Source organism: Poecilia reticulata, chromosome 23 (genome assembly GCF_904066995.2).
Source record: "Poecilia reticulata chromosome 23, P_reticulata-male-v2, whole genome shotgun sequence".
Lineage (NCBI taxonomy): Eukaryota > Metazoa > Chordata > Actinopteri > Cyprinodontiformes > Poeciliidae > Poecilia > Poecilia reticulata.
This window is the reverse complement of record NC_088852.1, coordinates 464,160-746,310: the sequence shown is the minus strand read 5'-3', so window position 1 is coordinate 746,310 and position 282,151 is coordinate 464,160. Positions and strand designations below refer to the sequence as shown.

Genomic DNA, 282,151 nt, shown 5'->3' with positions numbered 1-282,151 from the left:
ATGATGCCGAATACCGAAGTTGTGCAGAGCGAGGAGGAGGCTGCTGCTCACATTCCTACCAACACACATCCCATCATACACATATTGGGTTTCTGGGAAGTTTTGCGGGGGGCGGGGTTCTGCCTGCTGTGAGTTCTGCAGACGTTCAGGTTGCAGAGAGCAGGAACATCATGTTAGCATTAAAGGACGGCTGCTATTTTAAATCAGCTTTGAAAATTAAAATCACACTGGAGTGTTGCTTTGATTCTTTCAGGCATGTTGGAGGATCCTTCAGTCTCCATGGCAACCACTCAGGCCTGCCTAAACGCTTGCCGTCACCAAGCTCCGCCCATTTCCACAAAACTCCTCCTCCGAGCTACAGCAGCTCCTTCTGCAGCTCATTAACATCGACGCTGATTTCAAGGCGTCAAATTTCGAAATCAAATTTCTTCCAAATGCTCCAATATGTTTGATATGACAGCATTTCTATAACCCGTGAAGCTAACTTCAGTGTGCTGGACAGTACTGTCCCTTTAAGGTGTCAATGTTAGAAATCACAAGAATTTCAACGGATATAAGAATCTAGAACTTTCAGAAATACATTTACAAATATGACATGAACAGAAGTGCTGCTATGCTACACAGTACGATGAGATGCAAGTCTGAACCGGAAGTGATCCGCGCCACGGATCCACCATCTTGGCAGGAAAACGGCTCACAGCATAATGAACCAGAGCATCAAGTCCAACAAAAGCGCAGGAGAAAGACGCTCTACAAAACCCGCTGCTGCTGATACTGACCGTATGAGCTACATGTAGCACCACTTAGCTTCCAGACAAAAGCTACATTAGCTAAGCTATTGTTGCTAGGTCTGCTGTAAGTGCAAGAGTAAATATCACTAATATTTATCGCTTCTTTACTCAAAATTATTATCTTAAACCGATGCTGGACGCAGGCAGAGCAAGTGGTTACCATGTATTGATGGTTTAGCTTGTAAACCGCTACAAGGTTTACAAGCTAAACCATGTAGCGGTTTAGCTTAGCGCATCTAAACTAACCTCAGCAGAGATGCAGCAAATCAGGAACAGAACAGTTCCAACATGCAGTTAAACACTCACAAAATGTCAGATATAAAATAGAGATTTTACCGGAATAAAAGAGATCGGAGCAGATTCTTGATGTTTCCGAGCCAGATTCACTCAAACGAGTAAAAACTGAACTTCAGTCCGTCCAACATGAGAAAACATCGCAATCTTCATGAAAAAATGTAAAATTAAATCCCCAACAGCTTGTTCAAGGCGTCTAACGCCATTATGCTTCCAAGATGGCCGTCAGCGACAAAGTTCCCGGAAGTGTGACGTCAACCGTGAAGTACGTTAGGCTGTATGGCATGCCGTTATGAAATATTATTTGAAGCGCGACAATGTGATGCAATTCAATATAAACTGAAAAGAGATGCATTATGATGGAATGTGAAGCAAAATATGTAACACAACAGGAAACAACGTGGTAAAATATGAGATTAATGATGAAACAGAATAAATGTGTGAAATTGACCCTGAATCTACAGTGAGGTCAAATCCGCCTGCAGCAGAAGAACCTGAAGGTGTTTCATCCTTCAGCTGATCTCCTGTTTGCCATGTTTTCAGCCAATAATCACCTAAAAACCTAATTCCTGTTTTACATTTAAGAATCTGTTTTGGGATTATTACAGATTCAGTTAGAACTGAACAAGCTGTGTGTCTGTGACAAAGAGTCTGAGGTTGTCGTTGATCCGTCAACTCGACGTTTTGATTCTCTTTGCTGCTGTTTTATGTCTGAATAAATCAAAGGTCAAAGTTTCTGCCTTTCTAAACTTTTCACACCTCTTGAACTTTTCCTTGTTCTTCAAGCTGTTTGTTCTCTAATCTCACTAACCTCTGAGACTGTGACCAGATTTTATCCAGGGGTGTCAGAGTAAACGGGGCACGGCCCTCTTATCGGGTTTTCAGTTACAATTTTCACATTTTTTATTTTTAATGTGCTTTTTATATAAAACAGTAGGGTTACTGTATAATACCAACAATATGATGGTCAGATGAGAGCCTAGCAATAAAAATATAGATTAAAATACAGAAAAATAAATGATTTATAAATGTATCAGTTTTTAAAACACCAAACTGGAGGTTTAACATTTAAAATCTGAGCCTCACTCTTCAGTGAAAACTGTTTAGTTACATGTTTTCCTAAAGAATCTCATAAAAGCTGAAAAATAACGTCTGCTGTGAAAGAATTCAGCGTTTTGTGATGTTTGTAAAAGATTAAAGTAAAAAAAGGAGCAAAAAACACAGAACTGATTCCATTATTTTAAAATATTTAACTGTCATCTTGGTTTATAATGGAGTCATTTTTAATCATTCCACCGTTAAAGCTTTCATTGGTCCTGATGGCCCAGAGTGAAGCGTCATGAACGCTGGCTCACAGTGAGCCGGACTGACCTGCGCCAAGCAGAAACAAAACTCAGGAAACTGCGACGGCTGCAGTTTTGTGCGGACTTGTTTGTACATTAATCTGTGGCAGACGCTGCCTGTGAATTCCTGGTATGATAATGATGTTAGAAAGGTTAAAGAGGTTTGAAACACTTAAAATTCTGCTGTGGAGTCAACGGAGGCCGAAAACGTCAGGAAGGGTTAAGCATGCAGAAGTTAGAAAGCGCTTCAGCTGCAGGTTTGGTCTGTTTGTAGGAGAACGTTTCATTGTGACAGGGTTTTTATTTGCAGATGTGAATGCTGAATAATGCACCGGATAAAACCTGCAGCTGCATCCATGCAGGTCTCTGTTCTGTCCCAGCTGAAGACTTGAAGCATCTCATGCTACATAGAAATCGCAGGTTTCATTTCATGGCTCGATTATGAATAATATTAGGAAACTGTGCAGCTTTAAACCATGAAAAGATGGACGAATCTGTATTTATGTAAAAACAGGATGAGACAAAAGCGCCTTCAGCCGTGCCATTTGACTTGTTCCTCCATCGCTGTTGTTTATTTCTCGTCTTCCTGTTTGTGCTCAGCTGACCTGAAGCTGTTCCTGCAAACGCAGAGCAGCAGAACAGGAGCAGAACAGCTTCATGTGTGTCTGAATATGAGCACAGAGGCGAGTGTGTATGTATACATATGGCCGGGTGTCTCTGGTTGTGGTTTTGTGGGCAGGTGAGTGGGTGGGGGTGTGCAGAGCGCCGGAGATCACACAGCACAGAAACACAGAACAGACGGCTCTCGACCACAGCGCTAACATGTCAACAGAGATTAAACTAGTTTATTATTTTCAAAGAGCAAAAAAAAAAGAAAAAAAATTACGAAACAAAAAAGCAGTCATATTTTACACTAGTGATTATTATTAATTTTTTACAACCATTCAGTCTGCATAACATAAAGAAATAATTCTACATCTTTGTTTCTTTCGTATTTTTGGTACTCTGATTTATACATACAAATAACAAATACAGGAACTTTTTTTCACAATGCATATAATCTGTGGGCAGAAAGAAAGTCTTTCAGGTGATCCAATGTGTGTGTGTGTGTGTGTGTGTGCGCTTCAACACAAACCAATTGCCCGAGACGTATAGCACATCCAAAAAATAAAATAAAAAGGAAAAAAATCTAATAAAATAAGAGAGAGGCCGGCGGCCGGAGGCGCCGGATCTCTGCAAACTTAATGCGACACATTTCATGCAGGCGAAATCTGAGGCCTGCCCTGTCTCAAAGTCTTTCCCTCTCGCTTCTTTTCCTCCTCCGGGACTCGGCGGAGTCTCTGCACCTGCTGCGACTCGTACCCTTCTAGTCGTTAGCTGCCCAGGGGCAAGTTTCCATTTTTTCTTACTTAATTAAAAAGTCTTCATTAAATGTACTGTATTTCATACAATTTGTACAAATATGACCAGTCTGTCCTCTTCTTCAGCTGAACAAGAGGAAAGGAAAGGAAGCAGAGAGGGATGGGGTCCTGTTTCACAGGCAGAAGGTGAGGAGATGCGGGTGTCAGGACTGGGCGCGTTGCAGTGGAGGAATGGCTTTTATACACAATGGAGCTCCATGACGGGCGGAGGCTGCGGCTGCGGCGGGTGGAGGAGAAACGTCCGCTGGAAAAACAGAAACCTTCCCCCTGGAGGTCAGTGCGCCGCAGTCAGTTCGAGTCTGCAAAGCATTTACATCGCAGAGGTACACTTGGGTTTTATAAAAATAAGACAGAACCGAGGAGAAAGGATCCCGCTTGGGTCGGACCGAAGAGTCTGGAGCGGAGGTACCGAAGGGCGTGGAGGTGACCGGGGCCTTAACCCATGGCTGTCACCATACTGGAAGGGTGGTGGGGGGCGAAGGGGAGGCTGGAGGAGGGGTGCATGGGTGTGGGGGTGGTGAGCATGTGGCTGGAGTGCGAGAAGGGGGGGAAGGAGGACATGTGGCGGGACAGGGCGGCCGGGCTGAACGAGCTGCTCTTGTCCATCAGGCTCTTGGAGAAGTCGTCCATGCTGTCTTGGGACTTTTTGCTCTTCTTGGACTTACTGGACATCTTCCTGTTCCGGGTCTGGATGCCTTCCTTCTTCATGGTCAGAGGTCGGTTGATCTGCTCTCGAAAGGAGACAGAAAGACGGCAGATTAGTACTTTGTCTTGAGATATGAACATGAAAAAACAAACATTTGTGACCAATTTGGAGCTGATGCATTTCAGAAACTCGACTCGTCCATTTCAGGCTGGTATTTAGATTTATATCTTAATCTGAAACATATTTGCAGCTGTGATGTTTCCTCAGAGAGAGGAAGACAAACAGAAGATGGAAGTGGGACGGATGGAAGCCATTCAAGCAGAGACGATGCCGGCCGGCCGGCCAAGTCCTTGTTCACTTGGCGTTGGCTAAAATGGCTCCAGCTGCCGTTACCTACAGGTCGGGACGATGAGACTCTGGAAGCAGGATCGGGACTCCTTCTCGGAATAAAGCCGGGCGTTTTTCAGCTGACTGTCAATGATTATCGGAGGGCAAAGATCTCCTGTGGTGACGCGGTTTCTTCCTCTAAACTGTGACTCCACACGGTGGAGGTGCTATGAGCTTCGCTCCGTAAAGCCAGGCGAGCCTTTCCTCTTTGATGCCTGAAACGTCAAACATCTGAAACGGTTGACCACCTGAGAAAAGACAGCGAGGCGTTCACACCCAGCCCTCCTGTCAAACCTCAGCCTGCGACAGAGGTGTCAAAACTAAACATACTGTTAGTCTCTCAGACGGCTACACCCCGTCCTCACCCAGCGGGGGCTGCTGGAGGTGCAAACACAAGCTAGCTTAATGCTAATGTTTGTGTCCTAATTAATCCTAATCCTGACAGATCTATCCAGAATTCACTCCAAGAATCTGGAATAGGATTCGAGCTCCAACAGAAATCCAGATTTACTCAAATCAACCAAAACCAGCCAAGTACTGAAATGCATGCAGACACATAACAGACTCTCCTTCTGGGGGTTTCAATGCACAATCAGCTGCTAAATACAGAAAATACCAACTAGAAATAATTACTCCGCCAATATCTGGCGCCCCCTCCAGCGTGGCGCCCCGCCAGTTCTTACGCCACTGACTCAGAGGTTGGGGTCAGTTCAGACGCTAATAAGTAGCTGGGAAATCATCTTCTTCTTTGTGTTAAAGCTCACTCTCTGTCTGTTTTCAGTGGCGAACCGTCGGCCAAGAGAAACATGGGAAAGTGATTTAAGAGAGAGCGGAGAGTCTCTGAGCAAACTCTGTCATGAGAGAGAGGGGAGGAAGAGGAGGGAGAAGAAATTACCTACATGTGGCCTGAGAGCAGTTAGTCTGCTTATTATTATTATTAGCTGGAGCTACAATGGCGGTTTGATTGGAAGTGACAGCTTTGTGCAGGAGAGGGGAGATAAACGAGTCCCCGGGGTTTCCGTCCTGTAGATGTCAAATCCTGCGCTAAGCGACCCAAAACGAATCAGGCAGATTGGTGTTCAGAGGGGAAACCAAGAGGGTGCAAACACCCAGAGAGAGAAAAACCGCCCAGAAATTAATCTAATTTTAATTATTATTTAAAAGCAGGCAGACTGCAGGTTGAGCTCACTCCACTGCCAATAAATGTGAGTTTTGTTATCTCTGCGCCACGGAAACTCTCTGCAGGGACAAGTCAGATCAAATATTCACAGGAAGAAGAGTCCAAGATGAGGGGGTGAAATATCCAGCAGGGCTGTGTGTTCAGCAGCAGATCCTGAGCAGGTTTATTACTTACATTGTGCAGCTTGAAGTAGAGGCCGCAGGCGTTGCACACCGGGTCTCCGTTGGCGTTTCTCCGCCACAGCGTTGTCGTCGTTGTCTGGCAGTTTGCGCAGGACGTTCCTGCCCGCCTGGCTGCAGACTGAACGAAAACCACGAGTCAGGTGACCGCAGCACAAACCAATCAGCTTCAAGATTCACACAAAGCAGCGGCTCTTCCTCTAGTTTACAGGTTGTGGGTGAATCTACTGTCCTTTAAATCCAAACTACATCATTAAATACATGAGAATAAACGCAGCACAAACTCTTCAGATTTCCTTTCATCGCAGATCAAAAGCACAAGTTATTTCCTCTCTAAAACACTGAAGGCTTTTATTTTCACTGTATATGTTTTCCATCTTTTTATGCATATAAGTGAAGCTGAACATAGTTTAAAGAGCACAAAGACAGAAATGGCAGAAAAAGAGCTGCTTTCACTGGGGCTCTAAAAATAGCGTCCTGGGGCGCATAACTCAGAGAGAATAAATATTTACAGAAGACATAAAAGCAGCGCGGAGCCGTTCATCTCATTCAACCTCCGTTCTGGAAAAAGCTGCATGTTTGAAACGTCAAACAATTACAGCGAAAGTTTGTTAATGCAGGAGAAACGCTGCAGCCCGGCTGCGATGAAGACAGAGAGCAGCAGCAGCGCCTTGACATTGATGTTATAATCTCTAAAAGCAATCAATACCTACGGGTGACCGCAGAGGACACGCCAAAAGCGAACGACTACATTATCTCCTGGAGGCATTTCCAATTATACGGCTGTTGGCCTAATAAGCGCTGCTGCCGCCGCGTGCTGGGAATAACCAATCAGAGAGCAGCGGACTTTCATTCCTTTCACATGTTTTCCTTTTTACTTTCCTTTCTGGAAATCTGATTTGTGCAGCTCTGGCCTCCACGAATAAATAAATATTTATTGAATTATTAAAACGCTGCGCATCGCACAGATATTTTAGCGGGTTTAAATAAGCGCAGGCCGTGCGGGGCTCCGGACAGCCTCTGTGTTTTGACTGCGCCGTTATCTGCGCCGCGCAGATATCCGGCAGCCCTTTCCTCTCCATTCCTTCCCTGAGACGTCGGCTTTTCACATTAAGGCCGGAGGAATAAGTCCAGAGGCCGGCAGAGCAGGGCTGGTCACCTATTGCTTCCTAACACTTTTTATTTTTACTAATCTAGGGAACTCCTTTAAGCTCATAAGTCATGAGGGGGTTTCCCTACAGAAGAAACCTCAACCTATTTTTCTGGAGCTCAGTGCATGCAGCCACATTCAGCTGCAGAAGAAGCAACTTAAAATACACATGAGTCCTTTTTGCAAACAGCAAAATCAATCTTTTTTTTTATTAATCTGTATTATTTTCAGATTATGCATTAATTTTTTTTCTAAGGTAGTATCTGAAAACAGAGACCTGCACTTGCCGAGTCAATTTCCTGCAGCTAATAGGCCTACTTCTTCCTGGATAGAGGGGGAAACAAACACAGAGAGAGACGGAAACGTCATCAGCAGAGAGGAAAATGTCGGTGGAGGAACGTACCAGCCGCCGCTTGGGCTTGATGAGAGGGCGGTTCTGCCCGTTCATCTTGTGATACAGGCCGCAGGCGTTGCACAGATAGTGGCCCGTACCGTCCCGCCGCCACAGCGGGGTGGACGTGGCCCCGCAGTTCACGCACTCTCTGCCTTCTGCGCGCGGGAGAGCGCACAACAACACACACACACACACACACACACACACACATAGAAATAAAAGATAAAAACACGGACACGGGGTCAGGCGGAGGCGGAAATATAAAAATCATGTTGATGTAATAATCAGGGCTGGCAGGAAAAAAATCCGTTAATATTCTGACAAAACATGAATTCAATTATCAATAATAATAACAATAAAAATAATAATACAGAGAATGGCACATCAAACATATTGTTAATTTTCTTAAGGTCCTTAAAACCACAAAGTTAACGTCTGTAAACAACCTGAAACATTTTGGATCATTTAAAAAATGTCACAGTTTAACATTTCTCTTTCATTCACCATCTAATAACAAAAATAATATTTTATGTTCGAGTTTTTCCGCTTTGTTCTGAAATGACGGTGAACCCTGAAACTGAAACGCGCTGCAGCCGCTCCGCGTTATTTGAAAGCAGAGAGTGAAGCTTTGTGAACATCAGCGAGAAGCTTTCTGCCTTTTCATGCAGACACACTTCCCTTTTTTATAAATCACACACACACACACACACACACACACACACACACACTGCTTTAGATGTGTGACAGACACACACAGGCACCTGGGAAACTGCGTTTCTCTCTTTCTCTTTTGATTTTACAAAAGAAAGAAAAAATCAAACAGGAACTGCGTCGGTTCCAGGCCTGAGAGAGAGAGACGCTCCGCTGCCTCAGTTTTAAATAAAGGAGAAAATGTGCAGAAAAATCTCATAAGTATTCCTAAGATCTGAAAATATTCTGTAAATGCCTGTTATCTCCAGTGATCCTGGAATTAAAATCTTTATTTGCATTTTAATCCCGATGATATGCATCAACTAATCCACTGTTTTCGCCGCTGATTTTAATCTCATTACAGAAAACGGGCTTTTTATCTGTTCTCATAATAATAATAATAATAATAATAATAATAATAATAATAATAATAATAATAATAATAATAGACCCCTCCGGTCTGCGCCTCAGCGCGGCTCAGCCGTCAACGCGGCGCAGCTTCCGGTTCTCGCGCTGGCTCAACAAAGCGACAGTGGCGCGCGCTGGCCTGACAGTAATGGGATTATCCTGAACATATAAACGGGCAGACAGAGCAGCGAGCCGCGGTCCGTCTGTCTGTCTGTCTGTCTGTCTGTCTGTCTGTCTGTCTGTCTGTCTGTCTGTCTGTCTGTCTGTCTGTCTGTCTGTCTGTCTGTCTGAATTAGAGCCAGGCGGGTTTTATTCTTTCTGAAGGAAAATACAGTTTAAATATTTTTATTAAAATGGGAAAATATCCGATTAATTTCCGTTAGAAAAAATATGTCCAATTATTATTATTATTATTATTATTATTATTATTATTATTATTATTATTATTATTATTATTATTATTATTATTATTATTACTAGATGAGGAGCTGAAAGAGGGCCGGCTCGGCCTGCCTGAGCTCAGGCTCGGTTCGGGGTCAACATGGCTCTGCGGTTCTCTGTAAATCTGGGGAAACGTTAGAGCAAAAGGGAATGTAATAAACGCACGCCTACCTGAACAGGACCTTGTTTTTGGTCTCGTTTTGGAACCATAACTAGAAGATGACCCACCTATCAGGCTACTTGGTGGGAAGAGGCCGGGGCCGTATTCATAGGGTGGGTATGTGGCGATGGGGTGGTGGGCAGAGGCTGACCCTGCTCCGATTGACGCCACGCTCCGGCTGTGAGCTGATTCCAGTTTCATGCTCTCGGCCAGGGTCACCTGGTACTTTATGCACTCTTTGTCCTCCTGGCGCCCGGAGCTGCTGGAGCCCGGGGTGGAAATGCCCGGGTCCGGGGACACGTCTTTGGGAGGGGTCGGGGGGAAGGTGAAGAGATGCGGACTGGAGTGTCCGGTGGACAGGGAGGTGGAGGAGGCCGGGGGGTAGACGGACAGGCTGGCCGGGGAGCCGTGGTGAAGCGGGTTCTTGGGGAAGGGGCTGAGGTTCCAGGGGGAGCTGCTGTGGTGGGGGGGGATTCCTTTGCTGCCCTCCAGCCAAGGCAGCGAGCTGTGCAGTAACGACGGGCGGCACACCTGGCTACCTGCAGCGGGAGACACAACAAGATCAGCAGCCTGCTCGGTCCGCAGCAAATCAAAGATCTAAAATGTGATTTTCCAGCATATCAGGTAACAGAAAGCTTCATTTTCCCGTCTAACAGGCCCTGATGCAGCAGCTCTGCTGTCCAAACGCCTCAGAACAAACTGCGAGCTGCGGTAGAGGAAGTTACACAAACTCCACAAGCGGCTGCATGCGGCGCTGCTGCCTCAGAGGTTCATGTGATCAGAGGGACAAATTTCCCAAAAATCTCCACAAACTTTGAGTCGCCGTCAAACACGCGGCCGCCCAGAGAAACTGATCTGAAACAACAAGTCCTCACACTAGCGAGGCAGGTCGCGTTTCAGGTGTTTAGACGGAACACAAGGAGGTAAACTACGAGCAGAAACTGAAACCCGGTCCGGATCAAATTATAATGTGAAACCCAGCCGAGAGCCTTTGCGTACAATCATCGAAAAAGCTGGATTATGATTAAGAAATAAAAATAAAAAGGCCCCAAAGAGGCCGTCGACTCACCGGGTGGAGGAGGAGGGTACCTCTGGACGGCTCGGACTGAGTTCCCATAGTACGAAGAGACGTGGTTCCCCTGCCCATCGATATTAAACAGTACATCCACATCTTCCGCCAGCGGATACTGCGAAGGGTCCATGTACGAGTGGCCGAGGCCCGGGTGATGAGAGCCGGGATGCTGTTCGTTCAGCACCGCGGGATGATGGCTCATCCATCGAGGCTGGTCCGCACTTACTTCCATCGCTCGCTCTTTGTCTTCGAACCTGATTTAATTATTTCTGTTCTTCAGTAAAAGTTCATGTGGAAAAAAAAACGGAGCAAAGAAATAATCAGTCCCAAATCCGTTTGCGTTAAAATCCAACAGGTTCCGCGGCCGCTTCCGATCACCTGGAGACAGAGAGCAGAGCGTTAGAGTCACTTTCTGGTTCTGTTCTTCATGCAAACCAAGCGGCGACACTGGATTCACGAAATAAAAATACAAATAAAAATAAAAAAGAAGAAAAGAAAACGCAGAGAGATTGAAACATACCCGCAGAAGCCCCGCATGCAACAACGCTGCTGCCGCACGAACACGGCCAAAATGGAATCCAGTTCTGCGCAGAGTTCCTGAACTCTTTCCTCTCAGAAAAAACGTGACCAGATATAAAAAATAAAAGATGTGAGAGTTTTCAGGCCGGTTCAACAAGTAGCGCAGAGCTGAGTCTGCGCTGCGCACTGAGCGGCACCAGCAAGTTCAACTCACTGATCAGATCTGCTGCTAGCTTTCTCCATTAACCCCGCTCTCTCTCTCTCTCTCTCTCTCTCTCTCTCTCTCTCTCTCTCTCTCTCTCTCTCTCTCTCTCTCTCTCTCTCTCTCTCTCTCTCTCTCTCTCTCTTTTCTTTTTTTACAGTGAAGGCATTCTTTCAGGATGGCGCCAGGCAGCTCAATGCTCGCAGACAGCTGTGGCGCGACGCAACTTAAGGAGGGTCTGTCAGTGTCATCAGCTGAGGGGAGGGGCCTGATCACTGAGTCCAACTAAAGCAAGAGACGCAAAAACTGCAAGTTTTCAATCACTTCAGATAAAAAATAAAAACATAAAGATCCACATTAATTATTAAAGGCTTTCAAAGGACACGGAAGTTTAAAAAGGCGCAAAACTGAACAGATTTAAAAAGAAACAGAAATAGAAGGAATAAATAAAGACAAGAATATTAAGAAGTGTTTGTTTCATTCATGTCTCAAAGTGCTGCAGTGTGTGTGTGTGTGTGTGTGTGTGTGTGTGTGTGTGTGTGTGTGTGTGTGTGTGTGTGTGTGTGTGTGTGTGTGTGTGTGTGTGTGTGTGTGAGCAGCGCAGCCTGTTGCTCGGGGCGACCGGCGGTTTTCGGGACGTTTCTCTCTTTAAACTGTGACAGTGCGTCCTCTCGCGGTGACGCCTCATTATTCTGCCTGTTGGCTCCGAAACGCGCCGGGACGCGGTGAGGCCCGCGAGCCAAGACCGTTCATCATATTTCATTTCTTTACATGTTAAACAAACGTCAACAATTATTAACGGGATCGTTTGTGGCTCTGTTCATATTTCTGCTGCAGTCACGGCTTCATTTTAAACACAGAAGAGGAAAAGTTTTTTTTTTTAAATGTATATATACATTTGGAGAGAAAAAACACAACTTGTATGATCTAATCTTATTTCTTTATCCTCTTAAAAAATAAATTCAATAGAATATTAGGCTAATTTTCAGATTAAAAGTTGCATTAGATAATCTTTCAGCAGGTATGAAATATATTTTCTATTAAGCAGAAATTTCAGTTTATTAAATGGAAATAATATTCAGATACTGAATTTCTTATTTACATTTGTCATAAACAGAAAATCATCTCATGAGTTTTAGTCTCGATTAGATCGATACTGTAGTAGTAGTGGAAATGTGTGTGTGTGTGTGTGTGTGTGTGTGTGTGTGTGTGTGTGTGTGTGTGTGTGTGTGTGTGTGTGTGTGTGTGTGTGTGTGTGTGTGTGTGTGTGTGTGTGTGTGTGTGTGTGCATCGACGCCACTGGATGTGACGTCACTGTAAAGCCAGGAAATGAACCCGCACAGGGCGCGCAGCTAGGTGGGTAAAAGCAGTCGGGAGCGCGCACGCCCTTGCTGTGCGGCGGCGTCGGAATCAGCAGCAGCAGCAGCAGCAGCAGCAGCTGCTGCAGCTGCAGCTGCATCCATGAGCTGGAGAATCAGCGGGGCGCCGCACAGGGGAATTTATGAGCTACATGCGCTCAACCAAAAACTGCACACGTCGGCCTGCCGCTATGTTCAGTCCTCATTTGGATCAAACGGAACCAGTCAGAACTGGTCCAGTTTCCCCCTGACGCCTCGCTCTGCTGCACGGTTTCTACTGTTAGTTTAATATTGGGGAGAAAGAGGAGAGGAAGAGGAGCAGACCGAACCGGACCTAACCCTAACCCGGGAAAATAACAACAACAACAACAATAATAATAATAATAATAATAATAATAATAATAATAATAATAATAATAATAATACAGTCTGTGTTTTATTTCTCTTGGTTCGGGTGAACAGAACCAGTCCGGAACCAGGCCTGTTCTCGACCTGATTCTCTTTTAGAAATGAAAATCAAACTGAAATATTTCCAGGATTTGTTTGTTGTTGTTTTTTTGTTTTGTTTTCTGTAATAAAATTAAAAAATTAAAAAAAACAACAAAACAAAACAAACATTTTAAATGTAATGAGCAGAATGTGAGCAGAACTGCAGTCACAGTTCTGGGTCCAGTCGCGGTTCTGATGACGCAGATTATTTCTGCCTGATTATGTCAAACATCTCTGATTAAAATCAAAACTGTTTTTTTGCTCTGCGGCTCAGAGTTTAAGATGGGAACAGATTATTCTGCTGCCAGTGAGAGGATCAAATATTTTAGATTAGGTCTCGCCTACGTGTGTGTGTGTGAGTGTGTGTGAGAGAGAGTGTGTGTGTGTGTTTATCCCCAAACATCACTGATTCCTTATGAATAAAAATTACAACTAAAGGATAATAATTAAATGAAAAACCGTGTGAATTAAATTCAGCAGCCAGTGAAATGAATGCGTGAATATTTGGAGGTTCGGTTGAGGAGTGAGAGGCTGACGGTGCCTCGGTGCTGCCGGGTCTGTCATATTTCTGCTGCTTTCTCATTTCTTCCAAAACAAAGTGGCAGAACAACCTGACTAATATGTGGCTTTCAGCCTCACAGCAGGACGAAATTTAGAAACATAGAAAAATGGCGCTAACGCGTTGTTTGCGGAATGTTTGAGCTGCGGCGCGTTGAAGCGGAGCGGGCCGCAGGTGAAGCCGGCCGCCGGCCGCCGGCCGCCGGCTGCAGGCTGCAGGCTGCGGGTCAGGCTGCCAGGCTGCACCGGCGCTGCACGCATGTCGAAACCGCTGCTGCTCCCCGCAGGTAATCTATTTGTTACATCACTGAGTCATTTGTCACCTCGCTGCTCTTTTCAAGAAAAGGAGCTGCTGTTCTCTGTTGTTCTCTCTGACATGTGAATCGAAGCTGCTTCTTAGAACAAAACGAGGGCGTCAAATTCTGCTGCTGAAACCTGAAAACAGAACTCCGGTTCCTAGAATGATTTAAACTGAGAGCAAAAAAATATTCTTCGAGTGTAAAAAGGGAAAAATAGAGTAGTTCGTGTTTTCTGTCACTCTTTCCTACAGTGCAGTGAAAAAGGAAAACCGTGAGCCGGTTGGCCAAGTTGTGATGCTTATCAGCGTCTGTATCGCTGCTCGATGTGATCTGTCAGCCGCCGTGCGGGGCCTCTTCACCTTCATTCAGAGGCTGGGCTTCCATTTACAAATTCACTCTGAATTTAAATATAGAATTAAAAAATTTTAAAAAAAACTCCCAGCAGCGACGGAAGCCGGGATCCGACCCGCGGCTCCGCTCACAGCGTCAAAGATTTCAAATTTTAAATCTAATTTTTGGAGATTTATTTTTTCAGGCAGAATTAAATAAAAAATAGAGAAATGCGCGCCGCATGTCCTCTGTGATGCTGCCCTCATTTCTGCGCCATATCGATGCAGAGAGCGGACTGAGATGGAGGAAGAACAGCCGCCGGCAAGGTAATCAGATCGATTTCACGGCTGGAGCGGCTCCCCGGCCGGAACCGCCGCCATCAGCCTGAGCGGCAGGTAATATGCCGCTAAAACTCCTCATCTGCGCTATTTTAGCCGCGGCGGCTGAAATATGGGGGAATGGGCGGCGGGTCGGTCCGGAGAGAGGCGCGGAACGCGGCGCTGAATCAGTGTTGGCTCGGTTCGGATGGAGGCTGCTGGAGGAGCCGCCGAACCCGAAACGAAAAACCAAAAAATGAAATCGTGTCTGAATATTTCTGATTCTGATTCAAAGCAAAAGTTTCCATCATTCAGAGCCGCAGCAGCAGATCCGAGCAAAGCGAGCTGCACATGGAAAAGCTACTGACCTGACCGCTGGACGCCGCGCCGCTTTTCTTCTTCTTCTCTTTTCTTTTCTCCTTTTTTGGTTTGTTTTTTTCCTCCCCAGCAGATGAGAAGAAAGACTGACATGCAGATGGAGGCGCCGATGGCATTTAGAGACAGGCGGGGAGAGAGAGGCTGAGAGGGCGAGAGCTGTGGACGGGAAGAGCACACACACACACACACACACACACACACACACACACACACACACACACAGAGGCTTCTTACTGCGCGCTCCCGCTCGTGCACGCGCAAGGCCCTGGCACGGTCCCGGAGTCATCAGCCTGATTATAAATAAGAAACGCGCGCGCACGCATGTAGGCTACCGGGGCACGGCAGCGCGCGCGCGCACGCGGCCTCGCCTCTACTGTATGAGCAGCTTCCGGCTCAGAAAGCAACTAGATGCGGCTCCAGCCAATGGGAAGAGGCCTGCATCACAGGGTTAACTCTCAGGCTTCACGTTCTGCCTCATTATTCCGTTTCTTTGACATTTTCAGGAACATTTGAGGCGATTTTCATCTGAATCTACCGACTGAATATTGAAAATAGATCCGTTTGTCTTTGAATCAAAATATTACACCCTGCTGTGTTTTAAATGTTTCCCTGTTCTTCAATAATTTCAAGCTTTTTTCATCTAAAGAATTTATTTTAGACTAAAAATAGATTTTTCCCACAATGTTCTGTTGTTTTATCTGATAAATCTAAACCAGTATTTTAAAATGTTCTCATCCTGAACAAATATTCACCTCAGAACCATTTTTAATTAAAATCTGTTTCAGATTAAAATCTGTTCATTTTAATCTGACAATAATTTTTCTTACCATATTTATTTGTTTAATAATTTGGATTTTAATTGAATATGTATCCAGATTAACCTATATATCTGTTTTCTCACCTATTTGTTGATGTTTTCATTAATATTAAAGGCCCGGAAGCTTTTAGAAACGCTTCTTTTCAAACTAATATAAGAATTTGAATCTTTTTAAACTGAAACTGGTTGATTTTGAATCTACTTTTGCTCCGTTTGATTCGTTTAACCCAACAGAAAACAGATGTAAGACCTTCAGGGCCTTTTGTTCGCTTGTTTATTAAATAAATATCAGTTTTAGAATAAAAAGCGGTGTTAATTATTGATCTGCGCCGCGTTGCTTCAGAGACACGGAGCTCCGCGTCCCTTTGTGCCGCAGAAGGAGCCGCTGCGCCACAAAGGACAGAGAAGTGCAGCTGCACGGAGACAAATAAAGCCAGAAACGCGGCGGGTGGGGATGCAGGATGCAGGCTGAAATGCAGCATAATGTGATCGCAGCAACACGTTGGGTCTGCTGGTTATTTTTTTTTTTTTTATGCCAGAAAAGAAGAAAAAGGCGCGAGCGGACTGAGTAACCCGGAGCGCGCGCAGCGGCCTGCTTATTGACAGCTCGGTTGATTGAAAGGAGCACCAAGCAAATCCGATCCTCCTCTGTGAGAAACGCGCTGGAGGAGCAGAGAGGAAGAGGATGCTGCAGGCTTGGCGTCTCTCATGTTGCGCCTCGACTCTCTGAAGGAGAATGTAAACTGATCACACCCAAATCTAGCTTTGGTGGCGGAGGGTGGGGAGAAATTCAATTAAGGTAATAAATTAAAGATAATTGGCGCAAACCGCCTTGTATAAACTTACGGATGCGGCTCTGCAGCCAAACGCGTCTTTTTAAAGCGATGAATAATTCAGTTCGCTGCGCGGCGCGGCGCGGCTCCTCATTTAGGAGGAATTAGAACATGCCGGCATCTGAATGGAATTAGAAAAATAACACATCCAGATCGTAATGATTTATTAATCTGCTTTTGATGCAAACACAGCGCGAATGCTGGGAATTAGATTTCAATGTAAAGGTAAAGCAACACAGATGGGAGCGACCAGATTATGGCGGAATTTATTCACATTAAAGACGCAATAAAAGATTCATTAGGAGGGAAAATAATAGGAATCAATTAGGAAGATAAACAGGAAGTGGCTCGTTCTGAATTCACATTTCTATGATGTTAGAGAATAAATGTTGGTTGTTGTGGCTGAAATGTGGCGCCACCTGAGCAGCCATGTTGTCTCCCACCTTTACACGCAAACCCAACAGGCTGCGGCGTTTCACCGCGTTAAAAGCTGATCAGCCACTTTCCTCTAAACAGGCAGTAAATGTTCTCTTCCAGCAGGATTCCTCTGGAAACGGAGGGAGATGACCTTAATTTGAGACAAAACAACAGCAGCAGCAGCCAATGCGCGGGTTTAATCTATTTACTCATTTATTCTCTCACTGTGTTTTATTACATTCCGTGCACCATCCAAAGCCGGTGCATGCGCGTGCGTGTGCGTGCGTGCGCGCCGCTTCTTTCTGCCTGCGATTTTTATTTTAAAATATTAGGCCGAGGTGGGGAGAATTATAAACGACTCGGCTCTTATCTGCTGCCTTCACGTATCCAGGATCACAGAAGCTGATTAAGAAAGAAGTCACAGCCAACGCTGGATTCATAATGATTTGGAATAATGAATCCTTATCTCCCCTCTGCAGATTATCAGCCTTTCAGCTCGCCATGTTTTGTTACATGGGATAATTTATTGCATCTAATACATCACAATGAATCTGATGGGGGAAAGTGATGGCCGTGTTAGCAGAGAGGCTGCTTCTTTCCCTCTTTTTTTATTTTATTTTATCCCGGGGCAATGAAATGCCTTTACGATTTTTAATTGGTAAAATATAAGCAGGATCTGATAAAATAAAAAATAAAGCAGCAGAAAATAGAAGCAGAGAGGTGTAATCTTGCCTGCTAGTGTTCCAGCAGCTATAATTAGTGTGTCAGTTTCAACCTGAAATTAACGGCATCGACCTGCATCTGGCGCAGCGCGCGGCGCGCGGCGCTCTGCGCGCGCACACCCTCATTTCGCATGATTTATTTTTCCACCAAGAACAGATAATTAATCATAAACACATGGAGAGGAAAATGCTACAGCTGCAGCGAGCTGGAGATAACACGATATTTGCATCTAAAAAGATTTGATGAAACCAGGTTTTTCTTCTTCTCCTCATCCCACCTGAAGGCTGCGGGTTCGGCTCAACACCGCAAACCGAACGGCAGGTTTGCGTGATTAATCTGCGGCTGGTGACGTATCATTAATCACTGCTGCAGGGGCGGCGCAGCTTTAAATGGGGCCCAGAGCGCAGTCTGAACTGGGGCCACAAAATGATTTAATATCTATCTATCTATCTATCTATCTATCTATCTATCTATCTATCTATCTATCTATCTATCTATCTATCTATCTATCTATCTATCTATCTATCTATCTATCTATCTATCTATAATTTTTTATGTTTACATGCAGACATTTAAATTTTTCATACTGGCTGCAATTTTGATTTTAAATATTTTCAAAATAAAACCTAAATAAATAAATAAATAAAAGATGAATTTTCAGCAACATGGATTCAGTGGAGACATTAATGTTCCTGAGGCCCCCTGCTGGCCTGGAGGGCCTCAGCAGCTCAAAGGTCACGTGACTCAGTTTCATTATTTATGTTTACACTGATGTTACTACTACTACTACTAATAATAATAATAATAACCACATTTTTCTATTGTGCATCCACATAACATAACCAGAACCATAAAATTAACTAACTACATAAATTAAATAAAATAAAATAAAATAAATAAATAAATAAATAAATAAATAAATAAATAAATAAATAAATAAATAAATAAATAAATAAATCTCCTATTTCTGCTTAATCACAACAGTAATAAAAAAGGAACTAAATCATAATTTTTAGTTCATTAATAACTAATAGTTATTAATGAACTAAAAGCCTTTTAACAAGTTTTTGTCTGTTTTATTGTATTTAATTGATCTGATCTTTTAATCACAATGAGATTAAATAAAAATGTAAAGTTCTCGAGATCAAAACAAAATGAACATTTTCTTATTTATTATCAACGAAATTAGAGGTTGTGAGATTCTGTGGTGCCTCTTTAGCGCCCCCTGCAGGCCTGCACGGCCTCACAGCAGCAGCTTCATTCGCTCATTCCTTGGGCCGGCTGAGCCTCCCCGTCATGAATGTGCCGCAGCCTGAATGGTTTACAAGAAGGCTAAAAATAATAATAATAGTTTTCTGGATAATGAGTCCATGTTGTCGGGTTGGAGCAGAGCCCGGTCCGCTCAGGTTCTGGACGGCGCCATGTTTGAACTCCATCACGGTGCCAGGAGGAATTAGCATTTTATTTGCAGCTGTAATTAGATGATCAGTCTCTCTCTCTCTCTCTCTCTCTCAGTCTCTCTCTCTCTCTCAGTCTCTCTCTCTCTCTCTCTCTCTCTCTCTCTCTCTCTCTCTCTCTCTCTCTCTCTCTCTGTGTCTCTCTCTCTCTCTCTCTCTCTCTCTCTCTCTCTCTCTCTCTCTCTCTCTCTCTCTCTCTCTCTCTCAGTCTCTCTCTCTCTCTCAGTCTCTCTCTCTCTCTCTCTCTCTCTCTCTGTGTCTCTCTCTCTCTCTCTTTTCTCTCTCTCTCTCTCTCTCTCTCTCTCTCTCTCTCTCTCTCTCTCTCTCAGTCTCTCTCTCTCTCTCTCTCCTGGCAGCGCCGCCAGATGTTTATCTCTTCATACTCGGGGAAGCTGCCATGTCAAACAAACCGAGGATGGACCCTCGGTCGGGAATCCAGGACCCCCCTTCATCTTCATCTTCATCTTCTTCTTCCTCTTTCTGCTGAGCAGAATAATCCTGGACCGGTTGGAGTCCAGAGAGTTTCATGGACGGAGGGAGACAGAGGCTCTGTAAGGCTGACCGAGGCCCTGGGCAGGATCTCACCTGGGGCCCACCTCCAGCTCTGACCGGTTGAAACGGACACACTAATTAAAGCGCGTTGCTGCTGGAACAGTAGCAACACTGTCCGTGTAATTACACTGTAAAAAACACTTCCTGTTTTTACACCTAACTAACATTTTCTCAGCCTTCCTGTTCTCTGGATAATCTGTTTGCTCTTCAAACTGTTTCATCAAAACAAAGAAACTCACCTTGATTCTTTTATTCTAACAGAAAAATGATGAAATAGCAGAATAAATTGCTCCGTTAAGCTCTTTAGATGAGTTGGAAGACGGACTGCTACTGGAGATCCTGTCATAAACGACGACTGAAGAAACCTGGGTGATAAAAACTATGACAACATTTACATGAACTAAAATATATTTAAACTGATGAAATATGAGAAAAATATTACAAGTTGTGATCATTTAATTTCCCATAACAAAAAAACAATTATTTACTATAAACGTGTGAAGATGTACTTTGATCTTTTTTTCTTTGATTGAACTTTTATCAATCAGCAGATTTTATTTATATACTGTTAAACTGCATCAGTGTGAAAAGATGTTGAATATTGTTTAACTTTAACGACGCAGAGTCAGCTATTTATTAATATTATCATTTGTTAATGGATTAATCAATATTATCTTGATATGACAAAATATCAAGATACTGGGGGATGAAGGGGGCATTAGGGTTCAGCCCCCCTTTACTGTCAATGAGGCAAAGATCAGGTTGCAGCGGGTCGGGCTCTCCGCGTCCCGCTGGCACCAGGAGGGCCGGAACCGGATCGGAACCGGAACCGGATCAGGAGGAAAACCTCCACAAACTTCCGGTTACTTCCGGTAACTTAATCAACTCAGATCCAAAATGAAAAATAATTTCCTGTCTGCAGAGACAGAGAGGAACAGTCTGACTGAAATGACCAAAGGTCAAAGTTCAGGATACCTGGAAAACTTTACCCAATATTTAGGCCAAATCTGAGGTTTGAAGGAAAATGAAAGATATTTTTATTATTAGAAGGAATAAAATTATTGAAGTAAATTTTCCAATCCCCCCTCACACACACACACACACACACACACACACACACACACACACACACACACACACACACACACACACACACACACACACACACACACACACACACACACACACACACACACACACACACACACAGTGAGGTAAAATAATAATAAAAATATTATTATTAGGAATTCTCATTAGTTTCACAGCCATTTTCTACTTTTAAAAATAATAATTAGTTAATTTATTGTAACATTTAGAGCATCTCATTATTCTGGATTCAAATCTTTTGCTCTGATTTCTCTTCTATTTTCTTTGAGTTGATGTAGAGAATAAAAGTAAAAGTGAAGTTTTTACTTTGATGCTGAACTCAGAATATTTCTGTTGGATCTAAACTTATTTTTCTCTTTTTTGCAGAAACTGAATCTTGTTTTTCTTCAGGTGTTTCCTGATTCTGACGGACTTCCGGTGAAGTGAAAACTGAACAGTTTCCTCTGAATGCGGAACAAATGCGGCCCTTTAACTTCATCATGAATAACTGAGCCACAGTTTGTCTGTCATTGATCATCAGGCTGATCAGTTGAACCCATCGCCTCCTGATTGGAGGGAAAAGCAGCGCAGAATCCGCTGCGGAACTTTTCAAACTGAGCGCACTTTCCCCGCTTCAACTCCGCTCCCGCCTGCCGCTGCGGGATGAACCGCACCTTCACCGCAGGCTGTGCGGGAGCGGCGGAGTGACGCTCTGTCTGCGGGATCATGTTTAATCCCCGCATGTTCACAACTCATTTCTGCACACAGACGCGCAGAGATGGGGACTCAGATGGTTGCCGGGGCAACCGCGATAGGACTGACGGAGCCGTTTCCCTGAACGGAGGCAATCTGCGGCAGAGGTCGTCACAAAGTCATTCCTGATTACTTTTCTCTTCTCGGCTGCAGCTCAGCATCCAAACGTTCGTTCAGTTCACTCGTTCAGTTCACTCGTTCAGTTCACAGCTGAAAAGCCTGCTTGTGACGTCACGTGGATCCGTTCCTCGCAGATCAAAGTTTCAGGTGTTTCCGATGATTCCTTCAGATTCAGATCAGAAATGTTTTCTGATTTTACATCAGGGAGAAATCATCAGAAAACTCAGGAGGAAAATATCTGCAGAGCAAAGAAGCGGAATAAATTCAAAACTAAAACCTAATTAATGGATAAGTTTGTGCATAAAACAGCAAATATTCTCAAAAGTCATTAAATTAGAGGGTTTGAGTTCAGTCCTGTTTTTATTTGAAATATTTTCAACTCTGAATGTTTATTTGTGAAAAATATTCAGTTAAATTAGTTTCATATAAACTTTTACACTGATCAGTTAATCCACACCTTATGGATTCATTTCTATTCGTTCCTCAGCAGATGAACGATGAAGCATTTATAATACTGTTAAAAACGTGATTTATTGAAGTAAATAAATTCATAAAGTGAAGTTCATATTCTGTGGAAGATGAAACCATCAGACCTTAAAGCTGTTGCTTGTTTATCAGTCGAATCAAACGGAGGATATTCAGTTTCCTGCAGAAACATTGTAACGAAGCTTGTTCTCTAGAAAGAACCTTTTCCCTCCATCCTGCGCGTCTCCAGGGAAACCAACACGCAGCATCATCAGCATCCAGCCTCATAATCCTGAGATGAAGGTGAGGCGTCCCGTCTGATCAAAGCGGCCGTGCGGCGCTGCAGGCCGGCCTCCGTCACTCAAACGCTTCCTGCTCCACCTGCAAGCTGCAGGCCGCCAGGCTGCGCTGGCTTAATGAAGCAGCCGTTAGCCGTTAGCTTCATGTGATCATCCAGATGGAAATGAAGACTGCAGGTGAGGGTTCTTGGCTCCGGCTCACCTGCGCTCATTAATTCATCCAACCTGGCAACGCTGCTCTCACTTCTCCTCACAACTTTCCTCCCAGCATGCAGAGAGGCGCCTGGTGTGTGTGTGTGTGTGTGTGTGTGTGTGTGTGTGTGTGTGTGTGTGTGTGTGTGTGTGTGTGTGTGTGTGTGTGTGTGTGTGTGATAAAGGTGAAGGACAACAATCTGGATGAGGAGGACTGTTGATAATAAGGCTAATAAAGTATCTCTGCGCTGCACATTGTTCTGCTGCTGCTGCCAGCAGCGCCGCTTCCTCCTGAACTCTGAATATGCAAACATGTTTTATGGAAAGTAACGTAATTACAGGAGAAGCTTCAGGCCTGTTTTCATGTCACTGTCCTCCTTTCACAGCCAGCAGCATCTGAAGAGCTGAAGCTTTAAAAAGCCTCAATAAAACCGAGCGCAGAACCGCAGGCTGGACGAAAACATCTGATGAAAACTGGAACAACAAGCAGAATCTGGTTCACAGGAGAACCGCCGGCCTGGCAAACAGATTCATTCATTCGTTCGTTCGTTCGTTCGTTGTCATTTTCTAACATAATAAAGCAGCGATGTTACATTCAGCTGGCATGAAAATGATATAAATATGACTTCACAGAATTTTTATTTCAGATTTAACCTCTTTAAATTGGGCCTCTGTCTCTTTAAGAAGCTCCTGCTCTTTCTGAAGCTCCGCCTCCAGGAAGTCGTCCCAACATGGCTCCTCTGAGCAGCAGATCCTATGATGAGCTCAGCAGCTGTTTGCTAATTGCTGCTGGCTAGTCTGAAGGAGCTGAGAGGGGGAGGAGCTAAGCCTTGAAGGCGGGGCTTCGTCCACCCGGACGTTTTTGGGCAGCTGGTTGCCATGGAGATTAACGGATTTCTAAAACATGCACGAAAGAATAACAGCAACACTGCAGGAATGTTTCTGATGAAGGAAAAACGTGAAAACATGAAATAAATATCAAAGAAGCTGATTTGACGTGATACTGTCCCTTTAAATTCCTTCTAAAGATCATCAGAGCAAACAGCTGAGTCCAGATATTTACATACCCTCCGAATAAAACCAACAAATCTTTGTTTGTTGCTGTCTGACATTAAAACAGAAACTCAGACAGATTAGCTAAGATATTTACCTCAACATGATGATGATGTCATTGCTTCGTAAGCTTCTGATTGGTTAAATAAACATCATGTATCCAGCTGTGGTCCAGATGTCTGAAGAAACCAGTTGAACATTATTTTCCACAGAAAATCAGATCCTGATCTGATCTGAGAGGAAAAAGATGCAAAAGCAGAAAATTAAAGTTTATAGATAAAAAAGGAAGTGATGAAAGAACAGCAGCGGTGAAGCACGGTGGTGGCAGCATCATGCTGTGGGCGTTCCACTGCAGGAGGTTCTGTTGCTTTTTCCACAGTAGAAAGAATCAGAACAACAGAAGAAGTCTGACCCGGTTCTGGTTCTGTCAGGAGGAACGGACCAGAACCTCAGCAGGAAACCAAAACATTCAAAATACTTTAATTAGAAAACAGAAACTTTCTGGATCCGGACAGAAAAAACCCAACTGGATTCACCAGAGTTCTTCTTCCAGAATATTCCAGAACCGGATCGAAACCAGAACCAGATCAAAACCAGAACCAGATCAAAACCAGAACCAGATCAAAACCAGAACCAGATCAAAACCAGATCCAAACCAGAACCAGATAGAAACCAGTGCTTCATTTCATTGTTTCATTGTCATTTATTTTTTCAGTATTTCTGTGTCTTTTCTGCAGGTGAGTTCAGGTGAGTTCAGGTGAGTTCTGTTGAGTTCTGTTGAGTTCTGTTGAGTTCAGGTGAGTTCAGGTGAGTTCTGTTGAGTTCAGGTGAGTTCAGGTGAGTTCTGTTGAGTTCTGTTGAGTTCTGTTGAGTTCTGTTGAGTTCAGGTGAGTTCTGTTGAGTTCTGTTGAGTTCTGTTGAGTTCTGTTGAGTTCTGTTGAGTTCTGTTGAGTTCAGGTGAGTTCTGTTGAGTTCAGGTGAGTTCAGGTGAGTTCAGGTGAGTTCTGTTGAGTTCAGGTGAGTTCAGGTGAGTTCTGTTGAGTTCTGTTGAGTTCTGTTGAGTTCTGTTGAGTTCAGGTGAGTTCAGGTGAGTTCTGTTGAGTTCAGGTGAGTTCAGGTGAGTTCAGGTGAGTTCTGTTGAGTTCAGGTGAGTTCTGTTGAGTTTAAGTGAGTTCAGAGCCTCTGACCTGCTTTCGGTGGAGCCTTCAGACCGTCAGCTCTCTCTGCTTTCTGCTCTCTCTGCTCTTCCCCTCGTCTCTCACTGCAGCCACAAACCGACCCAGATACGATCCAGGGCAGCCCGGTTCTGGAGGAAGGCGTCTGACGGGAGTGCAGCGGTTCTGGTTCTGGTCTCAGAACCCCCTACAGACTTCCTGAACCTAAACTGACAGAGAGGATCATGGGAACCCGTTAACTGGACTGTTAGTCACAGACACTCTGATCGTTGGTGGCGGTGGCAGCATCATGCTGTGGGACTGCTGATAGTGGATTAGATGAAAACCGTCTGCATCATTTTCACATCATCATCGTTTTCTGCTGATTCCTGTCATGATGAACCAATGAGGTCAAATGTGATTGGATGTGATGAAACGTTAAAAAATGAAAACACTGAAAAACCGACAGGTTGATTCAACTTTAAAACTATTTCATTCGTTATCCAGGTTTATTAAGTTATGTTAAATTAATGTAAATTAATTAAGTTGGGCAAATTTAATTTGATTAAATGTAACTTTAGTCTTTTCAGTGCATGACACTGTAAAAAGTGAATCATAAATCAGTTAATGAGGAGATAAATCCTCTTCCTCCCAGCAGGTGAGCTTCCTCTCTCCTCCTCTTCCTCAAACGGTTTGTGCTGCGTTTCCTCCAATCAGCTCCAGAGCTCACAGCGAGAGGCGACCTTTGACCCCCTCTCTTCATCACCAAGTCCTTCCTGATTGCTGCTGTTTGAAGGTTTCTGCTCCACATGCAGCAAACCTGGAGATGAGAGGAAATGTTTCCACAATCAGCAGAGAAAGTCATGTGGAAAACATTCCTTATCGATGGAGCAGCAGCAAAATGCTGCCGTCTGCCCGGCGCTCCGATCGGACTCCGGTTCTGATCGGATCAGGACATGAGAAGGAAAAGAGAAGCCAGGAGTGGAGAGTTTAGACAAACACTGAGAATTAAAACCAATTCAGGCCACAAATATGAAGCAAAAAGAGAAATTCTGATAAATGACGTATTTATTACTTATTTTAAAGAAACTTTATGAGACTGAATGAACAAAAACAAACTCTGGAAAAAAACACATTTCTATAGACACAGTTAAATAAACTCATATTTATCAATAGACAGTATTGATCATAAGTTATTGATATTTACTGATATTCTCAATGAGAAAAACAAACTCTGGAAAAAATAATTAAAACAGTTTTGTTGGGTTTTAAATATCATTAATTTAAAATTCTTATAATTATAAAAGTGTCACTATAAGCGATACGATAAAGTTCCTGTATTGGTTTATCGAATTAAACTGGAGTAATAATAAAAGGTCAATATTTTCCATCCACTTCAGAAAATAAAGTTTATATTTAAATATATTTATCACAACATATAAGACCAACTCAGGTCAGAATTATAAAAACGGATTTTAAAACAGAAAGTGAAGGAGGAAACGTCTCGGCTTGCTTAGTGATGGAAAGTTGGGTGGAAGGAAAAACTCCCAACTTGTTAGGTATGAATTTGGGGGTTTCAGAAACTTGTGGACTTTCTGCATCCGTCTCTTAAATCTGATCCAGGTTTTGATTAACAATCATATTTTCATCTGTGGCATAATTTTATAATCAGTAAGACAGAAGCGAAGGCAGCGTCTGCTGACTGAACGTGTTTGAAACGTGAGCAGATGTCTGAATGGTTTGGGCCGATCAGAACCAGAGCAGAACTTTGCCCAGTTACAGTCCCGGTTTGTTTGGACCGACTTCCTTCCCCAGGTTATCGTTTCCCCCAGAAAAAACTTTCTGCTGACAAAAACTAAATCCCGGCGAAACTTTTCTGTCTTTCTTTTTGGATCCGCTTCATGGATGTCAGGGAATCGACTTAAAGCTGCAGATGCAGCAGCAGCCAGAGGCATGTGCCACTCATCCTCCCTGAGATTTGAACTCCTGAAGCTCGATTGTTTTATCTGCAGTCGGTTTGAGCCGCCAGCCAGGAAGTGTCAGTCAGATCTGCTGAAGGCTTCGGGAGCCGCCGGCGCGGCGCCGACACGCAGATACACAGAGATTAAGCTTCATTAGCCGTTCATGGAGAATTAATAGTGAGATCAAAGTTAACATCTCTGCCAGGCAGGCGGCGGATTTTCATCACCATGAGACACCAGAGCAGCGGCTGGTTCCTCTGGACAGAACGCAGGGAGACGGATCGGTCCAAACTGGAGAAACATGGAAACATGGGGAATATGTGGAATATGGGGAATGTGGAGAATATGGAAACATGGAAAATATGGAAAATATGGGGAAAATGGGAAATATGGGAAACATGGAGAATATGGGGAATATGGGAAACATGGATAATATGGAAAATATGGGGAAAATGGGAAATATGGGGAAAATGGGGAAAATTGGGAATATGGGAAATATGGGGAAAATTGGGAAATATGGGAAACATGTAGAACATGAAAACATGGAGAATATGGAGAATATGGGAAATATGGGGAAAATGGGGAATATGGGAATTATATGAAGAATATGGAGAATATGGAGAATATGGGAAACATGGAGAATATGGAGAAAATGGAAAATATGGAAAATATGGGGAATATAGGAAACATGGAGAATATGGAAAATATGGGGAATATGGGAAATATGGAAAATATGGAAAATATGGGGAATATGGAGAATATGGGAAATATGGGGAACATGGGGAATATGGGAAATATTGGGAATATGGGGAATATGGGAAATATGGATAATATGGAGAATATGGAGAATATGGGAAATATGAATAATATGGAGAATATGGAGAATATGGGAAATATGGATAATATGGGGAATATGGAGAATATGGAAAACATGGAGAATATGGAGAATATGGGAAATATGGAGAATATGGAAAACATAGAGAATATGGAGAATATGGGGAATATGGGGAATATGGGAAATATGGAAAATATGGGGAATATGGAAAATATAGAGAATATGGGAAACATGGAAAATAGGGAGAATATGGGGAATATGGGGAAAATGGGGAAAATGGGGAATATGGGAAACATGTAGAACATGAAAACATGGAGAATATGGAGAATATGGGAAATATGGGGAAAATGGGGAATATGGGAATTATATGAAGAATATGGAGAATATGGAGAATATGGGAAACATGGAGAATATGGAGAAAATGGGAAATATGGAAAATATGGGGAATATAGGAAACATGGAGAATATGGAAAATATGGGGAATATGGGAAATATGGAAAATATGGAAAATATGGGGAATATGGGAATATGGGGAATATGGGAAACATGGATAATATGGAAAATATGGGGAAAATGGGAAATATGGGGAAAATGGGGAAAATTGGGAATATGGGAAATATGGGGAAAATGGGGAATATGGGAAATATGGGAAACATGTAGAACATGAAAACATGGAGAATATGGAGAATATGGGAAATATGGGGAAAATGGGGAATATGGGAATTATATGAAGAATATGGAGAATATGGAGAATATGGAGAATATGGGAAACATGGAGAATATGGAGAAAATGGGAAATATGGAAAATATATGGGGAATATAGGAAACATGGAGAATATGGAAAATATGGGGAATATGGGGAATATGGGGAATATGGAGAATATGGAAAATATGGGGAAAATGGGGAATATGGGAAACATGGAGAATATGGGGAATATGGGAAACATGGAGAATATGGGGAATATGGGAAACATGGATAATATGGGGATAATGGGAAATATGGGGAAAATGGGGAAAATTGGGAATATGGGAAATATGGAGAAAATGGGGAATATGGGAAATATGGGAAACATGTAGAACATGAAAACATGGAGAATATGGAGAATATGGAAAATATTGAGAATATGGAAAATATGGGGAATATGGGAAATATCGAAAATATGGAAAATATGGGGAATATGGGGAATATGGAGAATATGGGAAATATGGGAAATATGGGGAAAATGGGGAATATGGGAAATATTGGGAATATGGGGAATATGGGAAATATGGATAATATGGAGAATATGGAGAATATGGGAAATATGAATAATATGGAGAATATGGAGAATATGGGAAATATGGATAATATGGAGAATATGGAGAATATGGGAAATATGAATAATATGGAGAATATGGAGAATATGGGAAATATGAATAATATGGAGAATATGGAGAATATGGGAAATATGGAGAATATGGAAAACAGAGAATATGGAGAATATGGGGAATATGGGGAAGATGGGAAATATAGAAAATATGGGAAACATGGAAAATAGGGAGAATATGGGGAATATGGGAAAATATGGAAAATATGGGGAAAATGGGGAAAATGGGGAATATGGGAAATATGGGAAACATGTAGAACATGAAAACATGGAGAATATGGAGAATATGGGAAATATGGGGAAAATGGGGAATATGGGAATTATATGAAGAATATGGAGAATAAGGGAAACATGGAGAATATGGAGAAAATGGGAAATATGGAAAATATGGGGAATATAGGAAACATGGGGAATATGGAAAATATGGAAAATATGGGGAATATGGGGAATATGGAGAATATGGGAAATATGGGGAAAATGGGGAATATGGGAAATATTGGGAATATGGGAAATATGGATAATATGGAGAATATGGAGAATATGGGAAATATGAATAATATGGAGAATATGGAGAATATGGAGAATGTGGAGAATATGGGAAATATGGAGAATATGGAAAACAGAGAATAGGGAGAATATGGGGAATATGGGGAATATGGGAAATATGGATAATATGGGGAATATGGAGAATATGGAAAACATGGAGAATATGGGAAATATGGAGAATATGGAAAACATAGAGAATAGGGAGAATATGGAAAATATGGAGAATATGGGAAACATGGAAAATAGGGAGAATATGGGGAATATGGGAAAATATGGAAAATATGGGGAATATGGAAAATATGGAACATATGGGAAATATGGGAAATATGGAAAATATAGAGAATATGGGGAATATGGAAAATATGGGAAATATGGAAAATATAGAGAATATGGGAAATATGGAGAATATGGGGAATATGGAAAATATGGGAAATATGGAAAATATGGAGAATATGGAAAATATGGGGAACATGGAAAATATGGAGAATATGGGAAATATGGAAAATATGGAAAATATGGGGAATATGGGAAATATGGGAAATATGGAAAATATGGAGAATATGGGAAATATGGGAATTATATGGAGAATATGGAAAATATGGGGAATATGGCAAATATGGAAAATATGGGAAATATTGAAAATATGGAGAATATGGAGAGTATGGAAAATATGGGAAATATGGAGAATATGGGGAATATGGAAAATATGGAAAATATGGGAAATATTGAGAATATGGAGAGTATGGAAAATATGGGAAATATGGAGAATATGGAGAGTATGGAGAATATGGGGAATATGGGAAATATGGGAAATATGGGAAATATTGAAAATATGGAGAATATGGAGAGTATGGAAAATATGGGAAATATGGGAAATATGGAGAATATGGGGAATATGGAAATTATGGAAAATATGGGGAATATGGGAAATATTGAAAATATGGAGAATATGGAGAGTATGGAAAATATGGGAAATATGGGAAATATGGAGAATATGGGGAATATGGAAAATATGGGGAATATGGGAAATATGGAAAATATGGGAAATATGGAGAATATGGGAAATATGGAGAATATGGGAAATATGGAGAATACGGAAAATATGGAGAATATGGGAAATATGGAGAATATGGAAAATATGGAGAATATGGGAAATATGGAGAATACGGAAAATATGGGGAATATGGGAAATATGGGGAAAATGGGGAATATGGGAAATCTGGAGAATATGGAAAACATGAAAAAATTTGAAGAACATGGATAATATGGAAAATGTGGAGAATATGGAAAATATGGAAAATGTTTAGAATATGGAAAATATGGAGAATATGGAAAATATGGAAAATGTGGAGAATATGGAAAATTTGGAAAATGTTTAGAATATGGAAAATGTGGAAAATGTGGAGAGTAAAGCTGAATGTCTGATTGCAGGTTAATCTGGTTCTGCAGGTTTTGGTTTGTGTTCCAAACGATCTGATTTCTGGGTTTTGAGTTTCAAGCTAAATGGAATATTAATCAACATATTTCCTGTTTATTGATAATAATCATCAGTAAATATGATCAACAGAATGTGTGTTATTGTTATTATTGACTGTTTATGTTTCCTCTTTGAAGTGCCTCCTTATTGAAACCAGTTACTGAAACAAACCTGATGGTTGAACAAACATTCTGGTTTCAGGTGAAAATATTCAGATTTGTGAGGAAAAACTCAAATCTGGATAAAAACAGATCATTTTCCTCACTTAACAAACAGAGTGAAAGTTTGTCGACCTCCTAATGAGATCCAGACCTGGCCTTTGACTAGGCCGCAGACAGTTCCTGCTGTGTTTTGGGTCGTTGTTCCAAACATGTTCTGGTCCAAATGGTCCAGTTCCACTCAGACTGGTTTCTCCTCTAACCTGCTGGTTTTCCTCCTGAAACCTGGAGCAACATTTTGTTTAATTTTCTGACAGATTTTCACTGTTTGAAGGTTTATTAAAGTTTTATTAAAGTTTTTCTCCAGACTTAAGCTGCTCTTTTCTCTCATTCATGGAATATTTCACCAGTTTGTTTCTCTGATTTCATTTTGATTTATAAATCAATCAGGAATAAAAAATAAACCATCTCATAAACTCAGACGTGTTTTTCCTCAGAAGTTGGTTTTTTATTAATCCATCACTTTTACTGTCTGCCTGCATCTTTAATCTTTAAAATCTGGAAAAATATGAAAGCTGTTGTCATTTTCCAGAGCAAATTTTATTCTTTTTGTGTCTGTTTCCATTTCCTCTGTTGAATTTATTTAAAATGTATTAATAATGAAACAGTTTGAAAAACAGAAAATGAGATTTTAGCTTCAACATGATGCCTCCATCAAGCTGTTAGTTGGTGAATCTGCCTGGAGTTTTGTGCAGCTAAAATGGGAATAAATGACATAAAATGATGGCAGAATTTTCTCATTTTTATGTTGAGATTATTCTGATGGAATAAAAGACGACTTCAGGATTCAACGTGTTCAATTTGGTCAAAAACAGCCATTTCTTCTGAACCTCAAACTGAATAAATTCAGTGTAATGGCTGGTTTTATTTTTCTAAATTTCAAGTGTGAGATTATGCAACTGTAACAAAAGAAACATTTATGTTAATGCCTTTCACACGTCGGTCCCAGGGATGCCCGTGGATGTGTACAGTAGCCGCGGCGTCACACTGTAGGTAGCCCATTTCAGGCTCTCTGTGTCGCTTTGTTGCAGCGATTGGACACATTCCTGCTGCGGTTTAACATTTTTAGCTCAGGATTTCATCACCCAGGAGACAAAAACACTGAGGCTGTTTGCATCTGAAGATCAACTGTTTACTGCGTCTTTAGACGGAGCGTTTCTGAGCGTTAGCGTTGATCTGCGCTGAGGTTCTGCAGGTGAAGCCAAAGGTCCAGATTCCTGAACTTTAACCCCTGTCTAATAGAAACTGATCATTAAATAATACTAATAATCTTTAACTGGAGCAGAGAGACTCAGAGGACAGAACAGGAAGATCTCTGGCTTCATTCAGAGCAGAAATGAGCCGAAACTGTACAGAAAACAGAGACATTTCACTTTTATTGTTTGTTTTGTGCTTGTTTTATCAAACCAGGTTTATTCTGTAAACGAGAAAACCTGGATAAATAAAGATGGAATAAAACATTTAAGATGATAAAATCTCCTCTGGTGGCAGTTTGAGCTTCATCTGGTTCACAAGTTGAAAAATCTCCCATTTAGAACCTTTTTCTGTCCAGTTATTAATCTGATAATCCCAGAAATAATCCCAGATCAGTCCTGTAACATGATGTTGATGTCAGATTCATCAACGTTCACTAAAGAAACGCTGCTGCTGCATCTTAGGTGACAACATATTTATTTTCTAATAATTGTTCATTTGTATTTTTAATCTATTTATAACATATAAAATTAGATTAATCGTTAGTTGGAGCTCCAGTAAAAGCAAACTAATATGACTGTTTCTGGCCTAGTCAAATCCTCCACATCCTGAGTTCTCTGCTGGTCATTAATGCGTTTCTATAAACGTCAGTCGGACTGGTTCTCCCGGCCGCGCCGCCTCTAAACGGATCGGTTTTCTCTAAACCAGCCGTTCCCTCATCGGCTCACGTGGCTGGCTGACCTTTGACCTGCAGCAGCAGATAAGCAGCCACCCTGGAGGAGAGGTGTTGTGGTCTGAGGAGGCCGTCTGAGCGCCGGGTGTCAACCTGCGACCTCAGGAGGTTAGCTCCGCCCCCGGCCGACCTCACTTCGTTAGTGGAAGGAGAAACTCTGGAGCTGCTGGTTCTGAAGGTCCGTTTCGCATCAGAACCAAGTCCATCATGTTTTTGGTGTTTTCTTGTTTCCAAAACCCCTTTTTAAAATCCGCAGGTCGTTAACAGAACGCAGCATAATAACTCTGCAGAAGCACTAAATATTACCAAGTTACACTTTAAAAAAGACTAAACTAACTTACAGGTTATTTTTCAGCAGATGTAGGAATTTAATTTAAGTCAATAATTATTTAATATAGATTTTTTTTTTAAAGTACTAGGCCCACCAACAGATTATTTCACTTATAAGACATTTTCATTCTAAATGAAATAATCTGCCTTTTTTTGAAGGGTATTAAGATATTTACACTTAAAAGTAGATGAAAAAGGATTTTGTGTTTTTGCAGTTTGGACCAGGTGTGATTGACCTGATCGGTTTCACCGAGTCCTGAAGGCGACGGACGGAGACAGAAGGTGTTTTAACCGTCCACGGTGCCGTTAAAACACATTTCTGACTTTTATATTCCATATTTTTACAGGTCTGTAAAACATTCGAGACATTTCAGAACAAAACATTTTCCTGGTTATTTGTTGAACTTGTGAATAAACGGATTCATGAGTTAAAGATCAGAAACATTTCTAGGTTTTAATCTGTTCTTCATCCATCAGGTTGGAGAAAAGTGTTCAGGAAACTGATTATTCTGGTCTGACGATGCTAACGTTAGCATTAGCTACATGTTTAGCATTGAGATGCTACTTTAGGCTAATATAAAGGCTAGCTCCTTTTAGCACAACTTCAACACAACAGTGTTTTCCAGCGTCCAATCAGATCGTTTGAAGATCAATTTAACAATCTTCAAACGAAGATCGAAGATCGACTGGGAAGCAGCTTCGTCGTGGATCGCTGTTTGCAGATGCCCCTTGTGCGTCAGATTTACGGGCGTACCAGAAACACAACACAAAGGTTCCGATTCGGCATTTTATATGTAAAATGAAACGAGACTGTGATAAAATTAGTAACACTTTAAATATATTTTTGTTCAAGGTGGCTTCTCGTGTAGTGGAGGGATAAAGGGGACTTTCAAAGTTTTCTTTTTCCAAATTTGGCATCTGGATAATATTTTGGTTCATTTCAAATGTTTATCACTGATATGGCTTCAAGATTAAATATCAGAATAAATATCTGAAATGATAAAAACAGTTTAAACTTTTCCAGATTTTACTCCTTGAAAAATTATATTTACGCACATTTTATATTTGGAAACAGGCAATTAGGAAGATTATCCAGAATTATTTGAATTATCCAGAAAGACAAAGAGATTAAGAAAAACTCAAGCAGGATATAAAGAGTTTTGGATGAATCCATCGCTTAGGTACAGAAATGTTTAAATAGGAAGCAGTTAATCAAAGAGAGGACTTCCTTTGAGAGAAAACTGCAGTGAACCCACATGGCGGTCATGTTTCCTCCGCCTCAGACTCAAGGCGTCAGCAGGTGTTTCTGTTGCGTGCCGCCCGGTCCGGACAACAGACGCTGCAGCAGCGTGAACCAAGCAGCATCAGAAAGAGGGAATAATAGTGTTTTGTGAATCGGTGGTTTGCGGGGAAAAGATGAAATGAGCTTTTAGTAGCCGAGGAAACCGAGGGAATCAAACACTTCCTGACTTTAAAGTGGAAACAGCAGAGACTTCCTCCCTCATATGCAGGTAGAGGAGGCGCCCATCAGGGACGAACAAAGACTCAGAGTCTAAACATGAGGCGCTACGCCATCAGCACCTCGGCCTCCAACGACATGGAGACGGCTTGTGTGTCCGTAATGTGTGTGTGTGTGTGTGTGTGTGTGTGTGTGTGTGTGTGTGTGTGTGTGTGTGTGTGTGTGTGTGTGTGAGCTGGTTGGCCTCTCCTGGGGTGGTAACACACACCGAGGAGGTGCAGCGCCGGGTGGGAGAGGGCGAATGGTTACTGTGGAGCTCATTCCACCACCGGTCACAGGGTTAAGTGCCACAGTCTCACACACACACACACACACACACACACACACACACACACACACACACACACACACACACACACACACACACACACACACACACACACACACACACACACACACACACTGGAGCCATTGAGTCGGATGTACAGAGTAGACGCCACCGGAGGGGGTTCCTCACACACCCACACCGTCTGAGACACATTCATGGTGAAAGGAGAGAGTGGCCACACAGGCTGCAGATTTAGAAACAACTTCCTTTAATTTTGCTCTGATTTGGAGCCATTGTTGGATGAGGAGATCTTCACTGGGAAACAGGAGCCCAACCTGCAGAAAAACTGTTTTCTACTGCAACGTAACACCGGCTGCTCAGGAATGGAGGAGAATGTGTCAGAGGAAAATTTAAAAAGCAACTTTTACAGGTCAGGCAACATTAGAACGAAACTTTAGTCAAATCACGGTGAGGAAAATGTCAAAGTTCAAGACGTTTCCCTGCAGATTAGGGTTCATCCACACCAGTCCTGTTTGGTTTGTTTTAATCCAACTCAGGTTTAATTTAATCCAACTTTCTAGAATCGGAAGTCAAACAAACACAGGAGTGAATGTGGAAACAAACTAAACATGAGGAACCTGGGTCTGGGTTCGGTTTGAACGTGAACACCAAGCGGACCAGAGACCGCTCCAAAAGCAGGAAGTGGACTACAGCGCAGGGCATTCTGGGTAAATACAACCAACGCTAACGTGCTAGCCTAGCGCTAAGAGCAGAAATGGCTCTTGGTCTGAAATCCTCCAACCGCTAAAATCCTCCATCTTGTTTCCGTCTGGTAAAGAAGGAAGTTGCTCTCAGTGTCTTCAGAGGTTTTTGTGTCGTTTCCTTCAGTGGTTCTTGGTGCAGCGCCCCCACAGGCCAGAGCATCCAGATGTTCCTGAGCATCCAGATGTTCCTGAGCATCCAGATGTTCCTGAGCATCCAGATGTTCCTGAGCAGCGGTGCGGTGGTGCTGTGGTTCGGAGCTGCTGAGCTGCTGAGCTCCGTCTCTGTGTCTTTGTGTTTGGGGTAAACCCCTGCTGCTGCTGAGCTTTTGTCTCCTCCTGATCAGCTCTAATGCTGCAGCACTAATTGTTTAACACAGAAACACGTCTTTTCTCCCTTTAATGTTTTGTTGTTATTGTCGCCTGTGCATTTATTACAAAACCTTTGTGGATTTCCTCTCCACCCCGCTCGTTTTCCCCTTCGCTCTCATTCGCTCTTTAGAAAACGCCCGCCCTGAAAAAGGGAGGAGAGGGAAAAAAACGTGAACATCAGCAAAAAAAAAAACCCAAAAAGGATGTCTGGCAAGTTGCATCATTTTCAGAAACAAACCGTGTTAGCCAGCCTATTAGCATATATACATAAAGAGCGTGTGAGCGCGGCCGTCTGCAGAAGAAAGGAGAATCACAAAGAGGCAAACGTTGCTCTCCACTAGCCGTGACGAAGGTTCTCAAAGAGATAGAGCTGAGGGTAAACATGTGATCAGCTCAGATCCAATCAGCTCAACAAAGGGATCAGCGGCGCCGGGTCCATCTCCTCCTGTTCTGTGTGTAGGTGAGCCATGGATGAGCAGAGGGAGAGGCGGCACCGTTATCATTTGCATCATAATGGTAAACTGATATGAATAGTGCTAAGCTCCTAACCTCCATGGGAATCGCTTACCTTCATGAAATGTTCTGGTGGTTTCATCAGACTTTGGGTCACAGTGAGGTAACGTAGGAGTGATGAAGATGAACAAATGTGGAGAAAAGCTGCTTCCGTTGGATGTTTCAGTCATTTTACAGGTTAAAATGGAAATTACTGCTAAATTTAGCAAGAAATTCTCTATTCTGCAGCATTCTGCTGGATTCTGGGTCCAACTTTCAGTCCAGATGTTCCTCCTTCTTTTTCATTCCATCCAATTTAAGCATCGATCCCAGCAGTGAGAATCCCCACAGCATGACGCTGCCACCGCCATGCCTGTAGACATCCATCACATATTAATCCAGTTGAATAAACTGATAGAACAGTAACGGTGGTCGCCTCCGCTGACGGGACGTCAGACGATCGGTGGTTTAACTCAGCAGCGGAAATAAAACGAGTTTCCTGGGTGGAAACAGAGAAAACGTTTCGCTTCCAGAGTTCATCACATCAATCCTCCACCGGTTCTGACCCGGTTCTTCATCCAGCAGACATGGCAAGACAGGAAACAAATCTGACCCTCAGTCTAAAGGTCAAAGGTCAAGTGGGACGGATATGACAAACGGATGAAATTATTTTAAAAGTGAAATCCATTAAAGATCTGCTGCTGGATCAACCTGCAGACCGCTGAGGTTCTGGTTCTGGTTCTGCTCTGCATCCAGAACCAAACATGGAGAAGCAGCTTTCAGCTTAGAAAACTGAAAAACAGCCGAAACCCTGAGTGTCTTTAAAACAGAGGCTGGTCAAACATGGATCAGTATATCTGATGAGTATTTTCTCATTTCACTAAATTTAATGTTAGTTTGTTTCATAATTGGTTACACTGTAAAAAACAAAAACAGTAATAAACAGTAAAATAGTTTCAGAAAAAAATCCATAAACTATTAAACAACTTAAACTGATTTGATGTGAAGTTACTGTAAATAATTTAAAACAATAATTTGTACATTTTATATTTGTGTTTTTATTTCAGAGGTTGTTTAGGGAAATTTGTAGTTTTTAAATTTTACAAACATAATTTTAAACTGTACAATCAACGATGACATCATCTAACCGTGAAGGAAACCATCTTCCCAGCTGTCAGTGTTTGACCTTAACACCACGTGAAGCACTTTGTTCTGAAATGTAGTTTAAATAAACTGAACTTGAACTTAAAGTTGTGAAAAAATGTTTTTAAATATTCGACCAGTTGATCCAAAGTCTTTTCTTTAAAAATCTTCCTGAAGTTTAGCATCAAACATTATCATTCAAAAGGCGTAGAGACATTAGAGGACACACTCAAAGACACAACGTTCAACAATGGGATCACCACACACACACACACACACACACACACACACACACACACACACACACACACACACACACACACACACACACACACACACACACACCTCCTCTGCCCCCTCCCTCCATCTTCTCCCCAGGAGGCTGCAGAGGCCCTGTACATCCCAGATAAGACTCCTCAGAGGAAGTGGGGCGGTGGGGTGCTGGGGTGGGATGGGTGCTGCTGGTGCAGGACGGGGGGTGGGGCGGCAGCTTCAGGGTCACCACAATGGCGCGCTCCTGATAGCGCTATCAGCTTATGCTAATCAGGCGCTAAGAGGCAGCGCCATCCTAAACATGCGCCTCCTCCTTAACCTGCGCCGTATCGCGATGAGCCCGGCTCATTCAGCAGATGAACCGCCTTTATTTAATGACGAGGCGCCGCGCGGAGAGGCAGCGCCTCCAAATTGATTAATCGTGTCGTAAATTGATGTTAAGCGGCGCTGAAGATACGGGACCTCTCTCTTTTTTTGGGACCAACTTGGCTTTTTGAGGCCATTGTTCTGCCAACAATGGAGGAGGACAGAGAGGTTCTGGAGCTGCTCGCAGAATAAAGCACCTCAAGATAAACTCACCTGAACCGCGATTTCACGATACAACACAGAACAGATCAAAAAGGCCTAATTAAAGTAACGGGAGACTCCAGAGAGAAGCATTTAGCTGCGTTAGCTTCTCTTCAAAATGTCTCCAAGTTCAGTTTAACACAAACTGAAGTTGATTAAAGTTTTAAAACATTTAGATGAGAAACCAAAGAGTTGATTTAAAAGGATGAAACAAATGAACAGATCAGGATCCAGTGGTTCTGATTTTAACTGGATGACCTTTGACCTGCTCTGCTTTACTGAAATGATTTAAAGTAGATTTTAGTCTTTGACTAGGCCACTCTAAAACGTTTTATTTTTATTAAAGAAAATGTGAGACCATGTGTGAGAAATGAAGCTGAAGCTGGAAAATGGGCCGAGACCCAGAACATCCCAGTAAACCCACCAGAACCAGTGGAGAATTCAGAGGGGGAAAGTCCTTGGTCTAGTCAAAGCCCAGACCTTGATCTGACTGAAGTGATGTGGGATAAATGTGAAGGAACTTTTATTTGATTTCAACATCTTCGTGGTCGTTATACTTTTTCCTGGTTGTTTCCACGGCGACCAAACGATTTCAGGCAGATTCACTTTAAATCTTTTCTCTTTGATGCGTTGTGTTGGTTTTATTTTAATTGTTTTGTTTTGACCAACAGTTTTGTTTTAAAGTGCTTGATAAATTAAACTGTATTTAGAAATGAATAAATTCACTTTCTGATATCTCAGGTTTATCGGCTGATCCAGAAAAGCAGCAAAACTGAATCAAAATGTTGGTTTTGTTGAAGCATAAATTTAATAAATCATGAATTTCTTTGCTAACTGTACAACTGAAACACACCAATAACTTCACTTTAATCTGTTCAGATTAAAATTAGGATTAGAACAAAAATAAATAATAAAGAAACTGAAGCAGAAAAAAATTTAACTGCAGTAAATTAGGAATCCTAAATAAAATGTAAAATAAATAATAAAGCATGAGGAGCGTAGAGTTACACTGAATAGATCAGACACAGCCACAGATATCTGCTGTAGAACTTTGTTCAGGACCGATACCGATACCGATGCCGGTATCGTATCGGATGGAGTTTTAGATGAAACTGATGTAAAGATTTTCCAGATGTTGATGTTTGAATATGATCTCATAATTTCCAGAATATTTTTACTGTTGGCCAGTTGAACTCTGGGTCGGTACTGGTACTGACCCAGTGGAACCAGCACCGCCCTCCAGCACCTCCTCCTCCTCCCATGATCCTCTCCGTTGCTGCACCTGCTCAGGCGCCGGGCCCCGGGCCCCGGGGCCGAGGTGAGGTCCGCAGATAGAAACCCCATTGTGGTCGGACGGGAAGCGCTTTGTGGCTGGATTTGTCCAGTTTTATGTAAAAGCAATACTCTTTTCACCTGAACTAATACAAGCTGTGGCGTAAGCCCCTTACTGCCATGTGCTGCGTTTTCCCCTAATCTCTCTGGATTCAGCAGCGGCCCGCGTACCTCAGGGCGGCTGATAAAGCCTTAACTCCATACCACTCGCCTGCTTTCCTCCTTCAGCTTTTCTCACTTCTAACCAGCCTGCCTTCCCGTCTCTCACCCTTTGGCTTCTCCTCTTCCTCCTTTTCTCTTTCCCAGGACACCGATGAAGCAGCGTAGCAAAAAATTAAAGTGATCAAAAGATTTAGAGGAACGGGGGAGAAAATTCACTTTGTGAATCCCATCTAAGAGAGGAGATGAAGAGCTGAGAGAAAGCAGGATTTCTGAAGGGAATCAGCTTCTGTATCTTCTGATTGATTTCCAGAAACTTTCCAATCATCTGAGAAACATCAGACCTTCTTAGTTTCAGTTCAAACTGTTTGTTTTGGTGACGTTTCATAAAAAAGGTTTCATGACTTTAAAGATGTTTTTGAAGATGCTTTTCTTTTATTCTAGGCTCAAAGTGCCTGTTTGGCGTCATCCTGGTTCATTGATGAGACTCTGAACAGGGTGAGGAAAAGAAACCCGACCCACAGAACCGGTTCTGTTACACCTGAAGGCCTGACGATCACCTGGACGCAGCTGAGCTGATCAGGAAACGAGGAGCAGGTGTGACGAAATCTGAGTCCTGATCCAAAACACAGAAAATAAATCTAGAGACTCACTTAGTCATGAAATTAACCAGAAATAAAACTATAAATTATTAAAACACCTCAGAAACACAAAATGGTTTGAATGGTTCATCCCAACATAGATTTTATTACTAGATAGCACTTTGTCATCTTCCACAGCAAAACGAAGGAGATTCAGTTTCTGGGTTTCCTTAGGAAATGCTGCTGTTTTTTCTGTCAGGCTGAAGAAACAACAAGATAAACTTCAATCTGCAAAACGTTTCTGTGTTTCGGCCCAAAACGTATTTTCTTCACATCCCAGAAATGTGCTGTAAGTTCTGGAAGTGAGCAGTAAAGATGGTACTGGTACTGACCCAGTGGAACCAAACCCTGAAGAGGAACCTGGAGAAGATCCTGAAGGTGAAAAATAATCTGCAGCTTCCAGATGATGACGACGATAACAAGTTCTAGAAAGTAATCTGTGCATTAGTTATTAATCTACAGAAAACTTTTTTCCATATTCTGCAAATGTCAAACAAACTATTCTGTAAACGTGTTTCCATTAAATAAATGAAATGAAAATCAATAAGTCATTAACGATGAACGTCAACATGTTCGTATTTCACCGTCTTCTTAAAGCGTTTGGTAAATAACATTTCATTCTTTACCATTTTGAAACCCTGTAAACTCTCAGAAAACCATTTTTCAAAGGGAACTGGGAGTTTAACTCGAGTTAAACTGAGAAATGTAATTAAAGTAAAGCTTCTCTATTCACCAGAAATCAATCTGCAAATCTCAGGAAAGTAAATTCCAGATTCATCATGTAAATCGCTGCTCCTGAATAGCGTTGCAGTCAGAGTCCCAGCAGCTTGAATTTGAACATTTCCCCGTCGAGCTGCTGAAACACCTGGCGGTTTGTCATCGCCTGCTGCTGAGCCTCCTGCAGCATGTTTACCTCAGCTCAGGTAGGAGCCGCTCTTTTCTCCGCCGCCATGATTTGTCAGAGCGATTTGGATCCGTGCAGAAGCGACTGCAGGTTTTCCGCCTGAGCGACCTGAAGCTCGCAGCTCTGACAGAATCTTTTTATAACTAAAGATCCTGTCAAGAGCGATTAGCTGTTGTAGCCCACACAGGGACAGCCATGCCAGGCGGCGCTGCTGCTGCTGCTGCTGCTTCAACATCGTCAACGGTTTCCTGTCTCTAATCCGCCTCCCAGATCCTGTTTGTTCACATGTTTATTTCAATCTGCTGTTCTTCCTCCTCTGTTGGGTCAAAGCTCTAATTAATATTAAAGCCATGTTCCTAATTAACACTAAAATATCATTTTGAAACATTTTTATAGACACATCAGCAGCTGCCTGTCGATCTAAACAACCTGACTGACATATTGAACAATCTTCAGTCTTCAGATTTATTGGAAACTATAAATTATAAAGCAGGATTACTGAACTGCAGCTGGAGGCATCAAATGTAAACAATAAAATCCTTACAGTGTATAAATAGATATTTAACATGATGCCTGGAACAGATTTGACATCCTTTTCATTCTTTGTGCAACCAGAAATATGACCAAACATCAAAACTTGTCTTTCCTGTAAGAAGGGAAAAGTAGGAGCAGCCTTTCAGCCAGCTGATGGGAAACGTGCAGCAACAGGTGAGGGAAGGACGGGGCAGTGTTCCAGACAAACCTTAGACAGAGCTGAGTGTCATCACTGCATGAAGAAATATTTAATGTTTGTTTAAAAAGGAAACCTAGAAAAAAAAGACAATAAACTAGAGAGGAGCAAAGACGGAGCCCTGGGGAACACCACACAGGACTGTAGCTTTAAATGTTTAGCAGCTCAAACTAAATGTGATCTGAGAGGAAAACGTAAAGCAGACATGTGAGCAGCCAGCTGGTACCAGCTGGTATCAGCTGGTACCGGTTCCCCTAGAATCCCCAAATCCAGAGCTACGGTAGAAATATGGCCGACTCAAGAGTTTTCCAGAAAATCTAGAGTAAAACACATGGAAGATCCAAACAGATGTTCCTCAGGAACCTGGTAGAGCTAGCGGCACTCTGCTAGCGGCACTCTGCTAGCTGCTAACGATGCTGGTCATGAAGGGGTTGAATTATCCTGCAGCATGAAGAGGAAAACCTGGAGAAACCAGCTGGCAGTTCAGGTTTCTAAGGCTGATTCTCCCGCTGATGGTCCAGACGACCCGGTTCTACTGGACCCAGAACATCTGCTCCACCTCCAGCTGCTCTGAGTCAAACCAACCTGTTCCCCTCCTGGCCTGTGGGGGCGCTGCACCAACAACCACTGAAGGAAACGACACAAAAACCTCTGAAGACACTGAGAGCAACTTCCTGCTTCACCAGATGGAAACAAGATGGAGGATTTTAGCGGTTGGAGGATTTCTCTTTAGGCTAAAGACCAGGAGCCATTTCTGCTGCTAGCGCTAGACTAGCACGTTAGCTTTGGTTGGATTTACCCAGAATGCCCTGCGTTGTAGTCCACTTCCTGCTTTTGGAGCGGTCTCTGATCCGCTTGGCGTTCACATTCAAACCGAACCCAGACCGAGGTTTGGGGGAGATTAGCGTTAGCGGTTTTGGTTCCCTTCTCCCCAAACGAAGCGGCCTTTCCAGGCAGACGGACTGGAGCTGCATTAAGCAGCAGGAGGGAGGGCTTGGTTGATACAAACATGGTTTGCTGTCAGTCAGTCGGTCTGCATTCGATGCCTGCTAGCTTCATTTTAGTCGCGGTGTGGAAAATGAAGGGTGGAGATCGGAGGTGTTAGCTTCTGGATTCAGCGCCTCAGACAGGCTGGATGTTTGAAGGAGCCTCTCAGGGTGGGCTAGCAACGCGTTGGGGAGGGGAAGATGCATCCTCATATCACTGCTCTTCATCACAAAAATTTCTATCAGCTGATGAAACATGGAGGAACAACAGCTCAACAAGATCCGCCCCTCTTATCAGCGCGGCTAACATCTCCTCCAGTGCTCCCAGTGCTCCCAGTGTTCCCAGTGTTCCCAGTGCTCCGCCTCCATTGTGACGCTGAGAGGCTCCTAAAGGCGCAGCGGTCCGGCGGTGTCCTCTCGTCTCCGCGCCTTCACACGCACAGCGGTGACACGCACTATTATAAATAGCCTAATCTATATGGTAATAGTGTTGTATTCTACAAGCAGAGAATGGGGATAAGATAACATTGTGACTCCGGTTTGTTCTGCCTGCTATGGTAATTGTTATCAAAGGTTATTTGGGATGACATCGGCGGCTCGCTGTGATTGGCTGGGACCTGTTATTTACGATATGAATTATGATAACCGTGATGTCTCTGTGCAGCCGAGGCCTCGCCGGCCGCCAGATACAATAAATTGCTATCGTTAATCACGGCGCTTTGTTCTGCCATGATTACCCTCCGCCGCAATAAGAGCTTTATTTAAAGGAGAATATGGATTTGTCATCCTTCTGGCGGCAAAATGAAACTGACAATTTTTTATGTCTTGACATTTAATTTGTAAAAAACGGACGCGGCGCCGCATTTGCATTTTATGACACGCTCTTCCTCCTCCTCCTCTTCCTCCTGCTGTACCTGGAGTGGAGGTGACATCTGAGCCGGAGCTTTACTGATCCCACTTATTAACATCATGATGACGCCATAAATCAATATTTAAATCACGTAAATTCACCTGAAATCACAGGACTGAATGTTTCAGGAAAGTATTCACACCATCAGGGTGCACAAACTTTATGCAACAGCCGAAAGCATCAGCCTCACAGGAATCAATTCAGTTTTTGCTTCTAATTAAATAAATTCAGTGTTTTCACAGCAGGACAGTTTAACTGCCAGAAGTCAGAAATGAATCAGGAGCAGAATCTCGTAAAATGAAATCAAAACCCATCAGGTTGAAAAAACTCCTAAAATGTATAAATTCATATCTGACTACAAACTAAAAATCTTTTGTGTCTGAAATGATAAAAGTCTCAGCGGTTAAACAGCAGCAGCTCTGGATTTACAGGAAACGGGGAGAGAAGGAGCGAGCGACGCCGTGATCAGAGGAGCAAATGTTCATCTCCACCAAATATGAGATATTAAATTAATGACGTCATAGAATATTAACTCAGTCTTTCATAACAAGCTTTGTGTCTCATTATAATGAGAAAGTGTCATTATAACTAGAAATCACACCATCCTTTGTTTCTCAGTTCTGGCAGTTAAAGTCTTCCGTAGGTCCAGACCAAAAGCAGATTTTATGTTGTCGTTTGTTGCGGTTTTCTTTCATATTCATCATTTGTAAACCGTCGTGGGTGATGAAGTCCAAGAAGTTGTTTACTTCCTGTAGCTGGTTCTGGTCGGGGCTCGATCCAAATCCATTTTAGCATCTTTAACAACCATAAATATTTGAATAAAATGAACAAATCAGTCTGACGTTTGGAGGAAAGTTCTTTTAAGTCACCACAGTCAGGAATAATTAAAACCCTTTACTTTAACCCTGAATGAGACAGAAGTCACTTCCTAACCGACTCCATCTAATAAATGTTTTGATTCTGTAAAATTAAACCAAATAAAAGATAAACGCATTCTTTAAAATAACATGCAGCTCCATAAATTTGATCTGTTCTTGAAGTTTGGGGAAAGAGCAGCAAACGGCCCGCGCGCCGCATGTTGAACACCCTGAGTATCGACCTCCTCTGGATCTTAACTGAGCAAACTGTGATGTGATAAACGAGTTTTTAACATATTTTTACAAAATAAAGCCTCAACGCAAAAACATAAAATCTATTTGACGTTATTTCAATGCAAATGAACCCAGGAGGAACTTTTTAGGTTGTTTTAAGTCAATTATTCGTCAGAAATTAGCAGATTATTTCACTGAAAATAATCTGCTACTGGAGCTAGACTTTTTAAAATTAATATTAAGGCATTGAACTATAAAAAATACTTGGTAGGATTTAGTATTTTTGCAGTGGGGATGCAGCAGCCTTCAGTAAAATAAAAGATTTATAATAGAAGCAGTTTGTGCTCATATGCTGCTACATAAAAATGCAGAGAAACCATGTGTAGCTTTTATTCCAGTTATGATTTATGCTCCACGTTTTGTTGGTCTGGCACATAAAATCCTAATAAAATCACTGGAGGTCGAAACGAGACCAGAAGCTGAAAGTTTTTAAGGTGAACAGAGAACAAAGCTGAGGTCAGCCGGGTCCAGAAGCCGAACATGAAGGACCGTCAGCGTCCATGTGAACAAAAACATTCACATTTTACTGGAAATTAATCTGAACAAACTCTAATATCTGGTTCAAAGCCACCAATCAACATTTTCTGAGGTTTATTTGGTATATTTTAGATATAGATGCCAGAGGTCGACTGCAGTACCAGTTTGTCCCGCCAGGGGGGCCGTTGAGGCAGAAAGACATTTAAATCTCAGGTTTTCATTTGCAAATTACAATTTTCAAAGAGGAAAAAATGTTTGGTGTAACAGGAAGTATTTGTCTCATTTACTGCATTTCTTTTAAATTAATATCTTCATAAGTGGAACATCCAAAGTCCGTCAATTTACGTGATTTCAGCACGACGCGCCTCTGATAAGGTTAAACTGAAGCAACCAAAGAGATTTTTATTTTTATTACACGTTGCTAAACACAGCAGCCACCTTCTAAACTACAGGAGGTGGAGAAGGTGAGTGGAAGGAAAAACTGCAGTGCTGAAATGCCAGCGGTTTGTGAGCCAAACCAGGTTTATTGATGCAACTGAGAGAAACTTCAGCCCAACACTGAAAACTGACGGGAGAAATCATTTCTCAGTCGCAGCTTCTGAGAAACAACGAGGCGTTTTCAGCACCAGAACCACAATTAAAAGAATTTCAGTCATTAATCTATATGAAATACACGTCTGACTTGTTAAAATAAATAACATTTTGTGATTTATTGTGATTTATTCATTGATTCACTTATAATAGAAACCAAACTCACCAAAACACCAGAAACTCACGCAGACGGCATTACGCAATTTGGAGAAAAGACTCTTAACAAATAGATGTGCTGCTGTTTGACATCACACACACACACACACACACACACACACACACACACACACACACACACACACACACACACACACACACACACACACACACACACACACTGGGAGATAACTGCGCTGAAGTCAAACTATTTCCTGTTCCTGTTTGTTTGGTGCCAGCCGAGCCACCCTGCTGCCACCGAGGAATGTTGTTAACGTGGCTCTGAGCGCTGACGTGCACACACACACACACACACACACACACACACACGCACACACACACACACACACACACACACACACACACACGCACACACACACACACACACACACACACACACACACGCGCACGCAGCCAGGCGGCGGCCATTTTGTTCCGCCAGCAGTAAACACAACAGAGAAAAGACGAGACTTTGAGTGACTTTGACTCTGCTTTGCTTCACGTGTTTCTGTCTCAGCTCCACCTTCCTCTCACTTTCCTGACCTTCCAGTCCAGGAGGGAGGGGGGCCGAGGGAGGGGGGGGGGGTGATGATGATGATGAGGAGGAGGAGGAGGAGGGGAGACAGCGAGCCCACTGGAACCTTGGGCTGAGCTATGCAGGAGTGAGCTTTGAATAATTGTCCCGCAATATGAGTGTCTCTGATTAATTGCCTGAGATAAGGTCGCCCCCCCCGCCCCCCCTCTCCTCCCCCCCGCGCCTGCGCTCCATAATCAGCACCGACTACTGAGAGAGAAACTATTTAACTGACCCTGTCATCTCAGAGCACCATGATGGCTGTCCTAATTACTCAACAATAACAAAGGGCTCATTTGGCTCCGCCGCCGCCTGCAATCAGCTCTTCTATGAATAACTTAACAAATAGGAACCAGCAGAAACGTATTTACAGGCACAGTAATTCAAGGCCGGAAGACAAAGCATGTCACCTCCAGCTGGGCGGCTGCAGGTGACAGTCGGCCTGCAGGTCCAGGGGCTGGAGAACCACTGGGAGAGTTTACTGGTTTATCCTGATCAGCTGATAATCACATTTTATTTAAATCAAATCTGTTCAGATTTCCTTCCAAGCTGTTTATGTTCAGTTTTGCATAACTTTGACTGCATCCTCCATCAGGGCGGCGGATTTCACAGCTGGAATTTAAAAAATCTTTTTTAAGGGAATGCCGTTCAAATATCACAAAAAATTATTTATTTTTTTTACAAATATTTAAGAGTAAACAAAATTTAAATGGTTAAAAATCTGTTTTAAAAATCAAAACCTCTTTCTTTCATTATGATCATTGCATTGATCAGCTGATTTTTATCTTTTTGGTCAACATGAAATCAGTAAAACATAAAATGTTTAAGAGATTTCAGCTCATCAGATAGAAAATACAGTTAGAAGTTGATGATATTGTTCTCAAACTGTCCATGTTCAGCACTAAACTGTTTAAAGGCAAATAAACGTCTCAAATTACATTCGTTTGTTTTGCTAGTAAACAGGGAAAAGTGTTTAAAATGTATATTTGAGAAAAAAACATTGTCTTTTTTAGAAATCATTTCTTTAAGAAACCCACATTTTGTTCACATGGTGAGAAAAAGTTGCCAGATTTCCTTTCAAACTGTTATCTTTCATTAAAACCCCATTCAGAAATGCCAGCAGGCTCACATGGAGAAACAAACAGTTAAATATGCAAAATGAGTTTTTGTTCTGGACCGGCTCGACTCGGTTCTGATCATCTGATCATTTTAAACATTTCAGTTCTGCTGATTTTTGTGAGGCAGAAAAAGAAAATCAAAAAGTTTTATTAAACAAACTTCCAGGGTTGGAGATGCTGCATGAAATAAAACTTATTCTGCATGTTAAATAGTTTTAATAAATGTTTCTCAGCGCAGAGATAACCTGGTGGAGGAACCCGGCAAAGACAACATCTGAGCGATTCCAGGCTGGAAGCGTCTCGCTGTGTGGAGTATCAGCCTGTGTCTCCACTGATTGCACCTGGCCTGAAAACACGATTTACACATGAAACACCTCCTGGCTGCTGCTGCTCCCTGCAAAGACGCTTCGCTTTTCAGAGACAAACTCAACACACCAGTCCAAAGAGTTATAATGGAGGCAGGCGAACTGAGCAGAACCAGTTTACTGATAAACACGTCGGGCCTTTCTAGTGTAACAATAAAACAGACACACACACACACACACACACACGCACACACACACACACACACACACACACACACACACACACACACCTCTAACCGTCTCTTTCTTTCCTCCTCAAACTGCTAAAATCCCAGTCAAAGTTTCACACCGCAGTGTGTGTGTGTGTGTGTGTGTGTGTGTGTGTGTGTGTGTGTGTGTGTGTGTGTCCTCAGCTTTATGCTGTAATTTACTGCAGAGCCTGGAGGCCAAGCCGCCTTTGAAGTGCTGCAAAATGTCAAATCAGTTATTACTAAAAAGAAAGAATTCAATTTGGGTGTTTTATGATAATGGCTACGTTTTACCAGCCCTGCGTTCATTCCTCTTTCTTCCTGCTCAGATGTGCTGATCGCAGAAGAAAGTTGTTGATGATTACGTCTCATTCTCCGACTTCTCCTTTCTGGTGTCACGACGATCGCAGAGACGGGGAAAATCAATTTGGCGGCATAATGCTCTCCATCAATCGGACCGGAGCGATAATGATGTTCTACACCTGAGAGACGGAGCGCGAGCTAAGTGAGCTGCAGCAGGAACAATACGGCTGCTTCATGATTCATTACGCCCTAATGTGGCCCCGAGAATAGAGACGGAGCAGGCCCCGTGAATGACACACACACACACACACACACACACACACACACACACACACACACATCAGAGCTGCATGGAGTCCAGCTTCACCAAACCACACTTCCTGTTTCCTGTTGGATCGACGTCCAGAACTTTACTCTTTGTTGAAACTCTGAACGCTCAAACTGACCAAAGATCACCAGCTGCGTTTCTGTCACAAACTTTGTCAATATTACGATAATATTAAAAAAAAATCACAATTTTCCTATTGTGGTTGTTCCATTAACTAAGAAACATTATTTAAAATCACACGAATAAGTTTCATCACCTGATAAATCATTAAAAATCACATGATTCCCCGTCCACTTCCTGTCTTCTTCTTCATGGTTTCTACCAGTAGCAACATCCGTCTGTTGGTCATGTGACTCGTTTGATGTGTAATAACTGTTTCCATTGCAGGTTTGTGAAATAAAATAATCTAAATATGGCTGGAAAAAAACTCATCATAAAAACTTTTCACCAAAAATTTGTTTCTTTTAAAATTGTTTTAATTGAGCAAATTTATTTTGTAATTCTAATTTGCACAGTTTTACAGTGAATGGAAACTCAGGTAGTGATGGAATATTTACTTTAAAAAAGTAACTTAGCTACTTTTCTGATTACTTGATTTTAAAAGTACTGAGTTAGATTAAAAGTTACTTTATTGGCTACATTTGGCCTCAACAAGCCGACGGAGCTCAGCAGCTTTCATTTCCTAAACTACTTCCTGTCTTCTTCTTCTTCTCTGTTTGGGCGGTGGAGGACTTCCTGTGTTTCACTGGCAGCTGGCCGCTTCAAATTTCATGTTTTATTTTTGAAACTACATATTTTATTTGGTTAGTAGACTATGATTGCAGAACTGAGAGATTCTTTAAATCCATTATAAATTGATTTCATTTTACAACAGCTGACAGTGAAAAACGTTACCATGAATATGAATTAACATTAGTTGACATAACCCTAAAAACTATGATGATACGGTAAGAAAATAGATCTGATCAGGGATAAACAGGTCCATCATCCCCATGATACCTCCTCCACCGTGCCTCAGAGTGAGCTGTGACGGGCGTTTCTGTCGCTCCGTTTTTGTTTTTCTGAACCTCGTTGGACGTCATGGAAACGTCTCAGTGATATTTTATAAAGGCATTGTTTCCATCTTAAAGCACCCAGGGATTCAGACCCAGGACTTTCTTGTTGCCAGGCAACAGTGTTACCAGCTGCTCCAGCCCAGTTTACCCAGAATGCTCTACTCCCCGCCCCCCGACCTCCACCACCTCGTCACAATCAGAGATGATTAAATGATTCATGATTTCACTAAATGTAACATTTATCTGCTGTTTACATCAAAACTGTAATTCAGTTTGTTTATCCAACAACCGTCACCTGAACGCATCACAGCAGAACCTGAACGCATCACAGCAGAACCTGAACGCATCACAGCAGAACCTGAACGCAGCAGAACCTGAACGCATCACAGCAGAACCTGAACATAGCAGAACCTGAACGCATCACAGCAGAACCTGAACGCAGCAGAACCTGAACGCATCACAGCAGAACCTGAACGCATCACAGCAGATCCTGAACATAGCAGAACCTGAACGCATCACAGCAGAACCTGAACGCATCACAGCAGAACCTGAACGCAGCAGAACCTGAACGCATCACAGCAGAACCTGAACGCATCACAGCAGAACCTGAACATAGCAGAACCTGAACGCATCACAGCAGAACCTGAACGCAGCAGAACCTGAACGCATCACAGCAGAACCTGAACGCATCACAGCAGAACCTGAACGCAGCAGAACCTGAACGCATCACAGCAGAACCTGAACATAGCAGAACCTGAACGTATCACAGCAGAACCTGAACATAGCAGAACCTGAACGCATCACAGCAGAACCTGAACGCAGCAGAACCTGAACGCAGCAGAACCTGAACGCATCACAGCAGAACCTGAACGCAGCAGAACCTGAACGTATCACAGCAAAAAATGTCAAAAATAGAAATGTTGAGACTAAAATCTGAAAGTTTCAAGAAAAAAAGGAAATTTCAGAGTTTCAAAAATAAAAACTTATTGACTTTTGATAATCAGAAATTTCTGAGTTTAATCTCCAATTTTCTGTTTTCTATCTATATCGGCCCTAATAAGCCATCATAGAACCAGATGAATAGATCAGACTCTGTGAACGCTGTCCAATCTGGTCTAGAATATCTCTAACTCTGGAGCAGCACATGGCGACAGTGGACACCAACCTCTAGAACTCAGCTGAACTAAAATGACTGATTTTCCAGCAACGTTTTGGAAAAGTTGTGAATTTTTTCAGCTTTTCTTTTGCCATAATGTGGGAAATGTTGCCGTTTAGCATCACATCATTTCACCGTACAAGTTCAGCTGTCAGGAGACGTCAAGAAACAGGAAGTTACATCAGGAGACGTCAAGAAACAGGAAGTTACATCAGAAGGACGGTCGTGGGGTTGGTCCAATCTCAGCTGGGTTTCAGTGATTAGAAGAAAAAGAAGGAAACAGAAAACTTTAAGCTGATTGGTCAGATTTGTGGAAAAGTGAACATTTGTGAATGAGTGAATTTACATCAGCAGTTGTGATTGAAACTTTATAAAATAAAAAGTCATCAAGTTTGTTTTGTTCTGATTTTGTCTCCATGATGTCCAGATTTTTAACGCTTGATGTTTCCGTTTCCAGTCTCGGATCAGGAGCTAATGCTAACGTCTCTGATGCTAACAGATCAACATCCAGGCAGTAAAATGATTTCCTCCTTTTTCCCTCCTCTGGGAGCTGGGGTCAAAGTTCAAGTAGTATTTGAGTTTTGAACAGAGTGCCGCTGCCTCCAGCTGTGAAGGCAACAGCTTGTTGCCACGGTTACGCATCATAACAACTGCCCTCAGTATAAAAGTGAGAGCAACAATCAGAGGCTAGAAACAGGAAGTTTTGACATCATACAGGAGCAAAATGGCCGCCCCTCATCAGAAATTTGGACAAATATTAAACCATCCATCCGTTTTCTTTACACCCGTGTCCCTCACTGGGGTCAGGAGGTGCTGCTACCTCTCCAGCCAACGTTCTGGGTGAGAGGCAGGGGTCACCTGGACAGGTCACCTGGACAGGTCACCTGGACAGGTCACCTGGACAGGTCACCTATCTGTCGCAGGGCAACACAGAGACACACAGGACAAACAACCACTCACACTTAGGGACAATTTGGAGAGACCAATTAACCTGACAGTCATGTTTCTGGACTGTGAGAGGAAACCGGAGAAAACCCATCATGCACTGGGAGAACATGCAAACCGGGAATCGAACCCAGAACCTTCTTGCTGCAAGGCAACAGCTCTACCAACTGCACCACTGTGCAAAATATGAAACCCACTTTTAATATTTTTACAGAGGTGATTATTTACAGAACCAGTTCAGTTCCAGTTCAAACAGAACAAACTGGTTTTATAAGAAATGAACAAACAGAAAAACAAGGAGTTGGAAACTAAACTCATATTTGAACCACTGACTGATGGTTGGATTTGACCCCTGAGCTGACCCCTAAGCTGACCCCTCAGGCTGACCCCTAAGCTGACCCCTCAGGTAGTGTTCAGCTGTGAACTGGACGCTGGAGGCCGAATGAAAGAAGTTGGTGGGAATGGAAGAAAGGAGGGAAAAGGGCAGACAGACACGCTGCCAAGTACCCACATCTCTATTCCACGGCTTTGTGTACCGTGTGGAATAACATACCTCCCCCCTACACACACACACACACACACACACACACACACACACACACACACACACACACACACACCCTCCCTCCCTCCCTCCCTCCTCCCTCCCTGTAAAGCGATCAGGCCTCTGATAGTGATGGTGATTACAGAACCACAGGAGCAGCTCCCCACCAAAACAAAGTGTTTTTCAGCTGCTGTTTTTTCAGGGCCTGGCGCCACCCGGAGCTCCGTAAACAATAAACAGAGGCCAGGGCCCGGCTACACACACACACACACACACACACCTGACTCACGGCGCTCATCGCGGCAGGTACAGCATGCAGGATGAACGGCGGGCCGCGCACTTCCCGTGAACTCCAGCAGAATCACACGTCCCGCGTCGCGCTTTGCTGCAGCTCGTCTAGTTCAACCTGCTCCGCTCCGCAGGGCTTCAGCAGCACATAAACACTCTGCAAATATATATTTTCTCTAGTTTTTCACCGAGTCTGCTGCCTGAAATGGTGCCGTCCTATCTGAACATCTACTGTGGCCGGCTCGCAGCCCCGGCTTGCGTCGCAGCGGTTCTGTTAAACGGTGGACTCGCAGCAAATTGACTATTACTTCAAAGTGGGCTGTGATTATGTCCCTGAGTGATTAGGGGGGCTGTTAAGAGGGAGCCACTTGAGCATTGCCAGTGAACCCATGAAGGAATGCCGGCTCGGTGCCGATGGACGAGGGAAAGCGCCGCCAGAGACACAGAGCGCAGAGGGCCGAAGTCAGTCAGGGTGGAGAGGCAGGAAGGAGGAAAACTGGAGAAGTTAGAAACTGGAGAGGTGAGACAGACAGGGCCGAGAAAAAACCTGCAGAGGTCAGAAAGAACCGAGCAAAAAACCTGCAGACGTCAGAGAAACACTCACTTATTTATCACTTTTCAGTCTCAACTTTGATCCCATTTCTGAAAACTTCAGTGACAAACCAACAGAAACTGGTGTACTGCTTTAATGCAAAAATAATCTGAAAAGTGTGGCAGGCATTTGTATTCAGCTTGTAGATGTAAGAATAACTCAGAAATTTTCAGAAAACACAAAAACATTTCTGAGCTTAAAAATTCAAAAACATCAGAATTTTCAGGTTAGTTGCAGAAATTTTATACAAAAAACTTTTTTTTCTGTTTCAACAGTCAAAATTTTTGACATTTGTTTTTTTCTAGAAAGTTTTTGAGATCAATCTAAAATTTTCTCTGTTTTTTTCTTGCAAACTTTCAACTCTTGGAGCTCAGAAATGTTCTTGTTTCTCTAGAAAATATCTGAAATTAATTTCCACAATTTATTATTTTTTTCTGACAATTTTCTTACTTTAGGATAATTTAAGAGATTATTCTAAAATGTACTCTCTTTTTTTTCTGTCTATAACTTTCCCGATGCGCCGCGGTCGTATTCGACCCCCGGAGTCACAACTGAGAACTGGAGATAAGAAAGAAAAGGAAGAAACTGAACATAAACCAGCAGCTCTGCTAACATCTGGAGTTTTTATCCCCATCAGCTTGAAAACAGCTGAAACAGTCAGAGGAAATATTTCAGCAACAAGAGTTTTTGCTGAAATGCAAATTAAAAGGAGAAAATAATTCCTGCAGGGAAGAAGAAACAAAGATAGAAAGAATGTAAAACATAAAAACTGTAAAGAAGGACAGATTTCAGAGTCTGAAATTTGGCCTGAAATTCTCAGAAAGTTTTTACCGTAAATCTGATGTTCAGAAACTTGAACGTCTCTGAGGTGAAGCTGGAACGAAACAGAAAAAATCCTAAAACATCCACACATTTTATCACCTTTCAGACTCAACTTTCTTATCTGCCTCTCACCTCTGGCTGCAGGTTTTACCGAGTTAGACGGATGGAGAACATTTTCAAGTCCAACCACAGGTTTACAGTTGGTCTGGACTTTGACTAGACCCTTTTTACTTAAGAATGTGTTTGAACCTAAGCCGCTCATGTAATCTGGCAGAATAAAGGGTGTGAAAACTTTGCCTGGCCTGCAGGTGAAATGTTCAGCTGGATGCTGAGTGACTTCAGGATCGTCCAGACTTTAAAACGGCGTTTCAATTGTTACCAGATTCTCTAACTTTAACACCAAACTGATCCAGAACCCGCCACCCTTCATCTTCACATCAAACAGACCAACAAGCAGAGGAGGAGGAGGAGGAAGGCGGGATGAAAGCAGCGGAGGGAGAGACCCTGGCAGAGCGCAGACCCCGGGAGCGAGGCCCGGACGCCGTTTTAATGGGAATAATGAGCTTCTATCTGAGGCGATTAGAGCTGCGTTGGATGGTTATCTCCCAGCAGAGCCGCACTGTGCCATCTAAAGAAAATGTTTGCGTTTGAAAAACTCCGTCACGTAAACAAGATAAGCAGGGAACACGTATCGCATCCAACCTCCGCTTTGTTTTCTGAGGGAGAAGGTTTCCTGGAGCGCCACGACTCCGATCCCTCCGACGGATCTGCAGCCGGAGGCAGAAAACTGCAACATCCCAGCAGCAGAGAAACCTGGTCTGCCTCCAAACTGAAACTAAACTTTTCTTTGACTTTTGAGAAAATGTAAATGTTGGTTTATTAAGATTAAAACTTGATGGTCTAAGAAAATTATTAAATGTAAAATCAAGCTTTTCTGTTCAGGCTAATGTCCATTATTCATTCTGTATTTTCTTTCATCCATTTCTTCCTGAACTTTTACACACTTATAAACTCATTTTCTGTGGAAAAGTGTTAACCTCGTTTTCACCTGCAGTGAGCCATCGCTGCTTCTTAACCCCATCATTAGCCCAGATGAGTAACAACGTTTCCACAACAGAGCAAAACGGATTCGACTGACTCCAGTTTGTGAATGAATACATTTTGGTGCGTAACTCCTGACATGTTGAAAGATGAAACTGCTGTTATCTTTGCAGACAGCGAGGCGAGAAGACGCTCATATTTTCACCGCTGCTGCTCCTCCTTTATGCCGCTTATCGGAGCGTCGGATCGAGTTCTTCACGTCTCCGTCCAGGTCACGAACTTTACCTGCCGAGTCCTAATCCTGAAATTCTGCATTGCAGACATGCATGCCTGCTGCAGCCAGGACGGAATGTGAAGAAGCTAAAAGTCCCGCATGCAGCACACAAGTTATTTTAGATTTATCTTCCTCGTCATCAAAACTTTCGTTTAAACTCAATAACTGACATCGTTTCATTCAGACGGTTGTTTTTTAGTTTGAGATCTTAAAAAACTGATTCATTTGGAGATAAATTGTGACATAATAGCATAATTTATTTTAAAACATTACCTTTTATTATTGTCTTTTCTAAGGATAAATGTATATTTTCAGTTTTATTTATGCAGCTTCTTGCAATTCCTGAATTTATTAAAATGATTATGACAAATAAGGAAATTAAAATTGGATTTCAGTTTTAATGTTCAGGTTTAATAAACTAACATTTCAAATAATGAGCCTCCTTGAAATGAAACAAACTTAAAGGCAGCATAAAAATATAAATGTGTTATTTTCTCTTAGCAGATATTTATTTATGGAAGAATAAAACTGATGTGACTGAAGTTATTTCCTCTCTGCTGGTCGTGTCCCGGACGAGCCCCCAAAAAGAGAGGAAACTTTTTAAATTTGACAGGAAATGTTGTGGTGACGTGTTTTTTTAAGAAAAACTGAGCAGAACAGAGTTATTATTTTCAATCAAATATTTTTTTATCATGGAAACTATAAAAGTTTTGTTACATGATGCATAAAACTTTGGGACACAAAAGCAAATTATGTTATTTTTCTCAACTACTTTTATATTGTTGCTAATTATTGATGCATTATTTTGCTGTCGCTTTATGTCAAAAGTGGGATTTTTGTAATTTAATGTTTTGAAGGATGGTACATTCACTGCCTGACATTCAATTGCAACATTTTAAACAAAATATTTGAGTCAGATTTTCCTGGATGAAACCCGAATATGCCAGAAAACTTAAGAACATTTGATCAAAACAAACGGAGGGTTTGAGTTCTGAGGAGGGAATTTATTTGACAAACTAGTTGATAAAATCAAGTTTAATGTGGAAATCTTCTTAATAGCTGAATAAATATTTCATTAAAATAAAAGTTATAATCTTATAAAATATAAAAAACTCTAAAGGAGGAATAATTTCAGAGCCTGAAGTGAAAACAGTTTACACGTGAACCGAGATGAACTTTACTTCATCGCATGTTTTCCTGCAGGTCACGACTCGCAGACCCAGCCGGCACGCCGAGGCCCCTGTGACTCAGGGCCACCGCGGGGTCACGACCCCAGCCACAGTGTCTCCCGGGTCACGGGGTCGGGTCAATCAGAGGGGAATGTTATCCGAGGCATCAGAGTTTATTTGTTTAATTTTCCGTGTCTGCCTCTGATCAAGATGGCCGCCGATTATTGGAGGGAAAATGGAGGAGCAGAGAGCCTACTGCTTCAAATTAGGCTGGAAAAATAATCCTCACCTCGACTAAACATCGTCGTTTAAACTTATTGTCCGAAGTCAAATAAGCTGTAGAAACCCAGCAGACGCGGCCGGCCGGCTGCGACTCGCTGCCGGGTCACATCCAGAACCTCCGATGTTTTCCTGCTGCGCTCAGAGAATAAAGGTTCAGACGTCCTGCAGCTTTTCTCAGGAGAAAGTTTAATCATTTACATTAAAAAGAAACTAAGAGGTTTCAGTCAGCAACAAAAGAAAAGCAGTAATAGTTTCAAAACCTGAAAAAAATCCAACTTTTAATGCATTTTATTTTTTAAAAATACTTTTAATAAAGTAAATAATCTGAGCCAGTTTTAGTTTAATCATCACGTTTGATGTTTTTGTTTCTTTAGGACAAGTTCTGATAAAAATCTACTTTATATTTATGTGTAAAATGAAAGAAGGAAAACAGAAACTTCATGTTGTGTGAACCTGAATGGAAGCAGGATTTATAAAATATATTTTAACTCAAGTCAGTTCGAGGTAAACGTGAATATTTTCACTTCTGCTCCAGCTCAGTTTATCTTCTCTGGTTTGTCTTTTATTAGCCGAGTTTATTTTTATTAATATAATAAAGTTCCTTGGTGAAAAAGCTGCATGAATGCAACAAACATTAAAAACTAAAACTCTCCGTGTTTGATTGTTGGAATCCAACAAGAAGTGAAGAAATTAGGACATTTTTCTGACTCCTGCATCCTGACAGGCGCATAAATTTGGGTTGATTATTTAAATTCCCTTTAGAGTCAATAATAAAGTAGGTTTTGAATTTCAGGGTCCATTTTAATCAAAAACTATACGTTTAAAAAATAAGTTATATTTTAAAATCAAAACCTTTTTGCTGCTGAATTATTAAACATATGAGCTAAAATACAAAATGTTCGTTTTTAATCTGATTGGAGCAAATTGTTATTCTGTTCTATTGATCATTTTAAAAATGTGATCAATTAATCTATAAGAAATTACAGTTTTTTATTGTAGTTAAAAAAGAAATGAGCAAACAGAGGAGGAAGTTCAACCATCTCCTCCTCCTGCATCTTCAGCCTGACAGAATAAAAGTGGAGAAGCAAAAGCAAAGGAGGAGGATTAGCAGAGCAGCTAACAGTCATCCAGGAATATCGTTTCTACTGTCTGGATGCTAAACTGTTAGCATGTCAGGACTGAAGACAGTCTTCAGTCAGAGGCCTCTGTAGACAGCTGCAGAACTGACTGCTACTGGAGATTAGAGGCACATCGTTCATGGTGAAAGTTTTCTGCCCAAAGAATTTGATTTGTTGTCATGATGAATGTAATTAAACTGAGTCTGACTGTGAAAGAGAGCTTCAATAAATACCAGCAAATTCAAAAATGTGATTAAATGCTGAAAGTGATCAGTTTGTTGATATAAATCATGTTTTTAAGTGTCGTCCTGAACAGCCTGCTGCTGATTTGTGTTTGTGAACGCTGTGCAGTTAGAGCTGCAGTTCCCTGAAAAAGTCTTTCTGTCATAATCTTCATCATTATCACAGTCAGACCACAACATTCTGAGTCCATCACCGTCTGAAGAGGAACAAACCAAACAAACTGTTTTTCTTTCCTCCACATTTTCTGAGAACAAAGCGTCAACTCCTGGTGGCCTCAGAGCCAAACCTCTGAATGACCCCTGACCCCTGACGGTGGAGGCAACGCAACAATACACTTAATTTGCTGTGTGAATACCTGTGTACCTGCAGAGGTGTGTGTGTGGCTGCGAGTGTGTGTGTGTGTGTAGCTCCAGCCCAAACAGTGCGGCGCCAGCAGTCTGCCCTTCCCTTGAGAACGTAACGGCTGAGTGGTGCTGGAAAGAGAGCCGGGTGGAGGCGGTGGAGGCGGTGGAGGCGGGGAGCGTCCAGGTGACTCAGCCCGGCTCACACCTCCTGCATCACCTGCAGAACCTCCACTCTGCCTCTGGACGCCTCCGCTAATCCGCTTTCTAATCTTTTCAGGAGGAAATTGAACGGAGTGGTTCTGCCGACTTCATCAGAAAATAAATGTTTCTGCTGCGCTGCTTTCATTCCCCCACTCAGCTTTTAGAATCCAACATTTTAATGCCGTGTTTTAAAAACAAAGGAACCAGAACCGGACCGGAGCCGGTTCTGCCAAAAATCACTGAAACCCAATCAGGTTCTGAGCCGGATGTGTTTTCTCTGGCTGAACCAACTGGAAGAAGAGGAAGGAAAAATGTTTTACCATAAAAATCCATAAATCTATCCGAACCAGCCTGCAGGGAAAACCCATTCCTCCTCAGAAGCATCAGACTTTGACTAGGCCATTTCGTTTCTGCTACAGATCAGTAGAAACGTCACCAGACTTTTTCACCAAGATGTTTTTGGTAAATAAAGGAGCTGACTTTGGGTTCTTTTGGGTCCGGAATGGTTCTGGTCTTCAATCTGATTCTTGCCTTAAAGCCGCAGAAACTTTTACACAAATCAGTTTTTATTTGTTCAAAATGTCTCCATGTTGTTACAGACAAGTAATCTGTGGACTGATGGAACTCAAATACAACAAAAACAACCAATCAGAGCCAGGAGGCGGGGCTTATCACTGCCAATCATCCTCGTGTACTCGCTGCTAAATGTTAGTGGCAGAGAAATAACTTACTGCTCCAGGAAAACTGTTTATCCGCCGTCATTGATGGCTGTGCTAACTAGCATTAGCGTTAATGACAGGCTATGCTAGCTTAGAGTAGAGGAGAGCAAAGGGAGTGATTGGCAGCGCTAAGTCCCGCCTCCTGGCTCTGATTGGCTGTTTGAGTGCTTTTATGGATGATCTGTCTCATCTGATGACGTCAGACTTTGTTCTTCATCCTGAATTTCTTCAGATCAGGTCATGAAGAGTTTCTGCTTCAGATCTTTCTGCCTACTTCATGTTGCCAGACCAGTTCTACCAAAACCATTTCCTCAGTTCTGGCAGTAAAAAGGCCTGGAAAGTTTCCAATACACAAGTTTAATAACCACTAGTGTTAGGCTCCACCCACATGGAGACGATTTTAGATTTTTCCTCTAAAGTTTTTATTCGTTTAAACTCTGTGTTCAGGCGGATCGATCATTTTTGGATCAATTTCAGGTTTCATATTTCCATGTGACGTCAGATCCGTCTCTCTCTCTCTCTCCCTCTCGCGTGCCCCTAAAATAACAAACATGGCGCCACCTGGTGTTTTTTGTTTCCTGTCGGTGTTACAGCGCCACCAACTGGTCTGGCAGACTTACTGCAGCATTTTCTTAATCGTTTACCAGAATCCTCGTCTCGTTTCTACAGAAACTTTTTGTCTTCATGCATTAAATGATCCAATGAAAACAGATTTTGAGGTTGGAACAAAAACAGAGCAAAAGGGCGTAAATACTTCTTCATACTTGGACAACCTGGAGGCACAGAAACCTCTCCGGTGTGTTTTTGGGTTTGGCGGTGGGTCCAAGTCAAACATGGCCGCCCTGCGGTGACAGCGGAGCGGTCAGTCGGCTCTTTATTCCCCTGTCGGCGGGCCGTCCAGCCGGCCCCACTTAAGGTTATTAGCAGCTATAAATAGGCCTGTTTCCAGGGCTAGAATGTCAACGCTGTTTGTCCTGGTTAAGACACTTAATGACCTCATTTACATCTCGTTTCCTCCTCCGAATCGGAAGCCATTATGCGCCCCCACACTCCGCGCCCCCTCCGCTGAGAAACATCCACCGACCAATCAGCTGCCGAGCTGCAGGGCGGGAAGGAAAAGCTCCCAGGAGTCCGGCTGGGACCGGAGGACACAGGAAGTGGAAGCAAAGGCTACTTCCTGTCCGGCAGAGACACTGGTCATGTTTTTCTCAATTATTCAGTTTTGAGTCAGAAACTAAAATGATTCCCAGAGTTTTAGTAATTATTTCATCCTGGATTTAACTAAAATTACAGTGAAGTCAAAATTCAATGAAACTGTAAAAGTGAGTTTTTCCAGGATCTTTGCTCTTTTGTCACATTTAATTTTAATCATTTGAACTTTAAAACTAAAGATAACCTGAGTAAAGTTTAAAAAATCTGATTTAAAATGCTTAAAATTAAAAAATAATAATAATATTCTACATAAAGTATGTAATATTGCCATGCAACATAATTTCATTTATGAGTTAATGTTCTGTGTCTCACTAACTAACATGATTATAATTTATGTTTTTTCAACTCAGAATCAGCTAAAGTTAAAATGGACCAATAATAATAATAATAATAATAAGCAGAATGATGGAGCTCCTCGTCTTATTTTATTAAATCTTCTATTCCTGATGAGTTTTTAGGGATTTTCTTCCGTTCTCCCAGAGTGACTGAGGTCAGAGTTTCAGGTCTGTTGACGTCGGCTGCCTGGTTCGATCCGAAGCTTCGTGACCCGGCGGTGACCTCAAACAAACAAACATCAGAACACGGCGAACACGGCGAACACGGCGAACACGGCGGCCGCGTCGCCAGAGACAAAACAGCAGCATGTGGAGCGTGCAGGAGGAGACGCTCTGCCTGTCCACACAAAGCAATCTGCAGAAACGATCAGAGGTTTCATTCCTCATCGCTGACGGTCGCCAACATCAGCATCACCGACTCACTGGAAGCTGCTCTTCCTCCAGAACAACCAGCTTCCCCAGTTAGAGCTGCAGACTGGGAGTCAGAGCAGCTGCATGAAAACAGGCGATAAGATGAAGAGATGATGAAATATGGAGCAAAAACACGCGACCCGGAAAACCATGTCTGATAGAAACACACACACACTGAGCTGATCACAGACACACACACACACACACACACACACACACACACACACACACACTGAGCTGATCACACACACACACACACACTGAGCTGATCACACACACACACACACACACACACACACTGAGCTCACACACACACACACACACACACACACACACAGACATAATCACACACACACACACACACACACACACACACACTGAGCTGATCACACACACACACACACACTGAGCTGATCACACACACACACACACACACTGAGCTGATCACACACACACACACACACACACACACACACACTGAGCTGATCACACACACACACACACTGATCTGATCACACACACACACACACACACACTGAGCTGATCACACATACACACACACACACACACACCCTGAGCTGATCACACACACACACACACACACACACACACACACTGAGCTGATCACACACACACACACACACACACACTGAGCTGATCACACACACACACACACACACACACACACTGAGCTGATCACACACACACACACACACCACACACACACACACACACACACACACACACACACTGAGCCACACACACACACACACACACACACACCCTGAGCCGCACACACACACACACACACACACACACACACACACTGAGCTGATCACACACACACACACACACTGAGCTGATCACACACACACACACACACACTGAGCTAATCACACACACACACACACACACACACACACACTGAGCTGATCACACACACACACACACACACTGAGCTGATCACACACACACACACACACTGAGCTGATCTCACACACACACACACACACTGAGCTGATCACACACACACACACACACTGAGCTGATCACACACACACACACCCTGAGCTGATCTCACACACACACACACACTCATCTGAACACTCACACACACACACACACTGATCTGATCACACACACACACACACACACTCAGCCGAACTCACACACACACACACACACTGAGCTGATCACACACACACACACACACACACTGAGCTGATCACAGACACACACACTCACACACACACACACACACACACACGTTTAAAGGTCAGGCCCAGGTGTTACCATGGTGATCAGAGCAGGTACCGGTGCCGTTGGCAGTTTGGGTCGGAACCAAGTCCTGCTGGAAAATGAACCCCAGCATCTCTATGAAGCTGTAACATGTTCTGGTAGACGCTGCGTAGAACCCAGTGGATCAGAACCAGAACCAGCAGATCATCTCAGAACGTCTCTGGTCCAGTCCGCCCGGAACCGGTCCAGTTGGTTTTCTGGTGAAATGATCAGAACCGTTTCTGTCGTTTCCTCTGATCTTGTAATGAATTTCATTTCGGCGCCGGTTCGATTTAAGCAGACATGAGCAGAGCCGGTCCGGATGACCGGGTCCAAACAGCCGGTTCCGGGCCGTGGCTCCATCTGATACCGGGTCCGGATACCGGTCCGGATGGGTTCTGCTCCGCTCTGATGGCGGCGCTCTGCGGAGGTTGAGGAACAGATCTGCTTTTCCCTCCCGGTCGGTCGGGCCGGTTCCGACCCGCATGGCTGCGCCGGGACAGCGGATGATTGGCGTGGCGGCCGCGTGGCGCCGCCTCAGATTATTCATATCACATAGTTTGGTTTCATAAAGCAATTACATGTTTTCACACTCCGCCAGCTCTGGGACTGGCAGCTGGAAACAGAGTGGAGAAGAACCACGACGTCCTGCTTTCACCTGGAAACGGGTTCGTGCAGCCTGACGGCGGCCATCTTTAATCCTGCTTTCACCTGGAAACGGGTTCGTGCAGCCTGACGGCGGCCATCTTTAATCCTGCTTTCACCTGGAAACGGGTTCGTGCAGCCTGACGGCGGCCATCTTTAATCCTGCTTTCACCTGGAAACGGGTTCGTGCAGCCTGACGGCGGCCATCTTTAATCCTGCTTTCACCTGGAAACGGGTTCGTGCAGCCTGACGGCGGCCATCTTTAATCCTGCTTTCACCTGGAAACGGGTTCGTGCAGCCTGACGGCGGCCATCTTTAATCCTGCTTTCACCTGGAAACGGGTTCGTGCAGCCTGACGGCGGCCATCTTTAATCCTGCTTTCACCTGGAAACGGGTTCGTGCAGCCTGACGGCGGCCATCTTTAATCCTGCTTTCACCTGGAAACGGGTTCGTGCAGCCTGACGGCGGCCATCTTTAATCCTGCTTTCACCTGGAAACGGGTTCGTGCAGCCTGACGGCGGCCATCTTAAATCCTGCTGCTGCTCTTCTTCAGGTTGTCAGCAGGACAGAGGAAGGTCGTTCCTCCTGCTGGAAGAATCCCAGCTAGTACTGGGAAGGAGGCAGAGTTCCTTCCCAGCATTGTGACGTCATCATCAGGTTATTGAAAGTAACTTTTCAATAAGTTCTAAGAATCTGTTGCATCCAGAAGACTGGACCGGACCGGACCGGACCGGACCGGACCGGACCGGACTACCAGCCGGCTGCAGCATCAGATTTAATAAATCAGTATTTATTAAAGTTACAGAACATATTTTGGTTTGTCTAGATAAGGACCTGATGACCTCAGATAAAAATGAAATAAGGATTTTCCACAGGTTTTCACATGAATTCATAACCGTCAGTGGACTGTGAACGGCCCATTAAAGCCGTCTTGTTGTTGCAGGTTGTTGTCAGACTGGAGCCAGAAATGCTAAAGAAACGGCTTTGATTACTCAACAAGTGCTGCAGAAAATCACTGGAGCCCGACTGAGTCTGAGGACATGAACACGGAGACGGAGGGACACGTCCACAGGCCGGGCCTGAAACCAGGAATCACCTGAACACACATGAACTGACAGGTGACGTCATGGCAACACCTGTCAGCTGCTTCTGGGCACAATGGGTTAATTATAGAACAATGTATGTTGTGTTTTTAATGTTTCTTATATATATATATATATATATATATATATACATATAACTGAAGTGGCTGATAGCAGGAAAACCTACCAATGGCTGGAAAAAGCTGGACTCAAGGACAGAACAGAGGTTCTGATCCTGGCTGCACAGGAAAAGGCCCTAAACACCAGAGAGGCTCAGATCTACCACACCAGATTAGACTCAAGGTGTAGGTGGTGCAGGAGGCCCCTGAGACAGTCCAGCACATAATAGCAGGGTGCAAGATGCTGGCAGGGACAGCGAACATGGAACGACATAACCAAGTGGTGGCATAGTGTACAGGAACATCTGTGCAGAATATGGACTGGAAGCTCCGAGATCAACGTGGGAAAAACCCCAAAGGTGGTGGAGAATGACTGAGCTAAGATCCTGTGGGACTTCCAGATCCAGACAGACAAGATGGGGATGGAGAACCAACCGGACGTTGAGGTGGATGTAACAATACCAAGTGATACAACATCAGGAAAAAGGAGAAACTGGAGAAATACCAGGGCCTCAGGGAGGAACTGGAAAAGACCTGGAAGGTGAAGACCACAGTGGTGCCTGTGGTCATCAGGGCCCTCGGGGCAGACAGTCACCCCCAAACTGGAGCAGTGGCTCAAACAGATCCCAGGAACAACATCAGACATCTCAGTCCAGAAATGTGCAGTTCTAGGCACAGCCAAGATACTGGAGGAGAGAGAGATAGAGAGAGAGAGAGAGAGAGAGAGACCACCCACGGAGGATGAGAAGGGAGTTTATATATATATATATATATATATATATATCCTTCATCCATCCATCATCCATCCATCTCCTTTGTACAGAAGCTTCTTCTTCTTCTTCTTCTTCTTCTCTTAGTCTTGGTTCTCCAGCGCCGGCTCTGACCCGGTTAGCTTTAAGCCGCTGTTTGAGTCGGCCCTTAGTTGAGCTTGGCTGCTCAGACAGGGCAATAGTTTGCTCTCTCTCTCACACACACACACCTACACACACGCTGGCTGCCCTGGCTAATTGAATGGCGGGGCAGAAGGTCCGGGTCTTTATGTTCACGGAGAGGAGCCATGAATATCTGCGTTTCATTTGGACGCTGCTTTGGGAAAAGCTGCAGGAGTGTGGGAACGACTCGGACTGCGGCTGAATATTCACCTTCCTGTCAGCTTCAGGCCCGGTTTTATGTTCTGGGAAACAGAACTTGAGATTGATTTCGAAGTTTTAACAGATAATTAGCACGATGTTAAACCTGTGAAACCGAAACGTCTCAAAGAAAATCCTGTTTGGTTCTCTGAGGAAAACGATGGACGGATGGAAACTACTGGCCCTTTGGTAAAACAGAGCCTGAAGGAATAAAATGATTAAAATGCTTAAAATGCTAGAAGAAAAACCATAAACTAGTTTTCCATCAGGTATTACTAAGCTTCAAAATAAAAGCTTAGATGTTTCGGTGGTCTCTGTAAAACTGAAACTTCTTCAAAACCAAAAGAGAAAAACATTTTGACATGACCTGGATTATTAATATCAGCATTTTCATGATTTCACTCTGCAGCCGCCTCAAAGCCGCAAAACTAATTTAAATGTTTCTCAAAGGAGAAATTCTAGTGAAATCTGAAGAGTTTACTCAAAGCTAACAGAGTAACGTCAAACATTTTCAATGCTGAAACAATGAAAAACCCAAGGATTCGTAAAGATTTAGCACAAAATATCCTCCAAGATCTCAAAATAATTTGAACTTTGATAGATAAGAAAATATGCAAAACATCAGAATTAGACAGAAAAAGATGTTTTGGTGAATTTTAGAGTGAAAATTGCAGAGGAAGAATCTGATTTATTGAGTTTTAAAACCGTCTAGAGATTCTTCACAGATTCAAACTCAGTTTGCATCGCGGCTTTTGTTCCTCTTAATGTTTCTGTGTGAATAAAAGTGGAAATGGAGGAAAAGGAGATGAGTGTCAGGATGGAGAACCTGGAGTTTGGGTTGATCAGGGAAAAGAGAGAGAGAGAGAGAGAGAGAGAGAGAGAGAGAGAGAGAGAGAGAGAGAAAGTTAGTTGTCATTGACGTTCAGTCGACTAAAGTCAGATTTCAGTTTTAGAAATGACAGATTTCTGCTCGTTCATTTTAAATATTTCACACTTCAGGCGTCATTTGAAGCTCAGGAGGAAAAAAAGAGTCACCTTTACCCCATTTCTACCCCCAAAACTTGAAACTTACACCCACTGGTGCGTCTCACTTTAAGGGCAGAGTCACAGAAACTTCCTCTGAAATGACACAACGCGTCTCATTTCAGGAACCAACAGAGGCACAGGCGGCGGCGGCCTGACTAACGCTGCTGTCACCGGTGGATGCTGCGTCTGGCTCTGCAGGTTTGCATCCACTGTGCAGAAATATTTCAAACAGGCTGCAGGAATACGGGAGGAAGTGTGGATCATTAGCTCACTGGAGCCGAATGTTTGGACCCAACATGTTTCCTCCGTCTGCTCAGAGATTCCCAGCGTCGCTCACCCCAGACCTCCGATGCAGACGTGCTTTTCTCAGAAACAAAAACCTCATCTTGATGCGTCTAATGCGTAAATTAACTGAGGTTTGTTCTGTTTGAGGAGGAGAACCTGGACATAAATCAAGCAGCCTGCAGCCTCCTGTTAGCATCGCAGCCACAGAGTTTAGATTTACCGTCTAAAGGCTAGAAAAATGCAACATTACCACTGATTCACAAATAAAGCTCAATATTCATGTATAGAGCATGTATATAAGGAGTGTGATGTCACTTCCTGACTATCAGAGCAACTCATGACTGCCCCCAAGTGGCCAGAAAATTCAAAGCCGGTTTAACCTAAACGACACAATGAATTTTCATGAGTGCAGATGGAGCGTCTGCATAACACAGCAGGAGGTCCTGATGTTAATATGACATAATCTGAGCAGCATTAATAAATCCTGCATTAGAAAATGAGGAACTACGTGAGGAGAAAACTTCCTTTCTAGGCAGAAACTGTGATTCTGGAAAACTTTTTAATAAAAATCAGAAAAACGAAGCAACAATCAGACCGATGAAGGATTATGAAGTTCAAGACCCGGAACACAAACACGTAGTGAGAAATATAAATATAACTGTCTTAAAATAAAAAATGTTTTTAAAAAAACTTCATTGATTTAAATAATATTTAAATATTTGAGCAAAAAACAGAACAAACACAAAATAAAATTCTTTGTAATAAAATGTTTAAAGTTTAAACAGAAAAATCAAAATGACAAGAGAAATTTTAGTATAAAAGAAATTAAGCTGATTAAGCATTTTTGTTTTATACAGTGAATTAGAATACAATCATTAAAAATGTAAAAAATAATATAAATAAATAAAAAAGTTCATAAAATGTTTTGAATAGAAATAAAATGTTAAAACCGTTTCAATCTAAAATTAGCAATAATTTTATTTCATATCAATCTCATAATTATCTGTAACTCTCAAAATCTGAAAAAGGATCTGAAGATGATGGAACAACAGTTTGGTTGGTGAAAGTGCAAAGGTCAGAGGTCGAGGAAGGCCTGGCCGGGTTCAAACGGTTGGTTTGGATTTACTGCTTCCTCGTCTCCCTCGGGTCCATTTAACATCGTTTTCACTCACATCCAGAAAGAAAACAAGGAGCGCAATTTGCTCTGCGTGAGCATCACACACACACACACACACACACACACACACACACACACACACACACACACACACACACACACACACACACACACACACACACACACACACACACACACACACTGCCTCCTTCTGCTCTAATAAGGTTCATTCTCAGCGATCAAAACACATGAAAAGAGAGTTAATGCTGTCAACAAGCGAGCGAAGAAACCGGCCGTTTTCTTTCTGTGTGTGTCAGGGTTGGGGTGTATTCCAGCGGGGGGAGGGGGGGATGAGGGGGGAGGAGGGGGAGGAGGAGGAGGATGAGGAGGGGGAGGAGGAGGGTGTCGTTCTCCATCCTCTGCTCTCCAGAGAATCCCATCATGAAAGCAGCACAAAGAGCTGAGAGCCGGGAGCCCAGGGACCTTTTCATCCCAGGATCAGAGCGCTACGCTGGGGCAACAGCGCCCCCCAGCAGGTCACCGCCGGTACTGCAGCTGCTCTTCCTCCCACTCTGACCTTTTTTTTTTTTTTTTTAAACAAAGAGCTCAGTTGTAATATCCCAGTTTAATTCAGAGATGAGACAGACTGATGGTGCAGCCGGGTAAACCCAAACAGCAGCAGCGCTAATGGCAGCCCAATCAGCTGAGAGGGAATCGAACCCGTAATGGCTGCAGCCTCCCAGCTCAGCTCACACACACAAATCAAAGCAATTACAATTTGTCCTTTCTCTTTTGTCCTTTTCACTGCGCTCCTTTAATTCCCCTCATAATAAAAGGCGTGTGTGTGTGTGTGTGTGTGACAGAGAGGGGTACACACAGGGATTTTCCAAATAACACACTTTCCCTCATTTAAATAAGCGCCAACACTGATTTTCTAACAAAATATGCTACTAGTGTAATAACAATGAAATAAGAGCCTGAGAAAACTCTGCGCCTGCAGCGAGTATTTAAAGTATCGTTTAGAAAGGGCTGATCTGTAATTCAGAGCGGATATGGTATCAGACGGCGTGCTTGTCATTCCCAAACCATAATCTGCACTACACTGAGGAACAGAGTCTGCTGGCAGCGCCGCGCCGCGCAGCCAGGGAGGAGGAGGAGGAGGAGGAAGGCTTTCTGCTGCTATCTGCACCAATCTGGGAATATTTTCACCAAGATGTGGAAGAAAAGCCCAGAGATTAGAGGAGAGAGAAAAGACACAGGAAGATTTCAAATATGAGAAGAATGTTGATTTAAAAAATGTTAAAATGTAAATATTTCACTGATGCTGTTAATAAAACGACTGGAAAACATTATGAAGGAATGAAACACTAAAATGAAATGTTTTTCTTAAAATGAATTTTTAATTGATTGTAGCGGAATAACCTGACACTGAAAGGTTTATAAAGAAGATTTAAAGTTCAGATATTTTATCTGCCATACTTATTTACTTCTCATTTATTCACTTTTATCTATTTAATAACATGTTTTTCTCTGATTATTAGTGATTCTGACCTGAAACCACAAAAGTTTGGTTTGATTTAACTTCAGGAAGAAAAAGAGACTGTAAACTAAAATGTTTCCAACATGAACAAACTGGTTTGTTTTCACTCGGGTTCAATCAGAGGTCAAAGTTCAGATCTGCTGTTCCTCCTGGCGACCTCTAGGAGGCGGCGATGGTCTGGAAACTTTCTACCAGATGAACAAGATTAACGTTCCCAGATTATCGTTAGCATTAGCACAACCAGATGAGGATTTCCCCTCATTTCAGAAAAAAAGCTCAGTCACCAGTTAGCATCTGGAAGTTAAAGGCGGCCATGTTGGATTGGTTGGCCAGGCCTGTGAGGAACCACAGCTTTAAGTCAAACGTTTGAGTTTTTCTGACTTGGATCTTGGGAATCTGAACTTTCCATGTGAAATGGATGAAACATCTTGACGATCCGGAGCGCTAACATGCTAACTGTCAGAACCGCTAACTGAGGTTCTGCGGTTCTTTGAGCGGCTCAGAAACCCGGAGAGCAGAGGCCCGTCTGGACACATTGGGTTTTGGTTAGGTGTGTGTGTTCTGGACAGGAAGGGGCGGGGCCAGCGGGCTCAACGGGGGGCACACACACACACGCACACACACACACACACACACACACAGCTGGCGGAAACTGGCCCTGACATGGCGTCCGGCTCAGCCATCGATCATACAGCCAGGAGCAGCGTAACCCAAGACATGAGTGGCAGAAAACACACACACACACACACACACACACACACTTCAGATGAGGAGGATGTCTGCATGTTTGCACCAGCAGAAGCAATGATGAGACCAAACTTTTAGTCACAGATGTAATGATGTCATATTTTAAATATTTTGTAATAATTTATTGAGGATTTCCTTTGAAAATATTTTTGGTCTGCTAAAATATTAATTCTCCTTTTCGCTTGCAGACTGAGACCTGGACCCGTGGAGACTCTGGAGGAGCTGCAGAGATTCCCTCCCAGAAGAAGTGCTGTTGTCATGGAGATCAGTCCCTCCAGGATGTAGGATTGATTTTATGACTCTTTTTTGCAATAAAAATCAAATTTATAAATATAGACATTTAATTTTGCGATATTTGTGTTTATGTTTGATGGTAATTATGATTTTATTCTTTGGTAAGAAATACTGCCCCCTGCAGGTGGGAGTTAGCATCAATTAAAGCCAAAGATTTTCACCATTTTGGCAGAAAATTGCAACAAACTCATAATAGTAAATCAGCGTGAAAACGTGTGATAAACTGATAGAAACTGTGGGCAGTTTAAGTTCTGCTGGGGTATTTAAACGCTGCTGATGTTAAAGAGACGAATGAGTCTGGAGCTGAGAGAGGGGGGGCGGGGGGGGCAGAGGGGGGCAGAGGGAGGGGGGATAAATCTGCGTGGCGACGGGAATCGATCGTTTCTCCCTCCTTCAGTCCAGTTATCTCATCGGCTCTAAACGATCCTGACCTTGTCCAACATAAATAGTTAGAAAAGTCCAGAGAGCAGAAAGAGCTTTGTGGAGAGGAGGAGGAGGAGGAGGAGGAGGAGGAGGAGGAGGAGGAGGAGGAGGAGGAGGAGGAGGAGGAGGAGGAGGAGGAGGAGGAGGAGGAGGACAAATCCTTTAATCTCCATGGCAACCATTCAGCTGCTAAACGTCTGGGTGGACCTAGCCCCGCCTTCCAGCCGCAGCTCCTCCCCCACTCAGCTCCTTCAGACTAGCCTGCAGCAATTAGCAATCAGCTGCTGAGCTCATTAGGAGCTGCTGCTCAGAGGATCGCTGGTAAAAACACTAAAGGGTTAATAGAGGAGCCATGTTGGGATGACTTCCTGGAGGCGGAGCCTCAGAAAGAACAGCAGCTTCTTAAAGAGACAGAGGCTTTAATTAAAAAGTCATTAGAAAAGATCTGAAAGCTTCAGAGCCACATGTGACTTTTGCTAAACCAAAACCAAAATGTTTTTGATCATGAATGAAATAAAATATTTACATAAGTTCTTATGTAAAATCTGTTTTTAATATCTATAACAGCTTTTAACAAGTAACTAGCTTCAAACTGTTTTTCCTCATTTTCATACCAAAACATTGTTTTCCTTTGTGAAAGAGAAACCATTTTGTTCTACAGTGATAACATAAATACATTTATTTTAATTTTGTTAGCTTTCAGAATAAAACATTTCATGTCAGAAAATCACTTTTAGTGGCTGAATTTGAGTTTTATTTTGTAGCATCGGGGGCAGAAGTGATTGTTTGAACGGAAGATGTTTCAAACTGGTTTAGGAATAAGACAGATTTACCTGTAGCTGCTGGAAAATGGCCTCCAGCCTGATGAGTCCGGACCTTCCAACATCTGGAAACAGAGGCAGGTTAGAGGGCCGAATGCAAACATCTGACCTCTCAGTTGACCTACATGCTTGAACTAGACCAAATGTTCAACCTTCCAGTTCAACATCTTTATTTTTTTCATTCAGCCTCTTAGTTTTGATCAGACCTGGAAGAAAGATGGAGGTTCTCACTTTCCCAGATGTTCAAATATTCTTTCTGCTGAAGACAAACAGTTTGGAAAACGCTGAGCGTGTCCATTTTCAGAAGGTCAAGAAACGGACACAGCAGGAATCCTTCAGAAAGCTTCTCCTCCTCCACCAGCCACACGGACCAAACCGTCTGGTGGAGGATCTGACTGAACATGGAGGACTGAACATGGAGGTCACACAAACCTTCAGGAAATGACTTTTCTTCCTGTGGCTGAACTTCAGGCTCGAAGTTTCTGAACTATTTTTGTTTTTGTAACATCTGGTGTGAATTTTATGAACCATTAGAAACATATTTACACCAGAACATCTTCTCCCCGCTGTGACGACAAGCTGCTCCTCTTTCTGAACCCAAGGAGGTTCCCAGATCTCCAAGCTGCTCCGTCCCCCCTCCCCCACATGCTGCTGCAGCAGGACTGCTGCCGCTCCGGCTGCATTTATCACCGTCTGGCATCGCTGTAATTTCAGTGTTCAGATGCAATCGCTCCCGACTCCCCTCAGGAGTAAACAATAACAAGCTCAAACACAAAAGACAAACAAGGTCTGCAGGACACACACACACACACACACACACACACACACACACACACACACACACACACACACACACACACACACAGTAACAATAATAAACACCCACCGTCTGCTTTCTGCACTGAAACATTTCATTTCTGCCTGCATCAACACGGGAAACCTGATCTGAGCTAAACTTCAGCGTTAGCATCATTTTAGGTCCATTTGATCCGATTTGAAGTTTTATTTCATAACTTCTGTAAACGGCGCTTAACTTCCTGTTTGTTGTCAGACACTGCCACCTGGTGGAATCTATGAAAACAGCAACAGGGACCCGCCTGCCTTTAAATCACTTTGTAAAAAGTTTTAAATCAATGTTTAAACGCGTCATAAAACCTCAGTAAAATCACAAAGCAGCTTGAAATGATTTCAACAATCTGGGGTTTTTACCCAAATTCAGCCAAAACAAAGGAAACATCTCAAACTTTAAACGTTTAGTTTTTCTGTTAAAGACTTCATAAAAGACTTAAAGGTGGTGAAATATTATTTCTTCGTTTTAAAACAGAATCTAAACATTTAGGAGCTGAAATGAAGAGCAGTAAATCGAACAAGGATTTAAATTTGATGATTTCTGAATATTTGATGTTTTCAGTTTTCTAGCAGTTTGAGTGAGAAGTTTAGTTAAGTTTAGTTTAACTCACCTGGTCTGAGGATCCTCCTGATCATCTGATTGATTCCAGCAGCTGTGAGTTGAACGAGCTGCAGAACCTCAGAGGAACCAGGAAGACCCGGTCCAGAACTACAGGTCCAGTTCATAGACATAACATACTAGAACGTGTCTGTGGTTCTGGTCCAATTCAGAGTAAAAACGACCAACTTTAAATCAGTTTATTCCTGAATTAAATTATTTCTATAGAATGAGTCGGAATGTTTGGATCCATGGCAGAATCCTGCAGACGCTGCAGTTTTCCAGGTTTTCCAGGTTTTCCAGACCATGACGGCACCAGCATGTTGGACATTCGTGGTTCTGGATTATATATTTTTTACTTCTGTAACCATGACAAGACATTTTTCCAAGTGTCAGGATCTGATCAACATCTTGAATAACATCTGAGCGACTCCGTCTCCAACTGTGCAGCTTTGAAGAGGGGCAGCAAAAGCAAAGGAGGTGGATTAGCAGAGCTGCTAACAGCTGATGGAGTCACTGTAGAAAATCAGCTCTGCTGCCTGGAAGTGCATCTGTTAGCGTGTTACAACAGTCTCCAGTCAGAGGCTTGATTGAATTTGCTGCATGCCTGACTGCTACTGGAGATCCGTCTGGCCCGCAGCATCACTACCAGAGTCTCTGGAGAAACGTGATCAGTTATGATGTGTAGAGTCTTTGGGATGAAGCGTTTCTGGTTAATGTGACCAAACGCTGACAGCAGATTGTCATTTTTTATTTTATGTGATTAATGTCAGGAAACGGATCCAGGTTCTGATTAGAGCTTTATTTTCTCCACATATTTTACAAACAGAAGCAGAAATCTTCATTTGACTCAAACAAACATCAAGTCTGCAGCGATGGAACAGAATCCACGGTCCGGTCCGGTCCAGAAATCACGGTCCGGTCCAGTTTATCTGCAGACAGAACAGAGCCGTCAGAACCAACCAGATTCTGAGCAGAACCTACTTCCTACTGCTGCAGCTAACGCTAGCCTAGCATCACAGCGCTACGCCATGTTACCTCCTGTTAGTCCCTGAGTTCAGCAGGAGGAGGAGCAGAGAACAGTTAGACACGCAGGAGGAAGTGATGAAGAGGAGGAAGTGATGGAGAGGAGGAGGAAGTGATGGAGAGGAAGTGATGAAGAGAGCAGGAAGTGATGAAGAGTAGCAGGAAGTGATGAAGAGTAGCAGGAAGTGATGAAGAGCAGACTTACAGGGCTGCAGCTCCAGAGATGATCTCGATCAGCTCCTTGGTGATGACGGCCTGCCGGGTCCGATTGAAGGTCAAGGTCAACTTATCGATCATCTCAGCTGGACCCAAACACAAAACATGGAGTCAGAGTGGAGACCGGACCGGACCGGACAACATTCCCTCCATCAGAGAAGATGGAGGACAGACATTGCTGAAGTTGCAGCATCACCTGACCCACACAGAAGCCAGACTTTTATTTTGAAGGGCCAACATCCTCTCCATGTTGTACCCAGGGTGTGCAGGCTGTGGGTCGGGCCTGGTTTGGCTCTCTGGACATAAAAATTTCCTCTGGATATTTTCCAGGTTTTTATGGAATAATTACATTTAGTTTCCACAACAGAATGATTCTAAAAGTACTAATCATCGTTATTGGCGTTATTTTTCTTGCTCTCAGGCTGGAAAATGTGTGAAAATATCAGTTCATTATGAGGAAAAAGTGAAATATTTAAACCTAATAATTAATCTTTCCTGTATTCAAAGAGATAAACACGTTTTCAGATGGGATGTTGGTGGAAACGACTCTTTGGGTTGGAAATGTTAGACGTCGGGTCAGAACCAGTAGCAGCTGGAGAGAAACCCACTGGGATTCAAACCCTCAACCTTCCTGCTACAGGGAGGGAGGCGATGACGTCATTTCCTTTAAAATGTGGAATCTACTTTGGAAATCATCTAGTCTAGGTTTTATTTTGAAAGGTCGTAATAATCCTGTGAGATTTTTTTACTTGCCTCATCTATGACATATTTATGCTTTTATTTTGTAGTATATCCAACCTTTCTACTCAAAGCCCATATCAGTGTGGTTCAGCAGTGTGCTCAGCTTCCTCACGTCCTAGTTCAATCATTTCAGAGGTGTGTCCTTACAGGCGTTCTTGCTGGCGCTGTCCATGGCCGTCATCCTGGCGCTTTGCTCGCTGGTGGACGATTCCTTCAGCGCCAGATAGAGAACGTTCACCAGAGCAAACTCCTGGTAGTTCTTCAGGACGTCGGCGTCGATGTCGTCATAGATCCCCAGGTTCTCTGTCAGGAGGCCAGAGGCACCAGAACCCAATCAAACAGAATCAGAACCCAGCAGAACCCAATCAAACAGAATCAGAACCCAACAGAACCCAAACAAACAGAAATAGAACCCATCAGAACCCAATCAGAACCCAACAGAACCCAATCAGAACCCAATCAAACAGAATCAGAACCCAGCAGAACCCATCAGAACCCAATCAAACAGAATCAGAACCCACCAGAACCCAATCAGAACCCAAACAGGACCCAACAGAACAAAAACACAACCAATCAGAACCCAGCAGAATCCAAACAAACAGAAACAGAACCCAATCAGAACCCAGAACCCAAACAGAACCCTATCAGAACCCCTTCAGCACCAGGACCAGTAGGCAGAACGCGGGCCGGTACCTGAGGAAGCCACCGTGTCGATGGAGAACACGGGTTTCTTATCCGTCTTGTAGGAGATAACGGACCTGCAGGAGCAGAACAGGTTCTGGTTGGAAACGTTGATCAGTTATTGAAATAATCAGCAAACAATAACTGATAACTGGAGCAAACAGACAAATATTCACATCAGAATTAAGAGAAAAAAGTACAAAAAAACTCATCAAGTGGTTGTTTAGCTTCAGCAGGTTTGATTTACTGAAGGAGGCCATAAAATGTTTCTCATTAATATTTAAATAATCATCTTAGTGTATTTCTAACATCACATAAAAATTCTGTAAAATGTGGAGAATTTTCATCCATTAATCAGAATTAATCACCAACAGACAATAAACTGTAGCTGTAATTATGATAAACGATAATATTGTTGTTTTGACATCACTTCCTGTAATATATCCAGAAAAGACATAATAATGAAAGTTTGTCCTCTCGAAGACAATAAACTGTAATTTTTTATAGAATATGAAAAACTGGAAGACATTTTAAATATCCAGAATAAAAACACAACAATCAAAACCAAACAACAGAAACCAAAAATAAAACGGACTACGAAATGTGTCTAAAGAAAAATACCTTTCACAAATATTAATCACAAGAACAGGAGTTATGGATCTCAATTTAATGCACCATCTGATTTAAAGGTTTAATTTGCGGCTAGCAGCAGGCTAGCGGCAGGCTAGCGGCTAGCGGCAGGCTAGCGGCTAGCAGCAGGCGTTCTGGGCCGGGTCGGTACCTGAATCTGTTGAAGATGATGGATCCCTGGTCGAACTCGTACCCAGAGTCCAGCAGCTCGGCCGCGATCTCAGAGGCGTCGCCGAAGTTGGGCGGCTTACGGCCGACTTCTTTACAGTTCAGCAGGATGTGCTTCCCATGAGTTCTGACGAAGAGAAGGTCGGGCAGAGGTCAGGCAGAGGCCCATCAGAACCTCCAGGCCCGGTTCTGCAGCATCTCTCACCTGTACAGCAGGCCCCTCAACTTGTCTCCCACATTGATCACCATCACCTCCTTGCCGGCGCCGGTCAGGTTGGCGATCTCGTTCTTGATGGTCTTGGCCACGCCGGAGTGGATGGCGCCGCAGAGGCCGCGGTCAGAGGTCACGCCTACGATCAGGTGCTTGGAGGCCTTGTCCTCGGGGGCCTTGATGTCGGCCTTCTCGTACAGTGCTGCAGGAGCAGAGGAAGAAACGCTCTGAGTCTGAGGCAGAGTGCGTTTGGACCGGAACCGGGTTAAGATGGCGTACCGAGAGCGCCGGTGCCGTAGACCCGGGCCGGCTTCAGCTGCCGCTCAGCACGAGCGTACTTGGCGGCGGCCACCATCTTCATGGACTTGGTGATTTTCTGGATGTTCTTGATGGACTTCAACCGAATGGTGACTAAAAAAACAGTCAGTCAGATCCGTCACCATGACAACAAGTTTGATGTGATAATTAATAACTAGATCTGCAGTTTAAAATCGATATTATTTTTAATCAACATAAAATATGTACATTAAAGTAAGTTCTGTTTATGAATTTGTCGGCTCCAGAAACTAAACATCAGTCCAACTGCAGCAGAAACGAACATCAAGTCTTGACATTTATGAATTTTAATATAAAACCTGAATATTCAACAGCCTCCAATCCAAAGATGATAAACAGCTAGCCTGAGGTGGCTAGCTGTGTTAGCACAGAGAGGAAAATAACTTTATTAACAAACTGATGGATGTAGCTAGCAGGACGCAGAGGAAAGGAATCTAGAAAAGCAGCAATTTGATCAGCAAAAATGCAAAGTGCCTTCAAAATGCAGCTTTTGTAGGAAAGTATTTATTTTATTTATTTATTTTAATTACAGGCTAGAAGGATTCAACCACTTCCAAGTCAAACTTCAGGAAAACAGAATTTAATATGAAATATACATAACTCAAAGAACACAAATTGTTCCTTTTTAATCATCTGTCAAAATGAAAATCAATCCACAATAGTCATGATATAAAGTTTAATAACTTCAATGTAAAAATAAAAAGAATCCCATTTGCAAATCAAATTTGGGGATTACTTACTGTCCTTCAGGGTAGCCATGTTCCTGACCTGCCCACTGTGGAAACAAACACCGTCAACAGTTATTGTTTAGCAAGTATAACATGATAATGAGCTCATGATGATGTTAACACGACGTAAAAGTGGCTGTTTAAGTTTGAACGTTCAGGACGACAGCTTTAGCATTAGCCTCGGTTCCATTCATTAGCTGCGGCCTACAGGTTAGCGCGTCCTTCCGCTCAATAACTCCCCGTTTCACGCTCCTTCCAACCCGGATTGACTTCAGCCTCATGTCCGCTTCAACGCCACACATAGAGCAGGAAAAAATAAAGCCATTGGTGGACTTAAACAGGCTCACCATTGTGGGGAGAACACCAACGCGCTGGTCCTGGCGAACATCCTTACCGCTATGAAGGTCAGACAGGCAGGACTGCGCATGTGCAAAGTCGAATCAAGATGGACTAACGCTGCCTTCAGAGGCAGATGAAAATGTTGGTAAAATTAACTTTAACACTGTGGCGCTTGTGAGTGAAACACTCTTTTTTAAATTAAGTTAAATATTTACTCAGTTTCCATCATAAAATGATTATCATTAAGAAATCTGGCATAAGGAAGTGGAAGAAAATAACGGTTATTATTTATTTTAATTTTATTATTTTTTATGACCATTATCCATATTACGCCACACAAGGTCAACAAAGTGACTTTTTCATTCGATTCAAAATACTTTAAGTGTAGTGCCAACTGGTTTGGGTTTCTGTGAATCTAATTTAACATTCTTACCATTTACACATGCTGATAAATTCCTGAGCTTATGAATGCGGCACCAGTAGTCTCGCGAGTTTTCCAGTTCTTCGAGAGGTAATGGCGGCTAGCTTCCTGTGTTGTAGCGTTGTTGTCCTGTTTTCAGCAGTGTAACGTCAGTTTTTGGGTCGTTTGAAAGGTGGTCGCCATGGGAAAAGCTGATTTTCTGTCCCCCAAGGCGATTAGCAACCGAATCAAGTCCAAAGGTCTCCAGAAGCTGAGATGGTACTGCCAGATGTGTCAGAAACAGTGTCGAGACGAGGTGAGAGTTTAATTAGCTCCATAGGAGTTGGTGTGTGATGCGTTCACTGCTAGCTGCTGCTGCTGTGACTTTAAACATAAACTGTTCTGTTTGTGAGACAGAATGGCTTCAAGTGTCACTGCATGTCCGAGTCCCACCAGAGGCAGCTGCTGCTGGCCTCGGAGAACCCCACCAAGTTCATGGACTACTTCTCAGAGTGAGTCCGTCACCATGGCAACGCCGCAGCATCTGCTGCTGCAGGTCTGTTTAACGGTGTCGTTTCTCTCCAGTGAGTTCAAAAGTGACTTCCTGGAGCTGCTCAGAAGACGCTTCGGTGAGAAACTCACAGATGTTCTCAGAGATACCAAAGTGTTTGTGATTGGTCCGTTCTTACTGTTCTGATTGGTCCGTTCTGCCGGTCCTCTGGTTTACAGGAACCAAGAGAGTCCACAACAACATTGTCTACAACGAGTACATCAGCCACAGAGAACACGTCCACATGAACTCCACCCAGTGGGAAACCCTCACCGACTTCACCAAGTGGCTCGGCAGGAAAGGTAACCGGTTCCTGCTTTGGTTCCGGGTCCGTCCGGCTCCATGTCCCACTAACCTGTTTGGGTCGTCGGCAGGTTTGTGTAAAGTAGACGAGACTCCTAAGGGTTGGTACATCCAGTACGTGGACCGCGACCCGGAAACCATCCGGCGCCAGGAGGAGCAGGCCAGGAAGAAGAAGCAGGAACTGGACGACGAGGAGAGGAGCGCCAAGTTCATCCAGGAGCAGGTCCGAAGAGGGATGGATGGGAAGGAAGTCGAGGTGAGTTCTGACCGGCACCAACCCGATTGGATGAACAGAACCAAAGCTGCGGAGTTCATCCTTCCCTCCTCTGTTTCCCCTGCAGGCCCAGCCCGTTTACACAGAACTCAAACGTGAGAGTGAAGAAGAGAAAGGTTGGTGTTTGTTCTGCAAGGCGATCCGGGCCTGAACCGGGCCTCAGACAGAACCTGATGAATTCCTGCTTTTCTCTTCCAGTTGCTTTCAACCTGAGCGCTCCGGTGGCAAGCTCGTCCAGGTCCAGGTACTGATGCCCCACTGAGCCGTCATGGCTGCCTTTGCCCAGCTTCCTGTCCTCTAACCCGCCCTTTGACCTCTTCCAGCTCGGTTCTGGGTGCCAGTTCGGTTCTGGGCGCTCTGAAAGCTCCAGCAACCTCAGCCTCGGTCAAACGGAAAGAAGCGCCGTCTGGTTCTGATTCCAGAGGGGAGAAGAAGAAGAAATCGGCTCTGGAGGAGATCATGGAGGTTCTGGTGGTTTGTTTGGTTTCCACTGATGATGATGATGATGAAGGTTCTGATCATGTTCTCTGCAGATAGAGGAGAAGAAGAAGAAGAAACAGTCCTCGGCGGTCAGGACGGATTACTGGCTGCAGCCCAACATCGTCATCAAGATCGTCACCAAGAAGCTGGGAGAGAAGTACCACAAGAAGAAGGCCGTCGTCATGGTAACAGCTGGGCGATGGATCAGTTTTATCGATTAATTGAAGTCTTTGGTTTTTACAGAATCTGGATTTTTTTCCCCACCTTTTCTCTCCTCTGGTTCCCACAGATCACAGTGATGTCACGGCAGCCATCTTGGTTGACAAGCTGTTTATTTAGTTTACGGCGAATATTAGGACCATACTACAAATTTTTTCCATTATGAGAATAAAGTCTAAAAGTAGTAATTTCACTATAACTCTTACACAAAGAACATTAAAATGAGGAATGTTTATCATCTGTGAAGTTATATTTGGTTTTACAGAGAAGGAAATAACACTTTCAACACTTCAGCATCTTTATTCTCAGTAGCAGAACTTTGAAATGAATTCAGTCGTTTGTCGTTTCAAAGAAAGAACCAGACAGTTGCAGCAATCACATTTTTAAGTACTTTTAAGACTTTCCTCTGGTAAAAGTTGTCTTAATTCTGCTAACATAACTATATCCTCATAATTAAAAACACTCAAATTCTCTGCTGTAAACGGACACTGAAATAAAAGAAACTTTTTAGACATTTTCATTTGAAACTTCATTTTCAGAAAACGAGAAAAACTAAATTAAAATCTGATCTTGTCTGAAATAAATGTAGACTTTCTTTCAGAGCTGTTGTGGTTTGATTCCTGCGGCTCTCGTCCGTCTGCAGGAGGTGAAGGAGAAATACGGCGCCGTGGTGAAGCTGATCGACTCCGGGGACAAACTGAAGCTGGACCAGAACCACCTGGAGACGGTCATCCCCGCTCCAGGTCAGCCGCCGCCTCCAGCCCAGCAGGTTCTGCTCTAATGATTCCAGGTTCTGACGTCTGGCCTCCTGCAGGGAAACGGGTTCTGATCCTGAACGGGCCGTACCGGGACACCGAGGCGCTGCTGGAGGGGATCGACGAGAAGAAGTTCAGCGCCACGCTAACCCTGGACTCTGTAGGTTCTCCTCTTCCTCACCCAGAGATGGATCATGGTCACGAGTTTCATAAACAATAGATCAATATTATATATCGCTACAGGCACATGATCAATATCTGAAGATAATACGTCTGATAGAATATCCAATAATTTCACTGAACTCTGATCCAGAACTAAGAAAGGTTGGTGGGATCAACTAACTCACTCCCTGGTTACCTAGCAACTAATTTTTTGGTTGCCTAGCAACAGCCTGTAGAGTGACTTTAGCAGCAGCAGATTAAAAAATAGAAAATATTTCAATCTCCAGAGATTATGACCTAAATTGTCTCCTCATCTGTTGTTACACCATCTGATCTCGAAGTTCTGTTTTCTTTAATCATCTGAAATCGTGGATTATTATGATAAATATTATGATTTTTTAAAGGTTAAACGTTTGTGCTGTGTCCCCAGGGGCCACAGAGAGGGGACATGGTGGACATCGCCTATGAAGACTTTTCCAAACTGGCCTGAACCGGAACGCTCGTCATGCTGCGGGACTCTACCGTGTCAGAGTTTATTCCCAGATCTGTACAGAAACAATCAGGAACAAATGTTTGGTGGAATTATTTTTATTTTTTAACATTAATGGTTGAAAATGTGCATTTTGTTCTAATAAAGTCGGTAAGTTTCTCTGTGTGTTTTGTGGAAAATGATTAGAAATGAGAGTGGTGGAGAAACTGATTAGACCGTCTGAAGGAAGCTGTTCAGATCCGGCATTATGTAGTCGCCATAGCGACCGTCGATGAAGCCTTTGCCGCTGTTGTGGACGAACCAGCAGTAGACGTTGGAGCCGCGCTTCCTGTCACGTCTGAAGTCCTTCTGCCAGCCTCTGAAACACACAGCAACACACACAGTAACACAGCAACACACAGAGTAACACAACAACACACACAGTAACACAGCAACACACAGAGTAACACAGCAACACACACAGTGTAACACAGCAACACACACAGTGTAACAGCAACACACACAGTGAAACACAGCAACACACACAGTGTAACAGCAACACACACAGTGAAACACAGCAACACACACAGTAACACAGCAACACACACAGTAACACAGCAACACACACAGTGTAACAGCAACACACACAGTAACACAGCAACACACACAGAGTAACACAGCAACACACAGTAACACAGCAACACACACAGTGTAACAGCAACACACACAGTGTAACAGCAACACACACAGTAACACAGCAACACACACAGTGTAACACAGCAACACACACAGTGTAACACAGCAACACACACAGAGTAACACAGCAACACACACAGTGTAACACAGCAACACACACAGAGTAACACAGCAACACACACAGTGTAACACAGCAACACACACAGAGTAACACAGCAACACACAGTGTAACACAGCAACACACAGTGTAACACAGCAACACACACAGTGTAACAGCAACACACACAGTGAAACACAGCAACACACACAGTAACACAGCAACACACACAGTGTAACAGCAACACACACAGTAACACAGCAACACACACAGAGTAACACAGCAACACACACAGTAACACAGCAACACACACAGTGTAACAGCAACACACACAGTGTAACAGCAACACACACAGTAACACAGCAACACACAGTGTAACACAGCAACACACACAGTGTAACACAGCAACACACACAGTGTAACACAGCAACACACACAGAGTAACACAGCAACACACACAGTGTAACACAGCAACACACACAGAGTAACACAGCAACACACAGTGTAACACAGCAACACACAGAGTAACACAGCAACACACACAGTGTAACAGCAACACACACAGTGAAACACAGCAACACACACAGTAACACAGCAACACACACAGTAACACAGCAACACACACAGTGTAACAGCAACACACACAGTAACACAGCAACACACACAGTGTAACAGCAACACACACAGTGTAACAGCAACACACACAGCAACACACAGTAACACAGCAACACACACAGTGTAACACAGCAACACACACAGTGTAACAGCAACACACACAGTGTAACAGCAACACACACAGTAACACAGCAACACACACAGTGTAACACAGCAACACACAGAGTAACACAGCAACACACACAGTGTAACAGCAACACACACAGTGAAACACAGCAACACACACAGTGTAACACAGCAACACACACAGTGTAACAGCAACACACACAGTGAAACACAGCAACACACACAGTAACACAGCAACACACAGTAACACAGCAACACACACAGTGTAACACAGCAACACACACAGTAACACAGCAACACACACAGTAACACAGCAACACACAGTAACACAGCAACACACACAGTGTAACAGCAACACACACAGTGTAACAGCAACACACACAGTAACACAGCAACACACAGTAACACAGCAACACACACAGTGTAACACAGCAACACACACAGTAACACAGCAACACACACAGTGTAACACAGCAACACACAGAGTAACACAGCAACACACACAGTGTAACACAGCAACACACAGTGTAACACAGCAACACACAGTGTAACACAGCAACACACAGTGTAACACAGCAACACACAGTGTAACACAGCAACACACAGTGTAACACAGCAACACACAGTGTAACACAGCAACACACACAGTGTAACAGCAACACACACAGTGAAACACAGCAACACACACAGTGAAACACAGCAACACACACAGTGTAACACAGCAACACACACAGTGTAACACAGCAACACACAGTGTAACACAGCAACACACACAGTGTAACAGCAACACACACAGTGAAACACAGCAACACACACAGTAACACAGCAACACACACAGTGTAACAGCAACACACACAGTGTAACACAGCAACACACAGTAACACAGCAACACACACAGAGTAACACAGCAACACACACAGTGTAACAGCAACACACAGAGTAACACAGCAACACACACAGTGAAACACAGCAACACACACAGTAACACAGCAACACACACAGTGTATCAGCAACACACACAGTAACACAACACACACAGTGTAACACAGCAACACACACAGTGTAACAGCAACACACACAGTGAAACACAGCAACACACACAGTAACACAGCAACACACACAGAGTAACACAGCAACACACACAGTGTAACAGCAACACACAGAGTAACACAGCAACACACAGTGTAACACAGCAACACACACAGTGTAACAGCAACACACACAGTGAAACACAGCAACACACACAGAGTAACACAGCAACACACACAGTGTAACAGCAACACACAGAGTAACACAGCAACACACACAGTGTAACACAGCAACACACACAGTGTAACACAGCAACACACACAGAGTAACAGCAACACACACAGTGTAACAGCAACACACACAGTGTAACAGCAACACACACAGTGAAACACAGCAACACACACAGTAACACAGCAACACACACAGAGTAACACAGCAACACACACAGTGTAACAGCAACACACAGAGTAACAGCAACACACACAGAGTAACACAGCAACACACACAGTGTAACAGCAACACACACAGTGTAACACAGCAACACACAGTGTAACACAGCAACACACACAGTGTAACAGCAACACACACAGTGAAACACAGCAACACACACAGAGTAACACAGCAACACACACAGTGTAACAGCAACACACACAGTGAAACACAGCAACACACACAGAGTAACACAGCAACACACACAGTGTAACAGCAACACACAGAGTAACACAGCAACACACACAGTGTAACACAGCAACACACACAGTGTAACACAGCAACACACACAGAGTAACAGCAACACACACAGTGTAACAGCAACACACAGAGTAACACAGCAACACACACAGTGTAACACAGCAACACACAGAGTAACACAGCAACACACACAGTGTAACACAGCAACACACAGAGTAACACAGCAACACACAGAGTAACAGCAACACACACAGTGTAACACAGCAACACACACAGTAACACAGCAACACACACAGTAACACAGCAACACACAGTGTAACACAGCAACACACACAGTAACACAGCAACACACACAGCAACACACACACAGTAACACAGCAACACACACAGCAACACACACACAGTAACACAGCAACACACACAGTAACACAACACACACAGTAACACAGCAACACACACAGTGTAACACAACACACAGTAACACAGCAACACACACAGTGTAACACAACACACACAGTAACACAGCAACACACACAGTGTAACACAACACACACAGTAACACAGCAACACACACAGTAACACAGCAACACACACAGTGTAACACAACACACAGTAACACAGCAACACACACAGTAACACAACACACACAGTAACACAGCAACACACACAGTGTAACACAACACACACAGTAACACAACACACACAGTAACACAGCAACACACACAGTGTAACACAACACACAGTAACACAGTAACACAACACACACAGTAACACAGCAACACACACAGTAACACAGCAACACACACAGAGTAACACAGCAACACACACAGTGTAACAGCAACACACAGAGTAAAACAGCAACACACACAGAGTAACAGAAACACACACAATAAAACAGCAACACACACAGAGTAACACAGCAACACACACAGTGTAACAGCAACACACAGAGTAACACAGCAACACACAGTGTAACACAGCAACACACACAGTGTAACAGCAACACACACAGTGTAACACAGCAACACACAGTGTAACACAGCAACACACACAGTGTAACAGCAACACACACAGTGAAACACAGCAACACACACAGAGTAACACAGCAACACACACAGTGTAACAGCAACACACAGAGTAACACAGCAACACACACAGTGTAACACAGCAACACACAGAGTAACACAGCAACACACACAGTGTAACACAGCAACACACAGAGTAACACAGCAACACACAGAGTAACAGCAACACACACAGTGTAACACAGCAACACACACAGTAACACAGCAACACACACAGTAACACAGCAACACACAGTGTAACACAGCAACACACACAGTAACACAGCAACACACACAGCAACACACACACAGTAACACAGCAACACACACAGTAACACAACACACACAGTAACACAGCAACACACACAGTGTAACACAACACACAGTAACACAGCAACACACACAGTGTAACACAACACACACAGTAACACAGCAACACACACAGTAACACAACACACACAGTAACACAGCAACACACACAGTGTAACACAACACACAGTAACACAGCAACACACACAGTAACACAACACACACAGTAACACAGCAACACACACAGTGTAACACAACACACACAGTAACACAACACACACAGTAACACAGCAACACACACAGTGTAACACAACACACAGTAACACAGTAACACAACACACACAGTAACACAGCAACACACACAGTAACACAGCAACACACACAGTGTAACACAACACACACAGTAACACAACACACACACAGTGTAACACAGCAACACACAGAGTAACACAGCAACACACACAGTGTAACACAGCAACACACAGAGTAACACAGCAACACACAGAGTAACAGCAACACACACAGTGTAACACAGCAACACACACAGTAACACAGCAACACACACAGTAACACAGCAACACACAGTGTAACACAGCAACACACACAGTAACACAGCAACACACACAGCAACACACACACAGTAACACAGCAACACACACAGTAACACAACACACAGTAACACAGCAACACACACAGTAACACAGCAACACACACAGTGTAACACAACACACAGTAACACAGCAACACACACAGTGTAACACAACACACACAGTAACACAGCAACACACACAGTGTAACACAACACACACAGTAACACAGCAACACACACAGTAACACAACACACACAGTAACACAGCAACACACACAGTGTAACACAACACACAGTAACACAGCAACACACACAGTAACACAACACACACAGTAACACAGCAACACACACAGTGTAACACAACACACACAGTAACACAACACACACAGTAACACAGCAACACACACAGTGTAACACAACACAGTAACACAGTAACACAACACACACAGTAACACAGCAACACACACAGTAACACAGCAACACACACAGTGTAACACAACACACACAGTAACACAACACACACACACAGTGTAACACAACAACACACACAGTGTAACACAGCAACACACACAGTAACACAACACACACAGTAACACAGCAACACACACAGTGTAACACAACACACAGTAACACAGTAACACAACACACACAGTAACACAGCAACACACACAGTAACACAGCAACACACAGTAACACAACACACACAGTAACACAGCAACACACACAGTGTAACACAGCAACACACACAGTAACACAGCAACACACACAGTGTAACACAGCAACACACACAGTAACACAGCAACACACACAGTAACACAGCAACACACACAGTAACACAGCAACACACACACAGTGTAACACAGCAACACACACAGTAACACAGCAACACACACAGTAACACAGCAACACACACAGTAACACAGCAACACACACAGTAACACAGCAACACACACAGTGTAACACAGCAACACACACAGTAACACAGCAACACACACAGACACACACAGTAACACAGCAACACACAGTGTAACACAGCAACACACACAGTAACACAGCAACACACACAGCAACACACACACAGTAACACAGCAACACACACAGTAACACAACACACACTGATAGAGATTTTTTGGTATTATCATTTTGTTGTTACTTTAGTTCATATTCAGGTTAAAGTGTTCTCTTGTTTAAACTGTATGTGTGAACTGACCTGGAAGTCACAGCTGCCTGTTATCTTCATGTGAAACAGTTTGACCGAGATTTGAACCGGGCTCAGATCAGGGGCCAGATGTTAAATTGTTTTACGACCTTTGCTTTGTTTAGGTAAAATGTTTTACGACCTTTGCTGTTTTTCCTCTGCTGTCTATCTTGCCTATCCTCCCTCTTTGAAGTTTGAGAATAAAAGACAAGCTGTATCCAAAGAGAAGCAGAACGCTCTGTGAACAGCTCTGAGAAGCAGTTGACAGAGTCTTCTCCTTTTGCTTGCAGAAGTTTAGTCATAAATTCATATACGTTGTCTGTGGTTCTTTTATGTAGGTTCTAGGAAAATACCTATCATTTTGGTGCCGAAACCCGGGATCTCTCATACCGACCGCTGTCAGGCAGAGGAAGACGCGCTGAATCCATGCATGGCCAGAGTCAATTGGACCTGGAAAGAAAGACCCAGGAAGTAGAATTCTTCGCTGGGCCAGCGACGTAGGTCCGACTTTGTCTGCCAACGGCGGAATGACGAGATCCGACTGGACAACCCGAAAACTACAGAAACGTAGGTGAATTTTAAAATGGCTATTTTAGTGGTTTGAGTTCCCTTGTATGATGTCGCTCTGCTAAAACTCTGTGGTTTGAGAATCCTTGTATGATGTCGCTCTGCTAAAACTCTGTTCGAGGAGACCCCATAAGGGCAAGTCCTCAGGCGGATAGGAAGCTTGTCATTGCTGTGTGGTTTTGATTTTTTGATGGGTAAAATATCACTGGTGCTGAGTTATCTGACAAGGCAAAAACAGATAATGTTGCGCTAAATCATAGAGTCATTACTGTGCTTATATTGCTGGTTTGCTACTGCTGCTTTGTGTGTGTGAGAGTGATTGGAGGTTTAAATACCGCTCTGTATTTTACCTCATATAAAACAGTGGATTTAAGCAGCAAACCTCTTGTGGATGCAATAGGCAAGATTCTCCCACTCGAAAGAGTCGAAGCGGGGAATACCACAACAAGGTATTTTAATTGCTGGCCCACTGAAAAGAGCTCCAGTTCATAGGACTCCCTAGGAGTCAACGAACCTGGACCAAATTTAAATAAATTCAAATAAATAATATTTTTAAGCTGAAATTGCAAGTGTTTTAAATATGGGAAATAAACATTCTTGTAATTCATCACTCGGTAAGGGCGCCGATGGAGATGAAAAGTACATGCTGTCCAGGTTTCCTGGTAGCACTGTACACATGAAAAATGGAGAAAGAAATACAAAATAGATGGAAAGCTAAAAATTGATCAATGGCAAATAATTGTGGGAATTTTGGAGAGTAGTGTAGAAAGAAAAATAGGAAGAAAATAAAGTAATTCCAAGCACACGGCATGCTGTAGCGGTGCAAGGAGAGCAAGCTCCTGCAGCCACCTCTCCCCTGGCTGCTTCAGCAGCTCCGTCTGCTCCAGTATCAGCCGCTGCTGTTCCAACAACACGACTGTATCCCTCCCTAGAGGAAGGGACACAAAACTTATATATCTTTAGACCCTGTACCTTAGAAGAGGTCAGGAAAGCTGTGAAAGGATCAGATGTTTTTCACCTGGAGAAATTTGGAGGTTTATATACCTCTGCCTTTTCCAACGACCGGACAAAAGGCCGTGGAAGAGACAGAGGCAGAGGAGGTCACGATAGGCGACGACCCCAAAATAACACCCCACAAAAACCACGGTATTCAAAAGGCTGCTGGATTTGTGGCAATATTGGTCACTGGGCAAGAAACTGCGCTTCAAAGAATGTTGCACGGGGCGACAAGAGGGGTGGTGGAGTGAGGAGACCACAAATAGGAGAAATCCTCAGCATAATCAGACTCTACCACACCCCAAAAACACAAACCCCCAGTCCAAATTGATGAAATGCTAGAGACATGTGCATGCAGTTTAAGACGTTAAGTAAAACCATAAAAGAAATTGAATTCCTGCAAGAAATCAGTGTATGCAAAATAATTTTTCTTTCCTGAAGGAGGAGAAGCAGGAAAAATAAAACTAAATAATAAATTGTCCTCAGAGAACAATGTTTAATGTATTGTGTAATATTATAACACCAAATTGGTGAAATGATTCTTAGCTGTCTATCTGGAGGGGTCAGCGGTCAGAGTAAGGTACCGACCTGGACATTAACCAGCCTCGTAAACTCTCTTAGGCCTTGAGAGGAGGGCTGCCCGCTGACTTCACAGTCTGCAGCACTGAGATCAACAAATTTAGAGAAATCCATTGTTCTCTGGTGAGACGTGTCTTAGATGAAGTTAACCTAAACTTACATTCTACATTTTACAAGTTAATGGTGAACATGATGAAAGAGACTACAGCTTTTAACATGTTTCATGTTTATATGTGTTTGAATAAGGAAATGGTTTATGACTTCTTAAAAGTTGGATAATAAGTGGCTAAAAGCTATACGATGAAAAGTAAAGAAAGTTATAATTGACTCTTATTTGCTTCTTTCCTTTTCCTCTGTCTGAGCCTCGCTGCGCTGCGTCTGACCTCTGACCTCAGCTCAGATCTGTCCTGCCAATCAGATGACTCCCTCCTTTATCACCAGCTAGTTGATAAAGAAGCGAAAAAGGACAGGACGATTTCTACCAACTGGACACTGAAGGCAATAAAGTGTCCACTGGTCCTAATTCCTTGACATCTGGGAACTGCCATGCAGCAAAACTACTGTATGGAGTCCTGCTAGACGTTTGGAAAAAGAAAGCAAACTGAACTGTTTGCCGCTTGTTTCATTGGTGGACAAAGGGACGGTCTGGACAACTTATAAATAATCCAACACCAGAGCCAGTTGGACTGACAGGGAGCTGGAGAAGAGACAGAGGGAGGACCAGCTGCAGTGACGCTAGCAGCAGGAGGGGGAAGCGAGAAGCAAGACAGAAAGGAGAAATGCAGATAAGTTATACACACACACTGCTGTGATACACACACTGCTACTGTAATGAGGACTTGCTTGCTTACTTACTAGCAGGAAGGAATTATCTAGCTAGAAAAGGACATATTGAAGGTTTTTAGGTACAATGTTAAACAAAATCGTCCATTTTGTACCCATTAACTCAGTCCTTAACAGAAGGACCAGTGATCCTCTTAGGGCCCACGAGCCATAGATTGGGAAACTGTGAAGGAAAAACTGTAATGGTTAAAAGTTAAGAAAAAAAAAAAACTGAGTGTGATACGGCTAAATTACACCAACTAAAATTATTAGATTCAAACTAATAATGATTTGCAAATGTTTTATTTTCTTTGAAATAAATATACAAGTTTGGAACTAAATTAAACATATCTAAGTGTTGAACTTAATTGATATTGCAGTGTTGAAATACTATGGAGTATTTCTTTGCATTTAACTGAAACGCTTAACTTAGAGTTTAATTATATAAAGAATCTATAAATTGATTGGGATTGTGTTTGTGTGTTTTATATTGGGATGAATGACAATTGTTTTGAGAAGAGAGAAATTTTACTGCTAAATTGAGTAACGGATAAAATTATTGACCATTTAATTTAAAATATAAAAAACCATTGTTAACTTGTCTGAAATGCGAGGTTAAGAGAAAACCTGAGACTTTAAGCAACCTTGTAAACGGCTACTAAAAACTGATGATTGTGATTAAAAGCCACATTTTCTAGACTTCAGTCTAGAACATTTTAATCCAGATTTGATTGATAGTCAATAAATTCAAAAAGAAATGGAAAATTAGAGGATTTGAGGTTTTGGTTTAATTTCAGGATGGTCATTTTTATTTAGGAAGAGTTATGCTTTGATGAATTTGATAACATCTACAGGGAAACCAGTCACCCATGCATCCTTGCTTAAGAATCTTTTGCAGGCCATACATTTACCAGCTGAACTAGCAGTTTGTAAGTGTGCAGTGCACACCACGGGACAGGATGAGGTTTCAAGTGGCAATAGATTAGCTGATAAAGTAGCAAAGGAAGCTGCAACTGGGAAGCATGGGGGAGACAATTTCTCAATACAGATAGAAGATCCTCAAGTAATAGACAAAGCTGTGTTAAAAGACATGCAGGATAATGCTCCAAACGCAGAAAAACAAATGTGGATAACTAAAGGGGCGACACTGAATGATGATAACATTTTTTCAGTAAATAGAAGCCGGTCCTTCCAAAATCTCTATTTAGAGCGGCAGCAATTTTGACACATGGACATTGTCATGTGTCAACAGGGGGGATGGTCTCTATGCTACAACAGCATTTTACCACATATGGATTAAATTCTTACTTAAAAAATTTTTGTACTGCATGTCCAGTTTGTGTCAGAAACAATCCTCAAGGAAACATTAGACCAAGAAGAGGAAGTTTCCCAAAACCCTCATCCATTTCAAACAATGCATATGGACTTTATTGAACTCACACAAAGTGGACCACATAAATATTGTTTGGTGATGATTGATGCTTTTTCTAAAAGAGTTGAAGTAGTTCCAGCAAAGCCTGCTTTTGAAATAATTTATGGGAGAGCTTACATATTGCCTCTGTTTGCTCCAGACTTACAGAAAGCTGATGAAGAACAAACATTGGTAGATTATATGATCAGGATCCTGAAACAGAAAGAGGTGTTAAATGCAAATTTACTGCCGTCTGACTGTTCTCCTCTACAGGAAATAAATAAAACCACCCCCATCCAGCCAGGAAACTGGGTCTACATAAAGGTCATAAAAGAACCCTTCCAGGTGCTGATGACCACACCAACAGTCGTAAAGACCCAGCTGGATACATCTGAGTCACTGCAAGCTGCAGAGAGTGTTTGAACCCCTAAGTAGGCGGAGGGAGGAAGGCCGGACTTCAAAGGGGGGCTATTTTTTAGGGTAGCTCGTCTCAAACCCGGTGAAGAAACGCTTAAGATTCCCCCGTCTTTAGTTTGGGGGTTCTGACATCTCTGTGCGCCGAGCAGCAATGGGGACTCCATATGCCAGATGGATCTTCTACTGCGCTGTGACTGCAGCATCAACCTGTGGTGGAAACTAATGAATAGAACCGCGTACGAGGGACATGCTGTGAACTGCTATGTGTGTGCGCAGCTGCCAATCGCCACACACAACTCAGGTCTGCGTGTAGGACACATCACGGATGACAAATAGATGTGTCTCTATGGCCTGAGCACACAACCACGACTCAGCGTCCCCATGCCAAAGGGATGCAAACGGTGAAAAAATGACTATTCTGTTCTACTTCAGATAGGAGATGCCGTGAAGGAACTTTTTGGATCTATGAACTGTTCCTTTAATGCTGACGTATTTCCATTTCCACTAACCGCATGGAAAATACCAGAGACCATTTCATTAGCAGGAGCTAAACCAGGATCTCTGGGGAACTGTGTCTACAATAATGGACATGTTATTCTAGGGACGTTGCCCTGGAACTTGTGTAACAGAGTTTACACCTACTGCGAACCAACACAGGATTTCATCGACTGCACAGCCTGCAGGGGTCAAAGGATGACTCCACACTGCAAAGTCTGGAAGGACAACCCAGACTGTGACAACATGCTTCAGGAGAGGAGTTTCAACATCACAGATCGGACATTGGACGACAGGAGACAACGCTGTGCAGTACCATAGTGCCAGGAGACTATGGTTCACGGGTGATGGCAGACTGGTACTTCCTGTACCTGATTGTATTCATCAGGAAAGGACGACACGTTCTGGCTGCTCGCTCCAAGCGTGATGCCTGAGGTCAAACGCTGGGGAGGCCTCACAACAGACACTGGAGTTCCATGGGAATTCAGGATTTGGAACGGCGGAGAAAAATTCATGCAAGGTCTGTTTCCGTGGGTTGGAGTAGGTGAGATTCGGGACCACGTAGAGATAAACAGGTACGGATTACTGCGACTAATCAACATCACATACCAGCTGGCCAATGGCACCGCGAAGGAGCTGACTGAACTGAGAAACATGGTTATGCAAAATCGTGTTGTTCTGGATTTCCTCACTGCCCCTCAGGGAGGGGTTTGCAGAATTATTGGCCCAACGTGTTGCACTTTCGTTCCTGATGAAACAGGAACTGGAGGAACCATTTCTGATGCTCTATATGAGCTGGAGGATCTTGAAAAAAATAAATATGTGGAGAGTGGAACACGCGGCTCATCCTTTTTTGATTTGTTTTCATGGCTCATGTCTGGTCCATGGTGGACTTTACTGTTGAAGCTCGTGACACCTATTCTGATTGTTTCGGTTCTGTTCTGTCCTTTTAAGGGTTGCATTATTCCATACCTACGAAGTATGATGTTTAAGACAAGTAACACAACTGTTGTCAGTTATCAGCTAGCAAAGGCATCCTATGAGACGAATGAAGATGACTTGTTTTGAGATTCTGACGATTTTCTGTGCAATGATGATGTTCTGTAATCACTGAACGGATTAATTCATTTGCTGAATGATTCCTACACCAAAAATGTGAAAACAAGTGGTGTTAGGGATGAGAAAACTGCGTTTGATTTTTTGCTGTTTCTTTCTTTTGTTTTTGTTTATTTCATTTATTCATTATGATCATTGTGTAAATTTTTATGTTTAGACTAGGACAAAAAATGTATATATTTTGCATTTCTTGGTTCTATTTTATTTCTTTTCTTTTCTATGCTTGGCTTTTGAATAAGGTTTACACACATGGTGAAATGATAAAAAGGGGGGAATGATAGAGATTTTTTGGTATTATCATTTTGTTGTTACTTTAGTTCATATTCAGGTTAAAGTGTTCTCTTGTTTAAACTGTATGTGTGAACTGACCTGGAAGTCACAGCTGCCTGTTATCTTCATGTGAAACAGTTTGACCGAGATTTGAACCGGGCTCAGATCAGGGGCCAGATGTTAAATTGTTTTACGACCTTTGCTTTGTTTAGGTAAAATGTTTTACGACCTTTGCTGTTTTTCCTCTGCTGTCTATCTTGCCTATCCTCCCTCTTTGAAGTTTGAGAATAAAAGACAAGCTGTATCCAAAGAGAAGCAGAACGCTCTGTGAACAGCTCTGAGAAGCAGTTGACAGAGTCTTCTCCTTTTGCTTGCAGAAGTTTAGTCATAAATTCATATACGTTGTCTGTGGTTCTTTTATGTAGGTTCTAGGAAAATACCTATCACACACAGTAACACAGCAACACACACAGTGTAACACAACACACAGTAACACAGCAACACACACAGTGTAACACAACACACACAGTAACACAGCAACACACACAGTGTAACACAACACACACAGTAACACAGCAACACACACAGTGTAACACAACACACACAGTAACACAGCAACACACACAGTGTAACACAACACACAGTAACACAGCAACACACACAGTAACACAACACACACAGTAACACAGCAACACACACAGTGTAACACAACACACACAGTAACACAACACACACAGTAACACAGCAACACACACAGTGTAACACAACACACAGTAACACAGTAACACAACACACACAGTAACACAGCAACACACACAGTAACACAGCCACACACACAGTGTAACACAACACACACAGTAACACAACACACACACACAGTGTAACACAACAACACACACAGTGTAACACAGCAACACACACAGTAACACAACACACACAGTAACACAGCAACACACACAGTGTAACACAACACACAGTAACACAGTAACACAACACACACAGTAACACAGCAACACACACAGTTAACACAGCAACACACACAGTAACACAGCAACACACACAGTAACACAGCAACACACACAGTGTAACACAGCAACACACACAGTAACACAGCAACACACACAGTAACACAGCAACACACACAGTGTAACACAGCAACACACACAGTAACACAGCAACACACACAGTAACACAGCAACACACACAGTAACACAGCAACACACACAGTAACACAGCAACACACACACAGTGTAACACAGCAACACACACAGTAACACAGCAACACACACAGTAACACAGCAACACACACACAGAGTAACACACACGTTCCTGACTTTAGGTTAAACTTCAGTCAGGCTTCACCAAACGCAACATTAAGTAACAGGAAGTACCTGGTGACCCGCAGCATGTGACCTTTCACCTCCATGGTGGCCTCCTTCTTCAGCGGGTCGGGTCCTTCATGGACGTCGAACACGCTCACCTCAGGCTCCCGGGAAAACTGCCCTGTTTTACCACAAATTTATTTCAACTCAAGAACAGAAAGCCAGGCTCTTTAGGAAGACAAAACAGTCAAATTTCATCATTTGTATCATTTTTGTTATAATAATTTATTTTTTCCCCTTTTAATTTTCCCATAAAAAGTCACACTCACTTTCAGCTGCAGTACTACTACTGACCACTAGGGGTAAAAATGCTTAAAGGTTGCTAATGCTAACTGCTCTATGCTTTGGTTCATTTTTTCTCTCAAATTATGAAGAGAATTAAGTTTATGTCATTGTTATTAAATAACGAGGGTTATAGAGGTGAAGGCGGAGCCTCTTCCAGGACTGGGAGTCGTACCTATCAGTCCATGGACCAGTGGAGAGTACTGGTTATCACTGGGAATGTAGAGACCCAGGAAGTCCACGTTGACTGGATGTTTCCTCCACACCCGGTGGAGCAGCACCGTCACCCGGATGCTGTTGTCGATGGTGACGGTGACATGGGAGTTCTTCACGATGGAGATCCTTATGCTGAAGCATAGAAGCAGGAAGCAGAACTCTGAGGACCAATCAAAGCAGAGCAGGAAGCTGGTGGAGGCGGAGTTACCTGTCCTGGGTGATGTCAGCCGTGGCGCCCCAGGTGAACGAGTGGCTGCTGCGGCCGTCGGCCATGGAGATCCGGTCGGTGCCGACCTTCACGCTGACCCCGGCAGGCTGGTGGTAGACAGAGATGATGCCAAAGTAGGAGCTGACTGTGTTTTTGTGAGGCTGCTTGGAGCTGATCAGCTGGCCGTTCACCACAACACCTGCACTCAGCATGGAGCAGAACCGCAGGCAGACCGGTCACACCAGGGACCCGACTGTATGTCAGCTCCAAAGTCCTCACAGACCAAACACATTGTTTTTAAAAACTGAAACCACTAAAGGATTGTGATTTCTTTGTTATCAGATTTGTTTGTAGTAATAGGATCATAAATCGTGAAACGAAACTGAAACTGTTGACTTTAACATTAAATACACCTTTCTCAACAGGTGAGGGCGCACTTTTTCCATCTATAATCAGACATTTAAGCGACTTGAAACCAGTCCTCCCTCCCTGGCACCTCCAGACCCGGGCCCCCATCCGACCCGGATCGGGGGGCAGCCGCCCCCCCCCCCAACCCCTCTTTAGCTCCGCCCCTGGATCTCTTTCATGTTTCATCTGTTCTCAACAAAAACAGAATCTGGGTCAGAGTTCATCTGGAAACACTTCCTGTATCAAACCTTTCTGTAAGTAGAGTTTGATTTGCAAGTCGTAGTTTTGTCCTAATCTATTGGTCAAGAGGGCCACTGATGGCCCAGGAGCCCTACTTTGAGCACCGTTGGTTAGATGTCAGTTCTTTGGAGCTCAGAGTGAAAATAACTAACACACAGCAGGAGAGATATTTTCACTGTACCACAGCCTGACTCGGTTCTGGAGGAGTTCTGGTCCGCTCTCCTGTTGCTTCAGTTCATTGAGCTCAAACTGAATTTGAAGTTTATACTTTGACTAGGCCATTGTCGCACCTTCTCTTGTAGATCTGCTGCTGTGTTTGGGTTCATGGTTCTGTTAATGACCCAGTTTGGGCCATTTTACCCACCTAGCAACTTTGTTGCTAAATTTATCAAGTTTTAAGAGAAAAGTCCAAACCGGGCTTTCTAACGACACCAGAATACCAAAACATCTCCAGCTGTCCTGCACCTGTTCCCGTGTCGGACACCAGGCTGAGGATGTGGCCCGGTTTGGAGTCGATGTTGAAGCAGATGTCCATGTTGCTTCCAGGCAGGCGGACGATGAAGTGAGGGTCTCCGTCCACTGGATGACAAACAAAGACTCTGAACATGGAAACTTGTTTCTGCAGCCTGCAGGTGGATGTGAGTCTTACCCAAGTTAACCTTTGGAGGCAGGACCGTCTCCACGGGGCCACTCAGGACCTGACTGGACGGGGTCGTGATGGGGACTTGGATCCAGGGGGGCGGAGTGGCGTAGACCACGTTGACAGACGGAGGACCAGACAGAGTCTGGACGCCTGCATTGGTCACAACAATAACATATTTATAACAGACATGCAGAGAAATGTTAGCTTTAAGTTTTGGTCTCAGCAGCTTCTGGAGGAGGAGACGTCAGGAGGGAATGATCAGCCAATCAGAAGCTCTCTTCTGCTAACCTGAGAAATAAGTCATTGACCCAAAGTAAATTCAGTTCAATGATTTTTCTAAACGCTTTGCTTAGACTCTGGAGGAAATCCAAAAAGTTCTGATACTGTAGACATATCACCATAGATGTGCTACTGTAGATATAACACTATAGATGTGCTACTGTAGATATAACACCATAGATGTGCTACTGTAGATATAACACATCACTGTCCCTCTGAAACAAGCAGTCAGTAAGAAAAGAGACAAATAATAATAACTATTCAATTAATATATTTTAAAGATTTCTGAATTTTTAAACTTTCTAATTAAAATTATTTGTAGAGGAAACATTTAACAAACCTCGACTCTCCAGCAAAAAATCATTTGTGACGTTTTAACCTCGTTTTGACTGAACCTGAAGTCTTTAAGTGTAGAAACCTTTCTCTTATAGTTAAAATATAAACACTCGGTGTGTGTGCGTGTGTGTGTGCGTGTGGGTGTGTGTGTGTGTGCGTGTGTGTGTGTGTGTGTGTGTGCGGGTGCGTGTGTGTGTGTGTGTGTGTGTGTGTGTGTGTGTGTGCGTGTGTGTGGGTGTGTGTGTGTGTGTGTATGTGTGTGTGTGTGTGTGTGTGTGACCTGAGCAGCAGCCGTGCCTCGGGTCCCGGGCCGAGTCGGCCAGCAGCCTCTCGGCGGCGTCCTCGCTCTCCACCAGCAGGGCGGTCAGCGGCGTGACGAAGCTGTGCTGCAGGGCCAGCTCTGTGATCTGCTTGGTGATTTTTCTCTTTTTTCCCACTGTGGTAACCACAGACCTGCAGGGGGAGCCAGAGAGCAGCTGGTCCAGACAGGTAACCACCAGAATATTTGGAAAATCAAAAGCATGCTGTGTCATTGTGCAGAGAGGTGACGGCGTCTGGTTTGACCCTGGAGGTCAGGGTTCAGGTCTCAACCAGCTGCTGGACAGATGGACTCACATTAACTCTACATCACTGAAAGGTTCACTGGTTGGTTCTTTAGATCCAGCTCGGCTAACCTCAGTCTGGCGGCCATCTTGATTCCAGACCAAAGAGGATTTCTCCTTCAACCCTTCCAAACAGGCATACAGGCTCAGGGTCATGACCTTTAACCTTTAACCTGAATGAGGAATGAGTTGAGGGTGTTTTCATATATATTTACAGGGACAGTCGTGTTGTGACTGGATGCTGGTTGTTATCAGGTTTTTTTATTTGCTTTTTTGAAGAAGATAAAGAGGAACTATAATGCAAAATTCACATTTTGCACATTTTTGTACTTTCATTTGAGTTTCTACCGTTTCTGAAAAAGATGATGCATGACGTCTGGAAAATGAGCCGTTTTAAAAACCTTCACTATGTAACATCACAAGTCAGCAGGCAGTGCCCGTTACCAAGCAACCCCATTGAAGCCCAGCCCGTTGCCTAGCAACACAAGAGGAGTTCCAGCATGTTTGGTCAGCTGGCTTTTCCACTTCCCACCCAGAAACCACCTACTGCGTTCTGGTCGGCTGCGTAAATGTTCCTGATTACACAGCCAGCCCTCGGCTGTTCCAGGTGACCCAGAGTATCCGTGTGAACATGTGGTGCTGTGGGCCTCACCGCTCCCTGATCAGCTGTTTGATGGTGAGGTAAGCCCACATCTGCCTGGCAAAGCCAGTGAAGGAGTGCTGCTGCTTGGCCAGCTCCAGGTCCAGCTCCGTGATGTCAGTCTCCGTCTCCAGGTTGAGCTGCAGGCTGGCCTGCAGGACAGGCAGGCAGAGACATGGACACGGACGTCAGCAGGCGTCCAGAGCCTCAGTGACGTCTCGGGGCGTTGCACTCACAGCTGAAGCAGAGGTGAAGCTGGTCAGCGTGTTGCTGTCTGACAGCTGCACCTTCCCGGCCACCACCAGCTCCGAGCCGCCAAAGAACTTATCGAAGTGGCTCTGGGTGACGTCGGTCACCGCTCCCTCTGGGAAATGGACGGTGACCTTCTTCAGCAGGGGGGACGACACCTGGCTGTAAAAGGCCTGCAGAGACAGGGGAAGACAGGGGCAAGACTTTTTAAACGTCAAAGGTTAGATTCTGATCTTTGGTTTATATTGAACTGTAGCTTTGAGTGGGTTGGTAACGTCTGTGGGTTCAGCAGCTACTTCCTGCTAATGATGGTGAGGCATTGCTTAAGCAGGTGTCATGTAATGAACCGTCTAACCCGGATCTGCTCAGCTGCGTCGTGATTGGCGTAGATCCTCTGGGCCACGCCCCTGTTCTCCATGGCGATGCGCTCCAGGAAGTCGTAGTCGACGTCGAAGCCGATGCCCAGCGAGAAGAGAGACAGCTCCTCCGTCATCACTCGCTTCACGTTCTTCTGGATCTTACTGAGCTTGATCTCTCCTGCAGGGAGCCCATGTTGGATCAGAACCTGCTGCCTGAGGTTTACGGCTCTTCGGTTCCAGTGGTCTCCTACCTACGGTGGGGTCTCCGTCAGACACCAGGATGATCATGGAGACGGAGCGCGGGTCGACGAAGCCCTGGCTGTTCGCCCTGACCAGCATTTGAGCGGCTCGGATCAGCGCCTCGTTGATGTTGGTGCCTGTCAGGAACACGGTCAGCTGTTATGGGAGCGGCTCCTGGCCCGGCGCCGGGTCACACTCTACCTCTCTACCTCCGGTGGGTTTGATGTTCTGGACGTATCGCTTGGCGTCGGCCACCTGCAGAGGAGAGGCGGGAAGCAGCTCCTCGCTCCAGCAGCGCACGTTGTGGTTGAAGTCGATGATACTGAAGCGGTCTTCCATCTTCAGGTCGTCCAGAATCGCCTTCATGGCTTCCACCGTCTACAGCAGAACCACGAAGCTCAGTGCATTCTGGGAAACGGCCACACGGTGGCAGCGTTCCACACAAACGGGAAGAAAGAACTTTAGAGGTCAACAGAGGTCACTTACTTGCTTCATCTTGACCCCCCACATGGAGCCGCTGACGTCGATGACGAAAACGATGTTTTTCGGAAGAGGAGAGAGGTTTGAAGGAGCGAAGAAATGAACAAAATAAAGATCTGACACCTGAAACAGAGAGTCATCATCATAATCATCTCTGCTTATGTTTGAGGAAGTGGATGCTGTTTCCTGCTGGGGGTCAAAGTTCACCTGCAGCTCCCCCGCGTTGCTGTCTCTGGTCACGTCGTATTTGACAGAGAAGATGCCGTCGATGGCGCTGCCGGAGCAATTCTCACATTTTCTCTGCTGATGCAAATTTGGCTTGAAGACAACATGAGCCTGAGCAAAAATGTAAAAATTATTATTTATGATACGTGCATGAAACAATCCATTTAGTTCAAAATGTATAATTATGTATTGCAGCTTTAGCCTTAAATGCATAAAATATATGATGTTAGTTCATGTTATTAATAGTAGTTAATAACTATTTCTATACTTAGACATGCAATAAATGCATCATAATTCATAAAACCATAAAATTATTATTAATAACATAATTAATGTTTCCAAACATGTTCCCTGTTTTATTTTAACTTTATTAACCATAAGTCTATGCAAAATATTGACTTAAATATTTTATAAATATGTTAAAAATCAAAACATTTACATTTAATTATTTAAATGTATCAAAATTAAAACAAACTTGAAAAACTTCAGTGTCTGAATAAGATGAATAAATAAACACGTCACCAGAAACTATTGATCAGGAAAAATTATTTCAGATCAACGAATTAATAAAAAACTAATTTTACTGATGAGACCAAAATCATCTGGATGGTTTAAGATCTGAGTTTCAAAATAATCTGGTGGGGATGAAAGACAGAGAGCATTATTATTATTATTATTATTATTATTATTATTATTATTAATGTTATTATTATTATTATTATTGTTATTATTATTATTGTTATTATTATTATTATTGTTATTATTGTTATTGTTATTATTATTATTAGTATTATTGTTATTATTATTATTATTGTTATTGTTATTATTGTTATTATTATTATTATTATTATTATTATTGTTATTGTTATTATTATTATTAGTATTATTATTATTAGTATTATTGTTATTATTATTATTATATTATTATTATTATTATTATTATTGTTATTGTTATTGTTATTATTATTATTATTATTATTATTATTATTATTATTGTTATTATTGTTATTGTTATTATTATTATTATTATTGTTATTATTATTATTATTGTTATTATTGTTATTGTTATTATTATTATTAGTATTATTGTTATTATTATTATTATTATTGTTATTGTTATTATTATTATTAGTATTATTGTTATTATTATTATTATTAGTATTATTGTTATTATTATTATTATTATTAGTATTATTGTTATTATTATTATTTATTATTATTATTATTATTATTATTATTATTGTTATTAATATTATTATTATTATTGTTATTATATTATTAGTATTATTGTTATTATTATTATTATTATTATTGTTATTAATATTATTAGTATTATTATTATTATTATTGTTATTAATATTATTATTATTGTTATTATTATTGTTATTATTATTATTATTATTGTTATTATTATTATTATTATTATTATTATTGTTATTAATATTATTAGTATTATTATTATTATTATTGTTATTAATATTATTATTATTGTTATTATTATTGTTATTATTATTATTAATATTGTTGTTATTATTATTATTATTATTAATAATAATAATAATAATAATATTATTATTATTATTATTAATAATAGTAATATTATTAATAATAATAATAATATTACTATTATTATTAATGTTATGATTGTTGTTATTATTATTATTATTCATATTATTAATAATATGAATAATAATAATAATTAATAATAATAATAATAGTATTATTATTGTTATATTATTATTATTATTATTATTATGATTATTAATATGATTATGATGATGATGATTATTAGTAGTAGTACTATAGTAGTGGTATTCTCCAGGTTACCTTGTCTTTCGTTGCTGTGACTTGGATCACATTTACAAATCTCTCTCCCAGAGTGTTTGGCGTTTCCAGCTTTGAAATTCCCTTCGGCTCATAGATGTAGACGTCCACCTGGGCAGGTGTGGGGTCAGAGGTCAGAAGTCAGCAGAAAGGTCAGAGTCGGGCGCGGGTCTCTCACCTGGAAGTGCGGTACCGGCCGCCCGGGCTGCAGGAACAGGTTGTGCTGGTACACGCCCAGCCGGCGCTCCATCATCTCCTGGTAGTGCAGCTCGAAGGCGACGCTGCTGCCCGGCGGGACGTGGACCTCCGTGGTGAAGGTCTCCAGGTCCTGGGCGTTGGTCCTCACGATGCCCGCCGCCTTGTTCCTGGAGCTGGCCTGGGCGTACAGCCGCCGGGCCAGCGCCTTCTCCTTCACCGAGCCCACGAACGTGATGCCGTTCACGTTCCTGCAGAAGGAGGAGGAGAAGAAGCAGTTGGCCTCCCGTCTGTGCGCCGTCAGAGGACGCGCCGTCAGAGGACGCGCCGTCAGAAGACGCGCCGTCGGAGGACGCGCCGTCAGAAGACGCGCCGTCAGAAGACGCGCCGTCAGAAGACGCGCCGTCGGTCTCACATGGTGAAGTTGGAGATGAACGCCCGTTTGGGGATCTGGACGTTGAAGCCGATGCTCTGAGCTCTGGAGCCGGAGTTCAGCACCGAGCTGCGGACCGAGGTGTGGGCGAAGCGGGACGTGATGCGGCTCTCCACCCGATAACTGTTCACCGTGATGTCATCGCCCCGCACGGCCTGCGGGCGCGCAGCGGAGACGGCGGACCGACAACAAACAAACCAAAACAAGAAACTTTAAAACAGGAAACACAAAAATGTAATTAAAACTAAAAAAAAGTTCAAGAAAATAAGGAAAAATGAACATTAACAATTAATATTAAAAAATAAAAATATTATAATGTGAAACAAACCGGAGCCTAAAACATAACGACCAATCAGAACCTCAGAACCTCGGGTTGCCTAGCAACAGATGATTCAGGAGAAACGCCAGTTTCTGACCAGATTCCAGGATCTTGAAGGGAACTGGACTCAAGACGTTCAGAACCGAACCAGAACCACGAGGGCTCGAAACGGTCAGCAGGTCATCAGAACGGAACCAGAACCTCGGGTCGGCCAAACCAGGTGGACCGAGACACACGTCCAGATTTCCCAGAAGGCTTTGGGATCATCCAGAACCGAGTCGAGCCGAAGCGTCTTCTCTGCTCTGAGGAGGCGTGACCTCTGACCTTAACCACACAGGGCAGTTCTCTGGATGTTGTTGCGGGTTTTTTGGTGACCTTTCGGATGGGTCGGCGCTGACCTCTAGGCAGTGGCGGAGCCAGAGGGGGGGCCAGGGGGGCCAGTGCCCCCCCTGTCATCTGATTGGCCCCCCTAGTGGCCCCCCCAGATTATTGACATGTAACCGCACCAGGTTATTCCTGTACATTATTTGGAATCATTCTAAGCCAACCTAATATCTAAAGAAGAAAAACAATAATAAATATATCAAAAGAAAATGTATAAAACTTTATATAAGTTAATGTGACATAAATAAATAGATTTTTATCAGGTGTGATACCAGCCTCCTTTATACTCATAACAACAAGCTGATATTCTTCTCCTGGGTGTTTCAGTTGCTGTTGTGGTGCAACTCAAAGGCTAAAGCACTTCATACCTGGTGGTTGTAAAACACCAATAAGTTATTTATTGATCCTCCGCAAAAAAGAGAAAAAAACGAAGAGGGCCGACAATGTTCATAGTTTGGATCAGAGGTTGCGCTACAGTTTTTTTCGTTGTCCGTCAAAGAAAAAAAGAATTTTATTTCCAATTTGTAGTCATCAAACGAAACATTTATTATTTCTCTGCTAGAACGTTTTTGAAATCAGGTAACATTTCACGAAATTATGTGATTAGAAGACGACAGAACTCTGATCGTTTCCTGATCCCTCATCACTTCTCTCAGCGGGAGAAAAACCAGCAGAAGCGGATCAGCTGCTGGACGCTCCAAAGCCTCTGGTCCGTTAAAGCGAGCAGATCAGAGATGATTCTCTGACAGATATTGTTCTTAGTCTGATTAATAATGATTAATAATGATTAATAATGAGCTCCACGATGTTCTCTGTGCGTAAAGTTGAAACTGTCTGCGCACCAAGTGGTCAGCTGATCACAGTCTGGACAGAAACCAGGAACTGCTCTCTGTTCTCATCAAGACGAGGCTGAGGAGGGAATCTGACATATTAACTCAGTTTTTACTGGTTTTGTTTTTAAAACACCATTAACTAAGCAGTGTAACTATATATTGTATATTTGGCGTTTGTCATGTCATGCGTGATTAATTGGAGTAACGGTGGAGCATTTAAGCGCATTTATCGCCCAGCGCTCTGCGCTTGTTTCTAACGAATCTGCACTTTAATTTCTTTCCTCTCTCAACAATCAGCTGTTATTCCTCTACATAAACTACAATAAGTAGATTATAACATTCTCTTTAGGTTTTCTCTGTGTGCTGCAAACTCATTAAATGTAAACTCATTAGAAGCCGAACCACCATCAGGCAAATAATTCTGGTCCGACCCGAAATATTGTTACCTGTCAAATGACCTGTCCAATCAGAGCTTCCTAACCAAGGTGTCCATAACTCTTCAACACGCTGTCAGCTCCCGGTCCGAAAGACGCATTTAGTTCAGTGTCCATGAGATGATATTCAGAACTTTAAAACTTTAAAAGTCTAACTCCGCCACTGCCTCTAGGGGTCGCTTCACGTTTTCTCCCTGTGGTTCTCTGGAGCCACAGGGAATCTGATTGGTTCCTGCCTGGATCCACTTCCTGTTAAGCTGATGGAGAACAGGTGTGGCAGTGATCAGGCGTGAGGCTGAACCCAGGTGTGATCAACCACACCTCCACCACGCTGCTCCACCAGCAGGGGGCGATCCCGTTCTCACACAGGATCATGTTTAAGAAAAACTTTTACTTAAATCAGCCTTTGGTGTTTCTTTGTCTTTAAATAATGAGTGACAAACATGCAAAAACTAGGAAGTCAGGAAAGAGGAAACACTTTTCACACCAAAGTTAGCATGGTGTTGGCAGCGTCATGCTGTGGGCCAGTGGCTGCCAGTGGTTCTGAGACGCTGGATTAAATCATGAAGACGACGGGAAACACAAACTTTCTGGGTTTAAACCAGACAACCCACATGTAGGGTTCTGGTACGGATCCAACAGCAGGACTAGACGCTCCTGGAAAGTCCTGGAAGGTTTTGGAAAGTCCTGGAAGGTTGTACAAGGTTCTGGAGAGTTCTGGAGCTCACTAAGGCTTAACGCAGAACTGCTGGGGTTGAATGTGGCCGACCCCCAGCGGGTCAGCGCCCTGCCTGCCACGAGGAACTCCTCAAACAGTCGGATATTGATTACTAGATAAGGCTCAACTCTGCCACAGTGTTCGGCTCTTTACCTCAAAGGTCTGGTCTTCCTCGCTGGTCAGCACGGCTCTCTGGAACCAACAAACAACACAACATGAGTCAGCAGCAGGCGGCTCCCAGCGGCCCACTGGGTTCGGATCAGAACCGAGGAACGAACCTTCTGCCTTTCCTGAGGAAGGTCGACTCCAGGCTGACGGACGAAACCAAGAACGAAAACTCAGACAAATATCAGAAGAAAAACTGAAAACTGATTTTTATGAGTTGAAATGATAAAATAACAATGATTCTGTTTAATTTGATAGAAATGATATTTTGTCTGCAGACGAACAAACGGAACCAGAAAAACGAACTTTTAGTTTCACATGATTCTGAATCTCTGAGTCTGAAGGAAAATTTTACTTTTTTCTGTTTCTGGATCATTTTTTCAAAACAAAAAAGTTTAACGGAAGAAAACAATAAATTATTATATTTCAACTGAAGTGTGTCGGTTTCAGAAAATGTGATAAAATTAAGAATTATGTATATTTCAGAACTGATGGAGCATCAAGCAGTTATTATTCATGTTCATTATTCATCCCACCCAGCTCTACATCACCTGGTTCTACATCACCTGGTTCTACACCACCCAGCTCTACATCACCTGGTTCTACACCACCGACTTCTACACCACCCAGTTCTACACCACCCAGATCTACATCACCCAGCTCTATATCACCCAGCTCTACATCACCTGGTTCTACATCACCCACTTCTACACCACCCGGTTCTACACCAGCCGGTTCTACACCACATAGTTCTACACCACCCGGTTCTACATCACCCAGTTCTACACCACCCAGATCTATATCACCCAGATCTACATCACCCAGCTCTATATCACCCAGCTCTACATCACCCGGTTCTACATCACCCAGTTCTACACCACCCAGTTCTACACCACCCAGATCTATATCACCCAGCTCTACATCACCCGGTTCTACACCAGCCGGTTCTACACCACATAGTTCTACACCACCCGGTTCTACATCACCCAGTTCTACACCACCCAGATCTATATCACCCAGCTCTACATCACCTGGTTCTACATCACCCAGTTCTACACCACCCAGTTCTACACCACCCAGATCTATATCACCCAGCTCTACATCACCTGGTTCTACATCACCCAGTTCTACACCACCCAGTTCTACACCACCCAGATCTACATCACCCAGCTCTATATCACCCAGCTCTACATCACCTGGTTCTACATCACCCAGTTCTACACCACCCAGTTCTACACCACCCAGATCTACATCACCCAGCTCTATATCACCCAGCTCTACATCACCCGGTTCTACACCAGCCGGTTCTACACCACATAGTTCTACACCACCCAGTTCTACACCACCCGGTTCTACATCACCCAGTTCTACACCACCCAGATCTATATCACCCAGCTCTACATCACCTGGTTCTACATCACCCACTTCTACACCACCCGGTTCTACATCACCCAGCTCTATATCACCCAGCTCTACATCACCTGGTTCTACATCACCCAGTTCTACACCACATAGTTCTACACCACCTGGATCTACATCACCCAGCTCTATATCACCCAGCTCTACATCACCTGGTTCTACATCACCCACTTCTACACCACATAGTTCTACACCACCCAGCTCTACATCACCCAGTTCTACACTTTCTGCTCTGCATCAGAACCAGAACCAACCAGCTTTCAGCTTCTATGACCACAGATCTGGAACAAACTTCCAGAAAACTGAAAAACAGCTGAAACCCTGAGTTCTTTAAATCTAGACTTTATTGTTTGGGTTCAAACCTCCAACCACATCTGGCTGGAGGTGATTTGAACCATAATCAATGAAACGCTAATCAATATATTAATGATTATTGATGATGTCTCTCATGTTTGTTTCTTCACTTGTTTGACTTTTTTGTTGTATTTTTATGATCTGCTGTGATGCTGAAATGTGTTAAATAAACAGGACTGATTGTAATAAACAGTATTTATGTCTCATCCTCTCCTGCGTTTTGTAAACAACCTGGTTATTTTATTTGGCAGGTCATGTAAATGTTTATGTATATATATTAACAGTCTGCTTACTGTCTCCAGGTTTTAAACAGGAAAATAAGCTCATTATTTTGATCTTCTCTGTTTGACATGAATTAATGTATAATAAATTCCTGTGCAGCCTCACCTCCTCGTCCTCCCAGTCTCCGTTTATCACAAACTCAAAGCAGCAGCTGTGGTGAAGGAGCAGCAGCCCCAGAGCGAGCAGCAGCGGACGCCTCATGGTTCCACGCTCATATTTTTACACAAAACTATAAAGAATAAAACGAGAGCAGTGAGGAACGGCAGCGAGCTGAGAGCTTAAAATCCACCAAACTGATCCCATCGACTCGAACCAGGTCAATATTTACTGAGCTGCATGTAGGAACACAGAGGGGAAGCAAACTTTGACCCCTGACCTGGAGGCGCAGGACGAACGGCTCCCTCTCTAACACACAGGTGTAATGCTTCATTTTGACCACAAGATGTCGACAGAGGTTCATGTAACTCAATTCAGAATCTAAATCTACGCTGCAAAAAATCTGAACAAAGACTTTTATTTAGCTTTTAATGCAAATATTTTATTACACCTAAAATAAGACCAAATAAACTTACAAGTAACTTTTCAGCAAAATCCAGGAGCTTAAATAAATAATTAATTCACTTATAACAAGACATTTTCCCATAAGTAAAATAATCTGCCAGTGAAAGTAGGACTTAAATATTAAAATATTTATCTGTTAAAACAAGTTTCTGCTGAAAAGTTACCTGTCAGTCACATATTTGCGCCAGAGTGTATGTTTACAAATAAGAAATATGACGTCAGCTCACAGCATCATGCATTAAACAACATCTACCAACAGGGGGCGACTCCTGCGTACATGGGTTTGAAACTGGGGTCTTATTTTATTATCGATCATTTTTTCTATATCAGGTTTAATATTTGGGATGATTATCTCAACACGGAACCAGAATCAAACACGGATCAGAACCACCAGAACAATCCGGAAGTTTTCAGGTATTCAATAAAATTCATCAGTAATTGTCTGAATAATTCATAAACGTAACACCAAATAATACTAAACTGATAAATGGAGGTCAGACTGTAACAATGTGACCCAAACATTCAACATCCGGGTTTAAAATCCAGAACAAACCCGAACCGACCCAGAACCAGTCGGTTCGGGTCTAGTCAAGACAGACTAGATTTAAACTTGTTTCTAAATCTTCTGCCCCCTGGTGGAGAAAAGTGGCCCATTCAGAGGATTCGGGTCTTTAAAAGAGGAGAAACGCAGATTTAGGTGTTTCTGGAGGAGGTTCCGGGTTTCTGGATGTTTCCTTCATCAGGAGGAGAAGAGCAGAAACCAGCAGCAGCTTCATCTTCCTCCTGGTGGGCGGATTTCTCCCGCTGCAGACTCTCTGCGCTGTCAGACCCGGACTGGGAACACTGGGAGTCATGGCGCATTCCTGCTTCTAACAGGCTGACCCGCAGAGAAGATGCTGCTGCTGCTGCTGGTTCTGCTGCTCAGCTGCAGCCCGGGCTTCCGGCTGCAGGAGGATCCGGATCCAGACTGGGGAGATTTTGACCTGGACCTGGTAAGAGGAGCTGCTGCAGCGCAGTGTGCAGCTCCGTGTTGAACTTCTCATTCTGCGTGTTTGTGTCTGCAGGAGCCGCGCAGAGTCCCGCGGCAGGTGAAAACCAATCTGCTAAAGGTAGGAAGTCACCGGCGCGTCTTTATGCGGCTTGTTCTGGAAAAACAAGCCAGAGTTCAGGAGGCTGTCAGAAAGTTTTGGGTTTAGTAAACTTCATGTTCCGCTCCTGATCGGTGACCCAGTTAGAGATCTCTGCGCTCTGGGCGTGACGCGCAGGAGATCCGCCAGGAGTTTCTGTAATGTTGGATCCGCTGCAGATTCCTGCTGCAGCGGATGAGGATGAATCATCCGGAGGAAAACCAGACGAGCCATAAACTCCCGTTATTCTCTCCCCGCTGATGTTATGGTTTATTATTCTGAAACATTTTCACAGCTAAAAATCAAAAAAGCGTTTTCCTCTGATACCCTGAAGGATAATCCAGTTCCAGTTCAGAGGTTCTTTAGAGCGGGTTCCCAAAGTGGGGGTCGGGACCCCGCTGGGGCCGTGAGGCGCCAAGTCGGGGTCTAAAGCTGATTCATAGATTCATCATGATGCGACTCCTGAGCTGTATGGAGAACCAAACTAGCAAAAAAACTTAGTGAGATAATTAAATGTGAATATGTTATAAAATAAATTAATATTCCATTAAATATCTAAATATAACTTTTGAAATTAAAACATAAATCCATTGAAAAATGCACATGATGATGTCACTCTGTATTTATTTACTAGATACATTTAGAGTGAAATAATTACAAGCCATGAAACATGGTGGTGGCAGCATCATGCTGTGGTACAGGCAGTGGTGGGAAGTAACGAAGTACAAGTACTTCGTTACTGTACTTAAGTACAATTTTCGTGTATCTGTACTTTACTAAAGTAGATTTAATAATGGAGACTTTCTACTTTTACTCCACTACATTTTACAGTAAGTATCTGTACTTTCTACTTCACTACATTTCTACAAAGTGTCGCGTTACTCGTTACATCCAAGTCGCGTTGCTCTTTTTGTCCGTTAAAATGTGAAGTTCAGGGATTTAAGATGGCGCCGTAAAATCCCAGCAATAACGTGACGTAGTGTCTGTTGTCACCCATCGGCTCCACCTTTACTCGCTGCGGAGCTCCAGACATGCGCAGTGGTTTCCTCTGAGCGGGAGAAGATGTCTGTCTAATGTCAGTTATATAATAGCTGCATAAATCATAGATATGGCGACATGTAAAATCAGCAGCGCTTCGCTTTCACAGACGGTGGGACTTCGTCCATCTTTTAGCGTCACTTGGAAGGAAAGCTTAAAGAAAGGTAAGATCTGTGGACGTGATGCTAGCTAAGCTAGCTGTACAGAGACACATGCTGCATCTGTGATGAAAAAAAGTTGTCACTCATGCGCTGAATTACTGTGTGGAGGTTTTGACTGAGGTGTTGCATATATGGGACAACGACATTCAGGAACGATCCAATTCTTCTGGACGGATCTTTACTAAGGTTGATGGGACTGAAGCCTCACTGAGAGCCGTTCTTTGTTCTTGTAATGTTCTGCATACACTGCAGTAGCTATTATTTTATTTCATTAAAAAATATATAGATTTATTTAATTGGCGAATAAATAAAACAAGAACACAGAGCATGCTCCTTGCTCTTTGTTTTCATCTCCTGTCATGGTGGCAGACGTTGCAGCAGGAGGGAGGATGAGAACCGTCACCTCCTCCTGCCTGGTTACTTCTTGCACCTTGGACAGTGTTCATAGTTCAGCGTTGTTTACCGTTAATGTTTAGCCTTAATTAATATGTTTAATGGTGCAGACAGTTGTGGTTTCTGACATGCGCAATATGGGCAGCCGCCCAGGGCGTTTTTTTTTAGGGATGGCAGGAGACCTCTGTGGATTGTTTAACAGAGATGAAAGCAAAACAGAATGAAGAAGAGTTTGGATTGATACTGGTTAAATTTATTTCAATATTTAATATCTAGTTTTTTATGGGAATGTGGATCTTCCAGATCAATTTGAGAAGCCATTTTGATAGGTGCACTTAATTTTATTGTGTCCTGTAGCGCGGGGCGCTGGTCTTGGTCTTGGGTTCAGTGGTCTAGAATACAACTCTGCTATGTGGCTCCTTGGTTGCATGTCCTCCCCCACCTTTCTGTTGGTTGTCTTTCAAAATAAAAGCCACTAATGGCAAAAAAGTGAAGTTCATGCTATGTTAGGACAGGAGACAAGATGTTTCCATCCCTAAAATTATGATGCATTTCTTTAACTTTTACTCAAGTAAGTCTTAATGTGGTACTTTTACTTTTACTAGAGTACATTTATGTCTGTGTATTTGTACTTTTACTGATGTACATGTTCTGAGTACTTTCTCCACCACTGGGTACAGAGAAGCAGACGCATGGAGCTAAAATCAGGAGGAAAACCTGCAGAAGTCCAGAGAATGGGGTCAAAGTTCACCTTCTACCCTGAACATGCAGCAGATTCAGTGGTTAGAATGGCCTAGTCAAAGTCTAGACCTGAATCCCACTGAGAATCAGTGCTAGATTTGAAACTGATGTCAGATGTTCTCTGGAGGAGATCCAGTCAGTAATGTTTTGACTACGCATACACTCCACACTTTTCAGATTATTTAAGTAAAAATGACAGAAACCATAAATCAGTTCCTTCACTTCTTTCTGCTGCTGTGACATAAAATCCCAACAAATGAATGAAACAAAAACTTTGTGACTTTGGTTCTGGATTTGGGCGTTGCCACATTTTTTTCACATTTTTCCTAATTTTGTCACATTTTCCTAATTTTGCCACATTTTGTTGTCACTTTTGTCTGTCAGGAGAACAAACCTCACATCCAGGAACTGTCCATCAAGACCAGCGTCATCTCGCGCTACGCCTTCACGGCGGTGTTCTGCTCCATGCTGAACCGACACAGCGCTGCAGCTGAAGCCGTCTTCCAGATCCAGATCCCGGCTGCGGCATACGTCTCCAACTTCACCATGTAAGGAGCTGCAGCCTCACCTGGAGCCGATCCAGACTGAAAACCTGACACCATAAGATCCCAACATTACCTGGGGGAGGGGGGGTGGATGGATGGATGGATGGATGGATGGATGGATGGTTTTTCTTATTTCTTTATAAACAGTTTTATTTCTTTTTCGTTTACAGTTCAGTTCATTTTAATGGAGACCATTTTGGGATCGTCTAGATTTACCATCTGAACTAAACCTGAATCCAGATCAGGAACCGGTTTATCTGAATCTGGTGGCTGCAGTCGGCCCTCCCGTCTCCGTTGCCATGGAGATTTCAGGCAGAAAGTTGAACATTTTCCTAACAGTTGAGACAAGCGCAGATCTGTCCATTCGTGTGCAGGAAACCTCTGAATACGTACTGACAGCATTTTCTGGCTCCTTTGTTGAAGAAAAACCCAGTTGAGCTCTGACAATAGTAGTGCTGAATTGTGTGGTGCTCTAAGGCTTGACCTTTGACCTCCTTGAACCAGGATTATCGGAGGGCGTGTCTACCAGAGCGAAGTCAGGCCGAAGGAAAAGGCGGCCAAACCGAGGAACGGCAGAGCCAGGAACCGAGAGTCGAGTGACACAAGGTAGGAAAACCCTTAGAGAGAGAGAGAGTGTGTGTGGCGACCTCTGACCCCAGCTGGAGAAAATGACATCATGTAATTTCCATGGAAACAGACAGAGGTTTGTTTAAATATGCTGCAGAGAAAAAAGATCCTCCAAATGTTTCTGGCTTTGCTTTGACCCAAACATCCAGAGGAGCTTCGAGTCCAACATGGCAGAAGGTCCATGTTGGAACCAGTAACCAGAACCAGTAACATCTAAACCAGAACCAGTAACACTTAAACCAGAACCAGTAACACCTAAACCAGAACCAGTAACATCTAAACCAGAACCAGTAACACCTAAACCAGAACCAGTAACAGCTGAACCAGAACCAGTAGCACTTAAACCAGAACCAGTAGCAGCTGAACCAGAACCAGTAACAGCTAAACCAGAACCAGTAACAGCTGAACCAGAACCAGTAGCAGCTGAACCAGAACCAGTAGCCGCTGAACCAGAACCAGTAACAGCTAAACCAGAACCAGTAACAGCTGAACCAGAACCAGTAGCACTTAAACCAGAACCAGTAACAGCTGAACCAGAACCAGTAGCACTTAAACCAGAACCAGTAACAGCTGAACCAGAACCAGTAGCACTTAAACCAGAACCAGTAACAGCTGAACCAGAACCAGTAGCAGCTAAACCAGAACCAGTAACAGCTGAACCAGAACCAGTAACACTTAAACCAGAACCAGTAGCACCTAAACCAGAACCAGTAACAGCTGAACCAGAACCAGTAGCACTTAAACCAGAACCAGTAACAGCTGAACCAGAACCAGTAGCAGCTGAACCAGAACCAGTAGCAGCTGAACCAGAACCAGTAGCAGCTGAACCAGAACCAGTAGCACGTGCGTCAGACTCTGGTGTGAGAATCTCGGGTTTCATCGATTCGTCTCCAGACGATCTTCTGTCCTTCAGCTTCATTGCTGGTTTGAGGCGGCGGATGAATCTCGGTTCTGATCGGTACCAGAAATGTTCGGTACCTTTTAGGAAGTTCTGATTCTGAATGTTTGCTGAAACATGCTGGCTAAAGAACTAAAACAGTCCCAGGCGTCCATCAGCGCCGGTTCTCGGTTCTGATCTTCATGCCAATGAGGGACTGTTGGAATATTCCGTCTTTATGTTTCATTGTGCAGCTCGGAGCCGGAGCTGTTCCGGACCACGGTTAGCATACCGGGCCGGAACCGGGCCGTCTTCCTGCTGATGTACGAGGAGCTTCTGCAGCGGCGGCTGGGAAGCTACGAGCTGGTCACCAGCCTCAGGCCTCTGCAGCTGGTCAGCCGCCTCAGCCTGGACGTCACCATCGTGGACCAGGCGCCCATCGTGGACCTGGAGGTTCTGCCGCTCCGCGGCGAAAAGATCACAGGTTAGAGTTCTGCTTTAAATCACATCAGGAGGCGAACAGAAGCTCAAAGTGCGGCTCACGCCAATGAGCAAACCGATTCCCCTCAGTCAACAACCCAGAGACTCTGGCTCCAGTCCAACCATCCCAGGGTTCTGGTTCTGATCCAGTTAATCTGTGACACACTTCCTGTCCCTGTGGTCCAGCCAAGTCCGAGGTTCCCATCACGACTGCAGTCACCAACGAAAACAACGTCTGGAAGGTCACCTTCAGCCCCAACATCGTCCAGCAGGCCAAGATCTCCACCAGCGGCGTCCTGGGAGACTTCGTGATCCGGTACGACGTCCAGCGGGACACGGGGATCGGAGACATCCAGGTGAGACGTCCTGCGTGTCCCTCACTGTCCTCCAGCCTCACGTTGTGCTTCAATGTTCGGATTGATTCTGATTCCAGGTTTTGAACGGACACTTCGTCCACTACTTCGCTCCCAAAGATCTGCCGGTTGTTCCCAAGAACGTCGTGTTTGTGATCGACAGCAGCGCCTCCATGCTGGGGAAGAAGATGAGGCAGGTAAAGCAGCGCTCTGATTGGATGACGGTTTGTACTGTCCACCTGGACAACTCCGCTGAGTTTGGTCTGAACTACTGAAAGCTTCTGGGCAAATCCAGCCACATCCAAACATCCATCCATCCATTTTCCTGCACCCTTGTCCCTCAGTGGGTCGGGAGGGTTGCTGGTGCCTCTCCAGCTAGTGTACCGGGCGAGAGGCGGGGTCACCTGGACAGGTCGCCAGTCTGTCGCAGGGCAACACAGAGACACAACCATGCACACACACACTCACACCTAGGGACAATTTGGAGAGGCCAATTAACCTGACAGTCATGTTTCTGGACTGTGGGAGGAAACCGGAGTACCTGGAGAAAACCCACCATGCGCAGGGAGAACATGGAGACTCCATGCAGAAAGACCGGGAATCGAACCCAGAACCTTCTTGCTGCAAGGCAACAGCTCTACCAACTGCGCCACTGTGCAGCCCTCACCTCCAAACATAACAGCTGAAATATTACATATCACCATATCAGTCAAGCCAAAGCCGTTTTTATCTCCTTATTTACATCAATCAGTCCCTCGAGTTTGTTACGCAAATTCAACAGATCACTAAAAAGTTTGGCTTTGAGCCATGCTGACTCCAACCTGCAGGGGGCAGTGTTTTTCACTTCTACCACCAACCGATGTGGCGAGTAACAAAACGTCACATTTGTCATCATTTTGCAAAGTTTCTTGCAAACATTTCTAAATTAGCTCCACAAGACTAACAATAAAATGTTTAAAAATCATAAACTTATGAGCATCAGTGTGAAAAGATGTTCGATATTGTTTAATTTTAGGAAGCTGAATTAGCCATTTATTGATATTTACTGGTGTATTCTGGTGGAACCGGCCGTAATGATCTCCAGCAGCAGATCTCAGGAGATTCAGCAGGTCCTGAGTGAAGTCGCCCCCCACCTTCTTCAAACCAGACAAAATGGGTGTCAATCAACTCCGCTACGTTTGTGCTGCTTTGGCTTTGAAGATATTAATGACAGTGTAAAGGTCAAAGGGTCAACCAGCCCCTCAACTTCTATGAAATCCAACTTTCTTTATATCTTTAAAATGATAGCGGCACAAACGAAAATTCTTGCTGCACAAACCAGCACAACGTTTGACACCAATTTTGTCAGATTTGAAGAAGGTGGGGGGCGACTTCACTCAGGACCTGCGCAGGCCGACAGCTTCCTCCAGAAACTCCAGAAACTTTCAGACATCTAGAGCCCAGGACATGAAAACTGGGGTTAAAGGTTGGAGACATGAACATCATTCAGTATTTAGCATCAAACTTTAGCAGAGTTCCAGTTTTATAGTAATTATCCAGATCTGCACAAACTCTCAGGAAATCCATCCATCCTGGGATTTCAGCAGATATGAAATCATCCTCAGCACTTTTTCCTTGTGAGTCGGAGGAACTGTGACTCTGCGCCGCCTCCTCCCTCACTGGACATCAGGAACGCAGCGCCGTGACCCTGCAGGCTCCGGCCTCACAAGCTACAGATGCAGACTAAAGCAAAGCGCACTGGAAAAGTACAGCAGAAGGTCACCGTCTCCGTGGCGACGGAGCTTTGTGGACAACAACACCCTCGACCCCTGACACCGTGATCCGCCCCCAGCCCGGCCGGAACAGAACAAGCGTGTTTTGATGCTTCACAATGGACGTCTTCAGCTGGGGTCAGCTTGTCATTTTAGGACCCCAGCCCCAAATTAACTCGCCCGCCCACAGAGGAGAGAGAGGACCGCCGAGGTTTTAATGGACTTCCTGGAAGCTTTTTAACCAGACGGCCATGTTTATGACTGCAGCTGCTCTCTCACGTGCTCAATGAGATGTCCTAGTCAAAGGAAGGGCCATAAAGCCTGTAAAAACTGGTGGGAATATTTTACCGCCCCATGATTTGATTCTGTCTGCTCTGGAAATCAGAACGACAAACGGAGACATGGAAGAGGTTTTAGAAGATGAGGGATGGTTTAAAACTTCTGCACAGACCAACCTGCAGCTTCCTGTGATTTTTACAGACAAAAGACGCTCTGTTCACCATCCTGAGGGACCTGAGACCTGCTGACCACTTCAACTTCATCAGCTTCTCCAACAGGGTCAAGGTTTGGCAGCCGGACGGTTTGGTGCCAGCGACGCCGCTGAACATCCGAGACGCCAAGAAGTTCATCTACACGCTGATTCCCAACGGCGGTGAGACCCAGCGACCTCTTCCCTGACCCTCAGCGCCGAGCTCAGCGGTTTGGAGGCCGGGTCCATTCAGATCTCATGCCTTAATGTTCGCTAGATCCAGCAGCAGCCGCCAGTTAAAGGTTTTTCCATCAAGCCTTGATTTTAGTTTGTTCCCCTCAGGCACAAACATCGACGGAGCCATCCAGACCGGATCTGCTCTGCTTCGGGATTACCTGTCGGACCCCGACACCGGGCCCAACAGCGTCTCCCTCATCATCTTTCTGACGGACGGCCGGCCTACGATCGGAGAGACTCAGTCCGCCTCCATCTTGGGAAACACTCGCTCCGCCGTGCAGGAAAAGTTCTGCATCTTCGCCATCGGGATCGGGAACGATGTGGACTACCGGCTGCTGGAGCTCATGGCTCTGGAGAACTGCGGGATGACGAGACGCATCAGCGAGGAAGCCGACGCCAGCGCTATGCTCAAAGGGTACCGCTTTCCGGCTTTCCTCTGAACAGGAAGTTTCAGCTGCTGTTCCTTTTCCCATCAGTAACTCCTTCCTGCTTCCTGTCTGGCTGAGAGTCTGTCCTGATGAACTTCATTACTTCCGTTTCCCTCCACATCGTTTCCACTCTGTGTTTAAACTCAAACAGTGGCAAAATGTTTAGAGAACAGGGTGAGTGTAGATTTGGCTTAAACTGGTCTGCAGCAGACTGATACTGGTTCTGAACCGGTCCAGTGTCTGGTCTGAACTGGGAGCAGAACGACTCTGGGTTAGTGTGACGGGGGTCAGCAATGGTGGAGCCATTCAGCGGCGGGTCAGTTTGGACGCTTGGCTGGTCAGATTCGGTCATGATGGGTTGTCATGGCAACAGGAAGAACTCTGTGAAGTCAGGCTTTGACCCAGAACGATTTTAATACAAGTTACTGCTAAAGAAGCTGGTTGTTGCTTTCAAGCATGGGAATGGAAAGTTTAGTGGAAGGAGAATCCATAATATGGCTTTCATGGTCATCTCTTTAGTTGGTCATCATGTTGATCTCTGAAGAGAAACTAACTGGTTAGATAAATGAGTAGGAAGCTGAAAGGTTGGGATGTGAATCAGCAAATATGTGAATTTAGTCAGTTTTTCCTCAAATATCAGAATTAAAGTGTTTTTTTTTCTCGCATGCAGGAACGTTAAACTGATGTAGTTTCCAGACATTGTGATCGTGTCTGTGTCCGTCCTCCCCGTCCGGCCGTCTCTCACCAGGCGCAGGCCGACAGCAGACCTGTAATCAGCTGCAGCAGCGGGCCGTCCTCTGATCAGCTGCTCGCAGACAGGCGTTGGTTCAGTCGCTCAGGAATGTGTGTGTGTGTGTGTGTGTGTGTGTGTGTGTGTGTGTGTGTGTGTGTGTGTGTGTGTGTGTGTGTGTGTGTGTGTGTGTGTGTGGGGTTAACGGACAGACTGATAACAGAGCCGCTGCGGCTTGAACAAACAGCTGCAGGTTTGCTGAGCTGACAGGACGCGCTCCTCCTCCATGTTCACATTCATGCTCTCATTGTGAGCGGCTTAGAGAGCCGGCAGGTTCCAGTCCGGATGGAGATGATCCGCTGATGATGGAAGCTGCAACCACACAAACATCCAGCCAGGACTAAAATAACCGCTTTGCTGCTGGTCCTTTAAAACGTCCAGCCTCTGAAATATGAAGGTTTTCATGAGACCATCAGCTGCCGAGTCTAAAGGCTTTAAAGGTTTATGTTTAATGGTTGCATGTCTGAACAGTGATGGGAAAACAGGCCCAACCAGGAGAGGTTCATGTTTAGAGTGACTCTGATTGGCTGAGCAGCTCGTCATGATGCCTCCTTCTCTGGACCGTGGCAGCCCAGACCGCCGGGTTCCCCTCATGGCGATCAGACATCCAACAGGTTCAGCTGTAGACGGTGTGACACTCAGATTTCACTCACCAACATTTAGATTTCAGGATTTCACATCTTTAGTCGTGAGTTCAGAGTGAACAAACATGGCCGACGAGGTAGAAGCACAGTGGATAGTTTGTTAATTTAGCAGAGAAAAAAATGACACTATTAAATGTTTGCCAGATTTTCTGCTGTTGGTTTTTTAAGCCCCCTCCATGTTTCCGTCACATCATTTTACCAGATCTGACCAAAGGGAGGCGCTCTTCCCAGTCCAAACCTGGCAGAGCTGAGCTGCTTCTGGACCTGGGATCCGTTTTTGTCAGATCTCCAGCCGGAAACCTTTAAAGTCCTTCTAGTTTCCAGAACCACTGAGAATGTTTGAACCCGGATGAACCAGGAGAACTGCTGACGCATCCTGGTTAAATTTTTGTTTCTTAAGCTCAGCAAGTTTTTACGTTTGTGACGGTAGGACAAATGGAGCCTCAACGTCCAGTTAGCTAATGGTTGCTGTGGAGACTCTACTGGTTGCTATGGTGACGTTTTACCTCCTTCACCACCTCTGTTCCTCTCCAGGTTCTACAGCGAGATCGGAACGCCGCTTCTGTCCGACATCCGGATCAACTACACCCAGAACTCGGTCGGCTACGTCACCCAGAGCCTCTTCACCAACTACTTCAACGGCTCGGAGATCGTGGTGGCCGGGAAGCTGACCGACCGCAGCGCCGAGTCGCTCCACGTCCAGGTCACCGCCAGCAACAACGACCGGCTCATCACCATGGAGACGGACGTGCCGCTGCGCCGCCTGCAGGCGGAGACGGAGAAACACGTGAAGGCGGCCACTGCGGCGGTGGGGTCAGGGGTCACGCAGGGGTGGGGGAGCTCCCTGGGTTCAGTGGCTGCAGACTTCGTGCAGCGTGTTTGGGGTTTCCTCAGCGTGAAGGAGGGGCTGCGGGCGCGGCTGCGCAGCCGCTCCGGCAGGGAGAGGGAGGAGCAAACCCAGCAGGCCACCAACCTGTCCCTCACCTTCCGCTTCCTCACCCCGCTCACCCACATGGTACTGGACCAGCCCCACCCCCCGACCCAGGCCTCCGTGGCCCCGCCCACACCTGGTGCCGCCTCACCGGCCAATGAGCTGCCAGCTGCAGACGACGAGCCGCCACCAAAGCCAGACGGGAACCTGGGCGGCCCGGTTTCCTCTCTGAGCAGCCGGACGGGTGAGGCGCCACACCAGACCCCTCAGACGGGTCCAGGTTCACCCAGCAGGAAGCTGGTGGCTCATCCATCCTCTCCTCCAGTTTGGTTCACTACAAACCAGGAAATAATGCTAAATTATTCAGGATTAACTGTTAACCTGCTGGAACACAGTCTGGTCTCTGGTCTCTGGTTTAGGCTTCACAACTCTGATTTAAAGGTCAAAGGTTTTCTAGGATCTTATTTAACCTGTGGGGTTCCTCAAGGTTTCATCTTTGGCTCTTTGTTATTTTCATTTTAAATTCATTTAGCAGAAATTATTCAGGTTTGATTATTGGATCTGCTTTAAAGCTGGTCTGTCTGCTGAACCAGAACGTTGTGCATTTGCTTCATTTGTAAAACTTTAACCGGATGGAGCTCTAAGTATTAATGTTCATGTATGAATTACTAGCGGCTAAATTTTTGACTAAACATTTTTAAAAATCCAACATAAACCATTTAGCAGACGAACATCATACATTAGTCCTTTTTCATCCCAGATTATTGTTTATAAATCATTATATCTTAAATTATTCGACACTTTTTGAATAAATTTTTCTCTGCAGGAAAAGCTGAGCCGGTCAGGAAATCCATCAGCATCTCCAAAACCTCAGGTGAGTCGTGGCGTTTCTCTCTGCCTCCAGGCCTGTTGGCTTTGATCAGCCTGCGTTCCTCTGAAAAGCTCTAATTGAAGCGCCAGCAGCAGCTCTGCGCTGTACTTAAGCAGCCGATCCTGGATGTTTGTGTTTTAGTAAAGAGAGGGGGCGTCGGGGGCAGAAACGGCCTAATGCCCCTGTCATTATTGTCGCTCTGTAATCTCATTTAGCTGCTTCCAAAGAGCTGCAGCAACTTTTAAATCATCCCAAAGACAAAACCCAAAAACAATCCAGACAGCAGAAACAGCAGGCTACAATATGAACACTGACATTTCTAAAATAACTGAAAACTAATGAGATTAAAAACAACAGGCCTCATCCACACAGCATCTGAAATATTAGAAATACTTACAGCCTAACCAGTTTTCTCTCATATCAGGGAGACAGTCTTAACCAAAAAGAAAACCTGAAATGAATGTGAATGTGTTCAGTGATCCCTCATTCCTGGTTGTGCTGCTCTCTCTCGCTCTCTCTCAGCGGACGGCGACCCTCACTTCGTGGTGGAGTTCCCTCTCAGCAAGCTAACGGTTTGCTTCAACATCAACGGGGAGCCTGGAGACGTCCTGCGTCTGGTTTCTGACCACCAGTACTCTGGTGAGCCTCAGGGCTGATCTCAGTCTCTGACTCTTTCTCAGGTTTCCTCCAGCAGATCATCAGCCTGGCGGGCCACCAGGCTTCAGCCCCGCCCCCACAGGGCCAGCAGCATCTGCTTCCAGGCACACAGTCACATTTTATAGCATCACAAAGTTATTATGTCACTTCAGCTGTTATAAAATGACTTATAACAAATAAGATTTAAAAGAAATTTGACTTTGTAATATAAGGCCTTGAAATTGGGTCTCTGTCTCTTTAAGAAGCTCCTGCTGTTTCTGAAGCTCCGCCTCCAGGAAGTCATCCAACATGGTTCCTCTATTAACCCTTCAGTGTTTCTACCAGCGTTGCTCTGAGCAGCAGCTCCTGATGAGCTCAGCCTGCTAATTTGCTAATTGCTTCTGGCTAGTCTGAAGGAGTTGAGTGGTGGAGGAGCTGAGAGGGGGCGGAGCTGTGCCTCGAAGGCGGGGCTAGGTCCACCCAGGCCTTGCAGCTGAATGGTTGCCATGGAGATTAAATGATTTATCAAACATAAATCAGAGCAAAATTCCAAGATTGTTTTACATGATGAAAAGTTAAAGAAGTATAAATCTATTTTACATGACACCGCCCCTTTAAGCCGCAGCCTGAGATGACAGAGACGTTCCCAACCTCAGGTGGGATTAGTTGACGGTTCTTTGACTTTTCCAGGTGTGACGGTGAACGGCCGGCTGGTCGGCGCTCCGGCGCCCCCTGGCAGCCATAAGAAGCAGCGGACGTACTTCAGCAGCGTCGCCGTGGTGATGGATCGGCCGCACCGGGCCTACATCGAAGTGACCCCCACAAAGGTCATCCTGGATGGGCGGGACCGCATCGTCCTGCCCTGCCACGCCACCACAGCCGTGGACAGCGACCGGCTGTCTGTCGCCGTGGTGGGCGGGGCCAATGTGACGGTGACAGTGGGAGGAAACATCAGCTTCGTCATCCTGCTGCACCGGTACAAAAACCCCAGTCCCTACCAGAGAGACCACCTGGGGTTCTACATCGGCAACAGCGCCGGGCTTTCACCGCGCTGCCACGGGCTGCTGGGTACGTCCCAACAAGCTGCCGCCTGATTGGCTGCTGCCGGAAACAGGAGTCAGCCAATCACAGAGCAGCTACATTCAGACATGAAGAGGGGCTGAGGTCCAAACCGAGTTTCAGACGGTTGGAGGACAGAAGACGTGTCCAAACCTTTTACACAAACTACTGGCAGTAGTTTATGCATTTCTGCATTACAGGAGAAATGCAGAAAGATTTTATTTTTGATGTTTTTTTAAGTTTTACCTTCATTGAAGATCCAAAACATAAGAAAGGTTTTGAACTATTGGATACATTTTTATCATTCATGATTTGTGTTCAGGGGCCAAACAAAATTATTTGAAGGGCCACAAATGGCCCACTGGCCACACCTTGCTAACGGCTGATGCTAACGGCTCATTGCTGCTGCTATTGAAACCGAATCGTTTTAGTTTCAGACGCAGACAAACTGCAGAAGCAGGAAGTGAACCTGACTGTTTCTTCCTGACTCCAGGTCAGTTCCTGCATGAGGAAGTGGGCGTGACGCCGCTTCCCGCGCTTCCCGCGCCGGGAGATGCGGGAGTCTTGAATCCGTCCGCTTTCCTGAAGGTGAAGGAGCGGTCGGTACCGGTGGTTCGGAAGAGCAGGCGGATCTACGACGGGAAGCAGAGCGTGGACTGCTGGTTTGCTCGGAACAACGCAGAGAAGCTGATCGACGGCCGGTACGAGGATTACGTCACGGCTCACCTGTTCGACACCGGAAACACCAACAACGCATGAACACCATCGTTATTATCATTAATTATTATAATTATGATTTAACTAAGCTTCCAAATATACCTTAATGACGTCATGTTTGTACCTGTACGTTTTATTTTCTACTATTTCTAATTAAATGAAATGTTTTATGATGTTTAATATTTTCCATGTTGAGGTGAATAAAACCTTTAAACTAGTTTTAGACTCATTTGTTAAATTTCTCTCAGGTGTAACAGCTGTTTGCTACCTGGGCTCATTAACCTGCAGCTGCACCGCAGGCCCCGCCCACACAGGTGCACCGCAGGCCCCGCCCACACAGGTGCACCGCAGGCCCCGCCCACACAGGTGCACCGCAGGCCCCGCACACTCAGGTGTGCTGCAGGCCCCGCCCACTCAGGTGCACCGCAGGCCCCGCCCACACAGGTGCACCGCAGGCCCCGCCCACACAGGTGCACCGCAGGCCCCGCACACTCAGGTGTGCTGCAGGCCCCGCCCACTCAGGTGTCGGTGGTAAGAACTGAACTCCAACAGAATAATCATGTTCATTCAGGTTCAGAGCAAAGTGGACCTTTGGGTCCGACCGGAACCAGCAGAACCTTTCATCCTTTATTTGGTTTATTAAAAATACGTTCAAGTACAAATAAAACATGAAACAATCAGGAATAAACAGCAACATAGAAATATGATTATTAAAGAATCGATCCCAGATGATAAGTATCTCAGTAAACAAATACAAATAAATGTGATAATTATATAACTGCACAAATTATTAAACATTCCTTTGGCTACATGTGGAGTTCCAGTCATTTAAACTTCATTCAAGACTAAATTCATTCTACCAAAATTATTTTATTATTTTTTATTTATGTAGAAAAACATCTTAATTCTTCACGAAACATTTTGTATGATTTACCAACCAAACAGATTCTGATTCTGGAGCTGCAGAGGAATGTTTCAGTGGAAAATCAAGTGGAAGGAAAAACTTCAGTGCACCGAGCAGCAGAGCAGATGGATTGTTTCTGGACAGCCTGAGGTTCTGCTACTGACCCAAACAGAACCGCCTCAGCCTAAAGCTTCACAACGAAGGCAGAAGGAATGCAAAATAATCCCAAATAATCTGATAATCTAACCTGCTGGGAGCTCAGGTCAAAGGTCAGAGGTTAAACCCTTTAATAATAATCAGATTGATCTCTGAGGATCAGCAGCGGCTCGTTTCTAATAACTTTATTTTTTTAATAAACTCATTTTTCCTCCTGAAATGCAGAACCATTCTGATCTAGATCTGCTGCAAGAGCAGAACCCGAGGTTCTGGTTCTGGGACAGTCAGGGTTCTGATGATGTCACAGCTCTGATGACGTCATCACTCTGATTCCTCCGAGTTTCTTCCACTGGAAGGCAGGAAGCCGAAGGCCTAGTGATGAAGATGAGGCTTTGACTGGACCGTTTCTACACCACCACCCAGCTGGGTCTCAGCGGCCCGCCTGAGTACTGAACATGGACCCGCTGCTCTTCATCCTCCTCCTCTTCCTCGCCGGAGTCGCTCTCAGCCAGCAGGACCTGAGGAAGGAGAGCCGACCAGTTATCCCAGTTCAGCATTCCCAGTTTGGATGTTCTGGATCTACGACTCCAAACCATCACAGGAAGTGACATCACTGCTTATTAGAGTCCATCAGCTTTTATGAATGCAGAACAACATGCTGCTGTTTGTTATCATAAAAGTTTCTCAGCATCTTTTTATGAAATCTGTTCATTAAAGATCCAAAACATAAGAAGATTTTCAGAAACACAGAAAAAAATCAGATTTTTGTGAAATCGGTTGTTTTCTGTGTTGTTGGCCTAATTTGATCCGTTCTTAGCTTCAGTCAGGGGCCAAACAAAATCATTGCAAGGGCCACAAATGGCCCCAGGCCACATCTTGGACACCCCTCTTCTAAACTGTATTTGTATCTCTACAAACGGTTTTAAATCTTTTATTGCTGCTTTTTTTCTATGTGATTTATAGTTTAAACATCTGAAATATTCCTGCAGTTGGGAGCTGAACTCTGCTGTGAGCATCAGTGAAGAGCGCTCCTCTTCCTCCTCCTCTTCCTCCTCCTCTTCCTCCTCCTCTTCCTCCTCCTCTTCCTCCTCTGCTTTCCATCCCCTCAGCCTGCAGACGCTCCATAAATGTCACTTTTATTCCCTGGATGAAGGCTCGACTCATGGCCGCCTGGCAGCGCGCCAGGAAGGAAGGAACAAAGCCTCTAATCCCGTTACGCACAAAGGTCACGACCCCTGAGATGATGGAAACTGGAAACATGGCCTCTGTGTTCAGAGAAATTATTTCAACAGAGAAATTTGTGGAGAATAAAAAACTGGGTCAGTTTATGAAACTGCTGCGTCTCAAACAAGAACCCTGAGATACAAAACAGAAACAAAAACCAATGTTGGACCGGAGCGCCGACCGGAGCGCCGACCGGAGCGCCGCTCCTCTGAGCTGCAGCAGACAGACAGGGGCCTCTCGCGGCCCTCAGGTTCTCCCACAGCGGTCGACTGGAGCTCTGAGGTTATGGAACCATTTGAAGGGTTTATTTTTGCCGGTTTATTTGCGTCGTGTTGTAGATATTAATTTACACCATCTCTCTCTCATCTGGCCCTGGAGAAACAAACCAGGTTCTGATCCAGAACCCACTTTAGTTTAGAACTGTACCAGAACCTGGGCTGAAAGCAAGACGTATGGCGCCCCCTGGGGGACGTGAGGTAATGTCTGTTCTTCTGAGCTCCGTCTCCATAAATGAGCAGAAACACGGTGGAGCCTTTAGTAACAAATGTTCATTTAACATTAAACACGTTTCTACATTTTTGACTGTTTGGTGCAGAAACTGGATGAAAATTGATTTTTAATCATGTTTGTTTGTGTAAAAGGAGAGACGGCGCATGAAAAAAAATAAAAACTTTATAGTTTGGATATAGTTTTTTCTTTCTTTACAGAAAGTTTCTGTTTATGAAAATAGACGGAAAGTTTATGTTTGACCTGTTTTGATTTTTGTTCATAAGTTTCAGGTTCATTTATAAGATAAAACTTCAAATGTTAACAAACCTTAAAACTGAAGCGCCTCCAGCTCCCATGGCCTGTAGGGGGCGCCGTACAGAAACAATGAACTCATTCTCACCTGGGCCTCCTCGCTGCTGCCCCCTGCTGGCAGAGCCTCGTTCTGCTTGGAGTCTCCGCTGGGCTCCAGCCCCGTCAGGGTCTTGTACTTCCTCATGGTCAGGCTGTCGACCACCCAGAACATGATGGCCTGCAGGGGGCAGCAGAGGAACAGCATGAAGTCGCTCTCTGGCCGGACCCAACCCGACCCGAACCGGCCATGAATCAGCTTACATTAACGATGAACGGCACGATGAGCATGACCAGCGCCAGCTCCAGCTGAGGGTTAGCGATGTAGCTCAGCAGCACCTCCTGCAGCTGGAACAGAGGAACTACAGTGAACTCAGGGGAACATCCAAAGCAAACTCATGTCCACATCAGGGAGGTTCTTAAAGGGCCGGTGATCCCAGAACATGAAACCGTTAAAATAAAAGTGAACAGCCGAGTGGAGTATTACTGAACTCATCAGGATTCAGGATTATTTTGGGGATTTTTCCACTAAAATCACAGATTTTGGGCTAATTTAGAAATATTTGTAAGTAATTTTGCAATATTTGCATTTATGAATGGCAGTAACAGTAATGAAATACTGCCACCTGCAGGTGGGAGATAGAATCACTTAAATCCAACGTTTGTAACTATTTCTGCAGAAAAGTTGCAATAAACTCACAATTATGCTTTTGCAAAATATTGTAAAGTTTTGATTTTTACTTAAATTTGTGCAAAATAAAACGGATTAAATTTGTGAGTGAACAGATAAAAATGGTTTTGATGTGGTTAATGAAAGAATATTTCAGCTCAGTTGTAATATTGAAGCTCATATTCATGCGCCCCTCTGGAGCCTGGAGGGCCACATGAGAAGCTACGGCGGGCCGGGTTTGGCCCCCCAGCCTTCAGTTTGACACACGTGATGTGAAACATGCAGGATCTTCAGGACCGGATCTGGACCCCAGGTCCCAAACTTTCAGTCCATTTTGACCCGTCTTACTCTGGACCATCCGGGGACGAGCAGAACCAGGCTGATCACGCCTTTCTCCAGAACCATGATGAGCAGGTAGACGCCGCCCTGACCCAGCCACGCCGCCGCCTGCGGAGGGTCACCTGGTGGAGACAGACAGACAGACAACCTGAGCTGATCCAGGCACAGGAAGCAGCACAACAGCTTGGGTTAGTTCACCACAGCACCCTCTAGTGGCAGACGCTGGAACTGCTCCTCCTGCCTTCACTGGTATTCAGACTATTATTATTTTAGTGTTTATTATTCTGACAATCAATTAATCAGATTTAAAAATAGGAAATTCTGTAACTACTTAAGACATTTTTTTACACAATATTAGAAAAACTAGTAAACAAATAACTCAATTATATCTTTGAATAATGAGATTTTCTTACCTAAAACGTAAAAACAGCATTTCTTTTATTAATGCTTGATTATTTGTATTAAACTATAAATCTGCAGCTAGAAAACTCTGCCTATGAATGTGTTGATTATTATTTGTATTAATAAGCTGATTATTTCACGTTCTGTGAAAGAATCAGCTGCCATAGACGAGTTCTGCTTCAACAGATTGACAGGAAAATAATTTGTTTTTATCTTAAATGCAAAATGTTGATATTTATTGTTGAGTTTTGGCTTCATTTCATTTCATTTCTGTGTTTTTCTTTCATCAAATGTCTGTTTTTAGCGTCTGTTTAGTCCAGCTAACGATTAATCGACAACTAATCTATCTGATGATTATTTAAATCATTGATTAATCGTGATTAATCGTGCTTCAGCTCATGATTTCCTCTCACCGTATTCTCCAAAGGAAAGCAGACTCCACTGCTTGATCTCCACCAGTCTGGAAACCAGTTTCACAGCCGCCCAGATCACCAGCATTCCCAGCGTCGCATCCAGCAGGAAGTTCATCAGGTACCTTCAGAGGAAAACACCGGAATAACCACACCGCTGCTTTTTATTTCTGTTTGTTTTCAGGATTCTGGCTCACAGGGGAAAAAACTGTGAGTTAGACTGCAGCTAGCAGCTAGCAGCTAGCAGCGTGTCGGGTCGGCCATGTTGGGTTTGGGACTCACAGAGAGCAGGGGTCCTCCTTGGTGAGCGTGGACAGGAAGACGTTGGCGAAGTGGATGAAGAGCGCTCCGATGGCCTGCTTGGACGTGTCGAAGAACCTGGAAAAGACAAAACACCTTAAAAATGTAAAACCGTCCTCCGTCTTCTGTCCGGACAGTAAAAGCAGGAAGTGGCCTGACCAGATCCTCCAGGGCCGCCGGACGCCTGCTGGCTCCCGGAAACGCTTCACTGCAAACAGATCAATCACACGCCGACTTCAGCTGGTCAGCAGGAGAAACGCTGCATGTTTTATCCACTTTACAGAAACTCAGATGTTTATTCAGGTTTTAATTAAAATCTGTTTTATGTCTGTAAAACGTTTCAAATAAATTCATTGTTATAAAAACTCTGCAGATGGAAATGACCAAAGCATGACTCTCCCTCCACCGTGCTTTGGAGCTGCAGTAACTCCTTCAAAAGGGATTTTCTGATTCTGAATATTCTGGAGCCAAACCGGGTCAGAACCTCAGGGTTCCTGGAAAATCCTGGATAACCCTGGAAAATCCTGGAATCTTTTTCATACTGCTGCAGGTCGGAGCGGAGCAGGCAGGGGGCGCTCTGACCCCACATGGAGGAGGAAGACCTTCCTGCTGCCGTCAGGATGAAGAATCAATCAGCCTGATTGCTTATTGGCCCAGGAGCCGCAGGACTCTGACCGATCAATAATCGAAGATCAGATGAGAAACTTAAAGGAAAAACGATCAATTCCTGATGAACCCGAGAGCACAAGCTAAGGTCAAAGGTCACGAGAGACTGGGCTGACCGGAACCACCTCAGAGAGGATCCACAAAGAAGCTTTCACAGTGGCCTAGTCAAAGCCTGGACCTGAATCTGTTGAAGCCATCCTGCCCACCGGAGCGGGTCAGAACTCTGAGGTTCAGGTTCTGTCCAGAACCGGGCCTCAGATCAGATCGGATCCGGACCAAAGACTCGATTCTGTTCCAATCTGTGTGAAGCTCGTTCATTCTGGGTGGAGAAGTTCTGGAAGCGGTTCTGGTTCCGTCCAGTGGGAACCAGATGCCACGTTGGCTCATGAAGGCCGTCCAGGACCAGAACCAGAACCAGAACCCTGTCGGTACTCACACATCAGCGTGCTGAAGGCCACGACGGCCAGCAGAGCCTGGATCAGAACCCCGAACCGGTCCGTCAGAGCTCCGTTATCGCAGCCGTGCGGTCCGGCCTTGTTAATGTCGGACATGTTGGCCACCACGACCGGACCGAGGTCCAAAACCCGCTTTACCAGAACGACCCCGCCGAACCCGAACCGCTCCATTATTGTCATGAATCCACCCCGACTCGGTTCCGTTTGGACCGGCGCAGCCTGCGGTTCCGTTCTGCTCGGTGCCGGCCCAGAGAGTGGCTACATCCCGGGGAGTTCAGGCGAACCGCAGCATCGATGTTCCGACCCACAACAACAGGGATGGACCCGCCGGAAAGCGGCGCAGCGACACCAACACCAGCTTCCGGTGACGCCGCTTCAAAATAAAAGCACCAGCTGGAACAAACTCAAACGTATCGATCACCGATTATAAATATATTTTATTCTAAACTATATGACAGATAAAACAAATGAAGACTGAAAATATTAATTATCTGAGAAATTTTATGCAAAAAAATTCGGGAATAATATCAAATATTTTAGTGACAAAAGTGAAATATTTTCTGATAAACCGGTCTTTAGTTATATAATATATATAATCTATATATATATATAATGTCTATAAAGCACAAAAAATCACCAGATTGTGATACAATGTATTTAAAATTGTGATATTTAATAAGTATTTATTTTAAAACTGTAATCAAATAAAACGGACTTTTATTTTGATATTAAAAACCAGATGTGACGTATTTAATTTAAACGAACTTTATAGATGCTGTTAAAAAAACATAACTGCTTACAGATTGTTTTGTTGTTGCTTTGATGATGAGATAATAAACTGAACATTAATAACACAAAAATAACCTGAGAAGAATAAAAAAAACTGTTTTCAAGTCATAAATTTCATTTATTATGAGAAAAATAAATTCTCTCCTAACGAACCGTGACCGGATGACCTCTGACCCCTGCTGGAGGTCAAGCCGAAGGATTACATCAGGTTCTGTGCTTTACTTTGACTAGGCCACCCTAAAACATGACTGTTTTTTCTGAGGTGAACTTGCTGGAAGTCCGGTTGGACCTTCTCCTGCGGCAGAGCAGAAAGTTCTGCTGGTTCTGAAGCAGCCCACATCACCACACCGCCACCACCAGGCGGGTCGTTCTGGTTCTGGAGTCTTGTGTTCAGATCCAGCCGGACCAACTTCAGGACACAGAATATTTTCCCAGAAGTCTTTGTGTTTTTTGGGTCATCAGTGGAGTTAACCTATGACCTTTAAACAGAAACAGGAAACAGAAATAGTTCTGTAGAACCCGGATCGGACCATGAAAACAATAAATCCAGAATATTCCAGACCGACGTTTGAAGAACCAAACGTTTACATTTACGGCTCAGAACTTCCTGAGATTAATCCGCCTCATATCCCACAAATCCACAGATGACCCAGATTCTTCAGGGGTCACAGTAAAACCGGCCCAAACGGCCCGGTTCTGCCCGGTTCTGCCCGGTTCTGCCGGTTCGGGCTGCACAGAAACCATACAAGAACATGAACCTGATCAGATGAGAAATTATTAAAATATGAGAGAAAATTAGCAAAACGAGAAACAATTAAATATCTTTTTATAAAAACCAAGAAATGATTTCAGATGACAAACCTGCAGAACCAGAACCAGAACCAGAACCAGAACCAGGACCAGGACCAGAACCAGAACCAGAACCAGAACCAGAACCAGGACCAGAACCAGAACCAGAACCAGGACCAGGACCAGGACCAGAACCAGAACCAGAACCAGAACCAGAACCAGGACCAGGACCAGGACCAGAACCAGAACCAGAACCAGGACCAGGACCAGAACCAGAACCAGAACCAGGACCAGAACCAGAACCAGGACCAGAACCAGAACCAGAACCAGAACCAGGACCAGGACCAGAACCAGAACCAGAACCAGGACCAGGACCAGAACCAGAACCAGAACAAGGACCAGGACCAGGACCAGGACCAGGACCAGGACCAGGACCAGGACCAGGACCAGAACCAGGACCAGGACCAGGACCAGGACCAGGACCAGGACCAGGACCAGGACCAGGACCAGGACCAGGACCTGGACCAGGACCTGGACCAGGACCAGGACCAGGACCAGGACCTGGACCAGGACCAGGACCAGGACCAGGACCAGGACCAGGACCTGGACCAGGACCAGGTCCAGGTCCAGGTCCAGGACCAGGACCAGGACCAGAACCAGGACCAGGACCAGAACCAGAACCAGAACCAGGACCAGAACCAGAACCAGGACCAGAACCAGAACCAGAACCAGAACCAGAACCAGGACCAGAACCAGAACCAGAACCAGGACCAGGACCAGAACCAGAACCAGAACCAGGACCAGGACCAGGACCAGGACCAGGACCAGAACCAGGACCAGAACCAGGACCAGAACCAGAACCAGAACCAGGACCAGGACCAGAACCAGAACCAGGATCAGGACCAGGACCAGGACCAGGACCAGGACCAGAACCAGAACCAGGACCAGGACCAGGACCAGGACCAGGACCAGAACCAGGACCAGAACCAGTACCAGAACCAGAACCAGGACAACAAAAACCAAAAAAATCACAAAACCCTTTAAAACATCGATTTTTGAACAATGTAACTTGTGATTGATGTGATAAACACAGAAAGTTTTCACACCCTTCAGGCTTTACTTTGTTCCAAAACTCAGAGATTTTAGTGAAACTTTACGAGACAACATGAAAAACATTCCAGGGAAATCTGAAAAGTGTGGCATGCATTTAGTCGGACACCCTTAAATGAAGTTGGTTCATTTCGTTCTCCACTGATGACTGAACGTCTCCTGCAGTCGGTTCTGAACGGGAATGTTGACATTTGGGTCCAGTGTGGAAACATCCCGCAGCACGTGTCCGCCTGCGCGCGCTCCCTGGAGGCTAATCCTCCCCGCGCGCCCGGAAAAGCTCCTTCTCGTGCAGATTAAACGGAGCCTCGCTTCGGCCATCTGTTCCTGCAGAACCGGCAGCTTCCTCTGCTGGTTCTGGACGGGTCCAGGCCACGCAGCACCGCCGCGGACTGCGCCACGCAAAGAGAAACTGCGCCGCAGAGAAACTGCAGCCGGATGAAACTATTTATTTCAAATAAAAACGTTCAGATATTAAAAACAGGTTCTGATCTTTTATTCGTCCATCTGTCTGTCGGCTGAACTTGATTCCGTTTCTGTTCCTTAAACTCTGTCAGACTTTTAACTGGGATTTTGTTGGGAAACACATTAAAATCATAATCTTTCTGTTTCATTTCCAAAGGTCAAAGTTCTAGATTTACTTAGATTACATTTAAATTCCCCATCAAACCTGCAGCAGCTTCCTGCTGGATCAGCATCTTTACAGAGTCACGTTTTCATCGGTGAAAATTACAAGTTTGGTTTAAATGATTGTTTATAGTTTAGCAAAGAGCCTCGAGATGGAAGAAGATGCGGCGTGGAGCCGCCAGGGGGCGCCGTGGGCCAGCAATACTGCAAACACTGAAGGCGTGAAGAGAAAGAGAGAGATTTAAGAAAAAAATAACAATAATTTAGATTAACTGGAGAAAATGAGTGACTGACCTGGTTTCTAGAATCCTGTTGATTCTCTGACTGCTAAATAAAATGATTTGTTTTATGAGGTTATCAAATACTTTAATTATTACTGATAAAAACAACAAACTGAACATTAATTAATGAGACAAAAACAAGCGGATGCATGAAATAAATGATAAATGAAACGTGACTTCAAATAAAGCAGAACAGAGAAACGAGATGAGGAACGAAATGAAAGAGAAAAAACTTTAAAAATGATAAAACACAAAATGAAACATGGAAATTATGAAGAAAACAAACTGGAGGAGATTCACGTTCAACAGACGGAATGGATCCGGATCAGAGCTTCAAACGAAACATGAGAAAAAAGAATAATAATAATCCAAACTGGATTATTTTAATCTGGTCCAAAGAATCAGAAACACAAAACAAAACGAGGCGGAAAAGATGAAAGTCTGGGTTTAAAAATATCAGATAAAATAAACCGAGACTCAGAAAAAATGATCGATTAATTTCACAACAAAATATCATTTTACAAGAAAAACTGATTAAAATAATCGATCAGATTCACCAATCAGACCCTAAAACTGATCAGAATGGAAAGAATCACATGGTTCTGATTCAGTGGGCAGGAAACCAGAACCAGAACCAGAACCAGAACCAGAACCCGAACCAGAACCAGAACCAGAACCAGAACCAGAACCAGAACCCGGCGGCCATGTGCGATCAGACAGAACCGCGCAGGGACAGGAAACGGGTCAGAGAACAGATGATGACCCGGTTCGGATTCTGATAAAGAAACATAAAAACACTAATAAATAAATAATAAAGTTTCTATTGTGATTTTATCAGATGAAATTAGATGTTTACTGGCTGTTGAAACAAATATAATAACTCAATAATCGATTAGACAAAATTAATCCTGAATTAAGTTGTTGAATTAAATAGTTTATAAACTAAAACCAAAGTTTCAATCAAATCAGGAGAAAGTCCAGCAGGAAACAGAAATAAAACCTTTTATTGTTGTTTTTATTGTTTTATTGCTGTGAAGCTCGCGCGCACCGACAGACGGACTTCCTGGTTGAGCGTGCGCTGACGCTGCGTGTGCGTCGGTTGCTCGCCGCAGCCTGATCTTTGGGTTTTTCTGCGCCGTTTCTCTCTGCGCTGAAAGGTCAGCGGAGGAGTTGGCTCCAGAATATCTCTACATGTTTGCGGACATGCGCAGTGGGGAGATGCCATATTGAAACGGGGGCAGCGGCGGCAGCAGCTGAGAGGAGGAGGGGGGGTCTGCGGAGGACAAACCGGGACAGGTAAGACAGGTGAGGGCCCCGGCCCGCTTCCCGACGCCTCTTTACCTCCGTGGGTTCCGGTTTGGACCCACGCAGCGAGTTCTTTCCTCCTCCTGCTGCTTTTAGACGCTCTCGGAGTGAGTCGGTGTGTTTCTGCAGGAGGAAGAAGCGATAAACTAGTTTCTGCGGGACTCTTCCTGCCCCCAGACCCGCAGCGGACCCCGCAAACCGGTAAAAAATATTTCATTTTATTTTCCACGCTGAGAAAAAACAGGAAATTAAATAAAAACCGAATCCCGTGGGGTTTAAGTTGAATTCCCTCGCGATGTAAAAATGGTTTCTTGGTGTTTTTGTCGATGACGCGACTCGCGGGACATTTTTCTTCGTCAGCCGTGAGAGAAATAAGTCCGTGGGAAAGCACCGGACAGCGTGGAAATGTCACGGCAGTCTCAACATGGCGGGCTGTGAGCTGGTCGAGTGGAAGAGCTGAAAACTGCCTCCGAAAATCTTTGAAGGAGGAAAAAACCGAACGGCGGCTCCGACCGGCTCCGGTTCGGTTTCTTTTGATGGACACACGCGAGATTTAATCAATTAAATCCGAAGTGCGCGTGGGGCAGCTCCGTGGGAGTTTTTTTCCGCTGCAGTTTTTCAGTGTGCAAAGTCTAAGAGCTGCAGGGCGGCTGGTTCCACCCAGCCTCATCTTCCCCTGAGCGCGCCGCGTTTCCTCTTTCACTTTTCTCCCAAAACGCTCTTTCATCGTGGCACGCGGCGGCCCGTCACGCAACGCCCCACGCAAACCCCACGCAGACCGAGAGCATCCAGAATATTTCTGGCTGGGAGTTCTGGTCATTTTTCCAGAAGATTCCTGCTCAAGATTCAACAGCGGAAGAAAAAAAACCCAAAAAACCCGAAAACAAAGATTTGATCAGAAAATGTTTATATCCGTCTGAAGCTCTGATTTCTGATTTTTCTGAGTTTTCCTGAACGACGCGCCAATTTATCCAGGATCAGCTCTGATTGGTCAAAAGCTCCATCATCCCATTTGTTCTCAGATGAACATTTAAAAACTACATTTTCCTGAATTGTTGCTCAGTTAACTAATAACTTAGAGTCAGTTTTGTTTAAAAAAATTAAAAAATAACAAAGTTTTTATGTTTGGATCAGAAAATCGTTTGAAAACTGAATATTTGTATTGATCTGATCAGAATCAGCCTGAACTTCATTAAACCTGCAGAACTGGAAAAGTTTCAGCTTCTGGTCCATTTTTCACATATTTTCCGTTTTTCCTGTGGAAATATTCCGATGTGGAGAAGGAGGACGAGGAAAACCGGCAGGTTTGGGATAAAAGTGAAAATCTTTTTCAGAGTCCAGTTTGGTTTCAAATCAGCCAAAAGCTTTTTGACAGATCAGATCTGTAGTCCTGCGATTCTGTTGGCTCTCATCGGGTCGTTTGTGTCGACCCATTCAGAACCAGAACCGCTTCTGGACGGGTCGGGAACAGCAGAACCTAGCAGGCGGTAAGCCGGGCCTGCAGTGGGAGTTAATCTCCTAATCCCTCGTTAAATCTGTGGTGGATGGCAGGAGGGCGGCACGTGGCGCCCGGCGCCCATCTGGGGCCAATCAGTTAAAAACTCTCAATCTGAGGCGGCGGGGCCTCCAGCCGTCCGCTCAGATTAACGGCAGCGGCCGCTTAGCCCGCCCCGAGCAACATGGCGTCTTCCTGCAGGGGGCGCCGCAACCTGGAAACCAGACCTGGAAAAATAACACCTGGAAACCAAAGACCTGGAAACCAGACCTGGAAACCAAAGACCTGGAAACCAGACCTGGAAAACAAAGCTGGAAACCAAAGACCTGGAAACCAAAGACCTGGAAACCAGACCTGGGAAACAAAGACCTGGAAACCAAAGACCTGGAAACCAAAGACCTGGAAACCAAAGACCTGGAAACCAAAGACCTGGAAACCAGACCTGGAAACCAAAGACCTGGAAACCAAAGACCTGGAAACCAAAGACCTGGAAACCAGACCTGGGAAACAAAGACCTGGAAACCAAAGACCTGGAAACCAGACCTGGGAAACAAAGACCTGGAAACCAAAGACCTGGAAACCAGACCTGGGAAACAAAGACCTGGAAACCAAAGACCTGGAAACCAAAGACCTGGAAAAATAACACCTGGAGACCAAACATCCTTAACATCCAGAGGGAACCAGAAGGAGCTGCCCAGTGCTGCCCAGTGCTGCCCAGTGCTGCCCAGTGCAGACTGGGAGCTGCCCACTGCTGACTGGGTGACTCTTTACCAGATTGTAATGAAACGTGTGAGCAGCAGGGGGCGCTCCACAGGGTCATGGAGGAAAACTGGGAATGAGGCTGGAAAACTCCGTGAACATCCCGTCCATCAGTAAAATGTTGGACTGAATCTCATCAATCATGTTCTGAAGCACTGAAACGATTAATGGTGATTAATCAGTTATTGCAATAATAATGTATTGATCGATTAGTTCTGGAGGCTCAAAAAGGCCATTTGGTGGAAAAAACAGCAAAAATGACAAAATATAAACATTTTGAATTTAAGATGAAAACTTTTTGTGTGTGAATATAATTTAACCAAAACGTCTGAAGTTGTAAAGTTTCAGTTTTATCTGTTTCAGATTCACTGAAGGAAAATTATTACATTTTAGGCTAAAAAGTTTATTTTCTTCTTTAAAAATAAATGTAACTATTTGTTTATTTGCATCTTTTGAAGTATTTCTATTATTGTACAAAAAGGTTTAAGAGTGAAAATGAAATAAAACTTTATGCAGATTTTCATTGAACCACTAAAACCTTTTTATGCAACATTAGAAATATTCAAATAAACCAGAAGTTAAATCATTTTAAAATAAGAAAATAAACATTTAACATAATAACAACATTCCTGTGGTGAATCTGAACCAGATGAAACTAAAACTAACAGTCTGAGTGTTTTTCTTTCAACAAAATAAGTTTTTAAGTCTCCAGTTAACGATTGATTAATAAATTGGTTGACAATTATTTCAATAATCAGATTCAGGTCAGAATTAATATCTGGACTGTTCTGTTCAGTTTCTCCTGGATTTCTCTCCATTGGCTGGAAACAGCCTCAGCATAATGCTGCCACCACCATGATGGGGACGGTGTGTTCAGGGCCAGTTTAACAAAATCCAGACAAAAATACTGAAAAACATGGAAGATACTGAAGTGTGTTTTTGAAAAACGAGCAGGAGGAGAGGCGTCATGTGAGCCACGTTAGTCCAGTGTGTTTACACAACGGGATCTGTGTGTGTGTGTGTGTGTGTGTGTGTGTGTGTGTGTGTGTGTGTGTGTGTGTGTGTGTGTGTGTGTGTGTGTGTGTGTGTGTGTGTGTGTGTGTGTGTGTGTGTGTGGAGACTGTCAGCCTTTGTACCGCTCTGCACACACTCCCCTCTGAGCCCAAACAGCAGCCGAGTGTTTCCATTTATCCGGGTTTTTGCAATCTGTCTGGTTTTCCTCCCAGAACGCAGCTAACAGCCAGCAGGTTTAGGCTAACAGCTAGCAGGTTTAGGCTAACAGCTAGCAGGTTTAGGCTAACAGCCAGCAGGTTTAGGCTAACAGCTAGCAGGTTTAGGCTAACAGCCAGCAGGTTTAGGCTAACAGCTAGCAGGTTTAGGCTAACAGCCAGCAGGTTTAGGCTAACAGCTAGCAGGTTTAGGCTAACAGCCAGCAGGTTTAGGCTAACAGCCAGCAGGTTTAGGCTAACAGCCAGCAGGTTTAGGCTAACAGCCAGCAGGTTTAGGCTAACAGCCAGCAGGTTTAGGCTAACAGCCAGCAGGTTTAGGCTAACAGCTAGCAGGTTTAGGCTAACAGCCAGCAGGTTTAGGCTAACAGCCAGCAGGTTTAGGCTAACAGCCAGCAGGTTTAGGCTAACAGCTAGCAGGTTTAGGCTAACAGCTAGCAGGTTTAGGCTAACAGCCAGCAGGTTTAGGCTAACAGCTAGCAGGTTTAGGCTAACAGCTAGCAGGTTTAGGCTAACAGCTAGCAGGTTTAGGCTAACAGCCAGCAGGTTTAGGCTAACAGCCAGCAGGTTTAGGCTAACAGCTAGCAGGTTTAGGCTAACAGCCAGCAGGTTTAGGCTAACAGCCAGCCGGTTTAGGCTAACAGCCAGCCGGTTTAGGCTAACAGCCAGCCGGTTTAGGCTAACAGCCAGCAGGTTTAGGCTAACAGCCAGCCGGTTTAGGCTAACAGCCAGCAGGTTTAGGCTAACAGCTAGCAGGTTTAGGCTAACAGCCAGCAGGTTTAGGCTAACAGCCAGCCGGTTTAGGCTAACAGCCAGCCGGTTTAGGCTAACAGCCAGCCGGTTTAGGCTAACAGCCAGCAGGTTTAGGCTAACCATCAGCAGCTGCGACATGAAGCACTTCAGTCGGTTGCAGAGCTGCTCTTATGAAGCAGCCATCTCTGACTCGCCGCCTGGTTTTGTGGGTTTCGACTCGTTCTCTGGTTCATTCGGATAAATATTTTGTAAGATTGTTGCGTGCAGACGTCAGGCAGACGTGACGCTGCAGACGCTGCAGACGCTGCAGATGCTGCAGACGCTGCTATTACAGGCTGATAAATAACTGCAGAGTTTAGACAAACTTCGTCTCTAATGTCTGCAGGATTTTTGCTTTGCATTTTTTGGAAATTCTCCTTTTATTCCTGCTGAGTGTTTTTAGTCAGTTTATTTATTTTCATTTGCCGTTTCACTCCTGATTTGTCCGACTGAACAGATGAATCATGTTGGATCGACGCTGTGAAGCTGTTGGTGTTTCATGTGCTGCTCTGGCTGTGAAATGATTAATAAATGATCAATGTAGATGTATTAGATTTACCTGAATGATTTTTTCCATCTATCCATACAACAAATACAAGATGCAAACATTCATACAAAAAGTAAGAAAATTAAAACATTTAAAATCTGCATATAAAGTCAGAAAAAGGTTTTTTAAGAGGTTTATATCAAAATGCTAATTTGGTAAAAAATAGTTTTTTAGTGTCTGTGGAGGAACCTGCAGTCTGAACGTTTGTCCTGCAGGTCTGATCGGGACGTGAAGCAATGCTCTGAGGCAGGACTGAAGCACAGAGTTCAAAGGTCGAAGCGGCAGGATGCAGACGGGCGCTCAGGGTCAGCCGACCAATGGGAAGGAGGAACAGGTGACCACAGGTGAGCTGCTGGAGGCCAGGACCGTTTCTCTGTCTGCATCCAGCGACGGCTTCACTTCAGCTGGATTTTATTCATCAGGAGCCGTTGTCAACAGTTTCTGAACAAATCTGAAAAGTGTGGCATGCATCTGCATTTAGCCAACCTGAGTCAGGCAGAACTCTGCAGCCGCTCTGATCGCCTGTCCCCGCGCTTCCCACAGAATTAACTTGATGGTAGAAAGTGTTGAACTTCGGAGGTTTCCTGAACGCATCACCACCTGCCGCCGTTACACAGTAAACTGAGCAGGGCGGCGTCTCCAGACTCCAACATTTTATTCATAATCAACTTTTATGCAACAAAGATGCAGGCGGCAAACTCCCAAACCAAATATTCAGAAATGAAAAGTTTCCTCTTGGCTCAGCATTTTAACGGCTCGACTTTTCCAACAACCCAACAGAAAACCTGCAGCAGCTGGAAGTTATTACCAGAATGTTAATGAAGCTCTTTAAATAATCCTCAGGCTGCGACAAAAACAACATGGAGCATAAAGGGAGGAAAAAGATGTTTTAGTTGCCGTTAAATTCAGTTTGCAGCAGCAGAAACATGGTGTTTCTCTCGTTTGTGGCTCATTTGTTGGAAGAAAATGTCAGAATCTCTGAAACTTGTTTTGAATATTTGCTACATGTTCAGTAAAGGAATAATCTGCGTTCGTGGTGCGTTCAGGTGCCGAGTCCCTGGAGGAAGAGTTCATGTGGGAGGAGTACCTGGAGGAGACGGGAGCCACCGCCGCCCCGCACACCATCTTCAGACATGTACGCCGCCGCGCCGCCGCCACGCCGCCACGCTCTTTCTGCTTGACCCCGCGACCTTTAGCTGTTTGTAAACTATTTTCCAAGTGAAGTTGCATTTAATGACTTTCCCTGTTCTTCACCTCAGTTGGATTTCTAAGTGATTATTAGTTTTTTTAAATAGTTTAAGAAGATAAAACACCAATTTTTACACTGTAGCACAAAAATTATTCATAAAAAGTTAAGTAGAATCTGTTATTGCATTTCTACGATCCAATAATTCCTGCAAAACAAACATTTAGTTTGAGTTGAAATGCAGTGAAATTGGTGTCACTGCGTTTCCATAGCAACCACCAGACTCCGGCTGGTTTCCTGGTCTGGATTTTAAAAAGGTGTTGGGTCCTGATGCTGAGTGAGCTGCGTGGTGATTGGCTCTCTGGGGGCAAAGGGGCGGGGCTAAACGAGTTACTGGGAATCTCAGGGAAGAGCTGCCCTCGTTCTTCTCTCTGCTTGAAACAGGGATGACTCCTGGGCGCGCACACACACACACACACACACACACACACACACGCTCTGGCCGTAACCCCAGCAGTGTGTGTGTGTGTGTGTGTGTGTGTGTGTGTGTGCGGCTGGTTGGTGGCGCTGCAGCAGGAAGTTGCCTGTATTGTTTGTTTCTTTCAGGCTGAACTTCCTGTTGAGCTGCACATGGATTCGTTTTCCTTTCTCTGTTCAGACGGTTTTAAAACACCAACTACAGTGGAGCAAAAAAGTATTTATTCAGCCACCAATTGTGCTCCAGTTCTCCCACTTAAAAAGATGAGAGGCCTGTAATTTTCATCATAGATATAAACCTCAACTATGAGAGACAAAAGGAGAAAAAAAAATCCAGAAAATCACATTTTCTGACTTTTAAAGAATTTATTGGCAATAAATGGTGGAAAATAAGTATTTGGTCAGCTACAAACAAGCAAGATTTCAGGCTCTCACAGCCGTGTAACTTCTTCTGTAAGAGGCTCCTCTGTCCTCCACTTGTTACCTGTATTAATGGCACCTATTTGAACTCGTTATCAGTATAAAACACACCTGGTCACAACCTCAAACAGTCACACTCTAAACTCCACCATGGCCAAAACTAGAGAGCTGATCTGCATGGAGGAATGGGCCAAAATACCAGCAACAGTGTGTGAGAACCTTGTGAAGACTAACAGAAAACCTTTGATCTCTGTCATTGCCAACAAAGGATATATAACAAAGTATTGAGATGAACTTTTGTTATTGACCAAATACTTATTTTCCACCATATTTTGCCAATAAATTCTTTAAAAATCAGAAAATGTGATTTTCTGGATTTTTTTTCTCCTTTTGTCTCATAGTTGAGGTTTATATCTATGATGGAAATTACAGGCCTCTCATCTTTTTAAGTGGGAGAACTGGCACAATTGGTGGCTGAGTCGATACTTTTTGCCCCACTGTGTCTCCAGTAGAATCTGTTTGACTCTCGTTCTTCCACTTTCACCTGATGAAACTCATGAATGAGAAATTGTTGTTAGTTTTGTCTCATTTCACCTAATTTGATTTTAATATTTAATTTCTCAGGTTTCTATGACCCAGAAATGTAAAAGTCCAGGTTAAATCACAAAAAGTGATTTTTCTAAAACAACTTTCTAAAGAGAAACTTTTCACTCTTATTTTAAAAAAGTCATAATTCTTATTATTTTAATAAGTGATTAATTGTTTCAGCCGGAAACAATATGTGGAGTCAGATATTAACTCCAACTTTCTGTTATAGTTTAATAATTTATCATAATTAATACGTTTTTCTGCTGTTTTCTCTAACATGAGACACTAATAAACGTTAAACTGATTATTATGAAAGTTCCTTTTCATCAAAGGCCTTTTAAATCACAAACATCACCAGCTTGTTTCCCTGTAAATCTGCAGCAGTTTGTTTAAAAGTGGAAGCTAACGGCGGCTTCCGCTCGCTGCTGCCCCCTGCAGGTGGAGGTCAGCCTGCAGAGCAGCTTCCAGCCCGGCATGAAGCTGGAGGTGGCCAGTAAGAGCCGCCCAGAGACCTACTGGGTGGCCACCATCATCACCACCTGCGGCCAGCTGCTGCTGCTGCGCTACAGCGGCTACGGCGACGACCGCAGGGCCGACTTCTGGTGCGACGTGATGACGGCCCAGCTGCACGCGGTGGGCTGGTGCGCCCAGAACCACAAGACGCTGACGCCTCCAGAAGGTAAGGCCGCCCGCCCGCCGCGCCGGCTGCTCGCATAACGGCTGCTGCTTTCTGACGCAGATCAGTCGGCAACCAACCCAACCAGGCTGCATGACGGAGCTGCTGATTAATGATCAATAATCAGAATAACTGATAAAAAGCTAGCTTTTCAGGTCCAGTTGATCAGCCAGAGGTTCTGGTTCTGGTCTGGTTTTGTTCTGGTCTGGGTCTGGTTCTGGTTTTGGTTCTGGTACAGTTCTGGTTTTGGTTCTGGTCTGGTTCAGATTCTGGTCTGGTTCTGTTCTGGTCTGGTTCTGGTCTGGTTCTGGTCTGGTTCTGGTTCTGGTTCTGGTCTGGTTCTGGTTCTGGTCTGGTTCTGGTTTTGGTTCTGGTCTGGTTCTGGTCTGGTTCTGGTCTGGTTCTGGTTCTGGTCTGGTTCTGGTTTTGGTTCTGGTCTGGTTCAGATTCTGGTCTGGTTCTGTTCTGGTCTGGTTCTGGTTCTGGTTCTGGTTCTGGTCTGGTTTTGGTTCTGGTCTGGTTCTGGTCTGGTTCTGGTCTGGTTCTGGTTCTGGTTCTGGTCTGGTTCTGGTTCTGGTTCTGGTCTGGTTCTGGTCTGGTCTGGTTCTGGTCTGGTTCTGTTCTGGTTCTGGTTCTGGTCCTGGTTCTGATCTCGGCTGAAATGATCAGCCTGGTGATCGTGATCTTAGATCTAGTGATTATTTTAGTTATCAATCATTTTATTGATTATTTTCTTATTATTTTCACTGAATGTTTGAATCTGCAGCTAAAATCCATCAACATGAGAAGCTGATCATCAATTATTGATCACCTGATTGGTGACCGGATGTCAGCAGATGGTTTGACTGGATTTGATTTAAATGTAAAAAGTTTATATTTGTGTTCAGTTCTGAGCTTCTGAGTGTCCAGTTAACCACTGATCGATCACTAATCGATCAGTTTGATCAATAATCGATCATCAATCGATCATTAATCCATCATCAATCGATCACTAATCGATCAGTTTGATCGGGTTTGATTTTAACTCCTAGTTGAAAACAGAACAACTTTTAAAACTGTAGAAACTTTTTAATGCGTTTAAAACAAACCTGAACATCGACTGAGTTCCTGTTTCTGCACAACGAAAAAAATATAATAAATTATTATTATTATCATTATTATATATAATAATAATGATAATAATAACAATAATTAGCATTATTATTATAAAATTATTGTTTTTAAAATACCTCCTTTTATAAATTTATCTTCTGGTGTGTGTGTGTGTGTGTGTGTGTGTGTGTGTGCATGTGTGTGTGTAGGCATGTGTGTGTGTGTGTGTGTGTGTGTGTGCATGTAGGCGTGTGTGTGTGTGTGTGTGTGTATGTGTGTGTGTGTGTGTGTGTGTGTGTGTGTGTGTGTGTGTGTGTGTGTATGTAGGCGTGTGTGTGTGTGTGTATGTGTGTGTGCATGTGTGTGTGTGCATGTGTGTGTGTGTGTAGGCGTGTGTGTGTGTGTGTGTGTGTGTGTGTGTGTGTGTGTGTGTGTGTGTGTGTGTGTGTGTGTGTGTGTGTGTGTGTGTGTGTGTGTAGGCGTGTGTGTGTGTGTGTGTGTGTGCGTGTGTGTGTGTGCGTGTGTGTGTGTGTGTGACAGCTTACTCCTGTTAATCTGTTTCCGTCTCGTTTTGTTCTTTTACTTCTCAGAGAACTTTTACCTGAGAACAGGTAAGCTGCTCCAGCTGCATGCTTCCTCCTCCTCCTCTTCCTCACTGCTCTCCTCTTCCTCACTGCTCTGTAGGCGAGTGTCTTAGCTGAGATAACACACACACACGCTGCTGTGCTGCGGCGATAATCGCGGCGGTTCAGACAGAAACGTGGAGCTGTGATAAAAAATAAACAAACGGCTTCCTGTCTGAAGGTCATCAGGCTGGAGATCGTCCAATCAGATCGCTTGATTCCAGTTTGAGCTGGATTTGGCAGCTTCTGATTGGACCATTTAAAATGAGGATTTTAAAATATTTAGTGAAGTTTTAAGGTGAATTGTTCTTTGGATTTCTTTCTGTGTTTTTTTTTTCTCAGCTTTCTCTCATTTTTTTACCCATAATGCATCAGTTTCGTCAGACGCAGACGGAACAGACTCACTGAAACTTGGTTTTATTTTAACGCTGTTTGTTTCGCAAACGGATCCAGAAGTCAAACAAAACATGAATGAATATTAATAACTCGGTAGAAATCACCGTAAAATATTTTTTATGTGTTTAGAAATTCAGACTTTCATGTAAAATAACAAACAAATAAAAAACATTTGCAGATAATCAGAGATCTGAAACGGATGATTCTGTTTTAGGAAACTTTTCTTCATAATTAGTTTTTATTGGCAGTAAAAAGAGCTGAGAAAAGTTTTCGCCTCTTTCCACATTTAATTTCTTTTTACATTTTTGTCTCACTTCAAATTTTCAGGTCAAAAAATTATTTTAGCATCAAAGAAAACCTGAGAAAACATAAAAAAGCTGAAAAATTAATAAAAAAATAAAAATCTATCCATTTACTATTTCAAGTAAAACTAATAAAGTTGTTCAAGACTAAAATAAAGTAACTGAATGCAGCGCGATGCGTTCAGGGAACGTTGGGAGGGAGAAGGCGGTCTGACTCACTCACTCATTCATCAGAATCAGCCAATCAGGTTGCAGCGTTAGCAGCCAATCAGGTTGCAGAGTTAGCAGCCAATCAGGTTGCAGAGTTAGCAGCCAATCAGGTTGCAGAGTTAGCAGCCAATCAGGTTGCAGCATTAGCAGCCAATCAGGTTGCAGAGTTAGCAGCCAATCAGGTTGCAGAGTTAGCAGCCAATCAGGTTGCAGAGTTAGCAGCCAATCAGGTTGCAGAGTTAGCAGCCAATCAGGTTGCAGAGTTAGCAGCCAATCAGGTTGCAGAGTTAGCAGCCAATCAGGTTGCAGAGTTAGCAGCCAATCAGGTTGCAGAGTTAGACTCATCGCCTCGGAAACTCCTTCATTTATTTTCTGGGACAAACAAGAACATATAAGTGCGTGTGTGTGTGTGTGTGTGTGTGTGTGTGTGTGTGTGTGTGTGTGTGTGTGTGTGTGTGTGTGTGTGTGTGTGTGTGTGTGTGTGTGTGTGTGCTTGTGTGCTTGCGTGTGTGTGCTTGCGTACGTACGTGCGCGCGCGTACGTGCGTGTGTGTGTGTGTGTTTAGGACATTGTTTTCTCATTTTTCAGGCTCCATTTGGTCATGTGCTTTAGTAGCTGCTTGCAGAAAAACTCCTGACTGAGGATTTGCATAATGAATTCACCACACGGCTTCCTGCCTGTGTGTGTGTGTGTGTGTGTGTGTGTGTGTGTGTGTGTGTGTGTGTGTGTGTGTGTGTGTGTGTGTGTGTGTGTTTCTTTTCTCTTCAGGCTAAACAAATTTAGTTTATTACTCATAAATTGTGTTGATCTACTTCCTGTTCAGGACGACGAACCAGGAAGTAGATTTCTGCCTGGAAACAACAGAGAAATTAAACAGTTTTTATTCACATTAAGCAATAAATCATGTTTTGTGTCATTTAGCTGCTGTTTGAGTTGATTTTATTTCCATAAACTTTGTGAAAACATTTCCTGTTTGTGAGGAAGAATTTTTCATTATCAAATTTCTTCATAAACACAGAAATTATTCCACATCTGTCAAATATTGATTAGATTTTTTCATTTCATTCGTTCAAACTTTATTATTAACCTCAGCAGGATTTAAAGTTTTGCTCAGTTTCAGTGATTTATATGTATTTATATTTATATTTGAGCTGCAGAAATCAGTGGGAACTTTATTTCTTCTTTCATTCCCTGCAAAGTGAGCAGCACAGGAAGTTACTGTAATCCATAATTACAGTAACGCGCAGAAAAAGAGACAAAATTATAATTATCTTAAAAACAAGAATCTGAAATAAGACTGAAATGATTAATGGTAATAAATAAATTACTGAAATAATGAACTAATGTTAACTGGAGTGAACAGATCATTTGCTGAAATATTAAACCAAAACTACAAAATGTAAAAAATGTTCATTAAAAATGAAAACAACTCTGTCTGTTCAGTCAGAACTCGACTGGACGCAGTTCTAGCTAAAAAACATCCAATTAATCAACATTTGTATCCAGTTATTAATCAGATAATCAGTAATGAATCCCCAGATCCATCCCATATTGATCTTCAGTCTGAGGTTTTCATGTTGATGTTATATAAAATAGTAACTGTAATAATCCAGACAATACAAACGGTTTTGTTTCATCAATTGTAGTTTATTGTGACAATAACTAAACATTTTTTATCAATTATCACGATAAATGATAATCGATGTGATAAATGCTCATCCTCAGCCGAAGAATGATTCACATGATTGAAATTTATTGATGCACTTGTAACAGAAATAACCTTTTAATCTCAGTGGGATGTGAAGAGGTTTCACTCACATCAGGATGATAGATGCTTGAAAATGAAAGTTTACCAACTTTGAGATTAACTCAGGTCTCTCATGATATTTTATTCTCAGATTATCTTAGGTGGAAATGAACTGGGAGGTGAGCCGGTCCTCCTCTGCTCTCATCCAGCTGCTCTTCAAACCTCCTGCCCAACAAACACAACAGGAAACCGCAGCTTTTCACACATTTCTGTGGATTTTCTGGACATTTTATTTAAAAACATGCAAACTGTTTCAGAAACAGATCTTCCATAGTTTGCATGGAGGATGAGCTGCTCAAGCTGCGGTTTGCACATCTTCACTGTGAGAATTGATCTGTTTATTTCAGATGAGATCATCTTTCATTTCAGCAGCTTCGCTGTGAGCAGATAATCTGGACAGGATCTTAAAAATAGTTCTATTTCTGAACGAGTCTCTGCAGGTGGAGAGAAAATAAAGTTCCTACTAACCAGCAGAACGTTACGATCAGGAAAACCAGCTGCTTGTTAATCAACTTACTGATTCATTTAACTGAAATAATTTAGTTTAAAATCCTGATTTTAGAGTCGACGTCAAACTGGAACCAAACAAAGAAATTTCTCTGAATTTACCACCGATAAGCGTTAAATGTCAGAGTGTGAAAACACAACTGCTGCTTTTTAAAAGCCACAACTTCTCATTGATGATTACATCACACACACACACACACACACACACACACACACAGCCGTTCCAGTAAATGTTCACACGAACACAAAGTGAGAAAAAGACGGAAAGAGTCTGCAAACAGAAACGGTTACCCAAAAATGAAAATAAAGATGCTTACAGACCGAGCCTGTGGTTCTAGATCTGGTTCTAATCCTGGTTCTGATCCTGGATCTGGTTCTGGTCTTGGTTCTGATCCTGGTTCTGATCCTGGATCTGGTTCTGGTCTTGGTTCTGATCCTGGTTCTGATCCGGAACAGTCTGGTTCTTCTCTCTGGTTGGGAACCAAGTTGTCAGCCAGACAGGAAGTAAATGGATTCTGTTCATTTCAGATCCGGTTTGGATCGATCCGATTGGTTTTTCCTGGTTCTGTATGCAGAACCGAATACAGAAGCTTTTATTTTGGTAGGAATTAAAACTCCTACGGTACTAAAGATGATTCAAGTCATATAATTTTTAAAATCATAAGATTAAAAATAAAAATCTAAATAAATGATGAGAATTAATAAAATTATAAATTTCTAACCGTGTTGTTTAAAACAAACATAAATATTTTTGCTTTTTTATTCCGGACAGATTAAAAAATCAGCCATAAACTCAACAAATCAGAATCAGTTTTATTGTCCCATTTTGTTTTCACAAATAAGGAATTTTGTTCAGTTTCACTTTACAAACATCCCAAACATAAAAGTCTAAAATTTAAGAATAAATTGTTTTAATATTCTTGTAAAAATACGACGGGAATGTTTCTGGGTATATGAGTAAAACATTTCCTCTCAGATTAATCTGATCGTTTTCTGAGGAAAAATAATCTATAAAACGTTTCAGTTCAGTGACGCAGAGCGAAAGCGTTTAATAACTTCCAGTAAGAGACGGAGACCAGGAAGCAAATATCAGGAAGCCGAACGGAGGCGGCTTGGCTCCAGATGAAAGACGGCCGCAGGGAAGCTGCAGGAAACCTGCAGAAAATCTAAAAACATTCAGGAAACCTGCAGAAAATCTAAAAACATTCAGGAAACCTGCAGAAAAATCTAAAAACATTCAGGAAACCTGCAGAAAAATCTAAAAACATTCAGGAAACCCGCAGAAAAATCTAAAAACATTCAGGAAACCTGCAGAAAAAAACTAAAAACATTCAGGAAACTTGCAGAAAAATCTAAAAACATTCAGGAAACCTGCAGAAAACATGCAGAAACATTCAAGAAACCTGCAGAAAATCTAAAAACATTCAGGAAACCTGCAGAAAAAACCTAAAAACATTCAGGAAACCTGCAGAAAACATCCAGAAACATTCAGGAAACCTGCAGAAAACATCCAGAAACATTCAGGAAACCTGCAGAAAAATCTAAAAACATTCAGGAAACCTGCAGAAAAATCTAAAAACATTCAGGAAACCTGCAGAAAAATCTAAAAACATTCAGGAAACCTGCAGAAAAAACCTAAAAACATTCAGGAAACCTGCAGAAAAATCTAAAAACATTCAGGAAACCTGCAGAAAAATCTAAAAACATTCAGGAAACCTGCAGAAAAATCTAAAAACATTCAGGAAACCTGCAGAAAAATCTAAAAACATTCAGGAAACCTGCAGAACAAACCTAAAACCATTCAGGAAACCTGCAGAAAACATCCAGAAACATTCAGGAAACCTGCAGAAAACATCCAGAAACATTCAGGAAACCTGCAGAAAAATCTAAAAACATTCAGGAAACCTGCAGAAAAATCTAAAAACATTCAGGAAACCTGCAGAAAAATCTAAAAACATTCAGGAAACCTGCAGAAAAAACCTAAAAACATTCAGGAAACCTGCAGAAAAATCTAAAAACATTCAGGAAACCTGCAGAAAAATCTAAAAACATTCAGGAAACCTGCAGAAAAATCTAAAAACATTCAGGAAACCTGCAGAAAATCTAAAAACATTCAGGAAACCTGCAGAAAAATCTAAAAACATTCAGGAAACCTGCAGAAAAATCTAAAAACATTCAGGAAACCTGCAGAAAAATCTAAAAACATTCAGGAAACCTGCAGAAAAATCTAAAAACATTCAGGAAACCTGCAGAACAAACCTAAAACCATTCAGTATATGTGCAGGAACCTGCAGCTCCTTGCCTGCTGGCTTTTTGCCTCCCTGCAGGCTCTTCATGCGAACAGGAAGCAAACTGCTGCCAAACCAAACTTTAACAGAGCCGTTCAGCTGGTTTGGTTTTGTGTTTAAACTGCAACATGTTCAGTTTTTCTGGTTCTCATGTTCGATGTTATAAACTTTAACCTGCTTCTGTTTGGAGATCAATCTGCTGATAAGCGATTTCATCTGATTAAAATTTATTTATCAGGTTATGAAAAAGTTCAAAAATAATTTCTGCTGCATGCATAAAACAAAAACTTTTAATAAAATGAACACAAAATGTAATTTTTTAAAATATCTGACTAAACTAACCTGGGTCATGTGAGCACAACAATGTATATTTTCCAGGTATTTGCTGAATATTATTTTATTTTAAACATTGTAGTCGGTGGATGATGCCTGTAAAATCCCTCGTCCAGGAGCAGAACTCAATACATTATAATAGTTTAAAACAATTAAAGAAATACTACAATTACATATTATTACCATTAAGTATAAGCAGTCAAATAAATAATTATAAAAGTAGCAATAAATTGAATTAAAAATCATTTTTATATATTTTCCAACACCATTGAAATGTCCCTAGTTTTTGTCAACACCGTCAGAAATGAAAAGAATGTAAAAATAAATCAGGCATTATTGGGGCACCAGAACTTCTGAGGACCCCATGACCACTTCCTGTTTCTTCCTTTGCTAACAGGGCTAGTTAGCTCCGGTTAGCTTATGTTATTCTTTAGTTTTTTCTTCTTTTTATTCCCAAGTTGTTCATCACAACCATGACGTGTCAACACCATAACTGACAATTTACTAAACTTTGATGAAGTTTGTGAAATAAAAGCTTAATTTTGGTAAAATGTAAAGATTTCATGGACCTGATGAGCTACAACATGGCCTCCTTCAGAATAACATCATATAAACTGAGGTAGCTTAGCTTTTCGTCAACTCCATCAGAGTTTTTCTGACTCTTTCAGTGAAATTGTTGTCAAATCTCACTTAAATGTGCAATTAATAAATTTTAATGTATTTTACATAAATTACTTCACATGTACCAAGTTTTTCATTTTACTCACCAGTTTGTCACCAGCTCTGGGTCAACTCCGTCAGATGGACTTTATGGTGTTTTTTGTTTTAAATAATGTTTATTTTGTTTCTTGAGAAGCATTTGTCTGTAAAATGAGTAAAATATCACTAATAGGGTCATTAAAAATTATTTTATATTTATTTTGTCAGATGGTGACAAAGTTCTGGGTCAGGTCCATTAAAAATGTAATTTTTATAAAAATGTTGCAACTGGGAGCCCGTAGCTTAGCATCTTTACATTTCCAAAACATTATTTGTCATATTTGCATAAATAAGGTTGAGAAATAATTTAAATTAAAACCCATTTTGTACCTAATCGTGATGTAATTTAGTTATTTAGAAACTAATTATCCTTCTGCAGCCATCAGGGAGAAATACAGCGACTGGACAGAGTTCCTGGTTCAGGACCTGACCGGGTCCAGAACGGCGCCGGCCAACCTGCTGGAGGGGGTGAGTCGTAACAACAGCTCGTTTATGACATCATCATATGACATCATCAGGGTTTAAAACACCAGATCAGCTTTAATGGAAACATCCGGTCACTTTGCAGTGACTAATAAAGTTTAAACACGTAAAAAACAAGCAAGAAGTCCTGATGCCAGCAGGACCCGGTTCTACCAGCAGAGCACCAGAACCGACCCGTACTGACCAGAACCGACCCGTACTGATCAGAACCGACCCGTACTGACCAGAACCGACCCGTACTGACCAGAACCATAACCAACCCGTACTGACCAGAACCGAACCGTACTGATCAGAACCCACCCGTACTGACCAGAACCGAACCGTACTGACCAGAACTGACCCGTACTGATCAGAACCGACCCATACTGACCAGAACCGGAACCGACCCGTACTGATCAGAACCGACCCGTACTGACCAGAACCGACCCGTACTGACCCATATTGATCAGAACCGACCCGTACTGACCCAGTCGTTGTTCTTCCAGCCGCTGCGAGGGAAGAACACGGTGGATCTGATCGTGGCCGGCTCGGTTCTGGAGCTGCAGAACCTTTCGGACCCGCTGCTGTACTGGCCGGTCCGGGTGGTCCAGAACGTCGGCGGCCGGCTCCGGCTGCGGCCCGTCGGACTGAGCGAGCGGCACCGGGCGCAGGACACCTGGCTGTTCTACCTGGACGTGAGGCTCCGCCCCCTGGGCTGGGCCCTGGAGAACCAGCTGACCCTGGAGCCGCCCGCAGGTAAGAACCGGGTCAGAACCGGTCCGGACTGCCGGCTCTGCACCTCGGCTTTGTTTGGTATGAAAAGATTTTGATTGGATTGTCAGACGGTGACCTATGACATCATCCTGCTTTGCCCAATCAGAGCTCAGGCCGTTGCTTGGCGACCGTGACTGGCAGCAGGCGCTGCAGGACGCGCAGGCGGACGGACAGGAGGACGCGCTGCCGCTGGAGGTGTTCAAGGTCAGTCGCCATGGTTACCGCTCAGTCATGTCGGCCATTTAATTCTCAGAAAACAGTTTAAGCATTCGCTGCATTCGCTGAGACGCTTTTGTTAAAACACTGACGAGGACGTGGTAAATCCACGGTTCTGGCGTCTCGATGTCCCAGACGTTTGTTTTTCCTCTTTGTTTTCCGTTTCCTGAATCCTCCTGTGTGCGTCATTAAACATGGCGCCGGTCTGTGCCGACCCTCTGGCTGTTGCCACGGTTACCAGGACCACGCGGACCTGCCCAGGCACGCCTTCAGGGCCGGGATGAAGCTGGAGATGGTTTCTCCGTGGGAGCAGCTGCTCATCCGGCCCGTTTCCGTCACCAAGGTGAGTCAAAGAGGCGCCCTGATGCGCCGGGCTGCGCTGCAGCGCGTGCCGCAGCTGCCTCTCAGTCTGCGCTGCAGCGCGTGCCGCAGCTGCCTCTCAGGCTGTGCCGCAGCTGCCTCTCAGGCTGTGCCGCAGCTGCCTCTCAGGCTGTGCTGCAGCGCGTGCCGCAGCTGCCCCTCAGGCTGCGCTCAGTCATGTCCGCTCAGGCTGCGCTGCAGCTGCCTCTCAGGCTGCGCTGCAGCTGCCTCTCAGGCTGCGCTGCAGCTGCCTCTCAGGCTGCGCTGCAGGATTCTTTGCATGCCTCCTTCCTGACGCCGTCGGATTCCAGAGAATGAATCAGGAGGAAAGTTCTTCAGCCTTTCATCTCATAACGACGTTTTTCCAGAAACGTCCTGTGACTAACAGTCTCACTTTAACGCGACGCGCCGAGTTCCAGGTCACACAGTCCCAGCTACTGGTGCAAAGCAGGATATGCTAGTCATGGTAGAAACAGTCGCAGCAGTGAGACTGATCCCACTCTGTCAGAAACATTCCTGGTCCAGAGGAATTCCGCCGGAGGGAAAAGTCAGATTAATAATCCTCAGATTAGCACAAACATTAGATCATAATATAAGAATCTAATGTTTCCAATCTCTGAAATTTATCCTCAAATTTCCTTGGATGCCAAATCGACCAAGCGAGAGTTTCAATAGTTTATGACAGTTAGTTAGATTGTTTGGATTTGCAGTAGCAGTTGCCGTGACAACGGCTTCTTTTCCCGAGGTTCAGGAAAAGCCAAAAGTTCAAACCCATGAGGACACATTAACATCAGATTAAACTTCAGCAGCAGACAGACAGGAGCTCCTGCTGTCAAACTGAGATAGGAATAATAGAAAGATGGCCACTCTGAGGTAAAAATAAAAACCCAGATTAATAAGCTCAGAGAGTCCAGATGCTCTGAGAATTCCCGGTTCTGCTTCCTGTCCAGGTCTACAGCGACACCTACTTCCAGGTGACCTTGGACGACCTCTGCGCCGACGCCGCGCCCCGCTCCGCCGTGTGCCACGCCAACTCGCCCGGCATCCTGCCGGTCCAGTGGTGTCTGAAGAACGGCGTGGCGCTGGAGCGGCCCCGGGGCTACGAGGGCCCGGACTTTGACTGGGCCGACTACCTGAAGCAGAGCGGCTCCGAGGCGGCGCCAGACACCTGTTTTCCTGATGTAAGGACGGGAATATCGGATCGTGTTCATCAAACATTTCTCATTTCTGACTCCTCATAAACTCCATGCTGAGCTGCAGTCGTAGTGTGAAATGAAACATAATCTAAATATGACTTCATGTTTTCATCGGCACTAAAACTCCCAGCTGCTGCGTTTATTAATTAAATTCATCATAAATTATATTTAGCTTTTCCTGCAGAGCAACGTGAAGGAAACAGTTAAAGTTTTGATGCTACACAGAAAAACTATTTAGATTCCTGCTGTGAGTTGAACTAACCGCCTCCTCTGTGCGTGTGTGTGTGTGTGTGTGTGTGTGTGTGTCTGTGTGTGTGTGTGTGTGTGTGTGTGTGTGTGTGTGTGTGTCTGTGTGTGTGTGTGTGTGTGTGTGTGTGTGTGTGTGTGTGCGTGTCTGCGTGTGTGTGCGTGTGTGTCTGTGTGCGTGTGTGTGTCTGTGTGTGTGTGTGTGTGTCTGTGTGTGTGTGTGTCTGCGTGTGTGTGCGCGTGTGTGTGTGTGTGTGTCTGCGTGTGTGTGCGTGTGCGTGTGTGTGTGTGTGCGTGTCTGCGTGTGTGTGCGTGTGTGTCTGTGTGCGTGTGTGTGTCTGCGTGTGTGTGCGTGTGTGTGTGTGTGCGTGTGTGTGCGTGTGTGTGCGTGTGTGTGTGTGTGTGTGTGCGCCAGACTGGACACACTCGAGGCTTTGCTGAGGACATGTGGCTGGAGGCGGTGAACCCGGCGCGGCCGGAGGAAGTGTGTGTGGCCCGGGTCAGTCAGGTCCGCGGCCGCCTGCTGTGGCTGCGGCTGGAAGGTATTCTCTCTCCTCGCTCGCCTCTGGAGGAGGAGTTAGAAAAGATCCATGACACACAGCGCCCCCTGTCTGCAGGCGTGCTGCAGCCGCGGTCAGAGTGCATCGTGGATGTGGAGTCCATGGACGTCTTCCCAGTGGGCTGGTGTGAGGCCAACTCTTACCCTTTGACCCCGCCGCTCAGGCCCGTGTGTACGTACCGCCACAGTAACGCAGCCGCCGCGTTAAAACGACTGTTTGTTTCTGTGGCATTAAGGCGTCGAATCCTCGTTGTGCTTCTGTCGTCCTGCAGGCCAGAAGCAGAAGAAGATCGCCGTCGTTCAGCCGGAGAAACAGTAAGAAACGGCGCCATGTTGAAAAACGTGTCATCAACCGGTTGGAGAAATGAGGCAAACGCAGACAAATACCAAACTTTAAAAAGTGTGAAAACGTTTCTGGGTGTAATTTTAGGAGGAATTCCAGGAAAATTAATCACATTAGGTCAAAATGTGTCTAAAGTTATTAAAATATGTCAACAATTTATTATTTACACAGTTGAATATTGGATCCATTGTGTTAAAATGATGTTTAATTATTTCAGTATTTCATATTTTGGTGTTTAATTCCAGCATTAAATGGTCATCAGATGGATCCCGTGGTTCACATTTAGCTTTTTATCTCATTACTGTTGTTTTCCTAAAATCACTTCCTGTTTGTAGGAGATCTTGGTCGCCCCTCCTCCACTGGTTTCTGACTCGTTCTGTTTTCTGCAGGTCGGCTCCGCCGGCCGAAGCGCCTCCTGCTATCGCCTGCCAGCCCGTCGCCATGGATACGGGTAATTAACCCAGTAATTAATGTAACAAGTTAAACAAGGTCATCATCCTCATGAATATTCATCAGCCTGGGTAGTCGGTGGGCGTGGCCTCGGCTCTGGTTCTGGTTCTGTCTTTACTGGTCTGAGTCGTTCCAGTTTGATCTGACTGGTTCCCAGTGAAAGACCAGAAGAGGCGTCGATTACTTTAACTTTAGTTTGTTTCTAAATAACTTCATTTTACTTTCTTAAACCATCGATGGGGAAAATAAAAATCCCCATCGATGTTTTTCATCCATCTGGTTTTGTTTGTTTTCCATTCGTTTCATTTTTTTATTATTTTTCTCATCCTTCCATTGATTAGTTATTGATTGTTTTAGTTTTTTCGACCTTCCATCCGTTCATCCAGGTTTTCCAGGTTTTCCTGCTGATTCAGGAGGAAACGAAGTTCATGAAACTAAAACCCTTTAATGCCTCATTGGCTGAATGAACCCTAACCTTCCGTTTGCTTCCTGTCAGCAGCGGCCAACGGACGCTACTGCTGCTCGCGGGTTTTCGTGAACCACCGCTGCTTCTCGGGGCCGTACCTGAACAAGGGCCGCATCGCGGAGCTGCCGCGCGCCGTGGGGCCCGGGAAATGCTCGCTGGTGCTGAAGGAGGTGAGCCGCCGACGGCGCCGCAGCGCTCAGCCGCAGCGCTGAGCCGCAGCGCTCAGCCGCCGCGCTCAGCCGCAGCGCTCAGCCGCAGCGCTCAGCCGCAGCGCTGAGCCGCAGCGCTCAGCCGCCGCGCTCAGCCGCAGCTCCTCCTCCTCCTGATGGCCGTTTGTGTTTGTGCTGCAGCTGCTCAGCATGCTGATCAACGCCGCCTACAAGCCGGGACGCGTCCTGAAGGAGCTGCAGCAGCTACAGGAGCCCGGCTGGGACAGCCAGGAGGAGACGCTCAAAGCCAAGTAGGGCAAACTCAGTCAGGCAGGATTTAATGTTTGGGTCAGTCACATGCATCACCTTCAGAACAACCTGCTGGAGGAACTGATTTCCTCCACAGCGACACAGGAAAACTCTTCTTCATCTCATCATCCTCAGTGTTCTTAAAGGGCCGGATGCATCGATAAAACCAGTTAAAATCAGTAAAATGGATCCAAGTCAGATCCTTCTGGACTCGGTAATCAGATTACAGACGATAAGGTGACATCTAGTAGTGGAGGAGCCCCTGTCCTGCCCCCTGCAGGTCGGAGTTAGCATCACTTCACTCCAAAGTTTTTGACCATTTTTGAGGGAAATTTAAACTAAATTCTGTTGATTTTACCTGAATTTAAAAATTGAAGGAACTGATTGATGTAATTCAGCATCAAACAGATAAAAACGGCTTTGATTTGATTGATAAAATATTAAAGTACAGAACTTTAATCTCTTTAGTCCAGAGGGACACAGGAGAAGCTACAGCGGGCCAGATCTGGCCCCAGGCCTCCAGTTTGGCACACTGGAGTTTCACTCCACTGATTAAAAAGTTCCAGTTTCATTGTCAGATTATTTCAGTTACAGTGTAGCTGAAATAATCTGTAAACAAACTCCTGAAGTCCATGAGCACCAAGACGTTGATGTGAATCAGAGGCTCGTGTCTCTGCGTCTGTCCTCAGGTACAAGGGCAAGACGTATCGCTCCACCGTCCGCATCGTGCGATTGGCCGAGCAGATCCCAGATTTCTGCAGGAAGGTCTGCGTGAAGCTGCAGTGCTGCCCCAACCTGTTGGGCCCCGACCTGAGGGCCGACAGCTGCCCCGAGAACTGCTCCGTCCAGACCAAGACCAAGTACAGTGAGTCTGCAGCACCGCCTGCTGCAGCATCCTGTCCTCTGCTGCAGCAGCATCCTGTCCTCTGCTGCAGCAGCGTTCTGTCCCCTGCTGCAGCTCCGTTCTGTCCTCTGCTGCAGCAGCAGCGTCCTGTCCTCTGCTGCAGCAGCGTCCTGTCCTCTGCTGCAGCACCGTTCTGTCCCCTGCTGCAGCACCGTTCTGTCCTCTGCTGCAGCTCCGTTCTGTCCTCTGCTGCAGCATATTACTACGGTAAGAAGAGGCGTCTCCCCAAGGCGGTGGACGGAGACGAGGCCAAGCCGGCGCGCCGACGGAGGAAGAGGAAGGCCATCTTCGTCCAGAAGAAGAGACGCTCGTCCAACATGGACTCCACCGCCGCAGGATCTCCTCAGGTCAGAGGAATCAGTTCATCTGGAACGAACTGATTCACTGAAACTGATTCATTATAAACGTTTGAATTCAGCTTTTATTTTAGCTGAAACTTTAATTATTTACAGTTTTCTATAAAACCCAACTGATCTGAGGAAACTAACACACACACACACACTGAGCTGATCACACACACACACACACACACACACTGAGCTGATCTCACACACACACACACACACTGAGCTGATCTCACACACACACACACACACTGAGCTGATCACACACACACACACACACTGAGCTGATCTCACACACACACACACACTGAGCTGATCTCACACACACACACACACACTGAGCTGATCTCACACACACACACACACACTGAGCTGATCACACACACACACACACACTGAGCTGATCACACACACACACACACACACACACTGAGCTGATCACACACACACACACTGAGCTGATCACACACACACACACACACACACACACACTGAGCTGATCACACACACACACACACACACTGAGCTGATCACACACACACACACACACACACACTGAGCTGATCACACACACACACACACACACTGAGCTGATCACACACACACACACTGAGCTGATCACACACACACACACACACACACACTGAGCTGATCTCACACACACACACTGAGCTGATCACACACACACACACACACACACTGAGCTGATCACACACACACACACACACACACACACTGAGCTGATCACACACACACTCACACACACACACTGAGCTGATCACACACACACACACACACACTGAGCTGATCACACACACACACACACACACACACTGAGCTGATCACACACACACACACACACACACACTGAGCTGATCACACACACACACACACACACACACACACTGAGCTGATCACACACACACTCACACACACACACTGAGCTGATCACACACACACACACACTGAGCTGATCTCACACACACACACACACACTGAGCTGATCTCACACACACACACACACACACACACACACACACACACACACAGAGCTGATCACACACACACACACACACTGAGCTCATCTCACACACACACACACACACACACACACACACCGAGCTGATCTCACACACACACACACACTGAGCTGATCTCACACACACACACACACACACACAGAGCTGATCTCACACACACACACACACACACACACTGAGCTGATCTCACACACACACACACACTGAGCTGATCTCACACACACACACACACACACTGAGCTGATCTCACACACACACACACACTGAGCTGATCTCACACACACACACACACACTGAGCTGATCTCACACACACACACACACACACACACACACACTGAGCTGATCTCACACACACACACACACACACACACACACACTGAGCTGATCTCACACACACACAGTAAAAACACAATGTTACCAAGGATTTCTTTCTAGTTTCTTCTGTAAATCTCTCAAAATAAAATTTTCTGCAAATGTATGAATTTGTTTTATGGAAATAATTAATTAATGTTGATAAAACCTGAAGTTCCAGTTTGTTTTACTTGGCAGCCTGTTGACGTTGTGAGCTGCAGATAAACCTGGACATCTGAAGTCCATCTGAAATTATGACGACATTAAAAGCTTCTTAAAATTATGAATACAGAAATACGCATCTATCCAGAAGTTACAAATCTTTATTTTACCCAGATTTTCACTTTATACGTTTTCTGAAAGCAGACGACATCATCGTGTGGGAATTTGGGGATTTACTGTAAAAAAATCTTTAAAATGAAAATGAACATATTTTTAACCAAAAGGCTTAAATGTTTAAGGTTTGCCATAATTAGAGATGAACTCTATTAATCATCTCCATCATGTCTCCATTTGTATAAAACAGGTTCTTTAAAATGACCTGCTGGTACTAGAAGTGTCATGCTGCGGGCTGCGGAGCTGAACTTTAACCCTGATTTCTCCTCCGTCCCTCAGGACAGCGATGAGGAAGAGGATGAAGAGCTGATGCAGTCCTGCAGCGAAGGCAGCAGCTCCGAGCCGCGAGACGACCAGACCGACGCCTCGTCTGTGGAGGCGACCGGCGGCGGCGGGCGGCCGCGCCGAGCCGCGACGCTGCGCAGGGCCTTCAGCGCCGCGGTGAGCCTGAGACCACTGATCAATTAATACGATCAATCATCATTCTGTTCTGTCTCAGCTCTTTGAAACTCCAGTATTTCAGTTTATTTCTAATTCACAGCAAATATGTGAGATCACTAAAAATAATCATTTCAATTCAGCCTCATTGTTCCAACAACCAGTTTAAAGCCGATTCCATCATTCAGTCCTCCTGGCCAGCAGGGGGCGACAAGAGGCTTTACAGCAGCCCCTCATACTGGGCCCGCATGTAGCCACAGGAAGAAACCTCCAGCAGAACCAGAACCGGGCTCAGTGCCGGCGGCCATCTTGGTTCTTTTGTTTATTTAGTTTGGATTTTTAAAATGTTGGTTAAAAAAGTTTAAACCAAAATATTATTGTTTATGGCAATAATTTAAATTTATCATCCAGTAACGGTTGTTATGGTAACAGGCGTTCGGATCGTTTGGCTCCGGCCCGTTCGGCGCCGCCCACCAGCCTCCAGACGGGCGGCGGCGCTCGACCCGATCGCTGTCCGCCTGCAGCCAGAACAACAGGCAGCAGCACAAAGACGTCAAGGTGAGACAGAGACGCCGACCTGCAGGTCCGGGTTGAACCAGAACCAGAACCCGGCAGTCAGAGTCTCGTTCTGATCCGTTCAGGTGGAGGAGGACGGCCAGCTGGTTCTGGACCGGAACCCGCTGGAGTGGAGCGTCGACGAAGTCGTAAAGTTCATCAACTCCACCGACTGCGCAGCACTGGCCAACGTCTTCAAGGAGCAGGTACACACACACACACACACACACACACACACACACACACACACACACACACACACACACACACACACACACACACACACACACACACGTAATACCACAGACGGCCACTAGAGGGCTGACATGGTAAATATGAGTCGAAAAAACTGTAAAAGAAATTTTTAATGAAAGAAACAAGACAGACCAGAACCGAATGACAAAGCGTAGAAAAAAACGCTGCGGCGGCCATCTTTAGTGAGGTAAATGAAGCGCTGCGGTGGCCATCTTTAGTGAGGTAAATGAAGCGCTGCGGTGGCCATCTTTAGTGAGGTAAATGAAGCGCTGCGGCGGCCATCTTTAGTCAGGTAAATGAAGCGCTGCGGTGGCCATCTTTAGTGAGGTAAATGAAGCGCTGCGGTGGCCATCTTTAGTGAGGTAAATGAAGCGCTGCGGTGGCCATCTTTAGTGAGGTAAATGAAGCGCTGCGGTGGCCATCTTTAGTGAGGTAAATGAAGCGCTGCGGTGGCCATCTTTAGTGAGGTAAATGAAGCGCTGCGGCGGCCATCTTTAGTCAGGTAAATGAAGCGCTGCGGTGGCCATCTTTAGTGAGGTAAATGAAGCGCTGCGGCGGCCATCTTTAGTCAGGTAAATGAAGCGCTGCGGTGGCCATCTTTAGTGAGGTAAATGAAGCGCTGCGGTGGCCATCTTTAGTGAGGTAAATGAAGCGCTGCGGTGGCCATCTTTAGTGAGGTAAATGAAGCGCTGCGGTGGCCATCTTTAGTGAGGTAAATGAAGCGCTGCGGGGGCCATCTTTACTGAGGTAAATGAAGCCCTGCGGCGGCCATCTTTACTGAGGTAAAGAAGTCCTGCGGCGGCCATCTTTACTGAGGTAAATGAAGCGCTGCGGCGGCCATCTTTACTGAGGTAAAGAAGTCCTGCGGCGGCCATCTTTACTGAGGTAAATGAAGCGCTGCGGCGGCCATCTTTACTGAGGTAAAGAAGTCCTGCGGCGGCCATCTTTACTGAGGTAAATGAAGCGCTGCGGCGGCCATCTTTACTGAGGTAAAGAAGTCCTGCGGCGGCCATCTTTACTGTTGGGTCGTTCTGGGGTCGTAAACTGTTCACCAGGAATAAAAATCATTTCTAAATGTGACATTAGGGATGTAACAGAGGAAGTGTGTTTAACGTTCAGGCTGCTAGTCTGAGCAGAATAATCCCGTATGCCTGGATTACGAGGCCTGTGTCCTGTGGTCCTGCAGGACATCGACGGCCAGGCGCTGCTGCTGCTCACGCTGCCCACCGTCCAGGAGTGCATGGACCTGAAGCTGGGCCCGGCCATCAAGCTGTGCCACCAGATCGAGCGCGTGAAGGTCGCCTTCTACAAGCAGTTCGCCTGAAGCTGCTGCCGCCTCATCACCACAACAAATTAGATCATTTCTGTTTTTGTTTGAATCTGTTGGACCTGAAGCACAAAGAGGAAGAGACGATCTCTGGAAGGATTTATTTTGGTGTTGTTCCTGTTCGATCTGTGAAGAAATGTTTAATTTCCTTTTAATTCGGAGGGAAATCCCAGCTTTTCTGTTCGTCTGATTGGTTCCCGAAACATTTAATCCTAAAAAGGAGTAATATATTGTGAGATATTTATTATTTCCTGGTATGTAAGGAGAATCTGGAACGCTTGATTTACTGCACTCTCTCCTTATTGTTACAGAAAAGAGAAAAATCATCTAAGCTATTTTGTGTCCATCTATGCAATTGTGTTGCAGATATTTTTGATAAAATAAATTTCTATGGATTTGTAGTTTTAGCAGTTTTTCTATGGTGCATCAGGAAACTGGCTATTGATGCCATTTTAGTCTTTATTTATCTGAGCAGTTCATTTTATAGAGTCGTGTTCTAGAAACAGGAAAATCACCTTTGACCTTTCCAACAAGGTCAAAGGTGATTTGACCAAAGCTTCTGGCATCAGACTTTCTGTGAATTGTATGATTTTGTTTATCTGCTGTGAAAAAGTGAGGTTTTGTTTTTCAAATTCATATTTTGTGCCATTTTATGTATTAATTTGTAAATGTCACAGTTTCAAACTAAATATTTAAACAGCTAAATATTTAACTTGCTAACTAAATATTTTGCAACAGTTGATGCTGATAAGAGTTTATATCGATGTTCGCAAGAACCAGCTTTTATTTTGGTAGTCCACTTCCGGTTACTTTCAAGTAAATTTGCATATTAGCGAAATATTTATCTAAATATGTAGTTTGAGGCATAAAAATGAGCTTCCCAATGACATATTTAACTTAAAGCTCTATAGCTTAAAGCTAACTGTTAGCCTCTCAGCCTAACTGAAGCCTAAAGCTAACTGTTAGCCTCTCAGCCTAACTGAAGCCTAAAGCTAACTGTTAGCCTCTCAGCCAAACTGAAGCCTAAAGCTAACTGTTAGCCTCTCAGCCAAACTGAAGCCTAAAGCTAACTGTTAGCCTCTCAGCCTAACTGAAGCCTAAAGCTAACTGTTAGCCTCTCAGCCAAACTGAAGCCTAAAGCTAACTGTTAGCCTCTCAGCCAAACTGAAGCCTAAAGCTAACTGTTAGCCTCTCAGCCAAACTGAAGCCTAAAGCTAACTGTTAGCCTCTCAGCCAAACTGAAGCTTAAAGCTAACTGTTAGCCTCTCAGCCAAACAGCTTAAAGCTAACTGTTAGCCTCTCAGCCAAACAGCTTAAAGCTAACTGTTAGCCTCTCAGCCAAACTGAAGCCTAAAGCTAACTGTTAGCCTCTCAGCCAAACAGCTTAAAGCTAACTGTTAGCCTCGCAGGGAGCATGGCGTCGTGTTGCTCTGTTTCAGTGGAGAAAAACTCTCACCAGTTTCTAACTTCACGGTCTGAGGAGGAGGAAGAATCGAGGTCTGCTGGTTGGAAAGCCGAACGCCTTTAACCTTTAACCCTCCGTCTCTACGTCACTGATCTCTCTGTGACGTAGATAATGTAATGTAGATAACATGCCGTAGATCAGCGTTTCCCAACCCTGGTCCTCATGGCACACGGACCTGCATATTTTAGATGTTGCCCTGCTTCAGCACACATGATTTCAATTGATGGCTGATTAAAAAGGGTTTTGCTGAATTGCAATCATCTGAATGGGGTGTGTTGAAGCAGGGGAACATCTAAAACATGCAGGTCCGTGTGCCTCGAGAACCAGGGTTGGGAAACACTGCCGTAGATAACATGATCAGCAACTTTCAGACATTTTGAATCGGTTCTTATCTCAGAGGTGCTGAGAAAAATATTCACACCCCATCAGATTTATCGTTTCTACTTTTTTGTCATATTTAAATGTTTGAGATCATCAAAAAAAATTGATATGAAACTAAAATCTGAAAAGAGGTTAAAAGAAAACTGTAAAATCCCTGTATGCTGAGTGGAGTTCATCTACATTATTGATCAATCTAAAACTAATTGTTAGAGGATTTAATCGATCGTCAAGCTGCAGTTTCAGGTCAGCGGTGAAAGAAGCGAGTTCGGTTAACCAGACGGAGATCTTCCTCTCACTTTCACACACAAACCATCACCTGAAATCTGGGTCAGACTGAGGAGGAGGAGGAGGAGCAGAGTGATGAAGAGGAGGTTCGGACAGCCTCTAAGCTCTCTGCTGGTTCCAGTTTCTCTACTGGGACCAAACTGGTGGAAATCTAAAGGTTTTCGGCAGCTGCAGGCTGAGGAGCCCTGAGATGAAACCGACGCTTTGGTTTTATGGAGTTTCACATAAAAATGGGTGAAAAAAGTTTCTGTCGCTGCAGGAAAACTTCATTCTGAACGTTTTCCATGAACTCCGACTTTACTCCACATGAAGGAATAATTATTGCTCAGCTTTTTCTTCCACAAAACACAAAATCTTACCAAGTTTGATCAAATGTCATATTCCACTGAAAGAACTTAGAAGGAACTTGTTCTGTTTGTATCCAGTAATTCTGGATCTTCTGGTTCCACTGACAGATTTTTCACTTATTATAAAATATTTTTCAATGTTAAAAGTGAAAATCTGTCAGTTTTGTCATCAATATTAAGCAATTGACTCAAAACAAGTTCCTGTCTTTGCAGAAAAGTTATTTTTAAGTGAATGTAGTTTTATTTTTATTGCACTGAGATGCAGCAGAAACTGTATAAAATATTTGGATGTTTTCAGGTCGGAGGATCCTCTGATCTCTGTTGTCAGATTTAAGATGCTTGGTCATTCAGTCCCACAGCCCCATGCCGCCTCCGCCGTGCCTCCCAGTGCAGTTGGCTTCTTCAGCTCCAGATGAACTCCTTCCTGTGTCACGGTGACTCTGTGACCTCACTTCCTTCCTGCAGGTTGTCTGGAGGGATTGTGTGAAAATACAGAGTGTGTTTTCCAAAAGCATCTGTTTCTAAATCTGTCTCTTTCATTTCAGTGCAGAGGGAGGTGATTAGAGACTCAGAGGGATCAGACCGTCGTAAACTGGAAAAACCACAAGACAAAACAAACTGGGAGAACTGGGAGAACTGGGAGAACGACAAACTGTCAGTAAATCTGCGGTTCTTCTTCCTGAAGGTTTTCTGGTCTGTGTGTCGGAACGTTTCTGTTTGTTGGCTCCATGTTTTGAAGCTGAAATGATTTTTTCTCCTCTGATCTGATTCTAAACTTTGACTCGTTTCTCCTCACCTGCTCACTTCCTGCGGCTTCGCTGCTCGCATACAGCTGACTCACTTCCTGTCGCTGCGCTTCACAAACCGCTGCGTTTGTAGTGCATGTGCTGCAGGCTGTGTGTGTGTGTGTGTGTGTGTGTGTGTGTGTGTGTGTGTGTGTGTGTGTGTGTGTGTGTGTGTGTGTGTGTGTGTGTGTGTGTGTGTGTGTGTGTGCTTCAGCTGGGAAATGAATGTCTGGGTTTCCTCCATCTGATCTATGTGCAAACTGCAGGGCGGCAGCTGATTGGCTGCTGGTTTCCATGGCGCCGGCTCTTCATCCACTGAACAAAAGATTTTTATAAAACATAAACTCTTGAATACAAATATTTAAATCTTAATTCTCATAAAATATCAATTTTTAAACAGCAAATTCATTTAAAACTCATCACAAATAAATAATAATTAAGAGTTAATTCATATTTAATCAGGTTAACTTTGATATTAATATCTGTTTGTTGCTGTGGAACATTTAAACGTGATTAAAAAGCAGAAACTTCCCGCTGCAAGAAAACGAGGAAGGAAATATTTCAGAGAACAAATCAAATTTGAATCAAACATAAAATCATTTAAAGACAAAGTTTTTAAAAACCAGCAGAAAGAGAGGAAATGAGATTTTATTTTCTGTTTGGTGTTAGAGAGAAGATGACAGAACCGGGTCGAGTCGGGCCGGCGGTTCCTGTTCTGAGAGAAACATCACTTTTTAGATAAATATCCAGTTTCAGATCTAATTATTTCTATTGATTAGAAGTGATTAGTGTGAAGTGGGTTTTATTAACGCTGCTAAAGCCTAAACTCTGACAGTTTCAGATTCATTTCAGACATTTTCTACAACAAACATGGACATTTTGGGAGTTAGAAATTCTTAAATATTTGACTTGACTCAGAAAATCTTTGCATATTTTTCTCTTTCTGTAAATCCGACTCGTCTTCCTCTCACAGAAGTTGCTTGTTTGTAGTTTCACATCGTTTTCGCCCCTGAAAATGTTGGGAATCACCATGGCAACCATCATGGGGGAGAACTTGCACCTTTTTAAAAAAATGTTGGGATTCACCTGTCGTCCCCTGCTCCCCCAGCATGATGCTGCCACCACCAGCATCAGAGCGGCAGCATCCTAACTGCCTGATGTTATCATCCAACAAAAACAGTGAATGTGAGATGAAAGGATGAAAACTCTGAAACATTTTTTATAAATGATAAACTGCAGAAAATAAAACCTGCAGGAATCACGACGGTATCCATGGAAACAGCAATAAAAACAGAGACGTGATCAGAAAAATGTGAAGCAGGTGAGTTAATCAGACGATGAAGAACAGCTGGGAGAGGAAACAGGAAACAGAAGAGGAAGAGAAAAGGTAAGAAACTAAAACCTGCATGAGAAATCAACTGAATGTGGATTATTTTTAAACTATTTATGTCAAATTTTCCATTTGTTTAAGTTTATTTGTATTATTTCTCCTGTTTTAGCTTCATAATGAAAACAGTTTATCACAGTAACTGGGAAGGCAGCAGGATTATGTTTATGAACGGAATGAGCAGGAATTCACTGCAAACTCCTCACTCCTTCACAAACCCTGCAGCGAGCAGAGGACAGCGCCCCCAGCAGGCGGCGGCTGGACGGTCCATCCAGCCGACCTGCACAAAACCCACAAACCGCGGAGCCGAACCGAACCGAGACAATCAGGCAGAAATGTGTTAAAGGAGTTCATTCATTCATTCATCAGCCGCTGCAGCAAAACCAAGAACAAAAAATATAAGAGGAGTAGAAAAGAGTAATTTAGGAAATATTAGAATGCAAATGAAAACTTAAAATAGAAATTCTTCCTCGTGTTTTATTTGCTTTGAGGCTGAATTAGTGACAGGATGAATCAAAAGTTAAAATGAACTTATGAATAAAATGTGAGAGTTTCTGCTGCGTGGCTCTGGAGAATCAGCACATAAACCCAGAAATGAACATAAACATGTCTCATATTTTCCTTTCCGCCTGTTTCACCTGGACTGAAAAGGTCCTGACATGAACGGTGGCGCCCCCTGGTGGAGAACCGAGGCCACAGCAGCAACTTGGGCTTTTAACGAGTCATAAAATGAATAAAGTTAAACTTTCAAACATCTATGAGATGCTGTTTAAACCTGCTGGAAGTTAAACCGAGACCGGATTTTTGGTATTTTATTTATTTTTATTGAAAAAGTGAAAATTAATTACAAAAAGGTTTGAACTTTTATCGCATCAAATTTAATCGAAATTATGTTTCCAGTCCGCTTTACATTTTCCGTGATTAAAATAATTATTTTATGTTTTTAAAGAAGAAATTATATTTATTCAAGCACCGAATTTGCTTTTTATGTGGAACAGAGAGAAAAATGTTTAAATATTTTCTGTAGTTTTCACTTTGATAAAAACTGACTCAACATTTAATTTTATTATAGTTTCAGTTCACAGCAAATAATCCAGACAAGAAGAACTCAACAAATTTAAACATGAAGTATAACAGAATATTTTCCATTTTGATTCTATTAATTAAACTGAATTAAATGAAATTCTGTTCATAATGCCTGTTATTTATGAAAGGAGGGATGTGGCGACAAGATGAAACCAGAACCAGGATGATGGATCCGTTAAACTCAGATTACCTGAACAGAACCAGGATCACTTTCTGAACAATTACAGGGATCCGCTCAGACTTAATGTCAAATCCCTCATGAAGCTGTAAACTTATTATTCTGCCAATAAATACAAAATATATCTAAAATCTGCAGGAACATTTTCTGTTTCACATCCATCCACGCAACAAACACCGAACCCTATCAGAACCAGATCGTGTTTAATCTCATGTTAGCTTTTATTGAACACAGAAACATAGATATGCAAACCCAGAGCCACATTAAGAGTTTTGTTTGTTATGTTCAATAAATTTAGGTCATAAATTTAGTTTCTGTTTCGACGTGCAGCTTGACTGAGTGTTGCGTTTAAAGACTAAAGGGACAATTTGCTGCTCTTCGCTTTAAAGCTTCATCCAGCCTCTGAAAGAGGTTAAAGGCTAAAGTTAGAAAAATAAAACCACAAAGTGATTTCTGGTTTTTATAGATTATTTTTTAAATCTGTTTGTTTCCGTTAATAAATAAAAAATATTTAATTCTAAATTAGATTTTACGGCGACCCGCATCTTCGATCGATTATATTTGATGTAAACACTGACAGGGCAGACAGGAAATAAAAACCTCCCTGTTTCTGTAGTTTAGTTCAGATGAGAGGCGGTGGCTGAACATTCCCACGGTCCGTGAACGCGTCGCGCAGCCCGTTTAAACGCTGCGGCTCGTTTCCTCCGCTCAGTGGGAGCCGCGGCAGCAGCTGCAGTCCGCCGGGAGGTGAGTCCGCCGGTTCAGCACCTTCACCCGGTTTAGCTAAAGTATCTCAGCGTTTCCCGCCGTGGAAACTCAGACTGGCTGTTTTATCACGACAGAAAGATTTAGTTTTAAACCAATTAAAGGTTAAACTTCACGTATTGTGAGGCGTTAATTCATGTTTTTCAGTTTCTGCGAAATGGTTATCTACGTTTCTGTCATTAGGCTGTAAACCAGAGGCTTTCCTCCGTTATTTGGTACAAAGTTTGTTCTTTGTTCTCAAACCTGAAACAGACGTGAAGTTGTAGTTTAGCCACCAAACAGACATTTTCCTTCTGTGGGCGAATATAAAACGTCAAAAGTCTTTTTCAAAGTGTCTGCTGGGTTTTGTGAGCTCAGGCTGAAAGCGGCAGAGGAACATGAAGCATGTGGCGACAGTGGAGACAACAAACCAGAAAAACTCATCAGAAATGGACAAGACGTTTTCTTTTTATGACATTATGAAGAATTTAAAAGGTTTTATTGGTTCCTGACACAGGAGTCATTTTTATAGAAAGATAAACTATAAAGGAAATCGATGCCGACATTTTTCATCCAGGTCATGAATATTCTTAAAGGGCCGGTTGGTGCAGAATGTATTAATAAAACCCGTTAAAATGTTTTTAAATGTCTCTGCATTCAATATGCACTTCTCATGGCTGTTTCACTGATCTGTGTGGAGCCAATTCAGAAATGTTTGCAGGACATTTTGCATTATGTGAGACGATAACTTGACATCCAGTAAAGTGGAAACAGGAGTAGAAGTAAGAAACATCGCCGCCTGCAGGTGGGAGTTAGCATCACGTTTTTGTCCATTTGCAGAAAATGTGCAATAATATCACAATTATGCAGAAAAAGTGCAGGAATTACAAAATAACTAAAAACTGGAGGGATTACAAACACGCGCAAAATGTTTTAAAATATTCTGTTAATGTGGAAAAACATAATTTTGGAAATGCTGTTTCTGTTAAACAAGAAAGAAAATGAAAATCACACGTGAATAAGTTTGTTGAAGCGATGCGTCGTTAAAAAACCTGCAGCTCTTCATCCTGCTCCACTTCCTGTCGTCGTCTTCGTCGTTTCCTCCAGTAGTAACTTCCTGTGTTCATCATCTGATCAGGAAAAGTTTCTATTGGAGCCAAAAACAAGAAAATGTTTCCATGAATCTGGCGCTGCAAGGCAACCGGTCCCACCCTGCAGCCGCTGGTCCGATTCAACCAGAATCGGTTTTAAACCGCTGAGCGTTTGTCAGTAGGCAGTATCTTCTCATCTCCATCCTACAAAACGTTTCTATTAATCTGTAGTGAAGATCAATTACTGTTGAAGAGTACAGCAGCTGGTTCTGGTTCTGGTCGGGTCTGGGGTCTAGTCAAAGGCCTCTCAGAGAACAAAGGTCCTGGCTGAGTTCTGATGGATGACGGGTCTGAAGGTCGCGGCTCACCACGCCGCCGCGACCTTCGTCTGATCTCAGGTCGACTCAGAGGGGGGCGGCCTTCATCCTCCTCCTCTTCCTCACCTCCGTGGCTCTTCACAGGAGGAAAAGAAAACGATAAAGAGAGAGAGAAACATTTTCTCCTGATGCTCAGAACCTGAAACTGATTTAAGATCAAAGATCCACTTATTGATCCTCCTTTAATCCATAGGATTAGGATTATTCCTGTTATTTTCAGACAGAATCTGTTCGTTCTCTATTTTAAGGTTTTATAATCATTTTTTTCAATCTGCTCTGAAACGGAGTGAAAACTTGCATCACAGTAAAACCTCTGTGTGGAACCAGAACCAGCGCGATGGTCCAGTCGGTCCAACAGAACCAGTAGAACCCGTCCTGTGGTCGTTGTGCAGATCCGGCGGCGCTCTGCCGCAGACGGATTAAAGTTTGGACCCTGGACGTTCTGGATGAGCCGGAGGAACATCTGGCTGCTAATCTGCTCCGGTTCGGTTCTGATCGCCGCAGAATCCAACCTGAAGTTCAGCGGCTGAGCAGGAACCATAAAGCCTCAGATTATAATCCGTCAGAATGCTTCAGCTTCAGCGAGATGATTAATTCATCCAGAGTTTCTACTGAGAGGTGGAGAAGCAGACGGGATAAACGGCAGATTAAAGATGTTTGGTTAGTTTCACGCAGGCCTTCCAGAGGTCAGAGGTCAGATGTTCTGCCTCCAGGACCAACAGATGTTTTTCTGTTTGAACATTTTTCAGCCTTCGCTCCGATCGGCTCTTCATCTCCTCTTGTCTGTATCGTCAACAATTCTGAGCAAAATTCCTGAGTTGCTTCATTTCTTCCCTTAAAGCAGCAAAACGTTTTTTAAATCTTTGAAAGTCGGAGTCAGGATCGACTTTTGACTCATGTTCTGACGACCACAGGAGAATTTCATGGGGCTCGGCTCCTTAACTCCATCTGGGCTGAAAAGCTCCTAAAGTTTCCGTTGAGCAGACAGTCGGAGGGAGATCTGATGAACAGAAAGGTTTTCCAGATGAGCTGCAGCGTTCAGAGAACAGAATCGGGTCACTGTCCGTTATAAAAACACTGAAATGTAAAATCTGTGAAAATGAGAAATGAAACGTTGACGGTGATTACAGGAGGACCAGAGCGTCGGCCCTGAGGAACGCCCAGCAGGCGTCGGCAGCAAATCTGAAGTCACGTCTGTGAGCAGTTTTCATTTCCGTCATGGATGTTGATTCAAAATTACAAATATTATTAGATGATTGTTGGTTTTCTACAAAGAAAAATCAACTAAATTCAGAAAAATTAAGTAGAAAATCTGGTAAATATTGTCAGAATGTGTGCATGAAGAATGAAATGAAGGTTTTACCACAAAACTAATCAATATTTAACCTCCTCTATGTTAGACACTGATCTGAGTTAATCAATTATAGAAAATCTGGTAAATATTGTCAGATGGCCTGAGGAATAAAATACTTTTTGTTTGAAATGATGTTCAATGACAAATTAACTCGTTTTTATATCAACCAAAACTTCATGAGAAATTCAGAAAGTAGTTTTTTGGCTCATCAGCATCGACTGCAGGCGGAAAATAAACTTCCAGCCGTTTTAACTCAATTCTGACAAGATTTTAATTTTTAATGTTTTTAGTTCATTTTGTTTCTCTGTGAAGTTGAAACTGCATCAAACCCACTGGAAGGAAAACGTTCAGACAGGAAGTGTGGTTGGTGTCAGAGCGCCGGAAGTTTGACTCCGCCCACTCAGACGCATCAACAAGTCGCAGCTAAACGCCACGCTGCTGCTGCAGAAGCTCACTGCCACGCTGCAGCAGCTCCATGTGACGCTGCCACGCTGCAGCAGCTCCATGTGACGCTGCCACGCTGCAGCAGCTCCATGTGACACTGCCACGCTGCAGCAGCTCCATGTGACACTGCCACGCTGCAGCAGCTCCATGTGACACTGCCACGCTGCAGCAGCTCACTGCCACGATGCAGCAGCTCACTGCCACGCTGCAGCAGCTCACTGCCACGCTGCAGCAGCTCCATGTGACACTGCCACGCTGCAGCAGCTCCATGTGACGCTGCCACGCTGCAGCAGCTCCATGTGACACTGCCACGCTGCAGCAGCTCCATGTGACGCTGCCACGCTGCAGCAGCTCCATGTGACACTGCCACGCTGCAGCAGCTCCATGTGACACTGCCACGCTGCAGCAGCTCCATGTGACACTGCCACGCTGCAGCAGCTCACTGCCACGATGCAGCAGCTCACTGCCACGCTGCAGCAGCTCACTGCCACGCTGCAGCAGCTCCATGTGACACTGCCACGCTGCAGCAGCTCCATGTGACGCTGCCACGCTGCAGCAGCTCCATGTGACACTGCCACGCTGCAGCAGCTCCATGTGACGCTGCCACGCTGCAGCAGCTCCATGTGACGCTGCCACGCTGCAGCAGCTCCATGTGACACTGCCACGCTGCAGCAGCTCCATGTGACACTGCCACGCTGCAGCAGCTCACTGCCACGATGCAGCAGCTCACTGCCACGCTGCAGCAGCTCACTGCCACGCTGCAGCAGCTCACTGCCACGCTGCAGCAGCTCCATGTGACGCTGCCACGCTGCAGCAGCTCCATGTGACACTGCCACGCTGCAGCAGCTCCATGTGACACTGCCACGCTGCAGCAGCTCCATGTGACACTGCCACGCTGCAGCAGCTCACTGCCACGCTGCAGCAGCTCACTGCCACGCTGCAGCAGCTCACTGCCACGCTGCAGCAGCTCACTGCCACGCTGCAGCAGCTCCATGTGACGCTGCCACGCTGCAGCAGCTCCATGTGACACTGCCACGCTGCAGCAGCTCCATGTGACGCTGCCACGCTGCAGCAGCTCCATGTGACACTGCCACGCTGCAGCAGCTCCATGTGACACTGCCACGCTGCAGCAGCTCCATGTGACACTGCCACGCTGCAGCAGCTCCATGTGACACTGCCACGCTGCAGCAGCTCCATGTGACACTGCCACGCTGCAGCAGCTCCATGTGACGCTGCCACGCTGCAGCAGCTCCATGTGACACTGCCACGCTGCAGCAGCTCACTGCCACGCTGCAGCAGCTCACTGCCACGCTGCAGCAGCTCACTGCCACGCTGCAGCAGCTCACTGCCACGCTGCAGCAGCTCACTGCCACGCTGCAGCAGCTCCATGTGACGCTGCCACGCTGCAGCAGCTCCATGTGACCCTGCCACGCTGCAGCAGCTCCATGTGACACTGCCACGCTGCAGCAGCTCCATGTGACACTGCCACGCTGCAGCAGCTCCATGTGACACTGCCACGCTGCAGCAGCTCACTGCCACGCTGCAGCAGCTCCATGTGACACTGCCACGCTGCAGCAGCTCCATGTGACACTGCCACGCTGCAGCAGCTCCATGTGACGCTGCCACGCTGCAGCAGCTCCATGTGACACTGCCACGCTGCAGCAGCTCCATGTGACACTGCCACGCTGCAGCAGCTCACTGCCACGCTGCAGCAGCTCACTGCCACGCTGCAGCAGCTCACTGCCACGCTGCAGCAGCTCACTGCCACGCTGCAGCAGCTCACTGCCACGCTGCAGCAGCTCACTGCCACGCTGCAGCAGCTCACTGCCACGCTGCAGCAGCTCCATGTGACGCTGCCACGCTGCAGCAGCTCCATGTGACACTGCCACGCTGCAGCAGCTCCATGTGACGCTGCCACGCTGCAGCAGCTCCATGTGACACTGCCACGCTGCAGCAGCTCCATGTGACACTGCCACGCTGCAGCAGCTCCATGTGACACTGCCACGCTGCAGCAGCTCCATGTGACACTGCCACGCTGCAGCAGCTCCATGTGACACTGCCACGCTGCAGCAGCTCCATGTGACGCTGCCACGCTGCAGCAGCTCCATGTGACACTGCCACGCTGCAGCAGCTCACTGCCACGCTGCAGCAGCTCACTGCCACGCTGCAGCAGCTCACTGCCACGCTGCAGCAGCTCACTGCCACGCTGCAGCAGCTCACTGCCACGCTGCAGCAGCTCCATGTGACGCTGCCACGCTGCAGCAGCTCCATGTGACCCTGCCACGCTGCAGCAGCTCACTGCCACGCTGCAGCAGCTCACTGCCACGCTGCAGCAGCTCCATGTGACGCTGCCACGCTGCAGCAGCTCCATGTGACACTGCCACGCTGCAGCAGCTCCATGTGACACTGCCACGCTGCAGCAGCTCCATGTGACACTGCCACGCTGCAGCAGCTCCATGTGACACTGCCACGCTGCAGCAGCTCACTGCCACGCTGCAGCAGCTCCATGTGACACTGCCACGCTGCAGCAGCTCCATGTGACACTGCCACGCTGCAGCAGCTCCATGTGACGCTGCCACGCTGCAGCAGCTCCATGTGACACTGCCACGCTGCAGCAGCTCCATGTGACACTGCCACGCTGCAGCAGCTCACTGCCACGCTGCAGCAGCTCACTGCCACGCTGCAGCAGCTCCATGTTCTGCTCTGTCCTGTTTTCCCGGGTCACATCTGGTTTTGGTTCTAAATGTTCTGCTGTCGTTGATGATAATCCTGCTGAGTGGTTCTGGGCGGCTCCCCTGGACTCTGGCGCCATAAAATAAAATCAGAATGTTTTATGTTCATATTCAGACATTCACAGGAAAATTAACTTTTTGTTCTCGTCAGAAAACAAAAGGTTTTCTGACAATTCAAAGAATCCAAACTTTGAACATTTTCCACCAAAATGTTTTCAAATATTTCCAGAGTAGCTCCACAAAAATATTAATCAATTTAAAAATGTTAAATATTGAACAGTTTATTAATTGGCCCAAATGGATTAATGTTGGAGCTTCAGGCCCGGTTCTGGTTCTGAGTTTAAGCTGCTGAAAGCCCACTGGACCAGGTCCTGGAAGCAGTTCTGGTCAGAGCGTCGGTTCCTCATCTGCGTTTAGGATTTCATCTCTAAATATAGAGATGACACACACACACACACACACACGTTCTTCTAAATCCAGCAGAGACTCGGGTGTCACTGGGACAGAACCAGGTCCAGTACTCACTGGGAGCCGGTCAGACTGTCGGCTCCTCTCTGGTTCTGGTTCTGGTCAGACTTCGGTTCTGAGTGCTGAAAGTTTCACCAGTTTGTGTTTTTCTGGCCCTTTGACTGAATTTGTGGTTTCATGATGAAACGTTTCTCTTCCTCTGCAGGTCGTTTGATTGAAAAAACTCACTTCCTGTCGCCAACCTGCCAGCCGCTCTGCTGCCTGCGCCGCGCTGCGAGGGAACCTGGAAAACCCTGATTCAACCTGGAAAACCCTGATTGTTCCTGATTGATCCTGGAGGAGCCGTCATCAGCCATGTCTCCTTTCCTGCGGATCGGCTTCTCCAGCTTCGAGATCGACCCCGGCTTGGCGTACTACGAGGAGGCGCTGAACCCGTACTGCGCCGTCTACATGAAGGAGGCCGTGGACACAGGTCAGTGGCTCCTGGTTGCTACGGCAACTTGTTTTCCATGACGACTGACGTGGAAGTGAAACTCCTTCCCGCCTACTTCCCGCCGCCAGGCGGGCGGTAAAAAGAGTTTAACTGGTCAGATCCAGGACGAACGCAGAAAATCTGGTTTCTGAAGCTTCGAATGTTTTAAAGTCATAAAATAAAATATTTACTTCCTTTAAAGGAAATGTTCAAATATCAACGTTTCATCTCTTTTGGGAAACAAACAAAATGTTTGGACCAGGGAAGGCAGACAGGAAAGTAAGTGCACCCTGAAAGTAAAGGCACCCTGAACGATGGTGGTTTGGAGATGACCTTTGACCCTTCCAGTCTCTGCGCCTCTGGTTTAGACTGATCAGCTGATTAGGGTGTACTTAGTTTAGAACTTGCTCTGCTTCGGTCGGCGGGTCACGCCTGGTGATGTCATCCCGGCTGCGTCGGCCATCTTGAATCTCTGCTGAGTGAAGCTGGAGTCGAAGCTTCGCCTGTTTCTGTGGAGCCGCAGCCAAACGTTTGATTTCTGCCGCCGGCGGAGAGAAACGCTCGGGTTCATTTCACTTTGGGTCAGAGAAGAAGAAGAAGAAGAAGAAGAAGAAAGGCGTAGTTCAAGTCCCAGGAGGAAATAATTATTGTTAATGATTTAACGTCGCAATAAAACCAGTTTTCAACTGTCGTCCAGAAAGGACCCATAAAGTTTCTCGACATTAATTATTTTGCTCAGATTCTAAATAAAAATCTTGTCATTTCCTGTTAATTTGCAGGAAATGACATCATGTTCAGATTCATCGTTTCTAGCCCAACTGCAGTCATTTTATGTTTCATGTGAGAATCAGGAGGAAAATCAGCTGATCGCTGACTGAGCACGAGCATGATGTCATCCAAGGCAGAGTTAAAAATGGCTGCCTTCATGATGTCATCCAAGGCAGAGTTAAAAATGGCTGCCTTCATGATGTCATCCAAGGCAGAGTTAAAAATGGCTGCCTTCATGATGTCATCCAAGGCAGAGTTAAAAATGGCTGCCTTCATGATGTCATCCAAGGCAGAGTTAAAAATGGCTGCCTTCATGATGTCATCCAAGGCAGAGTTAAAAATGGCTGCCTTCATGATGTCATCCAAGGCAGAGTTAAAAATGGCTGCCTTCATGATGTCATCCAAGGCAGAGTTAAAAATGGCTGCCTTCATGATGTCATCCAAGGCAGAGTTAAAAATGGCTGCCTTCATGATGTCATCCAAGGCAGAGTTAAAAATGGCTGCCTTCTGTAGGAAACGTTTCTGTTCAGGAAGGGAAATTAATTTACTTTTTTTTTTTTTTTTTTTTCTAGTCTGTTTTATGAGTTCTATTTAAAAATGTATATTTTACTATAATTTAGTTTTATAGTGATTTTTATATTAAATTCACTAGTAATAATATGAAATATATTGTTTTTACCTTATTTTGTTTTTATTTTAAATTCATTTTATTTCTAATTTGTTTCTATTTAATTTAATCTACTTATTACTTTTTTTACTGAGTTTTATTTTATTTTATTTTCATGATTTATTTTGTACAGAAAATAATATTTTTGATAATCATCGGACTCCAACAGGACCTCCAGTTATCAATGCGTTGTCATGGTAACGGTGTCGCTGGTACCGACCAGGTCCGGTACATCTCTGCCACATGTCGGCCGGTTGCGTATCAGGAATCGAGTAGGGAAGTAAAACCGAGGCGGTCCGATTAGTTTTCTGGGTGACAGAAAAGCCCGGTCGTTTCAGACGGAACCGGTTCTGACTCAGAAGAAGCAGGAGGGCAAACTGACAGGAAGTCGGCGTTTTCTGAGCGTCACCGTTTTGTTTTTAGCAGCTCACACAGGAACTGGCTCACATGTCACTCTGACAGCATGTTGGCTCGTCTGGCTGCACAGAACCAGAACCGGCCGGGTTCTGGGCCCAGAAACGGCTCCCATGTTCTGCTGCAGGCGAGTTTAAGGGGTTTTACTGGAAACATTTTGGCTAATTAGTCTGGAAATAACTGAACCAGTTTCAATGCAACCAGTGGATTTGTTTTTTACTTTACGGTCCGAATAATCGCCATTAATTGATTATTGGAAAAATCAGCTAATTTAGCTATTGATTAATCATTAACTGGAGTAAACAGACTCTAAAAATCAATAAGTAAAGATTAGGCTGATGTTTCAAGTATTTCTGGATTCACAGATTAATTCCTGGATAGAAACGTTTCAGAAACGGATCAATTATTTACAAGGTTTATTTTATTTTTACACGTTTCAGCTGAATTACGGCTCAGAGTTTGTTTTCTGCAGTCAATCGATGGCTAAACCAGATGATTATCGATTGATCAGAATAATCCTTTCAGCTCTAGACGTTAGTTTCTCTGTGTTTCATTTGTTAATAAAAAGTAAAGTAAGGAAATGTTATTTTTATATCACATTTTCAGCAACGATTCAATTCAAAATGCTTTAGATGAATGAGAGGAAATACTAATAGAAACGTTAAACTACATATTGGTTCCTCATGTTTAATGCGTATCAGTAATAAACTAGTAATCGTTTCTGCTTCTCCTGCTTTTCTTAAACTAACAGGAGTTTCTTTAGGTCTCGTTGCTCCGATATTAAAGTTTAAAGCAAAATTTAGGTTAATGATCAAATTATCTAAAAAACATGAATCTCAGAATCAAAACAGAGGCTGTGGAAGTGAAACTGAAGGTTGGTGCTGGTTCCCAGGAGGCGTCCCTCAGCCAGGATGTGTGTGTGTGTGTGTGTGTGTGTGTCTGTGTGTGTGTGTGTGTGTGTGTGTGTGTGTGTGTGTGTGTGTGTGTGTGTGTGTGTGTGTGTGTGTGTGTGTGTGTGTGTGTGTGTGTGTGTGTGCAGAGAAGGGCCAGGTGTACAAGCAGAAGAAGCCCACCATGTACCCGCCGTGGAGCTCCACGTTCGATGCCCACGTCCACCGCGGCCGCATCATGCACGTCATGGTGAAGGACCGGACGGCCGAGCTGCGGTCCGAGGCCACCGTGGCGCTGGACTCCCTGGCCACGCGCTGCAAGAAGGAGAACGGCAAGCTGGAGATCTGGGTGGGTGGAGCAGAACCGCACCGGGTCGGACCGGACCGGACCGGTCGGAGGACACACAGGTCACCTCCACGGGGATTGAGCCTTAAAGGGCCGGTACCGTCTAAACTGGGCTTTGAGCTTTGCGTCATGCTCTGTTCTCCCTCATCATAAATACACATGAAAAATCCTTTAGTCTCCATGGCAACCATTCAGCTGCTAAACGTCTGGGTGGACCTAGCCCCGCCTTCAAGGCTTAGCTCCTCCCCCTCTCAGCTCCTTCAGACTAGCCAGCAGCAATTAGCAAACAGCTGCTGAGCTCATTAGGAGCTGCTGCTCAGAGCATCACTGGTGAAAACGTTAAAGGGTTAATAGAGGAGCCATGATGGGACGACTTCCTGGAGGCGGAGCTTCAGAAAGAACAGGAGCTTCTTAAAGAGACAGGCCCAATTTCAAGAGGTTAAATCTGGAAGCAACATTTCATTTCAGGCATATTTCACATATGAAGAATTTTAATAATGCAACATGTTAACAAGAAGTTTAATCGGTGCTGCTGGTTTAATCGGTGCTGGTTTAATCGGTGCTGGTTTTATCGGTGCTGGTTCTGTGTTGCAGCTGGAGATGAAGCCGCAGGGCCGCCTGCTGATGGAGGCCCGGTACTACCTGGAGAAGAGCGGTGAGTCTCACCGGACCTGCAGCCAAAAACGGCTAAACTAAAACTTTACATGATGCCATCAATGACTCTACCAGCAGATACTTCCACTAGTTCAACTAAACAGAATCAATGTTTAATGAACAGAAGTATTGATCCAAAACTTGAAACTGTTTTCTTGCTGAATGAAATTCATCCAGTTTGCTGATTATTTTATAAACTGGAAGAAATAATCGATCTTTTCCCAGCAGAAGCAGAGTCTTCAAATCAATCAATCATTTGAATTTCTCTCTTGGACCACAACCCAACTTCGTCCATTATTATTATTATTACTATTATTATTATTATTACTATTATAGTCTCAGTTCTGATTGCAGACGCTCTCAGTGAGTCGACATCCTGGAAGGAAGGTCAGAGTTCAAAAGCACTTCCTGGTTTAATGCAGCTGCAGCGGCGATGAAGGTCACTGTAGATACAAGAATAGTTCATTTCTGCCAAAAAGTTCAGAATTTTTTTAATTAATATCAGAAATGTTCTAGAAAAATATTCTTGAAAAATTCTTGACTTTTCCTTAAAAAAAGAATTGTCTAAAAATGTTTTTCGGTGGAAATATTTGACTTTTTCATAGTTTTTTTCATAAGATTAATCTCAAAACCCTAGGGGTCACGGGGTCATGTCCTGGTGTGTGAAGACCCTAGGGGTCACGGGGTCATGTCCTGGTATGTTTAGACCCTAGGGGTCACAGGGTCATGTCCTGGTGTGTTTAGACCCTAGGGGTCACGGGGTCATGTCCTGGTGTGTTTAGACCCTAGGGTTCACGGGGTGATATCCTGGTGTGTTTAGACCCTAGGGTTCACGGGGTCATGTCCTGGTGTGTTTAGACCCTAGGGTTCACGGGGTCATGTCCTGGTGTGTTTAGACCCTAGGGGTCACGGGGTCATGTCCTGGTGTGTTCCAGACGCTGCGGGTCAGGCCGGCGCCGACCCGGACTCGGAGCGCGGCAGAGACGGCCTGTTCACGCTGCATCAGCGGCGCGGCGCCATCAAGCAGGCCAAAATTCACCTGGTGAAGTGTCACGAGTTCAGCGCCACCTTCTTCCCTCAGCCCACCTTCTGCTCCGTCTGCAAGGAGTTCGTCTGGTAAGAACCGGCCCGACTGGACCGACCCGGACCTGGACCGGTTCCTGACTTGGCTCTCTTTCTGCTCTGCAGGGGTCTGAACAAGCAGGGCTACCAGTGCAGACGTGAGTCTCCGTGTTTCCCATGATGCATCAGGAGACGGCCGTCCTGCAGCGGTGTCCTCCATGTCTCTGTCCCTCTTGTCTCTGTGTGTCTCCCAGAATGCAACGCTGCCATCCACAAGAAATGCATCGACAAGGTCATCGCCAAATGCACCGGGTCGGCGGTGAACAGCAAGGAGACCATGGTGAGTTGATACCGGTTCTGGTTCTGGTTCTGGTTTGCATCCAGCTGCACTCTGGTTCTTGTTCTGCAGATCCATAAGGAGCGCTTCAAGATCGACATGCCGCACCGCTTCAAGGTGTACAACTACAAGAGCCCCACCTTCTGCCAGCACTGCGGCACCCTGCTGTGGGGGCTGGCCAAGCAGGGGCTGAAATGTGAGGGTGAGACGCCGCATGTACACGGCCAAACATGGCCGCCACGCCACCTGCACCGCATGTACACGGCCAAACATGGCCGCCATGCCGCCTGCACCGCATGTACACGGCCAAACATGGCCGCCACGCCGCCTGCACCGCATGTACACGGCCAAACATGGCCGCCACGCCTCCGTTAGCGTCAGGACGGTTAAACATGGCCGCCACGCCTCCGTTAGCGTCAGGAGGGTTAAACATGGCCGCCACGCCTCCTGCACCGCATGTACACGGCCAAACATGGCCGCCACGCCTCCGTTAGCGTCAGGACGGTTAAACATGGCCGCCACGCCACCTGCACCGCATGTACACGGCCAAACATGGCCGCCACGCCTCCGTTAGCGTCAGGACGGTTAAACATGGCCGCCACGCCTCCGTTAGCGTCAGGAGGGTTAAACATGGCCGCCACGCCTCCTGCACCGCATGTACACGGCCAAACATGGCCGCCACGCCTCCGTTAGCGTCAGGACGGTTAAACATGGCCGCCACGCCACCTGCACCGCATGTACACGGCCAAACATGGCCGCCACGCCTCCGTCAGCGTCAGGACGGTTAAACATGGCCGCCACGCCTCCGTTAGCGTCAGGACGGTTAAACATGGCCGCCACGCCTCCGTTAGCGTCAGGACGGTTAAACATGGCCGCCACGCCACCTGCACCGCATGTACACGGCCAAACATGGCCGCCACGCCTCCGTTAGCGTCAGGACGGTTAAACATGGCCGCCACGCCTCCGTTAGCGTCAGGACGGCTAAACATTCAAATCTTCCCACTGATTCTCAGCTGGATTCAGGTCTGGACTTTGACTAGGCCATTCTGAAACCTGAATCAGCTGTGATCTGAAGTGTCCATAATGTCTCTGGCTGCATTTTCCTCCTGCTCCTTCTTTTCTTCACCGTTCGCTCCAGCCTGATTCCCTGTTCCTTTGTTTCTTTGTTCCATAAAATCGTACCAACTGTAGTTAATTCGGTCACAGATGTTCCTCCGTAGGCGGGCCAGTCGATTTGACTGTTCCCAGTTTGCATCTCAGACTGGGAATCTTCTGCTACTGTAGATTTTAACTGTTATTAGACATTAGTTGTTGGAACTGAATCAGATTCAGGAACATAAAATGTTTCCCACGACGAACCAGATGATGTTTTAGATGCTTTATGTAACATAAGAGGCTTATTTTCCAAACCCATAAAGATAATTTCATGTGCAGCAGGAGGAATTATCATGATTTAGGTCTCGGCGTTGCATCATGTGCAGCTGCTGCTGGAGATGCTCTCATCAGAAATATGATCCAGCAGCTGAAAACTCCCGGTTCCTGACAAAAATCATCCATTAAACGCCTCATTTCTCTGAATTTCATGCAAAGTTCAACATTCTTCTGAAAGTTTGAATCAACGGCATCATTTAAACAAATTGAGTTTCCAGACATTTCAGATTGATTTTAACAGAACCAAACGTTGTTACAGATGTGATTGCAGTTTAATTTTTTCTGTTTTACGAGCAGAGTGCAGCATGAACGTTCACCATAAATGCCAGAAGAAGGTGGCGAACCTCTGCGGCGTCAACCAGAAGCTGATGGCTGAAGCTCTGGCCGTCATCGGGAGCCAGCAGCAGGTCAGGACATCTGCAGATGGTTCTACGCTCTGCAAGGAAAACTCAAACGCTCTCTGATGTAGAGGAACCAAGATGATCATTTCATAAAGGCGTAAATATTAACAGATGTCTGTTGTAAATTCAGACATCTCTAAGAGGAAAACCCTTAAATGTTTAGACAAAATGAATATTTTCCAGAATGTGAGGATCCAGAAAAACATTAAAACATTTCCTGAATTCACCACTGGACTCTTTTAGCTCTTCTGCTGTTTTTATTCACTAATTTCTGACTAAATGTGGAATATTCTAGTTTTAATATCAGATTTATGCCTTTAACCATGGAACATTGTTCTTTTTTCTTGAACACATGCAATTAATCTAGAAATTTAGTTTTTGGTGGAAATTTGTTCCTCCAAAGTCATTTTATTTTCCTCCTGATGCTCCGTCAAACCCAGCAGTTTTCTTGTCTGGTACCGATTTTTGCTTCACTTTGAGGCATTTTTATTGAAAATGTACGGTTGCATTTTTTATTGCAGCAGAAGCAGCAGAATCTACCCGACTCCTACGGGAAGCGAACGCCTCACACGGCTGCATAATCGTCTCATAATGACTCAGATTTCCTGATAATAGAAACTTTCATGAGTCATGATTCTGTGTGCTGATCAAAGTTTCTTCAGAAACTGAATTGTTTATTTTTACACTTCTTTAAATTTAGTCATTACACATAAGAAATGAGTTTCGACATCTTTACTCTATAAAGCAAATTAGTTATTATTTGCCTATTGCTTAATTTGGGACAAACAGTATTTAAGTTTAATGGAGGAAAATTGCAAATTTTCTCCAAACATTTTTACGTGTTGTAAATTTACAGTCAATAATTAACAGCAAGAATTTTGGTTATTCAGCCTGACATGTTTTTCACTGTTATTTATTTATTCAGTATCAAATATTTAGTTGGAATCTAAATATTTTCTGCGCAAGCTAACTAGCTCCAAACTGAATATTTAGCTCTAGAGCTAAATGCTAATTAGCTCTGAACTAAGAAAACTAAGTTGGAATGTAAATATTTAGACTAAGCTAGCTCAAAGCTAAATATTTAGCTAATATGCTAATTCACTTGCTGATACTGGTTATTTTTTTAATGACAAAGTTTGTCTGAGGATTTTTAGAAAAGTTTACTTTCCAAAAATGTTTCACCAGTAATTTAAAAGTAAAACAAAATCATTTTTAAGGATAATAATTGTCTAACTTATTTATCTGCTGGGTTTTATTTTCCCTCTGAAGGCGAGAAGTACTAAAGACGGCGACATCATGGGTCGAGAAGGTCCGGTGGGCATTGGCCAGCCGGGCGTGGTTCGGGCACCGTCCGGGTTGGTACCGGGTCTGCCCGTCACGCCGGCGCCTGCTAGCAAAGGTGCGCCGCTGACATCATCACCTCCCCGTCGCGCTAGCTAACGTCTCACTGGAAGTTTCCGTTCGCCGGCAGATCCGACGGGCGTTTTGTGGGAAGGGCCGACCGAGGTGAGCAGGCCGACCCCGGAGGCGGCCCAGGAGGAGCCGCTGTACGCCGTCCCAAAGAAGGACCATCAGCAGAAGTTCAGCATCGACGACTTCGTCCTGCACAAGATGCTGGGCAAAGGAAGCTTCGGAAAGGTGCGGCGCCCTTAGCCTCAGCTGCTCTGTCACACTTTGACTCATTCACACTCCAGCCAGGCTTGTGGTCAGGCCTGTTTGCACGGAAACATGTCACCTAACAAGTGACATGTTTCCGTGAAGACATGTTAGGTGACGGATCTGGACGGCGGATCACTCCGTCCAGAGTGGTGCAGAACCTCAGACCCGTCTTCCTGTGGTTCCAGGTGTTTCTGGCCGAGCTGAAGAGGAGCGGGAAGTTTTTCGCTGTGAAGGCTCTGAAGAAGGACGTGGTGCTGATGGACGACGACGTGGAGTGTACGCTGGTGGAGAGGAGGGTTCTGTCTCTGGCCTGGGAGAACCCGTTCCTCACACACCTGTACTGCACCTTCCAGACCAAGGTGATGGCCGCAGACAGGGCTCCTGTCAGAACACGGTCCTGCCGGTTCTGACTGGTGCAAACAGCAAAACCAGCTGCAAACACAGGAAACATGAGCTAGAGGTGTCAAAGCTGCAAAAACAACAGGAAGCATGAAAAGCTGCAACTCGCTCCTCAAGGTGAAAGTCCTCCAGGCCACCAGGGGGAGTCAGGAGTTAATTATATCACCTATGTAGTAAAAAATGCAGATGAAAAAGACGTGAAGTTCTTCCTCCAAGTCCTCTGAGCGTCTGGTCCCAGTGTGTTGCTCGGCTCCCCCTGGTGGTCTGGAGGACTTCTGTTCTGTGGAGCGAGTTTCACTCTTGTGGTTGTTTTTGTTAATTGCAGCAGTTTTTTCCCTTTTGCTCCCATTTTGTCTATTTATTACAGAATTTTTTGTTTCTTTTTTTAAATTGATTTTATTATTATTTTCTTTTAATTTCCCAATAAAGTGTTTGATTTGTGTGTAGAAGTTAGTAGCAGATTGTGGTTCTGTTTCCTGCAGGTCCAGTATATTTTCTTGGCAGCGTTTTTCTGTTTTTTTGCTTGGTTCTGGTTTGGGAGTTTGTCGCTCATTTGAAATGTAACGGGGTCAGACATGAAGAGAGACGGTCTGATCGCTGATGTAGTTCCGGTCCTGAACTGGAAACATCATCTCCAGGTTCTTTACAGAACAGATTAAAATCTGATTTTTTTCCTGATTTATTCCTTAACAAGCAGAACCAGGCTGTAGTGAACGGAAGCAGCTGAAAGTCTCATAATCCCGTCATGTTGAAATGCACTGCAGTCTCAATCTGTAGTTTATCTCCTTTCAGTTGCCTGACACTGGAAATGTTGTTAAACAGTCAGCTGCAGTCCAGCTGTTTCTCCTTCGTGTGGCTCAGAGTTTCTCATGACGCCATTTTGTTTTTCTCCAGGAGAACCTCTTCTTCGTGATGGAGTATCTGAACGGAGGAGATCTCATGTTCCACATCCAGACCTGCCACAAGTTCGACCTGCACAGAGCCACGTAGGTCTTCCTGCTGACGCAGCCAGCCGCCCACCGAGCTGGGAAAAGTATTTACACCCCGGAACATGTCTGCAGTCACAGTTCAGATGACAAACATTAATATCTGAATAAAAACAATCAGTGTTGAAAAGTGATCACCCTCAGCTTCAGTTTTATCAAATTGAGGTTTTGGTTCTGGTTCCAACTCGGTTTAGGATTAATTTTTCTTTTTCCATTAATAAATTAGAAAATAATTTTAAAACGGCCGATTTTATTCCCCAAGTTTGATAATATCATCATTAATATTGACCATTATTGGCCAAAAGACCGTTATGGCGCGATAGCTTCGCTGCTGTTCTCAGCATGAAAAAGTTTTTTGCTTTAGTTGGAAAACATTTTAAATTCCCACGGATTCGTCGGCAGACGTTTCGCTCTGCACCTTTACTTACAGAGCAATAAAAGACTAACTGAGCAGGAGTTCGCTTTCAAAGAAACGGGAAAAACTCTTAGGAGCAACTTGCTGGGATGGTTAATGATTGTATATTTTATACATTTAACAGCATTTTTTATTAACTGTATTACATTTTTATTGGTATTTACGTTAAATCTGCCTTTTCTGCTGTATGATGTGTGATTTTAGTGGTGGAGCCCAGAAACAATGAAATCTCATTCTGTTGGATTAATGATCTGCTTTTCGTCCTGCAGGTTCTACGCAGCCGAGATCGTCTGCGGCCTCCAGTTCCTGCACTCCAAGGGAATCATCTACAGGTGGCGCTGTGCTGCTGTGCTGTGCTGTGGCGTTGTGCTGCGGCGCTGTGCTGCGGCGCTGTGCTGTGCTGCTGTGCTGTGGCGTTGTGCTGCGGCGTTGTGCTGCGGCGCTGTGCTGTGCTGTGCTGCTGTGCTGTGCTGCTGTGCTGTGCTGTGCTGCGGCGCTGTGCTGCGGCGCTGTGCTGCGGCGCTGTGCTGTGCTGCTGTGCTGTGCTGCTGTGCTGTGCTGCGGCGCTGTGCTGCGGCGCTGTGCTGTGCTGCTGTGCTGTGCTGCGGCGCTGTGCTGCGGCGCTGTGCTGTGCTGCGGCGTTGTGCTGCGGCGTTGTGCTGCGGCGCTGTGCTGTGCTGCTGTGCTGTGCTGCGGCGTTGTGCTGCGGCGTTGTGCTGCGGCGCTGTGCTGTGGCGCTGTGCTGCGGCGCTGTGCTGCGGCGCTGTGCTGTGCTGCGGCGCTGTGCTGCGGCGCTGTGCTGTGGCGTTGTGCTGCGGCGCTGTGCTGCGGCGCTGTGCTGCGGCGCTGTGCTGTGCTTCGGCGTTGTGCTGCGGCGCTGTGCTGTGCTGCGGCGTTGCGCTGTGCTGCGGCGTTGCGCTGCGGCGCTGGTTGGGTTTCGGACAGCAGGCTGACTCTGCGCTTCTCCCCTGCAGAGACCTGAAGCTGGACAACGTCCTGCTGGACTCGGATGGACACATAAAGATCGCCGACTTCGGGATGTGTAAGGAGAACATGGAGGACGACCTGCGGACCTCAACCTTCTGCGGGACGCCGGACTACATCGCCCCGGAGGTGAGCGGCCGCGGGTTTGGGTCGGGGGTGCTGGTTGGTGTGCGAGGCTGATGCTTGTTGCCGTGCCGACAGATCCTGCTGGGCCAGAAGTACAACAGCTCGGTGGACTGGTGGTCCTTCGGGGTTCTGCTCTACGAGATGCTGATCGGTCAGTCGCCGTTCCACGGCCGCGACGAGGAGGAGCTCTTCCAGTCCATCCGGACCGACTCGCCCGTCTATCCCAGCTGGCTCACCAAGATGGCCAGAGACATTCTGGTCAAGGTGAGACTCAGACCACCGGAACCAGTCCAGTCTGTCTAAGAGAGCATGCTAAACCGATTAGCTTGTTCTTAAAACTTCTTCAGTTTCTTCTTTCCTGCTTTTCCTCTGTTCAGTCCAGATCCACCTTCCTGGAGCTGAAATCCAATTTTCTCCCAGATTTTTTTATTGTACAATTTTCTACAGAAATTGAACCAAACTGTGTTTCTAAAACTAAACATCCAGCTGTTTATCTTACCTGCATTAAAAAGTGCTGAATTCTGCTGGAAGACCTGCTGAAACAGGAAGCATCTGATGAAACGCCTGCTCTGTTCTGACACGTCTAATTAAACCTTTTCCAATGAAGAATAATCAGGCTTTCTGGTTCTGTTGGGAAATCTGTCCCGTCGTCATGGCGACCAGCAGCAAGTAAAGGTTTGGTCTGACCTGGTTTTCTTCAGCTGTTTGTCCGGGAGCCGGAGGAACGACTGGGAGTGAAGGGAAGCATCCGGCAGCACGGCTTCTTCAGCAGCACGGACTGGAGCGCCCTGGAGCAGCGGCAGGTGGCGCCGCCCTTCAGGCCCACGCTGGTAAGTTAACGAGGAGCTCCAGGTGCTTGGAGTTATTTATTATATTAAGGAGGGAATATTCAGTTGTAATGGGAGTTATTTTATCTGAACTATTTGTTTATTTTGGATTTTGAGTAATGTTTCTACTGAGGAATATTTTAGAAATTATGTCTTAATGACACAAAAATAGATACATTTATCAAATTATCAAACACTTGACATCATTTATGTTGCTACAGAAAGAAAAATATCCTCAGAAGCTTCAGATATAAACATGATCAGCTTACATCTGAAACCCTGAACATGAATGTGGTCAAACTTTTAAACTGAAGAGTGATCTCAGAGCAGAGCCTCCTGTGTTCATGTAGTTTGGTTTCTGCTGAGAGACGGAGAAGTTTAGTGATGAAAGAGGACCTGGCCTCTGGATGGATGGATGCCCATGTCTTTACTCAGACCAGTTGGTGATGCAACAGGAAACCAGTTTTACCATGTAAGGAAATGTTTCCTTCCATCTTCTCAGACGTCACCAAGCGACTGCAGCAACTTTGACAAAGAGTTCATCAACGAGAAGCCGAAGCTGTCGTGTGCCGACCGGACGCTCATCAACAGCGTGGACCAGACCATGTTCAGGAACTTCTCCTTCGTCAACCCAGGGATGGCCCGCATCGCCGCCCGCTGACCCAAAGCACCAAGGGTTGGCCCTCATCGCCGACCCAAAGCACCAAGGGTTGGCCCTCATCGCCGACCCAAAACACCAAGGGTTGGCCCTCATCGCCAACCCAAAACACCAAGGGTTGGCCCTCATCGCCGACCCAAAGCACCAAGGGTTGGCCGTCATCGCCAAGGGTTGGCCGTCATCGCCGACCCAAAGCACCAAAGGTTGGCCCTCATCTCCGACCCAAAGCACCAAAGGTTGGCCCTCATCTCCGACCCAAAGCACCAAAGGTTGGCCCTCATCTCCGACCCAAAGCACCAAAGGTTGGCCCTCATCGCTGACCCAAAGCACCAAAAGTTGGCCGTCATCTCCGACCCAAAGCACCAAGGGTTGGCCCTCATCGCCGCCCACCGACCCAAAACGTCAACACTGACTGAAACCGAATCTACAGACTGTGAATGCCAACGAAGATGAACCCGTCAACCCCAGTGGGACTGGACTGTGGAACCAGGCAGATCCGGTTTGTTCTGAGGTTCCTGCTGACTGTGATCCTCCTGAGACCCAGATCCATTTTCTCCTCATTAGAACTGTTCAGGGACTTATTATGAATCTCAATGCATTTGTTTTCCAGACCGCCTCAGAACCCTGATGGCTTTAGTTGCTCGTTTATTGATGGATTTCATGTTTCCCTGAGGGAGAGCGGTCTGTTCATTTGAACTGATGTTCCTCCAGCCTCCATCTCTGAATCCAGGTGTGTTGAAGCTCAGACACGTCTGAAGTCGCAGGACTGATATAGAACAGGGTCTGCAGCCTGCGGCTCCGGAGCCACAATGGATCTGATTAGCTTTGGCTAAAAATTAAAAAGAGCAACTTAATATTTTAAATGTAAATACAATTTCATATTTTTAAGTTTTTCATTTTATTCCTGCATTGAATTACCTCTAAGAGCGGCACTAAAAGTATTAGGAATACTAGGAAGTACAAGATGTGAATTTCTTGTCATTAGGTTGGAATATATATGCTTTATTTTTTTACAATATTTTCTGTCCCACAAAAAAATAAAAATCCATCCTCTTTTTACTAAGTGTTGTCTTTAAATTCTAAAAATAGAAATAAAATGTTGGTTCTTTAAAAATGACAGATTTCCTGTATTTATCTAAAATTATGTGGAACAGAGTAAGGTTTACTCTTTATTAGGTCATTCTTACTCAGAATTACCTCAAGAGCAACTAAAAAGTTGCGCGGCCGCAACTATAAATGTTTCAATTTACATGAAGACAAACGTTTCTAATTTAACAGACATTCAAAAAGTGAGTAAATTAGTGGGACTTGAAAAACTTTTAATAGTTACAGCACAGTCTAATTAATCACATTTAATTAGACATATCTACTAAATAAGCAATATTCTTATTTCAAAAGCAATTTCTAAATAGACATATAACCTCAATAACAAATATATTATTTTTAATCTGTTAGGTTGTTAAACCATAAGATTGAAGCAAAATACTGTTCTAGCCATTTGGCTTTCAACTGATTCAATTAAAAATATAATTCTGTAGGAATGCAGGAGCTGACATCATTGGGGACGTCTGTGCTGCTGCTACATGTTTAGCACCGAGATGCTACTTTAGGCTTGAAAGGCTTTGCCGCTAGGCTAACTCCTTTTAGCACAATTTGAACACAACAATAGTCTTTTCCAGCGTCCCATCGTGTCGGCTTGAAACGGAAATTAACCGCCAGTGGGCCGAGAGAAGCGGCTTTGCGGATGCCGCTGGTGCGTCAGATTTAAGGGCGTACCAGAAACGCGCGGTCGCCGGAACCTTCGTATGTTAAAAAAAATGCGGCTAATATATTTAACGCGTTAAAATCCATCATTTGTTAACGATAATAAAGCGTTAAAGTCCCGAGCCTAAAATTAAAACAATAATCGGTCTGATATTCAGCTGCTGTTAGCGGCCGCAACTATGTTTCTATCTACTCGATTAGCATTAGCTAACAGAGTAACTCTGGATTAGCATTAGCTAGTAACAGGACAACTCCTTCCTTACTAGACCATATGGATCACAATGGACCGCAGTTACAGGAAATAAATACCTCTAAAAGTCAAATAAGAGCCTGAATATGGTGCTGATCACGGAGTTTATTCCTCTGTTTATGTTCATGAAAACATGTCAGACTTTTCTCCTCGGGGTCTCAGGAGGATTTCTGCTTCCTCAGAATGTGTAAATAAAACGTGATGAATTTGGCTTGAGATAAAGTTAGATGTAAATATGTGAGCTGTACTGTAGTCGTGGACGGTTTCGCTCCAGTTCCTGTATATTATATTAATAAAGTAAGTTTGTTTTTAAATGTTTGAGTGGACTTTGAGCATCACTGCGTGGTTCTGCCTGTACGCCTCCTTTCATGTAAACAGGAAGATCATTTCCTACACAATAATAGAAACGTCTGACCGGACCCATCAGGAGTTTACGTCTTTACTGAACAGAATCTGGAAAAGAACAGAAGTAAATTCAGCTATTTTCCAGATTTTATTCCTTATCCCAACCATCTCCATCCACTCTACAGGCTACATATTCCAGAAATTGTCATCTTTAGTATTTATATATGGTAAAGATGGTTAATCGACTCATCTGGAAATTTGTGTGTCAGACATGAAAACGGTCAGAACACCGATTGGATTCTGGATGCTTTGCTTCAGATCTGAACTTATTCTACCACTTTTTCCTTCCACTAAGCTTTCCATCAATATGGTTGGCTGAAGACGAAGAGCAGGACGCCACAGCAGCAGAAGTTCAGAGGGCTAGATCCAACCATATTAATGGAAAGCTTAGTGGAAGGAAAAAGTGGTTGAGTTGTTTGATCTGAGGTCAGAAAATAACTCCCACTGGTTCTGACTGGTTCAGATCTTTGAGAACAGAAGAAACGAGCCACAGCTGAATGTTTCCTTTCATTCTTTCATTACGACAGATGGAGACGGTACATTCTGGGTTTCTACAGAACCAGAACAGAGTGATGGGAAAACAAGCAAGAGGTTCTGGAGGACGTCGGGTCAGGATGCGTTCAGGTCTCCGTCCATCCTGTGCAGATAAATACTTGGCATAGAAACGCTTTATGGCTGTAGTGCAAACCGGGGAATACTGGAGCCCGGTTCTGATCCGGTTCCGACCCGCTGAGCTCTTCAACGCCGGCCCGTGGCCCCGGCGGCGCTGCTCCGGTTCAGGCTGCGGCTCAGCTGAGGGAAGTGGACTGTGGGGGTTCTGGACGTCGGCCCGTAAAGGCCCAGGTTCCGAGCCGCCAGAGACTTTCTGGGCTGCTTGATGGACGGAAACGGAGAGAAGAGAGGCTGGCGGGGCGCCGAGGAAGAGGAGGGAGGAAGAGGAGGACCAGGGGAGGAAGAGGAGGGAGGAAGAGGAGGACCAGGGGAGGAAGAGGAGGGAGGAAGAGGAGGACTGAGTGAGGAAAATGATGTTGAAGGTTCTGCAGCAGGTCCATCAGAACCAGCTGAGTCCGGCTCTCCGGGTCGGTCCGAGGCTGGAGGAGGAAGAGGAGCTGCAGCTCTCCTCGCCTCTTCATCAGGTTCTGATTCTGGGTCGGTGAGGGAGTTTTGGGTCACTTGGTTCTCCAGGTCCAGGGAGTCCAACCGGACCTCCACCTCCTCCACCTTCACCTCCTCTTCACATTCTGACTCCCCTTCCTCTTCATCATCATCATCATCATCATCCTCCCTCTCCTCGGAGTCTCGGACCCCGATCCGGGCCCGGACCCGGACCGGGTTCCTGCGGTGCTGCCGGGCGTGGTTCCGCCACGGAGAGCCTCTGCGGCTGCCCGGGGATCCGGTGCTGCTGGAGCCGCGGCGCCGCCTGCAGGGCGAGCCGGGTACCGGCGCGCCGGCCGACCCGGGCCGGAAGGTTCTGGACGGGCCGCGGGGCTTCCGGCCCAGCAGCAGGTGGTTGATGACGGCGCTGGACGGGTTGAGCTGCGAGGCCAGAACGCGCGTGGCGGGACATTTATCTGAAGAGGAGAAGAAGAAGAAAAGATGGCAGTGAGTGAAAACGGGCTGCAGGGAGAGGCTGCAGCCAGCAGAGGGCGCCACAGGAGGACCAATCAGATCCCAGAACCAGCTGGAGGAAGGATGTTAGCAGCTGGTTAGTTAAAGCAGGAAGAACCGGGTCAGAAACTTCTGCCTCTACTGAACGTCCATCAGAACCAGGAGGTTCTGCTGCTCGCCAAGGCGGCCATTTTTACTCAGGCCAGGATGAACTTTGACATCCAGTAGCGACGTCCGTCTCCACCAACCAGAACTTCATCGAAATGTTGATTCATTTCAGCGACTAAGTTAAATTCTGTATATTTGGGGATTCTGGGGAGTTCAGAGAATCAGAACCAAATATCAGATCAATAATCAATCAGTTCAGGTCTGGGCTGCTGCTGCGTCAATGCAGACCAGCCCAGGTTACCATGGCGATTAAAGCAGGTACTGGTACCGATAGCAGCGGCTAACGTGACTGGAAGCTTCACAATTCAATGTTTGCACAGGTTTATTTTCCATCACATTTCTTCCTTCCACTCAACTTTTCATGCATATGTATGGACCAGCTGCTGTATGAAATCATTTTTAGATTTTTATTGTTCTGCTGGAATAAATCAACGTTTGGATGACGATCCAGTTCCTGAACAGAAACAGGAAGCCACTCCAACACTTCCTGTTTCCTAAAGTGTCGCCCCGCCACCAGCCTCAGCCGTTCTGCCGTTTGGACCCGAGTACCGTGAGCATCCGGGTCAGAACCGCTGCCGGGTCTGTTGGGACAGTCCTGCAGAACCCCAGGACTCGTGGCCAGGCCGGGTTTGGGTCCTACGAGTCACACAGCGCCGTTAAACTCTGGACTTCCTGTCGGGGCGTCCGGGTCGGCGGCGCCGCCTCACCTGTGCGGATGCAGAGCCGCATGGCCTGCTGCTGCTGCCGCCGCTTGATGCGGCCATATTGCTTCTTCAGCGCCGTGATGTCGGTGCTCATGCGCTCCAGCATCATGCTGTTGACGGCCGCCTGATGCTCCGCACGACCACTTCCTGCAGCGGTCCCACCCACGGCGCCCGGGCTCAGCTCGGCGATGCTGCCCTGCTCGACTCGCTGGTCTGGAGGAACAGGACAGACAGACGGCCTCAGGCATCGACTGTAAATGCACACCACACTTTTCAGATTCTCTTCATAATATAGATTCAGTCTGCTGATGTGTCACTTACACTGTAAAAAGTATTTTTTGGTGAAGATTTTAGTGCAAATCTCTCAGCACACTTAGATAAAACTAATTTACAAACTTTCAAGATATCAGCTGGTTCAAATCAATAATATATTATTGATAATAAATTATTAATTCTATTTTCAGATTATTTCATTTATAACATGAGAAAAATATTATAAGTGAAAAGATCTTCCAGACTAAAATGGTTTGATTATTAACTTAAACCAGCTTTTAATTCAAGTTTACTGAGATTTACAGTAGAAACTAAATCAATAAATCGATAATAAATCAATAATAAATCAATAATACTCGGTAAGATGATTTTTTTTTCAGTGTAAAAACAGTAAAGGTGTCGGGGACTGAAAAGTTTTTTGGTCCGATTGTTTCTGTCTGGAGTAACTGGGTCAGAACCGGTCTGTTGTTGCCATGCCAACCTTTGAGGTGTTTCTGGTATCTCTGCAGCTCCGGGGCCAGCAGGCCGCCCAGGGGCCCCAAGCAGCCCAGGGCCGCCGCCACAGAGTCATCATCGTCCACATCGGCGTCTTCCTCACTGTCCCAACCGGACGGACCGCTGCTGGAGGACAGAACCGGGTCAGGATGGAGGAAGACTGAAAGGACACCAGGAAGGAATGGCTGGCGGACGTGGTCTCCATGGAGACGGTACCTTGCGTTGACCTTGGTGTTGACCTTGGCTGCAGTGGGAAACGGCGTGATGTTGTAGGTGTATTTCTCTCTGAGTTCGGCCAGCTGGGGGAACGGGAACGGCGCCATGGAGTAAACGTCCTGCAGAGCAAACAGAGCCTCAGCTGCAGGCCACGCCCCCAGGCTGCAGACCACGCCCCCCGGCTGCAGACCACGCCCCTTGGCTGCAGGCCGCCCCCCGGCTGCAGACCACGCCCCCCGGCTGCAGGCCACGCCCCCCGGCTGCAGACCACGCCCCGAGGCTGCAGGCCACGCCCCCCGGCTGCAGACCACGCCCCGAGGCTGCAGGCCGCGCCCCACAGCTGCAGGCCACGCCCCCCGGCTGCAGACCACGCCCCGAGGCTGCAGGCCACGCCCCCCGGCTGCAGGCCACGCCCCCAGGCTGCAGGCCGCGCCCCACAGCTGCAGGCCACGCCCCCCGGCTGCAGGCCACGCCCCCGGCTGCAGACTACGCCCCCCGGCTGCAGGCCGCACCCCACAGCTGCAGGCCACGCCCCCAGGCTGCAGGCCGCACCCCACAGCTGCAGACCACGCCCCCCGGCTGAAGGCCACGCCCCCCGGCTGCAGGCTGCGCCCCCCCCGGCTGCAGGCCACGTTCCCCAGGCTGCAGGCCACGCCCCCCATCTGCAGGCCACGCCCCACTGCTGCAGACCACCCCTCCTGATGTTGCCACTACCTGCATGAGCTGCGCCGGGTGCAGCAGGTTCTGCTCCAGCATCTCCAGGGTCAAGCCGCCCATCGTGCTGTAGAACTCGTCCGCCGTCTGGCAGTCCTCGATCCTCCTGGAGACGAGACACACACAGGCTTCAGCTGGGCTCCCCTGACCCCCGACCCCTGACCCCGCGCTCCACTCACTCCCCCAGCCGCTCCCAGATGGCCAGCGCCGCCCGGAACAGAACCTCGGACCCCTCGAAGAACACCGAGTCCCAGATCTTGAGGACGGTCGGCGCCGGCAGGCAGGTGGCGAACATGGTGAGGAACCACTGCATGGTGAAGACGTTGGTGAGCGGCGGCTCGTAGCTGCCTGCAGGACAGGAGGCTCCTTCATCCCGATTCACCATGACGACCCCATGATGATGATGACGATGGCTTACCTCCAGCCTCCCTATTGGCCGCTTTCTGCAGGTGATGAAGGTGCTGAGACAGTCGGGGCAGCTTGAGCCGCAGCAGGTCCCGGAACACCGCCATGTCCACTGGAGACAGGAGGACAGGTCCTCAGCACTACTGAGGCCTGCTGCCCCTCCCCTACCCGTTGCTGCACGCTGCCAGCCAGCTGCCTGCAACACACCTCCTACTCTGTGGCTCACCAAGTACGTCATCTAGTTTCACGATACTTGAAATAGGACAAAACTAACTTCAAGATACAGGAGCTCATTTTGCTTAGAACAAGACATTTAATCAAAATGGCCGCCATGGTTGTAATGTATGCAAGATATGTGTGAACTAAAACTGGAAGTAGCCATTAGCCACAGCTAACCAGACAGAGTCACCAACTACTCAGGCGCTGAACACAAATCTTAGCTCCGCTAACGTTAAACACATTAAAATATTATTGGAAGCTAACTCGAAACCGCTAAACACCGCTAAAAAAATGGACGCTAACGTCCAACTAACCCAAAAAACATTTTAAAAAGCCAAAGCTAACACCAATACACCAACAAACACAAATAAATTAGAGGGAGCTAACGTAAAAAACCCATTGCTAAACTAATCACATAAAAAATTAGCATAAGCTAACTAAACTGCTAACGCAAAACAACTTACAAATAATTTGTGGAGCTATTGCCAAACCTCTAAACACGTTAAATTTAGCATAAGCTAACACTGAACCGCTAAACACAAAACAAAAGAAACTATCACTAAACAAATACATAGCGGAAGCTAATGCTAACCATTAAGACGCCTCCATTCCTCCCAGTTGACTGGTGTGAGACTCACACAGAAAGTTTCTGATTTTGCTTCATATTATCATAAAGTTGTATAAATATGAAGTGACAAAGTTCATCCAAGTTATGATATGGGAAACATTTTATGGCAATAATTGTTCAGTAGGTCTAAAAACGGCAGCCATGTTGAAACATGACGGCTTCAGACATGAAGCTGGATTTACCTGATAGCGCTCGCAGGTTGTTGGCAAAGTAGCTCTCAGGCAGAACCTTGTCAATGAGGTAGATCATCACCTGAAACCCAAACAGCAGAACCAGGTGAGGTTCTGGAGAACCTTCCAGGTGGCTGACCCGTCAGCTGGACTCACCTTCAGCGCGTCGCTCTCGTTTCCTTCAGTCACCTCCAGGATGAGAGCAGCCAACACGTTGAAGCCCTGGCAGTAACCCACCGACTTGTTCCAGCGGGCGTAGGCCAGCAGAACCCGCTTCAGAACCACCCGGTCCTGCTCCCCCTCCTGGCCGCAGTAAGAACTGCAGCCGGTGCGATGCAGATCCTGCAGCGGAGAGGGAAGAGTAAACACAGGAGCGGACTTTGACCCTCTGACCCGTTTCCATGACAACACCATCCCAGCTGCTGCCTGTTCTGTTTATGTGATTTTACCTGCATGGAAAGGGAACCAGGACGGTTAAAACCAAGAACTTCCTCCAATCAAGAATTTCCTGTTTCTTTCTAACAGGAAGTGACACAAACGAGTCCAGGAAGGTCAGAAGGAAAATGGAGATCAGATTCAAATATCGATTTAGCATGAAAACGTAGAGCTGTAGAAAGTTCTCCTGGTCCAGGAAGCTCAATGAGACCCACAATCATTTCACCTGGAATCGACCTATCAGACACTGACTGGCTCTCCTCCTCGGCCAATCAGATCACAGATAAAGTCTGGTTACCTTGACGATCTGGATGCCCAGGGAGTCGTCGTCCGGGTTGCTGCGCTCGTTGAAGGTGAAGCGAAGCGTTTTGTCCCAGTCGATGGAGATGCTGTGGAGGTAGCGGTCCGCTAGCGTTAGCCAAACCTGCAACGACACGCCACAGTGAGCCAGAACCTCCAGAACCTCTCTGGGTTCTGAAGGTCCGAACTCTGAAGCCTAAACTGCTCATTCATTTTAAGCCATCAGTGTGATTTTGGCTCCGACAAACGGGAGCTGAAGGTTCTCCATCATCCTGAGCTCTGACTGACGTCACAACAACAACAATAACTGATGATGATGATGATGATGATGCGTACCTTCTTCCTCCACTCCCTCGGTATCCCGGTGGGAAGCCGAGCCACAGCCTTCAGCGCGTCGTACCACTGAGGAGCAGAAACAAAACACTTAATGTCCTTTAGTCACTGTATGTAAACTTCTGGCTCCTATGTGGAAAAGTCATTCAGAAGTAAGTACACCCCACAGCCAACGGTGGAAACTTCTCTTCTTTATCCTCAGCTTCAGCAGACCTGAAGAAAGTAACCCCACAGCATGATGCTGCCGCCACCACCATGTTTCACAGTGAGTTCAACAGAGACGCCTCATCATTCCGCTACATGGAGCTGCTAGCATTAGCATAATGTCTAATTATCTTACATCAGGTCAGGATTGTTATGGCTGCAGATTTTAACCTTATAGAATAAACTAAATAAAAACATTTTAAAATGCTGCACTGAAAAAACTCTAAATCACAGGGAGTCAAACTCCAGTCCTCTGCTGCCCTGCAGGTTTCAGATGAGCCACAGGTACAAAACCCTGGAATGAAACGGCTCCATCAGGTACAAAATCCTGGAATGAAACGGCTCCATCAGGTACAAAACCCTGGAATGAAACGGCTCCATCAGGTACAAAACCCTGGAATGAAACGGCTCCATCAGGTACAAAATCCTGGAATGAAACGGCTCCATCAGGTACAAAACCCTGGAATGAAACGGCTCCATCAGGTACAAAACCCTGGAATGAAACGGCTCCATCAGGTACAAAACCCTGGAACGAAACGGCTCCATCAGGTACAAAACCCTGGAATGAAACGGCTCCATCAGGTACAAAACCCTGGAACGAAACGGCTCCATCAGGTACAAAACCCTGGAACGAAACGGCTCCATCAGGTACAAAACCCTGGAACGAAACGGCTCCATCAGGTACAAAACCCTGGAACGAAACGGCTCCATCAGGTACAAAACCCTGGAACGAAACGGCTCCATCAGGTACAAAACCCTGGAATGAAACGGCTCCATCAGGTACAAAACCCTGGAATGAAACGGCTCCATCAGGTACAAAACCCTGGAATGAAACGGCTCCATCAGGTACAAAACCCTGGAATGAAACGGCTCCATCAGGTACAAAACCCTGGAATGAAACGGCTCCATCAGGTACAAAACCCTGGAATGAAACGGCTCCATCAGGTACAAAACCCTGGAATGAAACGGCTCCATCCCCTCCTGGTGTAGATCATCTCCAGAGCCTTAATGACCTGATTATTGTGGTTCAGCAGAGGAACATCTGAAGGTTGCAGGTTTCTGCTCTACCAAGTCGTTTGGTAACTAAATAACTTCACTGCCTTCAGACAGAGGAGCTGAAATCAAGTCAAATTCTTCATGCTGGAAAAGTTTCCCCCCATTTTATGAATGAAATAATCCACCAGGAGAACAAATAGTTTCTCATCAATATGAAGGAATTAACTTCAGTAAAGCTGCTATATCTTCACATTTAGTCTCATTTCAAGTTACATTCATCTAATGTCAGATATTTACAAACTGAACCAGAAATACTTGTGTGAAAAGCAGTTTTTGCAGTGTATTTAAGTACGTCATTATTTAACTATTTAAAAGCTGATAAACATTAATTTACATTAAACAAGATGACGAGTGGTGGGGGACCCAGCTCCCTTATGCCTGGGGCCGGCCCTGCGTGGCACTCACCTGCTGGAAGCCGCTGTTTCCCAGCGACGGCTCGATGGTGAACTTCAGCCTGGTGTCAACACCTGGAAACACACAGGAGGCTGAGCGCCGCAGCTTCGACCGGATCAGAACCGGCTTAAACATCTACATTTACAGACAAAAGTTCGACCAGAACTTCAGGATTAACAGAACCGAGTCAGAATTAGAGTCACATCTCCAGCTTTTTCATCTTTTTCATCTTTTGGTTCGACATTGTCGCTGTCCACTTCCGGTGGTGCTGAATCCGACCCGAACCGCTAAACACCGACAGGAAGTGAATTGGACCCGAACCGAATAGGAAAAACGTTCCGACCGGACCGGACCAAACCGAACCCGTTTCCTCCAACCGGAACCTTTCTAAGCATTATTATTATTATGTTAGAAAATCCCGTTTGACCTGCTTGGTCCGGTTCGGTTCGGCTCCCCTGCGCCATTCCGCTCCAGTGCCGGCTTGTTGCGCGGCTTCGGGGGGGATTACCGGGGAGAACCCGCCCACTTCCCGGTACCGGATTATATTCCCACCCCGGAAAGCGCCCACCGAGATTACAGCAGCGGGACTACACCGGAAACGCTTTACAGAGAAATACAAAATAAAAGCCGGCAGGGTGAAAGGAAGGAAACTGAATCCTTAACGAGACGGTTCAGATTCGGTGGCAAATTTTCAGAAAAATGTTTAATTTCTTCTAAATCTAGAATTATGACATTTAAATGTTCCGATTTCAATCTAAATTATATTTTGGTGTCGGAGATTCAGCCTAAAAATAAAGAACAGAGCAAAATGTCCCCAGAATGAACTCAGAAAAATTCAACATTAAGCAGGACGTCCATGCAGTGCGGCGGTCGGAACCGCAGGTCCACACCTGGTTCCAAGGTGCAGAGCAGCCGCGGGGCGCTGCGGGAGATCCCGTTGCGTTTCCGCAGGACGCTGCTGATGATGCCGCCGACCCCCGCCGGACCCTGCGGCCGCTGCCGGCCGGCCGCCCGGGGCCTCCTGCCGGCGGGGAGCCGCTCCTGCCTCATCCCGGAAACAGGCCGCTCCGACCGGACTCTGCTCTCATCGCCTGCCGATGCGCTTACGAACCGGAGCCGAACCGAGCCGAACTGTTCAAGCAGGTTCAGCTTCTGAAACGCTGCTTCCGGACTAATAGGAACCAGGTCCAAACCACCTGCCGGTACCGGTTCCGGAGAGCATCTGATGAGATGAGGAGGAAGTGGTGGATGCTGCTGATGCTGCACTCTTCCTCCTCCTCCTCCTCTACCTCCTCTCTGACGTCACCAGGAGGCGGCGCAGGGACGGAGGACAGAGGACCGGTCCGGTCCGGTCCATACAGTTCGACAGTAAAACTGGATCTCATGTTCACCAGAAAGGAAACAGTGAGATTATTACGGATTATTTTTATCCTGCAGACGTCACATTATGAACTCTGCTCTTAGTTTTAGTTCTGGTTTCAAACAAAATGTTGGTTCATGAGCCGGTACCGGTTCCGGACCTGCGGTCCGAATCAAAACCATCATCTACAAAATGAACTTTTATGTCTGCAGAAACGTGAAGGTCTTTGAAGTGGTTGGAATAATTAGCAGAACTTCATGGACCCAAACAGAATCGGTTCTGGTCTTACGTCTCTTCTGGGACACGGCCTGTAGGCACGCCGTGATGACGTCACAGTTCTTCTGGCGCTTGTGGGCCAGCCGGTCCCGCCTCTTCAGCTGCCGGAGCAGCTTGGCTGACTGCAGGCCGGAGCGGAGCTTCACCTCCTGGAGGATGGAGCGCAGCTCCTGCAGGTCTGACAGGAGAAGAGCAGCACAGCGGGTCAGAACCAGAACCACAACCAGAACCACAACCTTTTCCTCCCGTTTTGCTCAAACAGACCCAGAGGTCAGTGGGTCTGAACATGCTGGTTTATTCGTTAGCACAGTCCAGCAGAAAACATGGAGTCACTAAACTACGTCATAATATTTATAGTTTCTGGAAACTTTTTCCTCCTAACTTTGAAGTTTAGCTGCTGAAAGCAGAGCAGCAGGAAAACATCAGAACCGTTAACGGACCGTTTCCTCTTCCTGACTCTGCATTGTTCAGCAGGCAGATTGTGTGTGTGTGTGTGTGTGTGTGTGTGTGTGTGTGTGTGTGTGTGTGTGTGTGTGTGTGTGTGTGTGTGTGTGTGCAGGGCAAACACCGCCTGCCTCTGCATGCCAGGCCAGACTCCAAGGCGACGACCCGATCAGGAAATATCCAAACATTATTATAGTTATTTATTATTCTGACGGTTTTTAATTTAACCATTTCACCTTTTTAGTAAACATCAAAAATTCTTCATGCAAATAAAGTCCTTCACTTCCTTTGTAAACTTAATTTTGCCACCTGAACGTCAGCAGCAGCATCGTTCCTTCAGTGAACTCTTGATTTGTGAAAATCCAACATGAAGTTCAGCATTTAATTTGTGAATATTCTGATTATTTTATGGGTTAACTGATTAATAACTGAATGAAAATGTTATTTGACTGAATCTGAACCAGGTGAGGCTAAAGCTAAAGCTGGTTCAGATTCTGGGTCATCTGGAAGTGATTTAAATCTTTATCTGATTTTTACCAGAACCAGAACCAGAACCTTCCCGGTCCGAGTCATAACAAGGTTTAGATGTTCACGTTAAAGAACTTCCTGGTTGATAAACGGACAGACTGACGTCAGTCCTGATCAGTACGGACTCACCAGGTTTTCTTTTAACTTCACGTTTAAAATAAAAACCAGCAGAGAAATAAACAAAGTTCATACTGAGGAGCTTTAGCAGCCTCCAGCCTGCAGGGGGCGCTCTTCTTTCTGAACACCTTCAGGCCGTTTTTCAGACAAAATAAATGAAATGTTGCTTAATGATAATTATTATATTGCCTCATTAGTTTGGTCCCTCCCTCCTGGTGTGCATGCATGACGTCACGGGAGGAAGCGCGTTTTGTTGACGTCACTCTGAGATGTTTCAGGTCTTATTTGTAGTTTAGAAAACACAAAATTTTGTCTGATGTCACTTTAATAATTCATGTATTAAACCTACTTCATTATTTTCTACAGTTTCAGTTTCAGTACCGGGTTCTGGTCGGACCCAGACACAGACCCTTCCGGACCGCGCAGGGCCTGCCAGCCCCCGCCCCGCCCCGCTCACCTTTCTGGGCCAGGTATGTCATCTGCAGCCGCCGGGTGTGCCGCTCCTGCAGCTCCTGCAGGAAGCCGCAGCCGGAGCTGCTGCGGGCCGGCAGGGTGTCGGAGCCGGAGCCGGTGGAGCTGTCCCCGCTGTCCGCGGTGCGCCGCCCGCCGCCGCCGCTGAACGCGTCGTAGAGCTCCACCAGCAGGCAGTCCACGATGGAGCTGCGTGGGGCCGCGGGCCCCGGGTCCCGCAGCTCCCGCAGCTCCGCCGGACGTGATGAAGGTGAGGATGAGGATGATGATGTGTCGTTGTGGGTCCACTGCTGGAAGCCGCAGAAATCCTCCGTGGAGTGGCTGAACACGCCGCTCTCCTCCTCGGAGCCCACGCTGCGATCACATATGTTCACTTCCAGAAGTTCCTCCCGGCTCGGTTCGAGCCCCGCCGCCATGTTTCCGGCCGCTGGACCGGTTCCGATCCGGAGCGGGTTTATCAGCGGAGTGGAAGTTTGTCTGAGTCCGTGGAAGACTCCACGGCTCCCCGCGGCAGGTGGGCCGGTCCCGCCGCTCCCGCTGCCTGCCTCCGGGTTCCGGGCCGGACTTCCCGGATCCCCCCTCTTGGACGGAACAATGGACCGGTCCAAAGCGACTCCTGAACGGCGGACAAACTTTCTGCTGCTCCACAGGCAGGTGCAACAGGTGTTCCTGCAGCCAATCAGAGACGAGCCGAAAATGATCGACCAATCAGCTTCATGTGGTGAGCAGCAGCTGAGCAGGAAGTATCAGGATGTTTTTCACTTTGCTTAAACTTTATGAACCTTTTCAGACTTTAACACGTTATTAATAAAGTAAATGTTTAATCATTTAATATTAGAATAAAATATTTTATTGTCCATCGGTGATTCAGATGTAACAACAGATCATAGAATGTAGATTCACATAGAGGGGAAAAACTAATAAAATGTGTTAAAACAGAATAAAGTACAAAATTATAACATAAATACTGCGCAGTTATGAAAACGGCGAAGTGCAAATGAGTTAAAAACTCAATTTCAGTTTTATTTCTACAGTTCACAACAAATGTCTCCAAACTTTTACAGTAAATTATGTCAATTCAATAATAATACATTCATCAGACAGTAAGCTCAATTAATCCATTTCCAAGTTTAAAAAGTCCAAAAGTCACTTCCAATAAATAGTAATAATTTTTAGAATCTTAAATAAGCTAAGAGAGGAAAACATGAGTCTGATTTAATGGCAGATAAAGATGGAAATATTTATATGTTAGTTTTATTATCTTTATTTATAATATTGCTCAAAACCCTGAAAGCCTGATGTTTTACGTTTTACATTTATATAAAAACATTGTGAATTTTACATTTTATAAAAGTCATGAAAGAATAAAAAGATAAATAATATAAATGATCAACAATAAACCAAATAATAAGACATAATAACGTTGATGAAATGGATAAATAAACCTGAGTTTTCCTCCTGATCATATTAGCTCTGACTGAAAGTAAAAAGTACACCCTCCGGAACCGGGTTCACTTTCTTCGTTCTTTCATTAAAATCATGACTCTGGTTTTAATGAGACGTCAGGTAATCATCCACTAATGTAAACGTGAACGCGCTGCCCCGGCGCACAGCGCCCCTGCTGGATGGACGCGGAGGGTTTCCGTCCGGATCCCATTAAACTCTTTACAGATTTTGCGGTATATTTTATTTAATCTTAGTCAATTTTATATTTTGTTCAACTTCATTGATTGAAAAGAGCAACTTTAAGAGGAAGCATTTAGTTTCATAAGTAAATCAAGACGTAGAAACTAAAGAGGAACCAGAATAAATGATTCAGTCTTATTTCTAATTATTATATTTGTGTGTGAGTGTCCAACAAGGTTCAAAGGTCAAATGGAAATGTCTTCTCTATAATTATTACTATTAATGATTTCTGCATCCATGGTTTTAAAATTAGTCAATTTATTATTTTACATTTATCCATTTTCCTATTATTTATCCTACTTAATATTTCTGTGTCTCATCCAGTATAGTTTAATTATATTTTTCATATTGTATTCTATTTATTGTCATATTAATATGTCCAGGCTTTTATTTTGCACAACCCAGCCTGACAGCTGTTGTTTACATTCTGTTCTGATGACTACTTCCTGTAGTAAAACCAAGCTGCACCAACAGTGCCCCCTGCTGGATGGACATGGATTTACTCTTTAAACCTTAATTATAATTTTATTCATATGTACTTATTTATTTTAGGTTCTTTTTCTCTACGAATTATATCTAAACTTATTTTTACATGACTTCTGTTTTAGTTTCTTAATTTATTATTTTGATTATTTCAAACTTGTAAAATATAGGAACATTTTAATGTTTTTAAACAAATCATAAATTAACGTTCAGTCGCTGTTTAATTTTTTTTATAAAGGTTTCAAAATAAAAGCCGGAATTGCGCTGGGGCTTTTATCATGAAAGGCGGTCCGGAAGTCCCGCCCTCTCCCCGGTGTCTGAGCGACTGTTTCGGCGTGCCTCCTCTCAGTGCTCGGTCTCTGCGGACGGATCAAGATGTCGGACCCCTGCTCCTTCTCCTCCTTCTCCACCTGCCTCACCAAACACCTGAACCTGCAGCTGCACGTGGACTTCGACAGACACGTGATCAGAGGGAAGGTCCAGCTCACCGTGGAGGCTCTGGAGGACCGCTTCTCCGTTCTGGTGAGCTGCCCGGTTCCGGTGCTCCGGTACCGACCCGGTCTCGGCCTTTGAGCTCACATCAGGCAGCTTGTCAGTGAGGCGAATAAAAACAGAGATAATTTGCATAGAGTCTGGTCAGGGGTCTGGTTCAGAAACACGGAGCTCAGGAAGATCTGCTCAGGTTCTGCTCGGTTCTGGTTCTGCAGCGGAACAGCCGCAGGTCCTGCTGAGATGGTGAAGTTTCCTCATCCAGCTGAGGTTCCTCTTTAATTCGGCTCATGAAGGCCACACTTGCATCACATATTTAATCACTTTAAGGAGTTAAATCTGAGCTGAGTTTTGTTAGAAGACGGTGAACTTTGATCTTTGGTTCCGGACTGAAAGTGAATAATTCCTCTACTGCAACATAAACACACCGCAGAAAGTGTTTAAATGTTTTTTTTGTGACTCATCCACACTTCCAGTTGCCACTGTGTGGAGTCCTGGAGTGTGACGTCACGAGGACAGGTGTTTTCACCTGAGCTCTTCATATTTCACTGAAGTGCAATCTGAGTGTGAAAGAGTCGGAAGCAGCAGGATGAAGCGTCAGATTTCATCAGACAGATGCGTTTATATTGTTGAGCTGGAGCTGCAGTGATGTGCGAACCTTGTACTGGTCCAACTGGTTTCAGCCAGGTGACTTTTATCAGCAGGTGTGACTTTATCTTAACTGCTTAATGAAATCAGTTCTTCTGCTGCAGACTTTGGACAGCAGAGACCTGAACGTCTCGTCCGTGTCGGTCAACCAGCAGACGGCCCGCTTCGAGCTGGGCCCCAAACACAGCTTCAAGGGGACCCCGCTGGTCATCACGCTGCCCTATGACCTCTCCAGGTGAGCTCACGTCCAGCTCCCCACCTCCTGTCTGTCCTAACGGTGACCTGTGTGACCTGTCTGTGTGTCTGGACCAATCAGGGGCCAGCAGGTGATCGTGGAGGTGACCTATGAGACGTCTCCATCTGCGTCTGCGCTGCAGTGGCTCACACCTGAGCAGACGGCAGGGAAGAAACAGCCCTACCTGTTCAGCCAGTGCCAGGTGACGTACCTGTCGGACCTACCTAAGGCATAGGAAGATGTGGGCGGGTCCAAACGGAAGTTCCGGTTCCTCTTGGTGGTTTCTAACTGCTGAGACACAGATTTGGGGAAACTGATGTTTCTTCAGTGTTGAGCAATGACCCAGTTGCTCCACTTCCTCCTGGTTCTGGTTCCAAACTGGTTCCGTTTCTAATGAAGCTCCTCGTCTTACCTCTGAAAACCACACAGAACCGGTCTGGAAGGTCCAGCAGAACCAGAACATTCACATAGCAAACTGATCAGGATCTGAATCTTTGCCCTGTGCTTCGTCTGACAGGCTCATCACTGCAGGAGCATGGTTCCCTGTCAGGACACGCCATCCATTAAACACACCTACTACGCACAGGTAACACACATACCTGCACAGCTAACACACACCTGCACAGCTAACACACACACCTGTGTCCAGGTGTCTGTCCCGAAGCAGCTGGTGGCGTTGATGAGTGCGGTGAGGGACGGACAGGAAGTGGACCCTCAGGACTCCGGTCGGATCGTCTACAGGTTCCGACAGCCGGTAGGCCACGCCTCTTTCCTTCATGACATCATCACCGTCTCACCTGAGTTCAGGTGTTCACAGTCTGGCTAAAGTATTCACACCCTTGATGTCTTTTCACAAATAAAACTCTGAAAAGTGTGGCATGCATTAGTATTCAGCCCTACGAGCTCTGTGACCTCACTCTTCCCCTCTGTGACCTCTGACCTCAGGTGGCTATGCCGTCCTACCTGATAGCCATTGTGGTGGGAGCTCTGGAGAGCAGGTAGTGTTTGATGATGTCATGGCTCCACCTGTACCAGGTGACAGGACCTCTGCTCTCTGATTGGTCTACAGGGAGATCGGCCCCAGGTCCAGAGTCTGGTCTGAGACGGAGTTTGTGGACAAGGCGGCGTCCGAGTTCTCTGAGGTGAGTCGCCATGGTAACCGTGATCCGATCGGAGCGGCCGGGCCCGTTCCGCTGCTCTCCCTCACCTGCTCTGGTCTCACCTGTCCATCAGACGGAGACCATGCTGCAGACGGCCGAGGACCTGGCCGGCCCGTATGTCTGGGGTCAGTACGACGTCCTGGTTCTGCCGCCCTCCTTCCCCTACGGCGGCATGGAGAACCCCTGCCTCACCTTCGCCACGCCCACTGTGCTGGTAAACCCCAACGCGCCCGCCACACCTGGCGCCGTGTCATGTGACCGTCCTGTTGACCAGCTGTTTCCTGTCTCTCTCCTCAGGCTGGAGACAAATCCCTGTCTGGAGTGAGTAACACCCGGGTCACACCTGGCTGGGTCTCCGTGTGGGCGGGGCTTTAATGGACAGGTTAATCCAGGTGGGATGGTGTCTGTGCTCCTCAGGTGATCGCTCATGAGATCTCCCACAGCTGGACCGGGAACCTGGTGACCAACAGAACCTGGGAACACTTCTGGTAACCAGTCAGGAGCGAGTAGGGTCCAGTGGGTTTGGGTGTGATGCTCAGGTGTGTTCTGCTCCCAGGCTGAACGAGGGTCACACCGTCTACCTGGAGAGGATGATCGGCAGGCGAATGGAGGGGGAGCAGTTCAGGCAGTTTAAAGCCATCGGGGGCTGGAGTTACCTGCAGGACTCGGTGAGAACCAGAACCCATCAGTACGTCTCCTCAGAACCATGCAGGTGTTTCCTCTCACCGCTCACCTCACCTGCCGCTCAGGTGAACACCTTTGGAGCCAACAACCCTCTGACCAACCTGGTGCCCAGCCTGCAGGAGGTCGATCCAGACGACGCCTTTTCCTTGGTGCCCTACGAGAAAGGCTTCGCTCTGCTGTACCACCTAGAGGAGCTGATGGGGGGCCCAGGTGACCCCTGGACACACACACACACACCTGGTTCTGGTCCCTTGCTGATGCACCTGTTGGCTTGTCTCTCCCTCAGAGGTCTTCATGGGTTTTGTGAAGTCCTACATCCAGCGATTCGCCTACAGCAGTGTCACCACCGATGACTGGAAGAACTACCTGTTCACCTACTTCAAGGACAAGGTGAGGACGCACCTGGGAGGGGCACCAGGTGACGCACCTGCTCAGGACATTCTGGGATTACGGACCTACTTGGGTGTTTTTGGTTTGACGAACCCACTTCTTGGCTTTTGGGGTGATGAATGTAGTCGAGGATGTACCTGGGGGCCCTGAGGGGCCCCCAGGTACGTCCATCACCCAAAAAACAAGGACTGGGTTGACCGACTCGAGGAGCTTTTGGGTCGATGACTATATTCGGGGGCCTTTGTGGTGAGGAACACACCTGGAGGGCCTTTGTTTGGGTGGGGAACATTTAGGGGCGACACACCCAGGATCCCTAGTTCTGGGTGTTCCTGGTTCTCAGGTGTCCAACATGTCGTCCTTCAGGTGGACATCCTGAACAAGGTGGACTGGAATGGCTGGATGTTCACTCCTGGGATGCCTCCGGTCAAACCTCAGTAGGTGAACCTTCCCTGTCCCCCATCTGGTCCCTGAGACCCGTCCTGACCCGTTGGTTCTGGTTCTGATCCAGGTATGACACCACGCTGGCAGACGCCTGCATCGCTCTGACTCAGAGGTGGATCAAGGTAAGAACTGCTCCTCATCCAGACAAGTCCCCTAGAGGCTTTGGACCGAGACGTCTGTCCTCTCAGCTCCGTCTGTCCTCTGAGCCTCCGTCTGTCCTCTGAGCCTCCGCCTGTCCTCTCAGCTCCGCCTGTCCTCTGAGCCTCCGTCTGTCCTCTGAGCCTCCGTCTGTCCTCTGAGCTCCGCCTGTCCTCTCAGCTCCGTCTGTCCTCTCAGCTCCGTCTGTCCTCTGAGCTCCGTCTGTCCTCTGAGCCTCCGTCTGTCCTCTGAGCCTCCGTCTGTCCTCTCAGCTCCGTCTGTCCTCTGAGCCTCCGTCTGTCCTCTCAGCTCCGTCTGTCCTCTGAGCCTCCGTCTGTCCTCTGAGCCTCCATCTGTCCTCTGAGCCTCCGTCTGTCCTCTGAGCCTCCGTCTGTCCTCTGAGCCTCCGTCTGTCCTCTCAGCTCCGTCTGTCCTCTGAGCCTCCGTCTGTCCTCTGAGCCTCCGTCTGTCCTCTCAGCTCCGTCTGTCCTCTGAGCCTCCGTCTGTCCTCTGAGCCTCCGTCTGTCCTCTGAGCCTCCGTCTGTCCTCTGAGCCTCCGTCTGTCCTCTGAGCCTCCGTCTGTCCTCTGAGCCTCCGTCTGTCCTCTGAGCCTCCGTCTGTCCTCTGAGCTCCGTCTGTCCTCTGAGCCTCCGTCTGTCCTCTGAGCTCCGTCTGTCCTCTGAGCCTCCGTCTGTCCTCTGAGCTCCGTCTGTCCTCTGAGCCTCCGTCTGTCCTCTGAGCCTCAGTCTGTCCTCTGTCCCCTCAGGCCAAAGACCAGGACCTGAATGTCTTCAGCCAGTCGGACGTGAAGACACTGTCGTCCCACCAGCTCATTGAGTTCCTTTCTCTGCTGCTGCAGGAGGTAAAGCAGGCCCTCTGTCCCCCTGTGTTTCCCTCTGACCTTTGACCCCTGCTCTGTCCCTCAGGAGCCCCTCCCTCTGTCTCATGTGAAGAAGATGCAGGACGTCTACGATCTCAACGCCTCCACCAACTCAGAGATCCGCTTCAGGTGACTCATTGGCTCAGATCTAAGCTCCGCCCCTCCCTGGCGGTGCTGCGTCCTGATTGGCTGCTGTGTGTCCAGGTGGCTGCGGCTGTGCGTCCGCAGTCAGTGGGAGGAGGCGGTTCCTCTGGCGCTGAAGATGGCGACGGAGCAGGGCAGGATGAAGTTCACCCGGCCGCTCTTCAGGTACGACGATGCGTCCAGGTGAGCTGCAGGTCGACGCTGCCGTGTTTCTCACCTGTCCTCCATCTTGGTGCCTCTGAACCTGCAGGGAGGTTTTTAACTTTGAGAAGCACCGTGAGGAAGCCGTGCGCGTGTTCATGGCTCACCGCGCCGCCATGCACCCGGTGACCTCCGGCCTGGTGGCCAAGGACCTGAAGGTGGACGCCAGCAGCACCGGAGACCGCTGAGGCCCGGCCGGTTCCGACCCGGTTCTGAACCTGCAGTATTACATCACAGAACCAGAAGCTTCTGTTGGACCAGATCAGGTTTTTATAAAGATCTTTGAGCTCAGCGCCGAGTCGTGTCGTTTGTTTTAAACTGCAGAAAATCAACTTTCTGCATCTCTTTGGTGTGGAGTGCACCTCTTGGTTTAGACCCGGGGTCTCCAACATGCGGCTCCAGGGCCATAAGTGGTTCTCTGGACCCTCCACAGCGGCCCTTAACTTTAAATAAAGATGTACGGTTGTTTTCCCCGCTGTAAAAAATCTTGGCAGGTATTTTTGGTCTTTTATTGCAAAAATCTTGCATAAATTTAAAATAAGACCAAACTAAGTTAGAGGTAACGTTTCAGCTGTTAATAACTCAATATTGACTTAAAACAATAATTTACCATTTTAACTTATACAGGAAAATGTTTGGTTGGCAGATTATTTCACTTTGGATCAACGATTTAAAGAATCTCCAACTTATTTGTAATTTATTCTTTTTCCATTAGAAACTAGACAAAAACACTTGGTCAGGTTTCGTGTTTTTACAATAATTTCACTAAATATTCACAGAAGAAAGTCTGAAAAATAACCAGGAATATTTTTGAAGGTTTTTTTTTAGGGTTGGAAACTTTTTTTTTTCAGTCAAGAAAAGATTTTGGGCCCAAACAAAAACTTTGACTGATTTCAAACTTTGACTTTAGATATAAATACATCAACTTTAGAGGAATAAAGGATTTTATAGCATTTTCTACAAACATCCACTTCCCCCAGAAGAAAACCTAAAAACTGATATAAAGTTATTAGCAGTATAACGTTTTAAAGATCCTGTCGCCATAAACAAGTTTTATTTACAAAAGTAAAGTTAATTCAGAGCCCAGTGAGTCGTGGTGGTGGCAGCGTCATGCTGTGGTGATGGAGGCGTTAAAATGTCTGAGCAGGACGAAGATGAACAGGTAAAAGTTTCACCATCAGCTTCCTGTTGGCGCGAAGCAGCAATAAATGAGTTTGTTCATCAGGAGGAAGTGAGGAAACGTTTCACCAACTTTCTACAGTTTACATGAACCATCAGTCAGTTTTTCCATAAAAACATCCAAACTGGATTCAAAGAACATGAAACTCAAACATTTTGGATGATTAACGTGAAGCAGCTGGTTCCAGGGGTTAATTGGACACAGCTGGGCGGTTCAGGTGACACACGGTCACCAAGGAAACGGCCTGGAGACGCCTTCAAACATGCAAGGTAAGCAAAACACTGACCTAAAGCCGTTTCCCAGCCCTGGTCCTCCAGGCTCACCGCCCTGCAGGTGTCAGGTGTTTCCTTGCTTCAGGTGTTTGTTGGGCTGCAATCAGCCGAATGAGGGAAGTTTCTAAAACATGCAGGTCGTGGTGGGAAACTGCTCTACAGGTCAGAAATCCTCTGGAGCATCAGGGGTTCCCCACGGCGCCGACTGGGCCCGGTTCGTTTCCAATCAGCAGCTCAGAGTGGAAGATGTCTGAGCCTGTTAGCATCCGCACGGAGATGCTCGTCACCACGGCGACTCAGAACAAAACACTTTGGACTTTCTTCCAACTTTATCTTTTAAAAAAGTTAAACAACACGGCAAATGGAAAATCTGGACATAAATGTAGCTGAAACTAGTTTGACCTAAAAACTGATTGGCAGGAAGTGAAGAACCCGTCCAAAAAGAGATTTTATTAAACACAGGAAGTGACATCACAGAGGGTTACAAGACCTGCTGAGGAAATAAGGCAGACGGTGATCAGAACAATCCGGTTCTGCAGGAAGCCGAGTTCAGGTCACATGACCATCAGCTGGCTCATCCCATAATACTGTGGGTTACCATGGTGACACATGACGAAACTGATTATTAATCTAGTTTAATCCCAAAATAACTGGAATAATCTGGGATTATTTATCCATTTTTATCTTATGGTTTTGTATTTTAACATTTTTAAAACGGTTTTATACTTTAATATTTTAAAAGTAACATTTTATTCATTGTACATATTTACATTTTTAGTTTAATTTTCAATTATTTTATTTTTCCAATAACCAGGGATTATTCTGTTAGTGTTTAAAACCGGATTCAGATTTATTTAAATAAATCTTTATTTTTTTCCACATTTGTCAAGATCTTTATATTTTATGACATTACAGTCGTTTTGATATATTTATAATTCCATGTTTTTTATTTGAATAAAAAAAACCTTTGCAATGTTTGTTAATTGAGTTTAAATTTTACTCACCAGTTTAAATCCTTATTTGTTTTAGAATCCGACCAGGACGGATCCAGCAGGTTCACAGTTTTTATGTTTATCAATCTTAGTTAATTTGATCATTAATTGGTTTTTATTTTATAATCACCAGTTAAAGAACTTAATTTTTATTTTTTAACAATCCTTCATAATTCCAGTGGATTCGGTTTTCAGTTATTGTTCAGATTATTCGGATCAAAGATCTTCAGATTGATTATTGATATTGGTTCTGATCGTCTGAAATCTGAATCAGAACCAAATTATGACGTTTCTGCAGGAAGTTCTGCTTTAAACCAGGTCCAGAAAAACCTTTTGGGTCAGTTACCAGAACCAGAACCAGAGGAAGAAACACCAACTGAAGTCCAAACTAACACTTTAGCCAGAACCAGCAGAACCTCCAGGTTCTGGTCCGGTTCCGTCAGGCCCAGCTGAGCGCCCCGGCCAGCAGAACCTCCAGGTTCTGGTCCTGCTGGCGGTCCAGTAGGCGCTGCTCCTCCAGCAGCGCCACCAGGGCGTCGCGCTGCTCCACCACCTCCAGCATCTCCTCCAGGATCCGCCGCTCCTCGCCCAGCTGCTCTTCGCCCTTCAGGTGATCTGAAACATCGGCCCGGTTAGACTGCGGCCCGTCCGGGTCGGAACCCGGTTCTGTTCGGGTCGCCTCACCGTCCACGGCCATCCGCTCCCTCAGCTCCTGCTGCAGGCGGCTCTGTCGGTCCTCCAGCTGCAGCTCCCGAGCGCTGAAAGCAGAACCGCCTTCAGTCCTGACCCGACCCGGTTCCGATCCATATCCACTCACATACTCACAAGATCATGAGTTCCGACTCGTATCGGACCAGAGAGTTCTTCTGCTGGACCAGCCGGAACCACTGCTGCATCAGAACCAGGTTGTCCAGTTTGCCCAGTCCTGCAGTCACAGCAGAGCCGAGCATCAGGCGCCGTCGTCATGGAAACACTACAGGTAACACACACTCACCTCCCAGGTGAAGCTCTGTGTCTGGACCGTGGCTGGAGTCCTCCCAGTAGTCTGACAAGAACCAGAACCAAGAGTTCAGGATCGGGTTCGTTTAGATTCAGGTAGCAGCTGCTGGTTCTGGTCGGGTTTCCTTTGGGTTTTATTAAAACCCAGGTGTGTGTTCAGGTGTGTTCTGCCGCCTGGCTCACCTGCTTCTCCTCGCAGAGCTTTCTCCACCATCACTCCTCTCTCCTCCAGCTCTCTCTGCTTCACCTCCACCTGCTGCAGCTGCCGCTGGATCATCTGAAGCAGACGGAGCAGGATCACGGTCTGGACCTCACCTGTCCTCAGGTAGACCCACCTGTCCTCAGGTAGACCCACCTGTCCTCAGGTAGACTCACCTGTCCTCAGGTAGACTCACCTGTCTCAGGTAGACTCACCTGTCTCAGGTAGACCCACCTGTCCTCAGGTAGACTCACCTGTCTCAGGTAGACCCACCTGTCCTCAGGTAGACTCACCTGTCCTCAGGTAGACTCACCTGTCTCAGGTAGACCCACCTGTCCTCAGGTAGACTCACCTGTCCTCAGGTAGACTCACCTGTCTCAGGTAGACCCACCTGTCCTCAGGTAGACTCACCTGTCCTCAGGTAGACTCACCTGTCTCAGGTAGACTCACCTGTCTCAGGTAGACTCACCTGGGCCTTGTGCAGCCTCTTTAGCTGCTCCTTCTTGGCCTGCCTCCTGGCCGCTCTCTGGACTCGGCGGGTGATTTTGGCGTCCAGGTCTCCGTCTTCGTCCCCTTCCTGTTTCTGGAACATGGTCTCGGTCACGCTGAGGCTGGATGGCTCTTTGGACGGGACCAGGACGCCCAGAACCTCCGTGGGACAGGAAGACTGTCCATCCGAGTCCGGGACGCTGTCCCTCACGCGCTTCTTCCTCTGAAACAAATGGCGGTTCACACCTGGACTAGCAGCATCGCTTGCAGGACAGGTGAGTCTTACCTTGACACCATAGGACCGCCTGAAGGCCAGAGCATGAGGGACGTAGACCTGCAGACACACAGGAAGTGGACACAAGCAGAACCGGAAGGAGTTAGTCAGCTAGCGGAACCTCTTGGACTAACGAAGGTTTCAGGTTCGGCTGAGATCGTCTCCAACCAAACCGACTCTCGGTTCCTACCTGCTGGTTCTCCTCTTCATCCTCCTCTTCCTCCACGGAAACTTTCTGCAGTTCAGACACGAGATCGAACAACTGCAACTGCAACTGGAAGACCAGGACGTCACAGTCCAGGTATTAGTCTGATCCACAGTCCAGGTATTAGTCTGATCCACAGTCCAGGTATTAGTCTGATCCACAGTCCAGGTATTAGTCTGATCCACAGTCCAGGTATTAGTCTGATCCACAGTCTGCTCTAAATCCTTTACATTACAGGAGTCTGTGTTAATCCAGGTATTAGTCTGACCCTCAGAGATTTGACTCCGCCCACTTTCTGTTCCTATTACGTTACAAACTGTTCAAATTTTCTGAATTTTGTTGTGTACTGATCTTGTCTCTGATTGGCTGATTTTTAATGTATTCAGTGATCTTGTCTCTGATTGGCTGGTTTGTGTCAGGTGTCCTCACGTTGTTTCCGGGTTTCAGCAAACATCTCTGCAGCAGCGTTGAAGACTCCAGACTCGACTCCTCCCCTGCGACTTGGGAACACAGGAAGTAGTGTCATTACATCATCACTGTGACATCACCCTTTCTTATTGCATCATCACCTGTATCCCTGCTGTGATTGGTTGGGAGCCTCCTCGACTTCTCTGCAGGTAAAGTCCCGCCCCTCCGTTTCTGCTCCTTTCTGTTTCCGGGTAGAACTGCCTTCAACAGGCCTCTGGCTCCGCCCCCACCGAGCTCCACCTGGCCAGTGGGCGGAGCCTCCCGGAGCTTCTTGAGGCGGAGGAGGAGTGCTCCGCCTCCAGGAAGCAGAGGGCGGGTGGGGGGCGGACCGTCTCTGTGGCTCCGCCTCCTCACTCCGCCTAACTCCTCCTCCTCCTCCTCTGGCTCCGCCTCCCGGTCCTCCTGCTGGATCAGCGGCTTCTTCTGGGGCAATTCAGGTGTGATGTCATCAAAGGAGCCCCGCCCCCCTGCTGTGGGCCGTTTCTGCGCTGCTGTCTCCATGACAACCACAGGTGAGAGGGGAGTGTTGGTGATGTCAGCGTCAGGGGTGGAGTCTGATGAGGTGACAAAGGAAGCGGTGGAAGGCGTCGGGGCAGTGGGCGGAGTCAGAGAGGAGGGGGCGGAGCCTCGCTGCACAGGTGGGCCCGGAGGAGGAAACTCTGGGGGGGGGAGGGGGGGGAGGGGGGGGCAGGGGGGGGGACCTGGAGTTATAAATCAGCTACAGTAAAGAAACACAGACCAAAACATCCCGAAGCTACAGGAAGTAACAGGCTGGAGGATTTCAAAATAAAACAAGGAAATAGACAAACAGTAAAAATATGAAAAACCAGAAATAAAACAAAAATAATAAAAAAAGAATTACTGTAATAATTATTATTATTAAACCAAAAAGAACAAATGAATCTGAAGGTCGTGGAAATAAAAACACAAAATTACAGGACGTAACAGAGGCTGGAGGATTTCAAAATAAAAGAGGAAAAATTATTTTAAAAAAGCATATTTAGATATAAAAATAATAATAAAATATGATCTAATTACAATAACAAGTGTATTCATATTGTATTTATAATTATTATTATGGGTAATGTGGTTATTATTGTTAGTATTATTATTAAATAAAAAAGAAGCATTCTTTTCAACGTATTTTTTTTTTAGTTTATTTTTTGTACATCTTGATTATTGAATATGGAACGGATTAAAGAAAAGTTCAGTTTTCTGTTATAATGTCAGAATGGAAAAAGTCAGACGTGTCAGAAACTCCATCAATAAAGACTGGAGAGTTCTGGTTCTGGTTCTGGTTCTGGTCGGGTTTCTACCTGCTTCCTCCTCTAACAGGAGCCACAGACCTGAGCGGCGCTCCGTCTCCCAGGGGCTGTACTCCCCCTCTACCAGCAGGGGGCGACACAAGACACACCAGATGAAGCAGCACACACACACACACACACACACACACGGACTGGAACTCACCGTCGCTGGACTCGTCTTCAGCGCTGCCTTCCTCTTCCTCCTCTTCCTCTCTCAGAGTTTCCCACCTCGAAGCGTTGACCTCCTGTGAGGTCAACCAGCCTGGACCTTCATCCTCCTCTTCCTCACAGCCTGGACCTTCATCCTCCTCTTCCTCTGAGCTGACAGCAGGAAACACAAACAATTCACTGAAGATGAATATTTACATTAAATATCAATTTGCAGCGTAATTATCAGAAACATCAGATTTACTGTCAGCCACTGATAAAACAGGACAAATGATCAACATAAGGAAATAAAATAATTTCAAAGCCTGAGAGCAGAAATGTATTTAAAATTATTCACTTTTTACTTTTCATTACATCTCATTTAGTGGGATAGAAGTTTCTGTTGAGGAGAAATCTCAGGATAATTCTGACTTTCATATCAACTTTCATCCATTTTCTGTCCTCCCTGGTCCCTGTTGGGGTCAGGAGGGTTTTTTATTCATGAAGTTTTCAAATATTCTAAAAATATTCATTTTTACTGCAATTCAACTGGTTAAAAATATAATAAAGTTTGAACAACTTCCAAACTTTGTGACACAAAAATTAATACAACTTTTCTATATAAATATGTTTTTGGTTCTTAAGATCCTCCGTATTTAAAATATTACTTTTATCTGATTTGGGTATGATTAACTGATCAGATATTTAGGTTTTTCAGAGCTAAATTCAGAATGTTAAAAACGTTATTAATCACATTAATATTTACCGTTTTTAAATTTAACTTTAACTGAGTTTCGAACAGAAAAATCAGCTTTTAGCAGCAAAAATACATCAATGTTTGGTAAAAGTGAGGAAATGATTGAAAAATCCTCCCAAAAAACTTAAAATCTGTTTATTTTCAGAGATTTTAGAAAAATGTAAGACATAAACGTTTCTAACAGAAAAATCTAATCCTGCAGGTCAGAGAGAAGGAAATTAGTTTTCCAAATATCTAGAAAAAATAATTTTAAAATTTTATTTCCAGTTTAAAATACTTAAATAATTCAGACATTAATATAAAAATGTTTCACTTTTGCATAAATTTAAAGTTAGAAAAGAGAAGAAAATTAAAACAGTCAAATTTTCACTTGATGAGAAAGTAAAATAAAAACATTTTAGTTTTTAATTTCTTCCACTTGTTTGTAATAATTAAATCTTTTTAATTCAATTGCAATCCATAATCTCATTTAAATAATGTGACATTGATTGCTTTCCATATATTGTTAAGGTTTAACTGAAATCCTAATAGTCTGAATTATATTTTTAAACTTTTCTATCTTTGATCCAGAGTTTTTTCCTGTGAATTTGACTCTTTCAGTTTCTCACTTTAAAGCGGCTGTAGAAACACATATTTTTGGTCCTGTTGGACTTCCGTACGTCTCCATCCCTCACCTGACATGCACACCTTGGCTCAGGTTGACCCGGTTCTGGACCTCCTCTGGTACCTCCTCCTCCTTCCTGCGGTTCTCCAGCTCGATCCGCTCTGGCGTCGCCGCCATCACAGACGCAGCTGCAGACACAGCAGCGCAGCCGCGCACACACACAGACACACACACACACACACACACACTAAAGCCCACATCGACCCAGAGGTTTAAAGCGGCGGCCTCCGTGTCGACTCGTATGCAGACTGACGTGAACAGGTGAGGCGGCCTCACCTGAAGACCGGCGCCGCTCGCTCAGAGAGCCGGAGAGGGAAGCGTCCGAGGACGGAGACGGCTGCAAGACAAGACAGCCCATGGTTACCATAGCAACCACCTGCAGCAACAGGCGCGGGGTTTTTCCTCACCGCCGATGTTCCCGTGGGAGTCGCTCTCTTCCTGGGAGCGGCCGGCCGGCAGTCGGGATGCTGCAGGCAGCGAAACCTTCCTGAGACAGAAGACCGAGACAACGCCGTCCATCAGCGCCGGGACGGAGCTGCCCCGCCTTTATAGCCGCATGCCTGCTTCAAACACAGGTCATGTGACCTCCGCGCCCCCATTGGCTGCTGAGCTTCACACACACACAGCAAGAATCCAGTCAGATAAAAACCCCACAGAGCTGCAGCGCAGAGACCCGAGGTCCTTCACATGACGGCATCATGTGGCTGCTGCTGTGACGGCAGGGGGCCACACGGGGGCCCCGTGGCTGGCAGGGGGCCACATGGGGGCCCCGTGGCTGGCAGGGGGCCACATGGAGGCCCCATGGGTGGCAGGGGGCCTCATGGGTGGCAGGGGGCCGCATGGAGGCCCCATGTGTGGCAGGGGGCTGCATGGAGGCCCCATTGGTGGCAGGGGGCCGCATGGAGGCCCCATGGGTGGCAGGGGGCCTCATGGGTGGCAGGGGGCCGCATGGAGGCCCCATGGGTGGCAGGGGGCCTCATGGGTGGCAGGGGGCCGCATGGAGGCCCCATGTGTGGCAGGGGGCTGCATGGAGGCCCCATGTGTGGCAGGGGGCCTCATGGGTGGCAGGGGGCCTCCATGCGGCCCCCTGCCACCCATGAGGCCCCCTGCCACCCATGAGGCCCCATGGGTGGCAGGGGGCCTCATGGGTGGCAGGGGGCCTCCATGCGGCCCCCTGCCACCCATGAGGCCTCATGTGTGGCAGGGGGCCGCATGGAGGCCCCATGGGTGGCAGGGGGCCGCATGGAGGCCCCATGGGTGGCAGGGGGCCTCATGGGTGGCAGGGGGCCGCATGGAGGCCCCATGTGTGGCAGGGGGCTGCATGGAGGCCCCATGGGTGGCAGGGGGCCGCATGGAGGCCCCATGGGTGGCAGGGGGCCTCATGGAGGCCCCATGGGTGGCAGGGGGCCAGATGGGCCTCAGAACCTCTCATACTTGCAGATAGGTTAAGGACGACCCCAGCTCTGCAAAGGTCAGAGGTCAGGACCTGGTAGTTACTGAACCTCAAACTCCACACTGTTCTGGTTTATTGTTGCCGTGGAAACGGAAACCTTCAGTTCATAAAGCTGATGATGAATCAAAGCAGAAGTGAGCTCATCTTCAGGCTTCATGGTTGTAGTGTTAGCCTCATTATGTCAGCTAAGCGTGACCTTTGACCTTATAAATACGTTGGATGACTGGTGATGTTTCAACACTGAACTATTAGTTTGTGTCCTCAGTGCAGATTAGATCGTCTGAGCAGGAGGTTTATAAACGGATCCAAGCAGCAGAGCTTCCTGGTTTCCATCCTAAAGGTGAACCTGATGTGTTGGTCTCCGCTGTGAGCAGAGTGTGATCCAGTTCTGGTTGCTATTTTTAGCTCAGACTAGCAGCGCTGTGGTTTCATGATGCTGCAGATAAACCGTCTCTTTGCTGCTGCTGATGGAAACGCAGACGGCGGTCATGAGTCGGCTGATGAAAATCTCCGTGTCGTGAGCCTGGAGGTCGACAAACAGCTGCTGCTTCACCAAACTCAGACAAACAACAACTGACTCGGATTAAAATGAGGCTGGACATGGATGATGCCAATAACCCAGATTTCAGGTGAACTGATGAGATAAATTTAGATTTCTGAAACCTGATTTAAACATTGATTCATTTACAAACTGAAGGTTGGATGTGACAACATGATTTAACTGACCTTCTGTCCAGGTGAGTTTTTCTACCTTTAGGTTTGATTCACAGCAACAGCCTGAACTTAAGATTCATTATCAGAAAAAGTTTAACTGCCAGAACCCGCAGCTTCGTTCTTAAAGGGAAACTACCCCCTGTGAAAGCAAAGCCCCGCCCCCAGACGAACAGCAACATCCGCCGCAGTGGGCGGAGCCAAGAGGTGATGGGGGCGTGGTCAGCAGGACAGAAGCTCTGTTGCTAACCACCTTCTTTTAAAAAAAACGACTAACGACAAATGTAGCTACTTTTTCCAAAAGGTCAGAGGTCATCTGTGAACTGACCGGCGTCCTGGTCGTAGCTGTAGGAGACCAGCCTGAGGGGGGCGCTGCAGGAGTCACAACGGAAGCAGCTGCGATGGAAGAAGAGCCCCTCGGCGCTCAGACGCTCCATCACATAAACCTTCTGCTTGCAGAAGAAACAGACGTCGCTTCCCACAGAGACCTGCAGGGACGGAGACACCGATTGGACAGGAGGACAGAGGGACAACGGAGAGACAAAAACCAGAGGACAGGGGAGGACAGGGGCTCAGGGGAGGACAGGGGGTCAGGGGAGGACTGGAGGACAGGGGAGGAACCAGAACCCAGACTGAAGAACAACCGAGTAAAAAAAACATGAAATGTCTTCGCTCCTCTTACTCCACATCCATAACTTGATTTTCTACTGAAGCAGAACCGGACCAGAGGCTGCCGGGTCCGGTTCTGCTGGGTTCGTGACAAACTGGAACCAGGTCGGATTTCTGCAGCTCCTCCAACCACAGAGGGAAACAGTTCAGCCTTTACCTCCAGCAGATCTGATGATTCTGATGGTCTTCCTTCCACTCAACTTTCTATGAAGGCACCACTCCTGCCCTCTAGTGGCCATTCCACATAAAGATGAAGAAACCTTCTTACCAAGCTACTCTGCTGCTGACGCTGAAAACGGCTGGTTATCTGCTCAGCCAATGAACTCACTCCACCGGTGTACAGCTGAAGACACTTTGGACACAGACACAGAGGGACAGAGAGGACGTGAGGGGACAGAGAGGACATGAGGGGACAGAGAGGACGTGAGGGGACAGAGAGGACGTGAGGGGACAGAGAGGACGTGAGGGGACAGAGAGGACGTGAGGGGACAGAGAGGACGTGGCGTAAATCACAGCTAACTGATCTAAAGTTCTCCATCTTCAGCAGCACAATCAGTGTTTCTGTTCTCACAAGACAAACTAAACCAGCCAATCAGGATCGATCCTCCATTAATTCAAAGCGTTCAATGGCGGCCATCTTTACTGAGGTCAGACTTCCGGTCTGGACTCTCCTGCTGCTGATTTTTGAATTTCTGCTGCCAGTTTTGCTGGAAGCTGCTGCAGATGAACTGAAACTCTGATTGTGGAAACATTCTGGGGATTTCTGGGTCCGGCTGCACAAAGTGCCCAGTCAGCAACCCGTCCAGCTGTCGGGGCGGTTCGGCAGGCTCCCGGGCCCATCAATAGGAACCATTCATGGGGTTCAGCTGTTGTGGGTCACATGCGGCGCTGGGACGGTTGCAGCCACAGGACACAACGAGACACAGGACAGAGGAGGTCCGGCGGGTTTGACCGGGTCACGTGACATCACGTCCAGCACCGGTACCTGCTGGTCCCGGCTGGCGGCCCACTGAGACTTGATCCTCTCCCTGAAGCGGAAACTCATCTGCTCCTGCTGGAGGGTCCGCTTCTTCTGGCAGAGACAGGGCAGCGCAGAACCGTGAGTCCGGCCCGCACCGGGCGGGTTCGGGTTCTGCTGGTAACAAGTATTCACCCCCCCTCCCGGAATAATTGACCCTTTTCACTTTAAATGAGCTGGAGGTCTAAAAGAATCAGACATTCCCATCGAAATGTCGATTTGTGATTAAAATCTACTGGGTTTTACCGGTCTCCATGACGACGACTGCGCAGGAGGCGTGGCCTGCGGGGGGTCTGCGGACTCTGAGGGAGGGAGGCTGGATGGCGCCCCCTGCTGGTTATCAGGTGGAATTACATTATTGAGAACAAGACCTTAGTTTGACATGTGGTACAGGTGACGTCATAGAGGGAAGCTCCCGTCTGTTTCCTGTTAACATCATGAGTCGCACCGCGGACCCAGAGCCTGACTCCGCCCACCTGCTGACGTAGAGCGGAAGCAGAAGAAGACGAAGAGGTCACGCAGGTCGCAGAGCCCTCGTCCAGCTTTGCCTGCAGCTGATTGGCCATCAAACGAACTCTGGAGCGGCTGGTCCCGCCCACAAAGTTCTCTTCAAAGTCGCCATTAAAGTCACGTGACTGGAAGACAGAAAACAGGAAGACATGAAGATCTGAGACTTTACATGGAAAAATTCACAATGTTTCAGTCCATCCATCCATCCAGAGGTAGCTGACCTCCTGCAGCTCTCCGCTCTCTGGACTCGTCCTTCTCCTTTTGCCCAGAGCGTCTCCATGCTCCTGCAGAGGTAACAGGTCAATACCACGTAAATATGAGACAGAACACAGCAGACATGATGAGGAGGAGCCACTGGTACCTTTGGGTTTCTCTTCCTGGACGGACTGGTTCCCAGTCTGCTGAGGAGGGAGGCTGGAGTGAAGAGAGCTGCTCTCAGATCAGCATTCTGACTCAGGGAGCCTGGAACAAACGCCAACACCAGCTGCTTCACTGATGCACCATTTACTGGACTCATCTGACCTCACATCAGTTTGGGTAAAAAAAAAAAGTAAAAACTGTTGCAATGTTTGGTCTCACCAGCAGGGTGCGGTGACTCTTTTTGCAGCTGGTAGAACTGACTCAGGTACATCACCATAGAAAGAGAGTCTGGTTCTCCAACAGACGACATCTCTTCCACCGTCATCAGAGGTGAAATCCCAAACTCTTGCTCAGCCACGTCAAATGCGAGGTGGATGTTTTCCTCCACTGCCGACTCGTCCAGAGAGTCGTAGTCTCTGAGGTTGAACAATGTTTCAGGTCAGAACACAAGCAGTCTCCTGTGTTTTAATCACAAGCCTTAAAACATGACTGTCTAGTGTGTTACATCAGATCTGGTCGGCATCGGTGGATAAGAGCACAAAGGGCAAGGCCACTCTTCCAGGAAGTAGTCAGGTCACAAACAGCGACACCTCTGTAACCATGAGTCAGCTGCTGACACCAAGTCAGCAGCTGATTGGACTCAGAGAAGGACTCTGAGAAGGAAATGAGACGGGAGACCAAACGGATTAAAGATGCAACACTTTCAGAAAGCAGTTTCAGCAAATAAGGTTTGGGCATCTAAAGTTGATCCTCAACTATGGTCCAACCTTCACTGCACATCTGCATTGAGGCTCCTTATATAGCAGTTGAGTCCGCAGGTAAATGTTGCCATGCAGTTTTTTCTGGCTCTAAACGGCCCCCCACCCCTAACTGTTGGGTAAAGGGTTGGACTCCTGGTACTTACCAGGAGTCCAGGGCCTCACCTGAGTCCAGGTGAGGCCCTGATCTACCTGATCTGACTGAACTTGATCCTGGAGTCATTGTAGAATGATTATACCTAACTGATGTTTCATCAAGAACCAGTTTACCTCTAAAGACCCAACCAGAGCCAAAACAAACCAGGTGACCCACTGATTGAGGCGGTGGAACCAAAGAGGAGCCAGGTGAGCAGATCTCAGGTAAACCTGTGGCAGTGAGCCAATGGATGAACATTCAGGTAACAAAGGTTATAAAAGTTAAGTCACCTTGTCTTGAAAGTCTGGGGGAAGGCAGCCGGATAATATCACTCTCACTTGTGTTTAGCCCCGCCTCTTTACCTGTGTCTACCAGGTGTCTCACCTGGCAACCAAAGAATATCAACGTGAAAAGTAAGAAGTTTTCAGTGCCTTTATTTAAAGACAACAACATGAAAGAAAGCAACATGAAATAGCGTCTCTGTTGTGTTCACCTGAGCAGGTATGACAGTCAGAGGGCTGATGCTCACGTATCTTGTCACTGGATCTACGGTGAACATACTGATGCTCTTCTGCATGTTCTCTGGAGTCGTCTGAGGCAGCAGACGGTACAGACTCTCCCTAGGTGACAAAAGATCATGTCAAACCATGAAGCAAATCAGAAGGTTAATCATGTCCAGGTGAACTCTTACCTCTCAGCCAGGACATCTAGTGGTGCTCCACCCTGAGCCCAACTTCTGATCATCCAGGCTGAATCCAGAGCTGCTAGAAACCCCCGGGCCACACCTGTCCCCATCGGCCAAAAGGGCTGTAGACAGACAGAGACCTGTTCTAACCATGACCCACTGGTTGCATGTCTTTGTCCAGAAGACACCTATCTCACCTCTAGCAGACTGTCTCCAACCAACGTGACCAGCAGCTGGTGTCCGTGGCGCTGGCGAATCAAGGCAGCGTTTTCTGAAGCGTACATGCAGGTAAAGTCAAACATGGCGACGTCCGGCTGACCGTAGTGGTTCATGGCGAAGTCCAGGATTGGCAGCTGGTGATTGGTGGAGAAGTCTGCGGCCTCACGGGCGTATGCCTGCAAAGCATCCTGGTCCACATTCCCTCGAGAGAGGAGCTGCTCTGTGTCTGGAAAGTCCTGAAGGACGACAGACTTATGATACCTTCAACCCAAAGTTCGGTTGATCTTTGACTCCAGGTGTGATGGTTTGCTTTGTAACCACAGTCCTAGCTCACTACCAGTGGAGTGGCTACAGGTAAGTGATTTTACCTGGTCTGTGGCTCTGTTACCTTTAGAAGGACCTGAGGTGAGATTATCGGTGAAGTGTGTCATAGTGAGCTGTTGCCTGCAGTCCAGGTATGTCATTATTACCTGTATTAATGTGCCCTATCAAAAGTCACTCCAGGTGTGATCATTTTTCCTTGTAAGTATCTTCAAGGTAACTCTCACCAGGTGATTCTGGTGAGAGTTACCTTGTGACTCTATTGACTTCAGATGGTATAAGAGGGTGAACCAGCCACCACTTGCTACCAATAGAGCGACTCCAGGTGATTTACTTACCTGTACAATGACTCCTTTGTCCAAGAGACTCTGTTTCTTTGCTGTCATGACAAAGTAGTGAGTGTCGTCCTTGTAGTAGACGATGTTCTCCAGGTCAATACCTGAAACCAGGTGTTTATGTTAGACTGAGTTCCAGACCAGGTGTCTCAGTCAGACCTGCAGGTTCAGACGAACCAGTTTCTTGCCGCAGCTCCTGAAAGAACCTCTGGTTGAAGATGAAAGCCACTCCGCTGATCTCTTCCACTTTGGCCTCAGCTGAGGTGTTTCTGTTTTTGAAGTTGGCTGTGATGGCGATGGCCAGTTTCCCCCTGAACTCCTTACGCCTGAAACCTGATCACCAGAAAATCTCTTATCCGGGTCTTGTACCAATCATAAACAGTAGAAGGACGTAAATGTGTGCAAACCTGGCAGCGTGTTCCTGCGTCCATCTGCTCCAATGATGACGTCAAACTCCATCTGACTGACTGGGTGGGACTTTGGACTCACCTCCATCCTCCAGCCCTCCTCTGGACATGAGGACAGGTGATAGATCAGTTTGATTTATAAAGATGTAACTTGAACTTCAAGCCTTTAATCTAAACATTTCAGCTTTTAGTTGATTTAAAAGCTTAAACTAATACAAGAGTCTGAGGCCGTTTTCTCTGCTACAAATCTTTAGATACTTCAGTGTCCTTCATGAAAACTGGCTGGTTGTACTTTCCGCCTACACCCTCTTCCTTCAACCTCCCTGGCCTCACCGTTTCTATGCTGGTCCTCTGGTGGCTCCACCAGCTGCTTGAACTCAACATTGACATGAACTTCGGCCCCCAGGAGCAAGGCCACCTTCAGCAGAACGAGCTGCAGCTGGCGGATACCTGCACACAGGAGAGAGGTGGTTTTGACACTATAATCATGTCATCAAACAGAACCAGCTGGTCAAAGACTCACTGATGTGGTCGATGGAGCCTGCACAGAACTTTCCGTAGAACTTTTTGGCCCCGAGACCCCTCAGGTCGTAGATGGTGAAGGGCCAAAGGTGGAGCACGTTGTTTCTGGAGAACGACTCCCTTTTCTCCAGGACTACCACTCGGGCTCCCATGAAGCAGAGCTCCACCGCTGTCCTGAGACCACAAGGCCCCGCCCCGATGATCACACACTGATCAGTCAGAGGGGAGACAAACTGACCAATCAGAAACAGTTTGTCTAAATGCATAATTACAGAAAACGGTGAAGCCTCACAGTCATGTTTCTGCAGACCCGGCCCCTCTGGTACTCCTGCTGTGCCGCCCTCCGGTCCAGTTTGGCCCACAGAGCATTGGCCTTCCAGTAGTTGAGCCGCCGTTTGATCGGTTGGTAGAGAGGCTTTTCGGTGGTGCTGTGATCCAGCTGCAGATGTTCGCACAGCTGGCTGAAGCAGCGCAGCGCCGCCCTGCAGGTCGATGCTGACACAAACTCATCGAACAGCTCCTGAGCTTGGCATTCTGGGTAAGACTCATCTCCCATGGTGATCCCTCAAAGCTGCAGGGCATCATGGGAAGGGTGTCACCTGTTGGTGGGTCCCAGCTCCTCTTCTGACATCAGCTGAAAGGTAAAGAAGGACAAGTTCAGACTTCTAACCTTCAGACTAAGGTTGTTAGGTTTTTCACTGTGACTCCGAATGAGTGCTGAGTACATTTTGACAATTCAAATGAAACTTTAGAACACGGTCCAATACTCCCTTTACGCTGGATTAAAACTCTGCTGTAATATAATCTGCCAAAGCAGCGTCTATGTAGGGATTTTGAGATGTCTGCAAGATTTTGTGGGATCTTGGTAGGATTCTTGTGGGCAGCTCTTGAGGGCCTCCTGCAACTTTTAGATGTGTCTCAACTTCAACACACCTGAGTGAAATAATGAGGTCGTTAGCAGGACTCAGGAGAACCTGACTGCACTTAGGAGGTGATTCAGCTGTTGGATTCAAGTGTGTTGGACCAAGGAGACTTTAAAGGTTGCAGGACACCGGCCCTCGAGGACCAGGGTTGCCCACCCCTGATGTAGGGTCTTATTAGAGTCTTTGAAGCGTCTTTGTAAGATTTCAGGGTCTTTGTGAAGTCTTCAGGGAAGTATAAAGAAACCAGTGGTTTCCACTGCAACCCCTGGGAGCTGAGCATAGAAAAGCCCTTCAGCAGTGTTTAGAGGTCCTGGTTGGAGCCTGGTGGAGTTTTAAGGCAGCGTTTGTGAAATGCCGCCTCGGGAAATGATGAATGGAATGTAGTTAAAGTACCGGAGGTTATTTTTTTGGACAAGAAGAACCTTTTTTAAGTACTCTAGCAACAGCATGAGTCCCTTCACAAAGAAAAGGGTTTTAAAACCTTCTGGTCATGTTCTGTTGGGTCATGTAGGTCAAGAAGAGCAAAGGAAGTCTTCATCCAGAGTGAAATGGAGTCAGAGTTTGGTTCCACAGCAGCATCATAAGCTCTGATTAATTCAGAGCTTTGATCAATGGATCATCTGGACATGTAGAGGACGGATTACCTGCCAACCTACCGAGACTTGGACAGACGAAACACCTGCAGCCAAACGGGGATCCTACAAAGGTCTGAGGAAACGTCAAAGGCTGTAAATACTCGTAAAAGCCATAAAATTAGTTTTCATTCTTCAAGTGATTCCTCTATAAGTTCAGTTGTAGTTTAACAGTCCCAGAGGAACGGAGCCGGATCTGATCCAAGGTTTCTGCAGGAGAGGTTCTGTCTCCTCCGATGAGGTTCTGATGAGCTGTGCGAAGGCAAGTTTCAGGCACCTGAAAAAAGGCAAGTTGCTGAGATTTTCAGAAAGTGTCCAGAACTTCCTCTGGTGGGTCTCTAACCTCCAAACTGAGAGGAATAGCATCCAGACATTCAGGAATCTGGAGATTTTCAGCAGCATAAAGCAGATAAAGCTTCCCTCTCAGCTGTGATGGTCACATGGCCCAAACAAAGACGCTCTCACACACAGCCGACCCGTCCGTTCCAGACACCAGCTCACAGCCGGCCCGCTGTCTCATGGTCATCAGAACCAGAGGTCGGCTCTGACCCGGGGCAGCCAGGTCCAGACAGCAGGAGTTGACCTTCACCTTATTTCACCTCCCCTGACCTGCTGGAGCTGCAGAGTGAAAACTGACCTGGAGAATCTCTGCAGGCCATCAGCAGAACCAGCTTCACAGAAAACATGACAAGACCCACATGGTTCTACTGGACCAACCCATCGTTACCTGAATAAAACTCATCTGTGAACGTCAGAACTTTAACTTCATCACGGCTCTGAGAAGATCCGACTTTCTAACATTTGGATCAAGAAGTTCTGCAACGATCTGAGCGACAACATTCAGCTTAAAGTGTGAAAATGGGTGAAATGTACTCACATGTCAGCGTCTCCGACCGCCTGCAGCTCGTCTGACTGCTGCTGCTCACTGTTAATCCACCCTAATCACACACACACACACACACACACACACACACACACACTCTCTGTCACACACACATTACGCCTTTCTATCTGGAAGGACTTGGAGTTGGTTTCATTTCTAAAGCCTAACCCAGACGTTACTTGACCATAACAACTTTGGGCCCCATAAGGAGCAGAGGGACCTCGTAACGTAGTAGAAAAGCACAAACACACACACATCAGTTCTCACAGAACAAACAACCACAATGTCAGAGGTCAGGGGGCGTGGCCAGACATTAGCCCCGCCCACCACTGTCAAGCAGAGATCTAATTCTGATCGGAGTTAACGAGCTTAACGAGAACCAAGCAGCAATCCCATCTTATCCTGATCTGAGATATAGTAAGGAGTCACAACACTAACGGCGCCACCATCAGGATGAACTCAGTACTGCACAGTAAACACCTCCGGTTTCCATCCATCCATCCTTTTCTTACACCCTTGTCCCTCAGTGGGGTCGGGAGGGTTGCTGCTGCCTCTCCAGCTAACGTACCGGGCGAAAGGCGGGGTCACCTGGACAGGTCGCCAGTCTGTCGCAGGGCAACACAGAGACACACAGGACACACAACCATGCACACACACACTCACAACTAGGGACAATTTGGAGAGGCCAATAAACCTGACAGTCATGTTTTTGGACTGTGGGAGGAAACCGGAGTACCTGGAGAAAACCCACCATGTACAGGGAGAACATGGAGACTCCATGCAGAAAGACCGGGAATCGAACCCAGAACCTTCTTGCTGCAAGGCAACAGCTCTACCAACTGCACCACTGTGCAGCCCTCACCTCCGGTTTTCATATCTTTAACTCAGTCCAGTTGAATCCAAAACTATTCACACTCATAGCAGATATTTCTTCTGCCAAGAAGTTTGTTTCTTTGCCTCAGTTTTTATTTACATTTGGTTAAAATATGCTGGAAAGTATTCACTCCCTTCTCAATAATCAATAGTCACTGTTAGAGCAGCAATCAGAGCTTTCTGCCTGTGATTCATCTTCACTGATGAGGCTGAAAGGCCTCCTTACTATAACCCCACTCATTAACTCGCCCCAAAATGTAAATATTACTTCTAGCATCTGATTGGTCAGCTTACAAGTTAAAATCAGACCAAATTATATTAACTAGATATCTTTTGTCTCTGCCCACTCTTTACAATGGGGATTATTAAAGATCCTCTTTGGACCTTCATAGTGATGGTTTTTGTATTTATTGATTTGTGGCACTTCTGGACCTCCATAGAATCAGGAAATTCACTCCATCCAACGTGTTTAAACATTTTATTGACAATAAGAAACAGTTTCATAAAAACAAACATTTCTCCACTGGAGGATTTTACAGTGAAAACGGAGCGAAGAGAGAAGAGGACGTCTCAGCTCATCGGTTAGCAGCCAAACGGGTTCTTGAAGCAAATGAAGGGAAGGTTTATGGCGCACTGAGTATTACTCCAACCATCTGAAATAAGATGAGACCAATCACTGACCCGCTTCAACAGAACCACAGCAGAACTTCAAATGGACCTCCAGCAGCTGATGAATGAATATTTAACCAGAGAATGAGACTCACATTTCGAGTACATGTACATGCAGGGGTTGCTGGGGACAGATGAAAGGTGGTACCAGTTGGTGTAGTAGAACCCGTCCTGGTTGATCCACAGCCAGCGGTTCTGAAGGCAAACAGGAGGTGAATGAGTGAGGGTCTGACCTCAGAGTGAGGGGCGTTCATCCAGAACAGACCTGCAGGTAGAATCCTCCCAGCCAGGCCCTGGACTGACCGGTGGTCTGGATCATCTGCTGCAGGAAGCTGTACTGCCGTTGGTTGGCGACGGAAGCAAGATGGCTGCCAACACCGATACAGTGTTCCTGTTGGACACACAGCGAGCTCATGTAAATACACATGTACAAGTCGCTAACTAAATGTTTATCTTGCTAGAAAATGATTAAAATTTAAACCAAATATTGAGCATCAAACAATATAAACTCCACTAACAAATAATTTACCTTGTTAAATAAATGTGTAGCTTCAAATTAAATATTTAGCTTGCTGTCAAAATATTTAAATTTAAACTAAATATTTAGCTCTCACTAAATGCTTAGTCGCAAACTAATTATTTAGCTTGTTGACTACAGTAGCCCTCACCAAGACCCAGTCAAATATCAAGCCTCTAATGACTCAAAGTTCAACTCAAACTGTTAATTCAACGGTAACTCTTGATGTTCTCAGCATCACAATGTTGCAGATTCATATGAGAGCTACTTTGTTTCCTAAATTATTCATTATAATGAAGCTGCTGCCAGAGACTTTACTCATCATTTAGGTAAAAACTGCTCCCAAGGCTAAAGCCTCAGGCCACCAAGTCTCCATGATGAGGCCTAACCTGAGCATCGTGCCAGGACTTCGGGGAGCTGAAGAACTTGTAGCAGTGACCTCCATACATGAACCAGAAGTCAGGGCAGAAGTTGTAGCGAGGATCTGCAGAGGAAACATGGAGGAACCATCAGCTGGTGGAACCACTGAAACACAGCAGAGAGGGAAGAAAATCCAGGGACACCGACCCGCCAAGTCTGCTGCTGCTGCTGCTTGGGCCTCGTCTGATTCTGTGGAGAAACGACAGAAACCAGAACCAGAACATTTTTCAGAACCGCAGAACGTTTCTACCTTCACCGCTAATGCTAAAGCTAACTGACCTGCAGGCAGCGGCTTGTCTTCCGCCGGAGCTGCAGAGAAAACAAGAGAACGATGAACACATGAATCAGAGAATGATGAACACACGAAAGCTGCGTTGCAGAGCCGGGTTCGGTCCAGACCTGCCAGCGCAGCACTCAGCAGAACCAATAACATCAGGACGGTCTTCATGGTTCTCCAGATGTCTTCCTGCAGGTAAAGGTGAGTTAATGCTGGACGGCAGAGGAGCCTGTCCTTATGGAGGCTGGAGAGGCCCCGCCTCCTGAGGAGAGGCCCCGCCCCTGTGGAGAGGCCCCGCCCCTGTGGCGAGGCCCCGCCCCTGTGGAGAGGCCCCACCCCTGTGGAAAGGCCCCACCCACTGTCTGTTGTTGATAGGTGACAGGAAGTAGTTTTAACTGGAAGTCCTGACCAGATAAGTTATCTGCTCCATGGTGTGACCTCCAACCAGACCGGCGTACAGAACCGGTTCTGGTCGGATGTTCTGGGTCACAGTTCTGCTGACAGACCTAGCGGTGACCCGGTTTCAGTTCTGCAGCAGAGGCTAGAGCAGGGGTGGGCAAACTTGGTCCTGGAGGGCCGGTGTCCTGCAACTCTTAGATGCCTCCCTGGTCCAACACACTTGAATCCAACAGCTTAATCAACTCCTAAGTGCAGTCAGGTTCTCCTGAGTCCTGCTAACGACCTCAGTCTTTGACTCAGGTGTGTTGAAGAGATGGAGATGCATCTAAAAGCTGCAGGAAACCGGCCCTCGAGGCCTGGAGTTGCCCACCCCTGGGCTAGCGGGTTTCTATCTCAAGTGTTCTGAACTGTAAAGATGCCTCTCTGAGGCTCCCCGGGCCTTTAGAGGAGAATCAGCCCACAGCATGACGGCTCCTCCACCGTGCTCAACAATGAGGCGTTTTAACAAATATTCACCTTTTGTTTCCCAGCTGGCCGTCCTGCAGGGTTCATGCAGGGTAACTGTTCCTGTCCTACATTGTGGACAGAGAGGTTTCCCCCAGTGGCCATGTTGGTGTCACCCAATGGTTGCTATGGAAACACTCTGCAGTGATTTCTTTAGATCTTACCATCCTCCATCATCTAGCTTTGCTCTGTGGTTCTGTGTTTACTGCAGCAGCTGTTTGTTGAACTATTGCCCAGTGGGGGTAATAAAGATTACCCCCAGATTAACCGGCAGCAGCGCTGGTTATCTACCCGTGAACTATGAACTCTACGACCTTGGCTCGTCTCCACTGGTTTCCCGTTTTTTTCTTACTCATTTAGCTCTTATAATAAACAGGAGATTTACAGTAAGCAGTAAAGGTTCTACTGCTTACTGGACCGGGTCCAACTGGACCAATTCATGATCACATCTACGGTCTTTTCTTTTTTTTGTACAGCATATACATCCAATCATGTTTCTGCTGTAAAGTTCATTGGTTTTATGTCCCATTAGATTCTCAAAGGCCAAATAAAATGAAGGTATTTTCAGCCAAACTGACATGGTTTTATGATTCACTAAGAAAAGAAAGAATTTAACGTGAAACCGAGACGTTCTGCAGTGAACTAGTGAATGTTGACTAAACGAGTAACTTTATTAAAGGTTCTGTCAGTGGCCCGCGGTTCCTCTGTTTGGACCGAAACAAACTGTCCAGACCAAAACGTAACGCCGCAGAAGATGCTGGATTTTCTGTCTGATGATAGTCTGGAGAAGCGATGGTCCCAGAACAGTAGAGAATCTCCAACTGGAACCAGTCCAAACGGGTCTGGTTCCAGTTGGACCCAGTGTTGACCACACAGATCAACACTGGGTCAACATCCAACTTTAGAACCACAGTTTGATGAAATATTTCAGTTTATTAAGAATCAGACCAAAGCAAACGATCTAATAACATCCAGTCAGCAGTTCCTGTGGCGTTCCATTGGTCAACAGGTCAGAGGTCATGAAGAGTTGAACTGTTCCTGTAAGTCTGCAATAAAACATTAAGGAAGCGCGGCTCCTCCTGCTTCATAAACAAACAGGAGTTTTATTATCTGATATTTCACAGCTGGTTGGAGTTTATGAGCTCATGTTCTCTTCATTGGATCAACTGGGCCGAGGTCCAGAAACGCTTCCAGTCAAAGCAGATTTCAGCAGGAATCAGGGTGGCACTGGCTTCCTGTTTGCCCAGCGGAAACCAGCTGGTCTGGTCTGCCATCCGCACAGCAGCAAACCATCCCCAGACATCTGTACAGAACCAGAACCAGAGGTATGAGAGTAACCCTGAAGCTTCAGTTAAGAGGAAAAACTTCAGATACAGAAAAATAAAAACTCCTCCACACTGACTCAAACATGGTCTTTCAGCTGCTGTTTTCTCCAACCGGTTCTCACTTCCTCAGATTTTCATCTGGTATTCTGGAGTGTTTACTTTTTAAATGGAAGCAAAGTTTCGTTTAAATAAGTTTTACGGTGCTATTCTCACCCATGACCACTAGATGGTAGTCAAGATTTGTTGTGTCGGTGTAATCAGCCTAAGATATTTAACAGAAACCTAAAATAAAGGGTCAGGTTTTCCTATGTATTATGTAAAAAGTAACATTTTCAACTAAAATAAATCGTTTCTTTTTTATTAGGGAATATCTCCGTGTAATTCTGTTTTGTTACACTTGAATCAATAAAAGTTTAGTAAAAAAAAAATACCAGAAGAGAGAACCGAGTTGACAAAGAAAAATAACACTTTAACTATGTTTAAAAATATATAAATATAAAAAGTTTGTAATGACTCTCCTTACCAGCAGGTGGGGGCAGAGCATTCTAACCCACAGACATTAGAAGCACTACTTTACCGTTTATAACCAGAGAAGAAGAAGAAAATCACAAATATTGGAACACTGAGGGAGTAATATCCATACCGGAAACCCGAACCGATCTTAAATTAGCTTATAAACACCCCGGAGTCATTTAATAAGAACATTTAAATCTTCCTGCGTCATTCCTGCAGTCTCACCGGCTTCCGTAGCGCTTTGCGTCCTGCGGCGTGGCGTCGAACCGGCTGCTGTTTGGGTCGGAATCATGAGCCGAACCTACAACGATGAGCTGCAGTTTCTGGAGAAAACGGGCAGCACCAGCTGGAGGATCAAAAAGGGCTTTGTTCCCAACATGCAGGTTCGGTTCCGACAAAGTCCGGGAGGCATCTGTCGGAGATAAACTGGACCTCAGGTTCTGTTGGGTTCAGGCCGACTTTAAGAAGCAAGCCGAAAGAAGGAGGACCCCAAGATAGACACATTTTTAAGAAAATTACATTTAAGAAGCTTGTTTTCATCCGTTTGATTAAGTAAAATTACAATGATACAAACAGAGAACAGAGTTCAGCCTGAAGGTCCAGTCTGACAGCTGCTGAACTGTAAAGGGCTAATATTGATGTTGGATATTAGAGTTAGGCTGCTGTTTTAGGCTAACGTTAAGGATTCAAGTTTATCTGTAAATGTTCTGCTCTAGTCTAAAGTCCTCTAGCAGACAAGAACCATGTTAATTTTTCATTGAGCTTTACAATGGAAACTGGTGGAAGGAAAAAGTGACAATCTGCCTTTTGGCTTTTTCCCTTCAGGTTGAAGGAGTCTTCTATGTGAATGATTCCCTGGAGAAGCTGATGTTTGAAGAGCTCCGGAACGCCTGCAGAGGAGGAGGTGAGTCTGGATCTCAGACGTCCTGGCCGCTGTCTCCCAGGTGTTCAGTCTCACCTGTCCTGTTTGTCTTCAGGTATCGGAGGGTTCCTGCCAGCCATGAAGCAAATCGGGAATGTTGCAGCTCTGCCTGGAATCGTTCATGTGAGTAGAACTGATTGATTTGAAGCTTTGATGAGTCAAAACCTTAATCTAAAATGTCTCCTCAGAGGTCCATCGGACTCCCAGATGTCCACTCTGGTTACGGATTCGCCATCGGCAACATGGCTGCCTTCGACATGAACGATCCGAACGCAGTGGTGTCTCCAGGTGGCGTCGGCTTTGACATTAACTGTGGCGTCCGTCTCCTGAGGACCAACCTGGACGAGCAGGACGTCCAGCCGGTGAAGGAGCAGCTGGCCCAGTCCCTGTTCGACCACATCCCGGTCGGAGTTGGCTCCAAAGGAGTCATCCCAATGGGAGCCAAGTGAGTGGTTCTCCAGAACTGGGTGGGGTTCCCTACCAGGCCTTGCCCACCTGTCTCACCTGTGTGTCCCCAGGGATCTGGAGGAGGCTCTGGAGATGGGGGTGGACTGGTCCCTGAGGGAGGGCTACGCCTGGGCTGAGGACAAGGAGCACTGCGAGGAGTACGGCCGGATGCTACAGGCCGACCCCAACAAGGTGTCGTCCAAGGCCAAGAAGAGAGGCCTGCCACAGGTACGTCACAGGCCCCGCCCCCACAGGTCACTGGGATGATGGTGGCGACGGTGTAGGACGGTGTCGGTGGGTTCAATCTCTGCTCAGTCCGCCTCTGTCGTTGTGTCCTTGGGCAAGACATTTCACCCACCTTGCCTGCTGGTGGCGCCGGTGCATGGCAGCCCTATATTACCCATTCAGACATACGGGTGAATGACTGACTGTAGTGTGAAATGCTTCACACCACATACTGACAGAGGCGAAGCTGCTGTGCACCGGTGCCACCGGGCCCTCTGACCTCCACCAGTAGGTCCAAGACTGCAGGACACAGTCGCCACCATCGTCCCATTGATAAAGCGCTATACAAGTTCAGGCCATTTACCATTTACCTGCGAGTAACGAGTACAGATCACTGTTCTGTCTGTGTGACAAAGCTGGGAACGCTTGGGGCGGGAAACCACTACGCCGAGATCCAGGTGGTCGATGAGATCTACAACGAGTACGCCGCCAAGAAGATGGGCATCGACCACAAGGGCCAGGTGTGCGTGATGATCCACAGCGGCAGCCGCGGCCTCGGACATCAGGTCGCCACAGGTGCAACCCGGTCTGGTTCCGAAAGACAGAGTCAACACCCAACAGTACCTCAGGTCCAGTTGGGTTTGACCTCATCAGGACACTAATGGGTTTGTTGTCTACAGATGCTCTGGTTGCCATGGAGAAGGCCATGAAGCGGGATAAGATCACAGTGAACGACCGGCAGCTGGCCTGCGCCCGCATCACCTCCCAGGAGGGCCAGGACTACCTGAAGGGAATGGCTGCTGCAGGGAACTACGCCTGGGTCAACCGCTCCTCCATGACCTTCCTCACCAGACAGGTACGCTCACCTGGGTGAGGCCCACCAGCTGACGAGCAGCTCGGTTAGATTACCCGAAGGTTAACTAGCCCTTATCGAGTCAGTTCAGGTAGGTTCTGACGAGTCACAACCAGCTGATCTGAGGAATTGATCAAAGTTCCTAATAACTCAGGCGATCGTTAACGAGTTGGTTCTCATTCGGTTGAGTTAATTGCTCGGCTCCACAAAGTGTCAAAATTTTACAGACTATAATATTTGGCTTTCTGATACTGACCTGGATTTTAATTGCTGTCCATGAACTTTCATTTGGGTTGAAGTTGGACTTTTGGGATGGTCATTCCAGGAAAATGTTCAGTTGGGATTATTGTTCTGTTAGAACATCCAGTTGTCTCCAAGATTCAAACATCTGACCCAAACTGGTCCACCTCAGAGCAAAGGATGTCCACAACCGACTGTTCTTCAGGAAGAAGAACACCTTCACTTTTAATATTCTGTTCAATTTGGAGGCCCAATCTTCTCAGTCCGTCTTTATCCGGTCTTCCAGGCCTTCTCCAAAGTGTTCGGCACCACGCCAGACGACCTGGACATGCACGTCATCTACGATGTCTCCCACAACATCGCCAAGGTGGAAGAGCACATGGTGGACGGAAAGCAGAGGACGCTGCTGGTTCACCGGAAAGGATCCACCCGTGCCTTCCCTCCTCACCACCCTCTGATCCCGGTGGACTACCAGGTACTCTTCGGACCTTGGCGCTGCCGCTGGCATTAGAAGCTGTTCTGAAACATTCCTGCTTCCTTCAGCTCACAGGTCAGCCGGTGCTCATCGGAGGGACGATGGGAACCTGCAGCTACGTCCTGACAGGAACCGAACAAGGAATGACGGAAACGTTCGGCACCACGTGTCACGGAGCGGTAAGAGTCTGATCAAGAGATTCCCGACATCATGGAGGACCAGGATGTTTGATTAACTTCCTTTTCTCTGTTGCAGGGCCGCGCCCTCTCTCGAGCAAAGTCCCGCAGGAATCTGGACTTCCAGGACGTCCTGGATAAACTGGCCGATATGGGCATCGCCATCCGAGTGGCGTCTCCCAAACTGGTGATGGAGGAGGTGAGGAAGACGATGATCTTTGATCAGAAACATTCCCAGAAACACCTGAGAAAGCAAATTGTCGATCCGGTTTCCTTTCAGGCTCCAGAGTCGTACAAGAACGTGACGGACGTGGTGAACACATGTCATGATGCAGGAATCAGCAAGAAGGCCATCAAACTGAGGCCCATCGCTGTGATCAAAGGCTGAGCCCCTTCCAGACTCTTTACTCTGAACTGGTTCTTTTTTCTGCTTCTGAACAGTTCAGTTCATTTCTGTTGAAAAAGGAAGCTGAGCGTCTGGTTCTGCGCCGGGACCAGCTGTTTTTGGTTTACAAAATAAAAGTGATCACATGAAGCTTAAAAGTTTGTTTAGGATACAGAACTGTATAAACGGTGTTTACAGCATCATCAATCCTCCTGCCAGATCCACCGCAGGATTTTCCAATTTCATCCCGACCTCAACAGTTTCTCACTTCACCCCAACTCAACCATATCAATAACCAGCTTCGTTCCAGCCTCCAGCTTTCCCAACCTCATCCTAATCCCAAATGTATCCCAGTTTTACCTCATGTAATCACAACCTTAACCTCAAACCAGTCTCTTCTTAAACCCAACCTAAAACTGCTTGGGAATTTCATTTTTACCCAGAAAACTGCAGATCAACATCCAGGCATAACACTGATCCAGAGCCTGATCTCTCTTCAGGTTTAGGTTTCCTGTCCAACTTCGAATTCCTTATTTTGATTCATTGTTTCTCCCAGAATATTCCCTTTCCTGATGGTTGGATAAAGTTACATAAAAGACTTTCTGCTCTGAGGTATTTTATCAGAAATATCCTAAGGACTCACCAGGAATGCAGGTTTTGGGTTTTATAAAACCAAACATGTTATTGCGTCAAACCACCACTAGAGGGCACCAGACAGCTGCTTCTGTCCAGATGATTGGCTGAGTTTAGCTGCTGGGAAAGTCAGTGGCGTAATGATAAAATAGAAACGTTTTAAACATCCAATCAGTTTGCGTTTTTTTTTTAATCAGTTGTACTCCTGTTAAAATATTTTAAACTGAATCAGATGTTTAAAATATTTAAAGATTGCAGAAGAAAAACAAGATATTTTTAAAACTGCTTTTATGATGAAATAAGATCTGCAGGAAATTTTGTCACACATTCTGCAATGACAATGAGAGCAAAACAGAAACATGATAAATAAACAAATCAGAAATGAAAACTCCTGGCAGCTCAACTGATTATTAGAGTTTAACTGAAATCTAAATTAGTAACAGAAAATATTTTCATGTAAACATTTCCAGAATAAATCGGGTCACATTCAGCCACCAGTTTTTTTTCTTTACCTCATAAACTGGATCTTTATCTCGGCATTAATGGGCTTCCGTACAAGGCTCCCAGATGTGACGAATTATTAAAAAAACTAAAGCTAGCATCTTTATTTACAGTTTTAACATCTTTTTTATTTACACTCGGATCCTCTGGTGGATCAGAAACCGTCCCAGAACCTGGTTGAGCAGCCGGTGGCGTCGGTTCTGGAGGTTCTGACGGACAGAAGACGGGCTGAAATGTTTCACTGCAAACCGAAAACAAGCGGATCACTGGAACGTTCCCACTTCGTTCCCATTCAGCCAATGAAAACTCGGGTTCCAGAGGTGAGGAGTGGGTTCTGCGCTGCCCAGGTTCCGATCCGAGTCCAGAACCTCGGAGCCGTTTCTGTGGGACGGCTCGTCGTCCGGTCAGAGCGGCGCTCCGACCTCCAGCAGAGTCCGGGCGGCGGTCCGGGTGGGATCACAGCTTGGCTCTCTGGAAGAACGCCTGCAGACAGACGGAACCGTCACAGGAAGCCCAACGGCACCAGAACCGGGTCAGCACGCCTCCTACCTTGATGTAGTTCTTCAGGACTTTGACGTCGGGCTGCTGCAGGACCTGGCACAACTCCTGCATCAGAACCAAGATGGCGTCAGAACCAACACCAGAATCTGAGCAGAACCACGGCTCTGGTTCTGTCCTACCTGTGAGATCTCCGGAGTCACCTGCAGGGACGGCAGGTACTCGTGCTGCAGGAACTGGATGAACTCTGACCCCTGAGGAGCAAACCGAACCTTAGAACCCATTAAGAACCTCACAGAACCGGGACGAACAGAACCGTTTTTACCCGTTTCAGATGGATCATCTTCAGCGTGAGCGCGCACTCCGACAGCGTCTGAGGAGCAACAGAACCATCAGAACCAAATGGGTCGAGTGACTGGGTTCAGACTGGGTTCGGTTCCAGACTCACCAGAACCGTCTGGGCGTCAGAGAGGTCAAAGGTCGGTTTGAGCGGCGCCAGGAAGCAGGCTGGGACGATGTGTTTGTAGATGAAGTCAGGGAAGCCCACCATGCCGTCCTTCCCGCCTACGGATCGGATCAGAACCGCACACAGATTAGTCCCAGAGGTTTACCGGAAGCAGAACCGAAGTCGCGGCGCGGAGACGCACCCCACAGTTCCACCAGCCGGGTCAGGATGATGAAGCAGGTCTTCTGGGCGATCGGGTCCGGGAACTCCACGGCGCCCTGGATGATGGTGAACAGAACCCGCTCAATGTTTTCTGCTCCTGGAACCAGAACCAAACGGGTCACATGACCACCATCTGGACCGCCGGCCAAAATGTTCTGCTGCTCGAGTCGCCTCCAGCTTCCTGAGCCCAAACAGAACCGGTTGTGATGGCGTGGCCTCGGCGCTCACCCTGATTGGCCAGAACCTCGTTCATGCCGCTGCCGGCGACCGTCTGGATGAAGGCGAAGTAGCTCCGCCGCAGCATCTGCTTCTCCAGCGCCGCCGTCTGGTCGTTCTCCTCCGCGGGTCGGCCCAGAACCTCGAAGATGGCCAGGACCAGCGGCATGAAGATCTGCTGCAGGAAGGGCGACACCTGGCGCTGCAGGAAGAGGAGGAGTCAGCGCGGCGCCGCGGGGAACCTCAGGGTTCTGGTTCTGGAAGTACCTTGAACTTGGCCGTGATCTGGCTGATGAGAGGGATGAACTCCTGCAGGTCTTTGGCCTCGCAGTCCTTCAGCATGTGCTCCGAGGCGGCCGGGATGAAGGGCAGCACCTCCTCCTCCAGGCAGATGATCATGCGATGCAGGAAGGAGCGCACGGCGCTGCGCAGCGCCCCCCGCTGGACGGGGCAGCTCAGCGCCGGCAGGAAGCTGTGCAGGCAGTCCCTGTAGACCTCGGTGCAGCCGCACTGCTTCACCGTCTGCTTGTTGCTGAACGCCTTGCTGGTCCGGCTGCAGAGACGGAGGACGAGTTTCAGCAGGAGGAGCTGAAACTGGCTGAAACCGGAGAGATGGCGGTTCTGACCTGGCGAATCCCACGGCGTGGCTCAGGCAGTCGGCCAGCGCGGCCTGGCGCTCCTCCACGCTCTCCTGCAGCAGCTTGGCGAGGAGCAGGCGGAAGGCGTCCGTCAGCGGCGCCAGCAGACTCCTCATCAGAACCTGCTTCCGCTCCACCGGACTCTCGCCGCTCACGATGAGAACGCCGGCCGCTTCGAACATGAAGAGCTGGTCGTCACTGGTCAGCAGCGCCGGGAAGCCGTTCTCCTGCTGGAGGAGGAGTCAGGGAGTCAAGATTTGGGGCAAGGGGTCAAAGGTGAAGGCAGGCAGAGGAGAACATCTGTATCTGCTTACGGGAGGAGCGAGCTCCAGCAGGTCCTGGATCCGGGTCAGGATGTCCTCGATGAACGCCGTCATGTGTTTACTGGACAGAAATAGACATGTGGTCAGAGCGGGGAGTGGAAGCCCAGTTCTGACCCAGAGGAAGGCCCGGTTACGACCCGATTCAGACCCAGAACTCACTGCAGAGTCTTGATGAACCTGGAGAACAGGTAGGCCACTCTGCTGCGGACCTTGGGGCTACTGTGTCTCAGTCCTCTCTGGTCCAGGAACGCCATCTGGAGACGGACACTTCGTCATCAAAACGCAGTTCGGATCATCAGAACCGCTGTCTGGGAGCCGGACTCACCAGAACATTGGGAATGTGCTGCGGTTCCACGATAAAGAATTTATCATATCTGACAACCGTTTCAAAGAACTCCAGACACACGGAGGAGTGCTGGTAGCCGCTGACGCCGCAGGAAACCAGCTGAGGAGAGACAGGAAGCAGTGAGGGACGGCGGCGGTTCTGGTTCTGATCCATTCCAGATGTCGGGTCATGTGACTCACCGTCCTCATCATGTCCTGCAGCGCGCTCGTCTTCGCCGAGTCGCCGGAGAAGTGAGCGCCGTGAGACACCGGCAGCGCCTCGCCCAGCATGTAGAGCAGCCGGATGGCCACCTCCACCTCCATGAACGGCGCCGTCTGCCACCTCCTGACGGGACACAGAACTGGGTCAGAACCTGGACCGGCACCAGAGCCACAGTCATCATCACCTGTACTCACTGCATGGTGCTGGTGAAGACCCGGCGCACGGCTTCCAGCAGCAGCTCTGGAGAAACCTGAGCCAGGCGGTCCAGCAGCATCTTCAGCTGCTTCCTGTACTCGACGAACATGGCTTCATCTTCACCCTGGAACACATCATCATCATCATCATCATCTCCATCATCCCCAGCTCCACCCATCAACTCCACCCACCTCGTTCTCAAAGTTGTACTCGTCGTCGTAGGTCAGCTTCTTCATCACAGCCAGCATGACGGCCTGCAGACACTCAGAGCTTTAACACCAACCAGCAGCTGAACATCTGCAGCTTCAACCATCGTGACTCACCTCGATGTTCGCCTTCTGCTGCTCCGTCAGCTGAGGAAGCTGCAGAGACAGAACGGAATCAGAACCTGCTGCAGAAGGATCCGGACCCCCCTCCTCTAGGGGACTCACCTGTTTGAGCACGTGCAGGTAGTCGTAGCAGAAGCCCACCATGTTGGTCGAGATGTCATCGTCTTCATGCACCAGCAACTGCAGCAGCAGTGGCACCTTGGCCTCCACCGCATGAAGCGTCTCCGCCGCCTCCTTCACGTTCCCGGACTTCACCAACTTGGACCAGCTCAGGACCAAACTCTGGCCCATCCCGTTCACCAGCCGGGAGAACTTGGCCAGGAAGTCCACATCCTCCTCCTGAGGGACCAGAGAAAATCAGTGGACCTGAACCAGAAGAGTCTGGTCTTCAACCAGAAGGTCCAGGTCCCGGAGCCTATGGTGCCAAACCAAAAGTTCTGCTCCTTCACCCTCAACTTCAGGAGATTCCTGTCTTCAACCAGAAGGTTTTGGTCCTAAACCAGGAGGTTCTGTGTTGGTGCTGTGTGGATAATTCCTACCTGTTCGATGTTGAAGAACCCGGCCGACTGCAGAACCTGGCACAACGATTCCACCAGCTTGGTTTTATCCACCGGGTCCATCCCCTTGTTGACGATTTCAAACAGGCAGTCGCAGGCCTCTTCCCTCAGGTCCTCCATGGACATCTGACTCAGCAGCAGGTTCACAAACCTAGAACAAGACGAACCGATGATCCACGGAACCAACCAGAATCTGGTCTAGCGGGTCAGCTGACTGGTGCGTTCGCTGACCGGTCGTTGGCGATGAGGTTGAGGTCGATCCAGGACACAAAGGCGCCCACCACCTCCAGACACTGACAGGTGAGCTCCGGGTGGGTCTGCTGGTACGCCGTCAGGATCTGGAACCAGGATTCCACCAGGCTGGGGATGCACTGCTCCCTCATGGAGTCTTTGATCAACGTGTTCCTGCGGGTTTCCTGCAGAACACGGTGCCGGGTCAGAGTGTGGACCAGAACCAGGGCCTGCTACCCGTCCGTGCACGCTCACCTCAGGCGTGTGCACGATGTCTCGGTCCACGACCTCGGCGTCGATGGCCATCAGCGTCCGCAGGTAGATGTCGACGCCATGCGGGTTCAGACCCACCAGGTTCAGGATATCGAAGAAGAACTTGGGCCACAGAGTGATGTACTCCATGACGAAGGTGAGGGCGAACACCTGGGCCGCCTTGTTCCTGATGAAGGCCTTCTCCGGCTGAGCATTCATCAGCTGCAGAGCGAGGAGAACATGATCAGGAGGAGTGTCTCAGGTTCTGACAGAGCTAGAACCGGTAACGGTACCTGGTTCTGCAGCCACTTCATCAGCGCCTCTCTGATGAGCTGCTGCTGAGCCGCGCTCAGACCTGCATGTCTGCAACAACAGCAACACGAGTCAGAAGACCTGCGGCGCCCACAGTCCACCAGGAACACCTGCTGCTCCTCACCTGAACTTGATCTGGTGCTCCAGGACTTGGAAGCAGAAGAACTTGACGTGGTCGTCGCTGCAGAGAGGAACCATGAGCAGGTGAGTGTGTGTGTGTGTGTGTGTGTCAGTAAATATTGGCAAATTTAGAGCAAAAATGTTTCCTTGATGAGCATGGCGGCCATTTTTCAACATGGCCCCCATCTTAAATTTTTCAAGCAAGGACCTGGAAACAGAGATTTAGCTGAAGTATTGAATCCTGCGCTGCTCTCAGGTGACTCACCTGTAGATACCTTTAGCCAGCGCGTCGGCGCAGACCTCCCAGGCGTCCTGAGACTCCTTCAGCTGCTCAAAGTAAGCCAAAGCCTGCAGAGACACAGCAAGCTTTACCCTGCAGGCGAACAGCGCCACCTGTCTGTGCGGACAGAAATCGGCCCGTTGAGTAGTCTCACCCTCTGCCTGTAGGGGGCGTCAGCGTTGGGGTTGAGCCCCAGCAGTGCCTGCTCGTCCATGACTGCAGAGACAGACTGGCAGGCCATGCAGGGGTTAACTGTCCTCACGGTTCCTCGGTGCTGCAGTGGAACAGCTGTGGACCATCTGCAGGAGAACCAGGAGTTAGTCAGCACAACTTCTGGGTTCTGGTCCATTTCTGGTACCGTCTGAATGAATTATGGGCTTTAACTTCTGGTGACTGCTGGACCAGACTCATCAGAACCAGAACTGAAGTCCAACTTCCTGATTGAACTATTATTAGTTTACTGAAGCAGATAAGTGTACAGCTCAGGTCAGCCGTTACGTCACAGTAACCTGGTGCCGGTTACTATGGTTACCGAGTGGCGGGGAAATAACCTGGTATTGGTTACCAGTTAAAGCTGTATGTAGGCTACATGATGGGTAGTTGGTGACATGCTGTAAACATGACGTGGGTTATTTAACCCTCTGTGTAGATAAGTTAGTGGTAGTGATGGGTCCGGTATCACCGATGCGTCTGCGCATGCGTCAGCCCACAGACCAAAACCCGTTTTGGTTTCAGTAAGTCACGTGACCCGATACAGGAACTCAACCAATAAGAGAAACGGGTTCGCTGTAAATGTAATGTTTAATGTAATGTAACAGGCTAAACTTCAAAATGTTGTAAAAACTTTTTGTTTTAAAATAAAAGTCCATCCATCCTCATTCCAAACACATTCACTTTAATTTTCACTTTATGGTTCATTCACATTATTTATTGACTGCATATCAAATATATTTTAAATTTAACTGAAGATATAATACAAAACATAATATTCAATAAAATACAAAGACTTGAATCTTATTGTATAAACTAGGTCATCAAATCACGACGTTGGCTGTAGGAATTGTTAATGTCCAGCAGGTCAACTAGTCCTTAGACCATTTAACCCATGCACAGGTTACCAAGTAGTTAGCTCACAGTTATTAACTGTATTGGTAGTTAATGACAGTTATTAACTTGTATTGGTAGTTAATGACAGTTATTAACTGTATTGGTAGTTAATGACAGTTATTATCTGCATTGGTAGTTAATGACAGTTATTAACTTGTATTGGTAGTTAATGACAGTTATTATCTGCATTGGTAGTTAATGACAGTTATTAACTGCATTGGTAGTTAATGACAGTTATTAACTTGTATTGGTAGTTGGTGACAGTTTGTAGTTAGTAATAGTGTCCGGTGGGTCAGCGGCCTCTGGTACTTTGTTTATCCCGGACTTTGTGGGCTTTAGACGGACTGTAGCACTGATTCTAACTGCCGGTTCTGGACGGTTCGCGGTAGTTGGTACTATGGACATGATCAGAAGTTACTGACAGTCGATGTTCGGTTCGGATCGTGTTTCTGGACCACGGGCAGGACAGACGGGTCGCTTTAACAGCAACATGATGCAACACGGTGCCAACACCTGCAGCCTGGGATTTACCGGGCTTACCGTCAGTACACAGAGAGAAAACACCGGCCTGCATGTTCAATCAGAGCCGGACAGCTGGATCAGGGTCCCCTCTCTGGGTCAGCACCCCTTCAGCCTCTCAGGCCGCAGAATCACCACTGAAAGCTAAAACTTTTGCCCAAACACAGCGAGCTGACTGCGGCTAGCTACGGCTGGTTTACCCGCTGCTGTAGGAACCAGAGGCGGTCAGATGGGCTCCAACCAGCCCGGACTTCAAGAGGAGCTAGTACCAACCGACAGAGACAGGAGTTTCTAAGTGTTATTAAGTTCTGTGTCTCGGCCCGGTTCCGTTAGCTGCAGTCGGTCACCAACATCCCAGAGAGCGATCATTCCGCCCTCCAGCCCTTCATTCTCTCCCCGGGGAAACCGATCCGCTCACCGTACTGAAGGCTGACTCCTCCGCGGCTCTCCGTCCCGCTGGGCTATCACAGAATCACTGGGGACCCTCCAGAAACCGTCCGCATGTCGTCAGGAATCACACGGCGCAGCCAGCATGTCCGCCACAGGTTTATATCCGGGTCAGGAGGGCCAGGGGTAATATTCACTGTGGCCACTGGGGGCGCACTGAGCCAATACGGGGGTTCAAATACATTCATGAAACTTTAACTGAAAATACTCTTTTGTAATCTAATATTTTGTTTGGCAAAATTCTTTATTTATAAATAATGAGTGCTAAGATCGTCCCAAGTTTTTTTTTAAAATCTGAAGTCCAGTGATATTTGAAATCTCTCACGTGTATTGAAACATATGAATATCTGACTGAAATATTAATGGAATTGACCACTAACGCATGTTAATCCTAAAATATTAATCTCTTTGTTGTAGTTTATTTTTTATATCAACTTTGCTTTTGTGTTCCCATTTCTAAGTTTGCCTCTGCTATGTCTTCTATAGAGTTACACTATTGTAATTGCCACACATGTTTGTGCTTACTTTGACTAGACAAAGTTTTTTTAAAAACACTGTGGGCTGAGCTACAAGAAATTACTGAAAATTTTCATTTTTTTTGTTTCGATGGTAATCTAGTAGGTGGTTACCGGTCCAGAACCAGAATAATTTTATCATCATCATTATTCAAACATAAAAATAATTCTAAAAATATTAGTCATAAATATAAAATGACATATGTGTGTAATTTGATATTTATTACTGGTATTATTATGCTACTAATATAAAAATATACTAATATATATACTAATATATATATATATATATATATATATATATATATATATATATATAATTTTTATTTTTTTAATATACTGTTTTTTACCTTTTTTTTCCTTTTAAAGTGAAGACGGCGAACTGTTCACGTGTCCATGATTCAGCCAATGACAATTATATGTACGCTTGTAAACGTGTAATTATTAGTTCAGCCTATCACAGTGTGAGTCGTAAATTGTATCTGGGTAGATTCAGTTCCTCTTTCCACTTGACATGCGCAGTATCCGCCTTGCTACCTCCTCTTTCACTGTGGCGCTGAGCGACAGACACCATGAAGGCGTCCGGAACAGTAAGAGTGTCCTTTATTTTAGCTGTTTTAGCGTATTTTACACGGTTAAGAACGGCTCATATAGCAGTCTGATGTAATGTTAGTTCGGTTCTTGTGCAAATTTGTGCCAAATATCAACTTTAGAAGGGGAATATTAACGTTTTTTCCATGCCGCTGCCGCTCCAACATGGCTGCCGCGGCACCATGTGGACGGAGAAAAGCTAAGAGATAAACTGAGACGCTTTATGGGTTAAAGTTTAAAATAAATACACAATTTGAATTTGTTTTTCTAGTAATATTTGGGTCAGGTCTTAGCCCTGGTTCAGAACAAAAGCTAGAATTTTTCAGGTGTGTAACTAAAGCAGAAACCCTCCGTCATGATCCAGTTTAACGAGTTGTACATCGCATGTTTCAGCTTCTGGATTATAGTTCATATCAGTGCAGATTAGTGCTTAAACATCTGCTCCTGCTTTATAACGAACATATCTGTTCTGGAACTGCAATACCGAGAACCGAGCTGATCGCTTTGACAACGTTTAGCGCCCCCAGCAGAACTCCTTCTAAAAATCTCCTGTTTTAAGGTTTGGTTCGGTTCGGGCGAGATGCAGAAACACTGAGGGGAACATGAACCCAGCAGGTGCTGGTGGAGGAGGTCACGGTCGGTTCGGCTCAAATTAACCAACAATGGGCTTAATGGTTCAACTTATGTTGGTTAAATTCCTAATTAGAGTCATTCTGTTGAGCCCAAAAGTGAGAATAATTGAAGTAAAACACATTTTACCATTAAAGTTGGCTACAGAGGCACTTTGGCTATTTACATAAAAAGAAAGATAACTTCCTAGTTTCTTTTCAAATGCAGTTAAATCCTAAAATTCACTTCCAAAATACTTTATTCTAAAGAAAAATTAAATGTCTAACTCCTATCATCCAAGATCTCCAGTAGCAGTCAGTGTTCCAGCAAAACTGAGGAGGCCTTTAGGGGTCAAAGTTCAAGTGTTTAAGGTGCTTTTCAGGAGACGATGCAGATTTTGGCTTCAGTCTCAGAAATCTGCAGTTTAAACCTTTTAAAGTCAACGAATCAGTGAGACGTTGTGTTTGTGTCCCGGTCTGTGAGGTTCTGACTCAAACGTCCGATTTGGTCCTGCAGCCTAACCCAAAGGTCCCGCTGTCCTCCGTGGCGGAACCGTGTCAGGCGTGCAAACAGAACCAGAACCTTGTCGCCTTTCTCTGACTCTGGTGTCTTTGAAAGTGAATTCTTGGTCCGACACTTTGACCTTTGACCCAACTGGTCCTGTGTGTGAGGTTCTGTTTCTGATCCCGTCTGGTTCCGCCCGCAGCTTCGGGAGTATAAGGTCATCGGGCGCCTGCTGCCCTCGGCCAAGAACCCGGCCCCGCCGCTGTACCGCATGAGGATCTTCGCCCCGAACCACGTGGTGGCCAAGTCCCGCTTCTGGTACTTCGTGTCCCAGCTGAGGAAGATGAAGAAGGCATCTGGAGAGATCGTCTACTGCGGCCTGGTGAGTGGGCCGGGTCGGACCGGAACCGAGGGGCCGGGGGGTCCGATCCGGGTCGGACCGGAACCAAGGGGGTCCGATCTGTCTGGTTCTGATGGTTCTCTTTGAATTTAAATCAGGTTTTCATGGTTTGTAAAATTCTTGATTTCTGTTAATAATTAAAAGTTCTTTAAACTGCAGAGTTTGGTAATAAAGTGAAATTCAACTTTTTAAGTGTCTCAATAATCAGTAAGTGAATTAATAATAAATGAACTCAATAATTTCTATTCTGATCATTTTTTAAGGGAAATTTGTTTACAGGCGTTATAATCGTTTCTATTAATTGTTCTGTACTTTGGAAATTTAAAATATTTCCCAGTTTTTAATGTTCTTTATATCAGTTTGTCTTTGAGGGACAAACTGTTTTTATGTCATTATCAATATATTTAGTCTAAAATGGCCTCAAAGCAACAATATTATAATTAATCACTGAGGAAATTCAGCATCCAGCAAATTGTGTTGACTGTCCTAATCAAAGGCCTAAATGTTGAGTTGACTGTTGGACCAGATATGCATTTCATAAGATAATGAACTGAAACCGACTTCAGTTCATTTGTGTTGACTTTATTTCCTAACCTGTAAAAGTTGGAATCAGATTTTCAGCCAGAGCTTCGACGTCTGGATGAAATAATCCATGAATTATTTTATAGTTTCCATTTCTGGATAAACAAAACGATTTCCTGAACGTAAAAACCTGAAAACTGAGATGGTAAGAAGTTTTATTAGAGAAAGTTCAACTACATTTTTCTACAGTCGGGTGCAACAGAAAGCTTCGGCCTGGTTCTGTTCTGGTACCAGGCCCGGTAACTGGACCAATCTGAAACGTCAGGATGCTTCAGCTGCTTCCTGCAGGGGGCGCCGCAGCTCAAACCCAGCCTGGTTTAGCCCTGTGGGCTGACCGGTGTGGTTCTGAAAGCTTTAGCTCTGGTTCTGTGTGCTGGTTCTGATGGTTCTGACCCGTGTGTTCAGGTCCACGAGAAGACTCCTCTGAAGGTGAAGAACTTTGGGATCTGGCTGCGTTACGACTCCCGCAGCGGAACGCACAACATGTACAGAGAGTACAGAGACCTGAGCACGTCTGGAGCCGTCACCCAGTGCTGTGAGACACACACTGAGACACACACACACTCTGAGACACACACACTCTGAGACACACACACACTCTGAGACACACACACACTCTGAGACACACACACACTCTGAGACACACACACACACTGAGACACACACACTGAGAGACACACACACACACTTGAGAGACAGACACACACTCTGAGAGACAGACACACACTCTGAGAGACAGACACACACTCTTGAGAGACAGACACACACTCTTGAGAGACAGACACACACTCTTGAGAGACAGACACACACTCTGAGAGACACACACACACACTCTGAGAGACACACACACACACTCTGAGAGACACACACACACACTCTGAGAGACAGACACACACACTCTGAGAGACACACACACACACTGAGAGACACACACACTGAGAGACACACACACACTCTTGAGAGACAGACACACACTCTGAGAGACACACACACACACACTCTGAGAGACACACACACACACACTCTGAGAGACACACACACACTCTGAGAGACAGACACACTCTGAGAGACACACACACACTGAGACACACACTCAGTTTGTGTACAGGTTTCAGCTTCTAGTTGCTTTACATCATGAACTTACAGTTTTACAGAAAACGTCAGTCAACTGATCAAACGTTACATTTTGATTAGTTTGATCAGATATTGATCATTGTTTTATTGATAATGTTTCCATAGCAACTAACCAGCTGGATTTAAAGGAAGTTTGTGTCTCGGCTGTTTTTCAGTTTTCTGAAAGTTTGTTCCAGATCTGTGTTCATAGAAGCTGAAAGCTGCTTCTCCATGTTTGGTTCTGGTTCTGCATCAGAACCAGAACCAGCAGGTTGATCCAGCAGCAGATCTTTAATCTGTGCAGTGAATCATAAACTATCAGCAGGACTTAAAGTCTCTCAGTGAAAAAATGTAGAACCAGCTGGTGTAGAACCGGGTGGCGTAGAACCAGCTGGTGTAGAACTAGATAATGTAGAACCAGCTGGCGTAGAACCAGCTGGTGTCTCCACCCTCCTGGTTCTACTCAGGTCTCCAGCTGCAGCTTCTTGTTCGTCTCTCTGGTCTCAGACTTTTGTCCTCTGGGCCTGAAATGTTCTGCAGCTGCTAGAAGAACCACTGAGGAACCGAAGGGTCAGGTCAGAGGTCAGCCTGATCTCTGGTTTAAAGATGGAAGAACTGGACCTGTGCTGACTCTAGATCTATAGCTCTAGATCGTTCCTCTTTAATAACTTGGGTTTATGTTCAGAAAGTTTTGGCCCATTCATGCATTTCTTTGTCAGCATCTGTTCAGTGATTGGATGGGTCAAAGGTCACCTGGTGACATAATGTAGAGGTGTTATCATCTGCGTCGTCATGGTAACTGATCTTATTGTCTGTTGTAAACTGAGCCAGTGGGAGCTTATAGACATTAAATCAGACATGGTTCTGGCCCGACTGGACCCGGCGGTTCTGACCCGTTTCCTCTTGTTTGCAGACCGGGACATGGGAGCCCGCCACCGTGCGCGCGCTCACTCCATCCAGATCATGAAGGTCCAGGTCATCGCTGCCAACAAGTGCCGCCGGCCCGCCATCAAGCAGTTCCATGTGAGTGACCCGACCCAAACCGACCCGACCGGGGCGGTTCTGAAACCGCCTGCTGAGCCTTTCTGGTTCTTGACGTGTTCTAACCAAACGGTTCTGGTTCCAGGACTCTAAGATCCGGTTCCCGCTGCCCCACCGGGTTCTGCGCCGGCAGCACAAGCCGCGTTTCACCACCAAGAGACCGAACACCTTCTACTGAGGAGACGCAGAATAAAGAGACCTGGAGACAAACCGACTCTGTTTATTCCTGCTCCGCAAAATGACCAAACCATTAAACATCAACGTTAATGTTGGGCTGCAGGGCATTTATTACATCGTTATTACATCATTATTACATTATTATATCATTATTACATTATTATATCATTATCCTGATGGTTTATTATTACTTTAACTTCCATTTAGTTAAAAAAAACAACCTGATTTATTCGATGATCATCTGGTTGATTATAAAATATGATTAAATGTGTTTTAGTTGCTGGTTTGTAAAGATAATTTTTGTTTTTATCAGAGCAGTTTGACGTCATCACTGATCCACAGTTTCATAAAAAAGAATAAAAAATCACTTTTATCACAATAATTTAACCAAATCACCGTCGCTGCTGCTAACGGTTATTTTAATAATTACTCAGATAAAAAATGTTAATTCTGCTGATTTTTAATTAAATTAATATTCGGTACATACAGACTTAGAAATACATCAGAAAATGTAAATAATGTTAAAGATTTTTTAATTTGAACCTGGTTAAAACTTCTGGTGAATTTAAATGAGTTTTTTAATCTTTTACAGTTTAAATTTCTGTTATTTCTGCAAATTACCTTTTTGAGTTTCTTTGCTTCAGTTAATGATTAATTTCTAAATTGTTTTATTCCAATAGTCATTCTGATTAATTAATTGATCTAATAATTCAGAATATTAATCTTAACTGTCAAACTAAAATAAAAACCCGTAAAGTTTAAATCTGAAACCATCATTAAAAATGAGGCGTTTATTATATTTTATCTGTAATATTAATACAACACCTGCAGTCTGATAAATCTATAAGACTACATTTATTTAGTCAAAGTTTTCAATCATGGTTTCCATGGATACCGTCAAATTTCTGCTGCTTCTGTTTGAAACTGACAGGCGTTGAAAGGTGACCTCTGACCCCGGTGGAAATGAGGCTGCTGCAGTTGCGTCATCTGTCCACACGGAGGCGCTGATCTGTAAGGCATGACGGTGGAGCAGCAGTGAGCTGGACCGAAGTAAAAGATTTAAAATACTTCAACGTGTTTCACAAAAGTCAAAAGTATCCGTCCAAAAAGTTACGCGAGTGAAACGGTATTTGGTAAAAAGTTTACTGGAGTAATAAGTGATCAAATTATAAAGCATTTAATATTTAACAAAATCAGGCAAAAGGACATTTTTCCAAATTAGTTCAATTATTAATTTTTGGTTAAAATGTTATTGTTTTTCATTCAGTGGGTAGAAAATCCAGAAACTTTACTCAGAGTAGAAATACTTCATAAAATGACTGAAGTAAAGGTAAAAAATACAGCGTAGTAAAAATACTTCTAAAAGTAAAGTTTTTCACAAAAGTTACTCCAGTAAATGTAACTAGTTACTGTGGTTCTAGTCAACAGAGGAGCATCAAATATACATTAATATAAAATATAAAAACGTTTCAACATCAACAGGAGTTTTTAACCAACAGAATCAGGTGAAATGGAGATTCTGGTCCAGTCTGACTAACAGACCGGACCGGACCAACCTGCTTCAGTTCAGTCAGAACAGATGATTGGACTATGCCGTTACTGACAGTGGGGATCAGAAGTTCTGTTGTTTTATGGGAACGTCGAGTCGGATGCAGATCTGTGGGGAATCGTTTGTAAAGGTACAGGCCGTAACTTTAGTCTAACTAAATATTTAGTTAGAAAGTTAAGCTCCAGATATTTTGGAGCAAAAAAACTAAATATTTTTGCTCCAAACGAAATACTCAGTTTAAAGCTAAATATTTGGTTAGCTAATTAAATATTTAGCTTCCAGATAAATGTGTAGTTTGCAAGCTTTAGCTCGCTAACTGATTAGCCAACCTCACACCAGCTCTCCAACTCGGCTATGTGACGAGTTTTGGCAGCGATGAGGCACCGTAGATTCAGCGTTAATGGGCTTTGTGTGAATAAATTCATAATTTACTGAAGAGACAAAAAAAACAGTCGAAAATAACTTGCACGATGTTTGGTGTGGCCAGCAGAGGGCGCTGTTTCAGTTGCATCAAATTGCTCAGACTACCCAGCGCCCCCTAGAGGCAGAACCTAAACGTTCCCTGGAGAATCCGAACCAAACATCCCAACATTTTCCAGTTCTTATATAAACACATCGCTGTTAAAGTTCAAATGTCGAACAGGCCGGAAGCCTCGAGGGGAATCAGTGGCCCCTGGTGGCCGCAGGGCGGTACTGCAGCCGAGCGCCCCCTGACAGCACGGTGAGCTGATGTTGGTTGAGTTTCGTATGGGCTGCCATCAGTCACAGCAGAGTGCTATGGAACCGGTCTGTTTGAAGCCGGGCCACTTCCAGAACCAGCCAGCATGACCCGGTGATAACCGGGCCCACAAATCCGATTCTGATGACACCGGCTGTCAGCAGCCGCCAATGAGGCAGCAGAGCCTCAACAGAGGAGGCTTTGTTCTCCCAGGACAGGAGGAAGAGGAGCGTCTCTGCATCCAGCAGGAGGAAGATCCAGTTGGTCTGAGCTGGTTCTGGTTCCGTGGACATTTTTCTGCCTAGTTGGTTCTGCTGACCAATCAGAGAGAAGATGGTGCTTCAAACCCGTTGGTGTCAACAGAACCCGATGAGCCGCTCGTTAGGGTCGTTAAGGTCATGAAGCTTAGCCCCTGGTAGTTGGCTGCAGATGACGGTCTGGTTGTAGTTTGCTGTTCTGACCTGGTGAGACCCAGTCAGAACCAGCGGTTCTGCTGAGCTCTGCGCTCCGGCGCCACCTTCAGGCCGTGTCTGGGTGTTTCCTGCAGACGTGCCTCAGATCCAGGCAGAGTTTAACTTTCTCTGCTCACAATCAAAACAAGGAAGAGGAGCTTTCAGCGCCGAGCTCCACGCCCTGACAGAGGAACCGGAGCGGGTCCACCCACACCCAGAACCCCCCGGCACCGGGCCTCACCGAACCAGAACCACAACCCAGGCCAGTGAAGACAGAACCACCAGCTGCTGATTATCCGTAAGTTAAAATTTAAAGCAGAAAGTTCTGCTGGGATCCGGATCATTAAGTCACCTCCCGTCCAATCAGCAAGCAGAGAATTAGAACAGACCAATCAGAGGGCGCAGAGACTTTCTCCACCTGAAACTGGAGTTATTGAAGAAATCTCTAGATCTAGAGCTCTAGATCGATCTCTAGATCTAGAGCTCTAGATCTATAGATATACAGATATAGAGCATAGCTTCAGTTCTTCCAGCTAGAGATCAGGTTGACCTCTGACCCTCCAGAGCCACATAAAGACGGATCCACAGTGGGCCTTCTACCAGCTGAAGGACGTTTATAATGTCTCAGCATCAGAGAAATTCCTCCACGTCTCAGAATAGACTTTAAATACTTTAATACATTTATAAAACATCTGGTTCTGGTCTTCTCTACAGAACCAGAACCAAACATGGACAAACAGCTTTCAGCTTCTATGCTTCACAAATCTGAAACAAACTTCCAGAAAACTGAAAAACAGCCGGAAAACTGAGTTCCTTTAAAGCAGGTGTTCAAACGAGGTCAAATGAAGGTCATGAATGTTCTTAAAGGGCCGGTCGTTCCAGGATGTTTTAAATCAGAAAATCAATCATAAAAACTGATTGTTTTTATGAATTTTGCTATAAATCATTAATTTTGTGGAGCTAATTTAGAAATATTTGAAATAAATGTAGCATATTTGACGATAACGTTATATCCAGTCATTGCACTGCAGCAGTGTGAGAAATACTGCCACCTGCTGGTGGGAGTTGGCATCACTTTAACTTGGTGTTTTTCACAGTTTTTGCTATAAACTCACAATCATGCATCAGTGTAAAGAAGTGTGATGAAAACAGGAAGATGTAATTTGGAAATAAACGTATAAAAGCTGCTTTGATTTGATCAAAGAAACATTATATAATCACACCAGTTTATACTGAAGGTTTTCTTTGTTCGTCCCTCTAGAAGGTCCGGTGGGCCACATTTGGCCCACGGGCCTTCAGTTTGTTTGCAGCTGTTAGATCTGTCTTTGGCTAATAACCTGGAACATTGATCAATATATTTATATATTTGATGATATCTGAGTAAATGTAACGTTTGTTTCATAATTAGTTACTGTATTAAATTCTGAAAGGTTCTGCACTGATGAACTGGACCGGACGGATTGGACCCGGTTGCCTCTGGTCCGATGCAGCAGGTGCTATGTGACGGATCAAAGGTCAGCTGAAGGTCAGACTGAGGGAGGAGCCAATGTGGAGAGAACAGATGATGATGGTGATGATGAAGAGCGTCCGGCCTCCTCTGTTCCTGTCTCTCTATCGGCGCTCAGATCAGGCAGACGGGAGGAAACCTCATCAGACGAGACGATGAAGAACCAGAAATGAATTTATCAGCCAATCAGATCCTCTGGTCCCCATGATGTCATCACTAATAATGTTGTTTGGACTGTAAACATCCTGCAGATGATGAAGCAGAAGTCATCCAGAGCCTGCTGGGTTTTTGTGCCCTGAGCGGCGTCTGCAGGAAGTGGCCGGGCGCTGACAGGAAGTGGCCGGGCGCTGACAGGAAGTGGCCGGGCGCTGACAGGAAGTGGCCGGGCGCTGACAGGAAGTGGCCGGGCGCTGACAGGAAGTGGTTTGAAGCCACACGGCGTCATGAAGCCTTGATGAGCGCTCAGTGTCTCCGGATGAAGACGGGAAGGAGAGGAGAAACCGTCCACTGTTCCTTTTCATTCAGATGATCCCAGAATGGCCTAGTTAAAGGAACAGGAGTCTGGTGCTTCGCCTGGTTTGGACCGGGTTTACCTTTAGAACTGCAGTTGGTACCGGTGTGTTATCGGGTCCAAACGTTTGGTTTATTCCTGACCTTTAGCAGACTGGGTCGGGTCAGGTGATCTGCAGAACCTTCGCTACTCTGAGGAACCAGAAGATCGTTACCGTTAAGCTCCGCCCACTCTGGACCGCTCTGCTGCTTCAGGAGTTCAGAACCAGAACCAAAAGCTTCTTCACGAATTCTGAACGCTGACCTTTGACCCCTCAGTCTAAAATGAACCCTGAATGAACAGCTGGAGCTGAGAGCACAGACAGTTCATAGGTCACTGGTTAGATCTGAAAAGTGTGGAGTGCATTCATCCTCCCCTTCCTTCTGATGATCTTAAATAAAGCAGAAGTCAGGTTGTGGACCTTCTCAGGACGTCTCGACCCGGTTCAGTTGGTGCTGCAGGTGTGACAGCAGTTAAAGCCCAGCCGGTTTATTTCTGGGTTCTGGATGTTCTGTCTGCAGGTTTTACGACCCAGAATGAGCAGAACCACCACAGAGCTCAAACTGAGGTTCCCTCCGCTGCAGAGAGCCTCGTGAGCAGAAACCGGTCTGAAAGGAACAAAACCAGGACCAAGAGCCTCGCCTTAATGAGGACTGGGTCCAATTAGCAGCCAGAGAGACGCGTCTGTCAGCGGCAGCCAGCCAATGAAAACAGCCCAAATCAGAACCACATGCACCGCCACTTCCTGCTTCCTGAACGGAGCACAGAGGCAGCCAATCAGCTGGCAGCAGGACACACACACACACACACAGTCACACATACACACACACACGCACACACACAGTCACACACAGTCACACACACACAGTCACACACACACAGTCACACACACACACACACAGTCACACACACAGTCACACACAGTCACACACACACAGTCACACACACACAGAGTCACACACACACAGTCACACACACACAGTCACACACAGTCACACACACACAGTCACACACAGTCACACACACAGAGTCACACATACACACACATACACACACACACGCACACACACAGTCACACACACAGAGTCACACACACACAGTCACACACACACACACAGTCACACACACACACAGTCACACACACACACACAGTCACACACACAGTCACACACACAGTCACACACACAGTCACACACACACACAGTCACACACACACACACAGTCACACACACAGTCACACACACAGACACACACACAGTCACACACACACAGTCACACACACACACACAGTCACACACACACACACACACACACACACACAGTCACACACACAGTCACACACACAGTCACACACACAGTCACACACACAGTCACACACACACACAGTCACACACACAGTCACACACACAGTCACACACACAGACACACACACAGTCACACACAGTCACACACACAGTCACACACACACACACACACAGTCACACACACAGTCACACACACAGTCACACACACACAGTCACACACACACACACACACGCCTCTCTGATTGTTTCTGTAAACAACCTGAACTAAAAACCATAAATTCATTATTTTTTGTTTCTTCACCAAATAAACAGAATAAAATAAAAACCTGTTTGCTGATTTCTTGGTTCTGTTCTGGAGTAATCTGGGCCTTCTGTCCATCTGGATCGGTTCAGATACTGGATCTGAGGAAGAAAACAAACCAGAACCGAAACCCAGAACGGCCCAGAAGAACCAGGAGACGTTCCAGAACTCGGCTCTGCGTCCCGATTAAAGGATCAATGACTCCAACTCAGCCCAGTTCCTGGCCCCGTGGGACCGATCCGCGTTTGGATCAGAACCACAGCGCGAGGAGCAGCGAGCTCAGAGAGGATTTACTGGACCATTCTCTGAACAGGAACAACAAATCCTGCAAGGATCATTCCTGCTAAAGGTTCTGGACTCTGACCCGCTTGGGTCAGAGTCCAGAACCACTTCAGCTGGGACTGAACGACCCAGAACCAGGATCCAGTGCCAGTCACAGTAAATATTTATCTCTCAATATTTAGGTAATATTGTTGACCAAACTACATATTTGTCAGGATCATAACTAGATACTGATTTAGGAATGTAGCTAGTTAGCGTCACGCTAAATATGTAGTTGCACATGTTAGTTATATATGTAGGTAATTTTTAAATATTTAGCTTTAGGCTAAATGTTTGACTAGCTAACTAGAAGTTTAGTTTATTACTGTGACATTTATTAAAGATTGAATAACATGGTAATAATGTGAAGGTTAAACAACTCAAATCACTGCTGTTCATTTTGGCTAACTTTATAAACGGGCCCCATAGTGGTCACCAAATGGGCCCCATAGTGGTCACCAAATGGGCCCCATAGTGGTCACCAACGGGCCCCATAGTGTTCACCAACGGGCCCCATAGTGGTCACCAACGGGCCCCATAGTGGTCACCAATGGGCCCCATAGTGTTCACCAACGGGCCCCATAGTGGTCACCAACGGGCCCCATAGTGGTCACCAACGGGCCCCATAGTGGTCACCAAACAAGCCCCATAGTGGTCACCAACGGGCCCCATAGTGTTCACCAACGGGCCCCATAGTGGTCACCAACGGGCCCCATAGTGTTCACCAACGGGCCCCATAGTGGTCACCAACGGGCCCCATAGTGGTCACCAAACAAGCCCCATAGTGGTCACCAAATGGGCCCCATAGTGTTCACCAACAGGCCCCATACTGGTCACGGTTCTGTTCCGCCATACTTCATAAACCCTGTTGGGACCCGGTCGGTTGGGACCCGGTCGGTTGGGACCCGGTTGGGACCCGGTTGGGACCCAGTCGGTTGGGACCCTGTTGGGACCCGGTCGGTTGGGACCCGGTTGGGACCCGGTCGGTTGGGACCCGGTTGGGACCCGGTTGGGACCCGGTCGGTTGGGACCCGGTCGGTTGGGACCTGGTCGGTTGGGACCCGGTTGGGACCCGGTCGGTTGGGACCCTGTTGGGACCCTGTTGGGACCCGGTTGGGACCCGGTCGGTTGGGACCCGGTCGGTTGGGACCCGGTTGGGACCCAGTCGGTTGGGACCCGGTCGGTTGGGACCCGGTTGGGACCCGGTCGGTTGGGACCCGGTTGGGACCCAGTCGGTTGGGACCCTGTTGGGACCCGGTCGGTTGGGACCCGGTTGGGACCCAGTCGGTTGGGACCCGGTTGGGACCCTGTTGGGACCCGGTTGGGACCCGGTTGGGACCCGGTTGGGACCCAGTCGGTTGGGACCCGGTTGGGACCCGGTTGGGACCCTGTTGGGACCCGGTTGGGACCCGGTTGGGACCCGGTCGGTCGGGACCCGGTTGGGACCCGGTTGGGCCTGCTGGTCCTGCCTGACATCTATAGATCATAAATCACTTTAAATCTGTAAAATCTGCCTGAAACCTCAGGGAAACTGACGGATCCATGAACTGGAAGAGAAGAACCTTCCCGGATGGACTTCCCATCTCCTCTGGCAGGCGAACTGGGAACGGGAAAATCGGAGCCAATGGAGGGAAAATGTTGGACTTTCAGGAATGTTTGGACTGGTTGGAGGCTTGGAGGAGTTTGGCTGCAGGAACCTGAGATGGACATTTACTGACGGCTCAGACTAAACGATGACAGCTGCCATGGAAAGAAAACCTCTCACAGAACTTCAGAACCTCCAGAACCAAAGCTGCTGTCAGCTTTCCGGGCCGGTGCCGCCTGGAATCGGATCCAGGCGGGAGAACAGGTCGAGCGTGTCGTGCTGTCATGAAAGCCGAGCTCCTGATTCTAACAGTTTGGAGCCATAAACTGGATCGTGAATCCGTCCCGATGGCTTTTCCAGCACCGTTTTGATCCGGCTCATCTGCCCAGTCCGCCCAGTCTGCCCACACTTTCCCAGCCGCCGGCCAACCGCCGGCCAGCCGCCGGCCTCGCTCGGTGCCTGGACTCAGACGATCCTCTGGGACCCAGCATTCATCCCAAATGCTTTTATCAGCTGTTAAAAGGAATTGCTGGGCCGGTCCAGAAGATGGAGACGTTCTGTTGCTCCAGCGGTTCTGGAAACGTCTTCGTTGTAGAGTTCAGCAGACTTAGAGGCAAACAGGAAGGTGGAGAGGAGACCATTTGGTTTTCATTCCCAGATCCCTGATGAATGAACCTATGATCTTAAGCAACCAAAATGACTTCAGTCTTTTCTGTTCTCCATTTTCCAATTTTAAAAACAATAGTAATTTATTTACAATTTACAAAATAAAATGTTATTGTAATTAATTCTCCATTTGAACTTCTCTCTTTGATTGAAGAGGCAGAAGTTTCTCAAGCAGCCAGTTTTAAAGGCAGAATTTTGTCTTTTTCTGTAGCCCTAAACATAAAAACATGTTCATCTAAACCAGTCTTTCTCAAACTGTGGTCCCCGGACCCCCGGTGCTCACCGACCGCCCCCTAGTGGTCCGCCAGGTACTGCATTTAGACGACTGTTTATTTGCCGTGACGTCAGCGTAAGTGCGACGCTACAGCTAGCTTAGCAAAGGATTATGTTAAAAATAATGATGAAAACTGGATTAAAACAGAGTCACTCAGAAGAACAGCTGCAGATACCGGTGGAAAGAGAAACTCCAGGAATATTCATTGGTTCAGAAGCGAATGGATTCCTTTGAACGGCTCCATGCGGTGGGAATCGCTCCAGGTAGTCAGAACTGTTCAGTTTTTATTGCTTTGCTTGGTAATGAATGGTGCTCTGCTTTCTGGTCAACAGCTGTTGTATTTTTTATTTAATTAAAAAATATGAAATTATGATAGATATAAATATAGGTTTATTATTTTTATATCTAATGGTGCAGAAAATTATTTTTTGTTTCTGTTAAGCAACTCAAGTCTATTTTTCTTTAATTGTGCTTCTAAATCACAAACAGCACTAAATGTTATTAATGCACATAACACTTGATAGTAAAGAACTTTTTTTATTTCCTTTTTTTGTTACATAATCAAAATGCCCAAAGGTTCATCTCTTTGTCAAAGCCAGTCACATTCACCAAACAGCACCACTCTTCTCATTATCTCATTAGGAAGGACAAAGAAAACAACAATGCGTGAATTAAGAGACTAATATTTTCATTTCAGGTTTTATTAAGATTTGCTGTCGTGGGGCAAATTTCAGGCTAGGTGTTTGCTAAATGATCCTCAGCCTGAAAACGTTTGAAAACTGATCTAAAATCACTTTATGTCAATAAAGGTGTGATTCTGACTCAGTAAAAGGTCAAAGGTCACTTCCCCTTCATAGGCACCACCCTGCTGGACCGAACCGCGGATGTAGCCATTACAAAGTTTCTATAAACTATCCTAAAAGCCTGTATAAAATGTTCTGGTTCGTTTTAGTGATCCTTAAAGCTCCACTCCGGGTCGAATACGGACCGCTTCCGGCCGGGTTAAAGCCTTTAGCAGCTCCGGTGAGTCATGGATGTAGCCGCTGCTAGCTGGGCCGTTAGCTTCTGGGCTAATTCTAATCAAAAAGTTCCGGGAACCCGAACCAGTTCGAGATTATGTGTTTAATGTTTATAAAGAACTAACTGTAAATGTATTAAACTGCTCATAGCTTAAATATTTTCACATTTTAATCTATAACTCATGATTATTTGGTAGAATCTATATGTTGGTTTAAATAATTTATAAAAACATTTCCTATAATTTTTTTTTATCAGCATCATGCAGCTAATTTAGAGCTGTAACCATGGTTACTGGTTGTAGGTTGCTCCACTGATGACTGGTTCCATGATGAAGAGTTCGTTCAGGAGGACTGACCAGAACCAGAACCACAGATCATCATCAGCACTCAGCTCTACTCAGGTAAGAGGAAGTGACATCACACCGGTGCCCCAGGAAATCCTGAACCCTCCTGGATCCTTTGACGTTTGTTGTGTTTTTTATATTACTGGTTTCAACATATCCCAATAATATCTTATTTTCATTTTTCATAAATCCTTTAAATGAACCTGTTTGCCTTCAGTAGTTCCATTCAAGCTGTATTTTTACATAACTATTTTAGTGTGATTTTTAATTTCATTTGTTCTTGAGATCCCTCTGTATTTAATAGTTTATCATTTCCACATCAATATTTTCTCAAATAATGTAAATCTACCAATCTATGTGGGACGCCACAAAACGAACCATTTTTAAAGAGTGATTTTAACCTGTATGACTTAAAATCCCCGGTGTACCGAGTTAGCAGCACTTTAGAAAACAAAGTCAGTCCAAACATTTTCTACACATCAAACAATATAAACACACTTATAAACAAAATAACTCTTCCATGAACTCATCAGGGGTTAAAGGTCAGGAGTGAACTCATTTCCTGTCTGCATTTTAAATTAAATTCACATTTATTCCAGTTTACTGAATACATGTGAATTTATTGAACTGGAGAAGAGACTCAGACTGACCCATCGGCTCTCGTTCAGTCTGCAGGTTTGTAAACAGGAAGTAGTCTCTCCTCTCCAGCTGTTTGTTTTCTCCGCCCATCGATCGATCGATCAGTCAATCAATCAATCAGGCCAGCCGAGAAACGTCGTCCGTCCAGCGTGTCCTGGGTCTTCCTCTGGGCCTCCTCCAGGTGGGACATGAACTCCTCACCAGAGAGGCGTCAGTCCCAACCACATGCCCGATCCACCTGGCTCCTCTGGACGTGAAGGAGCAGCAGCTCTACTCTGAGTCCCTCCTGGATGACCAAGCTTCTCTTCCTATCTTTAAGAGAGAGCCCAGACACCCAGCGGAGGAAACCCATTTCTGCCGCTTGTATCTGGCCGAAATGGTTGAGCTTTATTAGAATTCAGACTTTTTTTAGGTTTTCTGTCATAAGTCTGCGTCCATTTTTATTTTCTCTGTTTCACATTATTGTTGTTCACATGTAACTAGTCGAGTTTCACGTCTGGGCACTCTCCACCTTGGCCACTAGATGGCAGTCAGTCACAAACGCTGGTCCTTTAAAACGTCTTAGAAATGTTCCATCATGTTGGTTAGAAATGAGTGATTAAGATCTCATTCCTCTCGGTTCTGGTCAGATCCCTCCTGGACTTTTATTGATCAAGAACTTCCTTGATTTATTCTCCAATTCCTGCTTCAACAAGAGTTCAGTTGGGTTCAGTTGGTCTCGTTTATGCTTGATGAGCATTAAGGTTGATGGTTCATAAATGACATTCAGGCTGAATAATGAGATGCTTAGATGGTGAACTTTGACTACTTGTCTGCTCACATTAAGGCTGACAGCCGGCAGAAGGTCACAGCCTGTTGATCAACCAGCAGGAGACAATCAGGCCGTAAATTAAAGTGGCATTAACGTCACACCAGGTAGCTGCTCATTGTGACCAACCTGAAACTGAAGCGGATCAGCTACGAGCCGAGGCCGGACCGCGATGCATTGTCCAGGAACTGGAACGTCCCCGTATCCTTTTGGATCCCGAGCGTCCCCGTATCCTCTTGGATCCCGAGCGTCCCCGTAACTCCATGGATCCCGAGCGTCCCTGTAACTCCATGGATCCCGAGCATCCCTGTAGCTCCATGGATCCCGAGCGTCCCTGTAGCTCCATGGATCCAGAGCGTCCCCGTATCCTCTTGGATCCGGAGCGTCCCCGTATCCTCTTGGATCCGGAGTGTCCCCGTATCCTCTTGGATCCCAAGCGTCCCCGTATCCTCTTGGATCCGGAGCTTCCCTGTAGCTCCATGGATCCAGAGCGTCCCCGTATCCTCTTGGATCCGGAGCGTCCCCGTATCCTCTTGGATCCGGAGTGTCCCCGTATCCTCTTGGATCCCAAGCGTCCCCGTATCCTCTTGGATCCGGAGCGTTCCCGTATCCTTTTGGATCCCGAGCGTCCCCGTATCCTCTTGGATCCGGAGCGTTCCCGTATCCTCTTGGATCCCGAGCGTTCCCGTATCCTCTTGGATCCGTATCCTCTTGCATCCGGAGCGTCCCCGTATCCTCTTGGATCCGGAGCGTTCCCGTATCCTCTTGGATCCGGAGCGTCCCCGTATCCTCTTGGATCCGGAGCGTCCCTTCAGCCTCCAGGATCCAGAGCGTTCCTGCAGCCCTCCTAAAGCTGAAGCATCTCTGTCGGCCACCAGAGGCCGGAACATCCCTGTAGCATTCTGGAACCGGAGTGAGAACAGTTCTTAGGGAAGGTTGATGTGACCTGGACCCTGGACCAACAATTTTCTTCAGGAATTGTTGAGAGCAAACTGACAGCTGTGAGGAGTTGCTGCCATGAAGCATTTATTTACCTCAACGTTCAGCCCCACTGGGAGCTAATTTGGCCCTCTGGTCTGTTTGCACCGTTGATCAAGATGAGGTGTCAAAAGATGTGGAGTCGTCTGATGAGCTGCTACCGGTGACATTTAAAGCTCACCTGCAGAGCTGAGGTTGATGTGAACGAGTTTCACTCTGTTCAAAACAAATCAGCCAGTAGAGACGACTTACTGGTCTGTGAAGGCCTGCAGACCCGTGGGAGACAAGCTGGTTCCAAGTCAGCTCTCCCCTGTCTGATAAAACTGTCGGCACATCAGAGGTGGCCGGATTTACCTTCAATCCCAACCTGTTGATGTGGGAAATCCTGTGTGAAGTCCTGGGAATGGTGCTGGGTGGGATTGAAGCCGGACTTCATTCATCCAGCTTGAGATGGAAAATAAACCTTTCAGTGTTGATGTTCATGATGTTGTTTCAGCTCGCTGCACAGAAGCTGAAGCAGTTTTATCACCAGATGATGATAAATCTGAATAAGACAGAAATGTTCGAGGTTCAGAGAGAGCAGAGCTCTGATCTCTTCCCAGATGTCTGCTGAAGTCTGGTGTAGGGCTGAAAGAGGTTCTTCCTGTCTTAGGCTCTTTTGTTCTGGCTCTTATAAATAGTAGCCTGTCTACTGGTGTGGTTCCAAGACTATTTAAACAGGCATTAGTTCAACCACTGATCAAAAAACCTGGCCTAGACCCTTCTTTGTTATCCAACTTCAGGCCTATTTCTAAGCTTCCTTTCATGTCTAAAATCTTAGAGAAAGTTGTTTATAACCAATTAAAAGCCTACCTCGACGAAAACAATATTCTTGAGGCCTTTCAGTCTGGTTTTAAAACTTTTCACAGTACTGAATCTGCATTGTTGAGGGTTTTTCATGATATTCTTCTGGCTACAGATGCTGTGGATCATGATGTTTTAATTTCTCGTTTAGAGCATTATGTAAAGGCACTGTCCTAGCGTGGCTTCGGTCTTACCTGGCCGATAGGTCTTTCTGTGTTAACCTAGATGATTTTAGATCATCCCCTGCTCCTTTATTGTGTGGGGTGCCGCAGGGCTCAATACTTGGACCTCTTTTGTTTTCTTTATATTTACTTCCTCTTGGGTCAATATTTAGGAAACACAATATTGCTTTTCATTGCTATGCGGATGACACACAGATCTATGTGCCCCTAAATCGAGTCATTTCTGTGCGGATTTTAATGAAGTGCATTGATGAAATTAAAACTTGGATGGCTCTGAACTTCTTGAATTTTAATGAAAGAAAGACGGAAGTGATTGTTTTTGGCCCTGGTACCACTGGTAGGTCTCCTCCAGTGGACGTGGGTCCGCTATCACAATATGTAAAGCCTTCTGTCACAAACCTGGGATTCGTAATGGATGAAAATTTTAAATTGGACAGGCAAATCAGTGCCGTAGTGAAATCGAGCTTCTTTCATTTGAGGCGGCTTGCAAAGATTAAGAACATTTTATCAGCTGAGCACTTTCAAGTAGTGATCCATGCCTTTATCACAACTCGGTTGGATTATTGCAATTCCTTATACATTGGTGTAAGCCAGTCCTCTCTGTCTCGTCTTCAGCTGGTCCAGAATGCTGCTGCACGGCTTTTAACTGGATCGCGGAAGAGAGAACATGTTACCCCTATTTTATCCTCTCTGCACTGGTTACCTGTCCATTTTAGAGTTCATTTTAAAATTCTTTTATTTGTTTTTAAATCTTTAAATGGCCTTGCCCCCTCCTATCTTTCTGAGCTGCTACATGTACACTGCCCTTCCCGAGCTCTCAGATCAGCGAGTCACCTGTACCTGGAGGTGCCGAGGACTTTGAGGAAGCTCAGAGGGGACAGGGCGTTTGCTGTGGCAGCTCCTAAACTTTGGAACTCTTTGCCAATGTCGGTAAAACAGGCCACTTCTCTGGCAATTTTTAAATCTGCTCTTAAGACTCACCTTTTTCGGCTGGCCTTTGATTCAGTTTGAGCTGCTGTTACTTTTAGTTACTTTTATTGTTTTTTTTTAGATTACTTATTGTGATATTTATTATGACTGCATATTTCGGTATGTTCTTGTATTGCATTGTGTGTCTTCATTTTAAGTGATTGTATTTTTGGTGTTAGTGTGCTTTTAATTTTTATTTCACTTGTTTTAATTCTGTGGCTGTGCAGCACTTTGGTCAGTGGAACTGTTTTAAAGTGCTATAGAAATAAACTTGGCTTGGCTTCCGTCAACAACTCAGAGGCGGAAGTCAGAGCTCCGCGCAACGCAGATAATGTTCCGGCTGAAACACGGGGCGCTAAATGATACAACATAAATTAACGAAGCTTCGAGGCAGGTCAATTTTCCTCGAGGAATTTTAATAATCGAGGAACTCGAATCACTTGAGGAATCGTTTCAGCCCTAGTCTGGAGACGATATTGACTGCAGAAATATCTCATCTTCACCAAGCACATGCAGACAGCAGAAAGGAACAACTTGGCTTTAAATAGAAACTGTCAGTAGAACCAGACTGCTGTGACTGACGGTGAGTGGGAAAGAACAGAAATCAAACCCTGATTGTCCCATAAGTAGTTTCTATGGGACAAAAGAGCCATGAATCTGGTGAGGTCAGAGGTCATCGTGGAGGAAAACGGATGAAAGCAGCTGAAGGTTTTAGACGTAACAGAACCGACTGGTTCTGTATCTGGTCTCTGATTCTGTCTCGGACCCGTTGCAGTCGCCTCCCTGGGAAGGTTTTCTGTACTTGGTTGCTTAAATTAACGCGGGATCAACAGATCTGCGCATTCTTTTGTGCTAATGCATAATTATGAGTTTATTGTAAAGCGTTGCTACCTCCCACCTGCAGGAGGCAGAATTTCTTTTCTCAGGCAGGATATTTTTAGCCTTTGACGAAAAATCTGAAGGCCATCTGTCATTTTGACAGATCTCAGTCCAAATGGTGCTGACATTTTTAATTTTACGCAGAGAGAACAAATGACTAAAGCAAAAAGAAAAATGAAAACTCCCGTTTGTGTATCATCTCTGGTCTGGATTAAAAGCATCCTGGAACTGATGGAGCGCTGCAGAGTTATGAACCGGAGCGCGTTGATGTGGAAGGAGCGCATCAACGTGCAAACGCTGGATTTCCTCCAGCCGGCCCTCATTGAAAGTCTAGTCAGCTGGAGAAATGTTCCCTGATGTCAAAACTTTGGATTTTTATTCCAAAAAAGAAAAAAAAAAACTAAATCCTGGAGGGACTGCGAATTGTGGCAGGAGTGTCCCATCAGTGAGAGGCTTGGACTCAGCGGGCCCCATCAGAACCATCAGCCAGCCTGGGATTCCCAGGTAGTCCTGAGTGGAAAGGTGCTGCTCCAGTCTGGGCTCTGTTTGTTAGGACAGCAGCATCATTAGCATCTGTGGCGCTGGGGGTAAAGGTGATGAAGCAACAGTCAGACTTCCTGTGTCTGCAGCCGGCATGAGTCAGGTCTCTTCCTGGAAGAGGTTCTGGTGAGTGTGTGGGAGGCGCTGAGCTCACGGCCCAACGGTTCTGCTGACGGGGATTTAAATTAGCAGCTGGAAGCTTCACACGTCTGAGTTCATAAAGATTCATCAGGAGTGAGTTTAACACTTCACTGGGTCCAGGTCCTGGAGTCCTGGGTCCAGGTCCTGGAGTCCTGGGTCCAGGTCCTGGAGTCCTGGGTCCAGGTCCTGGAGTCCTGGGTCCAGGTCCTGGAGTCCTGGGTCCAGGTCCTGGAGTTCTGGGTCCAGGTCCTGGAGTCCTGGGTCCAGGTCCTCCAGCTCAGACCGGAGCTGGTGTTCCAACAGGAACCTGGGTCAGAACCAGGGTCTCAGAGGTCCAAACGCTTCCAGCTGACGTTGGACCACCCGCTCTGAAGACCTGAAACGGGTCAGGCCCGCTTCATACACTCCAGAACCATTCTGGGTCTGTTTGGGATCATCGTCCTGCAGAAAAACAGAACCCTGTTCTAGTCAAACAGATGATGCTGTCACCACCGTGCCTCACAACCTGGACTCCTCCAGATCCCACCACCATGTGACCGTCAGACGTCTCTGGAGGACATTCGTTCTGTCCCAGTGGACGGCTGCTGCAGCTCCATGACGGCTGCTGCTGCAGCTCCATGACGGCTGCTGCAGCTCCATGACGGCTGCTGCTGCAGCTCCATGACGGCTGCTGCTGCAGCTCCATGACGGCTGCTGCAGCTCCATGACGGCTGCTGCTGCAGCTCCATGACGGCTGCTGCAGCTCCATGACGGCTGCTGCAGCTCCATGACGGCTGCTGCAGCTCCATGACGGCCATGACGGCTGCTGCAGCTCCATGACGGCCATGACGGCTGCTGCAGCTCCATGACTGCTGCTGCAGCTCCATGACGGCTGCTGCAGCTCCATGACGGCTGCTGCAGCTCCATGACGGCTGCTGCAGCTCCATGACGGCTGCTGCAGCTCCATGACGGCTGCTGCAGCTCCATGACGGCTGCTGCAGCTCCATGAAGGCTGCTGCAGCTCCATGACGGCTGCTGTAGCTCCATGACGGCTGCTGCAGCTCCATGACGGCTGCTGCAGCTCCATGACGGCTGCTGCAGCTCCATGACGGCCATGACGGCTGCTGCAGCTCCATGACTGCTGCTGCAGCTCCATGACGGCTGCTGCAGCTCCATGACGGCTGCTGCAGCTCCATGACTGCTGCTGCAGCTCCATGACGGCTGCTGCAGCTCCATGACGGCTGCTGCAGCTCCATGACGGCTGCTGCAGCTCCATGACGGCTGCTGCAGCTCCATGACGGCTGCTGCAGCTCCATGACGGCTGCTGCAGCTCCATGACGGCTGCTGTAGCTCCATGACGGCTGCTGCAGCTCCATGACGGCTGCTGCAGCTCCATGACGGCTGCTGCAGCTCCATGACGGCTGCTGTAGCTCCATGACGGCTGCTGCAGCTCCATGACGGCTGCTGCAGCTCCATGACGGCGGCTGCAGCTCCATGCTGCTTCCTGAGACAAAGCATGGAAGATGGAAACAGCTAATTTAGGAACAACTTGCTCTCAAGTCTAAACGTTTTACACTCGCTCTACACTCTATAAAAAGCAAATAATCAATAATTCAGTTCTTTTTTAGATGAAAAATTTAAAACTATTGCCTAAAATGCATAATGTCGTATTGCTTTAGTGAACATGTAATTATTTGTAGAAAAAGATGCATCTGCAGCTAAAACTTCCTTCTAACATCAACATGTGAAAAGATGAACCTTTCATAATGAAACATCAGGTTTTAGTATGTATGCTCTACAGCAGTGGTCCCCAATCTCTTTATCACTGTGGACATCAAGGCTTGGCAATTTTACTGCGGCCCGTCGGGGCGGCGGCGGCGGGAATGCCACATGACACAATTTAAATTTTTTGCCCTGATTTTCCCCATATGACAACTTAGACCATTCCGACCTGCTGTGTGGTGTATTACGTAGAACGTCGGACCGCTCCGATCTAAAATCGGACATGTTCAACATGTTGGATTGTCTCTTGGCCCTTTTATCGCAGCCAGTGGGGTTTTCCCTGACTGGGAGCCAGAATGCAGCCTGTTGAATGCGACAGGTAGCCAATCAGGCAGCGCGCTGATGTAAGCACGGAGGGGAATCCCAAACAGCTGACATCGCGCAACTGAGAGTCCGGTTTAGTGCGTAGTGCGGCTCCCTCAGTCTTTTATACAACATTTTTTCTTTTTGTTGCGTCTTAAAGCTTAAAATGAGTCCACAGACTATCACTGTTGCTTCTCCGTCGTCGGATATGTTTGTTACTCTAAATTGATGTATGGGAGTTTACGGTATTTTCTTCAGGAATCGGGATGTTCGTGAGTGAAATCGGTTAGATTAGGGTGTGTGGCTGCACACACAAACCAATCAAACCTGTTGTACTTCTATCAGCTCTGGCTACAGAGGTTTGGAACATCGACCGACAATTCTTAAATTGTGTCGTGTGAACCAGACTCACAAGCTCTACTCCTCTCGGCCCTTCCGCGCTCTGGCCACTTGGCCACTAGGGTAATATTTACATAACCCTTCAAAATAAGGTACAGATGTGCCACAAAAATGAGCTTTCATGAAAATGTTATCTCACGATAACGACAAATCAACGGGATCCCTGAGCTTGTTTCTCTGCAACCAGACGGTCCCATCTGGGAGTGATGGGAGACAATGACACCCAAAGTGTTGCTTTTATCCACAGCCTGCTTGGTCTCCTCGTGGCGAAGCAGCTTGGAGCTTCATCGCCTCATTAGCGAGCCGATCACTCCATATTATGCAGAGCGGCTTGCATTGTGGGAATCACCTACAGGGATAAATCCATCCTCCTGTCTCTTCTCTGGGCCTTTTCCCCTTTGCAAAGAAACTTTCTGTCATGATCCGTGTTTCTATGTGTTTATTTTTGAGTTTCTGTGTGATCCTGTTCCTTGTTAGTCCTGTCTCTGCGTCTTTCCCCGTTGATTGTCTCCCAGGTGTGTCTCGTTCCCGTGATTGCCCCGTGTGTATTTAGTCTCACCTGTTGTCTGTGTTCTTCGTCGGGTCCTTGTCAATAGTTTGTCTATGGTCCCTGTTGATTGTCTATTGATGTCACCTGTCTCCGTGCTGCCAGTTTTCCTCGTGCTGTTTCCCCGCTGTTCCTTGTTGTTAAGTTTATTCATTAAATACTTATTATTCTCGCTACATCCTGGGTCCTGCCTGCGTTCTCACTCACCGTAAACCACCGCCTCATGACACTTTCCAAATACATCTGATCTGTTTCTTACTCATTTTGCTGCTTGTGGGCTCAATGCTGTAACCGAGAGAATCCTGTTAAAGGATTTTCAAAATAAAAGATCCTCCAGACTCAAATAATGCATAACGGAAATATTTAATTATTTCTTGTGTGGCCCGGTATTGGTCCACGGACCGGGGGTTGGGGACCACTGCTCTAGAGATTATACCATTGATACATTAGTTGATTTCAGTAATTGATTAATTGCTTCAGCCCTACGTCCTGAACATCCTGACCAGACCAGGACAGTTGGCTTTTCCTTGATCTAATCTGATCTTGAAGCTGTGAGATAAAATCTTTATCGTCGTTTTTCTCAACAACCTGCTGATTATTTTTACTGAAGAGTATTAAAAGTGATTCAGTGTTCTGGTGTTTAAATACGATCCGTAGTTTCAAACTGAAAGTGCGGAGCAGCAGAAAGTCCAGCCGGCAGAAATCCACACTGACCCTCTGTTCTGCTGCGTTTATTTAAACCTGCAGCAGGTGTTAATCAGAGCGATATCAGGGTGTTGAAATGAAGCCCCGCATCTGGCGGACCGGAGGAAACACAGCAGAGATGTTCTGGGTGTGGACCTCAACCGATCAGACTGATGAACACTTGGACAGAGCCGCTGTGTTTGTTGGTTCTGCAGAACCACCCTGCAGTCCTTGAAGCAGTTCCAGGTGCTTGGAGGCTGGAAGCTGAAACTCAGCTGAGCTTGGAGAAGAAGAAAGCAGAGGAGCTTTAGAAAGTGATGACCCAGCTGAGAGTCGGATAACCGTTCAGGTGGGAAGGATTTCTGGAGGCTCCTTTGCATTTGTTTGACTTAAGTCCTGGAGGGGAAGACGGAGCCGTGGACTGCAGCTGGGAAAGTCAGACCCACCATCATTACTGTGACATGAGGGGTTTACCTGATCTGAATCATCACTTACTGACCGGAGGAAAACCACAGACCTTCACTTTATCATCTCCCAGTTACTCTGTACAAACAGCTGGATTCTTGGAGGACATGTGACTGTTGATGAGGGAAAGATGGTCATTTCATCTGACCGGTTCTGCTTTTAACTCTTTATCACTAGAACGTTTTTCACTTTAGAGGTAGGACAAGCCGTGTGTTGTGCTAAAGAGATTTGATGCACAGCAGACCGCGTCCTTTGATTGGCCAGTGATTACCTCACTGCTTGAGCAAAGGTTGGACCTCCAAACATCTGAACCAGCGCCGACGTGGCGTCGGCCGTCACAGAGATGCTTAATGTGGAGCAGGATGACCGTAATGTAGCAGCCCTGCCAGCAGCACGAGCTCATTTCTTTCCTTTTCAGTGAAGTTCATGGCCATTGGTTCACATCCTTTCACTCAACCCAGAAAGTTGCATTTGTTGAAAAAAAATCCCACAACATTGATACATTTGTACGTTTGAATTGTTTTAAACTAAGAAAGCAATGAAGATCTAGAAGACAAATGTAAGAATCTGGGTTTAGTTGAGTTCATCAGAACCTCGAGGTTCTGGTTCTGTTGCTGAGTTTTGCTGGTAACATGATCACGGCCCCTGCATAGTGAGACCGAGTCGAACCGAACCGAACCGAACCAGACTGAGACCTGGTTGTCATTTTGGGCCAAAACCAGACAGACTGTATAGTGTAGACCAGAGTCAGTGTGAACTCGGACCAGGTGTGTTTAACTCCACCAGGTGTGGCTGAACATCAGAAATCCAGATGAACTGAAATAAACCAGGAAGCTTCCTGCAGGATGAAGCTACAGCTGTGACACCAGAATCAATAAGTATTCATATAAATCTATAATAGTGCTGAAAGGCTTGGTGAGAACAAGATGGAGGACGATATAAAAGCTTTTCAGCTGAATCCAGGATTGAAATGTCGCTGTGTGAAGAACTTTCCTGGGTCCGGATGAAGGAGAAACCTGTGGGATTCATCCACATCCCGACTGAGACACCAGCGGCAGATTTAACCTCTGATTTTTCTGAGTTTTCAGCCGGAGGAACAAACCTTCATTCAGAGGACGTTTCACTTCAAGGTGAAGCTGAAATGATCTTTTATGCTCAGCAGTCATTCATGTTTACGGTCCCTGGCATCCTGACTGTTGTTATAAAGCACTGATTATCCTCTAAGCTGTTGGCTCTTACAGGCTGTATAAAATAAATTGGTTTATTGTCGTTAAGTTGAAGCTGAAAGCCAGGAAGTACAAAGGAGCCCCAACCTAAGGCCAGATTGTTAACAAAGTGTTTCCATCCGTTCTCAAAGTGGAGCTTTGGATGTGAACACAACCTGCATTCTTCCTCCCAGCTGTAAACTCTCCCCGTTTGGCTGCTGTCCATTTTTCAGCATTGAGATGATTAATAACCAGCAGCACAAAAGGCTGAGCTCCTCCAGGTTCAGCAGCGATCCGTCTTTTCTTCAGACAGAAGCTCTTTACGGAGAGCAAACATCAGCAGATATCGTTCCCCAATAAAGGAGATGTTTGCCTTGGCCGCCTCCCTTCCCCCTCTGACACGGTTTACATGACACGAGCAGGGAGCGCCCCTCGGTCCGAGCCGGATACGCACAAACGCTCCTCCGTGGAAGGAAAGGAGGCTTCAAAGAGCCACTTACAGCCGGAGCATCAGAACCCGACCACCCGCAGCCGAGCCGGACCCAGAACTGCTGAGCAAACAGCAGCGAGCGACTTCATTCTGCCGCTCAGACACAAACCCAGACCTGCTCGTTGCACAGAGAGGAGCTGGAGTCCCGACTTGTCCCAGTTCACACTAGGCTCTCTGCGTTTCTGTAATGGTTCCCAGAACTTTGGACCAGTGGAACCAGTTCGAGAGGAAGAGGAACGCCACGGCCTCCTGGTCCCATCAGTGATCTGCTGCTGGAACCGGGCCACAGCTGAGGCTCATCTAGCTGGGAGCAAACTGTTTTTCCAGTTCAATCCCAGTTAAAGCCCAGTGGGCTGCAGCCGGGAGGTGGTTCTGCTCACGGTTCTGCTCACGGTTCTGCTCACGGTTCTGCTCACGGTTCTGCTCACGGCTCTGCTCACGGTTCTGCTCACGGTTCTGCTCACGGTTCTGCTCACGGTTCTGCTCACGGCTCTGCTCACGGTTCTGCTCACGGTTCTGCTCACGGTTCTGCTCACGGCTCTGCTCACGGTTCTGCTCACGGTTCTGCTCACGGTTCTGCTCACGGCTCTGCTCACGGTTCTGCTCACGGCTCTGCTCACGGTTCTGCTCACGGTTCTGCTCACGGTTCTGCTCACGGTTCTGCTCACGGCTCTGCTCACGGTTCTGCTCACGGTTCTGCTCACGGTTCTGCTCACGGCTCTGCTCACGGTTCTGCTCACGGTTCTGCTCACGGTTCTGCTCACGGTTCTGCTCACGGTTCTGCTCACGGCTCTGCTCACGGTTCTGCTCACGGTTCTGTTCACGGTGCCGCAGTCTGAGCCTGGCTGCAAGGAAAACTCCCACAATCCCCTTCACTCGTTCACATCCAGAGAAATAAACGAGTGAATAATTAATTAAAATATTTTAATAAGATATTAAGATATTCAGTGGATGATGGATGGATGGACGGACGGATGGACGGACGGACGGATGGACGGACGGACGGACGGACATCAGAACTCTTCATCTTATTTGCAGCCATTCAGTTTTGTAGATAAATGTGAACAAAACTGAATCAAACCAGAGCAGCTGAAGGATCAGCAGTTAAACCCAAACTGGTCCCACTGGTCGCCTCCCCCCATCTGCTCTTCATCAGCTCCTCATCCTGGCATTCCTCTGGTTCCGGTCCGATCACCGTCTCTCATTAAGGAACCCGTCAGAACCCTGACTGGACCCACCAGCTGCATCCGAGTCGGTCGGGTTGCAGCGGCGAGGCCGCTATGGAGTCGCCAGCTCGATGACATCATGGGCTGGATGTTTGAAGCCCCGCCCTGAAGCTGCAGCGCTCGGCTCTGAATCACTGCAGCCATTATGAAAGCTGAAGCGGTGCATTCATTCCTTCCTGGCCTCCAGAACGTTTTTCCGCTCGCTCAGCTCTGCAGAGCTCCCACATCATCAGCTCCAGCCAATCAGAGCGCTGCTCTCATTCAGACGGAGCCGTTCAGCTCACAGCTGGACTGGAAGCGTTCAGAGGATCCAGGATGATGACATCACTTCCTGATCGTCACTTCCATCAGACCTGAGACTGGGCTGGAGGTTCAGCTTCCAGCAGGACAACCGCCATGAATATTAGAATGGCCTAGTCAAAGTCCAGACCTGAATCCCACTGGAATCTGTGGCTGGATGTTCTTCATCCAGCTGGAAATATTTCACCTGTTCAGATCTGCAGCCAGAGGCTACATGGAGATGCACACCACACTTTTCAGATTGTAAATGGCAAATGAGCCATTTGCCTTTGCTTCATAAAGAATCAGCGATGAACAGAGGAACGTGATCTGATTAAAAATGCTCATTCTGCAGATTTTTCATTCAGCCGCCACATTTTGATGCATTACCAGTACATTAAAAGATGAAAATCATAATTTGATTGCTTTTCCATGAGAATTGATAAGAAAATCTAAATAATAATGACATTCCTTTAGTGAGAGTTTGATTTATAGCGATGATTGAATCAGCAGCTAAAAATCCTTCCAACGTCAAGATGAGAAAATCTGAACATTTACACAGATTAGAGCTGATGGGGGATTATTTATGGGATTAATCCATTAATAACTAGATGGAAAAGGTGATTATGAGCAGATTTTTACAGAATCTGAAACTGAAATTGGTTCTGGTTGAACAGATTTACAGTTTCAATCTTTATATTTTCGCAGAGTTTCTGTTTGATTGCATAAACGTGTTGATCCTAATGCAAGTAATATTTTTAAATCTGTTGACATATTAATAAGTTAGTTTGGGCCCTGAAGTAAGACTGTAGGGTCAGGGGTCATGAGCAGTAACCGGGTCGGGTCGGAACAGAACCAGGTCTCAGCAGGAATCTGAAGAGCAAACAGATTCTTCTTCTCTGGTTTTCTGTCCCTGAGTCGTCGTTCTGGACAAACAACGGGTCGGGTCCTGGTTCTGGTCCAGCTAGGATCTGGGCCGGAGCCTTTGAAGAGGAGGAACCAGCAGCGTCTGTTTGTCTTCTCATGGCTTTAATCCCGACTCGCTCTTCATCTCTGAGCCTTCCAACAACACGAGTCGCTGCGGCAGCAAACGTGGGGCTCGGGTTTCCGCCGGCGCCGCCAAGCACCACAGCCAGCCGGGACGGAGGCCGGGGCCCCCGGGGGCCCGCTGTTTACGCTCAGGGCGTTCACCTGCTGGAGTTGGATATCATCTGAGACGGGACCTGCAGCTGATGGAGTCATGGAGCCGACCTGGGAACGGCGAAGTACAGCAGACATGGCTGGACGACATGACCTCTGACCTTACGAACGCCATGACCTCTGACCTTACGAACGCCATGACCTCTGACCTTACGAACGCCATGACCCCTGACCTTACAAACGCCATGACCCCTGACCTTACGAACGCCATGACCTCTGACCTTACGAACGCCATGACCTCTGACCTTACGAACGCCATGACCTCTGACCTTACGAACGCCATGACCTCTGACCTTACGAACGCCATGACCTCTGACCTTACGAACGCCATGACCTCTGACCTTACGAACGCCATGACCTCTGACCTTACGAACGCCATGACCTCTGACCTTACGAACGCCATGACCCCTGACCTTACGAACGCCATGACCCCTGACCTTACGAACGCCATGACCTCTGACCTTACGAACGCCATGACCTCTGACCTTACGAACGCCATGACCTCTGACCTTACAAACGCCATGACCTCTGACCTTACGAACGCCATGACCTCTGACCTTACGAACGCCATGACCTCTGACCTTACGAACGCCATGACCTCTGACCTTACGAACGCCATGACCTCTGACCTTACGAACGCCGTGACCCCTGACACTACAGGGTTTCTTTAAAAAAATGAAACAAAATGTTTTTATTTCTGTTTTACTTTCTTGTCAATAAGAAACTAAACATGCAAACTTTTCTGAAAGTGCAAGTAGAAAAACGATGTGTAGATTATTGTAGATCTAACGACATGATTGTGTCTTTATAGGATTAAAATTTACTAATTTATTTGGATTGATTGGCTTTTTGGGGGGTGTCGTATTTCTTTGCTTTTTGGGGGGTGTCGTATTTGCTTTTTGGGGGGTGTCGTATTTCTTTGCTTTTTGGGGGGTGTCGTATTTGCTTTTTGGGGGGTGTCGTATTTCTTTGCTTTTTGGGGGGTGTAGTATTTCTTTGCTTTTTGGGGGGTATCGTATTTCTTTGCTTTTTGGGGGGTGTAGTATTTCTTTGCTTTTTGGGGGGTGTAGTATTTCTTTGCTTTTTGGGGGGTGTCGTATTTGCTTTTTGGGGGTGTTGTATTTCTTTGCTTTTTGGGGGGTATCGTATTTCTTTGCTTTTTGGGGGGTGTAGTATTTCTTTGCTTTTTGGGGGGTGTCGTATTTCTTTGCTTTTTGGGGGGTGTAGTATTTCTTTGCTTTTTGGGGGGTGTAGTATTTCTTTGCTTTTTGGGGGTGTAGTATTTCTTTGCTTTTTGGGGGGTGTCGTATTTGCTTTTTTGGGGGTGTAGTATTTCTTTGCTTTTTGGGGGGTATCGTATTTCTTTGCTTTTTGGGGGGTGTCGTATTTGCTTTTTGGGGGGTGTAGTATTTCTTTGCTTTTTGGGGGGTATCGTATTTCTTTGCTTTTTGGGGGGTGTAGTATTTCTTTGCTTTTTGGGGGGTATCGTATTTGCTTTTTGGGGGGTGTAGTATTTCTTTGCTTTTTGGGGGGTATCGTATTTCTTTGCTTTTTGGGGGGTGTCGTATTTGCTTTTTGGGGGGTGTAGTATTTCTTTGCTTTTTGGGGGGTGTCGTATTTCTTTGCTTTTTGGGGGGTGTCGTATTTCTTTGCTTTTTGGGGGGTGTCGTATTTGCTTTTTGGGGGGTGTAGTATTTCTTTGCTTTTTGGGGGGTGTAGTATTTCTTTGCTTTTTGGGGGGTATCGTATTTGCTTTTTGGGGGGTGTAGTATTTCTTTGCTTTTTGGGGGGTGTCGTATTTCTTTGCTTTTTGGGGGGTGTCGTATTTGCTTTTTGGGGAGTGTAGTATTTCTTTGCTTTTTGGGGGGTGTTGTATTTCTTTGCTTTTTGGGGGGTGTCGTATTTCTTTGCTTTTTGGGGGTGTCGTATTTCTTTGCTTTTTGGGGGTGTCGTATTTGCTTTTTGGGGGGTGTAGTATTTCTTTGCTTTTTGGGGGGTATCGTATTTCTTTGCTTTTTGGGGGGTGTAGTATTTCTTTGCTTTTTGGGGGGTGTAGTATTTCTTTGCTTTTTGGGGGGTGTCGTATTTGCTTTTTGGGGGGTGTAGTATTTCTTTGCTTTTTGGGGGGTGTAGTATTTCTTTGCTTTTTGGGGGGTATCGTATTTGCTTTTTGGGGGGTGTCGTATTTGCTTTTTGGGGGGTGTAGTATTTCTTTGCTTTTTGGGGGGTGTCGTATTTCTTTGCTTTTTGGGGGGTGTCGTATTTCTTTGCTTTTTGGGGGGTGTAGTATTTCTTTGCTTTTTGGGGGGTGTCGTATTTCTTTGCTCTGCAAATAGAACAAGACATGCTAATATTCTGAAGCATTTAGAATTAAAATAAATGTGGAAAAATGGGGATAGTTTGTGATAAACATTTTTATTGACAGGTTTTTCAGAAAATCCCGTCCTGAAAGATAAAATAGCTGGAGGTGTGCACTCCAATCATTTA

The 282,151-nt window shown here is 45.6% G+C and overlaps 16 protein-coding genes, 2 long non-coding RNA genes and 1 other non-coding gene across 63 annotated transcripts in view; 10 read left to right on the top strand and 9 right to left on the bottom strand.

The window, feature by feature from the left end:
• LOC145550227 (uncharacterized) overlaps positions 1-1,332 on the bottom strand; it is a 97,563-nt gene extending 96,231 nt beyond the window's left edge. For both annotated transcript variants that reach the window (XR_014086140.1, XR_014086139.1), the window contains exon 1: positions 1,128-1,332. This is a non-coding gene — a long non-coding RNA (uncharacterized LOC145550227). The remainder of the gene's footprint in view (positions 1-1,127) is intronic.
• Positions 1,333-3,246: 1,914 nt separating this feature from the next.
• Positions 3,247-15,177, bottom strand: gata3 (GATA binding protein 3). Of its 9 annotated transcripts, none has more exons than XM_081603985.1 (6): positions 14,997-15,168; positions 10,554-10,934; positions 9,553-10,023; positions 7,669-7,940; positions 6,237-6,362; positions 3,247-4,575 (listed from the first exon to the last, which is right to left on the bottom strand). In XM_081603985.1, exons 2-6 carry the CDS (start codon positions 10,786-10,788, stop codon positions 4,285-4,287), a joined length of 1,395 nt encoding a protein of 464 aa, XP_081460111.1. In that variant the 5' UTR covers positions 10,789-10,934; positions 14,997-15,168; the 3' UTR covers positions 3,247-4,284. The 9 variants fall into 9 exon arrangements, with proteins under 9 accessions (XP_081460111.1, XP_008399839.1, XP_081460114.1 ...); XM_008401617.3 differs by having other exon boundaries at positions 9,496-10,023; positions 14,997-15,166; XM_081603988.1 differs by having other exon boundaries at positions 7,669-7,715; positions 9,496-10,023; positions 14,997-15,164.
• A 60,205-nt stretch (positions 15,178-75,382) lies between these two features.
• On the bottom strand, positions 75,383-79,836 carry atp5f1c (ATP synthase F1 subunit gamma). Of its 2 annotated transcripts, XM_008401626.3 has the most exons (9): positions 79,686-79,835; positions 79,351-79,385; positions 78,554-78,685; positions 78,269-78,476; positions 78,047-78,190; positions 77,278-77,342; positions 76,732-76,887; positions 75,833-75,929; positions 75,383-75,533 (listed from the first exon to the last, which is right to left on the bottom strand). In XM_008401626.3, exons 1-9 carry the CDS (start codon positions 79,763-79,765, stop codon positions 75,530-75,532), a joined length of 921 nt encoding a protein of 306 aa, XP_008399848.3. In that variant the 5' UTR covers positions 79,766-79,835; the 3' UTR covers positions 75,383-75,529. The 2 variants fall into 2 exon arrangements, with proteins under 2 accessions (XP_008399848.3, XP_008399849.3); XM_008401627.3 differs by lacking the exon at positions 75,383-75,533 and having other exon boundaries at positions 75,829-75,929; positions 79,686-79,836.
• Positions 79,837-80,167: 331 nt separating this feature from the next.
• On the top strand, positions 80,168-83,469 carry kin (Kin17 DNA and RNA binding protein). 2 transcript variants are annotated; one of them, XM_008401629.3, is made up of 12 exons: positions 80,172-80,393; positions 80,495-80,589; positions 80,663-80,706; positions 80,807-80,929; positions 81,002-81,186; positions 81,272-81,320; positions 81,403-81,448; positions 81,528-81,669; positions 81,738-81,869; positions 82,547-82,646; positions 82,718-82,818; positions 83,251-83,469. In XM_008401629.3, exons 1-12 carry the CDS (start codon positions 80,280-80,282, stop codon positions 83,308-83,310), a joined length of 1,191 nt encoding a protein of 396 aa, XP_008399851.1. In that variant the 5' UTR covers positions 80,172-80,279; the 3' UTR covers positions 83,311-83,469. The 2 variants fall into 2 exon arrangements, with proteins under 2 accessions (XP_081459896.1, XP_008399851.1); XM_081603770.1 differs by lacking the exons at positions 82,547-82,646; positions 82,718-82,818; positions 83,251-83,469 and adding an exon at positions 81,974-82,519 and having other exon boundaries at positions 80,168-80,393.
• On the bottom strand, positions 83,393-110,839 carry itih2 (inter-alpha-trypsin inhibitor heavy chain 2). Of its 2 annotated transcripts, XM_008401628.3 has the most exons (20): positions 110,630-110,837; positions 108,583-108,615; positions 108,458-108,496; positions 105,599-105,771; positions 105,167-105,434; positions 104,992-105,099; positions 103,147-103,275; positions 102,946-103,062; positions 102,669-102,837; positions 102,471-102,596; positions 102,216-102,397; positions 101,848-102,033; positions 101,624-101,763; positions 100,650-100,822; positions 99,761-99,904; positions 99,577-99,690; positions 98,464-98,662; positions 98,215-98,387; positions 97,767-97,878; positions 83,393-83,668 (listed from the first exon to the last, which is right to left on the bottom strand). In XM_008401628.3, exons 1-20 carry the CDS (start codon positions 110,723-110,725, stop codon positions 83,521-83,523), a joined length of 2,829 nt encoding a protein of 942 aa, XP_008399850.2. In that variant the 5' UTR covers positions 110,726-110,837; the 3' UTR covers positions 83,393-83,520. The 2 variants fall into 2 exon arrangements, with proteins under 2 accessions (XP_008399850.2, XP_081459895.1); XM_081603769.1 differs by lacking the exons at positions 102,216-102,397; positions 102,471-102,596; positions 102,669-102,837 and having other exon boundaries at positions 110,630-110,839.
• Positions 110,840-111,670: 831 nt separating this feature from the next.
• On the top strand, positions 111,671-126,178 carry itih5 (inter-alpha-trypsin inhibitor heavy chain 5). The gene is made up of 14 exons (XM_008401630.3): positions 111,671-112,077; positions 112,150-112,194; positions 114,930-115,093; positions 115,595-115,696; positions 116,849-117,078; positions 117,261-117,430; positions 117,508-117,624; positions 119,659-119,830; positions 119,990-120,299; positions 122,281-122,921; positions 123,504-123,551; positions 124,071-124,187; positions 124,875-125,252; positions 125,737-126,178. Exons 1-14 carry the CDS (start codon positions 111,979-111,981, stop codon positions 126,000-126,002), a joined length of 2,859 nt encoding a protein of 952 aa, XP_008399852.2. The 5' UTR covers positions 111,671-111,978; the 3' UTR covers positions 126,003-126,178.
• Positions 126,179-126,517: 339 nt separating this feature from the next.
• tmem110l (transmembrane protein 110, like) lies at positions 126,518-132,679 on the bottom strand. 2 transcript variants are annotated; one of them, XM_008401631.2, is made up of 8 exons: positions 132,305-132,677; positions 131,362-131,410; positions 131,185-131,280; positions 130,906-131,027; positions 130,100-130,212; positions 129,346-129,429; positions 129,134-129,262; positions 126,518-127,538 (listed from the first exon to the last, which is right to left on the bottom strand). In XM_008401631.2, exons 1-8 carry the CDS (start codon positions 132,501-132,503, stop codon positions 127,428-127,430), a joined length of 903 nt encoding a protein of 300 aa, XP_008399853.2. In that variant the 5' UTR covers positions 132,504-132,677; the 3' UTR covers positions 126,518-127,427. The 2 variants fall into 2 exon arrangements, with proteins under 2 accessions (XP_008399853.2, XP_017158480.2); XM_017302991.2 differs by having other exon boundaries at positions 131,185-131,410; positions 132,305-132,679.
• A 4,322-nt stretch (positions 132,680-137,001) lies between these two features.
• On the top strand, positions 137,002-165,186 carry sfmbt2 (Scm like with four mbt domains 2). Of its 6 annotated transcripts, XM_017302994.2 has the most exons (23): positions 137,002-137,212; positions 137,351-137,422; positions 142,256-142,384; positions 143,087-143,175; positions 145,150-145,390; positions 147,070-147,090; positions 154,084-154,172; positions 154,673-154,922; positions 155,047-155,144; positions 155,398-155,499; positions 156,467-156,697; positions 157,374-157,500; positions 157,576-157,689; positions 157,790-157,832; positions 158,250-158,311; positions 158,807-158,946; positions 159,127-159,236; positions 159,924-160,099; positions 160,334-160,485; positions 162,490-162,651; positions 163,081-163,206; positions 163,290-163,409; positions 164,645-165,186. In XM_017302994.2, exons 3-23 carry the CDS (start codon positions 142,327-142,329, stop codon positions 164,780-164,782), a joined length of 2,649 nt encoding a protein of 882 aa, XP_017158483.2. In that variant the 5' UTR covers positions 137,002-137,212; positions 137,351-137,422; positions 142,256-142,326; the 3' UTR covers positions 164,783-165,186. The 6 variants fall into 6 exon arrangements, with proteins under 6 accessions (XP_017158483.2, XP_017158485.2, XP_017158486.2 ...); XM_017302996.2 differs by lacking the exon at positions 137,351-137,422; XM_017302997.2 differs by lacking the exon at positions 137,351-137,422 and having other exon boundaries at positions 137,002-137,221.
• A 4,231-nt stretch (positions 165,187-169,417) lies between these two features.
• Positions 169,418-193,737, top strand: prkcq (protein kinase C, theta). 4 transcript variants are annotated; one of them, XM_081604310.1, is made up of 18 exons: positions 169,418-169,435; positions 178,115-178,381; positions 181,270-181,469; positions 182,061-182,121; positions 183,056-183,236; positions 183,309-183,340; positions 183,437-183,522; positions 183,592-183,721; positions 185,248-185,357; positions 186,621-186,750; positions 186,823-186,989; positions 187,196-187,369; positions 188,304-188,395; positions 189,080-189,142; positions 189,785-189,923; positions 189,996-190,184; positions 190,622-190,750; positions 191,250-193,737. In XM_081604310.1, exons 2-18 carry the CDS (start codon positions 178,264-178,266, stop codon positions 191,406-191,408), a joined length of 2,160 nt encoding a protein of 719 aa, XP_081460436.1. In that variant the 5' UTR covers positions 169,418-169,435; positions 178,115-178,263; the 3' UTR covers positions 191,409-193,737. The 4 variants fall into 4 exon arrangements, with proteins under 4 accessions (XP_081460436.1, XP_081460434.1, XP_081460437.1 ...); XM_081604308.1 differs by lacking the exon at positions 169,418-169,435 and adding an exon at positions 171,341-171,446; XM_081604309.1 differs by lacking the exon at positions 169,418-169,435 and adding an exon at positions 177,993-178,010.
• A 581-nt stretch (positions 193,738-194,318) lies between these two features.
• On the bottom strand, positions 194,319-205,757 carry tbc1d30 (TBC1 domain family, member 30). 7 transcript variants are annotated; one of them, XM_008401640.3, is made up of 15 exons: positions 205,328-205,757; positions 203,795-203,959; positions 202,158-202,219; positions 200,496-200,561; positions 200,158-200,283; positions 199,581-199,766; positions 199,437-199,506; positions 198,421-198,519; positions 198,182-198,350; positions 198,003-198,108; positions 197,289-197,407; positions 197,059-197,198; positions 196,308-196,517; positions 196,150-196,236; positions 194,319-195,395 (listed from the first exon to the last, which is right to left on the bottom strand). In XM_008401640.3, exons 1-15 carry the CDS (start codon positions 205,755-205,757, stop codon positions 194,563-194,565), a joined length of 2,868 nt encoding a protein of 955 aa, XP_008399862.1. In that variant the 3' UTR covers positions 194,319-194,562. The 7 variants fall into 7 exon arrangements, with proteins under 7 accessions (XP_008399862.1, XP_008399863.1, XP_008399864.1 ...); XM_008401641.3 differs by having other exon boundaries at positions 197,059-197,195; XM_008401642.3 differs by lacking the exon at positions 196,150-196,236.
• A 170-nt stretch (positions 205,758-205,927) lies between these two features.
• On the top strand, positions 205,928-213,211 carry lta4h (leukotriene A4 hydrolase). Its single transcript, XM_017302983.2, has 20 exons — positions 205,928-206,062; positions 207,749-208,032; positions 208,752-208,882; positions 208,964-209,084; positions 209,400-209,468; positions 209,532-209,636; positions 209,828-209,880; positions 209,952-210,024; positions 210,116-210,256; positions 210,340-210,363; positions 210,460-210,530; positions 210,599-210,710; positions 210,792-210,936; positions 211,013-211,116; positions 211,480-211,550; positions 211,625-211,679; positions 212,462-212,557; positions 212,622-212,704; positions 212,780-212,884; positions 212,970-213,211. Exons 2-20 carry the CDS (start codon positions 207,886-207,888, stop codon positions 213,106-213,108), a joined length of 1,845 nt encoding a protein of 614 aa, XP_017158472.1. The 5' UTR covers positions 205,928-206,062; positions 207,749-207,885; the 3' UTR covers positions 213,109-213,211.
• Positions 213,212-214,807: 1,596 nt separating this feature from the next.
• LOC103459833 (protein-methionine sulfoxide oxidase mical3b-like) lies at positions 214,808-231,586 on the bottom strand. Of its 16 annotated transcripts, none has more exons than XM_081604293.1 (35): positions 231,407-231,586; positions 229,267-229,608; positions 228,976-229,183; positions 228,786-228,902; positions 228,453-228,554; positions 228,223-228,378; positions 228,049-228,149; positions 227,368-227,625; positions 227,177-227,292; positions 226,979-227,105; positions 226,776-226,869; positions 226,097-226,244; positions 225,811-226,007; positions 225,593-225,693; positions 225,453-225,515; positions 225,198-225,356; positions 224,968-225,054; positions 224,689-224,775; positions 223,972-224,055; positions 223,363-223,522; positions 221,278-221,357; positions 221,147-221,207; positions 220,881-220,998; positions 219,466-219,623; positions 219,315-219,383; positions 218,100-218,657; positions 217,960-218,030; positions 217,516-217,599; positions 217,338-217,385; positions 217,032-217,274; positions 216,547-216,640; positions 216,359-216,409; positions 216,190-216,289; positions 216,049-216,122; positions 214,808-215,979 (listed from the first exon to the last, which is right to left on the bottom strand). In XM_081604293.1, the coding sequence occupies exons 2-35, from the start codon at positions 229,528-229,530 to the stop codon at positions 215,804-215,806; spliced, it is 4,614 nt and encodes a 1,537-aa protein (XP_081460419.1). In that variant the 5' UTR covers positions 229,531-229,608; positions 231,407-231,586; the 3' UTR covers positions 214,808-215,803. The 16 variants fall into 16 exon arrangements, 14 of the variants coding, with proteins under 14 accessions (XP_081460419.1, XP_081460424.1, XP_081460420.1 ...); XM_081604298.1 differs by lacking the exon at positions 231,407-231,586 and adding an exon at positions 230,554-230,952 and having other exon boundaries at positions 217,516-217,593; positions 217,960-218,024; XM_081604294.1 differs by lacking the exon at positions 231,407-231,586 and adding an exon at positions 230,542-230,951.
• Positions 216,644-216,846, top strand: LOC145550242 (uncharacterized). The gene is made up of 3 exons (XR_014086163.1): positions 216,644-216,688; positions 216,729-216,748; positions 216,787-216,846. It is a non-coding gene; the product is annotated as an uncharacterized LOC145550242 (long non-coding RNA).
• Positions 231,587-232,730: 1,144 nt separating the features above from the next.
• Positions 232,731-234,413, bottom strand: LOC103459792 (ladderlectin-like). The gene is made up of 7 exons (XM_008401653.3): positions 234,291-234,413; positions 234,171-234,200; positions 234,039-234,080; positions 233,861-233,955; positions 233,220-233,345; positions 233,050-233,149; positions 232,731-232,938 (listed from the first exon to the last, which is right to left on the bottom strand). The coding sequence occupies exons 1-7, from the start codon at positions 234,337-234,339 to the stop codon at positions 232,868-232,870; spliced, it is 513 nt and encodes a 170-aa protein (XP_008399875.1). The 5' UTR covers positions 234,340-234,413; the 3' UTR covers positions 232,731-232,867.
• Positions 234,414-236,962: 2,549 nt separating this feature from the next.
• Positions 236,963-240,782, top strand: rtcb (RNA 2',3'-cyclic phosphate and 5'-OH ligase). Its single transcript, XM_008401654.3, has 11 exons — positions 236,963-237,292; positions 237,735-237,813; positions 237,887-237,954; positions 238,020-238,276; positions 238,350-238,506; positions 238,920-239,079; positions 239,184-239,359; positions 239,883-240,071; positions 240,140-240,250; positions 240,327-240,446; positions 240,528-240,782. The coding sequence occupies exons 1-11, from the start codon at positions 237,200-237,202 to the stop codon at positions 240,633-240,635; spliced, it is 1,518 nt and encodes a 505-aa protein (XP_008399876.1). The 5' UTR covers positions 236,963-237,199; the 3' UTR covers positions 240,636-240,782.
• A 754-nt stretch (positions 240,783-241,536) lies between these two features.
• On the bottom strand, positions 241,537-249,177 carry xpot (exportin, tRNA (nuclear export receptor for tRNAs)). Of its 3 annotated transcripts, none has more exons than XM_008401655.3 (25): positions 248,976-249,174; positions 247,086-247,230; positions 246,917-246,999; positions 246,656-246,712; positions 246,513-246,582; positions 246,223-246,441; positions 245,968-246,152; positions 245,719-245,887; positions 245,282-245,518; positions 245,174-245,212; positions 245,042-245,104; positions 244,850-244,974; positions 244,634-244,778; positions 244,434-244,553; positions 244,268-244,362; positions 244,100-244,169; positions 243,774-244,012; positions 243,415-243,700; positions 243,160-243,349; positions 242,912-243,028; positions 242,713-242,828; positions 242,590-242,637; positions 242,447-242,518; positions 242,316-242,372; positions 241,537-242,249 (listed from the first exon to the last, which is right to left on the bottom strand). In XM_008401655.3, exons 2-25 carry the CDS (start codon positions 247,170-247,172, stop codon positions 242,223-242,225), a joined length of 2,916 nt encoding a protein of 971 aa, XP_008399877.1. In that variant the 5' UTR covers positions 247,173-247,230; positions 248,976-249,174; the 3' UTR covers positions 241,537-242,222. The 3 variants fall into 3 exon arrangements, with proteins under 3 accessions (XP_008399877.1, XP_017158473.1, XP_081460062.1); XM_017302984.2 differs by having other exon boundaries at positions 243,774-244,015; positions 248,976-249,173; XM_081603936.1 differs by having other exon boundaries at positions 245,174-245,518; positions 248,976-249,177.
• Positions 249,178-249,974: 797 nt separating this feature from the next.
• Positions 249,975-254,626, top strand: rpl18a (ribosomal protein L18a). The gene is made up of 5 exons (XM_008401656.2): positions 249,975-250,109; positions 251,426-251,605; positions 252,611-252,740; positions 254,232-254,341; positions 254,445-254,626. The coding sequence occupies exons 1-5, from the start codon at positions 250,092-250,094 to the stop codon at positions 254,535-254,537; spliced, it is 531 nt and encodes a 176-aa protein (XP_008399878.1). The 5' UTR covers positions 249,975-250,091; the 3' UTR covers positions 254,538-254,626.
• On the top strand, positions 251,229-251,358 carry LOC145550253 (small nucleolar RNA SNORA68). The gene has a single exon (XR_014086172.1). It is a non-coding gene; the product is annotated as a small nucleolar RNA SNORA68 (small nucleolar RNA).
• Positions 254,627-265,086: 10,460 nt separating the features above from the next.
• pthlha (parathyroid hormone-like hormone a) overlaps positions 265,087-282,151 on the top strand; it is a 67,079-nt gene continuing 50,014 nt past the window's right edge. Inside the window, exon 1 of the mRNA XM_008401661.3 lies at positions 265,087-265,183. The gene's annotated coding sequence lies outside the window, so the exon portion shown is untranslated. The remainder of the gene's footprint in view (positions 265,184-282,151) is intronic.

Coding starts and splice junctions, on each gene's coding strand:
- lta4h (XM_017302983.2), top strand. CDS start 207,886: ATGTCGGACCCCTGCTCCTTCTCCTCCTTCTCCACCTGCCTCACCAAA. Junction 210,025..210,115: donor CGGCGTCCGAGTTCTCTGAG/GTGAGTCGCCAT, acceptor CCTGTCCATCAG/ACGGAGACCATGCTGCAGAC. Junction 210,937..211,012: donor GGAGCTGATGGGGGGCCCAG/GTGACCCCTGGA, acceptor TCTCTCCCTCAG/AGGTCTTCATGGGTTTTGTG.
- tbc1d30 (XM_008401640.3), bottom strand. CDS start 205,757: ATGGCGGCGGGGCTCGAACCGAGCCGGGAGGAACTTCTGGAAGTGAAC. Junction 199,767..200,157: donor TGGGCATCCAGATCGTCAAG/GTAACCAGACTT, acceptor TCTCCGCTGCAG/GATCTGCATCGCACCGGCTG. Junction 197,199..197,288: donor AACACCAAGGTCAACGCAAG/GTACCGTCTCCA, acceptor TCTGTCCTCCAG/CAGCGGTCCGTCCGGTTGGG.
- tmem110l (XM_017302991.2), bottom strand. CDS start 132,503: ATGACAATAATGGAGCGGTTCGGGTTCGGCGGGGTCGTTCTGGTAAAG. Junction 131,028..131,184: donor AAGGAGGACCCCTGCTCTCT/GTGAGTCCCAAA, acceptor TTTCCTCTGAAG/GTACCTGATGAACTTCCTGC. Junction 129,430..130,099: donor TCGTCCCCGGATGGTCCAGA/GTAAGACGGGTC, acceptor CCTCTGTTCCAG/CTGCAGGAGGTGCTGCTGAG.
- atp5f1c (XM_008401627.3), bottom strand. CDS start 79,765: ATGCGCAGTCCTGCCTGTCTGACCTTCATAGCGGTAAGGATGTTCGCC. Junction 76,888..77,277: donor CGACACGGTGGCTTCCTCAG/GTACCGGCCCGC, acceptor GCCTCCTGACAG/AGAACCTGGGGATCTATGAC. Junction 75,930..76,731: donor CAGCGCCAGCAAGAACGCCT/GTAAGGACACAC, acceptor GTTTGGGTCCAG/CTGAGATGATCGATAAGTTG.
- LOC103459833 (XM_081604293.1), bottom strand. CDS start 229,530: ATGGGAGATGAGTCTTACCCAGAATGCCAAGCTCAGGAGCTGTTCGAT. Junction 226,008..226,096: donor CGATGCCGACCAGATCTGAT/GTAACACACTAG, acceptor GTTCAACCTCAG/AGACTACGACTCTCTGGACG. Junction 217,600..217,959: donor TGCTGAAACCCGGAAACAAC/GTGAGGACACCT, acceptor CTGGTCTTCCAG/TTGCAGTTGCAGTTGTTCGA.
- itih5 (XM_008401630.3), top strand. CDS start 111,979: ATGCTGCTGCTGCTGCTGGTTCTGCTGCTCAGCTGCAGCCCGGGCTTC. Junction 119,831..119,989: donor CACGCTGATTCCCAACGGCG/GTGAGACCCAGC, acceptor TGTTCCCCTCAG/GCACAAACATCGACGGAGCC. Junction 123,552..124,070: donor CAGCATCTCCAAAACCTCAG/GTGAGTCGTGGC, acceptor GCTCTCTCTCAG/CGGACGGCGACCCTCACTTC.
- itih2 (XM_008401628.3), bottom strand. CDS start 110,725: ATGAGGCGTCCGCTGCTGCTCGCTCTGGGGCTGCTGCTCCTTCACCAC. Junction 108,616..110,629: donor GAGACTGGGAGGACGAGGAG/GTGAGGCTGCAC, acceptor TTCGTCCGTCAG/CCTGGAGTCGACCTTCCTCA. Junction 102,838..102,945: donor GGGGGGTCAAGATGAAGCAA/GTAAGTGACCTC, acceptor GTTCTGCTGTAG/ACGGTGGAAGCCATGAAGGC.
- sfmbt2 (XM_017302996.2), top strand. CDS start 142,327: ATGCAGACGGGCGCTCAGGGTCAGCCGACCAATGGGAAGGAGGAACAG. Junction 143,176..145,149: donor CGCACACCATCTTCAGACAT/GTACGCCGCCGC, acceptor TGCCCCCTGCAG/GTGGAGGTCAGCCTGCAGAG. Junction 154,173..154,672: donor CGGCCAACCTGCTGGAGGGG/GTGAGTCGTAAC, acceptor TTGTTCTTCCAG/CCGCTGCGAGGGAAGAACAC.
- prkcq (XM_081604310.1), top strand. CDS start 178,264: ATGTCTCCTTTCCTGCGGATCGGCTTCTCCAGCTTCGAGATCGACCCC. Junction 182,122..183,055: donor GTACTACCTGGAGAAGAGCG/GTGAGTCTCACC, acceptor GGTGTGTTCCAG/ACGCTGCGGGTCAGGCCGGC. Junction 183,523..183,591: donor TGAACAGCAAGGAGACCATG/GTGAGTTGATAC, acceptor CTTGTTCTGCAG/ATCCATAAGGAGCGCTTCAA.
- kin (XM_008401629.3), top strand. CDS start 80,280: ATGGGAAAAGCTGATTTTCTGTCCCCCAAGGCGATTAGCAACCGAATC. Junction 80,930..81,001: donor CAAGTGGCTCGGCAGGAAAG/GTAACCGGTTCC, acceptor GGTCGTCGGCAG/GTTTGTGTAAAGTAGACGAG. Junction 81,321..81,402: donor TGAGAGTGAAGAAGAGAAAG/GTTGGTGTTTGT, acceptor TTTCTCTTCCAG/TTGCTTTCAACCTGAGCGCT.
- gata3 (XM_008401617.3), bottom strand. CDS start 10,788: ATGGAAGTAAGTGCGGACCAGCCTCGATGGATGAGCCATCATCCCGCG. Junction 7,941..9,495: donor AAAAACAAGGTCCTGTTCAG/GTAGGCGTGCGT, acceptor TCCCGCGCGCAG/AAGGCAGAGAGTGCGTGAAC. Junction 6,363..7,668: donor AATTGACTCGGCAAGTGCAG/GTCTCTGTTTTC, acceptor GTTTTCGTTCAG/TCTGCAGCCAGGCGGGCAGG.
- rpl18a (XM_008401656.2), top strand. Junction 252,741..254,231: donor TGGAGCCGTCACCCAGTGCT/GTGAGACACACA, acceptor TCTTGTTTGCAG/ACCGGGACATGGGAGCCCGC. Junction 254,342..254,444: donor CCGCCATCAAGCAGTTCCAT/GTGAGTGACCCG, acceptor TTCTGGTTCCAG/GACTCTAAGATCCGGTTCCC.
- LOC103459792 (XM_008401653.3), bottom strand. CDS start 234,339: ATGAAGACCGTCCTGATGTTATTGGTTCTGCTGAGTGCTGCGCTGGCA. Junction 234,201..234,290: donor GCTGAGTGCTGCGCTGGCAG/GTCTGGACCGAA, acceptor TTTTCTCTGCAG/CTCCGGCGGAAGACAAGCCG. Junction 233,150..233,219: donor TGGGAGGATTCTACCTGCAG/GTCTGTTCTGGA, acceptor GTTTGCCTTCAG/AACCGCTGGCTGTGGATCAA.
- xpot (XM_081603936.1), bottom strand. CDS start 247,172: ATGGCCTGCCAGTCTGTCTCTGCAGTCATGGACGAGCAGGCACTGCTG. Junction 244,975..245,041: donor AGTACAACTTTGAGAACGAG/GTGGGTGGAGTT, acceptor GATGTGTTCCAG/GGTGAAGATGAAGCCATGTT. Junction 243,350..243,414: donor AGATCACGGCCAAGTTCAAG/GTACTTCCAGAA, acceptor CTCTTCCTGCAG/CGCCAGGTGTCGCCCTTCCT.
- rtcb (XM_008401654.3), top strand. CDS start 237,200: ATGAGCCGAACCTACAACGATGAGCTGCAGTTTCTGGAGAAAACGGGC. Junction 238,507..238,919: donor AGAAGAGAGGCCTGCCACAG/GTACGTCACAGG, acceptor TGTGTGACAAAG/CTGGGAACGCTTGGGGCGGG. Junction 240,251..240,326: donor GCACCACGTGTCACGGAGCG/GTAAGAGTCTGA, acceptor TCTCTGTTGCAG/GGCCGCGCCCTCTCTCGAGC.